General features: G+C 47.2%; 2 protein-coding genes across 8 annotated transcripts; both read left to right on the top strand.

Annotated features, from left to right (window-relative positions):
• Nucleotides 1–1,470: 1,470 nt before the first annotated feature.
• On the top strand, nucleotides 1,471–231,650 carry KAZN (kazrin, periplakin interacting protein). Of its 5 annotated transcripts, XM_049810008.1 has the most exons (11): nucleotides 1,471–1,596; nucleotides 2,048–2,288; nucleotides 60,115–60,272; nucleotides 138,483–138,660; nucleotides 218,535–218,726; nucleotides 226,994–227,130; nucleotides 227,554–227,724; nucleotides 228,111–228,300; nucleotides 228,494–228,624; nucleotides 228,921–228,971; nucleotides 229,577–231,650. In XM_049810008.1, exons 2-11 carry the CDS (start codon nucleotides 2,168–2,170, stop codon nucleotides 229,742–229,744), a joined length of 1,497 nt encoding a protein of 498 aa, XP_049665965.1. In that variant the 5' UTR covers nucleotides 1,471–1,596; nucleotides 2,048–2,167; the 3' UTR covers nucleotides 229,745–231,650. The 5 variants fall into 5 exon arrangements, with proteins under 5 accessions (XP_049665965.1, XP_049665976.1, XP_049666008.1 ...); XM_049810019.1 differs by lacking the exon at nucleotides 1,471–1,596 and having other exon boundaries at nucleotides 1,955–2,288; XM_049810029.1 differs by lacking the exons at nucleotides 1,471–1,596; nucleotides 2,048–2,288; nucleotides 60,115–60,272 and adding an exon at nucleotides 138,052–138,123.
• A 5,644-nt stretch (nucleotides 231,651–237,294) lies between these two features.
• On the top strand, nucleotides 237,295–251,773 carry TMEM51 (transmembrane protein 51). Of its 3 annotated transcripts, XM_049811814.1 has the most exons (4): nucleotides 237,295–237,412; nucleotides 237,583–237,677; nucleotides 248,724–249,181; nucleotides 250,543–251,773. In XM_049811814.1, the coding sequence occupies exons 3-4, from the start codon at nucleotides 248,841–248,843 to the stop codon at nucleotides 250,952–250,954; spliced, it is 753 nt and encodes a 250-aa protein (XP_049667771.1). In that variant the 5' UTR covers nucleotides 237,295–237,412; nucleotides 237,583–237,677; nucleotides 248,724–248,840; the 3' UTR covers nucleotides 250,955–251,773. The 3 variants fall into 3 exon arrangements, with proteins under 3 accessions (XP_049667771.1, XP_049667780.1, XP_049667790.1); XM_049811823.1 differs by lacking the exons at nucleotides 237,295–237,412; nucleotides 237,583–237,677 and adding an exon at nucleotides 239,537–239,594; XM_049811833.1 differs by lacking the exons at nucleotides 237,295–237,412; nucleotides 237,583–237,677 and adding an exon at nucleotides 247,755–247,864.
• Nucleotides 251,774–253,384: the final 1,611 nt, after the last annotated feature.

Genomic DNA, 253,384 nt, shown 5'->3' on the forward strand with positions numbered 1-253,384 from the left:
CGTGCCTCTCCTGTGCTGAGGACCCCAGAGCTGGATGCAGGACTCCAGGGGGGTCTTACTAGAGTGGAGCAGAGGGGGAGCATCCCCTCCCTCGACTTGCTGGCCACGCTGCTCTGGATGCAGCCCAGGATACAGTTGGCTTTTTGGGCTGCGAGCGCACATTGCTGGCTCTTCCAGCTTTTCATCCACTGGTACCTCTGAGTCCTTCTCCGCAAGGCTGCTCTCCATCCCTTCATCCCCCAGCCTGTGCTGATACCGGGGGTTGTCCCAACCCAGGTGCAGGACCTTGCACTTGGTCTTGTTGATCCTTATGAGACTCACAGCGGCCCACTTCTCGAGCTTGTCTGGGTCCCTTGGGATGGGATGTCATCCCGTCCCTCAGGCCTGTCAACTGCACCACTCGGCATTGATGAAGATACTCATTATAGGAAGGAGCAAACTCATGGGAGCCGATAGCTTTCACAGAACCAGTCTAGCAGCTGTTAAAGTGCTAAATCTGCCAGTTTCTTCGGACTTGCAGGAAGAGGGAGTAGATACAACAAAAAGATAAAGCTGGGATTTTCTGAGCAACACTGATTCCCAGCTGAGTGTCCACCCTGAGCAGCGACATTGCCAGAGGAGCTGTGCTGCCTGCAGCACAGACCAGGAGATGTGACTGCAATTCCCAGCTACTAAAATTTCTCCAGTTGTCCCTGGGCAAGTGCCTCTGCCCCTTTCTGCCTCAGTTGCCTGCAGAAAGGGGCTAAGAACACCACCCTGCCTCACCCGGGGTTTGAGCTACCTGCAGGTGACTCGCATGCTCTATTCTGTTGCTATAATCTGGCAGTTTTGTATTTCCACCTCGGTGCGCGTCTTCCTGGCCCTGTGGTAAGCTTTTTTTTCCCCCAAAGAAAGCCCCCCGATGACTCACGGAGGACAAAATCCTGCGGAGCTCCTGGAGTCAGCATCCTTTGCATTGGCAGAGGGAGTTTTTTTAAAATGAAGATGAATCAGCTGTATCAGACTTTCCTGGGAGTTAACTCTTGGCCCCTCTTCCATGCAAACAACCCCGACTGGTATTTACACTTAAAAGGATTCCAGTGACCGCAAGCCCTGTGGGGGGCAAAGTGCTGGGCAGCCCCCCCGGGGGCCGGTTTGTGTCCCGGTGCCCGGGCCCAATTTGGGTCCCAGTCTCCACCGGTTTTCCCTTGAGCATCCCAGCGAGCAGGCGGGAGGGGGTTAAGGCGAGCTGCTCCCTGCTGCCTGGCTGAGTTCGCACTTCCATGTTGCCTCCAGAAGAGCTCCCGGGAACGGCGGCTGCAGCAGGGCAAGGGGAGAGGGAGGGACACTGCAGCAGGGCAGGGGGAAAATGTTACTTAACGGTGGCTCCAGTCTCCTCCCCCTCGCCTGTTTTGCTGGGGGAAGGGGAGAGAGAGGGCTCTAAGGCAGGAATAAACCTCGGGGTGGAGGGAGAGGGCTAATGCCGAGGGCTGGCAGAGCCCCCCCGGGAGCGGAGGCTGCTGCTGCCGCTGCCGCCGTTTGCCGACGGGCGGCGGGGGGTCGCGCAGCCCCCGGCCCTGCTCGTCCGCAGCTGGAAGCCTCCTCTAACCTCCTGAGGTGAGAGCTTGGGCTCCAAACCCCGGCGAGGAGCAGAAATCTTTCTGGTAGCCCAGCATCTCTGGGGAGGAGGGGGGGGGGGGGGGGGGGGTGTCAGCATCCCGGTGGTACCCGGGACCCTGTGAGGGGGAAAACCTCCCCGTTTTTCCCTCCGGAGGGGATGTGCCCCAGCTCCCGGACAGGGTAGCTGCTGGGTTTGGACACCTCGGTTCCAGGAGGCGAAGAAAAGAGACTCCGTTATCTCCGCTTTGACTATGGCAGATACCCCCGAAGGGCTCAGCCCCCACCGCCTAAGGCTAATTTGTGCCTGAGGCGAGCAGGCCTGCCTAGGACCACCCCCCCCCACCCCCCCCCCCCCGCAAAACTCCTGGAAGGGGCAGAGACAGGTCTCAAGGAAAATACTGATGACGCTCGAGTGAAAACGTGCGTGTCGTTACTTTCCCTTGAAAAGGGAGAAAGGAGCATCCTCCAGGCTTGGGAAGAGGCAGTGTTGTCTCAGTGGGGGTCGCATCCTGCCCGCTGAGGACCTGAGGGGGACAGGAGGCTTCTCACAGCTGCTGGGCTCTGCCCCATGACTAACGCAAAGGACCCGAAGAGAGCTATGGACTCCTCTCCCGTGACCTCCAGCTCTGCGGCAGGCCCCGTTACCTTCTCGCAAGTTTTCGGGCAGCAGTGCCAGCTGATGGAAGCAGGTAAGAGAGGAGCGCGCGCGGGGACGACCTTATCGTCCTACATCTCACCTCCTGGTTTGCAGCGTCGCTGATCTCTTCCCTCCCTTGTCCGGTTTCCCAAGTTCTTCCCCAAACCCGGTCTTTTCCAAAGGGAAAGTTGGAGTGACCCCTGTTGCATTTGCACGCCTGCCTCAACTTCTCCCAAACCCACTTAAAAGCTTTGTGTTCAAACAGTTACAGATTTGAGGCAAGGGCTGGGATGTTTGCGCGTTTCGGGTTAACGCAGACTGGAACGAGCTGCTCTTCGCCAGATAGCGGAAGCTACCATTACGTTTAGAAGTGTACGCAACGTGTATAGCAACTTTTCCAATTTTGAAATAATGGCATTCGAACTGGAGGTTGATTTGCTGTTTTGGAGGGTGACTGTTGCAGCACAGAGCATCTCTAGGTGTGCAGATCTCTGCTTTGGTAGTCAATTCTATGAAGGACAAAGTGTTTGGGTTTTTTCCTTTGCTTTTTCTGGCTGTTTGTGTTACTGTAACACCTAGAAGCTCTGTTCCTTTTCCCAGTTGTTTTCATACATTTGTAACGTCCCTACAGATGGGCCTGATTATCTGTTGTCTGTGCCTTTTGGATATGAAGGAGGGAGTGTGCAACATGACCAATTCCACGTTTTCCATTTTTGCCTCTTGCTTTTCTTACTTGCTCAGCACAGGTGCCCTGAAGCACTGCTTCATTAAGTGCCCCGGAGCTTTACGCTAGCATCCTCCTTCATACCCGAGTTCCCAAGGCTAATAGATTGGCATAATGAATTTTACAAGACTTGGTCTCTTTTTCCTGCTTACAGGTAGATCTGAGAATGGATGTATTTGTTTACTTGCGGCTGTGGAGAAAGCCTGGGTTTTTGTAATGGTACCATAACAACATTTGCGCTGAATTTCTAGGGCTTGTTTTCCTTGGACCTACTGGTGCTTTCTTACTTCTGTTTGTGATGGTGCATATATCTTGGCAAATATGTTCTCCAAAATGTCCCATCCCCTCTTTCTCTCTCCTCTTTGCTCTCTCTTCTCCCCAACCAATTCTGTAACTAATGATGTTTGGATTGTAGTGTTTCTATTTACATGGTGAGATCCGAAATATTATGTATTAGGGTTTTGTTGTGACTTCTGTTGTGCCTCTCATAGGGCTTTCATAGGTTGAGCCAGGAGAACGACTCGTTAGCTGACAACTACTCAGTTAATCAAGCCTGTGATCATGCTGCTACCTCCAAGGAAATGTCAGGCACTTTTTCAAGAGGGTTTGGTATTAATCTTTCATCTTATATGGCCTGGGATCAGTCCAAAGTCTGTGGATCCATTATGTCAGATGTTACACAAAGAAGAGATGTGTGAGAGAGCCCCAGTCCTGGGTGAGCGTTTCGTTTTCCAAATTAGTAAGACCAACCAGGTGGGAAAACACAGGTTGTAATTTTAGTTTTGTTTGCTTTTCCCTTCCCTTTCTTACAGGGAAACGCCAGCGAGGAAACCTGCGAATCTAGGGCTTTTGAATCCCCCCTCAGTAACTCAGCCCTAAGATTTTTTTCCTTCTGGTGGATCATTTTGGTAGGACTTTCTAGATGTCTTCTCAGGCATGCGCAGCCTTCAGGTACAAGGTGCGGTGTAAGGATGGCTGCCATGAACGGCACTGACATTCCAAGCAGATGAGTAGATTGCGTGTGTGCGTGATTTACATCTATGTGAGCTTTCTATTCTTATGGCAACAACAATATGTACTCAGCATACCCGAAAGAAGAACTTCAGTTGGTGTGTTTGTGGATGTGGCTGTGTTTATAGGGCCTTGCAAAACTTGGCTGCCCAAGCTGTTGCTGTTCTCCAGGGTTTTAATGTGGGCAGGAAGGATGCTCTAAGGAAATGGGAGTGGACACAGGTTTGGGACACCAAGCTCCGGTTACTTAGTCGCGTCCTATGCCACCGAACAAATGACATTGGGGATAGAGCCATAAAAGGGCCCGACATCATGTAGGGCTGTGCAAGTGCCTTTATAAACCATAAAACCAGATCTTGCCCTCTGTGATTCTTTTGCAACAACAATTTCTGAGGAGCTATGCTGAGTCAAGTTCTGACCTGTGCAGTCCAAATTTCACGAGCAAGACTTCGGTACCACATCACTGTCACTGATGACATTTGGGCTTTTTTAATAACACTGCGATGTGCTTGAATGATAAAGGTCCTGGCCTTAATTAAATGTCAGACTATGTGCCTGGAGAAATGCTGAACTCTAAATAAATCACAGACTTGACAGCACAACTTTCAGGTACCACCTGGAAAGATAGGTTTTCTATAGCTTCTGCCTTTATTACAGGGACTCTTTTGCTCCAAAGAAGAGCTGGGGTCTGCTTGCAGAACATGCCTTAGGTTTTGCGCAGCACTATCTGTCCTCGGAGGAGAGAGCGGAGGGTGCGTGCCAGACCGTTGCAAATGGGTGTCCCCTCTTGCCTAATGCTGCTTCTCGATAACTGGCTCTGAAAAACAAATACTGAATGTCTTGAAAGTTAACTTTTCTCCTGCCAGCTGCACATCTTCCTGTTTGATGGAAGACTTGAAAAGTTTTTTGTGCAGCTGATTCTGCATAATTGGCTGATTATTCATGCATAGTTTTTGTAGATTTGCATAATACCCTAGGATGTACTATGGTAATCAGAATATTAATCTAAAGAGTATGTTGTCATATGGGAGTCCCGCTCCAAAGCTGTTTTGCCCTTTGCACAAGTGCTTGATCTTTATTTAACCTCTGAAGCACTGTTTACTTGTACATTACATAGGATGCTCTTTTGAAAATTAGCTTTCTATTTTTCTATTCTACCCTACTGTACTGTTGCTGCTTACCTTACCAAGTTTACTATGCCTCAGTAAATTTGTTTGTTGGGATGCGTTCCTTGCAATCACCTGGGGTTTTTTATTTGCACTGAGCACAGGGAATAGTGCAGATTGGAAGACTGCAACTGGCTTAACTCCCTGGTTTGGGAGCTCATTGACAAACAAAGCTCCAGTTTCCCAAGGCAGTAAATCCTTGCTGTTGCAGGCATTAAATTTACCTGATGCCTGAAAGATCTGTCAGTGTTGCCGGGGGACACGGTCACCTTTCAAGAGAGTGTAATATCAAAAGAGGGACTGTAATTCCTATCTAGAATTGCTCAGAGAATAAGGTTTTCATTTCATGGGCAAGCCATGCAGGTTGATTGGTTTTTCACCTGGTCCAACTTAACTACAAGGCTGGTGATTTCCAAAAAGAGGAATTGGGAAAGAGGCTGTCTTCATAACCCAGACCTAAATCTTCCCGATCAGTCCTGTCTGCCAGGCAATGGTGGAAGATCTTTCTTGTTTGAAACGTGCACTTGAGTCTGGCACAGATATATGCTATAAATTGTGCTAATACCAAAATGAAAGGCTATAGTTTTTTTTCCATTTGACAGTTTCTGAATTAAAAAAAAAAAAAAAGTTGTCTGAAAGATTTATGATTGGCACTACCAAACTTAAAAATGGGTGAGACTAAGATTTTTTTTGAAGGGTGTTTCCCCTCTGCCCTCCCATGACGTATTGAATATATGGAGTGAGACCTGATCTCAAGGACCGTTGAGGGCTCTCTTGAAGAATTAGGCTTAGCAGAGAAACCACTTACTTTATACGCGGGCAAATTCCGAGCAACTTGTTCAGCATAATGCAGTTTTCTGGACTTACTGCCATGTACTATTCTCTGACTCGCCACTCTGTTAGATTAATTGTCATTTTCCATTAATTCTTTGGCTTACAGATGTTGATGATTTGTTAGGCTCCTTTTTTTTTTTTTTTTTTTTTTTTTAAATATCTTGCCAGTTACTTTTCCATTGGTTATGGAATAGGGAACTTGTGCATTCTGGTCACATCTTGAACCAAGAAAGCTCAAATAATTTGGAAATCATCCAGACTTAAAGATGTTGCACTGAAACTTTTACATATTATCTTTCAATTACGTATATATTATCCAGTATGTGCATTTTGTGTTCCACTCTGATGGCTGCTCCACAAATGGATGTGAGTTTGGTTTGGCTACCAAGTAGAAAATTAAGGACAGGCTGAGTTCTTAGGAGTTCTCCTATGAAAATTAATGTAATGCGACTCAAAGCTTTTGCCTTTTTCCCCTGGATTTGTGGTTTAGTTCTTGATCTGGTTCCTCTCGAGGAATGCGAGGTAAGGGAGATGCGGCATTACCTATGCATGTATTTGTCCTGCAGCATGAAATCCCTGGAATCTCATCTGGTCCGGCATCTTACTGCAAACAAAACATTGAATATGCAACATAGGATTCCTTTGTCTGGTGCCCGAATATGTTTTTTAAACAAACAAAATGGCATTTAAAAAAAAATCTGCTATGTACCTTCTGATCTGGGTGAAGATTTCCTTGGGATCTGGGCTCCTTGAAGCAGAATGCAAATCTGATGTGTGTTGAATCTGAATAAAGATGTGCCTTGAACTGTGAGCCAAGCCTAGAGCTCTGATGAATTCTAGGTTGCATTTGAGTATCTGTTTGTACGGAGATATGCTCTAGTTCTAAGTCTTGGGTTTTTTTTCTTTTCTGTGAAGCACAATCTGAGCAAAACTTTACCTTAAGGCTTCAAAATACAGGGATGTTTCCTTTAGCACCTTCTCTGCAACAGCAAGGTGCTTTCTCTGTGTAGGTAAACGGGAGGGGAAAGAAGCGTACTTGACATTGAGCAGTACTCGGACAAAACTTACGGCTGTGACACGAAGTAGTGGCTCTCTCACGGCAGAACGTGCTGCACAAGACGTCTCCCACCTCAAGCTGCGATGAGCATAGGGAGCAAACAGCCTCCTGGGGGCCCGAACCTTGCTCCTCTCCCAAGCCACTTCCAAGTTTTTCTTTCCTTGCAGATGCAAGGAAATCGCAAGGTTTTCACTTCCCCTTGGGCAAACCAATCCCCCTCCCCCCCCCTTTGCTGCTTTGCACCAGGAAAATGCCAGCAGCAAAAGGAGTTTTCAGCAGTGTCAGTAATGAACGGGGAAACTGCGAGCAGGATTCTGAGTGGAAAGCGAGGGACTTTGGGAGGTACCAAAGGTACCACTATTGATGCTCCAGCCAAGGAGTAATTTGGCCCTTGATGCTGTTTGTGTTTATTTTTTTTGCTGGAGAAGGCAGCAAATTGTCCGTGAACTAATTGGAACATTGAATGTTTCCTCAATTTGTTTCTTCAACAATGTTGCCTCTGTTTTTTGCATTGGACACTATAGGTGCACTGACTTGCTTTTAAGTGATTATAAGGTGTTGAGTTGACAGCAATGTGCTGCCTGATGAGAAAAGAAGCAGAGAGTCAAAAAGGAAGCAGAGAGTCACAGAGCGGACGAATTTTCTAGTGTACAAGTCAGGTCTGAGGGAAACCCAGCACTGACAGCTTGGTAAAGGAGCAGAGTCACAGCAGAGCAGGGAGGGTTTTGGTTTTTTTTGTTTTTTTTTTGTGTGTGGTTTTTTTTTTTTTTTTTTTTTTTTTTTTTAATAAAACCACAGATCAATGCTTGGCTGTACCTTACTGCATTTGCATGTTGGACATTTCTCTGCCCAATAACTCCTTTATAGCTAAGTCCTTTGTTAAGAAAACTTTACTAATGTCATTGCTGATCTAAAGCATGTGTCAGGCAATAGGGGAAGAATTTATGGGAAAATCTCAGCCCCTCATAAGATGTTGAAGGAAATCTCTGACCTTTCAAAATGAGGCTGAGGAGATGAATGTTTACCATCTGTGCTCTCATATTTTTTGTCCTTTAGTCCCTTGTGCATTTTCCCATTATTTAATTAACCACCAACCAAACAGGATCTGGTTTCAAACCTTTTACCTGGATCCGACGCAGAGCACAGGTGATACGGTTTCACCTTCTTCCCAAAAGCTGAGGTTAGCGGTGCCCATCATGCGCTTAGGGAGCCATGTCCCTCTCTTATTTTCTGCCGCATGTGTACAGTGAAAGATGATTTAATGGGTTCACATCAAAGCTGTGATCCTTTCTGGTCCTGGGCTTCCTTGAGTACAATATTCAGTGAGCTCAGGCTCCAGCTACGAGGGTATTTGAGCAAACCTTTTGTGACAGCTCTTCTTTCCTCCTGTGGACAACAAGAGAAAACAGTCAGCATAAAATTTGCTTGGATCGGTTGGTTTGAGGCCACGTGGAATCAGGGCTGGAAACGTGTTCCTTGGTACTTAGCGCATTAGGTTTCCTACGTGCATTAGTCAGTAATAAATTTTTCATGGTAACAAGTTGTTTCATTTGCTCTCCCAAGAGAAGAGATGTGTGTGTGTGTATAGCAAACAGACTTAATTTCCAAAGATGATTGTAACAGCCTTGTTTAATTAGCATGCTGCAGGTTAGGTCTGTGGACGACTTGTGATGCTCAGTGCAGGTACCAGAAGCTGTCAGACTGCTGCCCAGCCCTGCGGACATCTGCAATAGAAAATTGTTTACTCCAGCATTACAAAATTAAGGCCTGACTGTTATTTTGTTGACATTTCATGGCAGAGGTAGGAATGTTGCTTTTTTTTCCTTTTACTAAATCTGTCTGCTGTTGAAGATTTCTGTTCCCTTGGGGTGGAGCTATCATCCGAGTTTACATGCTGGTGTTATGGCAGGCTTCAGCAGCTTGCAAGCAAATAGCATAAATCTCTGCGCTCATCGCTATGGTGCTTGAGAACATGTAGACGAAATCCCTGCCAACTTCCCATGCATGATATTGTCATGCTAAATAACCTTGTCTGCGTCGGTGTAGAAAGAGGTGTCATTTTTATTGAAACGAAAACCTGTTTTTTTCTGAGATGACAAGAAAGGTATCAGAAACAAACTACTCCAAAAGCCCTTTGAGTTTTGTGTTTTAGGGGAAAACACGATAACCTGATTCTCTCTGGGGCTAGCTCCAGCAGTAGGAGAAAAAGTCATTTACCTCTCCCCAGAAAAGCAGTAAATAAAAATCCTTTTTGACAGATGATGTGCTCCTGCCTGAGCTGAATAGATTAAGGGGTCACAGAAATGAAATGGGAAGATGGCTAATATTTTTCTTTTCCACCCAGTGGAATGAGCTGTTACTAGGGATAAAAGAAAAAAGTGACATTTATCTCTCTTCACTTTGTTATGTAATGCTGTGCTCCCCAGGAGGAAAACAGCCATCGGTGCCATGTGGATGGAGTTTACGTGCTGTTTATACCTTTTATTGCTTTACAATATTCTCCTTTTAATCACACAAATACTGTGCCATTGCTACTTGCTTGGGAAGCTGCAGGTGACCCAGGGGTGCTGCACAGGGCTCCAAAGGACAAGGGGACAAAAGGCAATGACTAGCTAATACTCTAGAAATATTAATGTGAAGTGCATGAGAAATCAATGGAGACTGCATTTCGGTGAGCAAAATGGGGTATAACGGATTGGAGGGTTTGTTATCTGTGATTGGTTTTCCTGTTTTTGGTTTTTTTTTGTTTTTTTTTTTTTAATTATTATTTTTTTTTTATTCCAGACTTGAAAAGCTCATGGGAACTGCAGTGCGTGGCTGAGATGATGGGTCAGGGCTCTCTTCCAGCTGAGCTTAGCTGTTTCTAATGGCCAAATCGTAGATAGTGTCCTGAGGGTGATAGGTTGTACCTGCTTGGAAGAGGGGAGAAAAACAGTATTTTCCAAAAATGGGAATGTAGGTCGTCTGGGTATTGAAGAAGTGGGGAATGCTGGACTTAGACTGCAGCTAAATCCCCATTTCCAATAGTGGATCTGGTGTTATACCCCCCAAAGTAGTACTCTGGACTTCTGGGCTCTGATTAACCAGGTAGCAGCAGCTGGGAGCTGAGCAAGATGCACCGTGCTGTGGGGCTGCCTCCCACCCTCACCATGGCCAAGTGACTCCTCTGTCACTTCTGCCCCGTGGCAGAGTCCCTTGTGCTGGGCAAATCCACACAGAACGGGTTAATTTGCTTAAAACCAGACCAGCACAGAGTAGCCATTGGAGGGAGGAGGGGGCAGTGACTGTGGGCATACTCATAAGTATGAAATTACATATATGTACCTACATCTGTATATATAAAATACACAGCAGGAGGGGTTTATTCTTCAAACTGTGAGGAAAAGCTTTTCCAAAGTGTTAAGACTGCTGTATGCCATTAAGTATCTGACAAAAAAAAAAAAAAACCAAACCAGAAAGAAAATATTGAAAATATTTTTCTTTGTATAAATTGAATATAAATTGTTCCCTGTCATCTCAATCAAGAGACTCAGTTATTACAGCATCTGTATACTAACCACTTGCCAGCTGATTTACTACTCATTAAATTATGGGTAGCGTTCATCTGCACTCCTGATGGACAAATTTGGTTTTGTCAACGAATGCTCATGAATAGTGAAGTATACGGATATAATAATTGTTCAAATTGAAAGCAACCATCGTATTTTTATGACATCAAAATAATGAACTGAAAACATGCGTATGATCAGATTTGCAGCTACAAACATGAATTAGTTACCCTGTCTTTCTTTGGAGGTCTCTGAGGCAATTTTAATGGGCATGCATTGTTAAAAGGAAAGTGAGAAGAAAGACATTAAGCAAGATATTTGCTTTTACTATGGCTTTATCCTATTTTATGGTAGGTGGGGATTCTTGAGAATCGTGTAAATGGGTATTTTGCTTAAATTCTGATATGAAATAATGAAAGTATTTTACTAGAACATATCCAGGCCATCAGCATTTTAACTGGGGAATCAATTGAGGTACTGCCTTTGTACTTCATCATCCTGGCTAATGCAATGGCTGTGATGACGAAATTAAAAACATATGAGCCTTTCCAAACCAGAACATTCCTGCAGAGCCAAAATACAATACTGTTGAAATATGTATACATTGTCCCTGCTTTGTATGAAATAAAATATAGGAAGTCGTATGAGCTGGGGAAACTATGTTTGAATTCCACTAGTTTTTGGAACGAAAGTGTAGTGTCATCAAACCTCTATGTAAAGAGGAAACAGGTCAGGATTGAGAAACGGAGGGGTTTTCTGCAGAAGAGAAAGAAAATGTTGCTGTGTCCCAAGGGTGGTGGCAGAGGGGTTGCAAATGAGGAAGATTGCATTTTTGCAATATCATTCTGTAAAACTTGATCCGGAAAGCACTTTTTAATGAATCCCAGTAAAGCAGCTAGAGATGGTGACCTTGGAGCAAACAGCCGAGAGCCTGGTTAGTTACCCAGGCCATTCACCCGGGTACCAGCTCTGCAGTAGTGCTGCTCCGCCAGTTGGGCTTCGCTGCCTCTTGTGTCAAGAGTAAGTGCCAGGTAATTAAATTTATTTTTATTTCTACGATTCCTTTCTTCCTGATCACCCAATGTCTTGAGCGATGCAACCATCCTACGTGATCTGTCCACGTGTGTAACGTTCACCAGCAGCTTTGGGTGCTGCGATCCACGGCTGCATCCAGGTTTCAGGGACCAAGCGCCCTTGTTCCCGCTGTCTGCAGCACAGCGGGTTATATTCTGTGTGCACAGTACCGACTGTCATTTGCCGAGGAGGCTGAAACTGCTGCCCTCGGCTAAATGGTTAAAAAAGTAAATAAGTCAAATTTCAGGAAATTCAGAGTGTGTCTGTAAAGGCTTGGCAAAACAAAAGACATCCGATGCTCTGAGTGTACGCAGAGCTTGCAGCAAAATGAAACTTCATTCTCCCTGCAGCATCTTTCCGTGTGGATAAAAATAGTTTCTGCCCCTCATTTGAGCTGTTCAGGTTATCTTAGAGATGCCTATTCTTAGCTTGATTTTGCAGACGCCGAAACAAAGGTACAGCGTGCTTCAGCGGCTGCAAAATTAAACAGCTCAGCCTCAGATCTGCCAGAAATAGCCCTGCGGATTGCTGACGGATGGCGCGGTGACTCCGTAACACCTCTGGGAAAGGTGCAGCAGCGACGGTGGGCAACGCAAAAGCTCGCAAAGCATCAGGCCATCCCAGAGCCATGGGATGTTCTGTTCTGTGCAGCCAGCAAGGGGAGAGGAAAAGGGGTCGGCTCTGCCCTTCTTCTGAGCGTCAGCCTGGCCTGAGTTGTGCACAGCAGGGAAAGGACGCCTGTGGAATTCCCAGGAATGATTTGCTGTTCGTACACCATTCTCTAGCTGTTCCACACCTCCAGTGGATGCAGTCCACTTTTGCGTGATGCCACTCCAGAACCCAGTTACATGGAATTTTCTGTAATGCTTGATCCCCACACAGCTATATCTGGAGGGGCTGGGAATTCCAGGTAACAGCTCTCCGTTCCAGCTCTGTTCAGCCCAAGCAGAGGAAGGCAGGACAAATCCCGCATACCCACCCAACACTGCCTAAACCTTCCAAAGCAGCGGCTGCCAGGATTGATCTGATACGTGGAGGATCCCTCGGTTTTATTGGTTTGTGTTCAGTATTCAAGGCTGCTTTGATAAATGTCTAACACAAGGACCTTGTGTTTCTGTGGTAAACAGTACTTGTGTGCTTAACTAGGAGTGTCCGTGTAATCTCTATGGGCTTTAAATAAGAGTTTAATGCTTTCTGAATGGACTGTAAGCTTTGTGGGGCAGGTGCAGTGTGGTGCAGAGATACCTCAGTTGCCTTCAGTGAATTGGAAATATTAACATTGACCTGGCTGTGGCATAACAGAGCTCTGGGTGGGTTAATTTACTCTTTTTATCCTTATTTTCCAGCTGCTGCAGGTGGAGCTCTGAGCACCCATGCTAGCTCAGGTATTTACCCTGACCCTGGCAGGCAGGTTTGCACTCCAAGCGAATTGCAGCCTGTCTGCAAAGTTACCTCCTAATTTGGAGGCAGCAAAGTCTTTCCAGGCATTTCCTGGGGATATTCCTCCCAGTAGCTGTTAAAAAGGTTTTCAGCTTCACTGGGTATTGCATTAGCAGGTTGCCAAGAGAGTTGTCTTATTTTCCCTGCTGTGTTAAATATCTCCAGCGCAGTGTGCTTGAAGGGCTCCGTTTAGTCTGGGAAGATTCCAGTTACGTGTCAAACACCAGGTTAAATCAATATGTCATTTTTATGATTGCAAAGGAATTGGACTTCCTCCTCTTTCTTTCACCTGCGGACAGGTGACGATGGCAAAGGACTTTTTAAAAAATAGCTCTACCTTGACTTTAAAAAAAAATCTCACTAAATAATCCAACCCCTCTTTCAGCCGTGGCTCTTCATCTGCGAGTGGCTATGGCTGGTACCCACAACTTGAATAATTCTGTTTTTCTAGAAAAGCTGGTATTTTAAAAATAAATGTCCTTTCTGCTGTGGTGCTGACCCCCGGTGGCCGCTGTGCTGGTGTCCCCTTCTGCAGTGCTGGGGGAAAAGAGCTCCTTGAGCAGCTGCTGTGTGGATCCCGGTTTCCTATCAAGCTCCTGTTTTTAAGTAAAGTTTTTAAGTTATAGGCAAAAAAGTCCGTTTCTTGGAATGTAGTCTGAGAGGCAGCACAAATGTTCTCAAAGAAACATAAAGCTTGCCTTTTTTCTCGATCTCTCTTTTTTAAAAATTTATTTATTTATTTATATTTTCACCTTGGGGAATATTTTTCCAGTGGCCTATTGAAGAACTGAGAGCGGTTTGTTTTTCATGAGCTTATCTTTCAATTTGTGGTGTGTTTGTTAGTATGCTGATAACATAATGACTTGAAAACCGATGAGCCATCATCACAGATTCCTATGGATTTGAGTCAGGCAGCTCCAGCTGAGTTGACTGCTTAAAAAAATGTAGGAAAAAGACTTTTTGGGATTGGATTTATGTTTCTAAATGTTCTCTATAAGTAGATGCAATTTCTTAAAGGAAAGCTGAGATTTTCTTGCTCCCTGCCCCCAAGAAGCAGGGCTTTAGTAAGTAATGTGGTAAGTACAGCAAATACACCAAGAGTTATAAATGTCAGCTACCTGAACTGATAAGCTCGGTTTTGTTTTCTGTGAACAGTGAAATGCTGCTTTTGCAGATACAAAAAAGCTTTTATCTTCAAGGCAAAAACTGTAAATGAACTAGAAGTGTAATTTAACACTCACAATTGTTAAATTGGATTAACTCCTGTAAAGATTCATAAATGTGTAGGAACCCCAGAAAAGGCATTTCAGAGGTGAGATTTTTCCATGAAGTTCTGCATTTTTATTTAAAAACTGGTATTCCTTAGAATCAGAGGTGGCCAAAATGAGTGCCATTTTTTCATTTAATATCTATTAATATGTTAATATCTATTGTTCGCCATGTGGGAAAAAAAAAAAAAAAGGACAACATCATCTCCAGCTTTCATGGAAAAGTACACAGAGGAAAGTTTAAAATACAAATGAGATTCCAGGAATCTAACTGCATCTAATGCTAATTATCTTATTGACCTTGAGCATTTTACTGTATTCCAGATACACCTAGAAGTCTGATACTTCAAATGTTGCCAACAATTAAGCATACATTTATGTTTTCCCACATAAAAACACAAAGGCTGGAACTGCTGCTTTGCCTTGTAAGTAGAACAGAGGGGTTTTAGCTGTTTTTAGTTTTTTTCCCCTTGCCTTTTAGCTTTTATAACCCAGCTAGCCCCAGTTACCTGGGAATGCCCCAGTGCTTCTTGACTGTACTCCAGGAAAGTCCCAGTTTCCCTGTGGAAAGAGAGATTTTGTTACGCCTAGCTTTCATTGAGCTTGATAATGTTTCACTTGAGGTTTGCTGCTTTCATTCCTGTTGATTGAATTAGGGAATCATGGCTTAAGATTGATGCTTCCCACCCTCCACCCCTTCCTTGTGGAGTACATTTTGTAATAAGTTTAAAATTATTAATGAGAGAGTGTGATTGTAATCGTTTCTTTTAAGAAAGGCTGAGTAGAAATTGTTAGGCTTTGATACCTGCGCTTGTGATCTTAAACAGGGATTATTGGTGTGTTGGCTTGTCTGTTATCTTTCCTTTTGTTGGGCACTTGTTACAGCTGCCAGTTCATGGCAAAATCTGGTTTTGTAAGGCTCAGCGCAGGGTCGGTAGGTTAATGACGGAAAGGATTTCCTCAGGGCTCCACTGTTTTCATCGATAGGCGTTGGGCATTTTAAATGGACAAACATCCTAATCTGGCTAATGCTGCTCTCATTAAACTTTGCACCAAAGTTTTTGATTTATACAATGCCTGGGAACAGGCCAGGAGAGGGAGGCAGAGTACGCTACAAAGCAGAGCTCCTTTTTCCACTCTGATTCAAATTTGTCTGAGTTTATGGATGCAAAAATGTTTGTGCTGCATCAGAACCACAGGCCCACAACAGGGAGCAGCTCTGGGGCTTTCCTCTGCTCCCCGCAATCTCCAGACCATTGCTGGTGTCTTGCTGGTGGCAAGACTCTTGCCATACGAGCTGCTTGCTGGTGGTTCTCCAGAATTTACAGTATCGAGTGAAGCTGTTTGGTGCTCCAGGTAACCTCTCATCCATTCCTTCAGCCTGCAGTAATAGCAACTGCACAGCCCTTGCGGTCAAATTCTCCTTTGCTGGTAGCTCTGATTGTCCCAAAGATGGGTGGGGGCTCATGGCGGTGTGCAGAGGAGTCTGGCAGATCCGAGGCTGAAATCTAATTCCAAGAGACGATAGCTGTTTCAGGTTAGCTAATCTGTACAGATTTAGGTTCATTCCAGGGTAATTAGGCTAATGTAATGTAATTTCATGATTACAAGCGGCAGCATTTGGTTTATCAAATAGGCCACATTTGGTATAAATTAAATGTGTCCTGAGAATTTAAGCCCAAGAAATGTGCAGCTGTATGAATTGTGTGGGGTTGATCTCACCTGCAGTAAAAAAAAAATTTTAAAAAAAGGAAATAAAAATTTGAAAATCAGAGCTTTTGTGTCTATGGCTTTTTCTACTGTGAGAATTTACTTAGTTTCATGTGTCAAAGCCTCCCAAACTGAATAGCTAAATCCAAAAAGAAAAATGAGTCTTCTCTTGGCAATAGGTTTGCTGTCTGCCATTTTGCTGTAAAAAAGGAGTTTCAAGGAAATAAAAAATATTTTGGGAAACTGTAACTCTTATGAGAGTCACAGCAAGGGCCTCTCCTACTTCTGGGGATCAGTCCAAATTCATCAATGAGGTTTTATATAATTGTGCCCTGTGTAAAAGTTTTATTTGAGGTCCCAGGCAACCTTGAAAATTCTTCTGGACTGCATCAATTTGATTTATTTCAGCTTCGTATTAGAGTAGACAATCTCAAATTGGCCTGGAGCACATGCACTGAGCTTATTACAGGACTTTGCCTGGTGCATATTTAGGATCGATGCTAGGACAGTCTGACCAAGGAAATGACAAAAGTCTTTGCGTCATGGGTAAGTGCAAGGAAAATGAAATTACTGCTAGGTGTTGCTTGCAGTACCCCCAGAAAGCATGTTGTTGCTCAGGTCAGAAATAACTCACCCTAAAATAATTAGGTGATGGAAGCTGAGGGCAAGCTGCACATAGAATTTCTTGCCAGAGAAGAGGTTTTAGCTAAATAAAGTTCTGGTGAATAATTATTCTCATAATTCAGTGATAATCCTGTTGGGGAATTCCTCTCGGTAACTCTTATATTATTAATTAGCTCAGCTAACGCGAGGGTTTAATAAATACTGCAACACTCTTGATGAAAAGTTATTTCTTTGTTTGCATTTTACACGTGGCATACCTGAGGAATGAAGGTTTTTTCTTGTTTGCGGTAGGTACCAAGGTACCGTTTCACCTCTCAGACACAGCTGCCAGCTCTCAACCTGAGGGTTTTTCACAGTGATCGCTCATCTGGAAACCTTCCCTCATCCCTTGTTTGCCAGCACAAAGCATGGCATCTCTTGCAGTTTCTTATCCAACATTGTACTCTGTCCATCTATACAGGAGACACTCAGGCATTTAGCCAGCTGTGATAGCACCTTGTTTATTTTTTTGTTTGTTTGTTTGTTTGTTTTAAATTATTCGGGAAAATGTGAATTTTATGTCTTGGGAGGCCTCGGTGTCTTCTGGGTCTGGACCACTGAGGAGTGGTATCGAACACCTCGAAAGAAAGGACTCTTCCAACTAGCTGGTGTATTCCTTAAAATCACAGCAACCTGACTCCTAACCCAAGCATCGGGAGACTCCTGCTGCGCCGGCTGCGGTGCGGGTGTTCATGCGGCACACGTTGGAAGTCCGGGATGGCAACATGAGGGATCATGGTGGGATCAGGCTGAGAGGGAAGCAAGCTGATCAGCTGGTGCTTCTTTGACCTGCTGATCTTTTTTTGTCAGCAAATGCACCTGAGGCTGGGCTAACCTTTCTCCATAAGCAGCCCGAGAATTAGTTATGACATTTCTCGTTAGGAAATAAACTCCATGTACCGTTTTCTGCTTGCGTTACCAGTTTTTTTCCCCTTTACAAGTCTAAACTGGTAGCACTCTAATGCATCATCTAGACGATGATTTTTCCTGGCTTGATGGTCTAACTCAGACCTCTCTAGTTTTGTCACAGAGATGTGACTGGTTTTATGGCTCTCTTGCTAAGAACAGCTAATCAGAGCGCCGAGCGACTGAAAGGTCAATGCGATAAGGAGCAACACACAGCCTGCGTTCCCCTTAGGTACCCACGTTCCCGTCTCAAAGCCTGCTGTGGGGAGGGAACACGGCACAGTATGAACCCGACCTAGTGACAGACTAGAGCAAAAATGAGGAACGAGAGGCTTTTATTGGAAGTCACTCTTGTTACAACCTCAAACCCTTAATGTCCTGGACTTCCTTGGGTGCTGAAGGGGGGTTGTTAGGCTGATGAATGACTCCTTTCATTTGTTTTACTGCATGGAAATAAGTGCGTCCACTGTAAGATACTTCCCTTCAGGGCGTATTTTTGCATGTGTTGTGAAATGTTTTTCAAGTATCTGCTGTGGTGCCATTATTTCCTTTAGTAAACAGAAGGAAGCATACGATGAGAAGTCGCTAGGGTTGTTGCGTTATAGTAAAGAGTAACGTGTTTGAAGAAGAGCGCTTGCCATGTTTTCTAGGGCTGATGTCATTAATAAATGGATGAATAATTAAGTAAACTTATACATAATTAACTCTGCAGTCTGTGGGCATATGACCAAATTGGATAGACCTTTCGTCAAGGCGTATATATGATTAGCCATTGGAAGAAATCTCAAATCTTTATGGAAAAGCAAGATTCTTTGAGCAAGTATTAGCTGTTTTCCTTGCTGAATTTCCAGTTAACGTTACTAGATTTTGTATTTATTTTACAAACATCCATTTCTGTTTTACTGCTTATGTCTCACCCCTACAGCTCATCACGTATGGCATGATTTCTGTCTTTCTGTACAATGCTTTAAGCTTCGCTGTGTTAATGTATACAGTATTATTCCACATAGAAAATGATGTAGAGTTGCAGAACTTCTTGATGGAATTAAATATGTAAAGCTCACTGTGATTCAGGGGAAATTAAGGGCTACAAAACTTCAGGTTCTCTTAGATACTTTTTTTTTCAGGCTTTTATAAGCTTATGTTTTCATTCATATATATAAAAAAACCCCTTAAATGGATATTGGGTGAATAGAAGAGTTATTGCAGATGTATTTCACTCTCTGTGAGACTGAGTTATTGGGTAAGGATCTGGTCCTTGAAGATCCTGAAAGTATTTTAGCAGCTCTGGTTCCCCTTTGCTGCTTAGGCTGTAAATGAGCAGCGAGCGGAGCGAGTGTCGGTGGAGCCATCTCCTCTGTTGTTATGGGAACACCGACGGTGGGGTGCCGGGGAAGGCAGCAGATCTTGGTTGTTGAATGACACATAAAATCAGAGCTCTGGAAGGGACAGCTCTTTCCTCTTTAGAGAAATTTATGCTCTTGCTTTTGCAACGATGCTCTGAAAACAAGCCTGGAAATAGAGTGGGTTTTGGAGGTGTAATCCGTGCTCGTTAAAAAAATACGCTTTATGTCCATGCGGTACTGCTATGCAGCCATCTGCATGCTGTTACCTGTGGATGTGCATCTCCATCCTTTCCTGTGCTACTGCAAGAACTCGGTCGTAGCCTCTCGAGATGTGGGAAATGCATGTTCGCAGCTCTCCCGGATGCCTTTTTGCAGTTTATTGTGTGCTGCAGGTCCTGAGGTTCAAAATAGGGTCTGCGGCGCTAAGCTACATCTATTTAGCGCTGCAATAACAGAGGCTGTACAAGTGTTTAATACAAACCAACTTGCAATTTGAGCAGCATGTCCTCTTTGAAGCATGAATAGAAAAGATGAGGTGAAGTCTTGAGGGATTTTTCAGGATGAGACAGTGCAGACAAGCTGGCTCCAGTGCAGCTGCGCTTTGCAGCCATAAATATTCAGAGACCGGTGGGTAAAAATCCTCACCCATGGGTGGAGGGGCACTCTATTCTGGATCTGCATAAACCACAGCACTTCCCTCTTGACCCAACAAATCTGGGCTGGCAGACGCTGCTTGTCCTTTGCCATAGCCGTGCACCCAGTCCACACGCTGCACAGGGAATATATATGGGAAAAATATATGTGGTTGTAAAGCTTCCTGGCAGTGACCATGCAGCTCTGAGTCTTGTAACTTTTGGAGGCTGCTTTGGGGGGAGGATATGCAAGCTGGATAGTTCAGAAGTTTATTTTAAATGCTTTTTGCTACTTTAAGACAAGGCAAAGCTTTCTACATCTTGGAGCCCATTCAAGCATGAAGTTCTGAGCTGCAATGAAGTATTTCATTTCATTACTTTTCATTCCATCTTTCTTCCTAAAAATGTCTAAACCACACATAACATTAGAAATGCTTGAATGCGTAACAGTAAAACTGTAGAAACTTTGGCACTGTATCTGATTGGAAATTCAAATGGAGTTTGCTAGTGTGAATCTAAATCTGTCTTTCAACGTACTACACATGAAAGAAGGTGGGGATGATGTTACTAGAAGTTAGCATTTATGTAATAATTTGCATACATGATTTGCAGCATGGAGGTTTCTAAACAGTATCAAAGCTCATGTTTTAAAGAATAGAACCAGGAAAATTGAAGATGTTTTCTTTTTTTTTCTCTTCTGAAAAAAGAGAGTTGCTTCTAGTTACTGTGGTTTATTTTCAGAAGCACTAAGAATCCTAAACTCTTTCTAATGCTTCTGGAAATTACTTGCTTCTACTCACTTGCCTACTACTTCAGGCACTCCAGTTGTAGCACCTGGACCTCACTGGTCCATTAAGTCCATGGAAAACCTCCCCAGCAGCTCTGCGGCAGCAGCTGGAGAAGGTGTGTATCCTTTTGGGGGCCACAGAGCCACTACGTCCCCTGTGCCCCCTCCCAAGAGAGATTATGCTGAGCAAGGGGTTTTATGCTATTGCATACTTGTATTGGGTTTGCATGGCAAGGTTTTGGGGGGGGGGGGGGGGAGCTACAGGGGTGGCTTCAGTGAGCTACTAGAACCTTCCCCTGTGTCCGACAGAGCCAATGCCAGCCGGCTCCAAGACGGACCTGCCGCTGGCCAAGGCCGAGCCCATCAACAACAGTGGTAGCGTCTCTGGGAGAACTGATTTAAGAAGTGAAAAAGAAGTTGCTGAGGCATGGGAACTGCAGCTGAAGAGAGGAGTAAGAACATGTGAGAGCACCAGCCCTGCAGACCTCCAGGTCAGTGAAGAAGGAGGAGGGGGAGGAGATGCTCCAGGCGCCGGAGCAGAGATTCCCCTGCAGCCCGTGAGGAAGACCATGGTGAGGCAGGCTGTCCTGTCCCCCTGCAGCCCAGGCAGGTCCACGGTGGAGCAGATATCCACCCGCAGCCCGGGGAGGACCCCACGCCGGAGCAGGTGGGTGCCCAAAGGAGGCTGTGACCCCGTGGGAAGCCCACGCTGGAGCAGGCTCCTGGCAGGACCTGTAGACCCGTGGAGAGAGGAGCCCACGCTGGAGCAGTCGGTTCCTGAAGGGACTGCAGCCTGTGGAAGGGACCCACGCTGGAGCAGCTCATGGAGAACTGCAGCCCATGGGAAGGACTCATGCTGGAGAAGTTGGTGAAGGACTGTCTCCCGTGGGAGGGACCCCACGCTGGAGCAGGGGACGAGTGTGAGGAGTCCTTCCCCTGAGGAGGAAGGAGCGGCAGAGACAACGTGTGGTGAACTGACCCCATCCCCATCCCCAATCCCCCTGCACCGCTGCGGGGGGATAGGTAGAGAATCTGGGAGTGAAAGTTCTGAAGAGCACGGGAAGGTTGGAGGGGTGGGGGGAAGGTGTTTGAAGATTTGGCTTTATTTCTCATTACCATACTCTGATTGGATTGGTAATAAATTAAGTTAATTTTCCCCAAGTTGAGTCTGTTTTGCCCGTGACGGTAATCGGTTGAGCGATCTCTCCCTGTCTTTATCTCGACTCATGAGCCTTTTGTTATATTTTCTCTCCCCTGTCCAGCTGAGGAGGGAGTGACAGCAGCTTTGGTGGGCACCTGGTGTCCATCCAGAGTCAAACCACCACAGTACTTCCCCCTCAAGACACGTATTTTGCCTTCCAGGGTTATCTTTACTTAATTCACTAGATCATTTCACATAACTACAAGAAAAATCAATGAATCAACTAGCCCTCTCCTTTTTTTATTAAATATCATTGTTCCACGGTTGCTATTTTTAACTTTTTCACTCTCCTCTTCCTTGCTCTTACCTCACCAGAGATTTGAAGCTGCTGTTCATCTTCAATTTGATAATACCACAGGTCTCTAGCATGTTAGGGAAAGACCCATGAAGGAAAGGGAAAATCCAACCCCATGTTTTCAGTGTTCCTTGTCGCTCCAGGAGTGAAAAAAAAATTGAAATGTTGCAAGCGAGAAATGCAAATTTCAGTGTATTTTGCCAGCTGAAGAACTACAGATGGTTTTGCTATTTTGGAATTTTCTTCCTGTTTTTGTTTTGTTTGTTTTGTTTTGTTTTGCTTTTTACCTGACTCAAATGTGGATTTTTTTTTTCTTTTCTTTCAGTTCTATGTATCACCAACGCTGACAGTAGTAGCCTTGTAACAGACATTGGTTATTAAAGGGAATAAGAAAGATCTGGACTAATTATCTGTGACTTACTTTCCTATCCAAAATAAATGCTCTTTAATCTAACCTTCTAGTCTTCCTGGAGAGACTTGACAGATGTGCTCATGCCTTGGTTTTAGAAAGAAACAAATAAGAAACCAATCAATAAATATCAGTAACGTAACATTTTAAATAATTTGCTTTGTCCTTTGCTGTCAAAGATGCAAATGCCTGTTACTCTGCTCAAAAGCTTATCATAAGAAATCCCCTTCTTGTCAAGGAAACATTACTCCATATGGTAATGTAACCACAAAAGAGAAATTCTCTTCTATTGATTATTCCCCTCCAGATATCCCAGTAAAAGAATCGTTATATAAAAAACAAGAGTTTTATGATTCCTTGTTGCAAATCTGATTGACCATTGTTTCTTTGGAAGATGCAATATTCTTTTTTTTTTTCCCCCCGTCTCTGTAAAAGCACTTTAGCGGCTGTTTAGTAATTGCAGAGGAGCAGGTGTAAGAAGTCTGAATAACATCTGCGTGACTCCAGATGAAAACATTATGACCATTATGGTATAATAGACAATAATATCTTTTGGTTGGTGTGCTAAAACCGTGGACATGGATCTCCCCACGTATGTGCCAGTGCATACATTCCCCTTTTTCATTTTGACAGCTGGCCTGGGAATTGCAGTGTTGTGTGTTGGCTTCTTGAAGCGGAGCTGTAAATCACAAAACAACTATGTAAAAAGGCACCTCCTTATTCAAAAGTGGGTAAGCTTAGATAGAGATCTGATCTGCTTGGTTTACCAACAAAAGCTGCTTTTTCACTGTTGGTGCAACACAGACGTACAGCTGTGGAGAAGCAAGCTGGGACTCTTTTCTTGTTTATCCATCACATAAGTTAAAAAAACCCCAAACCCCCACCCTTGCCTAAGGCGCTTTGAGTATTAAGACCTTTCTTTCCGATTTGGAAGTCAGAATAAGGTATTTCTGGGATAAATTATTTTAGCTTAGCAAGCTTTATCTGAAGGTTGGGGACAACATATGCAAAAATGGCCATCATAATTCTGGTTGTATTTCCAAATTTACCTGTACTTCTACTGTAGTAGAAGCATCTGTACTACAATACAGCAGTACTTCTACTACTGTAGTAGAAGTAGCTGTACTACTAGAGGTACTTCTATCTGTTATCAAATCCTTCTACATCCAAGCTAATAGGTTAGCTGCAAAAGGAAAAATATTTTAGAAGAAGATAAAAGGAATTTTTCTGATATTAATCCTTGAAAAATAACCAAACATATTCCTTTCTGTATTTACCAGGTAATCCTTTAGATCTGACACTTGTGGGTAGGAGACATTTATGTATTTTACACAATGCTTTGAGATCAGTGGAAATGAAAAGCAGTATAATTACCCTCTGGCCTTTTATCTTTCTATGGTATCATCTCTAGAGAATGCAACAATGGGGTAGAGAAGCCTTTGCACAGCGGATAATCATAGCCATTAGAGGAAACAACGTTAACTTAACATCAACTGCGTTTTTCTCAGTAAAATGTTGATATTGGAGTCTGTGTTGATCTGTTTTTGAAATCATGCAGCCAAGAAACAGCCACACTCAAGGTAGGACCCACACGTAAAACTGATTACTGAATACTCTAGTAAATTTTTAAAATATTCAAAGGATTGGTATTATCAAATGGGGAGGACAGGGGACGGCACAGGACACAAAGAATGTGGACGTCTGCTTTAAGTGCAAAATACAAGTCAGCCTTAATTACAAATTTGCGATCAATGCTGCTGTATTTTGAACGTGTTGGTAAATAATTAATGAGCGAGTGCAGCACAAGGGTGAAAATTTCCTTTTAAAACTATCTTGAGTGAATGCTAGTGCTGGCCCTTTTTAGAAGTGGGGAAGAAAAGGACCAGTTTTATAATACCACTGGAATTTAAAAAAGTAAAGTAGTGGGTTTATTCAGTAGTTAAGTGCACACGAAGTGTTTCACCCGCTCCGGTTTGTCATTATCGCTGATCCAGGAGCAGCCGCTGAGCGAGCGGGATCTGTAATTGCGTGGGGAATATTCGCGCGTCAATAAGATCTTGACTGAATGTCACATCCACTTAATGGTGTTTAAAGGGGAAAGGAAATCACTCTGTCTTGCACCCTTGAGAAAGGTCAGAACACCAATTTATCTCTGTTTGTCTGAAACCAATTGAAAGTACAATGCAAGTTTGTCACTTAAGGATTTTTTTATTTTATTTTAAAATGGGTTTGTTAGGGGACAAAATGCTAGTAGCTCTGAATTCTTGTGCCATCACTTTATTTTCCAAAAGCCTGTGCGATTAAAATCCAGGTGTGGCTGTGTTCAGTGAGACTTTTACTGGAGAGTTCAATGGGGATGCTTTTTGCATTATCTCCTGGCTATAATTTTGTGGGTAAGACAGGGAGTTCTGTCTAAAAAACTTGTATGTCTTTGTATTATGTCAGATTTAACCAAACCTACCATACCATCCAAGAACAAGTCGGTGTCTTTAGTACAGTTTATTTGCAGAAGTGCTGAGAAATTTGCAGTGACACTTGAGGTTACTTGCAGTTGTGCCCTGGAAATCAGTTAACATTCCGTATAACGCAAAATCCTTAGAAAACGCTGGTCCTGGTAGTCTCAGACAAGCGAAAATATTTTCTGAAATATTTGGAACACTACGATTATTTTTTGTTTTACCTCTGTCTTGAAGTACCTCCCTGCCCTGTAGGCAAAATAGGGATGATTATATTGTCCCATCTTACAGATTGGTGATAAAGTTTGATGGTTTTGTATTTATTTAATTTTCTTGTATACAACTTCAAGACATATAAAGGGAAAGAACAATGTGGCAGTAACACTATATATCTTATCTGTGATACGTAGGGAACCTTTTTGTTGCATAAATGTTTTGACTACTGCATCCTCCTCCCCAGCGTGAGAATTTTGAAAATCTGCATTTACGTTCCCCTCTTTGGGGCTGGCGTGCCTGGAAGGCAGCAGCTATGTACTGTCATGGTCTGCCCAGAGCTGGCTGGTCCGCGCTCAGGATTGCTCTGGGGGTTCTCGTTTGACAGGGTTTTGAGCCTAAACCCGCCGTGAGCTTTGCTGGGTTTGCAGAGGGATTGTGGCGTGCCCTCCCGAGGTTTGCCTTCGGAGGACCAGTAGGTAACGCAGCAGCTCTGATCCCTCTAAACCCGCAGTGTTTGCACCGCGTCAGTTTGCTTTGCTCTCTCGTTAATTAATGTTATGCTACTGTCGCTCGAGAAAGGAGTGAATGCAACAAGCTGTTACTTAAAGAAAACCCCTCTCTTTGCCTGGTCCCTTAAACGGTGCAAAAAAGCTTTTCCAGGTGGTCGCTAACTCCTGGTATCTTTTTTGCAGGAGTAAAAAAAAATCATTTGGTCTCTCTCATCTTGTGGTCAATCCCTTTTTGTCTACTTATTGTGGATAAATGAAAAGAAATCTTTCTCAAGAAGGCATCCTGCTCCACCGCCCAGTGCCATCCACTGGCCGTAGGGTCGATGGCTAAAACCCAGCAACTGCCTGAGAGGTTTTGGGAGACGGTGGTGTGATCCTGATCCCATGGGCTCTTTGCACACCCCTGGGCAGGACATTTTGCTGTTTCACTAGCAACAACTGCCCTTTTCTTGTCTTGACCTCAAGGCAAAACTATTGCAATTTTCTTTCAGGATTGAGTGCTATGCAGCTGACCCATCGGTATTTGGAAATAGTCAGCAAAGGTGGTGGAAGGAACACTTTAGGGGTTAACAAAAACATCTTACCACCTTAATTTTATAGCAGAACCGGCTCAGATTTCGGAAGGAATAAATTGTCTTAAACCTGGGATGGCTGCAAAGGTGCCGTATTTACCAAGGGAGAAGAGATATCTGTGCAAGAAGAGGCTTGTCCCTGGGTGGAAGTAACACGTCCCTCTCGGGCTTAATTCCTTGCTGTCACTCCAGCTTACTGTTCAATGTGGCTGACAAAATTTTGTCCAGAATGCATAAAATGCAATACTATTAACTTCCAGTTTAATCTGTGGCAGAAAACAGCTACCAGTGTATGCACAAATGCTGGTGCGATGGGTGTATAAGGAGAATGAGAATGTAAACTTTTGCGTGGCTTTGCAATGGGAGCGGAGGAAGTTTTGGGCCTAAATACGTGGGCATTGCTCTCTGTGTTGCTTTGGTGCAACAGAGCACGGGGCTGACATCAACGCCGCACCAAATGCCATCCTTAAAGCTTGGTAATCTGATCGCTTGTCCTAATTATCATCATTCCTAAAATGCATCCTGATAAACTGTTGATAAATCAAGCTGGTATCATCAGGGTGATCTGTGATCGAGCATAAGTGAAGCTGTTAAAAAAGAAAACGGGTCCCCTCATGTTTTTCTAGATTTGCTTTTGAACTGGTATATGGAAGTGCCAAGACAATAAGATTTTACATGTTCTGAGATGAAGTGGCCTGAAGATTTAGGAAGCAGTGGGTGAGTGTCTAAATAATAAATGATACCAGGGAAAACATCATAGGAGAGGTTTTAAAACATCTGTAGAATAAGTTACGCCTGAGATGCATCATCAGGAAATGCAAATATCGGATTTGTGCAATACTCGAAGTGATGAAGTGCTCCTTTGGTGAGAGCAATGCTGCTCCAGTGACACTGATATTGTAGCAATTTACCAAGTGATAAAATGGAAGTAATTTATTATAATTTTACAGTATTTTTTTCATATGGAATGAAAGGCTTGATTGCCTCCAGTTTAGTCCGTTTCACTCTTAATAATATTGATTTTACTGTATATTTTTCTTACATTTTTAGAGCCATTTTCTGAACTTGACACAAGTTTTAAATTTTAATGCAGTTGACAACATAAAAGCCAAGTTTTAAGAAATCTTATTATGGTAATTACATTTCCCTGCTGGAAGCTAATGTGTGTATTACACAGAAAAATACTTTCTGCAGCTGGGGAGCCAGTATAAAGGGACAGTCAAAAAACAAATAAAAGTTGCGAGCACACTTCAAGTCTTTGGTGTAAGGTAATTTCAGTATGTTTGAAGGATTTGAGGCTAGTACATGCCTTCCAGTGCTTTTTTATATTTCCTCGAACTTCTAGTGAAATTTCTCCTAGAGATGCTTAATTCGGGCCTAACTTTTCTCAGAAAAGTAGTTGAGCTATTGTAATTCCTAATCCTGGTATATACTTTATGCATAATGTGAAAAATCAGACTAGGCAGAACAAGTGCAGTGTTTGAAAAAACTCTGTGGACTATGAAATTTGGATGTGGTAGCAAGAATCACCCAAATTAATATTTTTAGAAACCATTCCCTAAGCATATCCCTAAGGGTGGCGGAGTTCAGGAGAAATAAATTCATCAAACAATTTCTACTGCTTTATCTGCTCAGAGCATTTAAAATAAGATGACCTGGGGGAAGTCCTGGAGAGGTCCCAGAATAGATACAGCCGCCTACTGAGGGTGAAAGGTAGATTGGGGTCATCTCTCTAGGAGTGAAAATGGGTTATAAAAAGGCAGAGAGTGAGGGAGATGGGAGGGAGAAGGGGCTTGTTTGGCAGTCCCAGGGGGGACAAATGGGAACGGTTTAAGCAGCACTGCAGACTTGAATGTAGACAGGGGAAAAAAGAAAAATAGGTTAGGGTTAATAATTGTCCATCTCCCTTCTGCCTTGCTCATGAGAGGCAAGGGCAGAATGAGATGATAATGATGCATGAATAATTACAATGACAAAATACCTGCCTGCCAGTGAGAAGTAGTGAATGAATTCCTTATTCATAGTTTTAAAGCCCACATATCTAGTTAAAACGTAGCTGAGTTTGGGGAATAGAAGTCAAGAAGATGAATGGTTGGACCCTACTGAAATAAAAAGGAAGAGGAATAAAATAATGCATGTTGGGTATGAACACAGCACCAAATAAGTATGTTTTGTTTCACAGATTATGTGAAAATAAGCGGTGTTCAGGAGAGCGGGCAGCACACTGCCCGGTCGTCACTCTCCATGGCGAAGGGTGGATGTGGTTAGAGGGTGGTCCTTTAGGGAAGAAGAAGAAACCTCTTTCCCCGTCTTAACTGGAGAAAAACCTGTGTTCAAATCATGGCTGCAGTAAATCTTACATTATTTATACCAAGAGGAGGAATGGCTGAGAATAGCACACCCAAACTGACTGGTAGCCCAGTGGCTGGGGGACCTGTGGGGCGTGAGGGAAAAAGAGAGAAAAATCTACAATTTGTCTGGTTCAGATCAGCAAACTAAGCTAAATTTCCCTATACTTAGGACTTTCTTTAGAAAGGGGAAAGGCAAAAGGCTCCTGTTACTACCTGCGTGAAATTAATGCATCAACAGCAAGCCAGGGAGGCAAGAGAGTTTCAATCGCAGCCAAAACATGGCAAACTAGAAGTCACTTGGGAAAGCAGTTTGGCCACATTCAGGCTCATATCTTACCATTTATATTAATGCAAAGGGAAAATCTAAGGAGGGGACTGAGTTTAGTTGCTCACTGGCATCCCAATTTGCTACTTACTGAGAATAAGAGCTTTGCGTGTTTATGTTCATCTCCCAGTAGACAGAAGTTTGCTGCCAGCAGCTCAGCAGAAAAGCATCAGTCTGGAGGGATGCAGATTTGTGCCCTGCTGAAGGCTTGGAAATAAAATATCCAAAGGTTGCGTTGTAACTTCTCCTCAGGAAAAGGTAAATGAATGAATTGCAACTAAGCATTAAGTTTAGGTAAATAGTCTTTGGATTGAGAGGTCAAATCCTGCCCATTGGCCTCAGTCTACTATTTTTCTATGGCGATAAACAGAGGCCATTCAGGGGAGACCTTTAAAAGACAACTTGACAAATGCAGCCTGGGTGTTTAAAACTCAAAGGTGCTTCTCATCACTCTGGTGTCAAAATTTCTTTTCCTTTCTTGACCATCATTACAAGCAGCCTGTTTGTTTTCTGACCTTCATTCCTCTGTGCTGTTCTGTTTCAGAAGCCCAAATGCATATAATGGGTTCAAAAACTCCCTACACCTAAATCTCAAAGTTACCAGAAGTCGAAGGTCTACCCGATTCTTCTATATTGCTGCATTTTAGGTTTCCTCTTTGTCCCAGTTCTGACTTGAACTGGTTTGAAACTCACATCAGGAAGAACAAGGCAGTGGCTCAGGTACGTCACGGGACTCTTGGATCTATGTTAGCATCCCTCCTTTTTCATGCACCTCTTGTTTCACTTGGGCAAACTTTATAAGCCAACCTGTGGCTCAGTGCCCAACCTATAACATGACATACAAAGAACATAGCATCTGCCAAAGGCTTTAGAAAACAAAATCTACATGCAGCCTTCTTTGAAAAATGATGGTAGTAATACGTGAGCTTCTATGTACCAGGATTCCGCATCTTTTTGCAACAGCATTAGACACGGCTCGCTGAAATCCGTAAACAATTATAGCAAGGACTGATCGGTTTTTGGTTTTTTTTAGTGCCTTTTTTCTCCTTCTCATTAATGAAGTCATTTTAAGGAGGGCCTTTGAACCTCAACACAAGACATCAGCTGGCCTTGGGGCAGCCATGAACGCAATCACCTCTGTCCGCGGGGGTGGGATGCTAAAATCTGCTATGGCTGAGCTGCACAGAGCCCACATGTGGGCTATGGTAGAGATACAAGTACTGATGCAATGCAGTGCTGAGTCGTTTTTGGAATTACCCACATGAGCACCTGCATTTCCAGATTTAGTTCAGATTTCACTGCAATGCTCTCCCAGCTCAGAGGAAGAAAATAAGTCTTCATATCTGTTCTTGATTTCTTCAATTTTATCTCACTATTTTGAATCTTGTTGATGCAGTCATCATCACTCTGGTGGATTAAAAACAAAATCACATCATCCTAAGTACGTTTGCTTGTTTCTAACAAATATGTTGCTATGGGAACTTGATGTTGCTCTAGCTGTTGTGCCAGATGCACCAGCTATCTGTCCCTAGACTGTTGGGGTTTTTTTCCTAATAAATTAACTGCATTTAAATTAAACATATGAAGTTATTTCATGTCAATTAATTTGAATGTTAAGCTGTGTATTTGCAGAGTTTCTCTCTTCCTACTCACCCCACAACATTAATTAACTCCTCCAGATACTGTAGTCCATCACATAAAGCTGCGGTCTTTCCTAGCTCTCTGCAGTTACAGTACTCATTGCCTGCATGGGAAGTAATCAGTGTCCAAAATAATTGCTTTTCACAAGCCTGTAGTCAGCTGTCTTGTCAGATATTTAAGCTGTAATGAAACCGTTTCAGTTTCCGGGAAAAAATATTCAGCTGAAATGTACTGTAATTGCAGGTGGAAAGCGAAGCTGATAACGGAACTGTTTTTGTTTAGCACATCATGTTTTCATTTGTTGGTCATCTTTGGAGGCATTTCCTCCAGTGCTGGCACCATCATGCTCTCCTCTTAGCCTTTCTGCTGTGGGAGGTGGAGGTTTGGGTTCCTCCCAGTATAGCTGGTTTGCATTAAGGGAAGAAAAGGTGGAGAAGAATTCACGTGTAGTGCAGAGGCGACGAAGAGCATTCTTTGGCACAGAGGCAGACAAATGATACAGGATCGCTCTGTCCTTTGCTTGTGTACATTCAGCCAGCCGTAGGGACTTGTGAAAACACTTAAATTTGATCTGGTCACTTAAGAAGTCTATAAATCAGATTATCCAAGAGTTGTTTCTGAATCTAAACTTCGAGAGCTCAGCAGCAAATGAATCCATTGCTTAGATTTGCACCATAGAGTAGTAGTCTTCCTCCTAAAATTCAGTATTCTTGGAGCAGAATATTTGCCGTGGGTATACGTGCCCAGCATTAGCCTAAGCAAAGACAAAGAGGAAAAGATGGTGAATGTATGTAGCAGACTTAAACATTTTATACACAGCTTTCTGATCTGTGGTCATAAGCTGTAGAGAAACTGGCTGATAAATTAGTAGCCCACAGGGAAATCTTATTTACAAGGAAGGCAACAGAAACATTAATGTATCTTTATTAGCCTTATTTAGACCATATGCTTTCTACATGGTGGGAAACTGCACAGTCCCTGCAGTAAAACAGCAGTGGGTACATGCTGAGTTACAAACTCTTCTAATTTGCAGGCTTTCTGAGACCTCTTCAGCTGCTGTAACTTTTTGCTGCAGTGAAAAGTAGGCTGATAATCAACAAGCGAGAGAAAGTGGAATTTTCTTTGTCTCCTCCAGGGTTTCATTGGGTAACGAAATTATGGAGAGTATAGCAGGACCGAATGCTGATTTTATAGAGGACTGGAGGTGCACAAACTGGAGTTTGTAAGCTTTTGTGAGAAAGAACATGGGGAGGTGTTTCTGTTTTCTCTCACTTAGAGATGACTTCTAGCTGCCTTGTCCCCTGAGATCTCCCCCCAGAATAACAAGAGCTATGGTGCAACCTGGGACATGTCATATTTATGGGCTTTTTTGTTGCATGTTCCAAGATCACCCCTGTCAGAGTTAGGAAATGCTGTCCTGCTCCTGCAAAATGACATCGCTGTGCCTCACACGTCACTAGGACATGGGGTAATTGCTTTGGTGGAGGGTATCATCTACAGCCATATATTACCTGTAAACTTGCTTTGTTCTTGTCTGATTGAAACTGGTGCATTTTCTTTCTTATTACATATCTTTGACTTGGATTTTGATAGGCTTTTGGGGTCGACTTGCCATCAGAATCACTATAACCCAATATCAAATAGCAAATTCTACACTTCCAAAACCATTCATTAGGAAGGTTACTAGTGGTTTTGGATTAAGCTAGTTACTTGTTTTTTAATGCATGCACACATTTTTCAGCATATGTTTAGGTAAATCAAGTATAGCCTGATGAAAAGGAGTTAAAAAGTTGATTACATTAATTTAGGATTTTATTTCCTATCTGTTTTTTCCTATTGCAAGTGTGTTTCACTTTGCAAATTGTTTTGCTTGGTTCAGGCTAGTGCAATCCTGGCAATTTTTCACTGAATACAGCGAACCTAAGATATCCTGCTGCTCTTAGTGGCAACAGTTTCGTTGCCAAACTTTCCTTGGCACCTTTGAAGCGTTATTTGTTTATTTACCTTTTTAAAGGAATGAAAGTCCATGCACCATGGTGATTTCTTGCTCTCCTGTTGAGTCTGAATTCTTAACTGAAACATAAGCCTAAGCAAGCAGCCTGTTAATTCCTAGGTAACCTTCTTGCTGGCTGATTGTAGCTGGGGAATGACAACATTCCCATTTTGTTCCTCGCCACCCATGAAATAAATAAATTGGGAGAAACGTGTGGAGTGAATCTTGGGGACGATATTAATGCCAAACACAAAGACGCTCCTGCTTAGATTGTACTTCTTTGATTACTCAACTGAGTTATTAGATACATGAAGAACACCCATTTAAATGTAAATCCATTCTCCTTCTGTAATAGATAAATGTGCTTTGCCTTGAATTTGTAAGCAGAATACATCACTTTGATATACTAACTGGAACTGAATAAAGCTAGGCAGTAGACCAAGGGAAGGATGCGGATGGCTTTAAAGCGAATGGAACAGAGGAGTCCATCAGTTAGTTAATTAACTTCAATTTCTATTTTAATGAACTTTCTCTGGTGCTTGTTTAAGCATCTAGATGCTTGCAAATGTTTTTTTTTTTTCTTCCCAAGAACAGGCTCTTGTTGGCATGTAATAAATTATAAACCGGGGGTACCTATCTTCTATATCCCAGAAATACTATTTTAGTATTTGTTGTGCTGGCAGTCTGGAGCTGTGCCGTGCCAGCCGTGATGCGCAGGTCTGGTCAGCCTTGGGCCCAGCGGCAGCATGAGTTCCAAATCTGAAAGAGGGGAAAAAACCCCAGTGATTCAGTGTCTTGTCATGTGCCTCATGCCTCTTCTAGAAGGCAGGTGATCAGAGCTAGGTGGTCACTAAAGGTGAGCGGTCTGGTGAAGCTCGTCTTCCCAGGCTCCTTCCTGGGAACAGGGGGCACTGGGGCTGAATCGGATTTCTGCTCTGAATTGCTCTTTGGATGACTCTGTTGTTGGCTATCAAGAATAGAGGAGTTGAGAGTACCTAGTCTTACTAGGCGCAAGTTGTCGAAGGTGCCTGAAAGTAACCCTTTCCTGCAGAGGTTATCCTTCCTAAATCCTCAAATGTTCTTCAGGAACTGGCTGTCCTTACTGGTGCCAAGGAAATCCCCATCGCTATTTGTTACAGGGAACTCTGGAAGAAACTTTAATTTCAGAATGACAGCACGGCAATTTTTCAAATCGCACTTTGTTTCCAGAAAAGAGTTGAACAAAGCCCTGGGTAGTGGTACTGCCTGGCGATGGCTGCCAGAGGAAAATAATAAATGACAGTCCTGGCATCAGGTATCTTGCCTCGGGCGGTATTTCGGAAGCGGGCCGTGCTGGCTGAGCTCTTCAGCAGGAGCAAAGCTAAGCAGATTTGCAGTGCCTCGGAAAATCTCACCCAGCAGCAAAGCTGGAATAAGCACATCCAAAATTAAATAAGCGGCGCGGTCGGATTTCTGTCTGAACGCAGTAAAAAGAGGAATTGTCCGGCAGGTGAAGACCTGGGCTAAGATGTGGGTGAGCTGCCTGCGGGGACAGACTTCCAGCTCTCCCACCTGCCCCGAACCGAAGGCAGATGGTTTCCTCGGGCTGACTTTCCGTAACTCGTCCTGCCAAGGAGTCCCTGTGTGCTGTTGAGCAAATCGCTTGTTCTCTCCCACATTCAGATTCCTTTTTGCCATTCCGCTCCCGGTCTCTTGGCTTTTGTTTCCTTGTAACAGAAGCACTCTGGAAGAGGAAACATCTTCTGTATTTCACACAGCAAACCAGGGCCGTGTTCCCACAAACAACTACAAAAGTGTACAATCAGGAACCAGGGAAACAAATGGCAGATTTTCATCTTGGTAGTCTGTAAGAAGTTTTCTGGTTTTTTTTGTTTGTTTGTTTGTTTTTTTAATCCTGGACTACTCGTGTTGTAATTGTAGATGCAACTGTCCTTGTTAACGGAGGAATTTCAGTATTCCTCCTATTAGTGCATGCTATTAATTGGATGCTTAATTCATTCAAACATCACAGTCATCTGTGGAATGAAGCAGATTTAAAATTTAATAGTAATAGCTAAATAAATGCATCTGCCAACCACAGAGCTTCTCAACTATTGCTCACTGTAACTGTAATTAGCCAGTTAAAGCTGTCAGACATCTGTGTGTTAAGAGATTAGGTCTGTCCTGCTGCTTTCATTAGCTCTGTGAGAAGTGGGAGGGTTAATGAAACAGTACTCATCTTGGGAGCATATTTTCAGTAATCTTAGTGACCAGATTTTGTAGTGACGGCTGCATTAAAAATGCACTGGGAAAAAAAAAAGGTATATATATTACAGATGTATTTATTGCCGTTAGTTCAGGTGGTGGGAATGGTTTCTGGTTCTGGGCCATGTGAGGAGTCCTATACGGACGCAAATTAAAAGTTTTCTTGCAATGGACCGCTTTTGCCATAATGCTTTAAAATACTTGTTGCAGTTGTTTGGGTTTTTTTATTTTTGTTTTTTTTCAGACTACCCCCAGCACCTGAGACGGGTTATGAAAACCGCAGGCTGGGAGCTAGAGGAGCAGAGCCCTGCTTGCAAATAAATTGTAAAAGGGGGGGGTGCCTGTCTTATAGATCCAGAAATATCCTTGCAAAACCTGAAAATTGGTTTTGGAAACTGCCCAGTGCTACTTTTATTACTTATAAATGCCAGGAAAGAAATTAAATTGCTTTTCATACTGTATCCCTCCAACCTGGGGAAGTTTCTGTTCAAGTCTCTAGAGGAGAGAGCTTTGCTTAATCCTCTTAAAATTGGTGCGAGTGCTCCAGGTCGTTCTGTCATTAGAGCCCTGTTTGTCCTTGGGTCTTCACTTGCTGCTCTGCAGATGGGGGAGATGGTTGGGTTTTCTGCCAGTATACTGCATTATTCTGAATTGCTGTGGTGTTGGTTATAAACCAACTCCAGTATCACAGGGTGCCCCATGTAAGCACCAGCGCTTGTCCAATGCGCTTCTTGGCCAGAAGGGTATGGGACAGCTCTCTGATGCTTCTTGGGTTACTGGGAAAGCAAAGGCTTACTGTCAAATTTCTACACACTAATTCTAATGCCCGTGCGACAAAAATCACCTTTTTTCAGATGTAATACAACAGAACACTGGCTGCTACGTCTGAGATGTAGCTGTTGGGTTTTGGTTGAGTTTTGGTTTTGGTTTTAAGCTAATTTTTGAGTTGTTGTGCTAGAGACTTGTTCTTGGCTCTGTGAATTGCCTGCTCTCAAACCTGCTTTCATACATTTCTCATTGCATGTTTGACAGAAGGGATAATTAAAAATTACGAGTCTGGAGATATAGTGGGGACAGTGGGATGGAGGAAGCTATTTTCTTAGCCGAGGTTGCTCTATAAACAAAGCCTTCTACGGTTTGGGCAAAACTGTGTCTGGCAGAAAGAAAATAGGATAGTTAACTTGATGAGGATTTATGTCTGTTGAGTTTCTCTGTCTTTATATACTGTCTACCATAGAATCTGAGTTATTAAAGCTAGATGACTGATGTACCTATACAGACCAAGGAGTGACCCTGAACCTTTGATAAGCTTTGAAAACCCTAGGTTCATTTATTTAGATTTTCTTTCTCTGTCTCTAAAACTAGAATAGAAAAAAGGAGTTTAGGGGTCACCTGAGAAGGTCACTGAAGAGCAGGAGCCCTCAGAGTTGATAGAGTTGTTGTGAACATAACGTTTCTACAAGTAAGGCTTAACTGGCGCCTACATTTTCTGGAAACCTGCTAGAACTAGAGATGGAGCTTTGTACGTTCATCTGCCATTTTGGATGCTTACCTGACTGCTCCACACCTTGTGTTTTGGTAATTGCTACTCAATATTTCATCTTAAATTGATGATGCATAAGCTAAATATTTTCTGAAGAGGAACTGTTGCTGTAAGAGATCCTTTGAATATACCAGGTACAGTGATAATGAGCTGTGCATTACCCGCAGCATTGCTGTTTTTCCCCATGCTGAGAGCCTAGGGGAGATAAGACTTTGAATAGTGATGGACTTGCTTCCTGAGGTTTTGTAAGCTCCCAAATTTGCCCAAGGTTTTGGGTTTTAAAGACGTAAGAGAGAATAGACCTTCTACAGCCACCCATTTTAGTCTTCAGCCGGTAAAAGACCTGACTGACTTGGCTTTGTGCAGGGATGCCATGTGCTAGGTTTGCAGCATCCCAGGTCTCAGAGCAGTACCTCTTCTATTTCCTATAGTAATTATTCCTCCTTGATATCTCAGGACACAGTCCCCAAACCTTTTTTTTATGCACTTTTAAACTTGCAGCATTCAAGTGGGCACAAAGTAATGGAAGAAATGAGTTAATTTACCCCTTGTTTCCAATTAGGTTTGCATACGAAGCAGCATGAGCATTGACTCAGCTCCACACTGAAGAGTGATACTCTACTGGGTCAATGATTGCCAGTTAACTAGCCCCAAGATACCCTCTAAGGCTAATAACAGTCTCTAAGTAATAGCATGGATCGGTCTGCCAGCTCAAAAGCTATTTATTGTCAGAAACTGTGGCATTACAGCATGCTTTCAGAGGCATCTCCTCTCCGTACTGTCTTCTAGACACAGTGAAGTGTGAGCTTACTCAAACTGATATTAATATTTAATTTTTAATGGGCTAATTAAACTGACCGGTGCAAAACCTCAGAGGTCAAGTGTAGTTTTGGCTGGTATCAGTTAATTCTATTTTTCAGTAGGACTCTGTCAAAATGCTGAGAAAGTGTTTTCTTGGTCTCAGAATCACGCTATTCACTTTAGTGTTTCATGTATATAAACTTCTGCTCAGTACAAATGCACCGCTATGATAATAAGTACCTCATTGCCTAAAATTTTCCAAGGGATACAAAGCTTATTTAAGTTTTTAAACAGATAGAGTAATATGCAAACATGTAATTAAGATCCTAATCAAATACGTACAATTATTTTATTTTGCAAGCTTGGAGTTTTAATAGAATTAAAAATGCAAGTGAATTCAAGACCAAGGTAACATAATCCCCCTCTGCGGTTCTGCTGATTGGAATTTTAAATTCCACACAAGAATATATGAATATAAGTCTCTTTTGCAAAGCGCTGTGATGCCAAAACGTGCCATCTGTAATGAGATGCTCCTCAGATTTGGCTGTATAATTTGTGCCCTTAATTTATTGGGCAATGAGACTCTTAATATGTATTTCATATGTCTCCAAAGGTTTTAGTTGGCTGCCAGCCTGAAAAATACCAATATTCTAAGGATTAAACAAACAAACAAAAAAAATCAAATAATCTAACAGAGAGACTAAATCAATACAAAAGAAATGTTTGGGTTGCGTAGACTCATTGGACAAGGCAGAGAAGCACAGGTCTGGAGAAATCGATGTGCCAAAGGCACGCTGGAGCAGGATGGGTATTTGGAAACACCTTTTTCATCTCAGCTGCGGTTCCGCAAGGCTCGAAAGAACGAACGGACAGTCTGCAGCAGTGAGGCGGGCAGGCGAGTGTTGGCGATAGGGCGACTGTCTGACCCTCTTTTCTGGTGTTTTGCCAACTTGTTAATGTTTTTCTGCCCTGAGAAGAGACTGTCTCAGTGAAGTATGAGATTTGCTTTCACACCAGGTGAATTAATGCTATATGGCTGCAATTATGCAGATATAGAAAAATTCTGAAGACAGTAAAATGTCTTGAGAAGGAAGGGAGCTGAAAATGTCATGGAAAACATGACCTACGTAATTTAACACAGACATCCACAAGATGGGCCAGAAATGGGGTTTGGGTACAAATCTGTAACTAACAGCCCTATAATTGACTCATGGAATTATCATCTGTACAATTAGCTCCTTTCCGCTGATGTTGGACATGCATTTCTTTGATCTGTACAGTGTTTGTAATTTCAAATCTATAGTTTTTAACTGAAAATCTATGCGGCTGAAGAAGATCAAAGTTTCTTCAAGTAGGACACTGCCAGTGCACACAATATTTCTGTCTGATTTAAAATTTACAGGATCTTATACCCTGAAAGTGGCATGTTGCACGTCAGCTGGGAGCCAAATCAAAAGTTGAAGCTGTTTCAGTTTTCAGTGGGTCTGTATGGATTCTCGTAACTAGCTAATAACCTCTGTGAACGTGAAGATCTTCTGCTGACTGTGAGCTCCCTGGGGTTGGCTGCAAAGGTGTTGGTTTTTTTCTATGGACTCGTAGAGCTGATCCCATTGGGGAAATCCCTGAGATTTGTAAGTCGGGCAAAGAAAAATGCATAATCATTTCCTATGATACATTTTCATGCATTGCACAGAGATACTGTTAGGTATGTAGCTCTGACTGTTTTGGTTTTGCATCTTTAACTCCTGTGCCTTTCAAAGATCCATATTTCCATGAAAATTCATGGTGGGTGAAAAATTTCTGATCTCCCACCCAAACCGAGTAGCTGGAAAGGAGCAGACAATTAAGATGCACGATGCTTTGCTCTAAGTGACAGACCATAAATCACAGCCTGTGGAATATTTCATTTTAATGCACTGCCTAACCCTCATGCTGTGTGTATCGCACTGCAGCCGAGCCCCCGCCACAGCTTAGAAATGAAGTCCCTCTTTGAGGGAAGCGAGGGAGGTCGCGCTGAAGCTATAAAAAGGTGTCAGGCCTTTGGTACGTTGTTTGCAAAAATAAAAGAATCAACTTTCTTGGGCGCCTGTTTGGTCTCACTTTTAGAGGAGGTATTTAGGAATTTAAAGTGGGTTTCTTTCTTGCTGCTCTTTAATAAATGTAATTTACGGCAGGAGACTGAGAAATGCTGTTAGCAGAAACGTTTGTGAGAAAAATTAACAGAAAGCATGACTTGGGGCAAAGCTCAGAGCAACCTCACTAAATTTTGCAAGGAAAACATTAGCTCAACAATGTGCTTGGGCACTAAAAAATCCCTATAGTCAAGCAGCACAGCCAAGAAAAAACACCCTTCTGAGTAGAAATGGATGTTTATAGCCACACACAAGGCCAGATTCACAATTTCTACAAAAAATAACACAAGAATGTTGCAAAGCAGCAGCAGAAAATTTCCCTAAACGTGAATCTTTCTCTGATTGCTCTTTACTTTTACCCTTAACATATGCTACCTGACCCACCATTAGGACAAAATAAATGGGGAGGGGGCTGTCCGGAGTAGGGCATGTTGATTTCTCTGAATTTTGAGACAATTCACAGCTGAGTTTCACTGCTCCTCTTGTGGGGGTGATCCCTAGCTGAACCCATCCTGAATGCAGGGGAGACTCCCCATAGGATCTGCTGGGCAATTTGGGTTTGGGGGGACCTGCCTTTGCTTTTTTCTTTGACTCCATCCATAAATCGTTATGAAGCTGGTTGCTGCTTTGAGAAGATGCTCATCTCTATGTGGATTCCTGTGGTTTCACCATGGCCTCTGAGCTCCAGCGTTTTCTCTGTGCCTGAAGTATTCACCAGAATTTGACGGTTTTGTTTCTTTTATGCCTGAGGGGTTGAGTGCCTACAAGGGGATAAATCAAAGAGAAGGGAAAAAAATACCCAACCCCCAAAGCCCAACAATGTAGAAAGAAAGAAGTGACATTGCCTGTGACTGTCAGTGCATCTTACCTTCCAGTAAAGGAATTCTTCGCAAATGGCAGGGAGATGGAGGAGACTTTTCCCCATCTATCACTCCAAAGGCCAGAGCATCCTCTGCAGAAAGGGAACCCGACAGGCTCTGACCTTCAGAGCAGCTTCAATCTACCACAGGCTCAGACATAAATATCTCCACAAGCACCAAGTGCTGCACAAATAATTTAAAGGAGAAACACATAGATTTGAGCTACTTTCCTTTGTGCTGGGCACAGCTTATGTAGTTAAACTTGGGATGATTCAGTCCTGTTGACTCTGGAATGATGGTGAACATTAGTCAACTCATCCCCAGACACCAAAGACTGTGATTCAAGAGAACAGTGGTGCAGACAGTTTACATGCATTAACTTAATATTTGCTCTGGATATATTAATGTTATATACAGGATGATGTACTTTTGCTAGTGAATCAGGTGTGTCAGCAGGTCTCAAGACCTGTGCTATCAAGCGTCCCAAATTTAGCTTGAGCCAGGGACCATCTGATAAACCCCTCCACAGCACCCTGTTCCCCAGCTGGATTTCTGGTAGAAACCTTGCCTTCAGGTTTGGAAAACAGCAATACAGTCTGGTGTGCTATCACTGAAGGTTTGCTGACCTTTAGTCTAAATGGGTCCTCTCCACTTCTCTTCTTTCAGCATGCAAAATTGTGTCCTGCCTTTCAGTTTCCTCCCAGAACTGGTGCTCAGTTCCACCTGCCCTCATTTATTCATTGTTGTTGAACCTTATTGACCAAGGCATAAAGTTATAAAAAGGCACCTCCCTCCTTAAATAATTCATATGTGTGTGTGTACGCAACACTCATTGTCACATACAGCTTCCTACGTCTGGGACTTGGCAGATGAAGAGGGCCGTCCCTTGGCCTATCCAAATGTTAATTCAGAGCTGAATTTCTCCCCCCCCGCGAAGTCAGCAGCCCTTTATTTAAAATGAAAATGCCTCTAATTCTCTTCCATTTCTTATGCATAAAAATGCGTTAATGATAAGGCAATTTTATGCTACTTGAGCTTGTTTGACCTTGAAAGGTGTAGGAGTTAGTTTGAGTTTTATTTGCCTGAAATTATAATATAATATTCCACACCTTACAACCCTGCTGCGCATTCTGGAAAATCATAACCCACTGACTGAGAAATACTCAATCTCTGGGTTTACACCAGTTTAGCCGGGAGGAGAATTTCACCTATTGTGTTTTCCCATCCCAGTACTGCTTGGGAGTGGTATAATTAGTTAAGCCATATGAGAATTGATGTATCTACAATGAAACCAATTTACTGAAAATACCAGAAATCGGTTATACTGAGTATAAAAGCAATCTGATTTTGGCTAAGCCCATTGTAGTCTTTTTATGAATTCATGACTCCTCCTGCTTTATTTTTTCCCCTCATTTGAGGCAGCTTCAGGAGATGTAGTTGGAAGCAGAAGGAAGCCACGTTCTCAGATTTCCAGCCAAAAGGGTGCCCCTCTCCTTTTTAATCTCATGTTTATTATTTTACTCCATCAAAGAAAAAACGTCAGATACTTCTGTTACAGGAAAAGCAATGTGTAGGAGTAACCAAAGGAAAGCAGGCTGAAGGCTTTCTCAAGAAAGGAGAAATCTCATTGTTCGCTCCTTATCAACAGAAAGCAATGGCCACATTAAATGGAGCTGGGTTAACCGAATAATTAATTCCTCCGTCTGAAACTCTGTGTCATCTCTGCATGTGATTAAGGGAGGGCAGGGATGAAAGGGTTTGTCTCTTGAGCTGCTTCTCTGTTGTTTCTTAAAGTTATTGTGACAACATCCTCCTCTTGTGTACGCTCAGGGCTGTTGTAAAGCTCTTCCAAAGCTTGCCTTCCATCAGTGAGAGTCAGATGTGGGTTTTGGCACATCTGTGCTTCATGCGAAGCCAAAAAAAGCCCCTTGCCCATCAGGCAGGTGTCAGACTCATGGGTCTGAACTAAGTTGTGTGGATGGGATGATGTTTTTCCTCTTTGTTTCCCTTTCAAAGTCAAGAAGAATTACCTTGGCCCGGGAACTGAGCAGGGAGGGAGTGGGTGCTCGTGGACTTTTGTAGTCTTCCTTTGGCAAGCACTGGCCAAAAGCAGGGTTTGCCAGCAGGCAAGGAGATTTCAGTGCAGGAGCAGAGCAGTGGTTTGTCTTGTTCGGTATTATGCATCTATGGATAATGGGATATTATCTATATGGGATGGCCAAACCCATGTGCATTAGAGGAAGAAGCAGTATGGTCTACCTGCATGTTGTATAAAAGCTTTAGTCATTTTTTTTCATGAATGACCTCATTTAAATATTTTCTTCTTTTTCTTATGATAATTTAGACTATGGAAATAACTGATATAAGGAACAACTGCACTTCTGTTTTGTATTCTTACCTTTCGTTTCCAAAGTCTTGGGTACCTTAAAGTTGTACAGGACAGGTCATGCTCCCAGGAGCACACCTGCTAAGCGAGGAGTGTTTGGTTTTATTATAATCAGCATTATTCCTGCAAATGCCCCTGTTCCAACCTGCCCACACCTTTCTCCCCCAAATAAAAACAAACCATGCCATGGTTTATGGTACATTTCCCAGCTTAACTGCTGTGTCCAAATTGCACTGCCCATTACATGCTAAGCACACACAGACTTTGCAAAATGGGGATCACTAATCTTTGCTTTTTTTCTAGTTTTCCTCAAACCATTTTAAGACCTTGTATGAGGTCAGTGAGAGCTGTGAACTCTTCAAATTACGTTCTGAATAACTTCACATTGCCCTTGTATTCATCTGCACTAATCAGTCTCTCCCCTGTTATTGCTGGATGAGTCACTCACTGCTTCCCCACTTCACTTTCAGAGTTTGCATAGCACGGTCGATTATGACCCAGTTTGGGTAATTTGTCCTCATAATGATTCATTTATCACTATCCAGAACCCACTTCAGCAAAACACTTAAATGTGCTTTAAAATGCTGTACTTGTGAAGAATTAAAATAAGCACGTGCTTGAATGGTCTGGAGGTGGGGAAAGTTGTGTGCTAATCGTACTTTTCCCTTGCTAATGTTACTGACAGATGTTCCCACCTTACAGCATTTTGCAAAAAGTAACAATTGGAGATAAATAAATTTGATAAGCAGAATCAAATAACAGCAGTGTGTCATTCCTGATTAGATCTGATATTGTGCTAACATCTATCTTCCAGAAACTCTGTTGCATTGACGCAAGTCTTTCCAGCTGGAATCCAGCTCTAAATTATAAAACTCTCCAAGCCACACAAAAAGATCTATTTCAATTCAAAGATCATTAATTTGCTAGGGAATGACAGAGGGAACCATGGCATTTGGTGGATACCTTTGAAGCACTCTTTTATTTATTTGTTTCTTTCGCAACCAAATGCAGAAGAAATATTAAGTAGAATTGCTTCAATCTGAATGCTGCTCCACATGGGGACAGTGCTGCAGCCAGTACAGTTGTGGTTTTTATATGTATACACACACACACACATATATATAAAAGCCTTCACCACCTGAGTTGTGACAGTGAAAAATTCTACCCAGGTCCAAGCAAAGTTCTTATGTTATTCCTAAAAATCTACTATACATTTCTATTTAAACCACATTGGAAATTGAATCTTGACTAAATAGGTCGGGGAAAGTTTTAATGTGTTAACAATTTGACTATTCATACCAGTAAATATTGCATTTGTGAGAAAATTTTCCTATTAAAACTGCAGCACAGTGTGAGCTGTGGTATGGTGTATAGTTTCAGGACAAGACTTTTACACCTTATTAGCACTGCAGGAAGGGGCAAATCCTTTAAAGAGCATTAAGAAAAAAAAAAAGTCATTAAAAACATATTTGTCAGCTTCCAGAGATGCTAATGAACAGAAACATAATGACATATTAACAGCTTGAGATCCTCTCCTTTTCCAGGGAAAACTTTCAGCCTCACATACTTCTTTCATCTCGGTATGGAAATGCACGCTAATGAAGGCTCTTTTCAGGACAGGAGTTATTTGAGCGTTTAAGATGTGGCAAAAAAAGCCTTATATGTGTAGATGCTCCTTTATTTCCTTTAACATATAAATAAAAGCCATTAGAAAGAGCAACAAGAGGAGGCTGTGGAAAAAGGCAAAAAATCAAGTTCTTACACATAAATGTTATTTTTCAGTGGCGGTGGGAGCACTGTGACATGTCACACGAGGAGGAAAAACTGCGAGAATGTCCCTGATATTTTCCTTGCTGCAAACATTTCTAAGGCTGAGGAGCAATTCTGGGGGGAGGGAGGTTGCTTTTGCTTTTCATTAGCCTAATCTCGTCCGAGTTTAATAGCAAAAACATGATAAACCTCATGTTCCTTTCATTAAAGAAACCTGTATCTATTCTCCTCTAGTTCAGTGCGTGCTATCTGCTGGCATTATTAAAGAGTTTATCATTTTGACTCCTCATGCAAATCACAAAGGGGTTAGAAGGATTTGATCCACAGCTGAAGAACTTATTAGGTAAATCCAGTGGACCCGTGCACTGTAATTGGCACCTAAATATGCTTTAGACAGATGGTGCTGTAGATTGCGCAAGCAAATTACTTCTTGGCCACAGCTACTTCTCTTCTGTGTATTATTTCATAGATTTAAATCTATCCTTTATTCTTGTCTGGATACCAATGGGAGTATTTTAAAGTGTAATTTTAAGCTATTTACTTCTAAAGGTATTAATACAGTAAAATGAGTCAAAATCACAGTAGTCATAAATTTATAAGGTGTTTTTGTTTGTCTCAGTATAAAAGCAGTATCTGTTTGTAACTCAGTCTGAGAACTCTATCTGATACAGGTTTCCCGTTTGTATCAGAGGAAGAGCAAGGGTTGACTGCTGAAAATTTATGCAAATAGACAATCTAAAATGAGCTGACCTTTTCAAGCGAGTGAACATCCCAGTGCACTGATACAGCCTATAAATGTACTTATCTTGCCTTTTTCTCACGTTATCTTCATAATCTCTGATGATAACTCAATGATCATCTGAAAAAGGGCCCTTTTAATGAGAAACATAAAGAATATGTGTAGCCTGAATAGACTATGAAAATGTAGTGTTTAAAACAGTGCCTACGGTTAACCTGGGTGTGTTTGTGCTCTGTGTGCAAGTGCAGTATCGCCAGCTCCACGCATTCAAACATTGTGATGCCTCAAACAGTATTCGTCTCCCACCTCTCTGAGAGTGTCTTAAAATCATCTTTGAAATGTGTTTAAAATACACACTTCGCTTCTCGCTATGGCATCTTCGGTCTGTGCTCGGCTGCAGCTTTCCAAAACTGAAGCGGAGCTGTTCAAATCATTGCATGTTTCCAAGACATGGGCTCTGAGAAAATAAAGAGCTACATAGGGGTGAAATAAAGTCACAGTTGCTGTCAGCTACAATCACAACAGAAATATTGCAAATGGTGGTTAAAAAGGAAGAGGAGGAGCCTCCTGGCCACCTTGTCTGGTCTCGCTGTTGTTCAGTCTGCTGTGCCACCAGTAAATCAGGAGCAACGCCACTGAAATGAGTCGATGGAGTCCCACAAATACAAAGCACTTTGCAAGGGGAAAATCAAACTGCTGTAATATGTGAATCACTTCTTGCCCTCTGATTCTCTCTCTGTGGTTTTTTGTTGTGTTTTATGAGCTGCTTTTCAGTTGCCTTCTTGGCCCAAGCAATCCTCTCACAGAATTGCAAGGACAATTTCTACAGCGGAGGCTTTTGTAGAGACCCACCACAGCAGCTCACCATAACCTAATTGCAAGCCAGCTGCAAGTCCAACATCTCTAAGAGGTCCAAAGAGTCCTCCCCAAAATGCAAGTAATTTCTGGTCTTTGCTTTTCAATGGCTACCTTTTATTTCCCCCTTTGTCAGACTGAACAGAACACATGCTTTAGCTCAGGCTATCAATAAGTGTCTGAAGATTTTCCTAGCTCAGGATTTACTCACGGAGGAATTTGGAGTTAATGGACCTGTATGCGATGGCTGTTGCTAAGAAACCCTGGCTTGCCTCTGTAATGTCCTTTTGCAGTTTGGCAAGTGCCTCCCCGATGGAAACGCTTGTGTTTCAACCTCTCTGGCTTGTCCAGAGGAGGGTGTGCTTTGCTCGCAGCTTGCCCAGCTCAGCCCCACAGTGCCCACAACAAAATGAAATGGGAAGCCAACATCCCCTGTTTTCCAACCACTTTACCTCTTGGTTTCCAAAGTCACGAAACTCCTGCCTGCCCTTTGCACGTGCCTGCAGCCAATGATGTATTTACTGTCTGGGATTTGCTGTGCTGCAGCTTTTCACGGTGGTGAGCATATTGCCGGTCTTGCACATCTTGTAGCTAGGAGATGTCGTAACCCGGCTAGAGACAGAAGGACAATTTAAAAGCATAACCCATCCGTTTTACACTGGTAATACACAGTTTTCTTGTTACCATGGCAAACCTGGAAAGAAGAGCAGGGAGCGCCGTTCAGGTGAGGGAACACTGCCTCGGTGGGGAGGCAGAAAATAGGGTTGGGGTCGTTTTCTTTTTAACGGGGTGCAGAAATCCATGGGAATGAAACAGGAAGCCTGTGCTGCAGGAAGCTCCTTGAGCCGCCACTGTCTGTTCGTCTGAGATTTGTATGGGAGAGCCTGGGAAACCTGGACTGAGTCCTTACAGGCTTCATGAGACTTCATTTGAAGGGATGGGTTTGGTCCCAGTCTCTGCTCTGAGTGTGCTGTTTGATACTGGGCACGCGACGTAGTTCCTCTGACTCTCCCTTTCCCTCTGCAATTTCTGATACGTGGGTGGAAGGGAAATGCTGGAAGCTGGAGGAGAAGAGGGGTTTTCAAAGCACCACGTGTCCTTTTTATGCTGGGGTTCCCCAGCGCTTTTCCCTTCCCCAAGCAGGCGGAGCAGCCCCTCAGGTACCTGGAGCCCAGCGCTTCGCCCAGCCATTGCTGACTCAACCCTGGTCGGGTTGGCCTTCTGTGAGCCTGAAATCACTGCAAGATGTTGAGAAAAAGCAATGCAGAGGGAAGACATATCATTCTGCATTACACTGGCATAGATAAGGATGAAGTCTACTATAGACCTTGAAGTTACTCTGGTGAGAGTAGAGGTGGCCTCTATGCAGCTGGAGCTACTCAGAAGGTTGTTTCTTATTTGCACAAGTCCAAGCATATAATATTTTGTGTTGCTTTTGAACTCTAGCAGGTCTGGTGCTGATCTCACCCTGACTTTGTAAGAAATAGAGTAAATAAACCTCTTGCACTGTGCGGTCTTAGGTCACCTTCTGCATCTTTTAAGAAGCCCCTAAATATGACACCAAAATTAGTTTACTGAGCTGTATTATAATTTCCCTCTCTTTTTGTCTTTTTGGTTGTAATTAACAGGGACACTTTCTGTCAATCAAGTGTCAAAATGAAATGCTTTCCCTTCATCCACCAAAACGCTTGTGCCGAAGAGAATGGTTGTTCCCTTAGGCAGCTGCCAGGGGAGAACAGAGTGATGGGCTGGGTTATTAACAGGGCGAATTAACTTTTAATGTTAATGTTGTTGTTTAAGCATGTTTGGGAGCCTCAGGAAGATGAAAGGCTCTCAGAAGCTCTAAGTCATTCTCTATGCCAGCTGAAAGAGAGTCTCATGCAGGGAAAGGCAGTTGGAGCGAGAGCTGCCCGACATCTGAAAAGTGAGACTGTAGGATGTGTCGATCAGCTCCAGGGGTTTTGCAGAGTCGATGGGCTATCAGGGCAGAGGGGTCATGGCAGCAAGTAAATGTGTCTCATTTTGAGGTGTCTCCCACCCCTCGGGGGCTGGGCACCCAGAATCACTCCCCTCCTTGACCTGCGCCTTCAGAAGTATTTAAGCTCCATCCTCAAAAGCAAGTCAGATGCCAAAATGCCACAGTTGCTCCAAGACTCAGGAGCCAAAGAACCGTGGGCGTGTTTGAAAATGAAATGAGTCTCTGAGTCACTTCAAGGGTTTTGAACATTTTAATCAAAACCTTTTCTATTTACCTAATATTCTGTGTTCCGGAGGAGAGGAAGGCATTTTTATTTCTCTCCTGCTCTGCTGCTTTTCTGGTTTTACCTGCTTCACACGCTGCTGGGGTATTGCAATGATCTCATCTCTCCAAGTGCCTGGCTGCAGTCCGAGCTCCTCGCTTGGACTTGGCACAGGAGCACGACTGATGGAAAATCCCAGTCCTTCCAAGCGTTGCTTGCAAAATTCTGCTTCCTCAGTTTCATCCTGGTGACAGTTACTCCTCTTGTCCTTTATTAAAGTTTAATTTCATTGCCTCGCCAAACAATCTCGCTGCAAAGGCTACAGATGAAAGTGAGGAAAGGAGGTTAATGCAATATATGTTATCCCTGTCTGCAGGGATATTTGTTTTTTTCCTGCTTTCCAATTGCTGAAATAAATGCCACCAGCAAATGTTTACAAATGCAGCGCGAGTAATTTAGATATAAAACGTGAGGTCGGCCATGAAGTCGAGGTTCAAAGCTAAATTACAAAACCTAGGAAAGTCAAAACAAGGAAGGCATCGTCTTCTGGAGTTAGGGCCATTTAGAAACAACTGATTTTCCCACTGGTCATCAACAAGAAAAATGCAGTGAAGCTCTTCCATCAGGCTTTACCACATGAAAAAAGTCATGAGGTGCTCCCCCCCTACTGAAAATCCCATTGATTGCAACAGAGGTAAAAGCACCTTAGCAGGAGCATCTAGAAAACCTAATAAATAAAAAATAATGATTCCAACTGAGACAAACTTTTGGATACTATGTAATTAGTATTGAATGCTCTGCTTGCTCTTTTTTGCTGGAGATATCATAAATTTGACAAATGATCATGCTCAGGTAGAACGAAAACAACATTACTGAAAAGAAATGGAAAGTGCCCATGAAATTCTGTTAAAATGTCATCCTGAACACGTAGGAGGATATGCTTAAACATCATTAAGACTTGTGTGTTTTCTAAATAAAACCTCACAACTGACATGCCTTTCAAATTTATTTTTTTTTTCAGTGAAAGAAGCATTTCTGTAGGAAGGAAAAAACCCAACAAAACCAAGAACAGTTTGACACATTTCCTGCCATCCTTTTTTACCTCTGACTGTGTCAGGAACTATTCCAAAATTTCTTGTTAGGTAAGATGTTAGGTAAGAAAAGGCATAGCAATTTGCCCGTGATCTGGGCAGCTGCTCCAGAGTCAGCCCTCATCTACTCTGAAGCACATGGGAGCTTCAGGTACCTTTATTTTGGCTGTGAAGCACGAGCCTCTTGTGAACCTAAAGCAAGACTTGTTGCAAAGGAGTGTAGAAAGAGCAGTTTCCTTCACTGCAGTTTGTATATGCCATTTATTATTTTTAAAGACAATGAAATTTATTATTTTTAAAGACACTGAAATCCCATTTTCTGGAAAGTTAAGCCTGTCAGTGTTTCTGACTGCTTGGGAAAAAGGCTGGTGCACTGTTATACTGAAGAAATAGAAACATGAAAGATTTTCTAAAACTGCTGCTTGAGGTACTTGCTCTTACTTAGAGGGAAAGCTAAGTTTGAAGCTGTGGATACAGACATAGTTGATCACAGGATAATATTCTTTACAAAGAATGCTCTCTTGCTGCATTTTATAGACATAATTAGCAGAAATAACAAGTTTAAATACTGGTCTGAAAAATCTGCTTTATTTTAGGAGGAGTTTATTCAGTTCTGTGCCCATAAAAATAAATGACACACTGAAGAAGTGTCTTGAATGTGAAGCTTTTGCTCCAAAGATATAATCGTGTCGGGGTTATTAAATGCTGAATATAGTCTCATTTTAACTTCGATTGCATGAATATATTTCTAGATGCCTATTTTTATTCCACATAAATAGGGTTGGTGATATTGAATGTAATGGCTTAACGGGTACAAGTCAGAATCGGGCAGTAATTGATACAGTAATGTCAAAATTGCATAAATTACAAATAAGCCAAAATATCCATGGCATTGTATATCCACAGATGACATTCTCCCATGACCTGAATAGTTTAAATGAATAAAAAACAGGTCTGGATTTCTCAGTCTGCAAAATGAGGTAATACTACTTCTGCACATTGTGGATTATGGCTCTTGGATGAGAAGGAAATGCAGTAGTAAAACAATTAACAGGCAGGAACCGACAGTGTGTGGCTCCGCTGGCAGTATCAGTGCAGAGGTAGCATCTGGTGTGGTCCTCAGTGTCACCTTTATCTGCAGCGGGAACCAAATCCCTCTCCCAGGCTCTCTGAGACAGCTGGTTTTGTGCGAGTGCTTGATAAAACTTGACCCTCTGATCCGCTGTACTCAGCCGAGGGTTTATCAACCTGTACATTTCCAGTGTTTGAATTTTAGCTTTTTATAATGCTCCGCCAATAAAGTTTTTTTTAAGGTAGAATTGCTAAGCCCAGCATTATGTTAGTGTCACATCTTATGGCTTTAAGCAGCAGAGCTGCTCAAGAACGTGGCTCCCAAGGAAAGTTAAACACTTGCTTTAACAGTATCCTCCATCCCTTCTTTCAGCTACAAACAGCAAATACAGACACATCCCAGGAGAGATTTGCAGGTTGCCAGTTTTCATGACTTTTATGCAAGTCTCATAATCATTGACATTTTTCTTACGTGACAAATCCATTTTGTTTTGTTTGTTTGTTTGTTTGTTTGTTTTTAAAGTTTCTAACATTTCTGGTGACGAGAAGTGCAATCTTAAGGGCGAAAGAAAGATATCAAGAGTTGATGTGAATAAACCCAGATTGTTTAATTTTTCCATCTTGTTTTTTAAGCCAGTTTCAGGATTTCTGGTGACCCTCTCTGATTATTGCTTCCACAGAAGACTGGCAAGACAATGTTCATTAGTCTCTCAACACTCACAACAACACATAACTCTGCTTCACCTCTTCCAGATGTTTGGTGGGAAACAGATCAAGCCCAGTTGCCTTCTAACAATTTCAGTTCATTCAGAACCCAGAAAAGCCTGTGATTTGTTAAATTCCCTTCAGGAAGTTTTTTCTTCCACCTTTGACACCGAGGGGACGGAGCATCCTGTTTGCACCAGGAGCTGCTTGTTTAACCGAAACAATTCCTAATTTGTAGCTGAATAGCAGGAAAAAGCCAAACGAGTCCCTCACCAGTAGTGGCATCTTGCATTTGTGGTTTATGATGTTTCTGTGGACTACAGAACTTGGATTTACAGCTGGGAAGCTGATGCGCTAAGGGTTTAGATGACCCATCCAAGATCCTGGAGCCAATTTTGGGCAACGTAGGAACCAGTCCTCCTGTACCCCATCCAAAGCCCAGCAACACCATAGCACTGCCCATATGCAAGCACAGATGGGCATCGCTCCTCTGAAGTCAGCTCATAGCAGCTGGATATCTGGCCCGTGCTGTCTTTGTGTTGGCACACGTAATTTCTGTTGTTCACTTCCTTTTTGTCTAAATAAAGTAGCTATTGTTTATGAAATATAATAGTTGCACAATTAGCTAAAGAGTCGACAAATAAACGATTACCCAAGAGAAACAAGAAAGCAGCAGCTGTAAAGCTGGGTGCCACCATGCCTTGTCTGTCACTGGAAAGGGTTTTTTGGTTCCTGGCAAACTTAAATGGAGTTTCTCCTGCAGAAGTTAGATTTACTGGTTTGGCGTCATGCCTTCCGTATTTCTCAAAGTTTGACATTGTTCCTGGTCTGGCAGTTTGTAGCTCTCTGGGGAATTAAACATCTCAAATATTTCTGCAAACAGCAATAGTCCAGCCATAAAGGTTGGAGTCCAGTTTGCTAGAGGAGTCATGGGCTCTTTTGGCTCAAAGCACTACCGAAAGCAGCAAGACCCCATCGCTGGCTGCTTTGTTCTCTGCTCTCACTCGGTCTCCCCGTCGTAAGCATAAATGTAGCAGAGGAATTTATCTTCATTTGGGGTTTTTCTTTTAGGGTAAGTGGTATTATTATTTATTAGTCTAACTAATACAGCTGGGGGGGAAGTAGGCAAGTGTTTTAGGCAAGTAGGCATGGGATCACTTCTTCAGCTTGCTGATATTCTTGTAGCTCTAGTGAGACTATTACCCCAAAAGAAATGTATTGTTTATTTTCCAAGTGACCCCTGGCAGTATTTTGGCTAGAGTAAACAGTGAGCCTTTTAAATTTAAAAATTTTGGCTAAGCTCTAGTTAACTTCAGCTCGCTGCTGTGAGGCATTAGCTATGATTTAGAGATGAAGAAACTGAGGCAAAGAAGAAAAGTCTTTTCCAAAGGGCTGATAAATAAAAACCTAGAAAGACACAGAAAAATATAACAGCTCTTCTTTCCCTAGTCAGCGCAGGCCTATCTTGGATACATAATCTCTGGATCTTTTGGGCAACAGGTGGTTATGGACATCTGCCCTTGCAACATGGTTTGGAAACTCCCACCCTTTTTCTACTGTCTGCTGAAATACATGCTTGTCCATGGAAGGGGAATGTCATGAGAAACTCCAAAATTTGCTTCCATGTTGCTGGATTTGAAACATATCCATGTTTTTAAGGACAGTTTAAAATTGATATTTTAATTGAAATAGTTAAAAATCCAGCTTTGAAAGAAGCTCCTACAGCATTAAAAAAAACCCTGTCAATGAAAAGCTTTGATTATTAAAGAGGTGCCACGACTCCACAGAGCTCCACTTCTTGATGTCATTTTTCATTTCCAAAAAGGTCAGATTTGTAAGGAGAAACTAATAAGCTGAAAAAATGACCAGCTTCATTTCCGAGCATGTTTTTCTCCGGAACTATACGAGCATTTATTGGTCTGATGGCTTTCTTTTGCATCTGGGAAGCTCTGAAGGCAGCTCTTTGCCAGTTACACACAAAACATTTACAGCCCAAAGAGGCCAGCTCGTTAGTAATTACTGTAATGAGTTTTTCACAGTGTTTCTCTGAAAGGTGATTGAGCCCCTAATGCAGACACCAGATATTTTTTCTTCGGTTAATGGTGTGGTAAATTATTCCTGCGAGGGGGCTCATTGAATGCCTCCTTTGAAACAAGTTAAAGACCACAAAGGAAAGAAAAAGCAGTAGGTCTCTTCTTACCAGTAACAGGAGAAAATATTTATGGAGTGTTTCAGATCTAGATCTTCCCAATATTTCTGCAGGCAGGTACGAGTGTGAGGTTGTGTCCTGTAAACAGCAACTGGCATAAGCAAATGGATGGGGCGGGTGCTCCAAGGTGTATTTTTCCAGCTGCAAAGATGTGACACAGTTTGGGTAAAGGAAAATGGGCTTCGTTTGCTCAGAACTACTGCCCTGTGATCCCGATGGCTGTGGGCTTTGCAGATCAGCTTCTCATCTCATTGGAAGTGAGAGATGTTAAACTGGTGCAATACCGGTACAAGAGAGGGGGGAACCATTTCCATGAAGTTGGTTTTTATAAAGGGAGATTTCTGCTACTGCTAAGTGAATAAATTAATTGATGTGTCCAAATGCAATTAGCAAATGCTACAGTGGGAAAGGCTTCCTAATCAGAATCATTAATCAGGCAAAAATGAACTGTTGCTTGTCTTGCATGTCCTTTTTTGGACCCAGCGAAAGACCCATCAGCCAACCTCAGTAACATACATAAGGACGGGCATTATTTATAATTGATCTCTATATAAAGATCATCTTTTTAGACGCTGTACATATCTACACGCCGTAACCCAGAAATGCCTTGAATTTCCAAGCTTACACCCACAGGGTTGGCTGTATATTGGTCCCAAAGTCAGGATTTGGAGCTTTTGCAAGAACACTCTTAATTTCTCCCAAAACCTGTGCAGAGAGGAGCAGTTGTTGCCGGGGCGATGAGGCAGTATTTGAGAACTGGCTGTGATTTAGATGAAGGAGAAAATACGCTGTTGATCTGCGTGCAGTCAGTGTCTCCATGCCTTTAATGCCCCAAATCTGCGGGTTGCCCAGCCGTTAGAAGGGGTAGCCTTGTGCTTGGTGGTCTCTGGTGTATCTGGTGGTATCACCTGGCTCATTGCCGATAACAGCGATGCGGGAGATACTGAAATCCTCTGCCGAAATGCAGCCGGGTGCTTCGGAGCCCCATGTGTTACAGAAACCTATGACTGACTCTGGTGTGGTAATGCAGATAAAATGGGGAGAGCTTGTAAAGGAAAGGCCTGAAGTGCTTTGAATATATATATATATCTATATCTATCTCTATTTTCCCCCTCTCTGCAAAAACAACACCCGTAGATGTTATTTGAGAAGCTGTTTGGTAATATAAAGTGATAATGAATTGAAGAGTTTGCCCACACACATCACTGCCTTTTGCTGGATAGTCAGAAAGACTCATTAGCAGGTGAGCTTTCCCTGGCAGCCCGTAGCTCTAAAGACTGCTCCGTGCACAGCTGGGATGGATTTTCAAAGGATCTGTGCACGCAGCATGGCTTTTTGGCTTTTCTCTCCATGGGAGCAAATCTCCAGTCGCGGTGGCAAGTGCTGACTGCTTACAGAGAAGTCTGGCTTAAATGTCTTCTCGAATTTTTTGCAGCAGAGTCAGCTGATGAGCCCAGCAATCCTTATACCATGTCCCTTGATGAAATTATGATAGTGTCCGTCTTCTTTCATTTAGTCACTCTTGCTAGTGAGAATTAATTTTAGACTCTGCTGGCTTTTGTAAGTAGATATCAGGATATATTATTTACAGTTTATTTTGTACTCATCTGGGCAGTAGCTGGAGTGTATAAAATGGGGTCTCCTGGAACAACTTTATTGCTTCAGCCTCTTCCTTGAAGTAGTCTTTGGCGCAAGTATATTTTTTCCCCTCATCTCTGACAGAAAGCAATTTCCTTTCTCCCCTGCACGTCCTTCAGGCTCTGGTGATTCACACCCCGAAGAGCCCTGCAAAAAAACCAGTGTTTTTGACCTGTTCTTGCTTCTGGGGGTGGCAAATGGTCCTCACCTGAAAACCCCCCCCACGGCACATCATCTCTGATAGCAGCAGTGAAAAACACTGCTTCTGAAAGATACCATTTTCTCTCTTCTCGTAGGTGATGTCAAAGCACTAATGGAGGATTGTTATGGTTTCTTTCCCTCTTGAAATTGTTCCTCGCAGTAAGGAAATGGTGAAATTGGAATGGGAAAAGCTGGGAAGCCAATGGGGCTTTGATAGCTATAACTTTTACTTAGCTGATTGTCTCGCTCGCAGCGTCACTGATCTGTTATCAACCTGAAGCCAAGAGGACTGATACAGCGAGGGAGAATTGTCATCTTTATTTTTTCTTTGTTTTTTTTCTTCCTTTTTTTTTTTAGGGGATCAAGAAGTATCTTTTAATCTGAGCTGAACATACCTGTGTTTGTATCCGAGGTCCATAATCTTTTTTTTTTTAAAAAAAGTCTCATATGTTTGCAGGGAAATTGCTGGGTTTAGTTGAAGTGTTGCTCAGCAAAAATGTTTAAGGCTTCACGTTGAGAGGGATAGAGGGTTTGCCTCATTATCCTTCTCACTTAGCTTTTTAGCCGGCATAAAGCAGGAAGTTCCTGTTGGTTTAAATGAGAAATATCAAATTTCTTCTGCTTATGAGAAGGGCCCTTTGGAAGTTGTGTTGCAGACTGACACAAGATATCCAGAAAACCAGTGTCAGAAATTGTCTGGGTTTTTAGGCTTCCTTTGTTTTTACTTTGTTTGTAGGCCAGAGGTTCGGAAATGCATGGTTTACTTTCATGAGGAAGACTCAGACGATTTTATTTTCGAATACAGTTTCCATTTTCTGCATGGAAAAAGGTTTGTTTTGCTAAGCAGAGTTTAAACATAGTGCTATGGCAGATGCTTATAAAAATTAGTGCAAGTCAAATACTGATCTGCTTTTTCCACATTCTTACTGGAAAATATGTCTCCTGATTTCTCTGGCATCTTTCTAAACCTAGAGAATTACAAATGAGAGAAGCATTTGCCCCCAGAGCTTAATGTGCCACATATTGCTCAAAGAACACTAAACTTCCCAAAAGGTAAGAGAAGAAATATCAGAGAATATAGAGCTATTGCTTCAGATAAGGAGGTTAGAGTAACTTCGTTTGTTTTGAATTACTTTAAGATCATAAAGCCTGCGAGAATTGCTCCACATACCAGTTTCTGGTCACAGTCGGTGTAAATCTGGAAGGAAGCCATTAGTTCGAGGAAGATAACTCTGATATACATTCATATTACTGAAAGCAGATGTGGGCTTATGGCTCAAGACAAAATTTCGGAGTGTAAAGAAAATGATCTGTCCTCAATTCTTCGTTGGTCAGAAAGGATGGGATGAATCAATCCTCATGCATTAGTGCTGGGAAGATGGCTTTCAGGACTGATGTGTCTGACAAGAGGTGCTAGGGCAGCCGGGGAGCCGTAAGAAAATCAAACCCGCTGCTGCCTGCGTGCAGCCATATAGCTGCTGCTGTTCTGTGTGAAAAACCTACAGCTTCCTGGGGCTTTTGCGTGTTGGTTGGCGTGAGGACGTATGATTATAAAATGATTGCTTCACGGTGTCTTGGAGAAACTTAGCTACACGTGGTTTCCATCGCGCGTATGTGCCATGCTTCTCCCCAGGACACCGTGTCCACAGCAGAACGTCGCTCTGACATACCTCCGGCTCCATGTGCATTGACCCATGAGGAGGAGATGTTTGGTTTACAAGCGTGACGCTGGCTTGGGTTGTGACGTACAGTAGCGTGGGATGTACGTAAGTCCCACCCATCAGTAAAATTATTCTATAGTCAGGATAGATGTAAGCTTTTGCTTGCAGGCCGTCACATTTTTGGTAAAACTGTTTTGGAAAGTGATATGGTGCTTGAGAAATCCTTGTGTGCCTGTGAATGGAGGAATGCTGATTTTCTTCCTTTCAGGAAATAAAACTTCTCTAAGAAGGCAAAAGCTCTGTGTGGCTTTTAGTTCCTCACTTCCATTTTCATTAGAGGGGGAAAAAAAAATAAAAAAAATCACATCAGCACCACACTCTTTGCTGGAATGAATCCTTCTGCCTGACTTGCAGAGATTTATAATAGAAATGCTGACAGACCCTTATTTATAATGGTGTGAACAAAGCCATGGTAATGGGCCTCGGAAAAGAGAAAGCGCTTAAACTTTTAGATGGCCGAGTATGGGAAATGCACTTGCCAGAGGACTGTGGGCAGAAAACTAAAAATGTTGTCCCTGGCACTGGTGCAGGACATGCGCGTTGTCAAAATACACGTGGGAGGAGACCAGAATCAACGAGTATCTCACGGACCTCACAATTTGCACGCCCACATTGCAGTCTTAGGCATTTATTTGCCATATGCAGACACCCCCCAAACGCGCTCCTGCCTCCTTCTCCGCCGACGGTCCACGCATCTGCAGTCGAAGCGGGGTTTGATGGTGGGTCTGCTGCCGGGGTGGCTCAGCCCACCGTGGTTGGGTCTTGCCAGCTAAAAGGCGAGGGAGGATTTGTTGTGCAGGTGACTTTTGTCTACGTGTTATCAGCAAGTTTTGCTCTGGAGCGAAGCACTGAAATGTTTTGGCTGGGGGGAGTGTTTGCTGAGGCTCCTTAGTCTTCTTATTCTGCTGTAAATGAGGTATTGACGTACTGAACTAAACAAAAGGAGACCTTACAGAATTGTCGGTAACAGCTCTTGATCTTGTCCAGTTTAGCCTCAGACTAGCAAAGCAAGAAAGCAATTTGTAAATTGTGGGGAGAAAATGTGGGAGGAAAATGCAGCTTTTAGGCGTGCGGTCCGTAATTGCTGCAGTGCAGAGGGAGGGCGGCATGAGATGCATCCAAGCCCTCAAATCTCTTCTGGCAATGACCAGGACAGAGTGCTATGGAAGAAGGCCCAGATTTCCCATAATCAATATGATAAACTGTGTTGTGCAGAGAGAAACTGCGGTGCTGGAAAAAGATCCCACGTCGCGTATTACTTAATCACGAGAGGTGCCGCTGGTCCGTTGCGTGACCAGCTTGGTGGGCTATCCACCCCAGTGAAATACTTGTCACCGCGCTGATTTGCTCTACCTTGAAGGTGCCAAGGATGTGGGACTCGGTTGCTTTGATACGGAGGAAACAAGCCTCCGTTTCGCTCGGTGGAGCGATTTGCAAAGCCCAAATCCTTATATTTGAGCGGCTCAGGCAAACGAGGCGAGCGGCTGCCCTGCTCTCCGGGCTGCCGGGCTGCAGCCTCCGGGCTTTGCCAGTGTATTGGTTTTGTGTGGCACGGTTTTGGTAGCGGGTGGGGGGGTTACAGGGGTGGCTTGGGAAACGTGGAACTGGTTCAATTAGTTATTCCAAAGCCCTTCTCTTGGATATGATTTATGGTGTGGTCTAAAACGGACCCACCCATCGTTGTGAGCCTCAAATACCTTTTCTGTTAGTGGTGAGGGACATGAATACCCCGAGCCTGGGGAATCCTCCCAATCTCCTCAGACTTCCCCCAAGGCTTTGTAAGGTTCAGATGTTATTTTATTTTTTTTAAAATAAAAAATAAACACTCTCAGTAAGGAGGATTCTGTTCTTTCATGCCTGCATTTTGGAAACATACCTGTTATTTGTTACGGACCTTTTGTCTGGGGAAGATTTGCTTCTTAATGAGTATGTTTTCTGGTTACTCTTTGCTACTTTGAATTTTGTGGTAAGATCTGCTTTGGACAGAACTAGGTCGAGTATATTTCAATTGCCTCGTGTTCTTAAAATCAGTTTGTCAGAGAGTCCTAAATAACACATTGCCTTATTCATAAACAGCCTGAGCAAATCAGGATTTGCAGTATGTACCGCTGAAGCACAGTTCAGCCTGTGACAGTGATGTGTTACTCTGAGCCACAAGCTTATCAAAGGGTTTCACTGCACGAACTACTGGCAGAAAGAAATACACTGAAGAATTATTTGAGCCTCATTTATTTAATGAGTCTACAGTAAAAATGAAAACTCCAAACTTGCGATGGTTTAAAAGCAGATTGCATCACAGACTTTTCGAATCTGTAGAAATGCAAAGCTTTTCATTGGCTGGAAATAAATTTTGCCATTAGTTTGTGTATTACAGCCTGTATAAATTGCAGCATCATAAAGTGTGTGAAATTGCTGGGGGACTGTTGTGAGCCATGGAGGTGGTGATTTCTGATGTGCATGGCTGGGAGCAGAATCCCATATATAATACTTGGGTTTTGACCCTATGAAGGAGAATTTAAAAGATTAACAGTGTTTCAAATACCGATGATCATGAAGAAAGAAAATGAGCAATATTTTAGTTGTTGGTCTTGCTCTCTCCTAGCCTAGCTAATAAAAAGCCAATTTTTCCAGCCTCTGCCTTTCATGTTGTCTGAAGTTCTGGGTCCCAGCATATCACAGGGAGCAAGTCTCTGAGCTGGGAGTCAGGAGACTAATTTTTTTCTTGTTTTTACTCTAGCACTAACCTGTTATTTGACCTTGGGCAATTTGCTTTCTTTGCAGCTATACAGTACTGCTGTTTAGATTTGCCGTATCCTAGGGGATAAGGCTTATGGCTTGTTTCTTAACAGAAAGGATCTTCAGTTTCAACTGGGTTTTGTAAATGCTAATATCAGACAAATTTATGAAAAGTAATATTTGTGACCAACTACTCTTCTGTTTCAGAATGTTTCAGTGCATCTTGTTGTTGCCACCCATATAGTGCCCTAGCTACTGCTGGGATATAACCTTAAACCTTAGATGAGTTACCTATAGATGCATGTATATCTATAGGTTACTTAGAATTATTGATCCTTATAGCAATAGCTCAGTACTTTCTTTACCCTCATGTCCACTGCAGCACGCATTTACTATTAAAAATACAACTTTTGTGCTGCAAAACCTTATCACATAGGGCAAACTGACTGCATGCGGATTGATCAGGGGAGCAGTGAGATTGTGGTGTTTATATTCTGATTGAATCTGGTTGACATCTGGAAGTAACCGAAAATTAACACTATTGTGTTAATTTAGACCGCATCATCCTGTTGTTATTGCTGTGGTTCTCCATACGTATTTGATTTTACAGTTGTCGCTAGTCTAGATTGTGTCTTTTCTGGTCCTCTGAGCCAAGAGGCCAAGGGAGGTAATGGGGACCAATTTCCAGCTACACTTTTCAAAAGAAGGGTGCGCTCCATAGCTCATCTCAAACTGCAAAATGGTGTCAGCTCCCTCCAGCATGGTTTCATCACTGTTTTGCTTTCCCTCTCTATCTCTGCAGCTGTGGAGTCGCTGCATTCCTTGAACGACCAGATCTCCCATTTTATTGTCAACAAGTCAAAAACGCTGGATGAAGATGAAGACGCCTTTTTGCCCAGCGAGAAGGAATCTCTGAAAAGTGCCATGATGTTGATGAGGCACCTCCTAATGGATGCACAGGTAGGAAATCAATAAACTCCCATCCTTTAGGACACAAGGAAGGCACATTGCACAGATCCAGAGGCATTTTTACAGGCGGTTTTAGCAGTGGAAAACATTAGTCCCTGACACTTGTTTAAAACTGACTTTGGCTCCTGAAATCCGCAGCTGCGGGAAGGACATCTCGGTGCACGGAGCATGCAGCTTGTGATGGGCTTGGATCTCACATTTAAGGATGAAAATTGCTCTGAAGTTTCAGGAGAAAATGGAGCAACATACCCAGCATCAATCCTAGCAAAAGAAAATCATCTTGCCACCAAGCATCTGTGCTGAATGCCAGTTTTAGAACTGCCAGACACGTAACTGAGCTGTTGGTTTAGCCAGGCTCTAAAATGCCAGTTAGAAGTCATGAAATGATGTGCAGATGTTTCTTTGTGCCTTTGCTGCCTCGACATAAAATCTTTCACTCTGTAGGTTTACTGTGTTACATTGTACTTTCTTTATTCTATAAAAAAACCCTTTGAAATATTCAGGATATTTATTTTTTTTATATTCCCTTTTGGTCTTTATTTGTAAAGCCTGGATGGAAAATGGCAGCTTGTATGGGAAGGTTGTTTTGAAAACAGGGTGGTCTCCTCTCCCTTCTCCTCCGGTAAGCCCTAAAATCTGGCAAAGCAGGTCTGAGACTGTCCTGAGCACTTCAAAGCTCTCCAGGGATGGGGATCCCACAGCCCCTGCTCCACACTTTGACCGCTCTCACAGGGGACTTTTTGTTTTTCCTAACATCTTATTGGTATCATATCGCAGCTTGTGCCCATCGCCTCTTGTTAGAAGCCTAACAAGAAAATAAAAGAGGAGGAAATTATTCCTGTAAGGATTAGCAAAATAATCTTCTTCAGGGCTTTTCCTGATCGCTCTCCCATGCTAAGCCCAGGTTGCCATTGCAAGTACCAACATGGGTCGGTGCCGATGGTGTTACTGCAATTAGCCAGCGCTCCATTAACCAACTGGCCCCCAGGGCCCGGGTTCCTGTGACTTGCTGCCAGCAGTTTACAAGTGCCTAAATGGAAAATGTAAACAGAGAAAGCTACACATTTTCATGTTTTATTCCCATATTCTCCCGTGTGGAGTCTGGTGGTTATCTTATCTGCTCCTCTCACTTTCAAAGCCTTTGGTCCTAATTACTTTGGCTAGTAGGGATCTTGTTGCATGGGAGAAGTGGCCTGGGAATCCCTGCTATTAGTGACATACATATTTTAATGTTGGATATTTTTGCGCAGGGAGACCTTCCAGGCTTCGGAGGCTGTGGAGGGCACAGTGAGCAAACCATTACAGCTGTGCTCAGGATTTTGTTTCTGAGTACGGTGTTCATGTCGCTTCTGTATGCCTTTAGCCAAGCCACCGCTATTTACCCCAAAGCAAGGGATGGAACGCTGCTGCAATGTCATGGGGAACATGAAGGGTTAGATTGCGCATTTGGATTGGCTTCCATAGCTGTGCTGCAGGTGGGAATACCTCTGGGGAGTCAGGCATGAGAGTAAGCAGATGCTTACAGGCATCTGCATGTTGCAGATTAAAATAAATATGAGGCAAAAAGGTACCTATTGGTAATCCCCTTTTGCAGGAATTCTTTTTTTAGCACCTGAGAATTGCTTTACCACTTATCAGTTGTCCTGAATGCATATTAAGTGGTGCCTGTGATAGAGTGACTGATTAAGGAAATGCTAATAACAATGGGGAAATGTCAAGTGCTCCTGCATCCTCATGATGTGCCTGGATCTCTTCCCAGAAAGGACAGGACAGTTTTTTGCCTGGGATTTTCAGGTTGGAAGGATGACAAGGTGGGCAGTGGTAGTGCTGAGTAAAAGGATGGAACTAAACAGGTGACAACATCAAGTACAAAAAACCCCAATAAAATAAATCCTCTGAGGAATGAAAGAAACATGAGGCTGGCAGCAAGCTACCTACACAGGAATATCACAGCCAGTGTGTGCATATAAAGTACGTACTAACCCTGATGCAGAGTGCCCTATGACTCTAATTACACAGGAGGGAAAAATATCACCAATGCTGTTATTTCCCTTCCCTTACCTGATCTCATTTCTTTCCAGCTAGTGTTTTTTATGGGAAGATGGAGCCCTGCAGCTCTAAACAAGATTGATTGTGCAAGGCTCGGTACAAAGATAAGCTGAAATCCGGAGCTTGGCCCTTTTACTCCCTTTCCTCCTCTCTTGGCGTGGGCCTGATTTTGGCTGGTAGATAATTGGAGGAGAGAACATCCAGCTTGAAATTTTGGGTAGAAATTAGCTGGACCGCTAACCCACCAGAAGTGACTGATCAAAGGGGATGGTTAATGGGCATTTCTCACTGCTCTGACGCTATTAATCTGCTTTGAAAACACAGCCTGTGGGGACGATGCCTCCTGCCTGCTGCCTTTCTGGTGTGGAGAGAAATTGTACAAATTTTAGTAACTCCGCCTGGACACCAGCAGGCCAGGAGATGTGGCCGAAGCAAAGGCTTCAGATCCACCACGGATCTAACTTTGATCTCGAATAATTTTTTTTTTTTTTTTAGCCTAAGATGAATCATGAAACCAATCAAACATAGTTTTCCACTTTGGAAAATGCTGTGAGCATTTTTAGACCAGGCTGCGCTGGGAACCATGCACATCTGCACGTCCCCGTTCTCAGCAACATATCGCTGAAAGGACAAAATAACGAGGATGCTTACCGGCGTGGGGAAGAGGAACCACAACGCAGAGGCCTGGAGGTCACTTGTTGGTAAACACAGAATAGAGAAACAGCTGTTGAATGGGCGGTGGGGTGGGAAATCACCTCATCTCCCATAAGCAAAAGGGCTTTCTCCATGGAGAACGGGGCATTACCTTGCGTATTTTGCCCTCCTCCTGCCTACAGAAATGTCATTGATGTCAACCGAAGTAGCATTGGCAGGATGAGCGTGAGCACGGTGCCGGGAGCTGCAGTGCGGGCTGGCCGAGAGTCGGCTGCTGATCTGTCAGCCCCGTCAGCGGTATTAAACTGCATGCAGGGATAGGTAATAAGCTGTGTGGAGTCTCTCAGCAATAGGCTGTCAGCTCAAATTCTGCCCAGGGAAGACAGTGATTTAATGAAAGTCATTACAATCTGCAGGGATCTCTTGACCCCGGTGGTCTCCATCCATTACACACCCCGGATAGGATTTCCTCATCATGAAAATACCCCGTCGGAGCGATTGCTCGCTGACCCGCATGCTTGCTGCCGGGCTGGCAGGGCTCTGGAGAGGGAGCCTCACCCTCCCTCCAAGAGAGGGTTGGAGCTTTGCATCCAGATTGCTCTTTTCTCAGATTTGTTTCAGGTTTGCAGCAGCTTCCTGACATCAGTCTGGAGGTAGAAAGGCATCACGTTCCCCTAAACAGCACTTAGAAAGTCATCATCTGCATAGCCGACCTGAAAGGGGGGAGAAATCCGGGAGGAAATTGAAATAGTGTTATATGAACTAAAAGGTGTACTTAGATAATGCGGGTGCATAAAAGCAGACGGAAAGAAAAGGTACATTTATTCTATATGACATGTTCCATCCTCCGCATGGTATAGGAATGAATAAACAATTTCATTTCTGCCAGACAGCCCCGTGCAATATGCTATCACAGGGATACGGCAGCCTATGATAGATTGTCATTGTTGTCAATCATTTCTGACAGTCCTATTATGCTTGGAAAGGATGTTTGCTCTGTGCATGTTGTTTTATAATCCTCAGAGGTGGAATTTTATAGCCTAGCAGTGTTTTTTCCTCAGACGTTTCCCTAAGCAGGATTTATTGCTTCTGAGACACACGTGACGTGAATCCATTATACCTTCAAACTTTAAATCTCCCCCCAGCTTTGCCTAAATTACTTTTTGTTTTGTTTTGTTTTACTTGACTTTCTGTTTCTAATAGCTATTGTGAGCGACTTAACTGGCATGGAGCAGAAGGTACATAACATCTAAGGGCTGAGTCATATGCATCAGCTCTAATCTAGCAGTTTGCCAAAGCAATTTGTCTAATGAATTGAAAAGGTGCATCCAGGCACTAGCATCAGCCTTCGACGTAGGGTAATATTCTCTCTTATATGAAAGAACACATGCAATTTTTCTGGATGCCTGACCTTAAAAGCCAAGCTTTCAGGAAGTTCAGTACATTTAGTTACTTCCATAAAGTGTTTAATTGCCTTCAAGTGGATTGTAAGTTCTTTGGGAGAAATACCATCTTTTCATTCAGTTCCATCCCCAACAGTGTTGTGATTATTGTCAGGGCCCTCTTAGGTGCTGTTATAGAAGGAAGGAATAGACATAGAGACAATCTTTTGGTTTGGACTGGACTTTTCAGATGCAGTCATACCACAAATGATGACTTAAGAGCAAGATTAGCTTAGTCACCTTGTGGGGCACCCAGCTTAAATTTAATTGGATTTCAGGTGTTGGCTAGGCATGAGAGCGTGATGATGTAGAGACACTAAATCATTTCTCTGCTGAGGAGTTCGTTTCTTTCTTAGTTAAAGACAGAAAATAAACCTGGTGGCACTTCTGGCCTAAGTTGTTGACAAAATAATGTGGTCATTGCCCAAAAATCAGAGGAGGAAGAACCCTTTCATTTACATTTAGAAGTTTTTTTTTCTTTAAAATCTGATGTTCTAGCACTTTACTCTGAGTAAAATGGCCCCAGCTCTCATTAACTAGTGGGACGAACCTTTACCAAGTGTCTACCAAGACAGGTCTGTTGAGATGACTGGAAGCTGATACCAGTTTGGGTAGAGGATTTTGCCCTGTCTTTCTTTGGAAACTATTTGAGTGTTTGAGTTGGCACATCCATAAGCCCTTTAAGTTTGACACTGAATCCTGTAAATAAATCATCTAAGGTGAGAGTCTTTCAGTTTTTGAAAAAAGGGAAAGCCTACTTGGCATGACTGACTTTTAGCCATTCAACACCCCACCAGCTGTTTAGCTTTGTTTTTTTATATTAACCTCCATTCTTTTTCTCACCCAGAAAGAAAATAATTTCTTGAGCTCTTTCACATTATAATCTTTTCTTCAGTAGCCTCTATGGTCTTTCTGAGGCAGGCTGTTACTGAGACGTCTGTGATAATAGCCGCAGAACTAGTAGCAGAGTAGTGTTATTTCATCAACTGACCTTTAGTGTAATTCTTATTTTCCACGGAGCTCTGTTGTACAAAACTGACCATGTTGTTGCAATATTTTGCTTGCTACTTAAACACTTACCACCATCTGCTCCTCAGACTTTTAGCAGACTGAGCTTCAGGAGCAAAACTCCAGGACCTTTATTTTTACATGAGTGGGTCATGTTAGTATCAACAGGAAGAAAAGGGAAGGGAGGATTTGCTCTTTGTTTCAATAAACTTACATTATTTGAGTTCTGAAAGCATCCTTGCCACACCGATGTGTTTCAGAGGATGCAGAAATAGGTATGATGCTAGTTCTCTGTTACGGAATACTATCAAAATGCAACTGTAAACTGGCGTGCATCTATGTCACTGTTCACATTTTGTAAGCCAGTTTGGCTTGGAAAAAAGCTTCAGTTAAAATCAGGATATATTTAGGGGAAAGCCTGAAAACCAAACCTGCTGCTCCGCATGTTGTATTTTTTTACATCAATCTTTCCAACCCATTTCCATAAGAAGAAATCTTCTTAGCCACTTCCAAGCCAGCAGCACATCTTCTAATGATCCCTCTGGGTCTAGTCTGAAAGGGAGCACAAAAGACTCTCGTTTCTGTTGAAGGAGGAGAAGATAAAACGCAGAACCTAGCAAGCTTCATCAAGGGCTGTGTTGTGTCGAGTAGCATCATTAGCATGTGTTACACGAGCCCGGTTTGCGGTGCCTGTCCCTAGACGTGTACCTGACAACCCGCTGCCTCTCTTCGTGGTCCGGGAGAGGAAAAATTGATTTGCGGGCTGCCTCTATTAGTTCAATTTATTTGGAGAATGATGTGCCGTATAATGAGGGGAGATCAAAGATACCCTTAAAATAGGTGTGCTGTAATGTGCATGTTGCTGTCTTTACCAGCACAGCTCTGTGCATCATTAGTCACCCACAAATGGTGGGGCTTGGTAGGAGCTGTGATCCTCTTGAATGTTATACCTTGGGCTCACTGATTATTCATCACTTGGTTTTAGCCACCTGTAATTTATTGATTCTTTTGGGGGGGGGGGGGGGGGGGTTAGGCTGATGTTCTCTGTCCTTCAGTGTTAGTGTAAGGGAGAGAGTTTCTGAAATGGGTGATGCCATTTAGTTAGTATTGAGTTAAGTTACAGAGGAAATTTCCTTACTGTGTATAAATGGAGGAAAAGATGGGGTTTGCACAAGCTCTGATGCATGACTGAAGAGGCCAAAAGCCCTGTGTAGTTCAAACCAATCTATCTCAGGCATCTGCTGCCAGTAAAGGAAAAGCTAAGCTAATCCAGATTTGAAGATAGTTTTTCTCTGAGTATTTAAAATTAATTTGTTTCCAGATATTTAAATCTGGAAAATTTGCCTTGCAACAAATCCATGCTGACCTGATATTTTAGGCAAGGTGGCCGTGGCCGATTCAGGGTCTGCTTTAGCCTGTTCTTGTTGTAATTCCAACTCTTGACCCGTCCGTCCTTTGCCCCACGCTGGCGTGGCCCCATGGCACCAATGGGGCTCTCAGCATATAGCTGGCACAGGAGGAGCAGGTTTGTCCAACGTTTTCCTCTGTCTGACACCGATACATGTGATCAGCCTGGTGCTTGGCTGCCGAGTAAGAGTAGTTGTCACTGTACATTTTCCAGTGTTACTGCTTGGCAGGGTTGTCATCTGAGGGTCACCGTGGTCATTTAGCTACAGCTGTACCTTGGCCAGCCTCTACTGCTATCCTCCCCTGGGACTGGAAAGAAAAAGACATCTTGAACGTGTTAAATCCTTATCCATACAAAACATGACTGTCTGCCTCATGAAGAGGATCTAAATTCAGCTGGTTCCTCGTGCGCGGATGCTGGCTGTTGCTGAGGCTCCTGCCATCCCTCCGTCGCGGTGCTGCGTCTCAATTCGGTCCTTGCCCGCGCGGTGCAGCGTGTGCTGCGGTTCTCCATACGCTTTGCTCTGTTGCTGCGGATTTGTGCTGGGGGCGGTGGAAAAAAGCAATTTCCGAGGCAGGGAGGAGACCGTCCCTGTACTGCAGGGCTGAGCGTTGGGATGAGGGGGGACGTCAGCCTAAAAGATCCGATTTGGGAAATGAAGCAGGACTTAGGAGGGTTAGAAAGCTCTGTCATAGTGGGGGACAAACCTGAGCTGGGACCGTGCAAAGGGTGGATTCTCTTGCCTACCATTGCTGCAACAAAATATTTATATCCCTAAGTAACAGTACTGAAAAAAAGCATTACATTTGCTACCACCCAAGTCCTGTAAGACCGGAGCTGATGGTAATGCATTGGATACAAGATGGTTCAACACAGCAGTGTCGGGTTGGTTCTGGTTTTGTTCCCCCTCTTTCTTATTTTGCTCTCCTTTGGTACTGGAAAGTGCTCATTATTTTGAGTTAAGTTTGATATCGCGGTTGAAAGCTCAGAAATGCTTTCAATATCTGCAACCCCGCAAGAGTAAAAGACTCAAAAAAAAAAAAAAAAAATTAAAAAAAATAATCACTTGTACAAGCAGGAGAGCACAACCTCATGTTTAAAGGGTGCAGGAGTGAGATTCTCAACAGGTCTGTTGTTCATTTAATTGCTTATAAATTAGCATTGACTTTTATGTTTTCATTACCCTGTGGAGGTCAGCAAGAGGGAATGGTCATGCCAGTGGAGAGGTCGAAGTTGGATGTTGTATAGCAGCAACTCAGCACTGTGAGTGGGAGAAATACATATACATGTGTATATATAAAGGGTATAGCACTTGAGAAAACAAGACAGACACCTTTCTTTAAGTCAGAGGGGAACCGAGACTCATTAAAAGAGAAAAGGCATAAAGAAGCCGAGATCTCTGCAGGCAGATCTCTGCAGCTAAAGTAGTAGATATTGCAAATTGAGCTCATATCCAGATAATTCTAAAATTCCAATTTCTCTGACTCCTTCACTCACAAAATGCTCTCGCACCTCTGAGCAGGTGGTCCAGGACAGAGCATTTCAAACACAGAGTCCTGCTGAACTCTGAAGAAAAGAAGATGACAATTTTGTGTCACTTAAAACATGATGTATATTCATGAGTGGGGGGTGTGTGTGTGTAAAAGCTCTGCAAGCTTTAATTAGAGTTCATGAGAGATAAAAGAAAAGTATCTTTATAAATGTAGAAGAAGCAATTACGGGAGACCAGAGTGTATCTGCTATCACAGCAGTTTATCAGCAATGCAGATTTTCAGTTAATAAGAAAAGAAAACCCCAATTGTGCAGCCAACAAATGAAACAGAAAATCCCAGTTAGCTTCACTCTGTGCTTGGGAAGCATTTTCTGCACGAGTCGAGGACACGAAGACACAGGAAAACGTGTTCTATTCCCTCCAAATGCTCAATATGTTTTCTTCTGCCTGGAGAGTCTCTCGCTCCATTTCTAGTTAACAAACAAGCAAAAAAACCCCACTAAGCCCCCAAAGCAAGCTGCATCAGTACTGTGCCGCCGTAATAAGCCACCGGGAAGCCCGAGAGCTCCATCACGAAGCAATTACTTCTCCTGAGTTAGCTGCAAACTTTCCTTCCAACCTGTAAGCTCAGGGGTCATCAAAGTTGAGCCCAGCTGGGAGGTGAGAGCCAGCCAAGCTTTACATTTGTATTTTTGTCTCGGAAAGACTAATAAATATTTAATGGCTCCACGAGATAGAGCAAGCGTTGGCGTTCTTTCTCCATATTTCAACAGTTGCTTTAAGTCCTTGCTTGATAAAAATTAAGCTATTTCTCTGAATTCATGCCTCAGATGCTGGATAGGGAGCTAATTTTGCAAGCAAAAGCTGTCTTGTTTTTGAAAGCAAATTCAAATGGAAGACCCAGTTTTTGAAAGAGAATGCTGGTCTGCTATTCCCACTGAAAAGAGGCAAAAATATTCAAAACAGCCATGCTAGTTAACCCTGGCAGCAGACCTTGTCCAGATGTTGTAATCCTTTCTACTTTAACTCCTTCTAGGCCGTAGGCTAAGCTGCTTTCTAGTGAAAGCATCCATGTTAAATAGGCTCTGTCTGATTTCATTTGCACAGAGCTTTGGCAAACTAGATTTTCTCTGGACTCAAATTTTCTGAGCAAGGAGATGGATTCACTGGTTGCAAGACCCTGTCATCGCTCTCCCTGTTGGGAAAAGGTGTCTTTTATCTGTTGTGTAAATTTAAGGGTGTAATTTAATTCCCATCTTCCTCATTTATCTGTGAGTTGGGAATAATATTTGCCTACTTCACAGTGATCGTGTGAGGCTCTTCATTAATTAATGTGTAAAAGCTTTGAGATCCTTAGGATGAAAATTGCTTTAAAAGATGCTGTTAATAATAAATATCAAGTAATGCACCTTGGTACCTCTTAGCAATAATTGGTGCTATCATTTCTGCCCAACTCTTCCATGAATTAAAAAGCTTTGAGTGGGACTGGAACCACGAATGGGATTGGGACCAATTAACTTGTAATCATATGTCATTTTTTATATCCTTGACTCTCCTGTCATGGGACTCTCGGGAAAATCTCCATGGATTTTAATGGTGCAATGTCAGAATTCAGCCCCAGACGTGTTTGTGTGATAATTGCCGGATAGCCTGCGTTCTTCTGGTAACTTGGTTGCTTAGTGATTAAGCTAAAAGCAAAACTATGCTGGTTTAATATTAACGTAAATGCAATTAGCCACTCTTTCTGTGAGTTAAATGTTACATGAAAATTTTCATTATAAGGAAACCACGATTTTTTTTCTTTTGATATTTGAATTTAATTAACTATTTTGTTGAAATGCTCATAGTTTTTGACCTGCTCTCTGTGCTTAACCTCCACTCCTGAGTGTGGAGGCTGGCACTTATGGAAAATCCAATAATCTGCTGCTCGGTCACCCAACTCAAACTTTTATTAGATTTCAAGCACGCAGCATGTACTCTCCTAAATGTGGAGGCTCTGAATATTTAGCCCATGTAAATAAAGAGCTCACATAAAGAAATTACCTGATCTTTCAAAGATATCAACATTTTTTCTATGGAAGGGGAAAGCACCAAACCCTGGAATGACCCGTGGGATGGAGCCAGGACAAAGGATCACATGAATGAAAACCCAATTAATGCATAAGAAGGTTGGTGCCCTGTAAGGTGCAAATTTACAGTAAAGTGTTTCACTCTTATCAGTAACCCTGGGAAGCCCTCTTATTCATTGCTGAGGATGAATTGCACCGCACAAAGCACATTGTGAACATTACTGGTGCCACATGGGGGAGATGTTGAAGAAGAGCTGGATCGCTCCACTCCGGCACGCTGACTTCCCAGGGCAGAGCAGCCCGAGGTGTTTAGGAGCCTAAATCCTTTGATTTATTTATCCCCCCCCCCCCCCCCCTCCCCAGTTCATAAGCATTTAAATATCTTATAGAAAAGGGGGGTCTGTGGCAAGCCATCTGAAAAATTATCCCTCTTGGCTTGAGAGTGCACGCAACATCTTCCAGTTGCTGAAGGTGCTTCTGTAAGCAAGACCATGAAGTAATCAAGGAAGGTAAGATAATGAGTGATGCAGTCAGAGTGCCGAATCTCTTCATGCTGACGCAGTGCCTTGTTTTAGCAGCATTGCATCTCTTGCACTCCTTTCTGGCAAGCTGTGGTTCGGAAGGGAGGGTTTGGAGGAGCACAGGGAGGCTGGCTGGCGTGCGGAGCACTTAGCAGGATTCCTTGCTGCTGTTTCCTTATATGCAAAAAGCAACGATAGGTCCATACACGTGGCTTGTGATTTACTCAGGCCCACTGGCCATCTTCCTTGTTTCTGCTTAAACTGATACTTTTCACACCGCCTGTGACTTAGTGGTTAATGCTTATTTATGCATGAGAAATCTCCATAGAAATGGCTATAGGGAAAGAGCATATATGTACTACGTGAAAGCCAAAAAAGTAAGGTTTTCTTTTTGAAATACCTTTCCAATACCCAATTTTTTCTGCAATGGTTTAAAAAGACATTTGGTCTAGGACTCTGATATATTTTATAATACTCTAGCAGCTAGGTTAACAGGTAGAAGCAAGCACATTTGTAAAGGGAGTGAGTTGTGAACACAGGGGTAGGTGACCTGGGGGAAGTCCAGATACCCTAATTTTTCAGCTTAAAAAAAAAGAAAAAGAAAAAGAAAAAGCTGCAAATGCACAGCACATCCCCCAAAAGCAGGGAGTGCTGCCCCCTTTGAAAATGTGCTTCAGCTGATTTCAGGGGAGCTTCGGTTCCTTGTTCAAGCACAACCTTCGCTTTCTGGCCACAGACTGCCAGAGGCTGAAAGAATATAGCAACTTTTTTTCCTCTCTGTCTTTCTACATAGAGGAATTCAAAATCACCACATGATGTGTGCCCCAATTAATATTCCCCAATTGTTTCCATTTCCCTTCCAAATGATGTCAGTCTCCATTATTTTTGGCATAATGGTAGTAAGAGGAATGTCTGTTTTTCTGAAATATTTTATCTCTCATTTTTGCATTCGCAACAGTCCTACTCATCTCAGCATTTTTCTTTTTCTTTTTCTTTTCATCCATCTGGCTTTGTCTCACATTGCAAAAGACCTAAAATAAAATAATGAAAACTGTCTTAATCTATTACTACTCAGTTTGTACATTATTAATAATGAAGGCAGTGTAATTAGGCTGCAGAATGCACAGTGAACACAACATTAAGACGTCCTTAACTAACATCTGTGGCTGATGCTTGTCTTACATTGGCACAAGCCACCAAGATTTTACATGAAAGCAGTATCTGTGTCTAGCACTGCTTTTACAGAATACAGTGGCTTCATTTTTTACTAGTCACCCCTTAAAAGAAAGCATGAAATTCATAGCAATGAATGCTCAGCTCTATTTCAGGCGTATTTAAGGTGCAGATCCTCGTCTCAGCGTCGCTGTCGCTTTGCTGAAAACTTTTTTTCTCTTGCATCCTTGGTCCTTGAGCTGAGGGGATGCGGTGGGCAGAAACTCCTCTCTGAGGTGCTGCTTCTCTTCCGCCGCTTGCAGTCCTCGTTCCCGTGGCAAAGCCCCGCGATCCCCATCCCCTTGCTCAAATACAGCTGCCTGCAAGGAGGCCAGGGAGCAACAAGGTGCTTTTCCACTCTTTCATCAGCGTAAGCCCATGGTTTGATCCTCTGCCCGTGCAGTTCCGAGGAGTGACCTGTGACATGTCACATCTCTTGAACCAGCAGCATCAAAGGCGTCTCCGTTACGACTTGTTCCCAGGACGGTGGCGGGGGATCTTACCCTTAATGCACGTGTAGCGAGTGCTGCAAGGACATCGCTGCCGCAGAGCTGGCCGTGTCCGACATGCCCCATCCCTCCCTCTTTGACAGGTTCAAGCTGCTGGCAGGGGACTCAAAAGGGATCTTCTGAAGAAGAGGGACGTTTCCAAGGGCAGGTGTGTCAGCCTCGTCATCTTTGGCAAGGGCTGCTATTCCAAAGCAAACCACTTCAGGGTCGTTCTGAACTATTTCGGATTAAATTCTTCAAATGGAGGCCCGACTTGGGCCGAACTTTCCAAACTTGGCTTCTTTGAATTTTCACAATGTAATTCTTTCAGCGCGCAAAGTTGCATTAACACAAATGGCAGCCGGTCTGAAACGGGAGCTGAAGTGGTCCTCAGAGATCCTTCCCGTGCGGTTAAAAATATAAAGGAAGCAGCTCCCATGATTACAGACTGCTTAAACCCCCCCTATGAATAATGCACTCGAGTTTCTGTTAAAAAGCTGCGGCAGCTATGCTGTAACTCCCATGAATGCATGGAACTGAAGGCATAATTACAATTCTTCCACGTGGCCGGTAGCCACTTCCACAGCTGTGACACTGGTGGGGCTGAGGGGGACCAGAGGCTCTTCCAGCTCTGGACACTCTGCTGCCTGCACAGGGTTCGTCAGAGCCCTTTCTTGGTTAATCCTCGAAGGGAAAATGCTACTGGTATCTTCTTCCCTTAATTCTTTAACTTGGCAAAGGGCTACTAGATCAAATTAAGTGTTGCTCTGTGTAGGCATTTACTTCCACTGGGATTTTTTTACTGGGTTCCTTTTCTACCACATTGACATCCTGATAAAGCTGGTGCAGCAAAAGAAGCCAAATTCTTCCTTATTTCTTGGTGTAAACTTGGAAATAAAGGGGAAGCTTCAAAGCTGCTCATTGCAATCATTAGCCATTGTCCTCGCAGCCAAAGCGTGGACCTGCTCTGCTATCAGTCCCCCGTGGATGGTTCCTTGACAAACCATCCGAAGACTTCATTATCTTTTATATGGACTTCAGAGGAGGATTAAGCTGTTACTACCCAAACACGGGTGGAAAAACATCACAGGTTACTGTCTAATGCCATAAAAACAAGTGCACTTTGGTAGTAGGTACTGTAGCTGGGGCTTCCTATGTGGGCACATCTGAAATGAAAACTGAATAAAGGCTTTTTTTTTTTTTTTTTTTTTTTGAAGGGTATTTAAAATAGCGTTTACAGTGAAAAGTTACATAGAATAACTATGCACTCCCCGCTCACCTTGTTAACGTAACTCTTCCTGTCATATCCAGAATTATTAGCCGACCTGAATCTTCCTGCCACGCTTACATTGCTCAGATGATCAGTGATGACTCTGCACAAACAAGAAAATCAACCAGTCCTACAGCTGTATGAATGTATCGGCTCCACTGAAAACATGGAAAAATGCAATGTTTGCAAAAGGGGGGAAGGGAATTGATAGTGCAAGGGATTTTATTGTGGCACATTTGAGAGTAGAGCATACGATGGAGAGTGAATAAAGACCTTATAAAAATACTTGGCGGCAACTCCTCTAAATCTTTCAAGGTATGAGTTTCTTATTTTAGTTGATTTACTGGTCTGACAAAGAAGCAATCATCGTTAATCAAAATAACTCACTCCTACTCTGTGTATGAAAGCTGAAGTTAGATGAAGGTCATGGAAAAGAGATGATAAACTGGCCTGGGGTGTTTAGTGGTTGGTTTATTAGGAAGCCCATTCTAGAGGGGAAATAGATTTTTACAAGGGCTGATTATTTTTAAAACGGATTTTTTTAAAATGTAAGGTTTGTATCTACAGCAGATTCACAGATGTGATGTTCTTAAGTATGCGTGAAGGGATGATTTTCTGACTGCTTTTAGTAGCGAGAGGTACTGTATTGAAAAGCATTTGGTATTCTCCTGGAGGCAGGGAGGGAAGTAAAGATTTGGATAAGATATGCAGGAGTTGAGAAGTGATACAGGTCTGTGGGTGCCAAACCACATTTTCTGGGTAAGCTTCAGGAGACTAAGCCACTGACACTGCTGAGAAATTTCTCTCTTGTGCATAATTGAGATTTCTATCTCATGTCTAAGTCCATTTCTCTTTAGGTAAGCGTCTTTCCTTGTGTTTTGGTGGTGCAGTGTCTCATTGCTACGTTCCTCATGCTAGCCCATACAGCGTCCCACCGAGGAGGACGTTGGTAGACACCTTAATTCAGCAGTTTGCTGATGGCTGAGCCCCAAATAAGGCAAAGCTGAACAGGCAGAAGCCCAAGAAACCTTCAAAATGCTTATGCTAATGGCTCTTAAGTTCCATGTTTTGCCTTGAAGCTCACTTCTATAGCTAAAATGTTATCTGCATTCTGTCTAGAAGTAAGAGAGCAGTATCTAAATTCAACCAAAAGCGATTGCCCAAAAGAGCGAGGACTGCCAGTGCCTGTAGACAATATCAATTAGCATTTTGGTGCCAGAATTATCAATAGCTCTTTTGCCACTAGCATTTGTTGTTAAGAAACTGAGTTGAGAACTGTGTATTTCACTTGGATAACATGATGTGTGACCTTAGCAACAATGAAGGGACACTAAGTCCCTTAGAAATTTTATTTAAAACTGAATGTTTTGTGGTTGAGGTTTATTTTCTATTCCCTGTTCTTCCTGTCCCGTGGACACATCTGGTGAGTCTGTCCCTTTTCATTTAAAAGCTTCCATGAGGTATCTGAAATTTCTAAAGAATATGCTTATACATTTTTTGTTTGTGTAATCAGTAACACAAACGCTCCTGGGGGTGGCAAACATTCACAGAAAGCAAACAGAAGATCAACTCCCAAATACTAGGGACCAGTCCAATATTATGAAAGCTGTAAGTTATAATATAAATAGCATACACCTATGTCAGCTCATGAATTAAATTATATTTCCAAGAGATCTCTTGCGGCAGCCTACTAAAATAATATATTACATGCTCAGAGGCAGCGTTCGACTGATACAATGAAAGGGGGATAATTAAAGGCTTCTCAAATCCCAAACGTGCCAGCAGCTGCGGGTCCGTTCGGGAAGCGGCTCTGGGACCCACATGTGTCCCTCCTGCAAGGATGGAAACCCATTACGTGACACTTGTGGAGAATAGACCTGGAGGGGGAAAAGCTTCTCTGCCCAGGATAAATATGTAGAAGTAATCCACTGGGAATCATGCAAAAAAAGTGGTAGCAGGTGGCAGCACTTCTTTTCACCCTACAGAATACATATTTAGAGGCAAAATGGAGAGGAGGAGCCAATTAGTGGGATTACTGAGCTTCAAGAGGCAGGTGCTTGCATTCCAGCTAGGAAACTGCTGCTTCCTATTAGATGAAATGCAGGTGCTTTATATACAACAAGGGCTTTGGCCACAAAGTTTGGTTAATTACAGAAGCAGTGGATAAAAAGAGGTAAGGCTTGATGGTAGCTTGTTTCTCAGTGAATAAAAGACCCATAAGGCAGTGTTAAAACTCAATAAAACCTGAATTTTCAGAGCTTAGCAATTATGCGTGTTCATTGTGGAAGTCATAAAGAGGAGGTGATATGTCCTATGTGGTTTTTTGAATGGTGGGGAATAGGGAGACGGCGATAGCTTGTGTCTGTGTGATATTGCTTTGGGATGCAAGGCATAAAATGGAATAAAGGTTTTGGCTTTGAACGGAATAATAGAACTATGGCCGTACAGGCCTGCTTAAAATATAGGAAAATGAACAGCTGAGAACAAACCTATGGGTTAGCACCAGAGAAGAGGCTAAAATAGAAATCCTTTCGCTCGTCTGGATGTAGCTCTCGCTTGATCTGTGCCGTGTGTGTCTTTTCCTGGCTGCAAAACAGATGGTCTTTATCGGCAGAGTACTGGGAGCGAGAGACCCAGCCAGCACTGGGAGGGCACGGTGCCCATCTCCTGGGGGAAGACCAGATTTTGCAGTATTCACCAGCAACCTGTCCTGGAAAGCGAAGGAGGGACCTTCGTGGAGCTACAAAGCGGTGATTAGTTTGTCTTAGTCACAGTTTAGAGCCTGGAAGCCTTTGCCGCAGGGAAGAGGTGGAAAGGCAAGCAGGGGCTGTGCACGGCGCTGGTAGAGTTGAGGGGAAATTTGGGGAAAATAAGGATCCCGAATGCTTGGCTCAGCTCCAGCTGTGTGTGCTCCACAAAGGATGGCAAACCGAGTCAGGGCTAAACAGGATCCGAGCGTCCGTTTCCCATTACTTCAGGATCAATAAAAAGCGAAAGAGGGAAATCATTTTGCTGAGGTGTATTTTGGGGCATTCAAGCCCCGGTTCTGGTTAGTGAGGCAACAGTGCTAAACATTTGGGAGTGTCTCTGCTGCCTGAAACATTTGCTATCGCCTGCGCGCTGCACTCACCCGTTGGGTTTGCCGCAACCCCTCTTTATGGTGCGTAAAGAAAATCCCTTGGTTCTGCAAAGGCGAGCTTCTTCCAAGACAGCAAAGCTCTTGAGACCTCGTTAATTGCTGCAAGTGTATCGATAGTATTTTTTTCTTGCCAGTTTTAAAACACGGTCACTTGTAACTACGAAAAAGTAGGATTGGTGGTCAAATATGGTTGCAATATAGAAATAGCAGTTTCCTGGCACGTCACAGGATCAAAGCTGAAGTCAATAATTTTGAAATGGTTATAGTATTTATAAGAGGTGTGAGATGGAATCGTTGCCATATGTAGATATCATTATTTTTACAGAAACGTTTCTTTTGTAGTAGTATTTACATACAAACATGCAGATGTTCAAGACCCCGATCCCGCTTGCTATTCCAGACATTTAAGGCTGACAGAGACAATTCGGTGAGGGCAGGTTGTGTTATAAGCTGTACCCAAACTTGCAAGGAAGACAGCAGGACTTCCGAAGTAAAAGCAAGCCTCTGAAGCCTTGGGTGACTCTCTAAAACGTGTGGAATCTTGGGCTCATTATCATCATATAACCACTCAAGTTATTAAAGGTGAACAGAGTGTGGGCACTGAAAACAGCTGCATTTGTCCAGCTCCTCGGCTTTCTGTGATTGCTGAACAGTGTTTCTAACTGGGAGTAAACAGCAAAGTGCCCGAGCAGAAAAATAGATGGGTAAAAAGCTGCATTAGAAAGAAACTTCCTGGATACATCAGGGACAATAACGGAGCTTTTAAACAACGCTTTGCTCCGTAGGTGTCACGAAAAAGAGGGCAGCCAGAAGGCAGCCTGGTTTCTGGCACAGGCTGGTTGGCGAAGCACTTGGTGGTATTAGAGCGTTCAGCTGCCTCGGGCAAAGGAGGTTAGCTGCGAATCCTAGGATAGAAACCTCAGCCTTGTGCTCCTTATAAAAACGAGAGATCTGAGTAATGTGTTTTTAAACAAAATCCCCAAACAAGGGAACAGCTGGAGGTATTTGTGAACGGTCCCAGTCTGAGGAGCTAGCTGGAACTTTTTCTATGGGTTTCTGAGGCTCTCGTAAGAAACTGAACCGAGAGCTGGATCTGGGATAAAATAGCCCAGAGAGCAGAGTGAGCTGTGAAAGAGCTGTAATTATCTTCTGACAAAGCAATTAAAATTTGACAAGCAAAGGCAGTCTCGGGCAGCAGAATGAAGCTTATGGAGGTGGACAGGGCTCCAAATGTGAGTTTCATAGTGAATCCAAAATACGGCGGTGGGGGGGGGAAAAGTACCCAAGGCAGAAACCTGGGTAACACTCAGTGTGAGAGTTATACCCCACGGAGCCACGCTTAACTCCTCAAATACCCAGACAAATAAGGAATTGCCTCCTGCCTATGTCTTTCACTAGGGACTTTGTGATTTTTCCCTTCGAGGTTCTCCAATGCTCCAAACTGATTTAGCTAAAGACTGATCTTTTTAATTCCTCCCCCCAGTACTGTGGTCTTGCTTGCACTTTGGGACAGGAGAAGAACAGAAAAGCCATCATCCTTGAACACCTTCCCCGCCTAGGACTGATAGCTTTTGAGCATTTGAAGGTCTGTGGAGAAAGGCTGTGTGTGTAGGTGCTCAGCCAGGTGTGCTGCTGCGTTATTTTAAAGAAATGGCTTTATATAAATTTCATTACTATGTGAAGGTGGATATTTGGTCTCTTCTACCTGAATTTTGCCATTTGTTACTATTTTAACTAAGCCTTGTTAAAGAAAAATGGCTCTGTTTTGCTCTTGTCTCTCAGACATGACAAGAACAACATACACGTATGTGCCCGGCTACTTTTTCTCTGTGGCTGAGACTCACCAATCAGATAAGCTATGAAAAGAAAATAAAACCAAACCAGACACTTAAGGACTGTCACTAAGTCTGACATGGTATTGTGTGCGAGCTCCACGTTTTCTCACATTTGAGAAAACTGGCGCAATAACTTGCAAATCTGGAAGAAATGTACGTGCAGGTTGACTGCACAAATGAATTTAATCGTTTGCACAAAATCTGTTTTGCTTCTTCACGCTGTAATGACACTGATCTGATTATTTTTCTTTGCTTTAACTGACAAAATGTATCTCGTTGGTGTTTGAATAATTAATGCTATAGAATTCGGCTTTGATCCAGCGCCATGCCAGGAAATGCTGTGCTATCCAATCTGCTGCAAACCAGCATTTTCTAGTGCATTATTTTTATTCTAATGCTGTAATATGGAAAGCCCTGCAGTGCATTGGCTAATGTGGCTTCTTCTGTCTCTTCATCGCAGCGGTTGGCTCTTCCCTAACCTGTGAGAGCTACAAATCCCATTAGTTTAAAAGCAACATCAGCCTGAATATCTTCCCGCTTACAAACTCCAAACTGCGTTTGTCTGTTAGATGTATTTACAGAGTCTGGTTGTAATTGGGGTGTTTTAAAACCTGCTGGAGCAGCAAAGCCCCACGAGGTGGGAAGTCCGAGGGAACTTATACAAGCTTCGCGCTGCGGGTTTCGTGATGCAACTCCCCGGTTAGATTGGAGACTACTCAGATCTCTGCGGGAAAGCTCATCACGGCCGCTGCTGTCCTGGTGCTCAGAGGGCATATCTGCTATGGGGTAGACTGGTTTACCTGGGAAAAACCTTGGAGGTCACTTTATTACTTCTCTGAATGATTCACGGACCTGCTGACCGAAAGGGAAATCCTTCTTTTGTTTTCAAGAAGAGGGAATATTGATAATGACGTTGTGCCTCTCATTGTTGTGTGGTGATACAGCAAACAGGGAATGTAATGGGTAATATCAAATAATATAATTACAACAATGAAACAGTATGATCGATAATATAATCAAACAGTTGATTATACCCTAATAGGGAGCACGTCCCCTCCTTCTCTGTGCAATCTGCAGGAAGGCTACCTGTGGTTCTTGCTAAGCATGCAGCCCCGGAGCCTTTCTGCTAGCGTAGTGGGGCAAGGACTTTTGGACTCAGCACCTGCCTTTTGCTGTAAATGGATCGAGAAGGGCTTTTTAAAAATTTTAAAATTATTTTTTATTTTCCTTTTTTCTCTAGCTTACTCTTGCACACTGCAACCCCCAATGCCCTTCTCTTCGGTATGATGTTTGACCAAATGCGCATTATCTGGTAGGGTGGAGCATCCAAGCAGAAGCTGGGAACGCTTTTGACTCTTCTTCCCTGCTTTGCTACTATCTTGCAGAAAGGTCTTGGACCAACTGCTTAACCCCTTACCGTCTGTTTTTCCATCTGTAAAGCACAGAAAGATTACTGCCCTTGGCCATACAAGTGTTTGCCTTGGGATGAGTAGGGTGGTTATTTATACAGCGCTTTCATGATTTGAAGGGCTGCTCTAATCTATCTTTTATCACTTTAAAACAATAATGGTAGAAGGTAATGGCTTAAATAACTTGACACATCTGGCCAAATATCAGTGAGCATCAAATTGTGCCAGACCTCTCAAAATGCATGGAGAAGAGTACTTCTGTGCTGACTAAAAACCTATCATGTTATTCCATTTTTCAGTTCCAAAAAATGCTCACAGGGTGGAGGGAAGGCGGGTGGGTGAAGTTGTACTAAGCAATTCTTGGTACGTTTGGAAGGTCTCCTTTTCATCTAGCAGGTATATTGCTTTGCCTGATAAGCACTGTAGACGGCCTGATTTGACAGGATAAAATGCAGCAAGTGGCAACATTAATCTCCTTTAGCCAAATGAAAATGATATCTTCCCTGCAGATCTCTGCCTTCACAGATCTGAGAGGCTGCTGCCAGCAGTGGAGATGTTTGCTTCCTGGCGTCCCAGCGGCTTCAGTCTGGAGATACAGGTTGGGTACGCCTTGGTAGACCAAATTCCCATGAACTACTTTAATTGCTTATCACCAAGCACCTGTGCAAATCACTGCCTCCTTTGCAGCTCTGTTCTTTGGGGATGTGGATAAAGAAATAATTGAGTCTCAAGTTCATGGACCTGGTCTCCGTTCCTCTGCCGCAGGCAGGAGGGGTTGTGTGGAGGACAGTGGTGTGACACCAATATGAGAAGAGACAGAAATGAGAGGGGGATGAAGGCTTTTGCAAGGCAAACTGTGGCATACGCTCCTGCAAATCTAAGCCTGGCAATGTGGATGATGGATTTGTTGGTCCTGGGACAGTCAAAAATCAAAAGCATAATTTGATGTGTTCATCATCCCCACCTCAGCTCCGTGTCATTCAGTACACTGTGATCAAAGCGAGGTGTGCTGTACTGAACAGAGTTAGAGTTCAGCTTCTAATTCAAATGTTAAAAAAGCATAGGACTTCTAATTAGGAAAAGAAAGTTTAATTCTGATAATTAGTCAAAAAGACATGCTTGAATTTCAGTTTTACTTCTTCTTTTAGATGGCTCAGAGCAATGAACAGCTCTTTATTGAATAAATGGACATACTTGGCTATACTTACTGCGTTGTGCTAACAAGATGCTTTCCCTCCTGCCGTGTGTTGGAGGTTGTTGGTTCCTTTTCCCCAGCACGTTTATAGAGAGGGTCCTTGTGTGGGTCGGCTTATTGGCAATGCGTCAAAGGTTTGCTCTGCTCTCAAACTCACAGCCAGTAAACCCGTGAAGGCTGCTGGGACTCAGTAAGGAGGCATGACCCAACAAAAATGACCTGGGACCAGGCAGTGGAGCCTGCCGTTACTGCCTTATGCAAACCCCAATAAGCAAGATTTGCCTAAGATTTCTTGTATGAGCAGAACGTATTGGTAGATGTAGCAAACAGGGAAGATAATGGGTATTATATGTAATGGGTATTATTTATATTGTATAATGGGTAAAACTCCTTTTGAGGTTTATTTTCAGAGCCTGTTCATGAGCGCGTTGAGAGAACTAATGGGCAATGAGAAAAGAGATTGTTTGCTGTGTTAAATGACCATCCAAACAGCATCTCTGAAATAAAGAAAGGAGAGGGAAAGGACATGCAGTGGAGTTTTATTACTGGAAATCTGTCAGTTTTGGTAATTCCAGGACAAAAGGAGGAAAACATTAAGCAAGAAACCTAGAGGGACTTTTGGGGAAAAAACCAAAACCCCCTAAAACCCCAGATGAAACCAACTGTGGTTTTTTTAAGGCCATAAAGCAAAACGAAGCTGGTGACGGCCCTCCCAGGCCATGCACCTTCACACGGGCAGAAAAGCAGGGAACATTAGTGCTGAAAGCCAATACGGGTAGTCCAGTAACACTCGGAGAAAGGGACATAAAAGGGAGGTGTGCTTCTGGGTAATTTTCTGAGCTAAAAATATGGACAAAATAGAGGTAAACTTCCCAATGTCATTGTTAATCACCTAAGGAGTTGGACAAGTGTGCAACCTGTAGGTGCATGTCTGAGGCAGGGTAAGCTGTGAATGCTGATGTCTGGCAAGAAATGGGGAATTTCTACTTAAGCTTTTGATGCTGGTTATAATGGGGGATAATTTCTGAGTGGAAAACACATGAAAAGTGTCATTGTTTCTACAATGCCCTGATGAACATTGTTCAACTTGAGCTTCTTCGTCTTTTTCTTTCCAGTACTAAAGGGGTCACTGTCACTACACGGCCGCCACAGATGGCTTTGCCTCCCATCAGAGCTGTCTAGAGGTTTCTGCTCTTGGCTTCCAGTGATTTCAGCATGCATCTCCCATTTCCTTCTCTTCCATCGTTTCGTTACTCAAGTAACTCCTGTCTTTGTCTCCTATGGAGTAGTTAGGTAGTGAAGCTTTTCTAATTTTTTCCCACTTGGCAGAGGGAAAATAAATTTTCTTTAGCACGCCAACAGTTAATTTTTAAAGGCATCGTTCAGCAGAGCAACTTAAAGAAAATCTCAATCAAATGAACTAAATAAGAATGGGAACTTTTCCGTGGGTTTATAGGTGGCAAACTAAAATGTCAGGGGGTCATGTATTCATCTGTCAATGTGTAATGCAATTAGACAAGATAATTGGGCAAAGTAAGTTTTTACTGAGGGCTGGAAAATGTATTAACTTTCCTTCATTAGCTTTGATAGCACTGCATTGTCATCGGGGGTGGGTGTAAGCTGCAAAAATGAGTCTGGATTTAAGATCAAAGCAAGAAATTTTCTAACGGGGAATACACATCCAACCTGTTTTCTGAATGTCCCAGGCTCAGCTTGCAGGAGAAACAGTATTCTATGCTTGCTTTGCTTCATGTGTTGATTGAGGAGGGTTCAATAACTGAAATGGCGGGGGCAGTTGTAAATATGAGCCCAGTAATATCTCTTAATTTAATCAACACTTTACAAAAATCCCATTGGAGTGTGAACAGCAAAAATGGATTAGAATTAGGAAACCTGAGCTCTACTTCTTTTTTTTTTTTTTTTTTTTTTTTTTTTTTTTTTTTTCCTAAGAAAGGTTATGAAAGACATCTAGATGTCTTAAACAGGGTCATAAGCAACAGGAACCCATGGAGACTGGGGCACGAGTTTGGAGTGCTGCCTTCTGCATGTTTAACTGTCCCTCCAATTGTCTGTATACCTTGCACATTGTCCATGACTTTATATATGCTATCATTTTCAATAGCTGGCATATTTAAAGTATTGAGTCTGAAGTAGTCGTAGTCTATACAGGAGAAAAGGGAAAGTAAAGTCTGTAACAGGTAGGTTTAGAATTATTACCCCCGAATTAAAAAGCATGCTTCAATACTCAATTATAAAGTATTAAATGGTGTACTGACAGTTTTGTTAAACTCAAGTAAGGCAGCACACGTGATTTAGGCTATCCAAGCTTTCTATTCACCATGTGTATGAAGTCTTGTGGTAGTAATCAGCTGGCTATATTCAGAGGAAATTGTTTCTTTATGGTTTAAAGTGGAAAGACTCTTCTAGATAACAATATATTGCATCCAACAGGACCCTTCTTTAGCACATTCAGCGTCTGGAGAAGGGAGCAAATAGCAAAAAAATTAAGGGAGAAATTGAAGAGCAATAGCCTTGAACTGATGTAGGGCCCTAATTCAGCAAAGCACTCAAGCGCCTGTTTAACTTCTAATCTCTGTCAGGTTTGATGAAGGGGTTGTGAACCCAAAAGCTTTCCTACTTTTTTCCAGTTACACCAGCGGGTGTAATGAAAGTTATTAATTCAGGAGAAAACTTTGTTTCTTATGTCAGTAGGCCATTACCTAGATCTGCATTGCTGCTGCCTTGCGCCATCCAACCTGCAGGGATCTTGGTTATTGACGCTTATTGATTATTGATGTTTACTGACACCTTCAGCACAGGCTCTTCTCAGACCTGATTTGCGGCATCAGGAGTAAGATTGTCTGGGGTCCTTTTTAATGAAGGAACACAAACATATGGTTTTTATGTTACAGCTGAAGGTAGAAAAGAGTTATTTCCCATAGCCATGAGCTCCTGAGTTAACCAAACAACAGCATGTAGCATCGTAGCAGGTTTGTTACTGCGATTTAAGCACTGCATAGGAACAGCCACCAATGAGGAGAAGGATGATGTCTTGGTACGAGCCTGAATTCCCTCAAGATTTAGCATTTAAGGTAATTACTGCACTATTGCTTCATGTTTCATGTACAGGAAGCTCTTGGATAATTATCAAGTTCAGAGAGAAAAGCACATGAATAGAAAATTTGTGGGTTTTTAAGATGTGCTTAAAGGTGGCTTTTTGTCTGCCGTGCACCAGTCTGTTCAGTTAATGGACACGAAGGCAGTCTGCTGCTTCGTAAATAGAGTTGGAACCATTTACAGAAACTCAACGCAGCCAATAAAACAAGCAGAAGGACGGGATGGCATGCCTTCCCCGCACAGAGCTGGGGCTGCCTGGCCACAGGGGATGCCCACGCAGGCGAGGCACCGGAGGGATGGCCCTGATGGGGAGAATTAACGTGGAAATACAGCCCCTGGTCCTGGGAAAATGCCAGCGCTGTAGCTCAAGTGACAGAGGAGGACCCCAACAGGGGTTCAGCTGGGATTTATTGGCAGCAAGCGAGTTATGCTTGTCCCTGTTGCTCAGCCACGAGCTTTTGCTCTGCTATAGGATTTTTATTCTCCTCTGTATAGGAGGTCAGGCGGGGCTGATGAGATCTTCCCTCGGATGTCAAGTGCGGGAGGGATGACGAACCCGGCAGGTCCTGAGCAACCTTTGGCTGATGCAACGGCTCTGTCCCGCCTGTGCCAAGGCAGCTTGAGTCCCCGCCGTGCCCCCTCGTCCCCTCCATGCCTGCTTACAAGCGAAGGCATGCCCGCTGCCAGGTCCCCTCCCCTTCTTTTGGAGCAGAGCTCGTTGGGCCGCCAGCGCTTCCCTTTCTCCGCAGACTTTGCCAACGTCGCCTTAGCGCAGGCAGCTCCAGTGACTTTCATGCAAAGTATAAATGCAAACATAAACCGTGGGGCTGAAAAACAAGCATGGCCTTTGCCCCTACTGCAAAGGGCACGCGTTCAAGTCCATCCCAAGAAAGCCCACGGCTTGGACAGAGCTTTCATGGCGTGAGGGCATCAGGGGCGTTAACGAAGCATTTGTACTCGATGCATTGGGACCCCCGTCATTATAGATTATGTGTCGGATGATCTTGAGCACCACTGTCAATATGCATTTGCAACAGACGGATGTCGTTAGCTGTTTCTGATTTCTCCCTGAGGATGCAGGAATTTTTGGAAACCACCGCTTTGGTAAAGCTCTCCAGTAGGAATTGAATGATGATGTATGGTACTTGCGGAACCTAGAATTTGAACAAGCTAGGTTAATAAATGCCAGCAAGTTACCATAACTCACAAATTAAAGGCCCTAATTTTCACAGTCAGGCTGCAAGATCTAATTAAGGCTGGTGGTGCAATTCAGTGTTTGGAGAGTAACTGCCTTGTTTAATTTATCAATGGATTTTGCTACCTTCATTTTTAAGAAGTAATTCCCATAATTTTTCATAGATAAGCATGATAAACGGGGTAATGTGAAGGGGACTGCAGGGCGTGAGCAGTGCAGTCCCTCCAGGACTGGCAACCAAGGCGAGAGCTTGTTTGGGGCCATTCAGTACCAGGAGCATTTTTCCCTACCAAATCTCTGTTCAGGGTCAGAAAGTCTCTCTACCCAACCTGTGCAGCCCTACAAGCAGGAGCTGACCCTCATCCTCATCTGCTGCGTATTAGCTAGCACGGATTCATCCCTTGTGCTTGGAGAGCCTAAATAAAAGAGCGTTGGGAACTTAAAGGTCTTTGTTTTCAGCTGGGTGATGGGAGGGTGGCTGAGAGCAGGGTGAGGGGAGCTAACGAAGGAAGATGAAGCAAGACAGAGACCTCTTCCTCGGGACCACGTCCATCTGCAGGAGAAAGCTCTGGTTCCTCGGTAGTTTGCACTTGATTATTACTTCTCGCCGGGTTTATTTTATAACCTTCATGTCTTTTAAACAATGTCAAAGACAGCTAATGCCCAAAATGGATGGTTCGCTTTTTATAAATATGAATATTATTAAGTATAATTGGTACATCGCCGGTATCTCAGAGGCGCGCGCCTCAGGCTAGGCGCCTCTGATGTATCTGCAGGCCATCGCGTTAAGTCTGGCAGAAGGATTAAACAACCTTCAAGTCACTCTTTGTTTCCCAGGAAATGAGCAGCTCATTGCAAAGCCCACACTGTGCGAGGCTTTTGGGTGCTCCTGTTTGGCCGGGTTATCGGGATATTGTTGTTATACCACAGGCTTCTCCTGGCGAGAGCAAAAAGCAAAGAAAGGGGGTTATTTATGAAAATTCATGTCAGATGCTTAGAGCAGCTTCCACCCTGGGAAACTAAGTCTTTGCATCTTGGCACCTTCAGGTACTAGCACCCATCAGATTGCAGCGTGCCGGGAAACTGTTCTTCGCAGGCTTTAAATGATCCAGCTCCTGCCCAGGAGAGCCAAGCTGTGCCCACGTGCGCTCGCTCCGCGCTGGCCGCGGGGTGAACGGGCAGGGCAGCCAGTACCCAAACCCATGCAGCGATAAAAGATGTGGCTGTCAGAGTTTGGGAGAGGATGCCTTTAGTGATACTAGTCTCCCGTAAGAGATACAGGATATAGAGGCCGAGCAAATGGACTCCGACACTCCTGCGTGGCACTCATGAACTACAAAAATTTCCAGAAGAGCTTTTATTTCCACATTATCAGCTCTTCTAATCACCTCTCCTACTAGAAAATCAGCTGGGAGAAAGAAACAATGCCAGTGCTGCAGAAAACTCACCTGAGTTGGCCGGTTAGATTGGAGAGCTGCTTCAATTCGGGAGGTAGATACCATCTCCCTTATGTTCGTCTGTGCAGAGTTATCTCCGCAATAAACCTTCTTTTGAGCCTTCAGGTAATCAGATATCAGCTGTTAAGTAAAAACCAAGTATTTTGAGCGTGGCCCCTATGCGTGTGTTAACTACTTGATTTTAATGGGTAGACGATTAGCTCCTCATAGCAGAGTTAGGGTTAGGCAGCCCCTTTTTCTGGTATTTCATGCTGCGCTCAACCTGCCCTCGCTCACAGTGCTGCACGCACAAATCATCCTGGTATCTGTTGCGCTGGAGCAAACGAGAGCCCTGCGAAGGGACAAAAAAGCCCAGCTTTGCCAGGAAAAAAAAAAAAGCGTCGCCTCGTTATCCATCTAAAGACCCATGTGAGAGATGAGTGTGATGAGAAAATTTAGCTGTGAGGAGCCTGCTCGGGCAGCATCTCCTCATGGGGCTCCTCTGCTCGGCCCGGTGGGACCGGCGTGCGGCTGGCTCGTCGTGGGGTTCCTCTCCTGCCGTCCTTGGCCAATTTTGCTCATAAAGCCAGTTTTGGAGTGGTTTCCTGCTTTGCTGCTTTTCTCCATTTGGCTGGGCATATGCTGTGAGAGCTGGGGGATTTGTTGCACAGGGTTTCTGTGTGATGGGAGACACTCGGGCCCTCGTTTTTACTGAAAGAGCTAAATATCTGGCATCAGATTTTTGAGCACCCACCGCTCCAGATGAAATCAGTGGGGAGCTGCATGCACTTCAAGTTTCAGAGCTGATTTAGCTTTGATTTGCATCTGGTATCTAGGGCAAACTCTGGGAAGTGTCTTATTTCATCCAGGCTCACCGACGTCTGTGATTTTATCAGAAAGTCTCATGGTATTTGGTATGTTTTTTTCTTAACTGTTCCAGCTTTGACTGTCAATTGATCATGTCAGAACTGAATCATTCAGTTAAAAATAAAAGCCCGTGTCCCCTGAAATGTTGAGTGGCAGTCGGGAAAACATAGAAGCTGCAAGAAAAAGAGGACACAAATTGCAAGAAACTAGGACTTTCTGTTGTGGACATCTTGCAAGGATTCCCCTGCCCAAAAAGCAGAGGTTTTGGGGAGGTCTGGGTTTGGTAACGCTGAAGGAGAGCAAGCAACGTGGGGTAGTGGAGGGGTTTCTGGATGTGTCGTTTGGAAAGGCAGGCTGCCCAGCTCTGCCTGGTTTTATCACAGGTAAATGATAAAAACATTGGGGTTTTAAAAGGTAAATGATGTTTTACCAAAGCAGGGAGAAAGCGGGAGAGTGACTCCGGTTGCACAGCCCACAGCAAGTGGGGGAAGAGCTCTGCTGGTTCAGCCCTACCGGGTGATGCTTCTTCCGCGTGCGGTGTGTTCGTGTGCATTGCTCCTTTGGCAAGTCCCTGTAGCAAAAACCTTAAAATGAAGAAGTATAGAACATCTGAACAAGCTTAAGTATTTTTCACTTCAGGCACAGAGCAGCCACCCCAGCCTGGGACTCGCCTCAAAGGCACGCAGGACAGGCTGGGTGTGAGCGACTGAGATGCTATTTGAGCCGTGCGTTTTTTCCCGTCGGAGGGGATAACCGAACGGGGGGGCTCCAAGCCATTTGGCGCAGGGAACGGGAGTCGGGCCTGTGGCCGGGCTCAGCGTGGCACCCGAGGCACGTCCTGATCGGCCGCTGCCTGAGCAGCGCATCGTTTGTTTTGCATATTTGCCAGCCCGACATGCAGAATCGAAATGTGCACTTTGGCTGAGGTATCGCCGTAAGCATTAATCTTGCATGAAGCTCTCCAGGCTGCTGTACCCGCAGCTCCCCCAGCTCTGTTTGTAAGAACCAGGCAGCTGATAAATGTTTGACCAAAGCTGCCTTTCCCATTTTTAGTTGGTTTTTTTTTTCTTTCTCTCTCTGCACACCCAGCCTCATTTCTCACATCCCCAGATGGATGGAAGGGAAAAGGCAGCTCCTTGCCCATGGCTCTCTGATCCCCTGTACCGGGCTGCAGCCCACACCGGGTCCCCGCACATTAATGCCGTGCATTCGGCAGCATGCAAGGAGGAAAATTTCCTTTAAACGCGTGGAGTTGGGGAGGTTTCCCACATGGACGGCTGCCCTTTTGTCCACAGCTATGACTGCTGCTTCGGGCAGATGGTTCTAATTACAGACGTGTAATTGCAGCGCTGTGCTCGGCCATCCCAATGCAGGACCACTGCAGGCAGGGCCGTTCCTCGGAGAAACGCCAGCCTTGGGCTTCCAGCGCCAGAGTGAATAGTTGGGAATATTTCTTCTTCCCTCCCTCTCCACCCCAGCATTCCCCAGGCTCCACAAATCCTAACTTTCACACACCCAGGGAGGCACAGTCATTGTTATCTCGGGCCCGTAAGCCAAGGAAAGAAATATGAGGACAAAAGAGCAGCTTGTTTTGTTAGTTGTGTTTTTTTGTTTTTTTTGTTTCTCCCCCCCAACGTCATAATTCTTATGTTACTAAGTCATTCTCTAATTCCAGCCTGCTTTAGGATATCTTTTGCCAGCCATGGATGCCCTGTGGAATTGCCCTTTCTCCTCCATTGTGTTAGCCTGCTTTCTTGCAGATAATAGTGAATACAACATCTTGCATCACAGCACTTCTTGGAAAAAATACTGTGTGCGGTAGCCATGCTGTCTGACAAGGGGACACCCAGATGGCATGAGGGAAAATGTCCCATCCAAGCCTGTAAGGGCTAGAATAGGTGCAATAAAACCCTTTTTGTTGCTATTGTGGTTGCACAGGTCCCCAGTGTGCAGCTACTCCTTCAGCATAACATTGCAAACAGCACGGTAGCAGAAATGAAGGGGAAATTTTCGCTTCCCATCAAAGCAGATATAGCTAGGCAAGGCAGCTTTAGCTGCCTGAGATTGAACCCTGCAAACTGGGTGAATGAACTGGAGTGCTGCGAGGTTTCCATTAGGACTGGCTGAGCTCTGCCTTTGAATTGCTGCCTGCGTTACGTGCGGCTCCGAAAGTGCATTTGGCTGCAATGGGAGAATTTGTCACTCTGGCACCTCCTAACCCAGCGCACCCAGGCACAGGGGGTGATGTGCTGTGATTAAATCAAAGCGGAGGCCAGCAGCCAGGAGCTGTAGTAGTACTGGAGGTAGGTGTGAGTGTGTGGTGGGGTATTCTCATCCCCTATTTAATTACAGACTTCTCAACCTCAGTGGTTTTTTTAGTGTAGCTTTCAGTGTGGACTGCATTTTATCACCTCTTATTTAATTACTATGTAGATTCTGTTTAATTTACAAACACAAATTTAGTAAGGGAATAAAATACAACAGAAGGGCATGTGCTTAAAAATAATCTAAACTACTTGGGAGGCAAATGAGACTTTTCTGGCCTAACGAGAACGAGATGTACTTAGTGCCCCTCACAGATACCGGTCATGTAATTCACCTGCAGATGTTAAAGGCTTTGAGAAGATAAATTGACATTTTTTAAAAGGGAGGAGATTGGCCACAGGACTCGGTGTAGCTCGTCACCAGCGAAGTCAGGCAGGGTTAGCCCCCGAGATCACAGCTTGTCTAGAAAATTTCTCAAAGCCTGCTCAGATGGTGGTGAGGGAAAGTTTATGTTCAAAGAGATGTCAGTGTTGTAGAAACATTGCAGGATGAGACTTGGATGCCATAGCATCCTGCAGCAACGTGGGCACCTACACCCGGATTCCTTTGTGCTTCTAGATGGTGGATGAGGCATCCCGCTGGGCTCCACGTGATGCTTTGGGGTGGAAAAGTCCTTCTGAGTCCAGATTGCAGATACAAGACTGTAGGGACTGGAAGCTCATTAGGTAAATGCAGAACTATAACTCAGAAAATTAACTGGCTTCATTGCTTGGCCCGTTCTTCAAAGCCAATTTTGAAAACCAAAATTTCTGCTGGAGAAATTATTTGAGAAGAATTATGCTTTGGTCCCCTCCTTCCTTACCTTCATCCCCCTAGTCTAAGAAGCTGTTTTCCAAACCTCACCTGGACACAAATCTAAGCAACTGTGGTAGAGAAGAGAGTTAACGCTGGCGCAGTTTTAATTAGTGAGCTGCCACATGCCCGTTGCCCCTGACTCGCACCGAAGTGCGTTGCGGCGGATGGCAGGACGCTCGCTGACTTCAGGGGCTTTGCGCCAACTCTGCGCTCGGTGTCCGTCCGTGTCCACGCCGTGCACGAACACCCATGTGGATAAGCAGGGCTGGGTATCGCCTGTTGGCTGGCTTTCGCCAGCAGCAGGGGTGTTATTTCTCCTAAGACGCTCTGATATGTTTGGTTTTGTACCGGCCGTCTTCAGCTCTGCCGCTATGGGCATTGCATCCACCTGGTCAGAAGATGATCATGGTGAACTACAAATGCTGCATTTGTTTCAAATTGCATTGATCCCCGGGCAGGCTTTATTCGGTCCTCGATGGCTGCCAGGTGCCAGGGCTCTGTTTTCCTCCTTTTATAATCGTATATTCCAGAATCAGTGATTATAAGTCATTAAAAGCAACAGATTTCTTATTAATGAATGCATTGTGCCAGCTCTTGGGGCTTTGCAGTCATGTTTCCAGCGCTAATTTGGCTACAAACCTCTCCAGAAGAAAGCCATTTCCATGCACTTTTCTGACGTTTGCCACTTGCTCGCTGCTGTAAGGACTCACTTGTGGCACAGTGAGAACTCTGGAAAGTGTTTAATTTAGAAACAGTGCTCTCTAACTTTATATAGCTGTTTATTTCTTGTCCTTTATTTATTTTCTTCGCTAATGGTGCTAGCACAGAAGGAGACTTTTTTTTTTTTCCTAAAGCTTTTCATCTACTTTTAATGCCTCTGGTGTACCTGGGCTCACGCTCTGCCTGCGAGTTTCAGACGTGTTTGTGTGAGGAACGGGTTCCCTCGACAATTTTCTCTAAGGAAAGTGCTGGCCGGGTGGGGAAGTGCAAATAAGTATGGGTCAGAGGCAGGACGACTGGGAGATATGAAGAGGTCGCAGGAATAATTTGCTTAATAAGATGTGTCTACCTGCCTACCAGCAGTTAATGTTATGCTTAGTCCCTGAACCGTGAAAGGTTATAAATTACTTGTTTATCTACTTCATTTCTGGATGTTTTCATTCACGGCATGACATTCAGATCTCTTTTTCTTAATCCTTCTGCTTTTGTGCACTTAAAATCTTGTGGCAATGGTTCTAATGAATAATTTTTTAAAGTAAATTCAGGGTTCCAGGGGCCTATTTTCCCCCAGCAGTATCTATTTTGGAGCTTCTTTTCTTTATTTCGGATAGTATGTTTAGTAAATTATATTTTCATTTCTCTTGTAAAATGCTGTTAAAATTGGGGTGGGGGGGGTGGGGTGGTATTTAAAGGGGCACAGGGAAAAGACTCTTGCCAGGGTGCATCCCAGCCGTGAAGGGCTCAGATAAAAGCCCAGTGCCAGGTAGTCCCAACGTACGAATCCTACCGGCACCGGGCTTTGGAGGACTCTGTGCATTCCCATGACACTTTTTTTTTTCCAACGAGGACTTTTCCATAGTGTCTTAGTATCAAAGTAGGCAAAGAGAAGAAATAAAAAGGAGGAGGCTGGAGGACTATGTAAAATTCAGAGAGAGACAAGAGCAGAGGAGGAGGAAGAATATGTGCCCCAAGGCGAGGGACGAGGTTCCAGGGAGGGGAGAGGACACAGGGATGTTTTAGCACTTCTTTCCTCTTCAAAATCTTATTTCTCAAAACCCACCTGACAAGTTTGGCAGCTTCACTTGGGAGTGAATACTCTGGTTGAAGGAAAAAGAAAAAATAAGGCATAAAACTCTGCAAGACAAGTGCCGAGATTGGCACCGGGGGTTGCAAGTCTGTTGGTCAGTCTGTGTCCAGTGAAATCAAGGTTAGAAAAAACAAGAAAAGGCTATCATGAACTGATTAAATACTGCAAAATCACCTCAAAGCTATTCTAATATTTTAATAGAAATTTTTTCAATTTTTAAAGCCCACCTAAACATCGTTATGAATGTTTAACCCATGCAATTGGAAGCTAATGTAGGCAAAAGGTACAAAACAGGTGGTTTAATAAAATCAGGTAAATTTTTCAGTGCTCAGTTATAACAAACAGGTCATGCAAAAAGAGCCCCTGTATTTCCTAACGCTAAAACTAATGTGAGACATACCAAAATAACCTATTCACCATCAAACTGAAGCCAGAAAAGTAGGTCAAATTTCTAACAGAATTTTCCAATTTTCCCCAGGTCAGGCTACTTTGTCCTTGCCTACACCACTAGAATCAAACCACCTGTATTTTCCTGGTTGCTTAAGAGGTTAAATGAAAATTTACTAAATACATTGTATTGCCAAAACATTTCTAAGCAAAGTTTATTTGTGCCCATTCTGTTGCTAATTCCTCTTGTAAATATTGTGTGAAGTGTTTGTTGTTTTTTAAAGTGTGAGCAGCTGTAGTGGTCTGGGAGCAGCTCTAATGAACAGATGTATATGTCAGAAAAAAAACCTATTATCTTGCTTTTGTTCACCAAAACTTGCTAATTTGGGGTATTTGCATTTCAAGCTGCAATTTTGTTATATCCCAAAGGTGTAACGGTGGCCTTCAGAAGGAGAGACTGTTTTTGCCTTTGCCTTCCCCTCTCCCTTATTTACCTATCTGTAAAATAGAAACACGTGAATTATCTGCTCCAACCGAGTTTCCTAATGTTTCCTTCTGGTCTGCAAGAAGCTCACATAAAATACACTGGAAAAAAGTTGGCTGTAATTCAGTGGAAAATGAGGTGTAGCTAATGCATACAGAGTTTCCAAAACCCTAAACAGTTTACATTAGCATAACTTATACAAGGAAACATAATAAGGAAAGAATTTGGCATCCCTGAACTCCTCTCTTCACGACTTCGTTCTAATTCTCGCCTTACCTAAATAACAGAAACTCTTCTAGTGCTTCAGTAGGGGTAGGCTTAGATCTTATCATTTTGGTGGTCACAGCCATTGCTGTTCTCCAGCTGTTTCCAGGCTCAGGGAGAACAGCAACATGCAGCAGCAGCTACTGAATTCCTTTGTCCTCCTGGAGATGGTTTCCTTTCCTGGTCTGCTCCCCTGATTAAAATAAATCCAACACATTGTTCAGCGTCTCATGCATCACTGTTTTAGTGGGGTTTTGGTTTTTTTTTGGTTTTGTTTTTTTTTTTTTTTTGATGCTTTTTCCTGCAAGAAGAAAAGGAAAAGATTTAAATCAGTTTGGCATTGTTCGGGTGATTTTTCTGTCTAAGCCACCAGCAAAAGCTGGAAATCTACTAAAAAGCAGTGTACAAGTGGTGTTAGTCATCTGAGGTCTTAAACTATGTGCTTACTGGGAAACTTAGTGTTCAAGGTGTTAATGTTATTGGGTGGTGATCAGGGGGCTCAGCCTGGGAATGGCCCGTTGACGCATTCATAACAAGATTATGAAAAAGAAAATCAAAGCATCTTCCTGATAATCCAGAAAAATCTTCTGCAGATCGCTCTGTACCACCATTGTGTGGAAATCCTGCTGAACACCATGGATTTGTAGAAGTCAAAACCAGGGGATTTTTACTCCTTTCCTTAGATTGTTCTTCCTGAAGCTCAGATATACATACATATATATATATACGGTTATAAGTATAGAAGTGTATATGCATATATATATAAAAAATAAATGTGTGTGTCACTTTGCGGATGTATTTCCCTGGCCCCTGCCTGACTTTCCCTTTATTTCATTTCATTCCTTTGTTTCTAGCTCTGTCCTTCTTCAAACTATTAATTTCCTCCATGTCTTTGGCACTGGCATGTTTTCAGCACGTTCCGCCTTGTATGTCATCTCACTGTGCTGCATGTATTAGGGATCCTTTTTAACCTTTGTTGTAATTGAGTGTTCCAGTAACAGGTCGTTTGGGCTGCTTTTCTCTACCTCGAGGTGAAGGTGAGATTATTCTAGGGTCATTTAAGAACAGAGTGATATCCTCCCTGATTTGCAATGGGAACCTGTTATTACGCAGCTTGAAAACGTACTGGCAGTTTATGCACATACCTCATGCTGCAAACTCATATCTTATTTATTGCCCACCATTTAAATTAAGTCACATTTACTGTGGCTCCAAGGCATCTTTTCCCCCTTGAATCTCTGTTTCCAATTATTTTCCCCCAGATGTCATTAGTTTGTATTTGCCAGGTTGCATCTCATTTTGTTTTCTGTCTTTTTGCTTAATAACAAAAAACATAAGGGGTCACTTTGAGGCAGTGGAACTAATGGGCAATCATGAATATTAGGGAAGCTTGAAAAATTATTAAGGTGATGAAATCTTTCTCATGCTACATGCTAATGAAAACTCAGCATGTGGCTGTTTCTGAGATAATCCTATTGCTAGACTGATTGAAATATCATTGTGAGTGCTTTCTTCTAAATATACATATTCTAAATACATATACATTTAGCTTCCCGTGAAATTGGAGTTCCTTATTCTGCTTTTCATGAACTCTCATATGAAATATATTAGATGGATGTTTGTAAAATCTTATAAAGCTGCTGTTGCTTGACATTTTATGCATTTTATAGAGCGATAATCTTGAGTAGCCAGCTGAGCATGCAGACGCTCAGTATGTTGTACCTCCTGCCTACAGCCAGTTAATGCCTCCCTTGCAGGTCAGTGGCTATAATGCAAGATATGGGGACTTAGTAGCCTGCTGGTCTACAAGAAGCTAAGTACAAAGGATTTTTAAACAAATCTTGGAAAATGGTCATATTCAAGGCCATGTTAAAAAGCAAAATATTTTCTTACTTCTCCTCTTGCCAGGACATACTGGTAATGCAAGCACAGCTTTACTGGGATGGTGTAGGGAGGTAACGTTTGCTGCGTGAGCCTGAGCTACCACTTAGCACAGTTTGCAGCAATCGCAGCATGTTGCAGATACCGAACGTACTTGGAGTTGTTTTATCGCAGTTGGGTGGTTACCAGGTTATCGCTTCTGTGGTCCTCAGCGAGCTGTCATGAGGTGGCAAGTGGTCAGGCTCTTCAAACGCAGCGAACCTTGACTCACGGGATTGCCACGGGTTCCTCGTGTGCAGGAGAGTATGTAATAAAAAACAAGAGAAGAGCTTTTCCCCGCATGACCCCTTCACTGTGCTTTGGGTGACTTTTATTCGCTCCGTGGGCTGAGTAAAGTCCCAGTCTGGGCTTGGGGTGAAATAAACATCTGTAGCTGAATAACTGCACTAATGCAGTGAACACATAATAAAAGTGCGGATTGTGTGCTGGGATTTTTTTTTTTTGATTCGGTACAAGCAAAATTCTCTCCCCAGAATGAATGGCAGCTATTCATGTCGATGAGAGGAGGGAGAAAGAGTCAGGACAATTTTACTAACCTTTAGTAAGGCTCTCAATCTATTTATAAATTACCATCAATGTGTGGCTACACATTCAGCTAAAGACAGATGGCAACAGTTTAGTTCAAATGCTCTTTTTTTCTTTAATGCACTAAACCCATTATGGACTTTGTTGTGGTTTTTACTTCAGTTAGATGCCAATGCTTAACATTGCTGCAGCTTGGTCCCTCGTTACCGCCGGGACGACTGCAGGACTCTTCCTTGGGAATGCCTTCCTCACCAGCCCAGCGCACATGGATCTCTCCCCCTCCTTCTCCTCCTCCTCCTCCTCCTCCTGAAAAGCCCCCGTTGTCACGTCTATTTCGAGACCCCCCTTTGCTTCTCGCTAACCCTTCTATCTGCGTTCTTGTCCTTCAGTTTCACCTTTCCTTACCTTTCACCCTCCCTTATCTACTGACTTTAAGTTGCGTTTGAGGGACATCAGCACCCGTAAGGGTGAAGGCCGTGGGATTAGCACCTCTGAGAGCTGCACCAGTGCAGGAGGAGATGGTGGGCAGCCTCCTATGTCACTGTCTTTCCAGCTTCAGGGAGCTGGTCACTGGAAATAGTCTCTCTTAGTCCTAGCAGATAATTCCTGCTTATTCCCCCAAGAAGAGGTCCCTTGATGCTGCTCTGACTCCCTGCCAGGCTAACAGACCTCTTTTACTATTTTGTTTTTATGAAATAAAAACTGTGGCTACTTGGATGTATTTCCCTGTGGTTTTTCCAGCGGCATGGCTGCAAGGCCGTGGTCCTCGCTGCACGCCAGGCAGGCAGCCCGCCGGCGCCTGGCTTGAGCACCCACCGCATTCACCAGCCGAAGGGCTGAAGTTTGCTTCATTAACAAGGGTAACTGGGATTTCTCAGCAGTTTTAACATTCTAAATAATCTATAAAATAATAATAATAATAATAAATCAGTAACATGTCAAAACGTGTCTTTTTGTGTTCAGAATATCCCAACAATATCCCTATTTTCTCCAGGTGAAGCTGTTGGATGGAGGTAGCGTGGCAGTGCAGAATGGTCACGCTCACCACGGCTGGGGTGGGAGGTGATGCTTTAGGAGAGAGCCATTAGTGTGTTTTATTGACATTGAGGAAAATCTGGAATTCTAGACTTTATATAAATAGTTGCTGGGGTTTTTTGGTAATATATTGAGCTGGATTCTCGGAAGTCATCAGGGGAACTCTCTGGCCTGTGCTCCGTCTCAGGCACTTGTAATGATCAAGTTTGGCCCTAAAAGCTGCGAAGCTGCTGATCACGTGTGTTCCTGTATTGCAGTTTATTGGATCCAAAGGTCCCAATTGTCTACTTACTTTATCTTTTTGGTTTTTTTCCTGTATATCCATGTTCTTTATGGTGCCGACGATGAGACTTATACATCTACTGATTAATCCCGTACACACAAACCTTCCTCCGATGCAAAGAAAGGCCACCACTGTCTGTTGTACTTTCAATAGACCCTTCTCGGGTCTTTTTGTACCAGGCTGTAGTCTGGTATGTTATGGGGAAGTTTGTAAGGAGGAAAAATTTCTGCTTAGCTGCTGAGATGATTTTCTCTGGAATTATCTTCCAGGAGGCTTCTCCTGATATTTTACATCACATGAAGCTAACCTCTTTGGCTTTGTGACATATGTGTCTTACAAACGTGCTCTCTTCATAAAAGCTTCGGAAATGCTCTGAAGCCCGAGACTGCAAGAGCTGCAGCAAGGACCAAACTCATGCTATGTTGTCATAACAACAAACAATGATTTGAAATGCAGATTTTTCATCTTTACTCTTTAGTTGTGATTGAAAGCTCTGGAAAATGGGGGATTTGCTGTACAGAGATTGCGCCTATTAGAATAAGAATGTGATAACGGAAGTTGGTAGGATGCCCAAGGGATAAAGAGTATGATTTATGAAGCATTGAAACCAAGAATTATATGTGTTTATAGGGTGGCCTATCCAGCTATTTCAATTCAGCCTGTAAGACTGGTGTCACCGCTGGGGAAGCTCTGGGATCTCTGGAACAAACTGCTTTACTGCAGATAAAGCATGAACTTCCGACCCTCTGATAAACCCATGGAAATTACAGTCTTTGGTGTTTGTTTCAAAACAGGTGTTTCATCCCTTTGAGCAGATTAATTGAGTTTGCTGCGTTATTTGCAAATAGCTTTTACTGCTAAAAACCGCTGTTTTCGTTTCCCAAGGAAGGAGTCCTGTTATTCCCCCGCATCTGCCACTTCATTAGCCACGGTGCTGGCGTCACCCTGCTTTTGCGCCGGTGCCGTGGATCCGGTTCGGCTCCCGGCTCAGCTCTTCGCAGTTGAACCCATGCAAAGCCCCCACGCAGATGTTCTCTCCATCTCCTCCATGAATGCCCACCTGGAGCTGTGCCCCTTCTCTCCTGCCATTGCAAACTTACAGGGTACTCGTGAGCAAACCCTCCCTGGGGGAAAAAAAAGGCGTTTTTACTGTGGTTCGGCACACACATGGCTCAGTCACCGGGTCCTCCGGGAGAAACCCCCATTGCCATGGGGCGTCCCAGGCTGCCATCCCCACCGCTCCTCCTCGCTCAGGTGGTTGGGCCACCACAGCAGAGCAAACATCGCTTCAATGAATGCAATTTCTGGCGCTTTCTCTTTTGATCCTGCAGGTCTCTTAACAAGCATCATGAGTTGGGGAATTGCATTCGAACTCAACGGCCAATTTTCAGGAGCGATGCCTCGCTCTGCTCTTTCCACCTCTCGCCTCGCTTTGCGAGTGCCGAGGTGAGCGAAGTGCCAAGCAAAATGCAAAGGGAGAGAAGGGTCGGTGGAGCAGGGGTATTTGGGGGAACATTTCTGCAATGCCAAAGTGCCGGTTTTGAAAACAACGTCGAACGTGGAAAACCTGCGTTGCAAGACAGCATGAGTTTGCACAAGGATGCTCAAAACTGCATTCCAGCTTGCTCAGCTGGTTCCCTTAACAAACCTGTCACACACCAGAACAGAGAGCTGTCGGGGGTGCCTTTTACAGCACGGAAAATAACCTGTGCCGGCACCGAAACGTTGATGCTGGGCCCTCGGGATCAGACACCCTCCCCCGCAAAGATCTTTACCCCATGAACTGGCAGATAAATCACGGGAGAGCAGTAGAAGGTTTTTCTTCTCTAGTTATCCAAGCATAATACACAGGACCACGTGGTTATTTTGCTTTGCTGAGCAGCCCTTCTTCCAGAAGGGGGTGAATCACTTTTTCCTAAATTATGCCATTTTTTGTATGTTTCTTTCCACCTTGTGATACAGGATGCGGTAGCCCAGCCACAGTGGTGCCTAGGGAGGGAGGGGTGAATTCACAGCCCGGTGCTCGGCCACTGCCTCCGCTTTAATATTTTATTTTCAGATAATAGAAAATCACATTCTGCATGTGAACTCCAGTCTGTTTTCTCTACCCTTTCTAGCTTGATTCATGCTCCCCTTGTTACTCTTCATGTTTCATGATGCCTCAAATGTCAGAAACCTTCTTATTTCCCTTGATAGGTTTTGTGATTTCCTTAGTCATCCATATCTGTCCTAGCTCTTTTCTTGTACTAATATTTCTGAGAAGCCAACTCATTTCCTGAGCTCTAGACAAGGGCTGTTTCTTTTCCTTTTTATTTCTAATCTTAATTTCCTTTTTCTGTCCCTGTCCATCCTCTTTCCATTCCCTCATTTATGCTTTTCCTGTTACACCAGCACTTTTCTCAGTTTGCCTGGGTAAAATCTGGCGATTTTGATTTTTATAAAAGAATAATCATAAATAAAGTGAATATGCTTGGTATGTCAACACAGGCAAGATTTGTTCTGAGCAGTGTAAATATTCTTGAGATCTGAGAGCCCTTGAAATGAATCTTTCACCCTTTGGAAAAAATGTGCTTGATCGCATTTGTTCGTGCTCTGCAGAGTGCTGGGCCAAGCAGGAAGAGCACATCAGTAGCCTGCAGTTATTTTCAGACATATACTGCCAGCATCACCTATAGAAACAGCTGTTAGACAGAAAAAAGATAGGGGAAAAAACGGAAGCAAGTTTCAGCTCCAATTATTTCTGGTGACAGGTGCAATCTCCAAAGCTACAGAGATTTCTGCCTGCTTCAGATAACTCTCTCCACTTTGGATGTCTGTCCCGAACCTCTTTCAGCGTTACTTTGCAGGAGAGCGGTGGGACGGTCTGGTGGCCTGAACCAGCTGGCCGAGGAGCGGGGTCCGGGGCTGCCATGGGTGCTGGGGGACCCGAAGCCGGCCCGCTGCTTCCCCCGCAACCCTCCACGCTTGATTTGCACCCTAAGAAAGTGACTGCTTAACTTCTGCCTCGTCTTATTCGATAACAATTCTGGAATAAGCGACTCTTATTTAATAATAATTTGCTGTTCAGGACAACTCACTGCTATGGCTGCTGCGGCAAGGGCAATAGCTTCATTAAGAGATTTTATATGCTAAATTATACTCTGCATTTTATTCCTTGTGGCGGAATTTATTCCTTCCTCCCTCCCCTGCAGGGTCACAGTTGCAGCCTCTCTTTTGCCCATCTTTCTTAGCAAATACCAAGGCAACACATTCTTAATATTTCAGCAACATCTATTTCCTCTGTCAGCAATCTGATCCCACCACATTTCCAGAGGCCTCTTGAGTCTCTTTCAGTGATCCTTTTTTGTATTCCACACTTGGAAAAAAAAAAGGAAAAAAAAAAAGAGATATTTGTATTTGTCTTAACCTCTAAGGCAATTTCCATTTTCTTTCTCATGCTGCTCACCTCCACCCCACGCACACACACTCCCTTCACCCTGCGCCGTTTGCTTCTGCCTCGGATGGGTCAGGGGCTTCTTCCCCCTCTTGATTATTCCTGCACCTCCCCGTTCATGCACCCTGCACCATTACACATTTATTTATCACTAGAGAACTCCAGGGCATGCAACCATTTTCTTTGCGTTGTTTTTGACCCTTCTATGGCTTAACTGTTTTCCCTCAGTAACTTCAGCTTGAGGCTCTTGCTGTATATTGCTCATCAGGAGCAAATTGGCCACCCTGACTAATGATAGCAGTGTTTGGTTTGCTTTACCTAAGCTAATGATCAGGTCAGAGGTCTGTGAGTATGTGCCATTGCGTGTTAACTAATGTACATCGATGGCAGGTGGATATTTCAGACACGGGCATGGAAAAGGATGTGGATAGATAAGGTTGATCAGCCACAGAAAAAGAAAAACTTGGCCCGTTTAAGATTATGAAAGACCTGAGATGCACTTATTCAGCAGGCTGCATTTACAGGCAGGTCTCCAGCCAGCCACAAATTTGTATTCATAGAGCAAAATGTCTCCTCCTACCAGTGAATAAGACATGCTCAACTTCTGCAGTCCTTCTCCGAAGGCTTAAACAGGGCATGGCATAAGAGGGTGCCCTCTGCAATTTTACTCCATCTGTGTTAGGAAAATGGGCACATTTTTCAATGGAATAAATCAACATAATATCCCCACACAGACAATACAGGTCGAAACGTTTTTATTTCTGTTAGTAGATCAAAGTAAATAGTAGACTTCCCATTAAGGCTTGCTTTAAACTGAATATGTGTGTTAAAACCCTAACTGTTTTGTTTACAAGTAGGTTGCTAACACATCTTAAACCACATTTCTCTTAATCCAGATATGATCAGAGAGACAGGGCTTTTATGACTGGCTAAGTGCTCCTCCAGCATTTCACCTACCAGGATCAGATCAGCCAGCGGCAGAAAAGCTGCCGGGTTGTCATCAGACCTGTTAGCAAAAGTTGGGGGCATCTGCAAAATCACTGCAACGCTGGGACGAGTCATTTTTCTCTTCCTTTTTAATCATTTAATTGTTTCATGCCTGACTATGTGGATGATAACAATAATTACAGCATTTTTAAGGCTGCCTCGGATAGCAAAATCCCTTTAGAAATAAGGGAAGTGGGTTTATTCTCCTTTTAGGCATGGGGAAAATGAGGAGCGGCTTGGCCAGCTTGGGTCATCCTGGCTTGGAGGGGTTGCAGGAGCAGGTCTGGTGACGGGCACGGCAGCTCTTGTAGAACGGCAAATGTTCTCCAAAGCCAGCAAAAATTTCTCAGAAAAAGAGCAGACAAGCCCCTGTGACTCACGGCAGTGACTCAAGGATGACCTAAAGCCCGAAAGGCCTTTGTAAAGGCCAGAGAATTGGGTTTGTGTGTGGGATTTTTCATAAGAGCTCGAGTGCTTTTCTCCTGCTGCAGCTCAACAAGTTCTCATTCATAAGAGAGGTGAAATCTGGTTACCTGCAGCTCCTTGAGCGCCTGTTTTCAAGTAGGTTGGGTGCTGGTGGGTGGAGGGGAGCAGTTGCCTTGAAACACTGTTCTTGTTCTGGTGGGGACCTTGAAATCGTGGGATAAACTCAACCTCTCCTGAAGTTTCCTGAATTTACCAACTTAACAGGCAGGAAAAGTTCATCTACTCTAACAAGCTCTGGATAAAGATTCAAATCGTTATGGTGCTTGGTCAGGGTGAATCTGTGGCTCCTGGGTTTCATCTGTTTCACCTCAAGATACTTCATATTTTGAAAAAGCTAGAAAGGAGAAGGGTTGTAGGACAAGAACAAGGAGCTGTGGGGCAGCTAGGTCATACAAAGGACCTTGCGATGGAGACTGAAGTCTGGAAAACTTCAAAGCAGTTTGTTACTAAGGATAAAACCCATGCATTGTTATTTGACTTGAACATATAGCCTTGCAGCTGCCAGGATGCAATTCCTTTAATTTTCATTCCTGGGGTAACAGGTTGGTGTTGGCTGGGGGCCGTGCATTAGGAGGGGGATAGTCACTTTTCACCTGAATGTACTGTATGGGCGGCAGGAGTTCAAGAAGTAGCGCTCGAAAAGCCAGCTATTTCCCGATGCGTTCCAGGAATGTATCTGGATGTTGGTGCTTCGTCCTCGGAACAGAATTTGCACTTGACTTACTGCCCGGGATGCGTTTGATCACAGCTTGAAGTGCAACGTGGCATGTGGCAGCCGTTCCCAGCAGCAAGGGAGCCCAAAGCTGTTTTTCTTTACCTAGCTCTGCATTAATACTCTCTCTTTCAGCATTTTGCCCTTTTCCGTGTAATCAAGCAACCTCTCTAGAGCTTCCTTAAAGTTTGTGGAAGAGTCCAGGTTGGTAGCTATTAAAACTGGTGTTTTTTTTTTTTTAATCTGAAGCAGCAGAATTGTGCATTTCCTCATGCCAACCGAGTGAGGTGTTTGAACAGGCACCCCGCCACAGAGAGAGAAAGCAGCTGGCCCAGAACCCGTTGAGTCCTTCATATTTTACCTTGAAGTGGAGTGCTGTGGAGAGCCATCCACTGGGATCACAGACTGGCTTTCCATGTCTGAAACAGCCATGGGTAATCCTGGCTGGATCAAAAACCATGGCCAGGGCCGCAGTTCTTCCAGATGCTGGCTGCTGCCACAGCTAGTCTGCTTTTGTGCAGCACCTGCCCTTTTAACTCCTTGCTGTGTGCTACATACTAAATATGTGGCATTGCATTGGCCAAAGAGGACACACAGTGTTTCCTAATCCGTTTCCAGTAGCGTCAGAAATCGCTAAGAGCCCCTTCACAGAGAGTCGTGATGAGAATTTTTAATTCCCCCTCTTTGCAGCACAAGATATTTTCGGCCTGTATGGCTCTATTATGATGCTAAGTAGTCTAAAAATGGTGCTTTTTTTCTGCTTTCGTCATTTTACATCAAATACAGAGTGTCATCTCCTTGCTAGCAGATCATGAATGGGGTATGAAAGTCCTGATGTCATGCGCAACGGCAGAATGCTCTGCGGTTCTCTGGGCTTCGAGGAGTATCTCTGGCAGCGCTGATAGGTCTTCGGTTTATGCAGTTCAAATAATTTGTTCATCTTCTTATTCTTCCGTGAATATTTCCAGCCAGCCAGGGAGAAAAAAAAACCTATTTTTAGGCTCTCTTGCTGTCGCAGGTGTAGCTGAGCTGCTAATAGGAAATTCTTTGCAAGGAGCTCGGTCTGCACGAAGTTGGGTGAGCTGTGGGCAGCGTGCGGCGCTCATGCCGTCGCTTGCACGTTTCTGTCGGGCAGCTCGTGACACCGAGTTTGGAGGAGACAAGTGTCGATTTGTCTGTCAGTAATTTTGGCAGCATCACAGTTACTTTTAATCAACTATTTAAAGGCTTCGTGGCTGGTGGCCAAACTCCTGCTGCAGATTCAATGAAGCAATTTACTCTTCTGCTTTTCATCACGCCTGGATCTATCGCACGACGACGTGATGTCGTCTGAGGCGTGACAGCAGAGCCGTGCCGCGTGGCTGCAGGTCCGGAGGCTGTTAGGCATGTCCCTATACCCACTTACATTTCTGCACTGGCACAGGGTTATGCAAATCTTTCGTGAAGGTCAAGTTGCTGCTGGAGCTGAAGCTCAGTCTGGAGACAGCAAAGGACGGAGTGCATCTTCTTCGCTTTCCATTTGGCTCCTCCTGAAGCTGGTCAGCCCACCACAAAGATAAAAGCCAGGGATAAGATGGTCTTACCCATCCCTATCACATGCACGCTCAGAGCAAGGATGCATTTGGGACTGCACCCCCCAGTGCAAGCACTGAGGAGTCTGCTTGGCCTCATAGAGCAGCCCCCAGCCCAGCGGCCGTTCAGCTGCACCAGCCACCGAGAAGTCATTGCAAAACGAGGTGCAGAAGCTTCCTCTCCCGTCCACGTTGCTGCAGGCGCTCTGCTTTCTCTGCAGGGTACAGAAAACAAGAGGCTGATCTATGTGCCCCTAAATCCCCACTGCCCGCAGAGCTGCTGCTGGCAAAACCACTGGGCCAGTGAATACGTTTTGTTTTAACTTGACGGGCTTTTTTATTATTATTATTGTTATAACAACCCTTAATCATCTGGCAGTCTTTAGCTCTCCTCGAGGGGGAGAACAAAAGATACGCGAAGGGACTCCTAATGGGAAAATGTAAGTCAGTTTGACACTGAATTCCCCCTGCTCCTGGAATTTCCTGTAGCAAAATGTGTTGCCAGAGCTGAAGCAAGAAAACTGCTTCACTGTTGTTGCTGGAGTATTTTTTCACTGCCTTGCCATCGGAGCAATCATGCACCGCTCCATTAAAAAGCCAAGCCTGAACCCCAAACTGGCGTTTCCCTTCAATCCTCAACTTGGAAAATATTGGCATCGGTGACATGCCTGATGTTCTAGCTAATAATGCATCATTTTGAGATTGTAAAACCTAGAACCCACATCTATTACGTGTAGGCTTGTAGTCAGGCTACCTAAGGAATTGCCATCAAGCCCTTAATGGTAATTTTCCTGAGGTCCACTCAGCCAGCAGGTAAGATCTCTTTTCAGCTGGAAACTATAGGAATGTGCTGCAGCTGCTCCCTGGGAGATGGGTAAAAAAAGGCTTTTCTATAAAAGTAGAAGAGTCAGCATGTATTTGGGACTATGCTGTAATCTAGGCAACACCTACTGAAGGTCCAGACCCAACTCTGGTATTTAAACAGCTCGTACTCCATCTTAAGGTATGTTGGAATCGTCTTTACATTTTTGAGGACCAGCCCTAGTTTTTCATTTTGGAGTGGCTATGTTAAGCAAAATGACTGCAGTATTTCTGCAGCTGAAAAGCTTAATTTCTTTCAGTGAAACAAAAAATGAAGCCCTGTTTCTCTGATCCTGGGCTATTTGGCAGTGTGCTGGATATCACTCTATTCACAGGAGACGTTATTACCAGAAATACAAGCAGGTTATTATTACTCATGCCTAGCCTGGGTTGTGATGGGTCTCTCCAGGATCCTCTTCTATTCACTGTTTATTTTCATTAGTGGTTTGGATGATATAACAGATGATAAGAGTTAGAAAACTTGCAGATGATCTGGAAGACAGGATTGCGATTCAGATTGACCTTGGCTCGTTGCACTGCTGCTCTGCACAAGATGAAATTCAGTGTGAAGGGTAGCAAAGCCTTTCTCTTAGTAGGGCAAAATCAACTCTGCAAAATGGGGAATAGCAACCTTGGCAGAGGCGTGTGCTAAAAGTATTTGGGGTCCATCACAGTAAAAACATGGTTCAGCAATGCAATGCAGTTGCTAGGAGAAAAAGCAAATACCGTTTTCAGAGGGCGAGAAGAGCGTTGTATGGAAAGTCATTTCTCCATTTGGTTCATCACGGGATACATCAAGGCCAGGTTTGGGGGGAAATGCCGTGCCTGTCAGGTTAGTGGGACACAGGGATGTGCTACCTACAGATGCTGTAGGGTCTCTGAATGGGTTTGTCGAGGCTGGTCTGGGGGTGCGTCCCCCAGCTCCGGGGCAGGAGGTGGGACTGGGTAGACTCCTAAGACCTCCCTGCTCCGGCTTTCGTGATTACCTGCTTCTGGTGTCACTGTGCTACCGAGGCACCCGGCTCACAGCTCAGCAAGAAACACATTTGCGCTGTTAGTATTTACGGTCTTGTGTCTAGATAAAAGCAGGTATTTATATACTTGCAGTAAACTAAGATCTTTATCTGTGCAACTGCTTCTAGTTGCCAGTAAAGAAAGAAGGTTTGGCATTTTCAAGCCTTTAAATGTTTTCTTTAGAAAATAAACCTGAATCTCTTTGAAACTCTTTTTGTCTGAGGTAAACAAGGTCCTAAATTGCTCCAGAGTGTTTGAGTTTTGCTGCTCTAAGAAAAAGCATCTTTAAGGTAAACCAGTTTGAGCTTTGCTTTGGCAAAGCTAAGCCCTGACTTTTTTCCCCCACTATCAAAATCAGAACAAGCTTGTATTCGTTAGTGATAAAATGAAATCAAAGCTTCCTCCAAATTTCTGCAGAGATGGATAGCCTGGTCAGGTCCCATACATTTTTATTAAACTCAGACTCAAGTAATCTAGGTTTTTCAAAACCAAATCTCTCTTAGTCCTTCGCCTAATGCTTGCACCTCCCTGGACATCTTGGCTGCATCACTCAGATACGTGGCGTGAAGGCTTGTCCTGCTTGTGCTGAGGCTGAGCACACAGGCAGAGCTAAGTAGATCTTGACTGGGGGTTTCAAGTCATGGTTGCGGTCCCCTGGGAGCCTTGGAGCTCCTTTGCGGGGTCTTTAGGACTCGATTAAGAAGGATGCAGTGGAAAATTGTGAAGGTCCATAAACCAAAAAATGGTTGCAAGCTTTTGTTTTATACTCTAAATATATATATTTAGGGTTTTTAATTTATTTATTTAATTTGCTGGTGTATGAAGACAGTATTTTCATGAGGTGGGCAGTGGGCTAATGCTTCTCTCAGAGTAAGACAGCTTTTAATGTGTTTCTTAGCTTTAGCCTGTTAGAGGAGGTCTCATTTAATCATGGCAGGACTCGCCCTATTATTAGCAAAGTCCATCTTTGTTAGGTTTCCACTGGAATAAAATAGTATCTGACCCCATAACAGATTCCCTTTCAATGAACTACTGGCAAAGATCCTTGTGAAGGCTCTCTTTCGAATAAATTCTTGGCAGAGCTCTGGGTAATGAGATTTCCATTGAATAAGCTGTTAGCAGAGCACCTTTTAACTCAATTCAGATAGTCAGAGAGGAGCCCTGGGAGCCGGGAGCCTCCAGTTTGGTCTCTGGAGGTGTCACTGGGCGAGAAGCTGGAGGTCTGTCCTCGCCCCGTCTGCAGGACGGGGATACCCCCGCCTCCGCACCCAATCTCAGCTGGGGCTCGGAAATTCCCCCAAAGTCGTCAAATTGTTTTATCGGGTGCGATGACATGACTGTTGAGGACAAGCATTTCTGTCCCTATGAGCTGAAAGTTCCAGGTTTACTGTTTGATATGGGAAGTGGGGTGACCTGGAGCATAAACTTTTTGGGTAATACCTCCATGTAACTTCTTTAAAACTTCCCTTAACTGTATTTCTGGATATACCCAGTCTTATTCCCTCATTTGTGTCATTTCTGAAAGGCGGTAGCAAGTGTCCAGGCACGGCAAGCAAAATGTACCTCTTTCTCCTCCCAAATGTCATTTGCCTGTTATTCCAGCTTTCCATCAGAGCTTGGGATTATGAGTGGTCGGCTTTCACGCTACAAATCTTTATAATGGGATTAAGCGGATAAGGACACGTAGAAAATGATTAGTGCTCTCCTGGGAGCCATTAATGGTTTTTAAAGGCCCTCACAGAAGTAACATCTACCGAGTTACGTTGCGCAGGAAGAAACTTGCACTTCCTCTAACGCTAATTTTAGAGAGGCTGTGGCTCTTTGGGTAATAAGCACTGATTCCTCAGGGATCTGCTGAGAATTGTCAAGCATATAGATTTAATCACAAGTGGGATTCTGGTTGTAGTGCGGATAATACATAGAAAATCACGCATTTCATTAACTGTTTTTTTGGATGAAGGCAGGCAGGCAAGACAAAAATTCTCTATTCCCCTTCCTTCTCATCCTACACTGCCGGCTGCTCTGCAGGACCAAAAGCAACACCTTCTGGACAATAAATTTTTGTGAGAAAATGCCCTCAAATTCCCTTAGGTGAGGTCTCAAGCACCGCTCCAGCCACGCCGAGCCAACCCGCGAGGGCTGCGTAGGGGCATTTGCACTCCAGAGCATCGTCCGATGCCAAGGTCTGCAGCAGGTTCAGGGCTCCCCAGGGCACACAAATACATGTGGGAGTGCAACAGGGAGAAAGAGCTCCTCCGCGAAGATTTTATTTACCATCTCAAACACCGCAGTGATGAGCTCTTTCTCTGAAGGCACCAGCCGTCCTGGTCTGCTGTAGATAAGAGCTGCAGGATTAGCTCCCCCAAAGGGAAACCCTCCTCTTGCTCCGACGTCTTGGTGTTTCACTCCAGCTGCTCTGTGAGCAGCGAGATCTGCCTGCAATCCTGTTTGTGTCGCAGCCAACTGGCATCCTACTCAGATTTAGTATATTCGTGGAGCATGTCAGAAACCTGTGTGTTGTTGAATTATTACCGTGCTGGCTGGGAATTACTGCTGCAATCAGCCAGAGGGACAGGGACCCCCTCTCGCTCCCCATCCTGACAACTTCAGCAGGCTCAGTGTTGTGTGTGTTTTGAATAGGGTTACTATGTGGAGTGACTGTCACCTTCTGAAGGAAAGCCTGATTATTCCAGTTGCATTTGGATGTCATCATGGATTACACTTTTTAACCAAAGCAAACTGTCTGCTTTACGGTGAAGGATGAATGCGTAGGTAAATAAACACACACGTAACTTGGTGAAGAATGAACCGGTTTAAAAATCTGGAAAGCTCCCTTATTGGCAACGCTAAACTCAAGTGCAAAGCATGAGAAGAGCAAAGATGGCTAATGGTGAACAGACAACAAGAAATACCATTCCTCCAGGCTGGGTTCCTGATGCTGAAAGTAGCAGCTCCTTGGGGAAATTCTGGGCTGCAGGATAACATGGCTAGCAGCCAAAGTAGCCCTTGCTTCTTCAGATGCTTCCTAATTAAGTTCTGGCTATTAATCCGTCTTCCTGGGTTAAAGTTCTTCTATGAAATAACAAATTAATGTGAATCATCTTGAGGTAGAGGCATGAGGTTGGTTTGATTTGCAGTCGGGTATCATCCAGCCCATTTAAAGTGGAAATGGGCTGGTTTGTGTCCGAGGCATAGTGAAGGCTTTGGATCTTTTTTTAATTGCTCCTAAAGCTGTATGGGCTGCCCTATTCTCCAATACACTGATTAAGGGTGATTATAGAATTAGCTGGGAAAAAAAAATACAGCGGGATGTCATTGCCGTGCAGAGATATTCTTGTGTTCCTCCGTTCCAGGCTCTAATCCTCAGAATGACTCATCCCCTTTAATATTTTTCATAAAGCTACTGACATGGCATTGTTATTTACCCACCTAAATCTGTTCATGGCAGCAGCCTTCAGCTGCTCACCTGCCTGCACTCCTTTTGAGCATGGCAGAGAAAGGCATCCTGCTCCATCCATCAGCAGTGCCCAAGCAGGAGAAGCTCTCTTCCTTTGGTGAACTTTGGGCTGAGCTTTTGGGAATCATCATGGCAAAGCTGGTGGATGAAACTCATGCTTGAAATTAAAGACAGGCTGGAGCTGAGGACCTTGAGGACCAGGGGAGATGACAGCAAGCGTGACCTCATGCCTGTCCGTGCAAAACACAAGGTCATCCACTTATTATCAAAGGATCTAAAAAGCTCATGGGGAAAATGGGGGTTGAATTCAGCCCATAACCTGATAGTCTTTGGGCACCCCTGCCCTAAACCCCTCCTTCAAAAGGCCCCAGAAATTGCAAAAATTTTTAGTAAATGGGGATCTGTTTAGCCCTGAGGGTTGGTGGGGTTAGGGTGACCTTGCCGTTCCTGGGGGTGCGCATCCTGAACCCCAACGTGGTTGGGGGTGCTTCTGTCTCTTGTGGGCATGCCAAGTCTTTGCCACTGCGATGCTGCTAATTCCTTTTGTCTGCTGGGCTCTTCACGACTGTTGGGGTTTAACCCCAGCCAGCAACTAAGCACCGCACAGCTGCTCACTCACTCCTCCCCATCCAGTGGGATGGGGGAGAAAATCGGGAAAAAGAAGTAAAACTCATGGGTTGAGATAAAAATGGTTTAATAGAACAGAAAAGAAGAAACTAATAATGATAATGATAACACTAATAAAATAACAACAGTAGTAATAAAAGGATTGGAATGTACAAATGATGCGCAGGGCAATTGCTCACCACCTGCCGACCGACACCCCGCCAGTCCCCGAGCGGCGATTCCCCGTCCCCACTTCCCAGTTCCTAAACTAGATGTGACGTCCCATGGTATGGAATACCCCGTTGGCCAGTTTGGATCAGCTGCCCTGGCTGTGTCCTGTGCCAATTTCTTGTGCCCCCTCCAGCTTTCTTGCTGGCTGGGCACGAGAAGCTGAAAAATCCTTGACTATAGTCTAAACATTACTTAGCAACAACTGAAAACATCAGTGTTATCAACATTCTTCGCATGCTGAACTCAAAACATAGCACTGTACCAGCTACTAGGAAGACAGTTAACTCTATCCCAGCTGAAACCAGGACAACGACCCGTTAGATTATAAAATGTTTGGGGCCGAGTCTGTCGCCTCCTTCGGTATACACCATGTGGCAGGAACTGGATCTTGGAGGTGCTTCCTAGGCACAACCATAATCAACGTGATTAACGTGCGAGGGTGCAACGTGACTTCTATTTAATTGGTGAGTGAGTGAGGTGGTTAGGAAGGAGTGACTCAGATATCACATAGCTTCATGACAAGCCTGAATGCCAGGGGTGCTCTCTGCTCTGTACCACCCACCCCTGCAGTGCTGGTGGCTGCAGCACAGCAGCACGCAGCTCGTGTCGACGTTCCCATCCTCGGTTCCCCTGTATCCTACTGCATGAGAAAACCACCTCACCATGCTTTAGGAGAATCCGTCGGAGCGCAGTTTTCTCTAAACACCTAATTTCCTACCAGGCCAATTGCACCTATTTTCTAATATGCAGCTGTGACACCGTAATGACTTGAAAAGCACCGTTCTGGGTGCCCTCCTATCTACATGAGAGCAGTCGTGGCATCTAACCGCTCCGCAGTGCTTCATCCTTCCCTGACTTAAACTGCTTGCAAAATCCTGCTTTTATCAGGCAAGAGAACCTCACAGCAACTCTGTCTTTAAGTTGGACAGCTGTAGTCCATTAGCAACTGCCCGAAAGCTGAGCTCTGCCTTCCAGAGTAGCTGATCCTTCTGATCGGTCATTTTTATTAGGCTGAGATTTGACTTGGGAGACTCATGAGCACGAAGACGGACTTTTTTTCCTTGGGTTGAAAGTGCGGATGGAATTTAAAGCAGGTGAGGAAGGAAGCTATAAAAGATCTCGCTGTTATTCACCTTTATTGGGCAACACGCGTCATGTAAAAGGGAGAGGAGGAAAATGCATCACTGGTAATTGAGACAAGCTGCATGGAGAGAGAAACCCACAGAGGCCAATAGAGATTCACATGCTCACCTGGATTCAAAAAGCACGTTAAAAAAGCACCAGCAGAGGAGCAAAATTAAAACCAGTAAAATGGAGGGGTGAGATTTACACACCTCTGCTTAGAAAATTAGCATTAAAGTAAGATATTCTGGGCAAGCAAGCATGATGTCTGGTACATTTGACAGTAGCTTTGTGGAGCAGTTCATGGATCTCATGGACACCAGTGACTGTCCTGTCTGTGCTGCAGAAGGTAGCCTCGTAGATTCACCAAGTGGAGTTATTAAGGAAATCACAACAATTAATAACAGAAGAGCTGGCTCTGCAAACCCTACTTTTGCTTTCTCAGCCCTCCAGTTCAGACCCTAGAAGATGAGGGAAGAAGTCTGCTTCTCCATAGCCCCAGAGTTCAGCTCGCATTGGGGTAATCTCCTCTTTCTGGGCTTGGGTGCCCACTGGCAAAGCCCCTCACTTCTCTCTCTTTTTTTTTTTCTTTTTTTTTTTTTTTTTGGTGGATAGGAATGAACACGTGTGGCTGAAGCCAGACAAGAGCAAGGTGTTAACGCAGTGCCTGTGTGCAAAGCGCTTCTGCACGTGCTGGGTGTGCAACCAAGGAGGAAACTGGAAAGCAATTTTGTTTTCCCTTTATCTCCACCTCCTCCTGCTCTCCCCTTCCCTAATTGAAATCTTCTGCTGAAGGAGATGCGGAGGCAGTTTGGGGGAGGTGGGGAGAGATGCTTTTTAATAATATGCCTATTGAAGGCTTCATGTGTTCTGCCTAATGCTTTGTTTGCCCTTGTTCTGTATCAACTCGGCGCACACAAGCTATCAGTTTAATTAATGGGGAACAGGTAGTGCGAACAAGGACCAGCCATACAGAGTGCTGCCAGAGCTTCCCCCCGCTCTCTCTGATCAGATCATTCCCGACTGTCCCTCCAGGCTGGAGCTATATTTTGACCTTTGGAGAAGGTATTGGTAGACAAGATAAAATGTAGGGCTGCTATTTGATGTTGCTTTTAGTTTCCACTGCAAAGCTGTTCTGACCAGAAAGCTGGAACCTGGGCATGGTTGGGTATCTCAGTGGTGCAGCATGTGTAGATGTTTGTAATCATTCCCTTCTGCAGGAGTTTTCTTTTGCAGGATATACCCCAGGACTATATTGCTATAATAAAGGCAATGGTATCTGGGAACCAAGTGAGGTATGGGAGCAGTTCAGAATTTCTCTTTATGGAGCCCTGGTTTTGGAGTGGAGGGGAAAAACAGGAGAAGGGGGAGATTAATCTGTGCAGAGTGCACTGCCCCTAATGCCACCTTGATGAGTAAGTCACAGTTAGGGGTATTGGATACAGTTTTCCTGAGAAAAGGAACTTTCAAAGCCTACTTCGTGGCATTTGGTTTCGATAATAATTCTTTAGCCTACACCCAGAGTGTCCACCACCATACCATCTCATCCGCTTTAGCCCAAGGTATGATGCAACTCATCAAAGCGCGGCCTTTAACTAGCCCGTTGCAGCAAGCAGGTTGTTTCTCAGCATCGCCTTCCAGTAAAGCTGTTTTCTCTTGATGTAGGTTTGTGATTCCTTCTGTCCTCGTAGTAGGCAATAACCTAGGTCAAAACAAGTCGTCGCCTTTTTCCTCAAGGTGAACAACCTGCTTTCTCCCCAGAAAATGACTTGTAAATCTCTTCTAAGTCAAGTTTTCTCCTTTTAATTGTTCCTATAGTTTAAGACTGTTTTGTAATGAAACTTTTTAGGACTTCAGTTCATAATAATCTTTTTTTTAAAAAAACAAACAAACAAAATCCTATGCTGTGTAACTGCTATGACCTAATTGTGTCTTAGCACTTATTGACTCTGTGGACCACAGGAGACTTAATCTAATGGGGCAAAACAAAGGTCAAAAAATGTCCCTAAAGGTGTGTGTGTTAGATCTCACCTCCGGAGTTGTTACCGTTCTCCCAAGTAAGTAATTTGGCCAATTACACATTTTTAGGTCTGCACTGCGCTTGCACAGAAAGCATTTGTGAAGATTGCTGATTATAGTAGGCTCACACAGTTGAAGAAGAGTTTTCATCACGAAAATCCCACTCTTGTTCAGAAACTGTTAAAATGCCACTGAAGACAGCAGACTGTTAGTGCTCTGACTCCAAGTTGTTTGGGTGTAGCAGGAATAGTTCCTGGTTGCCAACAGAAGTTTGCAATTTCTTCTCGGTTTTGAGGCTAACTTCAAGCATCTCTTTGGAGCAGCACGATTTTCCTCTCTGAGTAGTAAGAGATGATTTACTGGACGTCATATCTAAGCCTCGATGAGATCTGAGGTGAACCTTCAATCAATTAAATATTTTTCAAGAGCACAGAGCAACATGCAAAACTGAATAGCCAAAACAACCCTGGATTTGCTGCCTGCAAGCTGTTGAGTCCCAGAATGTCGGTCCCCCAGCAAAATTATTTCCACTACGCAGTAATAAGCTTAGCTGCTGCTTAGATGTCTAAGAATGTTAATGAATGATATTAAAGATGATCCACCCTGGGGTGGATGTCCCTCTTCGAGGCGCCCGGGAGTGACATTTTGTTCCTTATAGCCAGTGTGGCTTCAGCATCTGGCCATTGGTTTTTGGTATCTCCTTTTTCCTGTGGAAGTCCTTGTATTCCAGTCACTTCTTAGTCTTCTTGGCATAAACCGAACAGACTAAATTATTTATGTCTGAGTGACTCTTGAGTAAGATTTGCAGGATCAGGCCTCAGATATCCTCTCTCTTCCTTCCCGATATATTCGTACTGGGACAATATGTGCACGCGATATTCTGGGTGGGTTAACAGGGTGGCAAATTAAAATAAAGGAATCGATGTACTGTATAGATGTCGAAGGATCGCCCTCTTCCTCTGCGTGCTTGTACAGATGGATTAGGTATGTTACAGTAAATCAATGTATTCAATTCCTCTGGAGTTGCTGGAGGTAACCGAGGACTGCAGGGATAGAGCAGAGGTTTTATCGCTCTTTCATCAGTAAACATTGCAAATGATCGATTAGACAGTGAAATGTTTGGGATAGCTTTTGATTATCAGGTCTTCAGCTGCTTAAGCCTCTCTGAACTGCACTGGGGCTGCCAGGGGCACTCCAGCCAGGAGCATCTCTTATCGGTGTCGCAGGACCGAGGGTTTTTATCCCTCTTACGAAATGGCTCATCCCTTGAGCATCGTCTGCGCCGAGGGTGCAGTGTTTCTCTCCTTCCATCGAATCCCAGGCACTCTGCAATTATTGAAATGAAACAACTTTAAAATATCTCGGCAAACAGCACTGATTTGGAATTAATCACAATTTTAATTTGACAGAAAGCGATCCCGCTCCGCTCGCTGTGATTTCCCCTCTCCCCACCCACGCACGGAGCCTGCTGCAGGGTGTCTGAGGGAAATGAGACATACAGCCTGTCCTGCCTGGTAAAAGCCTATTTAAGTGATCAGCCATAGACTTGGTTGGAATATTAGGCAGTAAAACAGTTTTTTGAGAAAACGAGATTGCCCCCGGCACTAGTAAATCCATTCAAAGATTCAAGGAAGCTGGATGGATATGGTGACATTTGGGAGGCAATAGGTATTTTTCTTTCTTAATAATTCGTAGACGGAGAGACTATAAATTAAATAGTTTTCAAACACAGGACCAGATCCTGCTCTTGTCCTCATTTTGTACCTGTTTCAGTCTCACTTATTTCCTAGGTTGTAATACTGGGAGGGAAAGCTTGGATGTAATTTCTGAAATAACATTAAAATCCAAGCATCTTCCTTGGTATTTGGTAGGGTCCATGCACATGGCAAGTGACCGGCTCCGCTCCATCAAAACCCTGATGTTTTAATGGTGGGGGAGGGAAGCAAATCAATGTTTTACCCAGGCCAGGCAGTGATGAGGATGATGCTTTTGGCCTCAGACATCTCTCGGAAAGGATCCCCCGTGCTGGTGGTGCATTTAAAATGCCTGTGATGGATCTCTATCCAGGCTGGCGGGTTTAACAAAACGCTGATTTCTCTGAATGGAGCAAGATGGGAGATCTGTGCAATGTGTGGTTTTAGTAAATTAAGTGTTACAAATGCTGCCACCGCCCATCCCCCCTCGCATATGTTCCCACTTTCCCCAGTATTAAAAAACAAATAGTCTGCAAAGCAAAACTGTCTTGAATCTCATTGCCTCATCTACTGCTTTACAAACAAGGAGAAATCTTATAGGTCGTATATACCAGCTGTATATTGCCGGTCCTGACTGTACAGAATAGGACCGTAATAAAGAGATTATGCATGTTCATGCCTAGTCCTTGCTAGATTAGCTTTTAAATATTTCTCTTTTCCAAGAGGAAGAAACAAATAAATGAAGTGCTCTTCCCTGGGGCTGCAACAACTGTTGGGAGGATTTTGATTACTGTTGGCTGTGTCGCTGGAGTAGACGTCTGTGATTAAATATTTGGTGTGGGGCTTGAAGAGACCAACCCCAGCAGTGGCAGAGGACGCAGTGGTGGTGTCCTCGCCGCCCTTGGGCAGTAGCAGGAGGTGAGTCTGGAATGCAGGATATTTGCATTCCTTTCACCCAATACTTTCTCCAGAATTGGGAATAAAGGAAGATTTTCCAACGGTGCCGAGCCAGCATTCATACAGGGAGGAGAGGAATTGGTGCATGGGTGGCAGGAGCAGAGCGAAGGAGCAGGGACCGACCTCTTTGGGTATTAGGCTGGATGCAGAAGAAGGTGTAAAAAGGCAGCCCAGGGCTGAAGCCTCCCATGGGGGAAAAAGTAGTTGCACTCAGGTGTTGCCCCTGTCTTGCCCTCCCTTACCCTCTTGTAAATCAGGAGGAGCTTTGCTGGCTTCAACAAAGAGCATCCCTAACGCTTCCAGGGAGGATCGACGCTCGAACGAAACTGGCGAAGCACACGGCCTGATTTTTGGGAAGTGCTGAAGGTAACTCTGGCTTCAACCGAAATCCGTGGGAGCTGCAGGTGTTTGCAACACCGGGTCTGACAGAGTAAGAAGTACAGCCTCCCCGTGCTGCCTGGCTTCCAGGAATATTAAGGGGCTGCTGTTAAGCAAACTGTTACAGTGTCGTCTTCAGGGTGCATGCCAAGTTTCAGCCTGGTGCAATCTGAAAAGTGAAGATAGAGAACCTGGGAAATTGAGATGCATAATGGAAGCACTGACAGATGCTTAACTGAAATATTTTCAGGCCCTGATGGCAGGATAATTTTGTGTATCTGACTTTATTTTTAGAGTTTGATTGATAGTCACAAGGAGGGAAGAGGAAAGCTTGAATCTTTGTTCCGAAGGAGTCTGCAAGACCAGGTTTCCTGTTGTGCCATGTTACAGTTACTTTCAACATGATTCTTGTTTCTGATTAAAATAATTCAGTGTGTTTCTGCAGCCGGCGGGAGGTTGAAGCAGTTTGTGCAATGCGAAATGTAATAAATGTTTCTGAAGGCAGGGAAAAATATTTAGCAAATCTAAACTAGAGTCAAGTCCCGTCTCTCTTAATTTGACTAAACAAGGAGGTAGATAAGGCTTTTGCTTTTGCAGAGCAGGAATTTCAATTACTCGCAGGAAGTTTTCAAATTAAGGAGGAGGAGGCTAACAATGAAAATCATTTCCTTAGGTTTCAAGTTCCGCAATGTGATGAGCCAAGATTTAGAAGTGATTAAAATGATAAGCAACTCCGTAGTCCTTGCCAATGCCCATGCACTCCAGTTAGTTATGGCAACCAGTGCTGGGGGAGCAGGACGCCATCCTCTCCCAGCGGCTGACGGCTACTGGTTTGGTGCCTTGCGTAGCATGAATGAATTGTTGGTCCTTGTCAGGATTTCAGTGAGGCCCTATGCAAGCAGAGAGAAATTGTCAAGAAAAAGGCTGCAGGAGTAAAACATCAGCCTGTGAAACGGGTCTTACCTCCTGCAAACCCACCGCTCTGCACGGGCGGATGGATGGAGCGGCCACGGGGCTGCCGAGGCGGCTTTGTGTTGGGAATGGGACTATGGGGAGGCAAATGCAAGAAGCCTAGAGGCAGGACAATACAGAGGTTATTATTTTTTTTTCTATAGCACATTTTCATTCTTTCAGACCTTTCATCGTTCCTGATGCTCTGCTGTGGGCTGTCCCAATTTCCTTACAGTTTTCCTTAAGTACAGTGGTGCAAGTAGGTGGCACAGTTTGAGCCAAGGTCTCCTGTGAGAGAAGCAGGGTACTTACCTCCAGCTGTGTAGCTAAAAGCAGATTTATTTACTTTTTTTGTTTTGTTTTTTTTTTGTACCACTGGACCTAAGGACCCACCTCTGCCTGTGGCATGCCCCAGCCACAGGCGGGAAGCAGCCAACAGCCTAATGCCCTCTTAGCGGTGCGAGGAGATGCCATCTCCAAATGTGCCGGCACCTCCGGAACCTCCTGGCCTTGCCTGGACATCTCAGACACTTTGATCTTTCCAGGGAAAAACCAAAGGCATAAGATGTCAGAGGTGTCTGCAGCGTTGACCTTTTTTCATTAGTACAAGCTCAGCCCAGGGAAAGCTGCTGATACCATAGAGCCTCTGTGGAGGCTTGATCCAAGCCTAGATCCAACCAGGGAGCTCATATTGTGAGTTTTTGGCCTGTGACTACCTTAATAAAGAGGCTAAAATAAGCCTCAGATATTGTTCCAAGAAGCTAAACATGAGCCATCCTATTTAAGAAAAAAAAATATCAGTATTTAAGTTGAAATGGAATTGGGGTTATTATATAAAAGCTACAGTGACGGGATATTTGAGGAATGTGGATTATTAGATCTGAAAGCCCAGGTTAGGCTGCGCTCAGTTCCTCTGGCCGCTCTCAGCAGCTTTTCAGCGGGATGAGATGGTGCGAGGGGCTGAAAGGCGGCGGGAGGCCGGGGCAGCCAACAGCCCCCCTCCACCCTCTTTATTGATGGCTCCATCAAACCCAGCAGGAGGTCATTTTTAGGCATAACACTTGTGCATAAAGCCCAAGGACAGAAAGATCATGGCCAAATTTAATAAAGCTGCTAGCATTTTCAGAGTTGTTTTATTTGTCTTCTATTATGTTTTTTATCACCCTCTTATTAGGCAGCAGCTATTCTGTGGCCGCTTTCAATCTCTTTCTATCAGGCGGCTGCATTGATAATCAATTTTTTGAAGCACAGATCTTTTCCGGGTTTGAATTATTTGGATTTTATTAAATAAATGTGCATTTGTGTAGAATGGAAACTTTGCTCCTTATCAGGATCATCTGTCTTGGTGAAATGACTTGTAACAGCTGTTCCGTGAAGCAAAATCTGATAGAAACACTGGGAGTAGATATAAACACAAACATTAGTCACCATGGAAACAAAAGTTACTGCGAGATGGCTCCAAAAGCTGTGCTTCTATATGTTTCTTATCCTAACTAAATATTCCCATGGGATTTTGCCAGCCCCTTCATTTAAAGCCATCTAGGAAATGTTCTGCTTGCATGCGTACCGATCGCTCGGAAGCGGCACCTCCAGATTTGGGTACCGCGTAACTCCGCTCTTAAAATCAATGGGCTTCTTGATTTACCCCGACTGCCGGAGGCTGGGGAGGGACAAACCACCATTTTAAAATACCAAAGGGCAAAGTTAGGTACTTGCAGAGGAGAGCACTTCTGCTTTAGGCTGCCAGTTTAACCCAGTTCCAGCCTGGGATGCTCTAAATCCCACCGCAGCAGGTACGGCTGGGAGCGCGGTGTGAAGGGTCTGGGCTGCTCTGCCCACGTGCTGGGCTGTAATCTGGATAATCCAAGGGGCTTTGCTCCTCCATCTGCCGGTTCTGCGATTTCTCTGTGCTCTTTAAAAAATACATCGATGAAGCAAGAAGGGCTGCAATTCAAAACCAGTTTCTCTGTTGGCAGAGGAGCTGCGTCTTGAGATAACCCTTGGAGACTGCTGAAATAAATATAATCGCTGGACGAAGACTGGCATCTTGCAGAGACGAGCCAGCAAAGACCTCATCGGTGATATTGGCCGGGATATAGAAATAACCACCGTGGGGCAAACGTGGGTCTGTTTGAAGGGACCGACTTGCTCAGCCGGAGGCGGTATCACGGCTTGGGGTGTTGCGCGGCATCCGTACGCGGCCCTGAAACCTCCCGGCAAAGGACCTGCTGCTCCTGTGCTTTCCTGGGCCTTCGGTCTCCTTTTTGCAGGAGTTTTAAGAAAATCCACAATCACCATAGCAACCGCCAGCTCCGTGGCACGTGCGGCTTCCCGCGGCTCATGCGAGGGCTGGGTGCCTTCGACCAGGGGTGCGGGGCTCGGCACCCTAATAACGACCAAAGCACTGCCTGCTCTCACTCCCCCCACCACCACCCCGAGCCTGGCAAACTGGCCAGACCAGCCGGAGGGGATGCACTCAACCAGTACGTTTTCTGCCTTCGATTGTCGATGCGGGGAAGGTTTGGGTGCTCACAGGGAGCTGAGGTGCAAGTTCTCCTTGTTCATGCCCTTTATGCACCAAATCCCTGTCCTCATGCTGTTGCAATCCTTCCCCGTTTGGCTGTCTTGGGCGAGGCGGGGAAATTGTTATTAATTGTTTTAGCATCCACTCTGGGGGATGCCTGTGCATCCTGATCTCATGCTGCGGACCATTAAAAGGCCACCTTCTGCCTTTCCGCGCTGCTTCCGCAGTCAGACAGTCCCCGCTGCCGTGGCCATGGACTTTCTTTTTTACGCAGCCTTTCCAAAGGCGTTTCATAGCCCGACTCGCCCAGCAGCATCACTGAACAAGGCAGGCGGGTTTGTCCTGGGCTTTTGCACGGTTTCGGTCAACGCAGTGCCTGAGCATTTTGCAAACTTTTGCTGAATTCCTCATGGCGACGCCTGGCCGAGCTGGGAACGTGTCGTAGCAGAGGAACAGGTCGGGTACAGGTGTGAAAGTCTTATCTTTCCAGCGACTGACAGCTGCTGGCAAAGTGCATTTGGTTGGGGGCTTTTCCTTCTCAAAGTCCCACTGCCCTACTTCAGAAAATACTGATGTCTAATTGAGTGAGCCGCTGAGTGCATTAGTTTGTCAATCAAAAAAGGTAAAATCCAATTATTTTTTTTTTAATGGCTTCTTTCCATAGAAATCTTGCTCCTAGTTATCATAAAGATCTATTTTAAAGGAACAGAGAAGAAAAAGAAAAGAGCAGAAACCTAGGTGGCAGGCTCCCTTTGAAGTCTGGCTGCTCCCATCTCTGCAGCAATTCCAGATTGTTTTGAAAATGGTGATGGGCCGACTTTTATCTGCCCGGGAAGCCCTGGGTACCAGAGATCTCATTGACCCAACTGGCACAGGCGGATGCTGAAGCTTAGAGGAACTTGCCACCCAAGTTCAGTGTCACAGATACCGAGGGTTAAGAAAATTAACTGTGGTTAGGGAAAATTTGGGATGACATTGAGAAAAGCATGCATTAAGGATGGGTTCTTTGGGGTTTTTTTTACAGTATGCAAAAATGCAATTTTTTTTTTTGCAGGAAATTTAAGCATTGTTTTTTTCTCCCCCTGTGTCTGTCTGTCTTAATTGTTTTACCTAAAAGCCCCTTTTTAACTTAATCCTGCCTCCCCGCACACTTGATGGAAATCAATTGATCCCCCACACTAGCTACTGGCACTTGAGCTAACAGACAAACCCGAGAAGGAAAATAATCCCGGGCTGTCTGAATAGCCAGTTCCTGCTGAATCCGGTGAGATTTGGGTATCCAATTCACTTAGACTCCTCCTCCTCTTTGCAAATCCCAGCCCAGTTGCTCCCAGTAAGTCTATCCCACGCCAGACTGAGCAGTCTTGGCAGGCACCGGGCCTAGTAGAATAAATTATCCTGGCTTGTCAGCCCATTCCCCTCGACTCTTTGCCGGGATTTCATTATTATTGGGGAGAGGGGGGGTGTCGTGCTTGAGTAACCACGTCGGGTTTGGCCTCGGTGATTATGTCATTATACCCACGGCAAACATTTTGAATAAATATTAAATAATCTTACAAAGTCAGACCTTGTTAGCGCTGGCAGCAGAAGCCAAGCGGCCGCGAATCGAGAGCGCGGGAGGGGGAGGTTTGTGCCATTCAGCCCTTCTAAGGAGCAATTCACGATGTGCGAGCCGAGGGAGACGCCTCTTGCATAACTAAATGGGTTCGTTGTGCCATTAGGATTCACGAGGCTGCGGGGAGTCGCCGGGACCTCGCAGTGGGGACACCCCGTCGATCTCCCCTCCGACCTGCAGCAGCAGCGGGGCGAGACGGGCTGAGAATCTTGCTCAATTTGCAAGAGCCCCTGCTTTGCCTTCTCTTTGCATTTACCGGCCCTTGGGACCTCCAAAGACCCTCCTTTTCAAAACAAACAAATAAACAAAACCTGTGAGGATAATAGTAATAAGTAGAATATTATTATTAATAATAATAATAATAATATCAAGGATAATGATAATTAGAAAAAACTGGGCTCTTCTTCATTTACCTCCCTTTTCTTTCGAGTTTGTATTAAATCCCCAGAGGCCAGCTCAGCAAAGCATCGCGCTACCTATTTCAGTACATCCCTGAGGGCACGTGCCTACAGCGGGCTTCGAGGTACGACCATAGGTAACGCGAAGGGGGTAAGAAACATCTGTTGGTAGATTGGGATAGAAGAAAACCCCATGAGATAAGGGAATTGCTTTCAAGAAGATGGTTTCATGGCCATGCAAGTGCTGGTGACCGGTGTGATATGGTGATCTTGCTGAGGGAGGGAGGCTGCAGGAGCTGTGAGCTACTGAGTGTTTAATTTGGGGTTTTATAAAGCACGATGGATTCAGGCTGGACAGTAGGCAGCTTCCTCAAATCCAACATAATTGGGTCTTTAATCTGCTCAAGAGATTCCTGAGCTGGATACCGACGCTATCTCCTCCTTTTGATGAGGGTGGTACAAAAAGAAAAAGGAGAAAAAAAAGGCACATGATGTGAATTTATTTGCATCTTCCAACAATAATCCAGTCATTCTGCCCGGGAAATGCGTGTCCTGCTTAATGCCCCTTTATGCAGGTTTTTTTTATGATGCCCAAGAGTTCATTTACAGATTTATTTTGCAGAGGCGGGAAATGACAGGCAGAAAATGCCTTTCAAAAAGTTTTATTTATTTATTTATTTCATTATGTTTTATTTTGTCAGCAGTGGATTGGCTGGGGGTTGGCTGAGCCCCCTGGCAGGAGGGAAAACGCCAGCTCCCCGAGCCCCAGCTGTGCCGCTGCAGAGAGCCATTGGAGCAAGTCCCGAGGTCTGCAATGCAATTGCATTTCCTACAGCAATAAATGGCAGTTGTCGGAGCTGAGCATTTCTATCCCGCCTTTATCGCCTGGTTTTGCCTGTTCCAGCTCAGAACGGCACATGCAACAGCCGCTGATGCTGGTCCCGGTTGGGGTCTAAGCCCCGGCTCTGCGACACCCAAAATTTGGGTATTTACTAAACATAACTAAAGCCAGGTAACAGCCAGGACTCCGGCTCCATATGCAAATGTCTCGGAGTCCCAGGCACAAAACTGCACCGTAATGTTTTTCCCCTTTTGTATAAATTACATCTGGAAAACACAGAATTGTTAGGATTTTGAAATAGGTGCCTTATTTCAACTTGGCTTGCTAGAAACGATGCTGTTGCACAGAGTAATTACATCATAAATTTGTTAGAAGAATATAAAGCCATAAAAGCAGTGGTAATGGTTTGCAATTTAATAGCTGAATTGTAAATGAATTTTCCTATAGCAGTTTTAATGTAGCAGGCTGCTACAATTAAGAGAACATTTTTGGGGGTGCCTTTAATTTTTTGTTGTTGTTGTGAAGTTCAGTGTCATTAATTCTCTCGTTTAAAGAAGCTGTATAGTTAACCGCTTCAAGTAGTAAAAGACAACTTTGACTTCCTTTGCAACCAAGGGAATATTGTCCCAGAGAAAACGTTTTTAGCCCATTTGGCACTTACATTTTCTTATGGTAGCTACCGTGGAGTTGCACCATGTCCTGAGCTTATGACCTTCATCTCCCTTCCCTGATATCATCCATCTTGCTCCCTTGACATGTGGCATCTGCCATGGTGGTGGAAAGCGAAGAAGAGTGAGCCATGCTGTCTGGCTCGGGCAGCAGATACACCCTGCTCATAGCATTTAGTTTATCTTATTTATTTGTTTGACAAAAGAAGATATAAATGGAGGTATTGTGGGTATTGCAGTGCTGCAAGGATGCTCCATCCAGCGATGGAGCTCCATTACCCTCCTTGCACGAGACTGTCCCCCTCCGCAGTGCCCATTTCTTGCTCTTCCCCTTTCCGTCCCTCTGGATCCCAAATGTCATTCAAAGGCAGCTCGAGCTTACTGAGACACAATTTCGTTTGAGCAGGTGCCCCCGGCCCCAGGCCGCTGACCCTTCACGCGGCGGTTTCAGCGACAGGGTCCCCAGTGCCGGTTTCTCTTGGTTTGCCTCATCAGGTTCCTCTCCTGCTTCTCACGTTCGCCTAATTACAGCTTTCCACTTCGATACCGGCATCACCTCGGTGGCCTGCGTTTGAAGGAAACGCTGTGAAATACCGTATCTGATTTGCTTGCAAGCAACATTGGGGCAATTTAAATTTTTTATAATTATTGATGGCATGTAATTACGTTGCCAATAACACCTGCTATTTCTATAGAGGAGTAGGGAACTGTTGCACCGTGGTGAGTTGCAAATGCAAATTGACACAGGCAACCCTAATCGGGCTACGGTGGGCGATAATTAAAAGACACTATCATATGTAAGGGCCAAGGAAGCTGATGGAGACCTGACACTGCTCCGAGGGGTGGCCCTGAATCCCCTCCTCCTGGCAGTGAATCCAGTTTTAGGGGAATGGGTAAGGGCAGTGCATGTCCTAATGCAATTTTCTCTTTTGTGCATCCTTATTACTGTAACTAGAGCTTCAATTTCAGGGGTTTTTTTTGTTCATCAGCCCTTAATAGTGGTAATTTGCTAGTGCTCCAGTCGGTGGGTGCAATGTGCAGAGCCCTTCCCCACTTCCAGCAGGGATTTGACCTTGCAGTTATTCCTCCGTAATCATAAAAAATCTGCTCCCTTGTCGCATTCTAGACAGAGGCGGGCAAGAGAGAAAAATAATTTAGTGAAAATTGGTCTGAAAGTGTGCTCTCGACGTGCCTCCTCCCCTTCCTCCGAAGACTGGGAGTGCAGCAGTGCTGTTTGCAGGGACCGGCTCCTGGGTGCTGGACACGACCAAAGCACCGGGCTGTGCCAGTTTTCGGGGCATCCCCTCAGTCTGTTCCCAGCATGACCGAGGGACCTGAGCAGCCGATTCCTGCGTCACCGTGCTCGCTCGCTCGGGTGGAAGGTTGCAGGAGACGACCGCAACTCTGCTGCACCCGAGGGTTGGGAGAACAGGCTGGAAACCATCCTCTGCCTCTTTCCGCCCCCCTGAAAAATACAGTTTATCTGGCATCTTGCAGCAAAACCCTCTCCAAAGTCAGTTCTAGCTCAAGCAGGGGCAGCCTGCGCCTTGCTATGAGGTCTGTGGGGCACAGATGATTTGTAGGGTGCTGTGTGACCGAGCAAAACCGGGGTCCCCGATTGCAGAAAGTGCCGCCCACCTCTCCCCCAAAAAAACCCCAGAGGTATCTTTGGAGCAGAGGGGTGAGCCCTGCACAGCAAGCTCCTGCTGCTGCCTTCGAGGGATGGGAAGGTATCAACTGGTCTGATGAGCAGGGATGCAATTTCTACTCCGGAGCTGCCACTGTCCCGCCAGGAATCTGCTGGGGAAGGCAGCACTGTTGTGCGCAGCAGCGGGTGCCGCTTTCCAGAGCATTTATAGATGCAAAAGGGGAGCAGGGGAGGGGAATGGAAAATGTAAGAATCCATTGTAAACCCTAAAGGCATGGCGAGCGCTGAAATCTGAGCTCCCGAGTGAAAGCTGGTGTCCGTGACAATGGATTTCAGGCAGTAAAAAAGCTTCAACGAGGATGTTTCTGACGAACTTTAAATCCCTGACTCCGCTTCAAATATCCCGTATGAACATGCCCCATGCGAGGTCATGCCATTTAGTGGATACACTCCAACTTTCTCAATTTTTCTTGGAAAATCGCAGAAACGTTTTGATCTTTCAACCCTCCACCCCAGTGCTTGATCTTGACCTTGAAATTTGTCACCTGCCATCTCACCTCTTATGTGACCGAGCCTGGTCGAACTTGTCACACGTCAGCATTTGCGTTTGCTGGGGATGGAGGTAATTTCTGTAAGCCTGGGAGAGCGTTTGTACGGCACCCAGCCCTGGAGAGTCATGGCCTTTTTACCTAACAAGTGCTTCCACAATATAAATATTTAAGTATAATAAACAATTATGATCAAGTTTCTTGGGTGACTGCACACAGCAAGTGAATTTAAAATTCATTTCCCATGGGTATTGAGGCTTCAAATTCACTTTCTGTGAATGTTCATGCTAATAAAACTCCATTGCACAGGAAGAGAACACAAGAGAGATGCAAATATGACAAGGGCAAATTTGCTTAGGTTTTCAAATGAATATTCACCAACTTTTTATTATTTTTAAGTATTCATCCCTATTTGCTATAAAAGGACTATTTTATCTTTACTCTCCAAGCTCAGTGAAGCATGTATTTCTGAGGTATAATATACATTTCCTTGTACTAATGGAAAGTTTTGTTACTAGCAAGTAATGAGTACATTTAAAATGGACTTTATCTTCAGGAAAAGTAAACCCACATGAGTTATCACCATCTTGATTAACATCTGTATTTCAACACATCTTGCAGTTTAAGGCTGGGATTCTTCCAATAAGCCTAAGGGATGTAAGAGCCACCGCTCCTGCTGAAATAAAGGGTGGGTCAGAAGCAAATTCTGTTATTCTCCTTTCTAACCCCCCTTACAGCTCGGTCTGGCTCAGTGTCCTTACAAAACTAAACCCATCCGAGCAGGGTTTCTGTGCTATTTCGCTGGCTTGTTGCCAACCTCCCTGGGTTTTTTGCCCCTCTAAAGCCGCAGATTTCAGATCCAGATTCTTACACCATGATTTTCCTCTGATTGTCTTTGCTCATCTTTCATCTAGCACTGCCCTCAATTACGAGGATGCCGGAGCTGCTTTCTCTTCACGCAAGCTAAGCTCACGTTTGGAAGGACTTGGGGGGTCACCGTGTCTCCTTTTTGCCTGAGGCAGAGGTAGCACTGTTTTGACATCTTCATTTGATTTCCATCCTGGAATTGAAAGAAATGCAAATTAGCAATAATGAATATTTTCATTAAAAGTGTCTAGACATTATATCTGAGAACAGGATAATGATGCTGCTGCTTTCTATAAAATAGTCTGAAGTAGACCCAGGCCACTTTATTTTTTTCATCAGAAAAGATAACGTTTATTTAAAAAAAAATGTAATTTAATGTAAGTGAAATTAGGGTAATTGCTAATTATGTAACTGCAAATGAGGCAGATCTTTATCTTGAGGCGAGCTGGTCTGGTGCAGATGATGAACCGTTAGTTCTAATGGGGTGTCATCAGAAGGCAAGAAAATCAGCCAAACAGTCCTAAGTCTTTTCTTGCGCTTGTCTGGACCTTTTGGATAGCAAGGGGCATGAGGGATGAAGCATCACCCCCTCTCACTGTAGGTCTGCCCTAACATTTAGCCTAGGAACATAAATGTGGAAGTTACAAAAGGTACCATGGGGTTTTTTTTGTTCTTTGTCCTGTGCCATGACAGAGCAAGCTCCCCACCTACCAGCCCTGCATTCCCCGCACCTCGGCTCACATCTTCTCCATCAGGTTTGAGGTCCCAAATATTTTCAAGCTTAGTATCCATCCTTGGGCCTCTGGCACTATGACAAACTGCACTCAATGCCTGAAAAAAGTTTTGAGACTTTTTATTTTTTCTGTATGCACTGGAAGTTAATAATACAAAAACTGCCCTAGAGCCAAGTACTGCGTTATGAAGTCACTAACTTTATAGGATAAACATATTACCCTCACATGAGCTGCGGTACATGGGTATTGGAAAAATTAAATGCACTTGAATAGCTTTGTAGATATATATCTCTGTATCTATAAAACCTACTGACAGTGAGCAAACACAAGAGCTTGGCAGTTGTCCTGCTCTGTTTAATTGCCATCGATGAATTTTATACGTATCACCTTCTTAAAATCCTTCTGCCAACAGTCCTGCCAGCTTAGTGATTTGAGTCTTGTCCTGAAGACCTTTGGGGTGACAAACGTGCTGGTACCCACAGAACCTCCTGCATGCACTGGAGCTTAACAACACATTTAGATTTTTCTAAGGAATCTATCCAGCTGTGCTTTTTAAAAATTATTATTAATTTAGCATTTTGCATCCTCATTTTTTTTGCCTGTCCTATATATCTGCTCGGGCTTTCTCTGAGACTACCCGCAGTGTTCCCTCTCTGACGAGAACATCAGCTTTCCCTTGGATGGATCCCTCTTGTTCCACCAAGCCTTCATCCGAAGGCACCTCCCTCTTCTCTGGTGCACCAGGCTTGGGGAAAACTTCCCCACTTTCACGAAAAGCTATTAATATCAATAATGATATTAATAAGCCTCACCTGAGTTAGCCAAAGGGCTAGATAATGCTTCAATCCTTCTCTGCCATAGAGGACTGAGCTTCTCTTGGCGTGCCAGCTGATGACCAGTGCTATCCATCTGGGACCCCAGATTGCTCCCAGTGGCAGCTGGGAATCAGACAGAGGGACCTGGGTCCAGCTGGTCAGCCTTATCTCCAGTTATCCCCCAAAGTGTAGGGACCCGTACGAAAACCTTGACAGCCTGGGGCATCCCCTCTGGACGCGGGCCGTCCTGCCTCCCCCCTGGACACAGGCCAAGGAAAAAGAAGAAAATGCAGGAATAACAGGAATCATTGCAGATGATTTTACCTGTTGTATATCATAAGCAAAGAAAGAGTTGACAGCACCTCCATTTGATCTCTGCCATGAACTGACTTAGAGCCAGAATTTTTCAAAGGCTGCTAATCACCTTGGTATTGATTTTATACCAAGATACTTTATCACACTTGTGTGTTTGCTGTGGGTTTGGGAGGGGGAAAAGGGGTTTTACAATTTTTTTTTTTAAAGTAATCTACGTCAGAAGCTAAATGGACTTTATTAGAAGCAGCATACCTGCCACCCTTCCATGCCTGGGTGTTACATTAGGGTAAATCAACCTCCAACAGATTTCATTAAAAACTCCAGTTTACACAAAACATGTGTGCTTGTGCAATACCTAAAAAGCAGGGGGGGGGGGGGGGGGGGGGCTATTTTCCTACCATTTTCTGGTTTTGTACACTGCACTAAAGTAGAATATATGCTGAGCCATTTTGAGTCAAGATAGCCGAGCAGCCATGACCCCATGCTTACAGCTTTGCATTTTCTGGTTTTTAATCCTGATTTCTCCCCCTCTGCCTCATTAGTGTCGGAGCACCACAAAACTTGCCCATCACATGAGAACTAGCGCTCCTCCCAAGTGCGGCACTGTATGAGAGCACCAATAACACACTACAATTCTTTAGGCAAAAGATGAAGGAATTGTTCCTTATTTAACTGGAAAGGCTTGCTGTGTTCTATGGGTTGCAGTAGGTGCCCTTTTCCACCGGGTCACAGCAGCCCTTCACACTCAGTTTCAGCCCATCCGTGCCTCAGTTTCCCCATCCTGTGAAATGAGGTCTGTAGTATTTTCCTACCTAACGAGAGAAATAAAAGTACTTGTGAATTATCTCATGTAAAGGGGTTTCTCTCAGTCCTGGAGAAGTGTTATTTTTCACAGAGTAGACGACTCCAGCCAATCTGCATTACGAACAGTTAAGGAGATGGACACCAATATGCTCCAAGTCCCGAATGCATAGAATCAATAAATACATACTGAAGCCTTAAAACATGACTATAAATTATATAATGTGTATATGTATGAATATTGCTCCAGTTTTTCAGCTGCCTTCTCAATGCTGAAACTTTATCTATGTGTATTTTTAGAGCTCTCATAATTTAGTGGGGAATGTAATTGTATGTTTGTAATCTTATGCAATACAGGATTAGTCCACCCTGCTGGTAGCATCTTGAAAAAAAAAAAGAAAAAAGGAGGAAAAAAAAAGAAGCTAGTTTTACTGTTCCGCACTCCCTAGCCACACTCTTTTGTTGCAAAAGCGGCTGGTTTGCCAGCGGGGTGATCCCCAAACCAGGCGTGCCCCTGGCATCGGTGCCACCAACAAAACAAGGGAGGACGACGACACTTACACCAGAGTGCGCTTTCTCTCACTTGAAATGAAAAGGAAGGATGCTTTGCCTTGGGTAGCCTTGTAAGAATAAATTAAGTTTTCCTCTTGTCTAGATTGCGCTGTGCGATCCCCGAAACACCTGCGGGAATTTTGTGGATGCCAGCATGCACCCTGGGTGGCAGGTGGCAACGGGGAAGGTGCGCTGCGCATGCTAAATCCCCTCTCCTTTACTCTATGGAGGTCTCCAGTTCTGCATTAATCTTAGGATTATTTTAGAGGCCTGAACCACACTCAAGATCTTATCTTTTCCTTACTTCACAAATATTATAGTAAAAAAATTACATTTCTCTCTAGGGTCTTCCTCTTCCAGGATGCTCTACCTGACTCCCTGCAGACCCCGTTTCTAGTTTTGTTTGCTGGGGAGGGAGGGAGGTATGGGCTGTTCTTCCACTGGTTTTGCCGATGGTATTTATTGCCACAGTTGAAATGGATGGGTACAATTGTTTATTCCTGCCTCTTGCCCAATTTAGGACAGTGGTCTTGCCTGTAATCTGCCAGGCTAAGGCATCTAGAGGGTCATGAAAATTCAAAGGCGTCTGAATTTCACGGTGCCTCTTGCTAATGTCAGATCTTCATAGGAATTGACTTCACAGGACAAAGAAACTGTCAGCTGAATGCTGATGCTGTATTAATGATAGGGTGCATTGACCCACCCCGGTGTGTCATCATTGTTGCGAAGGAAACACAGAGGCAACCCATAATCACCTTTCCTGCATCTGTCCCACTAACACCTAATTTAAGTACATATTTGTCTGCTGATTGATCACAGGATTTTTTTGACGGCACCTATTATCCTGCTATCTAAGCGCTTCAGAATCTCCCTATTGATTTAAGTTTTTATATGATCCTTATAATAGTGTCTGAACAGCTGGTAAATTGGGCCTGCAAAGCAAATGTCTCTGCAAACTTCCCATTCTTCCAAGAGGATGGATGATTTCTTGTAGTAAGTCAGTGGGACCTGCTCTCCCAAATCACCCCTGTAGTTTTGCAAAACCCAGCCAAGTTTTCCCCCTTGATTTGTGACAGGGAAGGGATGGGGAAATGGCATTTCACACAGACTTTGCCTGAAGTTCTTCCTCTTTCCTCCCTATTTCTCTCTTCCTTTATGGGAAGCTATTTGTGAAATCCAAGCAGTGTCACAGAACTGGCACGTAGACTTCACCGCTGCTGCCAAGCGCGTCGGTACCGCGTGTCCACGCTTGGGTCCACGCTCGCTCTCCTTGCTCCTGCGAGTGTATTCCCACTGGGTGCTGCTAAGCTATTTGGTAATTCCCAGCCACACTCATGGGTCTCCATGACTTGCCGGCGTTCCACCCGCTCACCCATCCATCGCTGCTTTGCAGAGCCACCCCCAAGCACCCACACAGCCCCTGCCAGGCAGCTCAGCCCTGAAACCACCCAGGGGGGACCAGCACCAGAGGTCAGGGAATCCTTCTGCATCCTTCTGCATCCTTCTGCTGGGAAGCGGCTGGTGGAGGGCAACAGCTGTGGACCAGTTCAGATCAAGTGGGACCTTGCACTTTGTCGATGCTAAAACCAGCTCCTTAGGGATATTTCAGGCCTAACCACAGTGAAAACAGTTTTTGCAGCAAAGTACAACCAGCCGGCTCAGCTGACGTGGAAGCAGCTTTGGGGCTCACCCCTTCTCTTAGCCAGACCTACAGCACCTATGTAGGAACAACCTGGCAAACCTGCTCCTGGGTGGGAAGAGCTGGGCTAGAGCCCACCACAAATCAGAGGTATCCATGCAAGAAAGCTAAATTATCACAGCACCATCATCCTTACTGCTTCTATATGCCGTGAAAGGGAGCACTTCACGCATAGTTTTCAGCAGGAGGTATGTTAAAACAGGAGGGTGGATCAGAGTTAGATTTTTGTCCAGGTCAATATGACCCACGAGATGAAGATGAGGTCGTCTTGGAAATAGCTGCAGGGTGTCAACCATGACTGACTGTGTGAGTTTTAATGGCTTCATTCACTTTTCAGTTGCATGGACCAACCGGAACCAGGTGGGAGACGTCTGACAGTTTATATGTCTCAGATGACAGACGTCGTTCATCAATGGGAAGAACCCCCCCCCAAATTCGCACTGAGTCCAATTTTATGTTAAGCAGAGACCCTGAAACTCCTGGGTAATTGCACTTACAGTTCTATAAACCTAAACAGCAATCAACTGCCCTCAATAGTCAAGAAAGCAGAAACCATTAAAAGTTTTGGGTACATTGCAGCAAGAGCTCATCACTGACACCGATACCTGCTTGTGAAAAGCTGGCTGCTGACGTCGTCCCCATAAACATTTAAATATAGGCGGAATGTACACAGATTCATTGGATTGCTGTAATTCATTAAACAAATGTTGGGTTTAATAGAGCTGCGTATAAAGGCTGGTGCCATAGATGCGCTCAGCTGTGAAATATGCTGTGGAAGTCATTTGTTTGCAAGGGGTCGAGAAATCTGCTTCCTATTAACGTAAAATGGGTTTACTGGAGAAAAATCTCTGGGATCACATTTTTCTCTCAATCATCCCTTCTCAGTGGGATTCCTTGAGGTTCGCGCTGGGTAACCGAGATGTGTCTAAGCTGGGGGGGGGTTGGATCTGGGGTTTGTTTTGATCCATTAAGCTTGTATCTTGCCACGGTGATGTAATTCCCCCAGTCCGAGACACTTTATAAACATTAATGGGTTTGTTTTCACGGTCCCAAGGGACGCGCAGTGCAGGAAGGTCACCGGGACCCTTTCATCCGCACAGAAATGGAGGTGGGGAAATGTGTCACTGCAGCATCATGGCAAAAAACCAGAATATTCACCCAGATTTTTTAACCTGTCCATCCTTAGGTCTGTTTAATCCTGTTTTAATAACTTAACTAAAGCACTAGCATTACAGCTACAGCGCAGCAGTAACACATCAGCAAGGTTTGCGTTAAGATGCTGCTATATACTCCAACCGAGGAAGGAAAGAGTTGGTGCTGAGTATTTTAAGAGCGAGAAGGGGGGTCAAATGCAGTTGTAAATACACAAATAGAAATGTGACCTTTGTAGAGGGGAAAAAAAAAAATTTTAGACATTAGCAACTATTGTAACTTGGATGGAAATGACTTAGTGGAGATGTGCTACAAGAGACTATTGAACTCGGGGCATGCTGTGCTTTTTCTGGTGATTGCTGCTAAAGTTTGCTCGTCTCTCGGACTGGATTTTCTTGGTGAGCTTTTCTTTGCTGGTGAACGGCCACACAGATGCCTCTGGTGACATTTGGAAAGGGCCAAATTGCCGCTGTTTGCACTGCGGTGTGCCAGGGCGTAACAAAATAGAGGCGCAGATCAAAAATCCCGTCTTTGGCAATCTTTTTTTCCCAATCACAGGAAGTCAGTTTTAGAGGATGTGCTGAAAGAAGCTGGTGATACTCACAGCCCTTTCAGCAGGGAATTGTTACTGTAAGCAGAGATACATGGAGCAGATGAGAAAATAATGTAAATATACTGACAGAAGGTAATTTTTCTTGTGGAAGTGAGACACAAGCAGATAAAAAGCGATCCGCAGAATTTACATAAGTCTTCACCATCTCAGAGGTCATCATTCTGCAGGGTGACACACTGAAATTCATTTTTATTAAATTCTGGTTGATTATTTAATTGGAAAAGAAAGGATTTAATTGAATCAAGTCAAAGGGCTGTATTAGATTACGTTCAACCTTAACACAAAAGGCTTTTCCCATTTAGTTAAACTGGTTCCTTTGCATCTTGTACATATTAAACTACAAAAAGTGGTAATCTGAATAGCAAATTGAAGTGTTTGGAAGGCCTGAATGCTACCCACGTGCTACTCAGCCCTTTTTCATCCCCTAAACCTTCTCATATTCCCTTTACTGTGCTCCTTAGGTTGAAACAAGAACAAAGACGATGGGTAATAGTCTCAAATCTTCCTCCGTCCACGTTTATGCCATCTACATATTCTTGAGAAATAGCCTGCCTGGATGTGATGCTACTACCAGAACATGTTGCCCAAAACTGAGGGGTTTTTTCAGGTTTTCAAGGCTACCCTTGCACCGCCCGAAAAGATGCTGAGTGTAGCTAAGGCTGAATCGCGACTCAAGACTTGTTGGCGTAGACTCAGGTTTCCCGTGTGTCCTTAGGAATATTCCTGACCTCTCTGTGCCTCATCTGCGCTGCCAGGGACTCTCATCCCTTAGGGACAGGCACTTGCTGCAGAGCCGTCAAGCTCCTGGTAAAAGCTGGCATGAAAAGAAAAAAACGCAAAGCAATTTTGGGAAATAATATGTTTCTAATTTTGGCTGTTTAATTAGCTTTTAATTTAATTTTTTGTTAATTCAAAGCTAACACGAGAAAGGGAACGAGGCCTAATTCCTTTCCTAGTGCTTCATTTCATCCCAATTTTGAGGATTTCTGCAAAGGCTTGGTCTTCCGAAAGGGAATCAGCACAGTCCAAAACAATCCTCAGGTATCGCAGTTTGAAAATATCGCACACCCTGGCGAGATTTTTAGTCCTTCCTTCCTGAAGGCAGTTTTGCTGCCGGAGCAACAATCGGGACCTTTCCGCGGTTACCCGTATCTCAGAACCGGGGTGACGGCGAAGGCAAATTTGGGGTTGGGAACGTGTAGGGGTGCGCACACGCGACAGGGCGTGGGATGGAGAATCAGCATCGCTGCAAACCTGGGGCAGCAACGCCGCGGGGTACATCCCACCGCTTTAATTGCAGGTGGTCAGCAAACCCTGGCCGCTCTCACGCTGGAAGTCCCTTTGCTGCCCCGTGCTTGTGCTGGCACCGCTCGTTTTCTGCCAGGCTCGAGCTCTGCTAGCCGATATCTCAGGATTGCTGTGACATTGCACGCTCTTTCCAGGCGGATACTCGGAGAAATCAAATCCTGCTTTGAGAGATAGAAATCAATTTTAAATGGACCCTGCTGTTCCCTAGTAAGGACAGGAGGAGGTATGGGGAAGGGGAGAAAATCTTTCAAGATATCTTCAGGGGAATCTCAAAAGGACTTAGAGTAATAAGGAAGATTTTTTTAAAGTGAGGTTATTAATTTACGGATGAGTCCACAGGCAACTTTAAGAAACGTATTTTTTAAATAGCACACACGCTAATGTAGAAATTCTCTTGCATCGGTAAATTAAAAAGATTCCAGCGCTGCCAGTATAGCAACTCAACTAGTCTATTATTAAGGTTAGATTGAGTAAGAAGCATAATTTGGACTTTGCTTCAGCAGCTGAATGTGTTCTTCGAAGGCTCAAATCAGTTTTAACCTGATTTTTTATGATAAAAATAATGTGCTGCTACTTTAAAGCTGAGTTCCTTTCTGCTGAAGTTTACATTTTATTCAAGCGCAATGACTAAGTTTTGCATATATGGTGCTGCGATTGCACATGCAGGTTATCTGGTTACATACATAATTCTCTCATTTGCAAGCACAGTTTGCAGCAAATACTCATGCAAATTAGGCATGAAACCGGGTATTTATCTTGATTAGAATTCAGTTTCTACATATACTTAAAGAACTTTATCTCATTCAGGGATGGCTGCATAGATGGTGAAGAAAGAATTTCAAAAATTGCATTTATTCTCCTTGCGGGTTGTTTGTCCACCCTTTGGGAATTCATCAAGGAAAGCAGACCTTGCCAACGGTATTCCAAGTGCCCCGGCCGAGAGCTAGTTGGTTGGGTTGCAGACACTGCTGGAAACTCTCAGTCAAAAATAACTTTCCCTTGAAAAAGCCACTGCACCATTTATCTGAATACTAGATTTTCTTTGTTTTACAAAATCCTGTTAGAGATTACAAGGTCTAGATGCCACTTGACAAGGACTCGGTCCTTTCCACTCTTGGAGAGCTGGCTGTACACCTGATCCAGACCAGGTCTGAGGTTTTGGGGGTCCCAGGCCGATTTTAGTGTTGTTTTTCAGCAGACTGACATGACAGATTGACCCGATTTCTGTTCCTGAAAGCTGCCTGGGGACACCGCATGCCAAACCCCTCTGCTTCTGCAGAGCTGCATCCCAGCGTGCCCTGGGGACCGTCACTGTGTGGGGACAGTGACGTGCTTCTGCTTCATCTCATGTCAAGCCTTTCCTAGAGTCATCTTTGCAGCTCTCAGAGAAGGGAAGCCCTTTTCTATCGTTTTCACTGCATTTTGCCTAAGGTCTCTGCAACGCCAGCGGTGACACAGGAGAAGCATCCTGAAGTTCAAGGAAATGCCCCCAATTCTCAGGTTGTTCAGCCAAAAGCCTGAGTTCAGGCAAATATCGGAGAGTTTAGCAAATCGTACAGACGCCGGCAGGACCGTTTCCCCCTCTTTCCTTAGGGATTGTGATTTTCTCTGGCTTTTCCCTCAGCGAGAGCCCTTCCTTGCCGGCCCTGTCTCCCCACCCCGCTTCCCGCACCCACTCCACGTTTCCGCAGGGCCCCGCAGGCTCCCACCCCGCTGCCGTGGGGGGCTCCTAAACCCATCCGTCAACTTTTCGAGGCGCACGTGGCTCAGACGAAAACAGGCAACGCGGCTGCCCGCAGCTTTCGGAAGCAGGGATGGTTCGGGGAGATTGCAGGCCATGGTTTCCAGAGCAGCATCAGCATCATTTCACAGGGGTGAGGATGAGCGCGGCTGCCTCGGCGAGGATCGCAGCTCCGAGGATCGCAGCTCCGCAGGCTCGCTGCAGCCCAGGCCCTGGCAAACGTGCCTGCGGATCCCTCCGAGGCATCGATAAGGCACAGGGAAACATCAGCGCTCCCTCTAGCAGTCGCCAGCGACGATACCAAATAATTCTCGATTTTTCACCCCGGGTTCGTGCCACATGAACCGTCAGCGTAAGGACTCTCGCATTAACTGCTGCTACAGCAGTGCCAGCGTACTGCTTGCTCTTCTCCCCCCCCCAAAATCCTTCCAGGGGGAATTTTTTGGAGCCCGTTTTACCTCCACCTGCTGCACGCAGCTTTTGGCTACGGCCACCCACCCGGGGTGAACCTGAGCCCAATTAGCAGAAAAAGCACTTCATTAAGTGGGATGTTCAGCCCACTGCAGCACTCACCGCACCCGCGCAGCACCCCTAAACTTCCCGGGTGGTGGGGGGGTGTGGGTGGGTGTGTGTCTCGCTATAAACACAGCGCTACCGCGGCCGCCGCAGGGCTGCCCCCCCCCCCCCCCCCCCACGCTCCCCCGCTCCCACTCCCCCCCCCCCCCGTCACTTGCCCGCCCCACGCAGGCGGGACCCGCCCCCACAGCAGACGCTCAGCGCCGCGTTAACGCCGCGCAGCGCCGCGGATGCCCTCGGCCGAGCCGCGATCGCCTCCGTCGCGGCCCTGCCCGGGCTGCCGGGGGGGGCAACAGGTAGGGGGCAAACACCCCTCCCACGACCCCCAAACCTGTTCCCCCTCGCACAGCCCCGCTCCCCTTTGCGCACCCCCCTACGGCGCTGGCAGAGCCCCCCTCGCCCAGCCCCTCTCCCCTCACACAGCGCGCTCCCCTCACACAGCCCCTCTCCCCTCACCCAGCCCACTCCCACTCGCGCGGCTCCCCCTCAGGCAGCCCCTTCCCCCGCCCCCCCCTCCTCCTCCTCCTCCTCCTCCTCCTCCTCCACCGGCACAGCCCCCTCCCCGCCCCCTTTCCCCCCCCCCCCCCCCCGCGGCGGCGCATGCCGCTCCCGCTCTCTCACCTCTCTCCTCCTCTTCCTCCCTCCTCCCCCCCAGGCCAAAATCCTGCACATGATGGACGACAACAAGCAGCTGGCGCTGCGCATCGACGGGGCGCTGCAGGCGGCGGGCCAGGAGGTGACGGCGCTGCGCGCCGAGCTGGCCGCCACCGGCCGCCGACTGGCCGAGCTGGGCAGCGACCCGGCCATGGAGCACGGCCCCCACAGCGCGCAAGGTGGGTGCCGCCGCCCGCGACCCCCCCCCGGGTGGGGGTGATTTGGGGGGGGTTGGGTGTGTGTGTGTGAGGGGGGTGTCTCTCCGCGGGTGCCGCTTGGGAACCGCCTTCATTCGTTATTATTTTTTATTGTTTGTTTAGTTGCATTCTCCGGCGCGGGGAAGGGGGGGGGGGGGGGCTGGAGCGAAGCCGCCCGGGGGTCGGTGCGTCCCGTCGGGACCCGGCTCCACCCGCCGGTGGCGGGTTTCCCCCTTCCATTTCCAGCTGCCTCCTAATTCCCTGCTACTTCTTCCACCTCTTTCGCCTCAGCACCGCCAGCCCAAGGAGGGACACCCCCCCCCCCCTCACCTTTCGTCCCCCCCACTGCCCCAGCACGTTGCCGAACTCGGCTCCCCCCTGCACCCCGGCTCCCCCCTGCACCCCGGCTCCCGTCACCGATTTCGTAATTCGTGAGGAAAGCAGCCATGTTACAACCGAGAGCCGGGCGCTCCGGCCCCGCCGCTCCCCCCCCCCCGCCCCGGGTTGCCGGGCTGGCCCGGGAGCCCCGGAGCTCGTCCCGTCCCGGGGCGGAGGGCAGACCCCGGCGGTGCGGGGGAGGCGAGTCGCCCGCCTCGGCTGCGGGAGAGAGAGCTCTCGGTACCGTGCGTGGCTGCGGGGAGCCCAGCCCCCCGAAACGACCGGTCCCCGAGGCAATGCCGCCTTAGTTCCTGAGTCTGGCTTTGCAGAGACAAACCCTCCCCCCCCCCCCCGTGCCATGCCTATGTCCCCTCTTCCTCCGCCCCTGAACCCCCCAAAAGTTGTCAGCAGGCCTTGGAGCTGGAGCAGGGGAGGCCGAGGGTGGAAAAACGGGGCGCGGGGGGAGCGGGGAGTGATTTGCGCTCTTGGCTTTGCGTGAAGGTTTGCAAATGGGGTCCGAATTGTTGCTGCAGCGCTCTTGACAGAGTCCGGCTCTCGCCTGGCTGAAATCTGCTGTTTTCTGCCAATCAAAGTAGGGCTGCCATCACTTAGAAACATTTAAATACAGATATATATATATTTTTACCAAATACTTAGGCTTGCGTGACAGCTCACCCCAGAGCAGCCTTGGTGTCAGAGCAAAAATAGTGGAAGCGCTCCCCTTTCCCAATAACTGAATTTACACCCATGTGATAAAAATGCCAGTAGCTGTTATTTACTTGTTCCGTATTTTCTGTGAGTATCTCTTGGTAGGGTAGTTAGGCATTATTTAATAGTTGCGTTTTGGTTAAGCTGTAGCTTTTTAAATGTAGTGTAGGTCTTGGTGGGCATCGCTGCTCCTGGCAGGCTGCTATTGCACCACCGGTGTTTTGTTGTCCGTGGCGTTAATGCAGATTGATTTAGAGGGATTTAATTTGTGGATTTCTTCCATCCACCCTGTTGTGTTTTGGTGTTTCGGTAGCAGGGGTGTGGTGTGCGAATTCTACCTGTTAAACAAAGTTAATCCATCATCAGGTGAATTTGCTGTGTGGCAGGAGCCGGACCCAGCAGAGCTTCCTGGTAGCTGCGGGTATGCGGGGAGTAAAGTTCCGTGTGCGGTCAGGTATTTTCAGAACTGATACATGCGTAAGTGCCTGTTGGTATAACCTGAACCAGACCCTGCCATATACTGCATCCAGGCTACGGAGGTGCTTTCTTTTATAAAAAAATCTGCTGAAAGAGCAGAAGGAGGATGCCTTCGTCCTCCCCCGCTGGAGCGAGGGGATCAGGAATGCGGCTGGTGACACGCTGTAGAGGGCATCAGCGTGAGTGTGGAAATGCAGCCTTCCAGCTAAAGAAGCAGGTAAAATCCTTCAGCTGCTCATGCACGCACCTATTTCTGTGAGCGTGCTCTGTTTTGTTTCGGTTCCTCTCAAGGAAACTCTTGGAGAGAGATGTGTGTGTTTTTGCAGACGGGCAGTGCCTTTGTTCACACAGCGTGCCTGGCAAGGGAGGCATGTGTGTGTGTGGTTCTTCGAGGGCCAGGGCTTCTTTTTTGTTTTTCCTCAGAGGTTTTCTAATCTGAGTGATGGAAGAACTCCTCTTTGGGTTCCTTTACTGTTGGCATGTTGGAAAAGAGTCTGGTATTCTGTAATGGTGCTGAAGAAATGTGCTCTGTTCCCCAAAGTGCGCCTATTTCTGCTTAATAACTGTAATTACTTGTGTTTTGGAGTTGCGGGGTCCCTGTGACCAGTGGTGAGGAGCGGTCCCATCTTCAGCTGGTTTTGAGAGCGCTTCGGTGGCTGCTGAAGTTGCTGGAGGGGTCACTCCATCTTCCCACTCCTTAAGCTGGCAGATTTGGCTCAGCGTGCTGGTTTCTAAGAGCTAGGAAAGAGGACGCTTCCCTAACGAGGCGTGACTCCGTGGCCTTGTAGCTGTAGATGCATTTTTTTCCTTCCCTACAAGTTTAAGAGGCTATTATTTAAAATGTGATATATCCAGCCGCGTACCACTGGTGTTGTAACAGAAGCCAATCGGTTAAGTGTAAAATTGCATCTGAAGTGCATTGTGTTCATGGTGCTTATTGAGGAGAAGGGGGAGAGTGCTTGGTCTCTGCAAAACCCGCTGATTGGATTCACTCTCTGTTTTGGGTTTCCTCCCTAAGTTTGGTACTATTGTTTATATACTGCCATAAATGCTCTCCTACATCACTGTGTATAGGCAGGAGGCCCAAGGTATCTGTAAGGAGCCTTATGCTTTTTCTCAAGGATTTTGAGACGACGTTCAGAAGGACGGGGTGAAAACAAGTATCTCTGAATAGCTCTGCTGTCGTGTGTCTCGGAAGTAGGAGGGTTGCCAAGCTGTTTGATTTAGGCAAATACGTTAAAGGCAGCAGGAGGCTGGTGAATGGGGTGGGCAGCCCCTTACCTGCAAGCGCAAATGTGGGATATGCTGGTGGTGCTCGGGTGGCTGATGGGTTTGTGGCAGGGATCTGCTTTGGTCCTGGTGGAGAAGCACGTGGCAGAAGCTGCAGGTCCCTTTGCTCGTCATGGGAAGGAGCTCGGTGATCTCATCGCTGCAGGCAGGTGCTCCAGGTCAGTCCCAAGTCACGCGAAAGGAGGTAAATGTGTGCCTCCGTGCTAGGCTCAGTCAGTAATTAATACCGAGTTTGTGAAATGTGTTATTTGTATAATTATGGTGCAGCTTGAGACAGCTCGAGGTAATAACTCTGCCCCTTTTGTGCACACTGAGACTTCTTTCCGCTATAATGCGCTATTTTTGCGGTGGTGAGGTATCCTTCAAGGGCCTGTTTTACGTAATTTAAAACAAAACTGGAAGAATTCAGCAGAGAGGGAGAGCGGCACTGGAGGGTGGGTGTGCGTAGGTAGGTAGGAATGAAACTTCTGTGTTGTTACAGTCCTTAGCGCGAGTGTTAATCACTCGAACCTCTCAGTCCTGGCAGTCTTTTTTAAACGGTGAGTTTGCTGGAAGAAGTATTTTGGCTGCAGCCTCTGTGTAAACCTGGATGCAGATGAGGGTGGAAATCAATACTGCATGTCCCCGGCGCTTAGCACAGCAATTACAGGCAGCTCTCGGTAACATCACTGGAGCCGTGTGTCAGCACCCTCGTGTTTGAATTCTGGTTTGAATTAATATTGGTTGAATTAATTGCAAGCAAAAGGCGTGCCTGTGCCCTGTGGTCCGGGGCAGGATGCTGGTGCTGACGGAGGGGGTGCAGGCAGGCGGGCAGAGCATCACTGCAAGTGCTGTTGCAGCGTAGGGGTCAGCTGTGGCCCCCGCTCATTTCTGGGTGCACCTCTGGGCTTTTGGCTTAGGGTCTTTGCTGAATCTACGTCTGTATTTTCGGTAATCTGAGTAAAAGCAGTATCTGTGGGGAAATCCAAAGACTGGGTGCAAGGGCTTGCCGTGCTGAATCAGGCGGTTGGCCTGTTTAGCCTCATGTTTTTGCTTTAGTCTCCTCCCAGCATTAAATGGAAAACACCTTAATTAATTAACACTGGTAAAGTGCTTGAAGATGTGTCGTGCAATCAATAGCTAAGTGTTATTAATAATGCCTCCCTCAGCATTTGGCTTATTTCGCTTCCCATTTTAGAGCATTGGTGGCATGGGGTGGTCACTGTATCCAGTGTTGCGTGGAGCTGGGGTGCGATGATGGGGATGGTGGTGGTTGCAGGGATGCTGCCAAAATTCAGCTGGGACGGGAGCAGGAGCTGTACCCTGCTCCTGGAATAAAGGATTTCTCCTCCTTGCTTGTGCAGTGATCTTGAGCATATGCAGCATAAGAAAGATTTCAGTCGTGTCTTGGTAGTTGGTGATGCCAAAGGGCCAGGAGGACCTTTATGCTCATGACAGCCTAAAATAGAGTTTTCTCTTTTTCTCTTTGATCTCTGTACACTTTCATAGCTACAATGCAAAGACTTTGACTTTTGCCCAGGAGGCAATCAGTTACCTCTGTGCTGTTGCTATTTTGCAAGTAATCATCTCGAGCTGTTGAAAATGTACCATTTTCATCTTTTTAGATATCTTCTCTGCTATTTGTTCTTCCAGAGCTTGAGAGCTGATAGTGTAAAGGAACCTGAGGAATTTGGATACCTCAGTCTAGTTGTGTATCGGGAGCATTTTTGCACCACACTTACCGCAAGATCAAGGTCTTGCTCTACTATTACTCTTTCTAATAGTTTCCCACTTTATTTACCTCTATCCTGCATAGTTTATAGGGTAAGGGAGCAACTAGTTTCATGCTCTGGAACAACTGCACGCGCTGGGAAATAAATCTGTGCATAGCAATATTCATATGGTTGGTTTAGACGCAAGGAACTGGCTGCAGATAGCACTTCAGGTCCCTGTTACATCTTAGTCTTTGAAGATAGTAATTTGAAATGTCCTTTCCAGAGTTTTCCTGTTCAAAAGCCTCATCTGCCATGGTTAGCATAATATTTAGATTATCCTTCTTTTAGGGTCTGTCCAAGGGACTTTCAGTGAAGTTCCTGAGGATGAGTAAGCTCAAGTAAACTCTGAAGTTGAAGGAGGACTTAATCCAGAGTTTCTGACTCGCTGATTTGTAGCATAACCATGAAGATGTTTGGTGTTAGACTTGCAGATGGGGAGAGGGAGGTATAAACAGGTCCTGGTCTTAAACTTGGGGAAGATTAAGAGCAATTTTGCCTGTTGGATCCAGGCACTCTCAGATAATCACTAGTGAGGCTGGGCATCCTCCAAAAGGACAGCCTTTCCTCCCATTACTTACTTCTCCGTTACTACAGATACATTAGTAAACTTGGTGTTCTCTGGGACTGGGGCCAGGTGATGCAGAAAAATCTGCATCCTTAGTGTGAAACTCTCTGAGCTGCCAGAAGAGGCTTTGCAGCCGGGGATGCTCATTGCCCAGCCTTTGGGGGCAAGCATCTTCCCTCGAGTGGTCCCTACTCCCCTCCTTGCACCAAACAGGGCCGAAGTACTTTGCTATAAATTAGGCACTAAACTTCAGCGTTAGCACGATATGTAGCAAAGCGTCAGTCTCTAGCTTATTAAAATTCAATTCTCATAATTTCTTGTTGACAGTGAAGCGTGAGATAAGAGCTCGTGGTACTGATGAAGCAGCTTGCAGAACCGGTGTGCTGGTTGCGTGGCGTGCGGGGCCAGGCTGCGGTTACCTCTGCGTGCGAAACCCTGGGGAATCGGACAACCAGAGGCCTTGTGTTTCAGGATGAGTCCTCGCCCATGGTATGCTGAAGGCTCAGGGAGTTGCTCCTCACTGCTTTGCCATCTATTCCTGCTTTCCCTTGCTGTATAATTTTGCCCGAGTATGGCTGATGCTTTCAGGTATTGAGATGGATTTTGTGGAAGCAACAGGTTGGGAGACCTCAACCTAGAGAAATGCATGTTTTGATATTTGGAGATGTGTACTGTGTTAGCAGGAGGTGGAATGGGTTTAGCTTCTTTTAAGGAAAAAGAAGCAGCAGGCCTGAGCTGTCTCACCAGAATACAGACATTGAATAACTGCTTTTGAAAGCATTGGCTGAAGTCCTTTTTGTAGTCAGTTTGTTTGCAGGAGTTGCAAAAGGGAGGAAAAGCCCTTCCCAAGGTTTTGCTTATGCACTCCTGGCCAAGGGGGTTAATTAGGGGGTGCAAGGGTGAGGGTTTGGGGGTGCCTCCCCCGGGTGAGAGACTGAGGTTGAGCAACGGTGACAGGCTGTGAACCGGGGGGACCTAAGATAACAGAGGCTTTATAGAGGGACAATGTGTCGCTGGGCAAGAACAACTTTGCAGAGGTATTGATTATGATTCAGCGTGACACTGGCTGGAGGCAGCGGCTCGCAGGAACATCCCGATACCCCAGTGCCCCTCAGCCTGGCTTTGGCTGCATGGCTTCAGTAATCTGATAAATTGCTTATTTCTCTAATCTTGTTAGTCCTTTCCTTCCCTGGATCCCTGTAAGGAGCCGCCGGGATGGGGACAGAGCTGGCCATGTGCAATGCAGGCTGGCAGCTCCCAGCTAGACTTGGTGTGGGTGGCTTTTGGGGCACATTTCTGGTTTTTGGCCTTGCCTCATGAAGCGATGTGTCTGTGTCCAAAAATTGCTGAATTGCAAAGACCTCTGCTTTTGAGTGCAGAAGACAAGCTGCAGCAGAGAGCTGTTTTTGCATGGAGTACCTGATGAGAAATGGGCTTTCGTCATTAGGATTTCTGACACCTGCATGGTGCAAGCACTGTGGCAGGCAGGGCCGTGTTTGCCGTGAGTTTTGCTTTTCAGATGTGTGGTCAGCTGCAGATTTTAAGTACATGTGACACCATGGCTAGAGTTTGCTTTTGGATCTCTGGGATGATGGCAAAGGAGCAAAGGTGCCCACAGAAAGATGAAGGGGAGTGTGGTGCTGTCATGAAGTCATTGTGGATCTCCTGCGGGCACCCAGGAGACCCAGCATTTGGGAGAGGATCAACCTGATCGTTGAAGAAGGAAAAGGGACTGAGCTGTGATCTGCTGCAGCGTGGTCCAGGGCTGGGCTGCATCCTGGTATTGGAGAATCACCCGTGTCTCTTGCTGCTTCTGCAAACTTTTTTTCTGGAAGGACCATCTCTTCTGAAGGCATCTGTAAATCCATTTCTCACCCTTCTTGGTCCTTACAGAGTCATTCTGCCTCACATCTTTTCATGCCACTTCTCCCTCTAAATTAAAATTTCACAGGTTTTACAGGCTGCATCTGGGAGCTGAACTGTCAGGTTTATCTGACGGGGAGCTGGTGTGTCACTGCCTTTGCTGCTGCCATCCCAGGGGACGTGCTCCTCTCCCATGCAATCTCTGCTTTATTGTCCTGCTTTGCTGGGTGGCATCTGGGGGAGAATCCCAGACCTCTCCATCGCCACCTCTCTCATGAGAGCGTGCGTCCTCCCTCGCTGAGGAGTTAAATCGCCTTTCTGCAGAAAACGGCATGCATTAGGGGGGGGGAAACTAGTATTTGGTGTGAATACATACAATATGTGGGATGTCAAGAGTGCGAGCGAGCACAATGCCGTGCTGATGCCTATCTTCAGGTTTTTCTCTGACTCCTTTTTGCAACAGCAGTCAAACCCAGAGAGCTGACATTGCTGTGGAGAGGTAGTTTTTTGCAGAGAAGGGGAAGCGGAGCTTGTGCCTCTGCTCCAGCAGATTGAGGACCTAGACAATGTTTGGGGTTTGTAACCAAGAGCCTCTCTAAGTCTTGAGCATCTGGTTCATTTGCCTTTTTGTTCTTATAAAACCGGGGGATTTGCAGAAGTGGACCTGTCTTTGATAGTGACAACCTGCACCAGCCAGTATGTTAACTTGCCAGCCAAATCCCTTGGCCACCTTACAAGTGGAGGGTTTTCCAATAGTGAGTGCACACAAGCATGCATGGCATTTAAGCACAGAGATGATGATAGATGAAGGCTGGCAGCATACTCGCACACTTCTGCTCCAGCCTGTTGTTTTGAAGCAAACTGTCCATCATCCTCCTCTGGGAATTAACTGGGAAAAATAGCGTGGGGTCACTGTCGTCCTTTGCCAATGGGCTGAATGGGAAGCCCAGCACTGGGTCTGCGTGGTGGTCGTGCAGCAGGCTAATTGCCCTAAGTAACAGCTTCCCTTGCTCCCTTCGAACAGCAGAATATCCTAAAAGGCTTAGTTTGGTGTTGTGTTCTTGTGTAGGTATGCACAAGAGTGTTACATGCCCTTCAGGGATGACTTAAAAGGTCTTTGTAAGATTCTGTTTTTGGTACTTGTGCTGGTTTGAGCAGTCTCTGCCCTCCCATCATAAAGAGTATTTTTTTTTTTTTCCCCAGGATATTTCTGATTGCTGTAAGATACCGTTGTGGGTCAAAATTTGCTGTAGGCTCACAAGCATGGGAAGTGTTTGCCTGTTTTCCAGGGAGATGTGCTGTCTTAGGGGTGGAAAGCAAAGTGAATTGATTTGAGGAATAGATTTGAGGAACTTACCTTTGATGTCTAGATTTAGACGGTCTAGATGCTCTCTTAAGTTGCAGGCAGGGAAAAAGAGCATCTTGGAAGAAACCTAAAGGACTGCTGTAAAGGTTTTAGTGGACTCTACTGAGATTTTCAGTCGGAAAATGTCCAAATGCAGCTGCATTTTGAATTTTGAATAGCAGCTGCCCTCTGTGAAAGCCAGGAGGGCACAGCATTTTTTTTGGCACGGCTGTCACAGCCTGCTGCCTGGGGTCTGGGCACAAGGGTGCTGCTGGAGAAGACATTGGGGGCTTGGTTTTCAGCTCAGAGCAGTGTACATCTGCAGTGCTTCTCTGGAGTGAATCCTCACTGAGGGTGCAAGGAAGAGCAGAGCCCAGCTCGGAGTTACTTGTTGGGCATCAGGTGCTTCCTCGGAGCAGAACAACATTGTTTTGTGATTTCGTGTGACAGCAGCACGTTCAGAAAATAGATTCCTCATCCTGTGATGGCAAAATATTCTCTCCCTCTGTGTGTTTGGCATTGTTTTTTCTAGCCTTAAACGCACCCAATTATTTGCTTTTATGTTTGTCAGTTATTGCATTATTTGCTCAGGCAAAACATGTCATTTTATCCACCTGCAGATTCTTAATGTTAATTCCTTGAACTTTTACATCCCCCGTAATGTATCTGGAGTTGTTAAATGGCTTTGCCCAAATTTGTCATTATTTCTTTGCTGCCAAAGCGATGGTTCAGGCAGGAGAGGGGGGACCACTCCAGGTGGAGATGCGGCATGCTCCCCACCACATTTGCATCACATAATTGAATCTGCAAAGATTGTTGTTGTCATCCTTGGGAACAGAGCTCGTTTTAAAGCCACGCAGGGTTTTGTTCAAATGAGCTTTGGTTTCCTGCATGATCTCCCTTTGTGGTTGAGAGAGGTCCAAAACTGACAGTTTGGGGTGAGAGGGCTGATTAATGGAGTTCCCTAAATTTCCATGAAAAGCAGGGAGAGTTGGTGGGGCTGAAGCTGTGCAGCTCCTGGGGGAAAAGCCATCAAAGGAAAAGGATCCTAGCGGCAGGGGTCCGAGGAACCATCGAAAGGCCACCTATTTAGCAAAATAGCTGCATTTAGTGCCACAAAGGTATATTTTGGAGTAGCGTGTTGTAATATCTGCAAAAATGCTGCAGGATTTATTAATTACATGGTACCCGGACAGTTGCGTTGGCTTCGGGATAGATTACTGCGAGGCCCTGGAGTCCTGCTGCTTTTGTACACGGATGCTTTTGGTCAGTTGTTGGAGCTCCTGGGAGCGGAGGGGAGCCGAGCGGCTCTCCGCTGGCCGGTCCCCAGCATCTCCTCCTGGGGATGTCCCCTGCTTGGTGCCCAGCGCTGCCTGCCCCAGTTTAGGAGCTGCTGAATGAGCGGTCTTCAAAGGGAGAGAGAGGGGTTAACGGGGCATGCTGGAGCAGGGGTTGTGAGCTGCCACCTTGCCTTCCTTTTGCCTGTGTTATCATGCCCATGTCATTGTGTGGCTTTGGTCCGGCTCTGGGACTTGAGCTTCCAGAAGTTGCTTGCGAGCTGCTCAAGGTTTGCTGCAGTGGTGTAAAGGTCTGCAGCAGCCGTTGTCCCAGGGGCAAGGCGTGCGGCCCCCGGGCAGGTCGCCGGCAGCTGCTGAGGTTGCTCCCAGTGCAGCAGTGAGTACAATTTATTGTGGCTTTCAGGTGGAGCAAAAGCTTTGAAAAGCACTTTGCATTTTTGCCACCTTTGCAGAGAACCTTTTTATGTGCCGTTTCTCCTTGAACATGCATCATTTCCAGGGTATTTTGGTAAATGATCGAGTTTAACTCATCTACACCCTGCTTATCACTGTGGTTTCTGAGTGCATTCGTTAGGGACCAGTTTGATTTTGGGCATAATTCCTCTGATGGGCGCATTTGCTCTGCAGCGGCAGAAGGTCTTTGATTCAGCATTACACGTATGGCAAGATTAATGGAAAGCACTTTACTAAATAGGTTTGAATACCTTATAGGTTCCTTAAGGATTCTTTTCTTTTTCATTTAAATGGAGCCATATTATCTTGGGCTGAGGTTTGTTTGATGCCGTTGTGGTTTGCGGACTGTAGTGCTCCCCTGCACTGCCGGGGTTGGACTGCTGCATGCCAGAGTGTCTGTAGCTCCTGGAAATAGCCCGATGCTAAAGCTGGATACATGGTTGTGATTATTTTATATTTGTTTTACTTTGTGGGGGAGAAGCATGCATAAAAAAGCCATGAGAGCTCTGCCTGTTAATTAGTCCAACAATAACGTGGTAATGACCACCCTGCAGGATTAAAAACCCATATGCAGATAGCGCATTAACTCCGCTTGTTGGCAGCATTAAATGATCCAGATAATATCAAATGAGCAGAGCTGGCTGGTGTGCCAGTGACAGCCTGTCGATACCATGATGTCAGCATGCATACCTTTGACCTCATCGTGAAGTTTAGTCAAACCTGGCTTTGCACCGTCACGTTTTCCAGTGGTTGTGAATATTGCACATGGAGAAATCAAGTAAATCCTCAGTGGCAAGAGACCCTGTGTGGATGGCCTTGGGAGCAGTATTTGGGTATAGATTTGAAGCGCTGCAGCCTAGTTCAGGGCCTTCATTAATGTGCTGATATACCTGGTTCTTGGACACATGGATTTGGTGGGGCTGCCAAGGATCATTTACCTTAATTTTGGAGGGTCATTTCCACCCCTTGGTGTGACCCTTATGCCAGGAGGTGGTTAGCAGCTCTCTGAGAACTTGAGTGACCTGATCTAGTTCTTTGCCACCACGTAAGCTGAGCCCCTGGGGCTGAAAGGTCCGACGAGGAATTTTGGCACCCCTGTGGTTGCAGGGACCTGCCCCTTGGTCAGGACGTGCGTAAGGGGCTTTGGCTGTTGGGTTGGTAGATACCTGCTGCAGGAACTCGTGCCCAGCGTCATCTCAGTCTGGTTGCTTGAAGTCACCCAGATGCCTTCAAAAATGCTGGTGTTGGATCCTCCAGCATGTTCGGAGCTGGGAGCAGCTGAGCTTTTGCATTCTCTTGGAGAAGGAAAATTATCCGAGCCTTGATGACTTGCAGTGATTTATGCTGGTTTCTTTTAGTTGCAGCTGTACATAAAGACTCCAGATTGGGGGATATTTTGCTTAACTGCAGTTTTTGCGAGGTAGCTCTCATTTGCCAATTCATTTTTAGTCATTACTGCCGATGCAAGTACAAGCTTATTTTGCAGCAATGTTTCGCATCTTTCCTGGACTTGAATCAGCAAATGAGCGTTGATATCTTGGTGACAATCTGGTGAGGAGAGGGGAAGCGGAAAAATTGGAGTGATGCTCTGAAGATAATTTTGTTCATGCCTTTTTTTAATCTCAGTGGTCAAAGACCCTTATCAAACCAAGTATCTTGAGTAAGAAGGGTGAGCTGTGTATTGCTGGCTACAGGTGGATGGCATGAATGGACGTAGTGCTGGAGATAACTGGTAGGAAATTATCAAACATACTCTGGTTCCTCTGGGGTGTGTTTTCAGTGTATCTTGAATTTCTTTAAGTGTGTGTACACAGTTCAGAGGGTAATACCATTAATTAGACCAACAAGAAAGACTAATAGAAGAGTATAACCCTCTATAGTATACTAGGTTTATTCCTGATTAGCAGAGCTGCTCTGATCTCATCGTAAATCTGTGTATATGTCATTAGGAGAGCAGTATTAAATTGGTAATTAACATCGCCAAAAAGTTTTCATCGTTTGTTCTGTTGAAAATGAGTAAAAAAAGGTAAGGAGAATAAACCAGCACAGAACTTTGAATATAGGATAAAGCACAAAGATTTTCCTTTATTCCAGTCTATTAGGGAGCAAGGGTGGGGAGAGGAGGCGTAGGGTACCACAGATGCTATGGCTGAGGCTTGAACTAAATCAAGGAGGATGTCAGCTGCCCACCTGTAACTCATCCCCCCCCATGCTGTGGCTTTTGCAGGCACCCTGCAGCACTGGGCCAGGGCCCTTTTCAACATGTATGCTGCGACGAAAAGTCCATTTCTGCCTCTGCACGCCTGCATGGCTCCCATTAATGTCGGGGAGTTACGGCAGCCTGTCCAGAGCAGAAAAGATCCCATAGATCCCAATACAAGTGCTATGCAAACCACCCTATTTTATCAGTGCGCTCACGCTCAAGCTGGGTGAATATTGTCCTGGGCAATATACAGCCAATTCTTTCTGAATTTTAGCCAAAACTTTGCTGGGTAAAGCAGCAGACGATGTGCGTGCTGGGGTGCTCTGCAGGCATCTCCATTTCGTAACAACAGAGAAGGGACGTGCAGGAGAGTCGTGTTATTCGCAGGCGAGTTGTTCTGGGCAGTATTAAAAGTATTATCACGATGAGGTGCTGGTCAGGCGCTGAACTCCGTAAACACAAGTACGGTGTCTGTCTGGGCGACTAGTGCCGTTGCCAGCAAAGAATCCTAATGGGGAGCCATTGCCGGTGCGTTATCCTGCCGGGCTGGGATCTGCACACGGCAGTTTCCTTCCTGCCTGTTTATTCAGGCAAGCACAAACTTGCTTTGTTAGTTATTTCACCTATTATAAATGATGGCTAGCAGGGAAGATTAGCTACTTTCTGATGAACTCATGAATGTCTGGGGTTGTTTTATATATTTTTATTTTTTTAAGTTTATTTTTATGGTGGAGAATAGCATCACAACCAGGAGATTTTTGTGGGGATGGTACCTGTGGTGGAATTTTGTCTTTGGCACTCTTCAGCGTTTCCTTTAAACTTATTTGCATGAGATTGAACTGCTAAGCAAATGTTCCCCGTGTTTTAACCTGTTGCACAGCTACACCATGCCTTTCTTTGTTAGCCTGCTATGGAAATGAAGGCAGATAACTGGAGCTCCTGTCGTGCGGATGTGCTCGCAAACAGACGAAAAGCAGCGAGGTCCTTATCAGCACCCCGTCGATAAATGAGGGCACAAAAGCACTGGCGTGGACCCACATCTCCTACTTATTTGGAGATTAAAAGCTCTTGAGGCTTTGGTTTGTTGTGAAAGTTAATTGCGAAGCACTTGAACCTTGGCAGGGCTCCCATGCCGAGACTCGTCATGCCTGAGCTGAGCCCTCCAACAGGTACGGCTCTTGTCCGGGCTGGTCGCTGGGGCTCTCTGTGCAGTTGCACAGGAGGGACCGGGACCTCCAGATATTTTGGATGTCCCAGGAGGAGGTGAATGGTCCTTGGGAGATGCCGGTCTCTCCCCATTGACCATAGCGTGAGCCAAGGCAGGAGGCGGGATGATCCCACCCATGGCGTTGATCTCTCCCGCTGGCTGCATCGCTGCTGAGGCACCGCTTCAGCTTAATTAAGGGTTGTGTTTGGTAAAGGCTGTCGTGCTTGCGTCAAATTACGTCTGGAGGTGCCTGCAAGCAGAGTTGGTTCCTTGAGGGTGTTCCCAGCGCTGCTTGTTGCCCAACACGACTCCATGACCCACTCGGGCTGGCATCTCTTCTGTCAAGTCTTGGTGTCCCGGAGCATCCATTGAGATCTTCTGGGGTCGTGACCCACATCCAGGACCACTGTGTTTTTGGATTGATCCTCCAGGTCCTTCATGTGAAGGTGGTAAGGAGGTGTGAGTGCTGTCAGGTGAATGAACCCAAAAGGCCCTGCCTCTTCTCTTCATGCTTCGCCTTGCCCCTTTCATTAGCATTTAAATAGGCTCACCATAGGAGCTTTCCGCATTGCTGGTGCTCTGAGAGATGGGAAGTTCTTCTCAGTCAGGCTGCTCGGCACAAACCTGAAAGAAAAGCAGAAATAAAAGCCAAGCCACATGATTGCACAGGGACAAGGTTTGTTTTGATTTTTTTTTTAAGATGCTTTCTGATGGCTCCTTCCTGGCCAATGCCTGTACAAAACCTTATTCACCAAGTAGCTGAGGGATCTGGTGAACTACAGGATGGTTGGTCAGGTTGTAGGTATTGCCGTGCTGGACGTCTGCGGTGGAGACTGAGTGTCTAAGGCTTGCTGTTGTGGGGCTGGTTTGGACAGGTTGGTCCAAAGTTGATGCTAGCTATAGATGTTGCTTTGCTTCGGTTTTCAGTTTTCATCACAAACTCCTGTGGTTTTATTAATGCCAGGGGTTGTGCACACAGGGAGGTGCGATGGGAAAGCCCCACTGTGCACGAGGGATCAGCTTGATTGTCGTAAGAAAGGGCAAAAAACCCCTAACAGTCTGAAATATGACAAATAGAGCGTTCCCCATTTTGTGTCTCCATCCACCATTTAAAATAAATAGAAATACTGCCCCATCAGTATTGTTTTCTACCTGCGCTTTTATGAAACAAAAGTAAATGTTACTGATCTGGCAGCACAAATGAAAGGAGAATGAGAAGCGAAGTATGAAATGAATTGCCAGCCAGTTTTTATGTTTTTCTGTATTGGTCTTGTGGCATTTCTGTCGAGCAGGCCAGAGCACAACGTTCCCTTACATAATGCTCACATTACTGGAGTATGATTATATCCGACTGTCACAGATGAGGATGCTGTATTTATGTCTCAATGAATTTCATTCCTCGGTTTACATGTCCCGGTCCTCTGGGGAATATCACAAATCCAGTGTTACAGAGTACAATGGCACGTTTGATTTATCAACTCTATTAATGATCTGGTTGAAGGGAGAAACAACACATTAATTAAATTCACAACCGATGATTAACTTGGTGTTGCGAGCACCAGGCAGGACAGATTTAGCATGGAGAGAAGTGTAGGCAAGGGATGGCAAACCGGAGTGCAAATGCTACTGTTGCTTGCAGTAGCAGACAAAAATGTGAAGAATAGGGATTTGGTGAGAAGACGATGCTTAGAATAAGTGAGGGTTGTTGGGCTGTCTGCAGTCTCCACTGATTTGTGGCCAAAATCAGTGTTGCTTGTAGGTGTTGCAGGCTTACACTGGTATATACTGGTGCAATGGGAAAGGGGGAGTGCTGCGTATTCATGCTCAGGAGGACAAATTAAAAAAAAAAACACAAACCCCTACGGGTTGTCAGGCATGAGTATTTTGGCGCTGCTCAGTTGATGGTATTAACATAAATTCAAGCTGACCTAAGTGCACTGGGATAAAAACAAACATTTACCCTCAGAAAATCCTCCGACTGAATGTGATTTTCACCGTTGGCTTTGGGCTGTTTCGTGTTTTGCATTTCTTTTCTGTGGGTTTTAGTAATGAAAACAAACAACTTGGCTTCACCTTGGGTTGTACTTAACTTCATTTCCAGTCGTTTTCTCTTGTTCCCATGCATTAACACACTTAGTAGCTGAGCTGCAAGTAGGCAAGTGGACGTACTTTTTTAGTTTGGATTTAAGGTGTTTGTTTTCTAGCACAATGCAAAATCTCTGAAGTCAAGGCTGACTAGTTTCTCTTGAAGGATCTACACATACAAGTATTCCTACATGGTATACTAAGGGCCCAGCCAGTTCCATAGGCTTTGGTGTATATAGCCACATGCTCCAAGCTAAATGCGTGTGTAGTGGGCTATTGGCCCCTGCCAGTGCATAACCTCCTCCCCTCTGCTTTTTGGTTTGTATACCTCACCTTCCTAATTGTCTCCAGCTGAAACTCTCCCTTAAGAGTGAGCTCAGATGGAAAATATTTTTGGGCAAAATGTTAATGGTTTTTTGGGGGGAAAGCCTCTTTTTTTTCTTTTTTTTTTTTTTTTAAAGGGTGGAGTAAGCTAGAGGTGGTGTATTCATGAAAGAAACTGAAGATGCTTTATTTTAATAAAGGTACCTGTGGATTGTCTGAAAGGAGAAAAATGCAGCAAACCCACCTGTCAGTTACAGTGTACTGAGCACTACAAGGGGAAGTTTAACCAAAAGCCTCTTACTTTTCGTCTAACTTGGTGTGGGTTATTGGAGGGAGGAATTTGAGGACCCACTTGCAAGGAATGACATGAATTATTTGGGGCTGGGCTAAATAAAATTAACTTTGGACACTTAAGTGAATTAATTTGTCCTTGTCATAACCCCCAGGCCACACGAACAGTGCTCAGGTTATTAAAATACTGTTTTAAAAAGAAGAATAATTTTTCTAGCTCACTATCTTTCTTCTTGGTCGGAAGAAGGATGTTATTTTAAAGATCAATTACCATTGTTCAGGTCCTATTATGCCATCTCAAAGATTTCTTTTATTTATTTTTAAAATGTTTTGCAATCGATAGTTTTCTTTTTTCTCTATAGTTTTTTTTTTTTTCCTTTTTGTGCTGCATCTTCTTTTTGTGCTATACCCTGGGGTACAATTAGGAGTGTGTGCTGCCATTCTGCATCTGAGTAGTGCCAGGACTGCAGCAAGCATTAAAGCCTTCAGAAGGTAAATATTGCAAAGGATGTAACAGAAGGACTCCTGGAAAAAAACCAAGCCCACAGCGTCTAGGGGATTTATCCACCCCTTGATGTCTGAAGGCTGCAGAGGGGGTGATTGAGGGCCTGTAGGATCTCGTGGACCATGGATGGGACAGAACAGGTCCGATCTGGGATTAGAGAAGAAGGTGTAAGGTTGGGCGCTCGCAGGGACGTGGGCAGAGCAGCCTGTCGGGTTTGCAGCGGCACTGGGCATTGCTGCGGTGGCACAGAGAGGTCCCTTACTCCGCATTCTTGAAATGCTCGTCAGATGCTGTAGCTCATCCAGCAGGACTAGGGTCACCCCTTCCTGGGAGGGGGAACTAAAAAAAAAATTTCCACTTTGTTTGCTCTGCTTCTGCTGAGTGTCCTTTGAGCATTGGTTGTAGACTGTACTGTTCCTCGTTCTGCACCAGGACGGGAAGAAAGGACATGGTTAAAAACCCTGGTTACAGGATCCTTGCAAAGATACACAGGTTGTGCCGGTAATGATGGTTGAGCAGATAAGCAAAGGGCTAAGCTTTGCTGTAAAATGCAGGTACCCGGGTGTGTTTCACCCAAGAGTACAGGCTGGAGTAGTCGTGCAATGGGGAAACGTCGCATTGTCCACGGGGGTACGTGTGGGAGAGCGTGGGGATGGAAAGCTGGCCTGAGAGCAGTGAGAGGCAGGTTTGAAGCTGTGCATCCCCCACTCTTCCTCTCCTCCTCATGCCGTTATATAGGGCAGGGGCTGAGTCTGGTTAATGTGCAGCACAGAGGGACCGGGTGATATTAAAAGAAAACTGTGAGAACGCTTCCTGCGTTGAGTGCTTGAAGGCATCCCTCGTTCCCCTGGCTGTTATCTGCAGCAGCATCCCTGTCCCCCACCCTGTCTCCTCTAACGAAGCAGTGACATGCACAGAAGCGTGCTTGCTCCCAGTAACGCTGGGAGAAAGTCACTGGTTCACGCAGCGCCTTGGCAGGTTTGGCAGGAGTTGTCCTCCCACAGAAAGCCCCCGCGGGACAGGGCTGGGTTTGCACCTTGCGTGGTACGAGGAGCTTCTGGCTGGACCAACATTTTTTGTATTCCAGAAATTTTTGCGTGCCAAAGGGGTGTGTGGGCAGTGGAGACGGGCTGGGGGGGTTGGGGAGAGAGCAATGCTGTGAGCAGCAGAAGCAAAGTCTTAAAAGGAGTTTTCAGCAATTTTAAGGTGAATTGTGTTCATTGCAATAGGCTTCAAATGTTCCTGCCATTTGATGTGTTGGGAAAGATCAATCGCTATTTTGGAAGATTAATTTATACAATTCAGATCACACTTGTAGGGTTTTTTTGTTTCCTAGCGTTTCTTGTTTTACTAATGGCAATTGTTTCACGTCCTCTAATCTATTATACTTTTTAATAAGGCATATAATTCATTATTTAAGTGGTAGTGTTCTGATAATTAGATGAGTTATTTTTGTCAGTGCTGATTAGTTGGTAAGTACAGATTAGTATTTGAAGACGCAATGTGGTCCCTTGATATTTTTGTTTCAAAGAGGTGACGTGGCACTTGTTTCACGGCGTTCCCAACAACTTCATCCCTTACAGCGGGAGGAAGGTGCCTACAAATTGCGAAGAGGGTTTGAAAGGCTCTGGATCTCGTTTCCCCTGTAAAACTCATTATGTTAGAAAAAAGCTATCGAGTGTAAGCTGGGGCTGGTATATTGAAATTGCAGCTCTCTGGGCAGGCAGTGTCTCTGTCTGCACATGTAGCACCGGGTGCCATGGGGGCCCTTACCCCAAATGGGGTTTTGGGGTGTGCAAGCAATATCTTGCATGTTGCAGGGCCTGAACCTGCTGTTTGCTGCGTATGTCCTAGAAAAGCTTTGCCCCTTCACAAATAGAAAGCCTTGGCTTTTATTTTCTTCTTCTTTTTTTTCCCCTGGAGTTAATTGCAGCAGGGGACAATGTGGGCTTTGTGTGCCCGTCCCTGCGCTGGGGGAAGGTTTCTCCTCTCCTCCCCTGCAGTGCTGACAGCGGAGTTGTTCTCGGTTCATGATACAGAAGCCGTTTGCAGGATTAAGGCTTTTTTAGTTCATTTGCAGACTGCTTAATGAAGGGTGTGGTGGCGAAGGAGAGGGAGTGGGCACCTGCAGACTGTTATGACTCAGGTGCAGATATCCATGGGGTGAGACATCCCGGCATTCCCTGTCCCCTGCAAGCTAGACCAAGTGAAACAGTTGATACGCTGCAGCATAATTAAGCATGTGTTTTTGGAGTTGCAGCCTTCTGCCTTCTCCAAGATAATACAAACCATGCTGCTAGAAGAGATGATGTAGTTGGAGCTGAGCCACCGCATTATTCAGGACCAGATCTCTGGGAGGAGGGAGTAAAACAAATTTATTTTGTCACTTGGTCACCCCTACCAAGGAAACCACAGTGCTCTTCAGTGGCTCGCTTTTATTGTAGACTGTTTCAACCCTCCCCTGGTTTAGCAGATGGCTCCAAACACAAATAAGCCTCAGGGATGCCTGTCGCTGCCTGTGACCCCAGGGAAAGTAGAAACCACATCGGAAATGAGCAGGGATGAGAAGATTCCTAACATTTTTCTTGAGCAAATAAATATGGCATAGGGAAAGCCGTGGTAAGCTCTATGCGTTTATTGGTGCTGTGAGCGCGCCTTGGGCAAACCCCTCACACCGCGCTGCGATGCAAGTGGGGTTCCTGCTCCTTGGTGGTTCAAGGGCACCTGTGTTCATCAGTGGTCTCTGGTGTATCTGCAGAGGTGTTGTAGGGTTTGCATGTGTTTGCAGAGCCCCTCTGCCTGAGGACAGGAGTTGAAGTCATTGGGGTGCTCTCCCTCAAGTTACTGAGGGGGGTGAATTTGGTACTTGCTGTGTCTTTCCCATGGAGATCCTGCTGAGAGTGATGGTGGGATGGTTGCACGGGCTTTGGAGTTGAGTTTGCAGACCAGTGTAAAAGCAGTGCAAGAAAAGGATTTACCAAAGTAGAAACAAAGGAGTGATACCGAGGGTTTCCATGCTTCCCCTGGTTTTGAGTCTGTGGGGCTGTGGAAATAAATGAGGGGCTCAGCAACTGGGAACGGGGGACAGGAGGGTCTGCCAGGAGGGCAGAAGTGGAGCAGAGAAGACCAATGATGTCTCCATCGCCCCACTGCAGTCCTGTAACGCAGCCTGGGATTTCCAGCCCCTCTTCGCTTGGCCTGCGGCGTTGGAATCGGCGTGTTGTAGGAGAAATGGCTTGTGCTTTATGCGCAATCTTGCCGCTGCTGAAGAGGGGGGTCAGAGTGTAAGTCGGTTAAGTGGCCGGATTGCCCTGGTATGTTTGCCGTGGGATAATGGAAAATTCCTGCGAGGAGTCTTGCTTGATCTGGGGCCAGGGGAAACAGGATGAAGTCTATTCCACTGGCAAACTGATAGAAGAGTACACTGTGCATCTTCCGGCGCCTGCTGCCAATGTTTTTATAGGCTTCAGATTTTATTTTGAAGAAGAAAAGTAACAGCGCGCGAGGCCAACCTGCAGTCGTGCCAGACTTCTTGCCTTGTGTCCTCTTGCGCTGCCTGTGTGCCATTCCTTTGTATAATTTTGGAGGACTGCATGCACAAAGCCTGCGATAGCTTCATTTTCTGCTTCCCAGGATGAGGGGAGGAATTCAGGGCTACATGGGTCCCCTGCCCTTAGACCCTGTGGTCTCTGCCCTGACACGGCATACCAAGCACGTCAAGTCTGTTGACACGGACGAGAGCCTTTCAGGGGCTGCGATAGTCTTTACATCCTCTTGGTTTCCCTAAGTGGGTTTGGGTCCACGCTAATGCATGCAAATTTAAAAACAACCATCGGAATCTGTGGAGTTAAAGGGAATCTTAGAAAACTAGTGTCTAGTCGAAGTCTTTAAAAGGAGGTTTTAATATCTCTTAGGACTTTGTGGCATCTTCGTGTTACAAAACTATTTGTGCCATAAGGCTTTAGACTGAAGGATTCAACTTGCAGTTCTTAGACTGTTATCATTAATAAAATGACTTTGCACTTTGATAGGCCCTTTCATTCAAGGATCTAAAAGTACTTTAAAAATGCTAATGAATTAAGCTCCTTGATAGCTCTTGAGTGCAGCTCTTTGTACAGGAATTTGGTCCAAAGCCTAGTGAAGTCAGTGGAAAGATGTCCATGTCATTAGCTCAGGCAAATCCGTTAATCTGTCTGTCCCTGCTTGTCCCATCTGCAGCCAGAGCTAATGACATGGACATTTTCCTGTGCCAGGAGCCCTCATCCTTTCCCCATTGGGATTTTTTTTTCTTGATTTTTCTGCCTGGCTCCACTGCTGAGGAGCACATGGTACCTTCAAGGCCAGGGAGGGAGACAGAAAGATTTAGGGTTACCTATCTTGTCTGCTATTGAGCTCTGACTTAAGGTCAGAGATTTAAGAGGAGTCGGGGTTGGAAATAACATAGAACAATCCTGTAAGGGAAAGCCCTGTTAGCCCAGCAACGATGCAATGTAGAGCAATAGCTTCATGCTGTTCATGTGCCATTGTGGTCCAGCTCAAGGAGCGGTGGTTTCCTCCAGGAAATCTTGCAGCAGTGGGAAGAGCTTACCTGTCTCTTGTGGTTTCCAGTCCAAGACCATCCCATAAACTTTATTCCTTCACCCATTTCTAGTTTGTTGGAGGTTTGCCGTCACACTTTCGAGAAGACTGCTCCTGTTGCTGTGGGATGTAGCTATGGACATGAGCAGCAGGGCTGGGCTGTAAAGCATGCATTGCTGCTGGTGGAAACTCTCTTTTGATCCAGTTCATGGCTGTCAACTGAACTACCAGGGGAATTCTTCTTGCTGTATTAAAAAAGATAACAGCAGTTATGCCCCTGGCAAAGCTGTAGACACAAGGCACTGTGAACGTCTTGATGCCCCTTTCCTCTTCCAGCCATACAATGGGTAGTGTAATGTCCTTACATCTGATCAGCCATGACAATCTGTATTTTATGGATTCTCGCTCTTTGTCACCCTGTTACAATCTCCCCTCTCCCCTACCTTTCATTAATTGTCTCTCAAAACATCTCGTCACTGCTCTGATGATTTTTTCCAGTGGATAAGCCTGTTAGAGATAATCTGGTTTGCTGAATTTCCTTTCTGCTGGGCAATCTCCGTAATAGCCGCCTCAGAGGATTTCATTGTGTTTAGTATCAGGATGTGGCTTCGTATAAATATTCTGTTTCTCCATGGTTCTTCTGCTGATTAAGGTCTGTTCTTTCTCCTAAATAAATTGTCTCATAAAATACTTCTGAGAGGGGAGAGCTTCACGGAGACTTAGCGTATGTTCAGTGCTTCTGAGCACATGGTCAGAATTCACTGTTGATTTTGGACATGTCAACTTTGACGGTTCAGGGGCCAAAACAAAGGGGAGAAGAGAGATGAGGAAGAGGAAAGAGTTACAGTCCTTAAATGTGACATCCCTTGTACTACAGGGTAGAGTCCTATGTGATTCTGGGGGTATCCCCTTTGGGATGCCGCATGGAGAAAACGCGGCAGCCAAAAGGCACATGCTTTCTCCTTTTATCCATTTCCCCGCTATGCAGCGATCAATAGCATCATTTAATCTCTGTCAGAATTTTATCAGACTTCATGTAACCTGATAAGGACATTTGCCACTACCGCTCCTTTTGAAAAAGCTCATTTTCAGCACTTTTAAAAACAAACCTCTCCCTTTTTATATGTGCTTCAAGGATGCTTTTTCTTTTCCCTTTCCCTGTCCAAATCGGTGCTGGAGGGAGGGTCAGGAGATTACAGTTCTGTTCCTGGCGTTGCCAGTGAGCTGCTGAATGATCTTCAGCAATTCATTTGATCTTTCTGCGCTTCGTTCTCACAAATAAGGATGCTGGTAATAACTTTCTATTGTTAAAGCTCTGGTAATAACTTTCCATTGTTAAAGCTCTTGTATAGAAAGTGCTATATGGGAGTTAGAATAATTACTGTAATCGTTTGCAAGCGAAGGTGCTGGAAATAAAAGTTTCTGCAACGTAGGACCTTAGTTCTTGTTGAAGGGAATTATTAGAATAATTTTGGCAGGAATGACCAATAAAATGTGAATAAGGCAACCGCTTCTATTGAATTTATAGTTCATGGGGAGCTAGATGATTGAAAGATATGAGACGTGTGTGGAAGGTGTATGTTTCCATTTGAGCTGCCCTGGGAAAAAAAAGAAAGCATCTGCTTACTCCAGCTGATTTTGGTCTTGTCTAGCATCTATACACCATGTGGGATCCTTGTACACATCGGCAATGAGCCATTTTGGCCATTATTAAAAAAACCCAAACAAAACCCACAAAACCACAAACAAAAAACCAACCCCCAAACTCTGAGAAACAAACCCCAAACCAGTGACATTTCCCCCATCACTGCTCCTTCCCCTGTGGCTGCACAAGCTGATCTCATGCAAGAAGGCAACTTTAAGCACTAAAGGCAATATACTGCTGACCATGATTGTCCATACAGTACCTTGGTACAGTAATTATAGATGCATTAGGATAATGGAGACATAGGTAAGTTTGTGCTATACATTTCTCAACTCCTGGCTCCCACCTGTCCCTTATTACTTCTAATTTACAGCTTGCTAAAAATAGGTCTTGGACAAGACTTGGAGCTGTTGAGATGGAGACAGAGCAAGACCGTAAATCACTTGACAGCTCATTTCCTTATAGCAAATATCTTACTCTTATGACTGTATGTTTAGATGAAGGAGGGAATAAAATGTAGCAAGAACTCGGTTTGGTTGCTGCATGTTTTGGTCATATTTCTTTTTCCTTTAATAAATAATAGCGTAAGTAGACAGGAACGGGACGAATCCTGTAGGAAAAGCCGGAACTGGGCATCAGTTTCTGTCGTTTAAACATCTGCGATTTGGGGTTTTTGGGTGCTGGTGAGGAAAGGAGAGCTGCAGTTAGGGCAGGAGCTGGGACCTGAGTTGCAGCATCGTGCATGGCAGCAAGAGCAGCGATGCATGCACCGGGTGCCGTGGCACTGACCCACCTGGGCTGGGTTATTTCACCTGACTCACTGTGAGATAATGGGCAATATGCCTCATCTTCATGTCTCCTAAGCTCTTTTAGGCTTCGTTGTCCCTGACTCTCTGCTCTGCAACCCTTTGAGCCCCGTTCCTGTAGCCAGCGGGAACTTCGGCAGCAATTCCAGCTGGGACGGGATCGAGACCTTGATGGTCGTTTCCTTTCCTTATGCGCACAAGGATCTCCAGAGCTCTTTGCAAACACTGCTCAACCTAAGGTGCTCTCGTTAGGTGGGTCAGAGGCATTATTCAGTCACTGGGTTAGTTTTATTCCCTTGGGATATTTGCTGTATGCTCTGCTGGGGAGGAGAAGGTAGCAGCCACAGCTGGGGCTGGTTTTTTGAAAGACATGGGCAGCTTTTTCAGAAGACCTCCATGTCCACCTCTGTCCTCTGCAAAAGCCACATTTCAGGGGGATCTGGTGGAGGTTACCCATCTTCTGATGCACGTTTATTTTCCTTTGGTGCTACGCCCCACGTAGCCTAAGCCGCTGTTCCTGTTCTTCATCGTCGCCACGAAGGGACCAGCCAGATGAAAGCAGGTTGTGCTAAAGCTCTGAGGTGCAAAGAAGAGTCAGAGGATCAAGCCTGTAATAACAGACTTCATCTTCTGGTGTGGCAATGTGTTTTAGATGAGCAGAATTCGAGCCTTGTCTTGCTGGATGCAGCTTCTGATAATCAGATCCATTATCCGAATGTCATGCTGTTTTTTCACAGCAAATATTTTGATGGTGTTATGCGTGGCTGGGTATTTGCATCGTTTAGTGGCAGCTCAGGAGAGACGAGTCTTGCTTCCAGATCTGACAATAACCTGTGATAAGATCGTGGACAAGGCTCTTCTTTCACCTGAGCTGCTGTTTCCTGACCTCAACATCTTTGCAAGAAAAATGCTATATGACAGCCAGGGGTTATAGCATTGCCTTAGACTTGTGCTAGCTATCTACATTGCACAACAACAAGAAAAAGGAGTTATCGGTGTCCCAGGAGGCAGAGAACAAATTTAGGTCCCGATCTTGCATGTGCTTATACAGCTAATTAGCTTTACTCAATGGAGCCCATTCAGCCCGTAGCACTTGTCCTTCATCTGTTCAGGACCACGCGTGTGAATGCTTATTGAAAGGCGAAGTCAATTGGCGCATTGTTGCACGTACATTATTTCTTATGTTCTTGTTTGACGCGAGGAACAGTCTCTCGATTATAGAAACTTTTTTTTTTTTAAATGTAGTGCAGCTATTGCTGTGAAATTACAGGCCCAGGTAAATTTATGCTTTTCAATTCTCAGGTCTGAAATTGCTGAGCTTGGCTGTTTTGGGGCAGGAAACGTTTAGCAATATTTGTCATCGTGTGGGTTGATGTGGCTCCAGACGTGGGTGTCATGCCAGTTCCGGGACTTTGAGTAATAGACACATAATGACTGATTACCTGATTGTTGTCGGGTGGTTGTGTATCAGGACCTTTCTGTCTTAGCAATTAATCTGCTTGTTGATGAAAGCTTGACCAGATCCTGCCGGGATCTCTCTTGTCATTTCAGTCATTTGGCAGCAAAAATTGCAATGTGACATTTATCACATTTTGAACTAGAACTTTACTGATGCTGTTTAAGGGTATAGGAGTACATAAAAACGAGCAAATCCGGTATGCAGCAGGAGAACATGAACGCTAAGTGTGCTGTCCAGATGGGCTCTGTGCATCCCTGCATTGCTGGGTCCTTCTGGGCACTGAGCCCAGGTCAGTACACAAGCTGCTTTTAGTTTGCTTCTACATTAAAACTACCTTGTCATAGCTAAGACTGAGCTTAAAAACTAGACTTTACACAGTGGTTCTGTGTTAATGATATTAACATAATGGTACTAACAATAGCTTGTTAAGGGCAAATCTGCAGAGATGTCTCTTTCCATTTGACCTTGAGTGCTGACATTGGACTGGCTCGGTATCGCATTTTTTTCCCTATGTTTCAACTTGAAAGGTTCTTTAATAGTCAGCTCGATGCTTCTGTTTTGCTTTTTCAATTCCTTATTATTTCCCATGGCTGTAATGCACAGTGATACCCCATGCCAGGTCATTTCCAGGACTTGGACCCGAATTAAATTCGGTAGCTGGAAGGCGCCGAGCATCAGAAATGTTTGTACATGATTCAGTTCCTGGAGGACAAAGGCTTATCCTTGGCCACGGAGCATCATACACGCGACTCTCCTTGTGCTTCCAGGCACTGTAAGAAGAGAAATGTGGAGGCAGGCTGTTCCCAGGATAGTCCTGCCTAAAATTTCCCGCCTGCATGGCTAATTTTGAGTTTTGTCTCCTTTCCCAGCCAGATTCTCACTCTGAATCTTTATCAGATGCTAATTAGCATTCGTTCCCACCCAGCACTGGGATGTTTATTAAGGTTTTTGAGAAAGCTTTGCACTTCTGGCGCCGTTGCAACCCTGCTGATGAAATCTCCCGTAACCCCTTCATGCCTCACCTCTCCCCCTTGTGCCACTCTGCAAGTGCCCAGTGACCCCAAATTATTAAATTTCAGCTCAGGCATCTTGTGATGAGTAAGGTTTTGGGATAGTTAGGGTGACGGCAGGATCTGCTGCGCTGGTATGGCTTCTGCCACTGCTTGCTAGGGATGCTCTGGTCGTGTGGTCCTGCAGAGCTCAGGGAGTTGCTGGTGTTGGTCGGAGACCGAATTCAACCTGTAGTTTGAAACTCTAATACAAGCTGCTGCCTGCCGGGTCTGTGCTGTGTATTACCCAAGTCAGCAGATGCCATCACGCACTTGCTCGCTGTTGCTCCCTGCTTATTTTTATTTGCATGCCTGGGATTCTTGCTTTCAGCTCAGCAGCAATAAATGAGCCATTTGCATAATGAATGGTTTTAAAAACTGCATCCCTGCAGTGCCTTGAGCCTTGCCCTTCAGAACGGCCCGTTTTCTGGGAGAAGGTGGCATAATTCAAAAAGCTTAAATTCCTCTGGGAAATGGAAGTTTGGGTGGGAAATACTCGGGTTATTTTTCAGCTAATTTCTCCCGTGGTTACATGGTGCCCTTGCACAGCTCTGTGAGCACAGCAGCATCGTAGAGGCTTTGGAAGCAAGCGGAGAAAATGGAGCGTATTGCTCTGTGTTGTAGTTGGGTGGGAGGGGATGCAATGGGCAAGAAATGGGGGGGGGGGGGGGAGGAGGGGGGAATGTGCTGGAAAAAGCCACTCTGTTCCAGTTCCTGACCGTCACTTGCTGTAGAAGTAACTTCATTTCTCCATGATTTGTTTTCTCATGCGAAGTTGCTGGGGGTGGGGGTTGTGTTTGCTCCTGGGTGGGGAAGGCAGCCTGGTTTCTGGGTGCTGCTGTCTTTCATTCTGTAATAAAAAAGCATGCAAGTAGGTTTAATTTCCTACCTGTACTTCCTTGAGATCCTCTGAAAATAAAAAAGAAAAAAGACATTCGGCCCACTTTGTGCTCTCCTTTCTGATTTTCCTTGTGCCTGTTGCCATCCTGACAGCAGTTTTGGCTCCTTTGAGATAAATGTTCATTTAGTGCACCGTTGTCACCCTCCTGCAGCGATGCTCCCCCAAGGACAAACCTATGAATAGGATGTGTGGCTCTTTGGGTAGAAAGGTTTAGCAGAGGAGTGTTTCTGCCGGCGTGCCCAGAGGCACGTTAATGTGAAAGGGGCAGTGCGGAAGGGGATTTCGGTGAAAGAGGTGAGGAGAGCGCACCTGCAGTATAGCAGGGAGAGAGCAGCGTGGAGAGCTGTGTGTTGGTCCCAGCTCGGTGGTGTGTGTGCCATACAGGGGTTTCCCTGGCAACTTTTTCATCTGTCTTTCTGGGCCTTTGGGAGCAAAAATGATGGGTTGATATTCTGTGCTTGGGAGGTGTCAGTCCCCTCTGATCCAAAAAGAGGAGCACAGTTTGTCCTAATAATCCAGGCAAAGTGTGAACTCTCCTGTGTCCCCATGGATCCTTTTGGGGTGACCCGTCTGTGGCCATGGGGCCACCAAGTGCCCAAGACCTCCACATCCTCCACCTGAAACTGGGGCATCCCCCAAACATGGTGAGGTACTTCCCCCCCCCCCGTTGGGATCCTGGAGCAGAAATTGGGGTGCAGGACCCCCACATCAAGCCCCGCCACCCCCAAAGGTGCAGGAGCCCTCGGTCCTTGTGCGCGGGGAGTTTTCTGCCGTGTTCGCGCTGCCAAGGAGCCCTGCAGCTCAGCGGGTGATGGGTTTCCTAATCGTTCCTAATACAAAAAAGGAGGATGAATAATGAGCAGCGATAACTCCTGCAAATGTTAGCATCCCACTCGCTCTGATAAGACGTCGCTCCCTTTCAAGTCCCTTAAAATGCTATCTGTGTTTCCAGGACTCTTATTGCAAAAATACTGCGAGGCACCAGTTTCTGTTTGTTTTCCTTTAAACTACTTTCAAATTTCTGTTCGCCAAGTTTGTGGAACGTGTAGCAAGCTTCATTTGAGGAAGAGGAGATGAGTGCAGTCGAGTCCTTAATGGAAAATGAACATGAATCAAAATCTAGTCCAAACCCTGTAATCTCTGCCCCACACAAGAAAGCTCCACTTCAAGGAATAAAAGTAGGAAAAAAATAGGTTGGATTTAATTGCTTTGGATGCCCTGTTACAGCAGAAGTGCAAAAAGACGATAAAAGATGCAATTTAAAGCTCAGCAGCGGCGGGTTGGAAACGCCGGTGCTGGTGCGCCAGGAGAGGGATACTTTATCCCCAGCACATCTCTGCTGAGTTAAGATAAATGTTGAGCTATTAAGTTCCTGAGAGCACTAAGAGGCTGGGAGAAGGTCACTTACTGTTTCCCCTATTTTGGATTTGCCTCTGTGCTGCATCACTTGCTCTCCGGTGCTGTAAGGAGGATCCCCTTTCTCCTCTGGCATTCCCCCAAATGAGCCTCCCAAAAAGTGCCAGGGAGCTCAGGACAGCCGTCCTCAAGGCACAGGGGGGGTTGCTTCCCCCCATCCCTGTGGGACAAAATGCTCAGCGACTGAAATACCCCTGGGGATGGCGAGTGCCTTCCTGGGGCGGTGGGGACCCCATCTCACCACCTGTGGGGGTGAATAAAGCTCCTGAAGCTGGGCTGGAGCTTGTCGTGATGTGCGGGCAGGGGTTGGGTAGCACTGGGAGTCTGGCGTTGTTAGTATGTCTGCCTGCTGTAAAGTACTTTTGAAGGGCTTTAAAACTCACTGTTGCCTTCTGCTGAGCAACTCCTGGTAGAATCGTGATGCTCAGTATTGTCCGGCCAGGTGCAGATGGAGCGTGGGGTGCCAACAGCGTCTGCAAAACCTGGGGGTACCCCAGTTTTCTTGCTGTCCTGCCTCTGTCCTGGGGTGGAAAAAAACGGAGCAGGGGGAAGACGCTATGGGGAACGCGACCCGGCCAGCGGCTCTGCTCCGTCTCCCTGCATAACTCCTGATTTTTCTCAGGCACGACTCTGCCAGATAAAAAGACTGAACTGCGGGAGGACAGAGGAGGGGAAGAAGATGAATCTCCCGCATTCATTATTCTGTATGCAAAGAACATCAAAAGCACTAATGGAAAAGCCTTTTTATATTTTTCATCAAAGCAGTTGTTCAGATTTGGCAGGCTGATTTCTTATCAGTAAAATATTTATGAATGAAGCAGCTGTGGGGTACTGCTTTAGGAGGACAGCAAGTAAATGTTCCCTCCCTCCTCGGTAAATATGTTTTTCCACTTGGTCCTTTCCCCCCCCGTCCGCCCCCCAGCTCTATTTGTGTTACTTCTATTAGAGGAACTTGTAGGTGAGTTGGGACTGAGTTTGCAAACCACAGGTAGTAAGATGTCTTTATTGTTTTGCTTTACTTGGCAAAAAAGAGGGGGACAGTGATAAACCAGACCTTGGGGAGGCAGATGGGCTGGATGGGGACGGCAACGGGGGTTGCACCCTGATTTCTCTCTGCTGGTGCTTCCATGTTTAACCTGAAAATCTCTTCACTTATTTCTATAGCTAATAACTCATCAAGGGGGGGGGGGGTGGTTTCCACTAAGAAATGCGATTGCGCTGACCTAAATGAGGTTTATCTTTTTTCTTCTGTAGTAATTAGACCCACCCACATGTAGGGAGCATGAAATGATTTATGAAGGTGTTTTGATCGCAGTTTATTAATTCCTAATCCTGATTTATTATTATTCTTTCTAACTTTGCATCATCACTTGGTGAGTAAGGTAGTTCAGAAAGCACGGATGAAGAGCTAATATTGAATTTCTATGAAATATCGGGTGCTTAGAAGTAACGGCCCACAGAGGGGAACCTGCAGCACTCGGGTTCGTCCGAGGGGATAGGAATAGCAGCAGTCAGTATCAGTGTAAATCAGTGTGTCCATTCTCGTGGACAGCGATGCTCTCAATTTATTTTAATAATAAGAAACTGCTTTTCCTTCTGGCTTTGTCCAGAAGATGGTAAATCCAGTGCTGTTATAAATCTGTGTTTTGTACAGCGATCCTGTTCCCTCCCTGGAGATGGCGGGCAGATACTGCTGTCACTAGAGATGCCTGGGGTGGCAGATGCCAAGTTTGGGATGTGGGGCACTGAGCTGGGGCGGTGGGGGGACGGGGAGGAGCTGCTGTGGCGTTGTAGAGAATATGGGAGTTCTTGGGCATCTCCGATGGCTCGGCGTGTGTCTGTGCAACGCATAAGGAGGAATACAGCTATTTAAAATTTAAAGTTGCATTGCCATTGGGGTATTGCGTTCTTTAAATATAGAGCCTTTGAAATGCGATAACTTCGGTCGTTGAAGGATAGTAACAGTAATTGTATAAATATTTATGTCATGTAAATGAGCAGAAATTAGTGGTGCAGAACTAGGATAGTTCTTCGCAATTTCAAAAAGTTGTCTTGAAATCTCAAGTTTTGACCACATGTGTAGGTGGATCAGCCCATAAAAATAGGAACAGTTGTCTGGGCTTGTTTCTATTTTTAAAAAGTGCATTAACGCACTAAAAGAGTGTAAAGTTCCAAACCTGCAGTTTCTGAAACAGAATTGCAGACTACTTGGTGCTGAGGTTTGCACGTCTCCTGGCTGGCGCTCACTGGTATTCGAAGTGGGTGCGCATATGGTTATGTGTGTAAGTCCTGGCGAGTCTCCCGAGGTGCCATGAAGCCCTCATTTCTGCATGGCAAACAGAGAGGAAACATAATGACATTTTGCGTTTGTTTGCTCTTTTAATGTTTCTTTTATTTTTTGTGTATTTTAATATTACAAAGCCTCATAGCAGACTTTCTTATTAGATCCTTATGTTGATTTAGCATCTGGTCAAACACTGTGTAATCACTTGCCTCTGACCACATACGTCCCAGTAAGAGGAGTTCCCCGTTAAGGAGCTCTCGCTGTCTTTAATGACCGTCGTACTTATTTGGTTCTCTTGGTCATGGCAAAAAAACGCCCTTGGTGATGCTTTTCCAGGGATGGGGTGCCACAGGGAGAGCACAGGTGGCCGTCCCATTGCCTGGCATGCAGCAAAGCCCGTCATTGCAGCCACCCGCTCGGTGGCATGTCACCTCTCCTGGTGTTGGCAATGCTGAGTGGGATCCATAACGCGTGTCCCTGCTGTGGCCATGGAGAGGAGAGAGCCTCTCCGGCTGAGCTGCCGATGGCTTGGTGCTTAATGGAGAAGATGTAAAACTTCACACGCTCAGTGCGGCGTTAACTCTCTGGTCCTGACACGGCTTCAGCAGCGAGCTGGAAGGAAATGAGCTATTAATCCTCCTGACATCCCCTTTGAATACCAACATATTTCAGTCCTGTTAAGCCGTTGTGCCGTTGTTTATGGGTTTCGTGCAGAAAGGAGGAGCTGTGCTGAGTGTGCAAAATACCGCTTTACTTCTGTAATGCCCCCACGAGAGCAGGCAGCTCGTCCTCGCCGCCAGCAACCCTCCTCCGGCCCCAAATCCTGCCCCGCGCCCCACTGAATGCTTGCCTCGTGCAACGCTGTGCATGGTCAAGCATCGTTGGCTACTTGGAAATAATCACAACTTTGTGCAGATCCGCTTGCTTGAGGGAAATACCTGTTTGTCTGTGGGTAACTCAGTTCCCCCTTCCTTGCTGTGCTAAGAAGTGGGTAATGCAGCCAGCGGGTTCCCTTCTGCCTCCTTTCTCCCAGATATTGTCTTGCTGCTCATCCTTTGCAGAGAGACTGATTGAATTTGAATTTTGCGGGGTAGTGGGTTGGAGTGTTCATTAACCTGCACGCCGCTTTCCTCCCTTCGCTTGCATCGCTTGCATCTTGTTAAAAACACAAGACATAAGGGTGTTGGCAAACATGGAGAGAAATAATTAAAGCAGCCAAATGTAGTGCCTGAATTGATGTATTCTTCTGTGCTAAATCCTTTGCTTTCATTGTAACATAGCTCGTTAACCAAGGCTAATCAGAAGGCCTGTCCACCAGACAGTGGAAGGCAGCGTGAGCACAGCCTCCTAACGCCGTGGGCTGAAACGTAGCATGACAGCCCATCGTTCTCCGTGCAAATTTTGGGATGCGCCGGTCATGAGCCGATCAGCCGGGACCCACACAGATGGTGCAGTGTGCCGGAGGTAACCCTGGTCAGTCCCTGCTCTTGCCACAGCGATGGAGACGTGACTGACGGAGCTGCTCCGTGAAACCACCCGTCTCTCAAGGGCAGCTTCGACATGGGACTGTAACAGTGGCACCACAGGGCTCGGGGTGCTCTGTGGAGGGAGGGAAGCAGGACAGGTCCTTGCCAGCAGCACTGGCCTCAGTAGCAGCTTCCCCAGCCTGTGCTTTATTAGTTGGGTTTTATTTCTTCCAGTTGGCGTTCCTAAACCCCAGGGTTTTCTCACATCCATCTTGCTTGCACATGTTTTCCTTAGTCCGTGGGGAGGAAAAATACCTTTCTGCTTGTCTCTGCCATGTCCCAGCCCCAGCTTGGACATCTGTGCCTGGGGAAACGAGGGCACGCTGGCGCTGGGACCGAGGGGGGTGGAGGGTGTTGCACTGTCAGTCGTGTCACCAGCCACAAAAATTGCATTTAGCTGGAAAAACAGATTTTTCAACCAGGAGCCAACGGTCCCTACTCACCAGGTCTGAGGGCACCAAGAGGCAGCAATATTCAAGTTGTACTTTCATCTAAGTGTCTTCCAGCAAGTTTGCTTGATGCGCATGGCCAACTGAGAGATTGCACTCGTAAAAGGGAGGGGAGGCAAATCCCACCCGTGGCACGGTCCTGCCTGGTGAGTTTGTGGGTGCCTCCCCAGATGACCATGCAGCTGCAGCTCAAGCTGCTGACCCTGCTCGGTGCAGGAGAGGCTGGCAGTGAATTGTGGGGCAGGGAGCGTTCCTCCTTCCTCCTCCACAGGCTGTAATTCCCTGGCATTATAGCATGTCATTTTTCTAGCATACCTGAGGAGCTGGTAAATAATGTCTAAGCCTGGAGAACCAGCAATGATGGAACCTCCAAAGGGAGGAGCAATGGAGAGATTAGGGCAAGAAATGAAAGTTGTCATTTATTTCTCTCTTCCATTCCTCCCAGCCTGAAAAAGTGGCCACATTCCTGGGGATCCCTTTATTTCACAGCTTGGAGCTTGGTTTGTTTTTTTTTGTTTTTTTGGTGGGTTTTTTTTGTTGTTGGTTTTTTTTTTTTTTTTTTTTTAAAAGCCAGTGGATGCTGCCAGTTCCCATCACCTAATCAAAGCTCCTCTGTCAAAGGGCCGGCATCAAATGAGCCGGTGGTCTTGTTATTACATCCCATTATACCCTCCGGCAGTGGCTGTACTTTATAACCGCCCAGGAAGGCTGACAGGTAACCAATGAGATGCATATTCCAGCGACAACCTCCTGCCCCCCCGGGGGAGCCGGGACCCTCTTCGGTGCCGGAGCCGGGTCTCATTGTGGCTGGGTGCTTCCCAGGGAACAGCTGGGGCCATTGTCTGCCCGGCTGCCCCTCAGCCGCTGAGCGCGAGGCCATGGCGCAGCGAGGTTTGCTCTTTTGTTCCCTTCTAATTTCATTGTCCGTTCGGTATGGATTGCCATTAAACGCCTGCGTGTTTGTTGGCTGGATGGGAAAGGGAAGAAGAGTCGCCCAGAGACACGGGGACAGCTGAAATGGAGATGGGGAGGGGGGGAGCTGGGAGAATGGGGAGGGATGGGGGGGAGATCTGGCTAATAATTTTATCGTTGCAGCTAGGTATTGCACCTCAGTGTGGCCTGATGGTGTATTAATTCATACCTTGTTTCACTGATGGGATCCAGCCCGCAGCCTTGGGACCACCACCCTTAAATCGGTATAACACGGTGCACCTGCTGCCATGTCTTGGGCACCAAAGGAAAAGGAATTGTGTTGATTTTGGATCAGTGTCTTCCCATCATCTGTCCCTGGTGCTCGTTCGTTGTGTTAATTGTTCATCATGATGAAGTATGGAGAGACTGAAATATTTGGACATTTTGTTTTTTCGGGGCTTGTGCCTGGGGCAGGGTGGGAGGGTTGGGCTGGATGTGGAGGGTTGAGGGATAAATTGGGGTTGGGAGGGATTTTGCAGTTGGCTGTGGTGGAGCATGGTGCTTCCGATAACTTGGGGGCTTAGAGTTACTTGCTGGTTTGTTACTGAGTTAGTTGTGGGCTGTTTCTCTACTTAACTACTTCTAATGCAAAAATCAAAGCGATGCCAAACGTGGCTGGTTCTGCTCCGAAGCCAGGTGCTGATAAACCCGAGGATGGCAATGCATCAGTGAGCTGCAAGCAGTGTGTCCACTAAGGCACGTGGGCCTGGGTGGGTAATATTGGCTGCAACATCTCATTTCTGCAAGGAATTGAGATGTCATTATAGCAGCCCGAATAATTGGCTGTTAGTGAGCTCTAGGCAGCCTTGGGTGAGACCTGTGTGTCAGTCTGCAGAATGCGTTCAGGTGGTTTTAAGCATCCTTTGGTCTGAGCCTCTTGCTGCGGAGGGCCGGGGGTGCAAGTTCAGGGCTGCAGCACGACGGTGCAAACCGAGTGTGTGGACAAGTGCAGTCTTTTCTGCCATTAAAGTGAGCTTTGCTCTCTTCTGTCATCTTCTGGCTCTGGTGGATGTGGCAGCCAGGGGGACGCCAGGAGCACATTTTTATTTGACAGAGGTTGCCTTCAAATCCTCCAGCCCCTGAACATGACAGCTGCTAAATCACCTGTTCTTACGCAGAGAACAAAGCTGTCCTCCGTGAACAAAGGAAAGATAATGGTCTGAAACTGGGGGGAAGGAAGAGCATCGCAGTGGAAAGGAGATGGTATCCCCCAGGTGAAGTCAAGAGCCGCCAGCAAAGCTGCTGGGACTCAAGGGGTAGAAAAGCCTCCGAGCATGGTAAATAAAACCTCACTTGATGGTTGCAATAGTGGCTGGATCCATCCGGCAATGCTCCAAACAGTGCCTGGCCACGTGCTGCAGCAGCTAAAGACCAAGGAAGAGCCGCATCCAGGCTTGGCTGCAATTTGGGTTGAATATCGCTTAATTCCTTTGAGGCTGTCCTGGGTGGCCGTTAGGGAAAGAAACAGGGCGTAGACCTGGATTTCCCCTCGGTGTGTCTGTGTTTGCTGATCTGGAATCATGTTGCCCGATGCCAGGCCGTCTGGCGGGGCTTTGCTTGCATCCCTGTTGCAGCTTTTAGTTCTGCAGCTCAGCCTGCAGTGAAACGATGCAATCAAAACCCCAGCGCCAACTTCCCCCAACAGTGTGTTTTGCGCCGCCTGAGGTTTTTCCTGCAAGCTGTTTGACCTCCTCCAAGCTAAATCAGCAAAGCAAGAGATGCTTCTAATAGCCTTTTGATGCTAAAAAGTTAATCCCTCGGTCCCAGCCTGGTGTAGCTGTTGGACATGAACATCATGCGAACAGCGGGAGCTGCTCGAAACCCAGTCTGGACGTGGCGCGCAGCGGTGGGCAAAGCCTTTCTCTTGCGTTTCTGAAAAGCGCTTTGCTCCCCCGCGGTGCTATCTAAATAATATTAATAATTAAGGGCTCAAGCTGGGTGTGGATGTGCTTCCCCGGGGTTGCCGTCGTGCACTTAAGCAACTGCGCCCAAGCCAGCAGATGCCACCTCCTCTGCCCGATGGCCTTGGCCGTCCCCGGCAGCACCACGTGGGTTGAGAGGAGCAGCAGTGATCGCAGCAGGAGCCCTTCTCAATATTTAAAGACTATTGATGGGCGAGTCGGGCTGGGATGTTAGAAAAAAGAAATTGTCTAGACATAGCAGAGAGCGGAGAGGCTGCTTTCCCTTGGTGGATGAGGTCCGGCAGGAGAAAACAAGCCGCTTTATTAATTTTTCCTTTCTTTTTCAATTAAAAAGTTGGGGGTTTGCCCTATTCTTCAGTCCAGCAGATGATGCAGGGGGAAGCATGTTGTGTTGCAGGAAAAACTGGCTGGTGCCTCTAGATGCCTCTAAATCTGTCTTCGCCTGTCCTGGCAGCAGTGGGACATCTTCCCCAGCATCTCAGAAGCGAAGGGAGAGCTTCAAGTTTTGCTGTGTTGTCAGTAATAATTAACCAAGAAGTAGGAGGAAGTCTTGTGAAATAGTGCTGGAAACGGCTCTTCAAGGAAGAAAAACGCATTGATGGGAAGACAGAGTCATTAGTCTGGAATTAAAGTAAATGGCTTTTCCTGTAAATCTAAATTTTAGGGGCAAAGACAGACTTTAATTTCTTCTGCGACTATTGCAGCGGACAGTGTTCTGAAATAAAGGTCTTGCAATGGCAATGTCGTTCATGATCACTGTGATTTAGATTATATATATTAGACAAGAGGGGGGGTGGCTGCTGAAAGCCTAGTGTGGAAGTCACTGTGGAGCATCATCTAAAGAGGAGGCTTTTTAAGGTTGCTGTAAAACATAAGGATAAAAGAAATCAAGCTCATTTTTGTCCAAGGACCTTTAAGGCTTGATTCTACTTAATATTTTGTCTGTCCTCTCTGGGCTGTGCTGTTACGGTTTAATCTGTTACAGTACAGTTTTGTGAATTTAGAGAGACATTTGAGGTCTGGGCGCTCTCGCTCTCTGCCCTCCCCCTTTCCTTGCTGTTTTTTTTGGTGGAGGAAGCAAGAGTTAGGGTTTTAGCGTATGTTTTATAAATGACGAGAGGTGTTCTGTTTAGGTGACTCCTGCCTGCCCTGAGTGAATCTTTGCTGGGGTTACCTGTTCAGGTATCCTGCTTTTTTCATTTCTGCGTTCTCTCTGTTCAGATGGTCCATGTCTCTCCGTGCTCTCAGGTCAGGGAGCTGAATTAATTTTACATATCTGTCTCTCCTGTCAATATTTGTGCCAGGAAAGCACTTGTGCAATTTCTTAGAGAAGTCACCGTCTCCCTTCGCTGACCTTTTATTTCTTCTGTGGATGAAGCGTTTCTTCTTTAATATCCTTTGCAATCTTTGTTTCAGCTGCCGCTTATTCTCTTATCACTTTTTATAGACTCGCCTGTAATCTCCCCAGTTTGCATCTACGTGTTGCCTCAAGTGCTTCCCTGCTCTTTAACCCTTGAGAGGCTGCTTGTGGTTCCTCTCATGGATGGCAATGGCCCATGCTGCGTACTTCAGCTGAAGGGCACCATTAGCAGTTGAGCATATTAATTTATTTTAAAACAGTCTTACTGCATAATTGCACTTGCCTTGAAGCAAAACGCGTACTGTCCAAGAGCGTCTCACAGCCTGAAGAGGCGAGATGGCACCCTGTGCCCTCTTCTCATACTTCTTTCCATTGATCTTGCATTTACCCTTGTCCAAGTCCTTTGGAGCTGCTGAAGTGACGTGAAATCAGCCATTGCCTTTGGACCCCTTTCCAAGTCAGGATGACAGAGTGACTGTAGTGGGACCATGTTGTGTGTGCATGTGTGGTTTCTGCTAGCCATCCCCACGGCACTGCAAACCTGCTGGCACCACTGCCCTAAAAGCTGGTAGGCCATGTAGAGCTGTGTCTTTGACTTTCAGACCATGAATTTCCTAGTAAATGCTTTCTGTTTTCTTTCTTGGTCTTTCCTCTCTATTATTTTATTCCATTTATTCTGGTACTTCAGTACAAAGTTGGTAGGTTTCTTACAAACACCGAAGAAAGAAGGCAAAATGGATCGTACTCAACATTATTGGTAGAGAAATGTTTGGGGCCACCTTTTTTCAGGAAGAAAGAGAAATTATTGGCTTTTTATTAAAATTTCAAAGCAATAAGGTTTTGTTGCCCCAGTGGCCATCCACAGGGACCCAGACTCTTGAATCTGTGTTGGCCCTTTTTGCCCTCTGCATGCCGTGCATTCCTCGTGTCCGGATGAGCTGGGGTCTGGGAAGTCTCATTAGTTCCTCATGATCCCCCTGGCTTTTTGCCATTTTCCCAATGCTTCTGTCCTTAGAGGAATTTCCCTTTTCTCTCAGATTCCTGTGTTCAGCTTTTGGTTTAGGAGAACATGCCCTAGCACAGGGCAATGGGAATAATTTTGGTGACTTTAATGGAATTAGAGGAGCTGACCAGGACTTTCCGGGGTTGCTGATGGTAACAGACCGCTGTCGTCTTGTTCAGCAACCTGATTAAACCCACCCCCAGTAATTGTCGCATGTGTTACCCTGCTTTTGGAGACACCTTGGCATGGTTCTCCAATGGCAAATTTACAGCCCTGCAAGAGCACAGAAAGGGAGACTGTGCCTAAAAATGCCCACTCTGGGTTTTTGCAAATAGTACTTTAGGTTGTTAAGATGACATAGTGGAGACCACTAAGCAGATAAACACCAAAAGCAATGACGATTTGTCCTTGAAAAGCTCCGTGGGCGGTTCGTGAGGAAAGGAGAGATGCATTGACTTGGACAGCTACTTATAGAAAACAGATGTGCAAGTTAGGAAACACAAGTGATAAATCTGAACCCATATGGCAGCCTTCTCACAAGCATTTAGAGTCACAGCCGGCCATGAATGGCTCTCAGTTTCTTTTCTGAAAGAAGAACCCGCCATCTCTTGGAAAACACGAAGACAGTTTTGTTTGTGTGTGTGTCCCCCCCCGCAAGCCTCCACTCTTGTTGGATGGAGCAACCTACATCCTACAGATGTTCCTCGTGCGCTGGGTAGGGAAGGAAGAGCAGGGATGTATATCATTGGGACAGGTTTATGTTTTTTTCCTTTGCAAATGCCAGGACTGAAGGCATGAACAAGTAGTGCAGGATCTGTGCTGGTTTATGTAGCTGCAGGGGGCTGGCACTGATGTGGGTGGCTTTCAGCAGCACCCACAGTTGGGTTGGATTTTAAGCAGTCACAAAGTCTAGTTTCTTGGGAAACAAAAAAACCCACCACCCAAAAAAAAAAAAAAAAAAGGGGGGGGACTTCCTGATTTTGCTGTCTCGGGACCTTCCACGGCTTCTCTGCAAGGCTGAGGGATTTCTGCTCACTCCCTGCCAAAACAGGCAGGACCCCTTAAGTGATGGACATCTTGGAGGTACCTTCAGGAGAACCCATGTTCTGCTGGTTTGGATCTCAGCTCTTTTTCCCTTTCTTCTCCCCTTTCTCAAGCTTATAATGAGAGGCAATTTCCAAGCTAACTATGGACACGTTATTTTTCTCGTACCTATCTGAAAACTGCTTTTCAAGCAAGTTGGGGCTTAGTGAGCTGTGTAACCTCCTCTGCATCGGAAAGCTTTTTCTGCAGTCCTCTGCCTCCTCAGCTCGTGGCATCTCCTCCTCATTGGCTCTTCTAAAGTCTTTGTATGGGAATCTAATGGGTTTTATCGGTTATTGTCTATGAAATTAGAGTCCTTTCCCCACAATACCATAAGGAGACTAAAAAGAAAGCCCAGATTTATGGGAAACAGAATGAATACATTTATAACCTGAAGAAAGACTGTAGAAATGTATCATAAGGAAGCATTTTAAACTTCAGATCCCAGTTTAACCCAATTACTACTGTTCAGGAGTGGTTTTTTTCTGTTCTGGGGTGTGGTTTGTAGAGATGACTGTGGTGCAGGTCCCCTGGTTTTTATCGTTACCTTGGTCTTGCTGCTCATGCCCTGGCCAGCCGACATTCCCGTTACAACAGGGCTGGGCTGTTGTATAATTTCCATCTCCTTTTTGATGTATTGCTGCACCCTAAATTAATTTCTAACCAATGCCATTTGCAGCCCTATGGAATGAATGGGTCTCTGAAGGGGACTACATTGTTAACACTGACAAACTTCGCGATAGAGCCGTGCACAAATGGACATAATGAAGGGAAAGAAGTGCTGTGAAATAATTAAGGAGTCTGGTGCTCTTTTCAGCCTGGCTGAAATCCCATGTCCTCTTGCAGTGCTTGCTGAGAGTCCTGGTTTGGAAGGAAAACCACAAAGCACTTACTGAGGCCACAGGTAGGAGGAGTGCTGGGGAACAAGGTCCCAGGCAGAGTTCCAGCTTGCCAAGATTCGTGGTTATCCTGCAGCAGCACCACCCAGAGTCAAAATTCTTGTGGGGTTATCCAGGGACTCATTCTGCTCGTGGAGCAGTGGGTCCCTGCTGTCCTTCGCTGCTGGTGAGCGGCTCCCTCCCCCCGAGGCTTATGGTTTGTTTTGTGGCTTTTGCTGATGCGAAGGTTTTGGCATGGAGTGAGCAGAATCATGAAGGTTGGCCTCCCACCCTATGTATGTGGTGGTTTTATATATATATATAAAAATATATGCATGCGCATTGGTCTGTTGCAAGTCTAATATGCTGCCACTGCTCTGCTGGCCAGAATTGCCTTGTCTACTCCTGTTCCTCTCCCGTCTCTCTGTGTTAAGCTGGCATCTTGCACCTTATCCTGAAGACTGTGAGTCATTTGGAGAGAAGCCATCCGTTTGTCTTGCTAGTGCCCCGCTCAGGCGTGTAATGCTGATACCTTGCACATGGTCCTGTGATGCTTTGGAAAATCCTCCCCGCCGCGGTCCTCTGGGCTGCTCTTGGGACTAGATGAGAAATGCACGTGTGTGGCACTTGTGAATGAAGGCATATGAAACTCGGAAGCGATGACAGCTATGCCAAATTACCTGTTAAAAATGACCTCAGTAATTATAACAGGAGAGTCAAATGAGGATAACAGGCTGTCTAATAGCATAGGCGAGGCTGTAATTTACTGAATGGATGACCTTTAGAAACTTGCAGGGCTAAGGACTTGTCTACAAAAGAGACCAGGACAACTGTTTAATAAACTTGGTAAAACCTTGTTAATTAACACATTTTTAAAGACTATTTAGTGCTCACTTCAGATGAACAGTGGTAGCTTCTTCAAGAACTGGTTAACTCTGGCCTTTTCAGATACATTTCTGGTGTTGCTGTGGTTTCTCAGGGTTTGAAGTTGGATTTTGTAACGTGAGGGAAGACTCTTGTACTTTGTTTGAGTTAAGCAGGCTTAAAACTGACTCTGAAACATCCCAAGAACCCAGAAGATCCAGGAGCTCAAATTCCCCTGGCATCTTCAGAAATCCCAGCTGCCGCGCCTCCCGCCGAGTATAAGTTTAGATGTTTTGCAGATGGCATTAAATCAAAATACTTGCGGTCAGTCCTTTCGGGTCTCGTTTGTCAGTGGCAGCAGTTCATTTAAGGGCAGGGCTGACTTGCGTCCTCTGCATCCCACTTAGCAGCGGAGCTCAGAGGGCTTCTGTACTTCAGAATGTGAGGAGGAGAGCTGGCCATGTACAGAGATCGGTGTCAGCTCTCTCCAGCCTTTAGAAGAGCTGATGGCTGATGTCCTGGTTGGTGCCATGTAAAGATTTGCTCAGGGTTGGAACTAAGTCCTTGGCAGAGGTCTACAGGGTTTGGTGGACTCATCCTGGAAGCGATAGCTCTGGTGCCTCCTGCCCCTACCTGCATAGAGCCCACTTTCTTGTAAGCTTTCTTTTGCAGTGGAAACGGTAGAAAAACGTGGAAATCGTGCCGTTGGGGAGTCAGTGTTTGCTGTGGCAGTTGGCATTGCCGAGCACTGTTTGTATAGATTGGAGCGGAGGCAATTAAGAGACTCCCACTGCTTTCACTGGAGGTTTTCCTGCATAAGGAGGCTTGAAGCAGAGGGGAGGACCATTACAGCGTATAAACACCGTGCAGGCGAACGGCTGGGGTCTAGAGGCATCTCGCAGCCTCGTTGAAGCCTGAAATATTCCTTGCTGACTGGCAAGGGGGCCAACAAGAAGTACGTGTCTCAGCGATGTGTCTCGCTGGCATTGTGGCATATCTCTGGGGAAGGTGCCATCCCCTCTTGCAAGGGGTGATGAGATGTGGAAGTGGGGCCGGACCCCTCCTCGCTGGGCTTCATCTTAGGGGTTTTCCTCCAGTGCAAATTTCTCAAAAGTTCCTTGTTCCTGGACTTGTTCTTCTTAAATCTGCCCATACCCCATGCAAGTCCTTTTTTTGTGGTGGAAAATTATTTCTGTCTGTGAGGAAGCTGAAGCTGTAGCTGTGAAAGGATCATTTCCACAGACGAGAGGAGTTACATAGCATATAAATTGTCTGCATGGAGAATTTTATGGCATTGCTTCCTTCTTCTCCATCCCATGGTCTGGGTTAGGTGTTGGCGTTGGCCACGGGCTCAGTCCTTGGCCGCTGGGACTTTGTTTCGTTCCCAGCTAGGAAATAGTTTCCTGTGTTTGCTGGCAAGAGTTTGTGAGTGTGAAATGTAAGAATTTGGGATGGGTTGTAGGAAGTTAATTTGATCACTTGGCAAGAGAGTGGGGTAATCCAGTTCTCATGTGTTTTTTTAAATCTGTGTTATTTTGTCGTGAAAGAAGAGAGTGGCAGCACAGGAGTTTGGTTCTCAGTGCATTAACACATCCCTTATTGTCCTGATGTCTTTAACATCTCTCTTTAAACATGATATTCTGCAGCAGCCCTTAGAGACCCCAAATCCTGTTCAGACAAAGTAAGCCTTGATGAAGCTGGACGTTTCTAATTCAATAACGTGGCTGGGAGAGGGCTGGCATGAAAATGCTGGAGAAAAGAGCAAAATGCAACCTCTTCTCAGTTGTGTGATGATATCCCCTTCTCATGCAGGATTACTTGCTGGAATTTCACAATTTGTGTTTTGTTTAGTAGTAATGTGGATAGTCGTTTGTCTCATTGCTCCTGTGATGCTGACAAACTCTTAGGAAAGGCAGCAAAGGAGTACATGTTCCCCAGCGATGCCGTGTTAGGGGAGGTAGGCTGTAGCCTTGGGGGCTCGTGCAGGATTCGGGTCCCATGAAATCAGTGAGAGCTGCTGGCAGTGGGGTGGGAAGAGCTGGAGGAGTGTGTTAACAAGACAGCAATCACCCCTCCTGACTTTGGAAGAAGAAACGCAGCCCTGGTGCTGTGCTGGGTTGGGCAGCGTGTGGTGGGATGTGACTCTCCACGCCTCCAGAGAAAAGAAGTTTGAAATTGAAGAGGAATTGCAAAAATGCATCTAGTTACTTGAAGCAAACCAAACGACCCAAACTGGATCTCATTTTCATATTAAAATGATGCCTTTGCTCTTAGTTCTAATTCTGCTGGCATGAAAACTCAGTTGGTACTATAATTGAGAAAAGGTGGAGGAAAACACGTTTTCTTTTGTTATACCTTCTTGTGCATTCGACAGCTTTCGGTACGTACTCTTATTTTTCTGCTCAGGATTTAGTTTTCTTATAGTAAGGGTACCAAGAGATGGTGAGGAGTAACACCTGGGAGTGCTTAAAACTCATTGTAGAAACTGAGAATGGCTCTGTAGTGTATCATAGAGCATAGGAGCATCCCATTTATTCTCTGAAGCTTTCCCCTTTCTGCTTTGATCTGTGCCAGAAGAAACTGCCCAAGTCCGTAGAGCCGGCAGAGCAGCACCGAAGCAAAAGAAAGCAAAATACAGTCTGCGCTCAGTGCTGGTTGATCCAAAGGACTAAAAGCAGGGCAGGTCTCTGGGCTGTGCAGAAGGAGCAGGAGATGACCGCAGGGAAGGGCTCGGTGGCCTCGGTGACAGCCAGCCCCAGCCAGAAAATATAAAGTACCAGCACGCTAAGCCTCTTGTTTGCTTTAAGCTGTTTATTTTGCTGCTGAAGGATTTTATAATCTATTTGGCTGAGTGGAAGCAGCCAGAGAACATCATTGTCTGAAATTCTCTCCTACCTGTGTTACATATGTATTTATATATTTTCAATATATATATATAAAATTAACTAAGCATACATTTTAGTAAATGCATGTGTATTTACTGATGTTCAGCAAGGGGTATTTGTCTTCGATAGCACGCTGGGACGCAAAGCACAGGTCCAAGGCCAGGTCACTAAAGCAGGAATACAAAAAGCGTTCTGGAAGGCTGGCTCACATCCATTATAATATCACTAAATGCCATAATCCTGTGAGCCTTTGCTTTGTAATACGATAATGAGTTATTAAAGACTAAGGCAGGGTACTTTGGGGAGGGAGAGTGAGGTTTTGAGTCTTTTTGTTGTTGTTGGTTGGTTGGTTGTTTTTTTTCCCTCCTGCCATGGCTGAGCCATTTCTCTTGCTTATTCTCCATTCATAAGATGCTGTTTCAGAAGTTAACATTTTTAAAGGCTATAAAAATGCCAGTTTCAGTATGTTGCGTGCCTTTTCCAGACAAGATGAGCTGTTTTACTCTGTTCCCTGAGATATCAGCTTGACCCATAGCCCTTGGGTCCTCTCCAGGGAAAAACCCCAAGGGTATTAGCTAAGTAAACAGCCAGGCACTACTGGAGTTTGGGGCCGTGCTGAAAGCACAGTCCAGGCAATGGGAAAGGTGTTCCTGTGGCTACGCGTGTGCTCTGCTCTGTGTTAGCACCTGGCAGAATGATGTGGTTTGGATAAAAATTTTGGAAGTATCTCGCAGCCACTCCTGTGTCTCGAGCCAAGGGCTGTGCATGTTTCTTGGAAATCCTAGTGAGGAAATTGTGTCATACAAAGTGCCAGGACTGCTGAGGGGGAGGGAGCCGGTTCTTTCTTGCTTGGAAAATAGAGCAAGAATGAAAAAAAAAAAAAAAATGTAGAGGAATGTACCAGCCATTATTTGCAAACTCATTAACTTTAGTTTTGGGAGCACTTGGCAGCTGTGGGTTATATTCAAACTAAAGGCAGGTACTCACATAACCCCTCTACCCCACAGCGGAGGGAAGCCTGGATGCTTTTTTTACTGCAAAATACCCTTTTAAAACCTTCTTTTTCTCTGATCAAAAATAAACACCTTTCAAAGTCAAGTCAGTTGCTGGCTTTTGCTTTGTTTGGGTTTTTAAAGCCCTTCAGATGGGAATGGGGCTGCATTCTTTGGCCCACCACACTGATTCCTCCAGCCCTAAGCTGCAGCACAGAGCACCCCGCTGTCCAGATACTGTTGTCCAGCAGCACTAGGATGCTTATTATTAACTATCGGTGGCAACTTGGAAGCTGATACCGATCTTTATTATTTTACAAGCACAATAATTACTAGGTAGAGATGTTTTCCTATGGCTTAAGTGCTCTGCTGGTCCTTTGGATGTAGAGGATATACACGTTTGTCCTCAGTTGCTTGAATATTGTCTGCAGAAACTGGGATTTCTCCCAGCACACTAAATATCAAAGCATCACCTCTGAAGAGCTGTTTAAACCATTTTTTCTTCTCCCCTAATTGTAAATGCGAAAGCTGAAGAAGGGACAGAAGAAGAGATTTGGATTGATTTGCTCCAGGACTTGTTAATTGATGTTGTACTGAAGGACCCCTCCACTTCACTATCTGGAAGAAGACAGCCCGTCATCACTCAACAATGGCTTGGGGCAGAGGTCCGTGATGGGGACTGCGCTGTTGGGTGTTGCAGAAGGAACCTGTACCCTTCTGCCTTGTTGAGAAGTGCTGTCAGACATGGGAAAACACAAGGGGTTTGTCTTGGCTGTGCTGGGTTTAAGCTGTTGTGTGCAAGCCCATCATGCCGTTGGTACGTTTTTCCCATGCAATTTGTGTGCCCCTCTTGGAGGGGGGAGATTTCTGATGGAAGATGATGGACAAATGACAAAGTCATCAATCCAAGCCTGGCTGCAAAGCGATAGGTAGGAGCTGGCAAAAAGCAAGGAGTTGTTTTCCATACTAAAAATAATAATAATAATATCCACGTAAATCTGAATCTGTATTAGAAATAGTAATTTCCAGGTAGATCTGCACAGACTTATCTCTGGCACAGGAAAGTAACGGTGCATGGATGTAGGAACGCCAGCACTTGGTGCGTACGGATGGGAGCGTGGGAGGGAGAAAGAAATAAATCCAGTGCTTTGTGGCAGGACTGTGGAAAGGGCACCCCTGGATGTAATTTTTGAAATACATGTGCTTTGACAAGCCACCCGTGATAAAGGGAGCAAAAAAGGAAGGGTTTTATCCAGACGTGCAGCAGCCATCTCCCCTGGCAGCACATCTGGGGCAGGGGTTAATGCAGAGCATGGAGGTCATCTCTGGTCCCCCCCATGTTGGGTGGCCACGAAGTCCCCTTTGCGGTTGTGTGGGCTCTGCCATCGTTCTCCTCCCGAGGCCGTCACCCTGGCACGTGTGTCCTGGACAGCAACCGAAAAGCTGCCTTGGGCACAGTGGAGCTGGAGGAAAGGTGGGAGAGTCCGTGCTGAAGCAGTGGTTGACTGGGATGGGAGGTTTGCAGAAGGTGACGTGGGGATGAAGATAAGATGCTCCGGTTGGGACGGGGCAGCGCTTCCCCACTGTTCCAATTTTTCTTTCTTTTTTTGGTTCTCTTTGCTGGAATATATGTATTTTCTATTTTTTTACCCTCCTTGTCTTTCTCGGGGCACAGCAGGTGATATATAAAGGGCTTCCTGCTGGGTTTGGCTGATATAAATCTTGACAGCACAGAGATATCTCCACCATAGGATGTACTTCGGCTGCTGCCAAGGCACGGAGTCACGGTAGAAACCAAAGGGTGGGTGAAAAAGGTGAGAAGCCCCATGGTTTGGGGTAGCTGAACTCCTCCTTCCAGCTTTTCCAGGCTCTTGCTTTCCATGGCAGCACGCGCTATAGGTCAGTAGATGCAAAGCCACTTGCTGGGTGTAACCTTTGGGTGATGCCTGCATCAGTCCTGTCACCAGCGTCTTGCCCAACATCACGCTGTCCCGTTGCAGGGGACCATCACCATCCAGGTGGCACTTTAAGTGACAATTCCAGCTGAATAGCGACATAAATACACCGTGGGTGCATTTTTCTCTCTGGATGTCAAAAATGTGGTCTTTGACTTTATAGCTCACAAATGAGCAGATCATGGTTCCTCCGTGGTAATGTATCTCTATCAATTTATTTCTCATTAAATATTTTATGCGCTGCAATAAAAGTCAATAGTGAGAAAACAGTGGAGCTTTATAACCTGTTAAATCAGGCCTCTGCTTATACATACGGCCGCCTTAGGCTGTCGTTGGGGTTTAGAGTGAAACCGAATCAATCCAGCGTTCCCCCCACCATGTGACTGCGTGATGCTTAATACAAAAGAAGGGGGAAAATCGTTGCATTTCAGTGACTCTTACTAAAGAGTTTGGCGAGTGGGAGAGGGATCGATCTCTGGGTGATCTGTGTTACAGACAGCTTTTTTTTTTTCTTTCTCCTTTCTCTCTGTGCACATGAAAAAGCAAAAGAGGTTTGGGTTTGAGGGAGCCTGTAGTGAAAATCTTTTTAATTAACAGTGGATTAGCACTGGAGCTGTGCTTTAGCTGGCACAGCAGAAGATTGCACCTTGTTTTGCTGGGCAGGCAGGCAGCTGTTAATTATTCTTTGTGAGGGCAGGAGGGTGCTGTGGGGTTTGTCCTCCACCCCGTCTCTTTCCGCACCGGACTCACCCCTTACGGCATTTGCTCCGCTTGTGATAATGGGAATTTTTTCCCCCTATTTTTATTCTGATCAAATCTCATTCATTGCCAACCCCAAGTTCACTCGTGCCCTCTGCTTTTGGGAAGGGCTGTGCTGAATCTCGCTGTTGGGGCAGGAGTGGGGCACGCACCCCGAGCGATGCTGCAGGAGGGAAGGGGGTGCCTTGTCCTGGTGCCAAACCTCCCCACCGTGTCCCCTCCCCACCGTGTCCCCTCCCTGCCATCGATTCGGCTCTGTCGCATCTGGAGGCTCTTGCCGCGGTCCCGCTTTGCTCTAAGTGCAAAGGAAGGGAGAAAAATCAATTCCCATCAATTGAACAGTGCCCTTTAATTTATTGCCAGTGGAGGAAGAAATTCTTTATCTCCTTCTCCTGGAAGGGATTGCTTTGCTGTTTGTTATTAGGGAGCGATGCTGTAACAACCCCCTTCCTCCGAACCCTGGTATTTTGATAACCTTTACCAGCCCGAGGATGTTCGCCCTCCTGTTTTTACTGTGAGAACTCTCTTTTGGCTAAGTAATTACAGGTATTTAATTATTTCTTTAATTTTGAGCTGCAAGGCTGCGCAGCCGCTATCCCTGCAGAAGCAAAGCCTGCAAAGGGACTTTATTTTGATTTCAAACACAAAGGGACACTAAGATGACAAGAACTCATTGGATGAAGCTGGCTTACAGCCATCCCCAAAGGTCCTCTGTTGACGTACACACGTACGGTATTTGATGGTGTTTTTGTAATTAGTACCTTGCATAAGGTCTTCTCGTAGCAGCAAAGCCATCTAGCACCCGTGTGCAGGTGAGTTGCTCTTGCACAGGGTAGTACTGTGACAGCAGTCTGGTTGGGACAGATGGACAGCAGTCTGGGGACATGTGGACTGCAAGTGGGCATTTTCCTCCCATCGTTCAAGGGATGCTCTAACCAGGGAAGAGCGTGCAGGTTTGGAAGCAAAAAGGCCTCATTTACAAGTGGTGTCTAGGGAACGCGATTGAGGTAAGTGGGAGGAATGTGCCCAAAGTTTTTGAGAGGGCTTCAAAAATCTCTCTCCATATTTTTTCTGTGCATTGTACGTGGTACTGTGTAATTTCTGGCATTTATCAAAGACAAGTTACAGATACTTGCATTTAATTTGTTGCCCATGCAGTTCCCCCCATGCCACGTAGTCATGAAATTATTCCACCCCTTTTATCCCTGAAACAGGAGGATGGTGCATGTGGGCAGGGTTGCAGTGGCTCTGCCTCTTCAGAAAGGAGAGCAAGAGCTTTGGGTGGCATGGTCAGATCTGCAGGTAAACCTTGAGGGCACATCCCCAAAATGCACCTAGGAGCAAAAGCTTGACAGTTTTTTAGATTTTTTTTTTTTTTTTCCTCAAAAAAGTTTCCTGTAGCAGGATCTGGCACTGGAAGTCAGCATGCACAGTTGCCTTGCACGTGCGTTCTCAGCACAAGTTTGGGGTGGGGGAGAATAAACCCCTCTTCAAATACTACTTGGTATTCAATAATACTTGATAGAAATGTGTGTCCCTCACCTGCACATGTTCCTAGTACCAGGGTGCACCACCTCAGCTGGGGGCTCAGCAAAGCCCCTGTATTTAAGGGGCTATTGAGACCTTCCCCAAACCCGTATTTCTTAGGTTGAATCGTAGAATGGTTTGGGTTGGCAGGGACCATTAAAGCTCATCTAGTCCAACCCCCCTGCAATGAGCAGGGGCATCTTCAGCTACATGAGGTTGCTCGGAGCCCCATCTGTTGAAGAAGAGTTGGAGACTCTGGTATCTTCTCTGAAGATGCTCCCTGCAGACACGGCTCCCTTGGCATCACCAGTTTCCCCGCCGCCTTGCATCTCCCTGGCTCCCCCCTTCTCCTTTGGGGCCGTTTAGTGTAAAATCGCAGAGCGGTACGGTCTGGGTCAGCCCTGCTGAAGCCATCGTGAACTACGCAGTCAAGAGAGGTGTCGAGCCTGTAAACCATAGGGACAGAAGAAATGACGTTGGAAAGAGGAAAATGAGCTGGTTTTGGTATATTTGTGTGAGCGGAATAAAGCTCGGATGGTCCTTGCAGGCGTCTGGGCATCGAAATGGTCTCCCTGGCATGCAGTGAAATGGGGCAGTTGTTAATCTGGTCTGCTGTGGTGGTTAGCAAAGGTCCATCTTTTCTCCATGGTTCACGGTACGTGGTGGCTTTGGCACCGCGTTCTGTTCTTGCATCTGACTGGGGTTATTTTTGGCCTGTAAACAGAAAATAGCACCGCTGCACAGAGCAGAGGGGGTTGTCTTGGTCCTCCTTGCCTTCCGACACTGGTCACCTCTCCCATTGGTGTGAATTGTCGCACTGCTGCAGAGGATAGATGGAAATGCATTGATTTACACCTGTTGAAGGTTTCCCCCTTCCTTCATCTTCCAGCAGAGGTCCAGAGCAGCAGTGGGAGATGGGCACACCAGAAATTGGACCTCATGGTGCTCCTCTTATGGGGAATGATTTGAATCATAATGACTGCAGGGCGATGTTTTAATTATCTGTAATTGCTAAAGCGGGTTAGTGGCCAAATGAGCAACTGCAGATGCACAACTGGCCTAATTTGTTGGCAGCAAGTGTGAGCTGATACCTCAACAATGTGATTAGTGCTAATTTTGCATTTTTTTTAAAAAAAACAAAAACCAAAAGCCCAAAACCTTCCTTTTGGGGTCTGAGGTCACATCTGGTCTCGGTCCTCCTGGTCAGAGGCTGACAGCGGTAGCAGGAGGTGGGCGACCATTGCTTCATCTGCAAAAGCTCTTCTTGACGGAAACGCAAGGCGAATTCTTTGTGCCGAAGTTGCTCTGATCAATACCTTTCCTGCAGGGTGACTGATTTGCAGATGGTTTTGTACGTGGGCGATACCAGGACTGTGCAGCAGCAATATGTGTGATTTAGGGAAGATGGAGAAAATTCAGATCCTCTCAATACCACTTAGTGTCAAAATTAGCTTGTCTCCCCTTTTAGTTACTCTGATAGCGTTTATTTGTGCGACTTTCTAGGACATCAAGGTTTTGCATCATCCGCAATCCATCAGTTTAATTCCCTCTTTAAAGCAGTGATCATGAGTCTTAAAATAGAAAAAAGAAAGCAGCCTGATAGGCAGCAGGGAGCTTGTTTCCAGCCTCAGGCAATGCAGCTGCAGGCATGAAGTTCTCCTGGAGGAGAACCACCTGGGGGGTGGTCGTGCCCCACCAACAATCCTAGGTCTTTTGCAAAGTCTAGTGCAAATCCCAATTTTGGAGGGCAGCAGTTTTGCACAGGTGAACTTCAGGGCTTTGTGAATAAAGAGGCTTGCTTTATAAACCAACTGTGGGCTGGATTTGCATAGCTGGTGGTGATATCTGCCCTGGTTGGGCTTGGATGAAGCTCCTGATTTCTATCACCTGCCTTGAATGCCTGCCTTTGGGTCTTTTCCTCTTTGTTCGTTAGCAGGAAAGTTAGAGAGAAAGTGGGAACATCTGAAAGGAAGGGTGAGTCTTGGAAGACCTGGATGGCAGAGGATGCTGCCCACAGCTATTGAGGCGAGCAGAGCTGGTTGAGTGCTCCTTACCTGCCTGGGCTGGCTATGGTGCAGAAATGCTCTGTTACTGATGGCCAGCGGTCAACTCAAGGTAGGTTTGTGACAAAATCCCGTCCTTTTATGAGCGAGGCATGTGAGATTTTTAATAGAGTTGCCAGTGAAGGTAAATGAAATGCAGGGGTGATGACCCTGTAGAGCATGACCATCAATCTGGGCTATGGGGATGAGGCATGTGGTGTTGAGTAAACCTCAGAAATCTGAGACTGGTGTTAGTTTGGGCTGGATTCTGGTTTTAGGGTGAAGGTAGCTCAATCTAAACTATTGCAGTTGATTTAATTTAGATTTCTTTTGTGTGATTTTTAGTCTATATTGTGGTCTCTGTCATTTTCACTGGTGGTTTTGGTCCCTGTTCATGAAACATGCCAAATCCCACAGTGGTAACCATATAGAAAAGTCAAAAAAAAGTAAAATTTAAGGGTGAATAAAGCCAAGAGGGTTCATTGGACTTGTGCAGAGCTTGGCTGAGGACCAGCACATATCAAATGTGCTGCAGAGCAAGTTTCTTTCTGCAGGATTTTACAATGTAAGGCAATTACAGAGCTAAACAGCGTTCTTTAAGAAGATTATAATTCTGCCTTGAGTACGGACAGCCTTTCTGCAAGGGCATCCCAGTCCAGGTTGTGGCAGTTCTCTGGTATATTGGGGTTGAACCAGGTTGTTAGTGTTGTTGCAGCATTAATTACTCTGAAAGCAAAAGGTTAATTTGAATTTTTGTGGGTTGCAGAAGGTACCGGGAAGTGCGAAGCCTCTAATTTGTGTAGCTGCAACAGAAAAATGTCTTTTTGCAGGGATGGTTGGTGAAAATGGTTGGGTGTGCTGGATCCAAGGAGGTGCAGGGTCTGAGCTCCGCTGCTTTCTGGAAGCCAAAATAAAAGCAAACCTCTGTATGTATTGTATTGATTTTGCTAGTATAGTCTGGATTTAAAAAAAAAAGGGGGGGGCAGGAAGGATGGAGATCTGTCAAAATGAATTGTTAAAGAAGTCATACTTCACATTTCCTTCCAGTCTGAGAAAGCAAAGCATGTCCCTCACTATGATATAGTGGCTTTTTTATCTCCTTTTTTTTGTTCCAAGGAAGCGTTTCCAACCAGTGGGCATGCAGTTATCGCTCTGCAATAACTCAGTGAACATCAGATTTCTGCCACAAATCTTCTGAGAACAGCTGGAATCAATAGATGGTGTTTGTTTATTTTGATACAGTAAAGCAAGGGAGAAAGAAACAATCAGGCAGGTGAGGGAAAACAAGAGCTTCAGCAGATTTTGTTTATATAGAGTTGTTGGGCTTGTTTTTTAAAAAATAAAATGAAAGTGCCAATGAGATTAGATTCAGATTTCCAGCTCGGATTCAAAATGCACACGATGCTCCCGAGCACAAAGACTGCCTTTCACATGTGGCTCAAAGGAAAGATTTGTGCTTTTCTTGCTGGTGCTCCCCGAGGAATATTTGAATTATTACGCTGTGGCTGCTATTCCCACCTGCCAGCTCCATTACGGCTGCGAGTTGGGATCCTGCAAAGGTGGCCCCAGCGCTGAGCATGCTGGAGAAAACACGGTGTGGGGGGCTGGAAATCTTGTTTCCCAAGGACGGTGACTACCTGTGGAAAATGCTGCTTAAAATTTGCCCCTGCTTGCTTGGTGTGGGAGGAGCTGCCGTGGCTTCAAGGTTTTATTGCATGCCTTTTGTGTTCTGAATGGTCCTGTGGCTTGCCCTGCCCTAGAGCCCCCCAAAACCAGAAACTGCCTAATATTGTCCCTTGCAGAAGCCTGAATGATGGTGAGAGCCAGCCTGGGGGGAGAAGGCAGAGACCTCAGACAGACATGGAGCATCAATCTGGTTTATGGTGTAATTAGAGCTGGCCAAATTAAACACAGGAAATAAAATTATCCCGTGAATTTAGCTCTTTTGTGTGTGTGTGTGTGTGTGTATGAATTAATTGCAACCCCATTCAGGTTTCTGCGCTGGCTGCTCATCATATAGCGCAGGTCGATAATTCCTCGCCCAGCGGATAATTCACAAACCGTCCGTGTCAGCGTTTATTTGCCGTGGGGGCTCTGTCTGTCCTGGGCTTATCGTGTTTCTGTCCCCCGATCGAAGGGATGGAGAAGCAAACAGCAGGTGCCGTCATCTGCCCGTGGATGCGAATAAGGCTATCGATCAAAATATTAGAGCTGAGTGGTAATGATGGAGGGCCGGTGCACCCTCCCCTGAACATCAAGCGTCCGGGGGGGCTGGTCTGCCATGCCTGTACGTACAACGGAAGGGGAATGTGCCCCCCCCCCCCGGGTGCTCCGTTAATGCCACGCATCCCTCCTCCATTCCGTGGAGGAAAAGGGAGAATCTCTCCAAAACCCCTACAGTTATTAAAATTGGAGTTTGCTGCCTGTTCCTAGGTCGTAGCTAACTTGAAACATCTCGTGACGCTTTTGGAAGAGCTGCCCTTTAAAAACTGATCGTTTTCTTCCCATTGCTGCAGCCCCTTGTTTTTAATACCGACTTGCTGAGGAGCGCTAAGCAGAGGAGCGCATACATTTAATTTTTGCTTGGATATAGCAGGCATGCAGAAATTATCACCAATTAAAGTGTATTTGACATGATATGAGCCAAACATGCTTGGGCATGTTCTTTCCCGGTGCTATTGGAGAGGTTTGCAGGAGAATTAAATTGGCTCAAGGGTGGGGGAAAGAGATCTGGGAGGGTCCGCACCCACCAAAGCACACCTTGCAGCTGCCTCCCCTGTCCTTGCAACCTCAGAAAGGTAAAAATCAGCCCAGATTTGGAGCGGTGATGTATATGCCGGGACGGATGTGCAGTAGCCAGGGTCGGATTTTGCAGCACCTGCAGCTGGAGCGCCGGCTGCTTCCAAAAACCACAGCTGCATCTGTGCACCCGGAGTGCCGCTGGCGTGCTGAGTGGTCAGCTCTACTGCATCTCTCTCTCGGGTTGCCCCTTGCTTTAAAGGTTTATCCCACGCTGGGACCAGGGTGGGGGCCTGTGCGAAGCAGGAGGAAATAATATTTTTTGTTGTATGCCCGTTTCAAAGAGACTTTGTAGATAGAGATCTTCCCTTCATCATGATGCTCTCAGAGATAGAGCAAGAAGGTGCGGGGGGGGGGGGGGGGGGGAGGGGGAAGAGAAACCCAAACAGCCTTCACCACACTGTGTTCTCGGGTCAGCCGGGGAGGGGTGGGAGGTGGCACAAGTGGGTGCCTGCCTGGCCTGCCCCAAACTGGGGGTCCCCTGCCCCCATATTGCAGAGCTGGTGAGCTGGCAGCTGTGGCTCGTGGTGGTCAGCAGCTCCCCAGCTGTGGGATTAGGACATGTGGATGGAGGGAGGTATTTAAGTGTCTAATGACACTAATAAACACGGGCTGGGATTTAGGAAGGTAGCAGTATTCAAAGGGACTTTCAGTGGGATTTAGGCACCTAACCGGCTTAGGTGCTTCTGAAAATCCTGCTAAGCTCTTAAATAGCTGCTGAAAACGTACCCTGAAGTGAGGGATCCCAGCCTTCCAGGCATCCCCAGGCGCATGGCTTGCGGGGGTGCAAATGGGGGAAATCCTCCTTGCTCCCCAAATTAGCCCCAGGCTGCCAGTAAGGAATAAAACTGAGCTGTCTGCTCCGTGCCTATGAGCCTTTTCCTGAATCACCCTGTCCTTAGCTCAAACAGCATCCGGGGAAGCAGACATATTCTTAATTTAAAATGATTCTTTATCTAAAAATCGATATTTTTTTTTTTCCATCCTACCACCCTTGGCACAGTTTTTTTCCATTTTTTTTCTCAGTCCCCTACAGCATTTCCCTTTCTTGTGCTTTTTGGCTGAAGTGGAGCTGTTGCAAAAAAAACCCCAAACAAGGAGGAACTCTTGGGACAAGTTTCAAAAGCAGGATCGCCCGAATGTGGGGGGAGCGAGCGGAAGACGTGAGCGAAGCGCTCCGGGTCGTCAGACCGGTGCCAGAGATAATTGTAATTAGGGTAATATCTTCAACTGAACTTGGAAGCTAAGTAAAGAGGGTAAAGGTTGAGCTGGAAATGAAAGGTGGGACCGGATGGCTGTGGGAATTGCCGGTGGGACTTGGGAGCCTCCCAGGTGTGGGTCGGCGGTTCCTACCTGGCCCCCCAGCCCTGGGTATGGGGCTGCTTGGGAGTTTCTCCCAAAAAGGGGGTCGGAGAGCTCATGTTGGGTGTCAGCATTGCCTTGGGGGTGGTTTTTCTCTTGCTGGGACTCCACTGGAGCTGCTGTTCCCCATAGCAGTAGTCCTTCATGCAGGTTTGGAGGAGCTTTTGCATGGGAGCGTATACTGTTTCAGCTGCAGGAGCGGAATACATCCAGGAAGCAGGAAAAATCCCTACAATTAAACATCTACGGGGCGGGGGGGGGGGGGAAAGGGGAGGCTTTGTAAGTGTGCTGCGACGGGGTGATTGTGCTTTGCAAGTCGGCTGCTCCTTTCCTAGCAGATCTCTTCCCGTGTGTATTCAGAGCAGCCTCTGCTTTCAGGTTAGGGATGGGTCTCGATTTGTTTGGCTCCCGTAGACCCAGCAAAGAGGAGAATATAAGCCGGTTCTTAGGCGGGTGCCACAATCCTTCGGCGATTCCCAGGAGGGCTGCAGCGGGGAGCTGCTCTGCCCGAGGGCTGGGAGCACCGCTCCCACTGCGCTGGGGAGGCTGGAAAGGCTTGGCTGGCCTGCAGGAGCTTGCTGGGTCAGAGGAAAAAGAAAATAAGGCAAACAAGCCCTTTCCCCTCTCTCTTGTTTCATGAAGGAAGCGTATTTGATATGCAGATTGCCGAGGGGAGTTTAAAAAAACCACTTGTGGAACCACAAATGCCTGGTTTTGGCATTTTAAGGGGGTTTTGTTTAAATTATATCCTAGGCAAATGAACTGGGCCATGAGCTGAAAACGGCTTGGTTTAAACCCAGTGGTATTGCTTCCAGGAAGCAGGATTGAGCTTAGGCCAAATCTGTAGAAAAGCAAAAATGGGAGAAGCTGCTGGTGGGGGCCCGGCATTTGCTGAAGCAGCCTTGCAGGTGGCAGCCCTGAGTTTGGGGCTGGAGGGCTTTTTATCTTTTCTGTCCCTGATCCAACATGTGCTTTTTATCCATGCCCTGGTTGCAGCTCAATTTCCCCCTTTTTATTCCCACCGTGTTTTATCCCAGATTGGAAGAGGGGCTGGGATGCTGTCGGCAGACGGGGTGGCTGGGACCCCCCCGTCCTCGTGTTAAGCTGTTCAGATGCCCTTTGCGGATGGGATTTATTCAGGTGAGGTTTACTGAGGTGGCCTTCTGCAGGAACAAGCCTCTTACCTGCAGCAAAACTTTGTGCATGGTTGCTTATGGGATTTATCTCGCGGCGGATAAAATATTCTTTTCAAATGCGCTTGGCAAACAAATGAGCGAGGCAGAAATACAGATTGTGTTTGCTAATGGTAATGCGGTTGCCAAAGAATGTATAAACCGCTATTTGCTGGGAGGGAAATTCCTCTCTTTCATGTGAGATGTTGGAGCTGAAAAGCCCAGGATCGCAGCTTTTCCGAAATGCCATTTCTTGGTCTGCGTTTTGGTGCGTGTCTTCGGGGGGGGGGGGCAGTTAACACTGCTGTGCTGAAGGAGGACCCGAGTCAGCCAAGCCCTTGCTGACGCTGATTTATGGTGAGATCCTCTGGACTTCAGCAGGTCTTTAGGCAGCAAAGATAAATGCCAGGGGTCTGTTGCATGGATAGAGATGAGGTCTGTGCTTGCGTCTTTAGTGCCCCAGCCGCTCTGGGGAGAACTGCTGCTTAGCTGCATCTTGAAAGATGATTTTGGAGCTTAATCTGGTTAGACGATATGTTCCCCGGCTCCCCGCATCCTCCTTGGGCTTGTTCTTTCTGGGGTGTCGAATGTCTTGTTGTACTGAGGATCACAAAGTTCCCCGTCCTTGCGTAGTTTTTGCCAAGGAGGAGCGATGCTGCCTGGCCGGGGGTGGGTTTTGGCCCTCGGTATTTTCTTTGGCCAGGTGCAGTCAAGGCAATATATGGGTTTATAGATGTAGTAAGGCGTAGTGGTCATTTTGGGGTTAGTGATCTCTGAGCGAAGAGGGAACTCGCCCAGCCCCAGGGAGCTGAGCATCCCGGCTGCCCTGCAGCTCCCTGAATCCACTGGGGACCAGTCCGTGGGTTTCCAGTTGGAAACAGGGTTTGGCTTTGAAGTTACTGTTTGCAGCTTTGGGGATAGATAAGAGGGAGAACTGAAGGATGGGGGAATGATTGGGAATATTCATGTGTGGAATTACCTCTTGCAAATATTGTATTTTTGGAGTATGCTTGCTTCCCCCACCTTGTTTTGAGTCATAATCAAAACATGCTTTTGATTTCAAATTAAACAATTTAAATTAAAACGGCCTCCATGTATAGAAGAGTATATAGGCTGCATTATATTATTCTTGGGAACTCCTCCAGAAGATGGAGAGGGCCCGTGAAGTGCAGCCTCTGTGGTACATTGCTGGCATCGCAGGATCCACGGGAGCTGCTGGAAACGTGCGCGTGTGAGCTGGGGGTAGTGATGTGCATCCTGAAGCAGGCTGTAAAATCCTACCCAACTGAGTCAATACTACACGTGGTTTATTCCAGCTTATAAAATTCCCCTCAGTGTGGCAGAGGTGTATATCTCCATCGTACCGGCTGTCTGTATTTTTCCCAGAACAGAGTGAAGTTCTGCTCAAGGAGCTGTTAAAGGAGCAAGAAGTAATTGTTCTGTAGAAGGTGATGGGGGGGGGGGGGGGAGAACAATCAATTTGTAGCCCTTGGTGGGGCTGAGCATCCCCTTCATCAGCCTGGCACCCTCCCTTGTCCCTCCCTTGTTGTATATTGCTGAATATAAAAGGGCTGTAATTATTAACATGGTGTGTATAGGAGAATTTGAGTTGTCCTAATGACGCTTCAACAACTGGTGTGGAAGATAATAGGCTTTGTGGCAATTACATAGCCAGGGAAATGCTGTACGTGAATGGTTGGGATTCAGGCTGGAAGCCGGGGTGATTTTCTGCATTTTTGTTAACGCACAGCCGCTTTGTAAAATATTTTGGCAAGACTTGCAGAGCTGTCCATCTCGGCCGGTCTGCTTCCCCTCATGGGGTTTGCTGCTGGCTTCCTCCGTCAGCCCTCATCCCACGTCGTGCGCTCACTGGAAGCGATACCTGTGCCAAAGTGGATGTGCTGGGCGCTGAGGGTTCAGTGTTTGAGTTATCTTTATGCCCCACTATTGCTTCTTCAGAGCAGGTACTGTTGTTTGTTTCCCAAAAAAACCCCTTGGATGTCTAAAAACTAGGCTTTTAATTCACATTTGCATGCTGATGTCCACTGCCATTCACTGAGGCTGTTGGGAATATTCAGGGCCACGGCATCGTTGTGTACTTACCTTTTTTTTACCAAAAAAATAGGACTGTGTGTGTGTTAGGATAATATTCTTGCAAAGCATGGTTGCAGTCACTGCTGAAAAGCTGTTTTCTCTCTGAAAGCATGTCGTGTGTGCGTGCCCATGAGTGCCTGGGAATGTGGTCCTTTGCTGTTTGCAACAGGTTTGCAGTTCCTCTATGTTTTCCCTGCATCCTTCCTGAAAAACCCAGTGTACTTAAAAAGTCAGGTAGCAGGTAAAAGAAACTCAGTATGTGCGGTTTTTTATTCTTGTGATTTTTTTTTTTTTAAGCTGGTTTCATGTTTTTGCAGGGCAGGGTCTGGGATAGGGTTGTTAGCTGCTGACCGTACATTTAATGGTTGTACAGCAGGGTGCGCTTCTGCGGGTGATGGCCCCAAAATGCGAGCCTGCGGCAGGCGAGCAGGGTGGTAGGATGAATAGGAGGTGACGAGCCCAGAGCTGGTGACCCGGTAGGGTTGCAGCCTGGGCTGTGATGCTTTCTTTCTGGAGGAGGGGGTGTAGCAGGATCTCCTCCAAGCGCTTTATTTGTGGGTGCCCTTTTACTTCCCATGGGTATAAACCAGTGAGCACCTTGCCGACAGCAGCTGAGCAGAGGTGAAGCCGGCCTAAATGCAAGGAAAAACCCTCCGCTTGGCTAGAGGAGTCTCGGCTGGGGGTGCCGACAGGAACATTGCACCGGTGAACGTGGGGCTGCACGACACCAGCGCGGTCAGTGCACGGCATCACCTCGGGTACCTGTGCAATTGTACAGCATGCTTTATATCCCCCCTGTACTGCCTATGGATTTCTCTGGCCTTTATTTGCTCTGGATTGTACCTTGTGCTGCTGGCACGGGCAAAACTCACGATTTTCCCTGTGTGGCTCTTGAGTTGTTTTTCCTCCGTTCCTCTGCAGCAGTGGCAGAGCAGAGACCATGAGAAGTGGCTGGAGCCGATGCTGGTTGGCTGGTCCTTAAGTCATGGCAGTCCTTAAAATATGGGTATCCCCCCAAGGGCTCCCCTTTTTCCTCCCTGAAACACAATTCCTCCAGGCATTTGGAGAGAGATTCCTGCATGTAAATCTGCTCGTGTTACTGTTACAGGGTATTGAAGGCTTACAAATCCCCTCAAAGGTATAACTGGGACCTGGTGGCATTGATTGAGCCCAAGTAACAACAGCTGGTAAAGAGGGCGGAAAGGAACCTGCTCCCAAACAGATGCAATTTCCAGGGAAAAGCTGGCTTTGGGGCAAACCCCGTTCTCCTGCACCCGGTCTTTGTCTCTTTTAAAGTTGAGGGGTGATTTGCGTGATACTGGTCCTTTCACAACCAGGCTTAAGGAGATAAGTTGCTCCAGGTAGCTTTATTTGTTGACCCTAGATCTAAAAAGAAAAAAAAAAATCTTTTTAACACTCTCCAACTTTTATCAATTGCAAATCGGTTTCCAGCAGCAGAATAGTCGTGGTTGCAATTTCCCAGCGCGACTAAACTGAAATAACTGCGTTAAGCATCGCAGATAACATCCAGTCCTACCCTATTTATAGCTGCGAAGGCAGGGGAGAGTTTCTTTTGGACTGGTTATCTCTGGAGATCCTGCTTGTGATGCTGTAAAGCTGAACTGGGCTCTCTGGGGATTTCTGGGAGGGCAGCTTGTGTTTCCAGCCCTCCTTGGGACCACAGCCTCCACCCCTGGGATGCTACCAGCAGGGACGGGCCGCTTTCTGGCCAGCTGGCTCAGTTTTTTGCAATAAGAAAGGGATTTTATGACATTTTAACTTTGCACGTGTGTTGGTCTGGTACGGCTTATAGGTGCTTTTTGCCGTATAAGAAACCAGAGTCACAGGACACCCGATTTCCAGGTGTCTGTTCCCAAAACCGCCAGTGTGCAGGTCCCGCTGTGCATTTCTGTTGCTGTATTTTGATTTTCTTCAGAATGCTTAGGGCTGCCAATGCCTGGAAGAAACTGTCTTCTCCTGGAGCCCTCCCTGGCTGGAGTTGGATCAAATAATGTCTCTCTGCCACGCTTTGGAGATAAGGCAGGAGGCTGAGCAAACCTGCTGCTATCTCTGTTTTAATTTTTATTTGCAAATAGCGTTGAGCCAATGCCTCTCCGCTCGGATCAGCTTTTCTTATCAGAGGGATTATAACTGGCTCACTAAACAATATAATCCCTGTATAACCCCCAGCAATCTTCCAGGAGGATTTTGCAAGTGGGTGAAGAACAGAGTAAAATCTCTGACTATAGGATTAATTGGTATAAAGTCAAGCTTGCATTTGACCACGTGTTTGAAAAAAAAACCCAACAAAACACAACTACTGTCTGTGTATAAAGACAAGTGACTGTATTTCAGCTTGTTTCCTCTTAAATGATCCCTCAGCAGCTCCTATACACGTGGAGCCTGATTTGTGGGCGCAGCAAATTGGAGGTATATGAAAGCATGCAAATTTGGGACTTCAGGTGTCCAAAGCGTTTGCTCTTGGGGCAGTGCTGCAGGTGTGTGTTTTTTAGAGGGAGATATTTTTGTATGTATAGGCCGTGTCTTGCTGCGGATTCTCTGGGGCTGTTCTTCATCTGCATCACTGCTCCCCAGCCCCTGGGATGAGCATGGTTCGTGCTTTGCTCCAGGATGTGCCATGCTGCTGGTCTGCAGCTCTCCTGGGCAGATGTATTCGTGCCTGAGCAGGTTCAGCAGCCCAGGGGATGATTTTGTTTCCAAATCTCTTTTTTGTTTGTTTTTAACTTTGGAAACTCAGCGCAGAGTTTGCCAGCGGTTTCCTTGTTGCTTGCTGAGCTGCTGGTATTGAATGCAAGTGGGCAGGCTGGGTTACTAAAGAGGTTTTGGTTTCCTTGTTGACTGTTCGTTCTTTTTTTTTCCCCTCCAATAAAAGGAAATCGATAGCAGCGAGCAACACCTAATAGCTGTGTGTTGCATGATTTGATTCTTGTCCCAGGAACTGGCTGGGATTATCGGTTGTCTTTGCACTTTGAATTTTAATAGCATTAACTATAGCGTAGTCATGTTATTTTAAAATCCCGTCTAAAGTTGCCTTTGTAGCGCAGAAGCAGACACTGCTTGGGTTGTGCTTTTCTCCTCCCTCGCCTGCAGAAATCACAACCGGAATTAAGAGACAGATTTTGAAGGTTAAAACTTCCCAGATTGTTTCCCTCTCAGTTGTCATTTTGGGATGGTTTTGTTTTCTTTCCGATTGCATCAAATATTTGTAATCCTGCGGGGACTGTAGTGCGAGGGTGAATCTTGCTCAAAAAAATAAAGGGATTTTTTTTATCCTTTCCGCAGCATAGCTGGGGGAAAATTGGTGAAAAGAGCAGTTACCAAACGCAGCTCAACTTGGCGAAGGTTGGGGCCGTGCTCTGCGGTGCCTCTCCTCACGCCTCTTCAATTGGGTATTTGAAGCATTGCCTGAGACTTTTATATTTAGAAATACTGAGCTGTCAGATGGAGACCCTTTCAGCCAGCCTGATTTTTAGATTTTTACTTTTTTTTCTTCTGCTCTCGCAGGCGGTCCCTGGGGAGAGAGGACTTGGCTAGTGTCCTGTCCCAGCACACATAAGAGCTGAAATTTTTAAAACCTCCCTGTCATGCTAAAGGAAAAAATAGCTTTGAACAATTTGGAGTCTTTCTGAGTGCACTCTGTGTGGGGTGTTGCGTGTCTGGTGTGTGAATGACAAGTTATTTCTTTAATTTCTCCAGTTTTAAACCTAATCCCGGGGTCATTACTGGGTGGCAAGCATGTCTCTGGCTCCAGGGGGCTGCTCCGAGTCATCCTTAGAAACTCTTTATTTACCATGCCGAGGGTTTAGGGTATGGTGACCAAATCCCTGGGTCTAACCAGGTTGAATCCCCGCTCACGGAGGCAGTTGTGCTGGTCACTCCAGACTTTGGTGCCTGTCACTGCACGCAGCCTGGCTTTCCCCAAAATGCCTCTTTATTTCATGCCCCCTTGCAAACGCCCCATGCCCAAGACATCTTGCAGACAGAGCTGGGCATCCTTTTCCCACGTACACAAAGTTAGATGTATGGCATTTGCTCCTTCGTGGCTTATTTTTCCCCTCCAAATCCCCAAGTTGCTTTGGTTATGTTTTTGTTATTATTGGCCTGATCTTTTCAGTTCAAAAATATTTTTTCTGGGGCAGTGCCCAGTGCTGGGCACAGCTTGGGAGAGGTCCTGTGAGGGCAGGGTAGAAAAGGTGCATGACATCGAAGTCTTTATGCGAGTAAATAGCAGGAAAGAACATCTTTTTTTGTCTTGCTCAAGTAACGCCTTGAAAACCCGTGCTTGAATTATTATTCTTGATCGCATTTAGTTTTGAGTTAATATGATTGCTTCTTGGGTACCTGTCTCCTCGGATCGTTTATTACTATTTTCATTTTCTAACTCTAGCTGTTTTAAAACCGTGGTTCAGGTTATAAAGTATATTTGGAAGAGATAAGGGTTCCTTTTATTTGCTTTGCTTTCTGAGGAGTACACGGGGAAAAATGCAGCAGTTTTCTATACGGGGGGAGGGTCATGAACTTTTATTTATAAGCTGAAAGCTGAGATTTTCCTGAGTTCATTTGAGTTAAGAAACTGAAGGGGGGGGGGGGGAGGAGGAAGAATCCAAACCAATAAATACTATTGAGACTTGCGACAAAGTAGTGAAAATTGGCAGCTCCAGTCGCTGCACATCTTGCTCCAGGAATCTCTCTCTCCTCTTTTCCTCTTTGCTCCCTGCATAAACTCCTGTTGCACCTTTCTTCCCTGGTGCCCCTCGTCCTTCCCTGGTGCACGCTGTGCCCCAGCGCTGATGCCAGGAATATCAAGGATGTCACATCGGAGCCAGCATCCCTCCCCATGGCAGTGTTGCCGTCCCCGGCCACCATCCCATGCAAGGGCAGCAGGACCCATTAAAACAGGGTATCGAGGGTTTTGCACGTTCACCCTATAACCTTAACTAAGCACTGGGATGCCTCCTGGGGAGCTATGAAAGGCATTTAATGCAATTTAAAAATCAAACTGATCCTTCAGCTGCCTGTTTCCAGCCATGGTGCAGAGTTTGGGTCTGTCAGGAGCCTGGTGTAAATGCTGTGTTTTCTTGGAGCTGGATGTTCTCAGCCGCTCTGTGCTCACCTGGCGCTTTGTTGCTAGAGGAATTGTAATGCTTGACCTCCCCAGGCTTTCTGCATGTCCAGATAAAACATTTCAGAGCGTGGCTTCCTCCAGAAAGCATCACTAGTTTGCTTCGTCTAGTTGGAAATAAAAAATACAAGGGTTTTTTTCTCTGCTTAGCTGGGTTGCTGCACTTCCTCATGTGCCCAGGATGCAGTTTTCCACCCTCCGCAGTGGTACCGATGCCGAGCTCATTCCGTGGGGGTCCAGCCCCAGACTCCAGCCCATGTGTCCTCAGCCTGATGCTGCCAGAGCCTGGCCTTTTGCTACTGGCTTTGGCATGCATCTTCTGTGGCTTCTGCTGCTCCCTTTGGGGTTTTTAAAATTTTTTTTTTAAATTTTACTTTTTTAAAATTTTGATTTTATTTTCCCAGCCCTAGGTTTGCCTGGTGCGACGCACTGATAACTCTGTGAGGGCGGCTGCCTGCTGGCTCCGAGCGCTGCGGTGCGAGCTAAGATTAATAAAAGGCTGTCACTTTTATTAACTTTGCAACCTAGTGCATTATTTAATTCCAGGCAGGCACCAAGTGCAGCCCTCCAAGCTTTAAATGGCTTTTTCTGCCTTTGTGCATGCGTATGAAATAGATGCACAGCGGGCACCGTTGCACCACCCATCGCAACACTCCCATCGAGTAATACTGCAGGTATTTCAGAAAAAAAGCACATTTTTGGTAGCGGTTGGTGTTTGCCTCCCCATTTTCAGCCTGCCAGTACTGATTTGGGGTCAGTTTGATCTTTTTATGGGGCAGGGGTATATTCGTTTCATTGCAGGCAGGTATGCCATGATGTTTATTGTGGTGGTAAAATTTTGGTGAAAAAATGGTTGAAAACCTTCAGGCCCTTGATTTTTGTTCTATACCTCCTGGCAATGAAAGACAAACTTTGCTGCAAAAGAAGTTTTAATAAACACAGTTTGGAAGTTCAATAAGTGACGCATAAATAAAATTTATCTCCCTTGCTGCTTAGGCACTTGGAAAGACCTTCAGGTTTGAGGGTTTTTTTATTTAAAAAAAAAAAGGGCAGGGGGGAAAGCTTTAGGGAACAGGGCTGTGAGTCACTCACAGAGAGGGGCTGCAGAGCAGGAGCGGAGATGCGGTGGGACTGCTGGGGAGCATCCCAGTTAAGCGTGACGTGGGCTCAGCCTGCGAATTCGCCAAGATGAGCCTTTTAAACTGACGCTAGCCCCTTTAAACATCAGAATTGGGGGCAGTTTTCCTGCTGTCGGCCCCTAACTTGCCATTAAATTGATGGGCTGTTTTAGCAGGGAGAAAGCTGCTCGGTACTGCCCTGCACCGTGCCATCCGTCTCCTTGCTGCAGTGCAGTTATTTTTATCTATTATATATTGCTCTCGGTAGAATTATTCTGCCCCCAGCCTGTAGATAAGGGCTGTTACTAAATGAATTTGAGCTCTTCCTTGAAGGTTAAATTGCTGCCTTGCAAGTTGGTGAGTAAGGCGAGGAGATGCTTTCTTTCCTTCCCCTCCACAAAACACGTGGGCTTCAGCCCTGACCTGGCAATTTTGTCAAGTGTTACTTGAAAAAGGTGAGTATTGTACTGAAATGCTGCATTTAGTCCTCTGTATTGGCAGCTCTTCCTGAGCCCTTACTAAGGTGCCCACCTGGGTGTCAGCTCCCGGGTGGGATCGGAGGCGGCGGTGAGGGGGTTTTAAGTCACAAATTTGGGAAAGCTGCTTGTAGGCATCCCCAAGAGCAGTCCCGTAGGATGCAGTTCACAGCCAGGGGACGTGGGATTTTTGGGTCCTCCTCAAAAATGAAGTGGCAGCTCGTAACTCCGCCGCGGAGCAGCAATTTGGCAAAAAGTGCCTGGTTCTTGGTAGCACCATCATGGTGATGCTGGTCCTGCAGACTGGATTAAAGCTGGCCCTGGTGTTGGCATCTTCTGTGGGTGTGAAATTCATAACTAATGGCAGTGATACAGGTGCCGATCTTGTCCTAGACTCCCCTTCCCAAAGCTTGGCGTGGAAGGATGAAGATGGAGAAGTCCGTAGGAAAACATACAGAGAACTTGACTGCCGGCTGCTCTGCCCAGAGGTTAATTTTTCAGTTGGCAAGCGAAATGAGAGTGTATTTAGTACTGGTTTTGCTGACAAAGAGTGGGTTGGCGACTGGAAGGCTGCCGTGGGGTACGTCGGACAGGTAATATTAGGACTTGCATCCCTGGAGGCTTTCCCTCAAGTCCTATAGTTATTTCTCCGTTATTATTTATAACTCAGCTAGAAGGGGTTGCTCACTTAAATGAACCTAGCAGGATGGCCCCATCCAGCTCACAGTGTCTGCACAAACCTCCCTGGCTCCAGCCCCATCGCTCCAACGCGCCGGGTGGCCGTGGGGGATGCGGGGATCCGGCCCCGGCCGAGCTTCCCTCCGCGGCACGGTGCGATGCTTTCTCTGTGGGTCCTTTTGGCGGTGGGCCGTGTTGGTTAACAAACACGGCTGCCGCAGGTTTTTAGAAGCTGTTAGCATAACCATTAACTCTTCCTTTTAATTATTCAGGTTGCCTCTTTTAAATTTCTTTTTTAAGTGGAGCTAATAGGCTTTGCAGAGGAGGCTTCCAACCACAGCGGTTCCTCCCCGGAGGAGCTCTGTTTGTGCATCGCCAGCTAATCTCTTTTCTTCATTATCCCTTATCTTCCTCTAGCTGATTAATTGCTTTCAATTGATTTATAAATATTCTGTTGATACACGCAGCGGACAGGAGGGGAACGGAATGTGTCCGGGCACATGGGGTCATTGATCCACACAGCCCCCCCCAGGCTTTCCTAACCTGCATTGCAAAGCCCAGCAATTTCAGCCAGGCTTTATTCCCCCTTTTTTTTCCTTTCCCCCTCCCTCCCCCCCCCCAATTCCTGCAAGCAACCCAAAATTGCGCTGTAGCATCCCTTTGAGCCTGTGCCCATGAATGAGCCCTGTTGCTTTTTTTTGTGGTCCCAGTTGTATATCTGTTGGGACGCTGGGCACAATCAAGGGCATGCTAAGGTGGGTTTTGTGCTTTGCCAGCTTCACTAGTGGGAAAGGAGGTGCTGGCACGATGCAGGTTTCAGACTCCGTTGGTGCGTCACATCCATTCCCAAATCTGTATCTGACCACTGCGCCTGGCCCCAAAAAACGTGAGCGGCTGAAACATTCTTACCTTGCAGTTTTGGGGCTGCGGGAGGTGCAGGTGGGGAGGCGAGCGGGGTGTTGGGTGGTCTGTGCCCAACCTCCCCTCCATGCAAAGCCTGCTCCTGTGCCTCGTGCTCAGGGAGCGACAGGTTTGGGGAGTGAAGAAATGGGGTTTGGGTAAGGTCTGTCCATATTGATAAATGCGGCAGGTTGCATGGGCAGCAGCTTAGCTGGCAGCAGGTGTCGTAAAAAGATGTTTTCTACACCGAACTCCCTAATATGCATATATATGTATTGCTGGAGTGGTTAATGAAGAGGGATCATTAGAATTGCTTATTGGAAACTCTCTGGAAGCTAAAGGGCAGCTTCAAAAAAATAATAAAAACGCAGTAACATCTGGTTAGTAAAACATAGTGTCCAAATTCGGAGTTGAGTTGCCTACCTTCAACCCCATTAAAATCATGCATGCCATTGAGGATGCAAAGCGATTTTTAGAAAGGGGAGCACGTTTTTACGTATGGATAAATTATTAACCTTTTCTGGTAGGCTGGCTTGCCTTTTTTTTTCCCCCACTGTTATTTCTGTGCATGCAGCCCACTCCCTGCCAGTGTCTCCATGGTCCCTGCTCCGGTGGACTGAGCTGGGTGGCTCTGGGGACACGATGGCCCTCGGTGGCCTCGCAGTGATGTTCTGGCTGTGCAGCGGGTGAGATGAGGTTTCAGAAACTTTGACAAGAAAATGTTTCCCAAAGTTTGAGACCTGCCATGCAGCTCTGCGTTTTGTTGCCGTTTGATTTATTATTATTTTGGTTTATTACTATTGTCCTCTTTCACTGTAAAGTGGCTGGTGGCACAGGCACAACCTCAATGTATAGCAACCTAATTACATGTTGCTAATGGCAGACTGCCGATCGAGCGGGCCGTTTTAGCAGCCCAGGCTGCCGCTTCATCCTCTGTTTCACAGGAGTTGTGTAATTTCTTTGTCATCACATATGGTAATATATTCGCTGCAGCGTGACATAGGATGAGGTTCAATGAATAATGTAAAACCCAGAATAACACTGAATCTATATTAGATGTGCTTTTCCCCCCCAGTGTTATTTTAAAAAGGAAAATATTGATTCTTGTGGGCTTCAGCAGTTCAAAGCTCTCGGAGAGCCCACGTTTTGCTGATCAATACCTAAGCTGAGTGGCTGGCCATGCCCGGTCCCCTCCACAGCCGCAAATGTCCGGCTGTCGTTGCCGTCCCTCACCTCCCCGTGCATCGTTAGCGCTGACGAATCTGGGGAGGGCAGGAAGGAGTCGGTGACGTTTGCTGCTGGATCCAGATGTGGCAGGAGCTGGTGCCACCCCAGGCAGGGAGCTCCAAAGGGCACAGATGAGGTTTTGGGTGCGTGGCCCATAAGTGATGTGAACTTAAACTGGCAACGAGCTCAGAAATGACGATTTGGGGCTTTCGTTCCCTTCTGACTGCTCTCTGAAGCAGAGGTGCTCGTTGCCTGGGATGAAGCAGGGCAGGCCTTCTGGGGGTTTAGGTAGCAGGTGAAACAACCCTCCCCAGAATACGTTATTTTTTTTTCCCCCATTTACTCTCTTTGAATGCTAATTAGGATGGATAATTTCTATTTTTTTCTTTTTTTTTTAACCAAATTCCTCCTAGTCTGATCTGTATCATTTATTTTTGTGGTCTATTATCTTAGTCTCCTTGCAGCCTTTTAGCATTTGAATGAAAATATCATAAGGAGCCCAGAAGTTGTTAGGCATCAAATGTCTGTGATGATAACCATCATTCTCATGATAAAATAAAAAACACAATAGAAATAACTGTGATGAGTTCAGGAAGCTGTACTAAATGAGGTTGCAGCTGGGAGCACAGGAACAGCACCATGATGTTTGCCCTTAACTCGTTACTTTTTTGCCTCCTTGTGTTGCAAACAGCTTTTGCAATGCTATTTTAAAGAAGGGCGAAGTCACTTTCTATGGCCCGGGTAGGGACATAAAAAACCCAAACTTTGGATTTTTCTCACCATTGAGGCTTGCTTTAATCACGGCAAAAACTCTGGGTGATGCACGTGCAATTGTTGGGAGCTTAAAATACTCCGGCAGTGCTGGAGGAGGAGGAGGTGCCAAGCAGTGCCAAGTTCCTGAATGAAAATTACTCTTACCGCCTCTGTTTCTGGAGCCAGATCTATGTTAATTAATCCTTCGCCTCACACGTTACATTTTGCAACCTCGCCGCCTTCGATTTTTAACTCTGTAAAAGCAGACGGAGGCTTCCTGAAGTGCCTCTGAAATTCCCAGCCGAGCGCTCTCTTCGGTGACAACGCCAATTTGTCACGAGTGAAATGTTTGACAAAAATGTGTCATTTTAGAGAAAAGTTTTCCTTGAAAGAAAAACTGGGGGGAAAAAAAGAAATTGGCTCTGTTTCGAAACATCTCCTTGCTTCATTATCTTTTTTTCTGCGAGAGATGGGGAAGGGAGTTTCCATGGTGCAGGGAAATGTTTTAGCAAATTTTCCTGGAAGTAGGTGGCGTTTTGGCACAGGAGCCATCGTACAAGGTCTCCTCACTTTTCTATTCCAGTCAATGGGTGTGTAGTTTTTATGGAGAGCTCTCTTCTCAGTGTCAAATGTAGCTCTGCAAGGACCAGCTCCTGTCCAGAAGTGCATAAATGTGTCGCTGACCTTTTGCTGAGATACTTCTCACAGGGCTTAGGTTATTCAGCAATCGCTGCAGGTGTCTGTGCCTTCAGCGCAATACCATACATCGACATCCATATGGTCAAACTGTATTTAATCAACCACCAACTGCCATGAAGTGTTTCGGTGAGAGCTGTATGTTTTTGAGTGGCGATGCTGAAGTCGAAGTTCTTCTTAACCCCAACTTGACTCTCCACTGCAAGTCTCTGGTGGACCCTGCCCTTGTAGGTGATGGTTGGGATTTTCAGCCCGACCATGAAAGAGTTAGGAGGGTTTGGTGGTGACCACCCATAGCTGGCTTGCTCCAGAGCTGTAACCCTGGTGGGACCTCCGAGCCTGGGAAGCTGGAGATGCAGGTTTGTCCTCCTCCGGAGGACTTGATGGACAAAAATACCTTCCCCCCCATCCCGGGTCTCGGCTTCCTCCTGGCTGGCGTCCCCTCCCCACCCTGCTCCCACCCTTACTCAGCCCCAAATGGCAGCATCCCATGCCCACACCCACGGACAGCGATAAATCTTTGCAGTAGCCATTTATTTTTGCAGTTGCAGGATGGCAATATTTTGGGTTTGGGTTTTTATTTTATTTATTTCCTCTTTGCGCTTCTAGCTGCAGGGCTCACAGAGATGCAAGAGGCCTCACTGAAGGACATTTCGGGGGGATGCCGTCCCTTCGGGTGCACCACACCCTCCGCTGCGTCATCCTCCTGAATCAAGCATTGAGCTTAAACTCATCTCCAAGAAGAACTGAGCTCAAACAGCTAGATTTTGCTGGGTTTTGTGATGATGACTTTTCCCTAGAGGTTACAAATCAGCTTGGGGTTGTATGGAAATCCAAATTTCAGGTGCTGGCTCCAATACTGACCTCTTCCCTCTGCAGCTCCCAATTAGGTGCACTGTGACCCTGGGAAAAGCCAGCTCTCCTTAGGGCCAATGCCGTCTCCGGAGGGGATGCTACACGAGCAAAGCTCCCTGTCATGTCAGCTCCCTCCTGGCAGCAGCCACCACCGGCACACAGTAGCGGGGTGCTCTAAAGCAGGGAAAGCAAACCCAGACCACAGCCCTAATTTAACCGCAGCCGAAAGCGCCCGGCTGCATCGCGCAAACCCAGCCGAGAGACACACCGCCTTTTAATTAACCAGCACCCGTTTTTTCCATGCACCTTCCAAAGGGGTTTTTCATTCAAGTAGGAAGGGGCAGGGGAATTCCCTGCAGGCGGCATCACTGGGTTAAAAGCAGCGGTGCTGCGCTGTTGCCGCAACTCCCGCCGCATGCGTGCGATGGGGATGAGGACGGGTGCTGCGGGTGTGAGTAATGCTGCTTGGTCTACCATTAGTCAGCAGGAGCAAAGATACGAACCCAGCCTGGCCTTCCCGCTCCCTTGCCGGATTCCTCTGCCAGGGAGGAGCGCGGCGGGGTCGGACGAGGCTCCGTGGAGCTGCTCTTTGGGGAGCTTGGGGCTTGTGCAACGCCTGTGACGCAGAGAACCTCCTCCCTTTGCTTTGCTTCGGGGACGTCGCTGGTCTGCACCTTCCTGTGCCGTGGCAGATCACGCCAAGAGGTGCACGGTTACTTCTGCGCCGTGCTCGTTTGTAAAGCAGAACTCGATGGGCAGGTGCTCCCAAACCCAGCGGTGTTTTCCTTGCTTGCGTTGGGATTGCTCCGGCCACCGTGGCGTCCCCGCCGCATCGGGAGCTGAGTCGGCACGGGCGGGCGCGCTCCGACTTGATCCCCAGGGAGGGGAGTTGTGCAAACGGGGAGCGATGGGAGGTGACGCGGCGGCCAAGAGCGGAGCTTTTGTGGGCTTCGAGGTGCCGAGGTTGGCGATGGCAGGAGTTGGGGCAACGGGGGTGACATCGCACACCCTGGCGGCGATGCTGCGGGCAGTGCCGCGGCATGCACCGGGGCTGCCGGCGGCGTGAGCCATGTCGGTGCCGGCCCGTTGCGTGCACCGGAGTTTGTTGCAATGAGAACCAGGGCTTGTTGCAAAACAAAACCAACTCCCTCCCCCTTCCCAAGCTGCTGGCGAGGAAGCGGGAGGGGAGGGAGGGGAGCAATGCCCGGCAGCGGGGCCTGGGGCCGGGGAGGGTCCCACCCACCTTACCCACAAGGTGGGTAAGGACCTGGTTTATTGACCCAGGCTTGCTTGGTGTAAGAGACAGCCATGGCTGTATCTCTTCCTAGCCAGGGACAGCTCGCTCCTCCCACGGTTACACTCTTGTCACCCACTTCCCAAAAAAACCCATGCACCAGGGTGTGCCTCAGTTTCCCCATGCCTAAGATGCTGCTGCTGTAGGGCGGGGGAGCTGGGTTGGCAGTGGCTGGCAGAGGCTTTGCATGCTGGGCGCTGTTGGAAAGCAGAATATGGTGATTTTCTGTGGTGGACTGTGTTTTCTGAAGTTTGTGCAAGTGTTGCCCTCCAGGGCAGAGCGAGAGGTGCGTGCAGGCAGCGTGCTGGGAGCTGCCTGCAAAGCATCCCTGGGGCTGGTGGCCACCCAGCCCTGAGCAACGCATGGCCAGGCAGTGTTCATCTAGTGAGGAGAGCAGCAAAGAGACAGGTGCAAATTTGTAAACCCAAACTGCTTCTACCCGGTTCCTCATCTCTTTGGCGGGGTGAAGAAATTTTAAAAGCGGGGCTGCTGTGGAGGGCTTGGAAACACGCAACCCAGGCAGCTGGATGAAGGCAGGTAACGGTGCAGCGTGTACCATAGGGAGCAAAAAAGCAACACGAGTCTGCCAGGGATTCAGAGTTTGGTTTTTCTGGTGTACATTTATGCAGCTTTTATTATAGAAAAGCAAGCGGACCCTACTTTCTCGCTGCGTTTTGCCGTGTCCCTGCTCACCGCATCCCACCAGCTCCCCCTCTGTGCCCTTCCTCGCTGTGGGTCCAGCCCTGGTGGTTTGCAGGGCCAGCGGGGGGGTCTGCCACGGTGCTCCCACAGCCACGTCTGTCGTGCAGTTGCAACCTGCCTGGACAAAATAAATAACAACTGCATTGCAAGAAAAAATACTGCATCTATCCCCCTCGCAAGGAACAGCTAGCACGAGCTGCGTGCCGGAGCCGGGGCTGCTTCATGGTGCGCTACCTTCCTCCTGCCTCAGTTTCCCCACCGTGCTGCCGGCAACGGCTGAACGTTGCGACCAGAGCGGCGGCCGAGCCGGCATCGCGGGCGTTCTCTGCTGCCGCCTGCTCGGTGGGTGGCGGCAGGAGCGATGGCCGGCGAGCCGGGAATCATTTCCGCCGCCGGCCGGGCTCCCGGTTCCTGCACGGCCCTTTGCTCCCGGGGCGGCGAGGAGAACGCTCGCCCGTTCCAGGCCCCTGTCCCACGCACCTTGGCTCGGCGGCGGGCAAAGCCACTCCTCTGCCGGCGTCACATCGGGCCAGGGGAAACTCGGCGACCGGCGAGAGGTCAAATTCCCGGCGCAGGTAGCACCCGCCGTGCTTCCGTGCCGTGCCGGGGAGGAGCCTGCCCACCCGGGGACCCCCCAACCCCGGGGACCCCCCAACGCTGCCGTTCCCCCGCCATGAAGTCGGAGCAGGAGGAGAGCAAGCCGGGGACGTGCCGCTGCGAGCACGGCTTTCCTCCGCGCCCGGCCTATTGTTCGGGTCCTTGGGGACGGCGAGGGGCGACGGGGGACGAGGCTCATGGCAGGGTGCTGTGTCCCTGCGTAGCCCACGCAGGTAAGGGGGTCCCTGGGGTTGGGGGGGATGTCCCGCCGCCTCGCAGGGTGGCACTGGCGGGGAATGCAGCCCGGCGTGCATTTCTTTCCCTCGCTCGCTTTGTGCTGTTGTAGCTCGCTTCCTCCTGGGAGAAACAAAACAACGCCGGGCAGCTGGCCGAGCGCGCCTCGAAGCTCGCCGGGGCCGCGCAGGAGGGTGGCTGCGGGTTGCTGCGCTGCGTGTCGTCGTCCCCCCGCCACCCCGTGCCGAGGGCGAAGCTCAGGGCAGGGGCAAGGGGCTTCGGCTCCCCCGCGGCGGTGGGGAGGGCGGGCGGGCGGCTCCCCGTGCCCCGTAGTCCATTTTGTCTGGCGGAGAAGTTGGAGCACGCCGGGAGCTCACGGAGGGCTCGGCGGCCGGCTTTGGGGGCAGGCACGGAGGTCGCAGCCCACCGGCCAGCTGCTTTTAAACCCTGTGTGCTTTTGAAAGCCTTTGCAACCTCCAGTCTGCCTCCTTGAATCCCTCTGCGCGCCCCCCCCGACCAGCATGCACAGGAGGTTTATATCAGGTTTTATTTCTTTACATCCGTTGTGAGACACCCACCGGCATGTGACCGGGGCAGCCGAGCGAGCAGGCTTCAGCTTGCTGGGAACAGTCCTTTGGGTTTTTTTGGGGTGTTGGGGGGTGCCAGGACACTGGGGGCACTTTGAAGGCAAGCGGTCTCTACCCGATGGCTGCGAGCGAGATGGGTGCAAGTGTGGGTTGATGGTGTGCGGTCGGGGCGTATGGCTGGGGGTCCTGTCCCGGGGCTGCGACCGTATGGAAGTGCCAAGGCTGAGCTGGGGTCTGACTCGGGAAATGCTCAAAAATGGTGTTTGTAAGGATTTACGCACGTTGGGTGAAAGCTTTAACCCAAACTTGCTCAGGAGTGTCTGTACCTGAGCATGACAGCTCGATCGCTCACTTGCTTGCAGCATCACAGGGGTAGCAAGGGATGAAATCTAAAGCTTCCTTCTTTAAAAGATGGATGTCTGGAGCCAAAATTGACTTTACTAGCCTGAGAGGCTCTGCAGTGCGTGGCTGAGCACCCCAGTGCCCACCCAGGAGGGAGCGGCGGTGGCCGACAGCTCCTCCGAGGTCGCGGAGCACTGCGGTGCTGCAGGAGACGCTGTGCCCGGGGATGTAGCCGGGATGCACAGCAGCGGGACTCGGCTGAAGGGGCGCGATGGGCAAATTACGGGCCCTTGTGCTTCTCCCCTTGAGGAGATGATGGGGTTTGGTTTGGAGCAGCTGCAAGTCCATCGGGGTGTCCAGGTGGCAATGGAAGGGGTTGGATGTGTTGGCTTTGCACCAGCAGGTCCCGGGCAGTGGCGGTAACTGGGTCTTTTTGCAAATCCAAATGTGTTTTGAGCTAACCAAAATGCTTTCTTGAGCATGACCCGTGCTCCGCAGAGAACCCGGCTGTTTGCACGCCGGGGTGTGGCGGTGGTTGGTGTCCCTGCTCTGCCCCAGGCTGTCACCCAGCTGTCACCAAGCCTTGTGCCCGGCGATTTGTGCTTTTCCTCCAAATTACTCCTTGCAAAGATGTGCTGAGAGGGGAAAACAGTACGTCGTGCGGGCTGTTTGGGGGGGGGGGGGGGGAGTGTTTGGTTGAACCTTGCTGCAAGAGACTCAGGTCCCGAGCTGGGGAGCTACTGAACAATCAAAGGTGATGAGATGCTTTTTAAAATACTAGCTTGACTCATCCCTAGGGCTTGAATCATTATTTTCTTCTAATAATGGTCTTTATCTTCTGACCCTTCTGTTTCCCATCCCAGGACAGAGGTATCTGTACATATGTGTATTTATATGTGCGTGTGGATATATCTTTCTGTCTATCTATCCTGGGCCAAAGCTCTGCAGGAGGGAGGAGGGACGAAGGGTCACGCCATGCTTTCGATGGTTGAGGATCTCTTAGGTGATGCCGTTAGCACAGAGATTGCATTTTCCCATTTTGCCCCTTTTTCCCCCCATTTGCATCTCTGTGCAGGGCCTGTGACATCGCCCTTCGGGGTGATCCACTGCTGATTTTAAGCTCTTGGTCCACCAGCGAGGCTCTTCTCTCTGCACACTGTTAGCCACTGTTGCTGATACACCGCTGCTCCGACCCAGGGCACGCACGCTTGTGTCTTCTGGCCGTTTTCCTGCTGATGTCCTGGATTAAAAAAACCCTTGCCTTGTGCCCAGCAAAGCGAAAACCATCTTGCCGGTAAACTTGCAAAAGCGGCACAAAATGCAGCTTTCGCCTAAGATACTAATTTCACCAACATAAAGCTTGTCGTTTATACTGCATTCATTTTTAATATGTACCCTCCGAAGACAGAAGCGCGTGTACAGCAATTGTGTCAGCTGAGTTACATGGGAAAAAAAGGGCTTTTAAATGGATGTTTTTAAATGGATGCCTGCTCCAAGACCAGTAAAAGGCTTTGCTGCTGATGGCTGGTGGATCTGCTGCTGAGAGGAGTCCAAGATGGGATTTGCAGGAGTGGGAGTGGAAACTTCAGCCCCAGTGCTGTCTGGAGGTGTTCACCGCAATTAAAAAAAAATAAAAAAATCTTATTTACTTTGTCTGTTAACACTAATCAGTACTTAAAGCATAAAGGATGCAGAATCTGACAGTGCTATGGAAGTTTGATGCTATCAACTGAAATATAATTAAGAGCCAATTATTTTGGTGTTGAATGGTAGTTTTCGTCAATTAGTCTGGGAAGTGTTTAAATTGCATTAATTTCATCACTGCCCACTTGTGGCAGATTCAGAAGGGGCTGGAATGAGCCAGCGTGCGATGGGGCTCGTCCACGCAGGGCGATGCCTCCTTCCCCCTGGGGGGTCAGGAGTTATAGTGCACAGACAACACCCCCCCCCCAAAAAAAAAGGTTAAAAAGAGGAGGTAAAAATAAAAAGGGGCAAAAATGCTGGGGAAAATGTGCTGGGGAAGCTTTTCGCATCAGAGCTATTGCATTTCAGAGGCAATTCTGAATAGCAAATGTAACTTTGCACCTCAATATAGCAATGCTTGCAAGGTTGAACTGCAAAAAAAAATTTAAAAAAAAATTATTTTGTTCTCTAGATCGTGTTTTCAATGCACGTGGACTCCCTCATGTGGGGGCCTGAGCCCGGGTCCCCGTTCTAGAGGGCTGATGCCCACTTCAAGCCATGTACAGCTCCTTCATGGCTTCAAATAGAGGCACAGACCCAGCCAGCTCGCAGGGAAGCGTATGGGAATCCCTGCCGAGCCATCTGTATGTGGAAGAAATAGAGGCTGAAATGAGGTGTCTGAATAATTGGCCCTGTTTTCCTGGTTATTGGAACTTTTCTGTAACAATTGTGAAGAGCTGCCTGTAAATCGCACTTTTTGGGTTGTTTATTTAGGTGCTTAAACTTGGTATAGCAGCAGGGATTTTACCCCTCCCTGTTTTAAAATGAAGTGAAAATTTCCCTTTCAAGCCGAGTCATTCTCTTAATGCAATTTATGCAGATAAAATGGGCTTTCTCCTTAGGACCTTCTTGAGCCAGAGATGCCGGTTAAGACGGGATGGAAACTTGGAGGAGAGTGATGGCGAGCAGATGCTGGGTGTTGGGGCTGGGGGAACTGCTTTTGTGGGGGGATGATTGTGTTGGTGTGGTTTTGGTGGATGAGCGCTGATGGACTGGGGAAATATCAGAGCAGGGTGAAAATCCTCTATGCAAATGAGGGTAATTACAGGTGTAAGGCAGCATATGGGATCACTGCTTCGGTCCAGCGTCAGTCCTCCTGGCAGCAGGTACTATGACAAAGCTTGATATAATGTAATATATAATTGCATTAAGTGGTTTCTAGAGAGAACTGAGGAGAGCAGGAGATGCTGTAGCCCCCATCACTTTCCTGAAATGCCAGCTTCTTTCCCAGAAAACCCTTTAAAAACTTGCTGGGAAGAGTGCGGAGGGTTTGACTTGCCTTGAAGCCCATTCCTGGTTTCTACAGAGAAAGCATCGGCAGCAGCCCCAGGAGGGAGTCAGGAAGCGAGCAAGGTCTACAACGCTTTGTGATGTGTTACAAGAGCTGACGGCGTGTCTTTCGCTGTTTGAGCCTAGCAAGAGGTGTAGGGTTGTTCCCCTCAAACCTTGGCTGCATGGGTTGTGCTTTGCAATTTATATCTATATATCTATACAAAAAATGGATTGTGCTTTGCAGTACAGATCTATTGCAAAAGAGATATATATTGCAAAAATAAATACATACTGCAAAGCACAATCCATTTTTTTGTGTGTATATATATTAAATTTTATATATATGTATATGTAAAAGCAAGTATCTTGAGTATCTGGCTGATCCCAAGTTCAATAATTCAGGTTTCTCTGTAGGCTTTGGCTTGCAGCCGAAGCTATGCGTCCAGCAGCCGGTGGTGTGGGGAGCGTGGTGCTGCACGCTCCTTTCCAGATTGCACCTATAGCTTCTTATAGGTCTTGAATTTTAATCTTTCAGTAGTTTCTGCCTGTATTGGGAGCCGAGTACTAAGTTGGGGATTAAATTGCCTTGCTGCATGCTTTGGAGGAGGAATGCTTTTGAGTTTTTTGGCCATTTTCTAACCGGGACCAGAGGGGCATAGCGCAGTTTTGGGGAAGCTGTCTTGTGCAGCTCTTTATAGAAAGGAGCTTTGTAAAAATCAGCTGCAAATCTGCTTTCAGGCCCTGCCAAAAGACTTCTCCGGGATTCTATGCTGTAGTGATCCCCGCTGGGCTGCCCTTCCTTGGGCTTGATTCCCCTCTCCCCTCCCCGGAGGGGTCCCCGCCAGGTGGGGATTTTTTGGGTTCCCACCAAAATGCTGCAATTTGCAGAAATCTGTCGGGATCGGTCGCCCTTGCACAGACTGCCCTGTCTCAATCTCTTCCACCAGTTAATCATTTGCCAGGGAATAGCCTGCTGTATCTCCTGGGTGAAGCAGTTTGTAATGAAAGGTGAAAGTGAATTATTGGGGGGGGAGGGGGGGGAGTGAGCACTTAGTGGCAGCCACTGGTGTTTAGGGGGGTTGCACGGGGCTTTCTGTGGCCAGGGAAGGTGCTAGGTGGGTTTTCCACAGTAAATGTTACACCAGGTACTAGTGCCTCGTGTTCTCCCCACCTCGGGCTCCCAAAGGCTGGAGGGGAAACACTGCATTTCTGCAGTCCCTGGGGAAGATGATTTTGGCCTTGGCCGCCTCTCTGTTCCTGCTTTTCATACGGATTTCAGGAAAGCACTTTGGACTGCGCCGAAATCCCCAGCCCGGAGCTCGACTGTTCCTCGTTAGTGACTTTATTGCTAAATAATTTACAGAATGGGGCCTTGCCAGTTTTCATACGGGAAGCATTTCAAGTATGCAAACCAGATTTTATGCCTTCCTGGTGCAGCTGCTGGCCGGGCTGGGGGGAGCCACCTCTCCCCTCGCCCCGTCCTGCTGCCGGCGTCACCTCCTCGCTTCGCAAACGGTGGCGGAAAGGAAACAGCCCGGTGTGTGTTCTGGGGGGACCTTAGCAAAAATAAGGAGAAAACCCACTATGTTTCCTTGTCAGCCGCTGTTCCCCAGGCTGTCTGGTACTCGGTGGCACTGGGGAAGGGATACCACCACAGTAACTTGGAGAGGGGGCATTTATATTTTATTTCTGTTTTATTTTTCTGGTAACTGTAACATGTGCTGAGGTATTTGTGGGGGGCGGGGGTTTGTTGTTGTTTTTTTTTTTTTTTTTCTCCCCATGGCCAGGGGCATGGTGCAAACCTGGGAAATTAGTAAGCACCTTTGGATGAGTAATGGGTTTTCTCCCGCATGTTCTCAAAGGGGGTGGGAAGCCAAGTCGAACTGTTCACACGCTCGCGTGAGTCATTTTGGATCACGATGTCTGGCTCCTGTGCAGGGTTGCAGCGGCGCATGCACGGCCGAGAAGTGTTTTGCAAGAAGAGGATAGCGAGGGGAGATGAGGGCGATGGGTGCAATGTGGAAATAGCAGAAAAGCACTTTATTACACTAAGCAGTGGGTGCAGCCATAGGAAATGAGATTGCCAGAGCTTCCCCCGGTGCAGAGGGGACCCGGTCTGGGGTGTGCTGGGGTGATCCTGTGACCTAGCTGCTTTGAGGGGTATAGCAGTCGCTGGGCATAAATCTGAAAAATTCAAGGTTCAGCTCTGCAGGTGAAAGCGTCACCTTCCTCTTTCCAGTCTCAGAGGGATTTTGTTGAATTTTGTTGAGTATGCCCATAAGAACGGCTGGAGGCAGAGCTGAAGCATCTCATATGGGGCACGGTGGAGCTCGGCAGCCTCTGTTGGACACTGGCCATATGAGCACCCCGTTGGCGAGTGGTTTGGGTGGGGAGGTGGTTCTTGGTTTATTATTATCATTATATATTATTACTTATTTTTAATTTCTTAATGGAAAAAACAGAAACTAACACCCACTGGAGGGCCCTCCCCAGCATGTTCCTGCCTTCTCCTCCTCCTCCTCCTCTTCCTCTTCCTCCTCCATTCCCGGGGTGCTGCAAGCACCGCTGCGGGTTTTAGGCTGTGCAAAGCGGGTTTGCATGCAGGGTGGGGTGGGCACCCCAGCAGGATTTGCGTTGGGGTTTGAGTTTGCAGCGGGGCCGTGCCGGGAGCTGTCGGTCACTTCCTCGCATTGTGTCTCCTCTTCCTCCAGCGCTGCTGCGGGAGGAGGTGGCCCAGCTGCAGGAGGAGGTTCACCTGCTCCGGCAAATGAAGGAAATGCTGACAAAAGACTTGGAGGAGACGCATGGCAGCAAGTCGCCGGAGGTGCTCTCGGCCACCGAGCTGAAGGTGCAGCTGGCGCAGAAGGAGCAGGAGCTGGCGCGTGCCAAGGAGGCTCTGCAGGGTAAGGGCTGCGCGTCCCTCTTCTCGGGCATCTCTCCCCGGGACCCTAAAGTTGCAAGAAGTTCATTAACAAGGAAGGGAAAAGCCATCCTTTCCATTTGGACTCTGAAGCGTGCGTTCACCGTGTGCATGGGGCGGGGGGGGGGGTTTGAATCACAGGGCAGTGCTCCCTGGGACCCAACGTCCTGCTGTCCTGCCCTGGCGAGGGGTGATGCGGAGCCAGGATGGACCAGGGTGCAGTGACGGGCTGGGAAATGGGATGTGGGGGGGTGTTTGCAGCGTCGCAATGTAATTTCCTCCACAGCTAGCTGTAGAGTAGAGCCAAGAGAGCAGCTGAAATGCAGCTGGAGACGTTTGCGAGGTGGGGGCGGGTTGGATTTGAGCCCCTCAGACTTCTTTAGGAGGGAAGCAGCGAGTTTCCTGGTGGGTGCAATTTTCCTTATCCCACGTGGAGTTCTCAAGTGCTGTGGAAAGCAGAGGCTGGGTCTCCAGGTGACGTGCAGGGTCTCCTCCTTTCTTCATGCATTGATTTGGGTGTTTTCCCGCAGCGGTCAGGGCCATGCTCTCCCTTCCTCGGAGAAGGAAAACACAACATTGCAGCTTTTTCTCCCCAAAACCAAGCTGACAATAAGTCTGGGCGGGACGGTTTGTTAGCCGGAGTCGGGGGGATGATCCTGAGCAGGGGAAAGCTCTCATGCGTCAAACCCTGGCAGCTCTGCGGCTCTAAATATCATCTCAAATCCCCAACATGCCGAGTATAACTTCCACTTGTCAGCTTGTGTTTGCGGATTATGAAGAGAGGCTGTCAAAAGTTTTCAAGCTCAGAGGTTGAGCGGCACGTGAGGAGCTGTGGGGCGGGAGAGACCCAGCCCGCTGCATTTGCCCTGGTCTGGGATGCTGAGATGCAACGGGGCAGGCAGGGAATTGGGCTGAGTCTGGATTTGGCAGCGAGGAAGTTGGGGAAAATTTTATTTTATTACTCTCTGGTTTGCAAAAGCATCCCTATAAATTAGTAACAGCCAAAATATCTTCAAAATCTTGCCCCCCCCCACCCCGCCCTGCTCCCCTGCCACTAGTGCAGCCTCTGGCAGTAGGAAATGCTCTGGGTTTATAAAACCGTAATTGGAGAAGAAAAACCTTAAGTAGAGAGAGAATATTTGCTCTGTGCGGACAGGGAGGAGGAAGTGCTGATAAATGCAAAATACAGAAAAGCAGAACTATTTTAAGACTATTTGCAAAAAAAAAAAAAAAGAATAAGTCATCTAAGAGGCTGCAGTGAGGTCATATGCACTTCTGTGGAGGATAGTACAGAGGAAAAGTGAGTTTGGCTTGAGAATCGTGAGTATTTAAGGAATATAATGTTGGGTTTTTATTGGGCTTTTATTGGCCGCCATATATGCTGCTGGGATTGGTTTTCCAGGACTTCTCTGCAGGTGTGATGGCTAGGAAGAGGGAATCTCAGCTTGCACTTGGAAAGGCCCATAACAAGAAGCCTTTTTAAATCAATGCTCCTTCCCTCCCTCTGCAATATTGGAAAGCTTTTGCGTAATTTGGAAAAGCTCGCTGTGCTGGATCTAGCCCCGCGAGCTGGGCTGGAGGTGCTGGGCAGCAGAGCAGGCTTAGCACGGTGGTGGGAACAGAGATGGGTAATGTGGAAACAAGATCAGCAGCTGGGGGGGGGAATCCTTTTTCTTTTCCGTGAAAAATTGTCCATAGAGAAACTGTAGCCAAAAGGGGTGGAAAAATGGCAGTAACTGTGCCTAGTGAATGGTTCTGCCAAGGAGAAATGTATCTGCTGATAGAGGTATTTGGGGAAGGAATGGCTCTAGCGTAAGGAGCTGCAGGATAAGGCAGTGCAAGGAGCTTAGGGAAACCTGGCTGGGCTGTCCCATAGTTCAGGGGTTTGTGTCGGTCGTGTCCTGCAGCCAAAGAGCATCTCCCAAGAGCACCTCTCTCCTCGCAGCATGCATCACCGCAAAACACCACGGTCTTTGCTGAAGGATGCCCCGTGCCCGGCAGCATCGGCTGCAGCATCCCTGTGCCTGCAGCGATGCGCAACCCACGTTGGGTCGTGTGTAATGTCATTAGCAGATAAATTATATGGAAATCTGTCGTCGTTGTTGGCTCTGAGCCTGAAAGTACGATGCAGCTGGTTCAGATAGATGCTGGCTCGCCGGGACCTTAACGCAGAGGGAAGCAGAGAGGGTTTGCTGGTGGGGTTTGCTTTCAGGGGCTCCAGCAGTTTTAGGAGCCTTTGTTTTGCACGGCTGCGCAGGGTTTGGTTTGTGATGGTCTGGATGGAGGAGGGTGGGTTCATCGTTGCTCCTTGGCAATGCATTTCCAGCCCTTTCCGACAGCATTTAGCACAGGGTAGCGCGGGCAATAAGCCTGTGCAGCGTCTTCCCCGTGCAGTGCTAACAAGCCCTTGCTGCGGAGGGAGGGAGCGGGGATCTGGAGCAGCACAGGATGCTCTGCGGGAGTAACCCGAGAGGTTTCTGTATCCCTGGCAGCGTGTGCTTGATGCATCTTTATTGCTCCTTTTTCTGGGCTAGTTCCATTTCTTGCACTTTTTTTTAAATCAATTAACGTCCAAATAAAAATCCTGCAGCGCTACATCCTAGCATCCTCTCATCCTTTGCTGGGTCTGAGACTCGGTGCCGTGCTTACAGTTTTAACAGAGTTATTTTTTGCCCTGGCCCTGGCTGGGAAGGGATGGATGTGGTCTGGATTCTTGAAGTGGAAATCTCCAACGGGAAGAGTTGCAGACAGCTTTATTACTGCTAGGTCCTGCTGCGGGAAGGGACCATGCCCGAGTGCCTGGAGGACTCGAGGAGCATCTTGGCCGGGTGACATCTCTGAGCGTGTGGGCTAATGGCAGAAACCCCGTTTCTGGGAAGGATTATCCAATATGCTGGAGCTCGCCTGCGGGATTATCACGCGGAGAGCAAACCTGGTTTCTGTTTCCTTTTCGAGTGCCAAGGTGGAGACCTCGGGCTCGCTTTCCCTGCTGCTCGGGAAGGCGTGAACTGACTTCACGTCTGCTCTGCAAATGGGTTGTAGTCCGGTCTCCTCCCTCCCAAACCCATGACTCGGAGCTGTGACCCTCTTCGGAGACAGCATTTGGGCTTGAACAAGCCTCCTGCAGAAAACCTCAGCACCTCCAGCTGGCTGCAGCAAGGGGTGGATAGCAAAGGAATGGGCGGATGGGCGTCCCAGCGGGTGGGTGTCCCAGCCACGGACCCAGCTGAGGAAGCCTCTCTCTGCCAAAAGGACATGGGGCTCTGTACAGAAAAGCTGTTCTTCTCCTTTTGAAGACCCACCTTAAGTTTGCAGCAGAAGTCATTGACCACCCTGTCGACCCTTGGCAGTTTGGTTTGAAAAGCCCTTGGCCTCACAGCAGGGTGTTTCCAGGTAAATTCCCCCAAGGCAAATGTCTCACCTAATCTTTTCCTCAAATTTGATGTTGCACTTGAATTTCCTGCCTGTGCCGAACCTCCGCACGCCCAGGAGCGAGCGCTGGCTCTGCCCAACACGGCGTAACATTGACGTCTTCAACGGCAAGATATTCTCTGTAGACGGTGATGGCTGCGCCCGGGGAGTGCGCGCGCTGATTTAATTACAAAGCGAGGAGCGGCGCTGCAATTCCTGCGCGGGGCTGGCCGATTTTATGGGTTAGTCATGGTGACAATATTGAATTTCATAGTTGGGATGGAGAAACAGGAGGAATTAAGTAAATGTTAATGGGACAGGATGGATTTACGCATTCCTCTTGCACAGGGCATCACCGAGGCTTGAGCGGTGGCCCCTGAGGATGCTGTTCCCAGTGTTAGAAAATAAGTGTATGATTCACTAAGTGATAAGTCAGCTCCAGTTCCATTCCTGGCATGAAAATCCACATTGCACAGGGTGAGAGAAGTACTCTGAAGCCAATGGGAGTCACAGGGAGCTGCCCTTCAGGAGGGTCAGAGGCAGGCTGCATGGGCTGCCAGTGCCCTGACTTGTGTTTGGGCTCTGCTGCTTCATCCCGGGAGTGGGAAGCCAGGCAGAGACGCTGTTCTTACGGTCCAAACTTTCATTTTTCATCTAATACCACATTACCAAGGTAACTAATAACTAACAGTAATAAGTAATAAACTAATTACGTCCCCTAAGCAAACCTGAGCTAGATGGTGTGACCACCACCCCTCAGTTTGCTATTATTAATTTTGAAGGGGGGGGGGGTGGTGTGTTTATAGCAGCCCCTATCTTAGAGAGGGAGATGCCTGGTTTTAGCATGCAGCTAATTCCGATGCAGAAGTTGTTAGGTGTTAAAGCTGGACAGGGGCCGTGGGGTGGTGGCACCTTTGGTGGTGGCATCGCGGCAGCTATAGCCATGCTGCTGCCCCGGGCAAGGTTGTGGTGTATCAGAGCGGTTAGATTTCGGCTTATAGGTAAAGTTGGAAACAGAAGGCACTGGGAGGGTGCAGGGGGGTATTTTTAATTGTTTTGGCTGCGGGAGGACCCCAACATGGAGCAGGTCCTGTTACTGCTTTGCATCCATCATCCTCCCGAAGGAGCGATGCTCGGGGGACGGATCGTGTGGCAGGAGGCGGAAGCTCAGGTAACGGGAGCGCGGTTGACCTCGCGCAGGATTAATGGTGCGGGGGGAGATGCAGGGGGCGGTGCTGGCAAGAGCTGGGGGGGTTCACAACACCATTCCTGACCCGTCTCTCCCATCGCTTGCTGCTGGGGCTGGTGCCAAGCTGCCGAGTCCAGGGGGGGCTGGCATGTCCCCCCCTCTACTTCTGCCATGTGCTTTGGGTGGGAGGGGGAAATAAATAATGTAAATAAGCTGCATGAGAGAAACACTTCCCGCTCACGGGATGGGTTTAGGATTTCTTGCTTCTCTTGTTGTCTTGGGTTTATGAACAGGTCAGAGGTTTTGCCAGAGCCCGCTGTGCAGAAGGGCTGTGGGAGAGTTTCTTTAGATATTCCTGGTGGGGGGGGGTGGGATACAGAAAGCTGGCCCTGGGTTATCAGATTAAAGAAAAGCTATTTCACTTCCTTGGATGGCCCCAATGGCCAGTGAAAACCCGCTTTATTCCTTCTTGGCTGCCCCTGCCGTCGTGCCATGGATTGCAATGGCTCGTTTTCCCCGGCCAAGTAATTAGCAGGGCTTGTTTGCTAAGAACGTATTAAGCTGCTGTACCAAGCGGCGCTCAGTCCAGGAGCTGCTGGCAGTCCTAACTGCTCACTTCTGCCTAACTTTTTTATTTTTCTCCTGCCTTTTTGAATTAATTTCCTATTAATTGGGTTTGGAGTGAAGTTCTCAAATGACTGATAAATCTTCTTTAAGCTTAGGAGCTAATCGGTTTTGGAGGAAGGAGAGCGGTGGTAATAGAGGGGGAAAAAAAGTGCAGTAATTTTAGCAAATCTCTTGGATACGAACTGAAACAAATGGTAAATTGTCCTGTTGGGTTAATAGGAAAAAATGTGCTCTTGCAATACCCCGAGTCCATCACCATCTTGCATTACTGGTTGGTGTGAATATTAGTAAATATTCAACCTTGGGAGATGGTACGTACTCTTCTCCTGTACTTCTAAGCATTTATTTTTTTTTCCCGGCCAGCAACAAAGTGTTTTCTGTAAGTCTTGAAGGACCCTGAACGCTGCCACTAATTAAAGCAGGTTGTATGCTATAGAGGACTCAATATTTAATTAAATTTTTTAGGAGTTTTTTGTTGCCTCTAGCATCAGAGAGTGCAAATGTGACTTAAACTTTTATAAGAGCCTCTTGGTATCCTCGAGGCAATTTAAAAATATATATATATATATATATATGGGGGGTGGGTGTCACAAAGTGTTCAAGGGCTTGAAAATAGAGGGGTTTTCAGCAGTGTGCTATCCTACGGGGATGGGGCTGAGACCGACCCTGGCCGGGAAGGGTTACGAGGAGCAGAAATTCCCCCTCTGGAGTCCAAAGCACTTAACATGTCCTTGAGTTGCGGCCAGTGCGGTTGGTAACTCTGGGTACCTGCTTCTGTGGGGTCTGGATCTCACCCCAGTATGGCTCAGTCAACTTATCATTAATTTTTCTTTTCCAGCAAGTTTTTAGTTCATGTGAAATAACTGGGCAGGGGCAAGGATGTTGTTAAATATACACAGGCGGCAGGAAAGTGCTTTTTTAAAAACTTAGATGTGGTCTGGTTGTGATTATTTTTAGAGGGTTTCTGTAGTAATTTCCCAAGCTGGAAAAAAAGTAAGGAAAGTCCCAGTGTTGGAAGGGGCTGAGTTGTCCCAGCAGGAGTCACGGTCATTGAAGTGGGCAAGGAAGAATCCCAAGCGCTCCCTGTCATGGGACAGTGCGAATCGTTGCAGCATTTCTTAGCTGGTTTGTTGTTTTTCTGGGTTTTGATTGACCTCCAATGCTTAATGGCAGAGTAGTTGGTCCAAAGAGTTTAATCTCTTGGTTTTTAACAGATAAAAATCTCTGTTGTCCCAAACATCTCCCTCTTCTTCCACTATTTGGTCTGATTTCCCCTGCCACACACACCCCCACCTTTTTCTCTGCTAACCTGCAAGCTCTCTCCCCTCTTCACTGGCTCCTACCCCAAGCACTTGTTTTATTATGCATCTTCCCAGCACACACTTAACAGTAATACCTGTACTCAGAAATAAGTTCCTACGTGAGTAAATCTCAAGCTGGCAGTTGTAACGAGCTTGGATGGGATGCGGGAGGTAGTTGAAACGTGTTATATAGAGCTGGCTGAGCAGGGTGCTGCTGCTCTTATTTAGGGGCTATTGCAGTGCATTACGGGGGCATGTTATATATGGTGCTGGGAGATACCCCATTATTAGATTATTCTGCCTGATGCCCGTAGTGCACATCTAATAACAGTGCTGTCCTTGCTCACATGCAGGTGGAAATGCTTTTATTATTTAAGAGAAAGCAGCTGGGGGGGAGGGGGGGGGGGGGGGAGGGTCTCCAGCTGTAGGAAGGTGGGAGCGGAGCTCCCCAGCAGGAGCTTTCCTATGCTGGGAGAAGGCAGAGACATGAAGCCAAGGGTACCAAAGGTGCTAATTGCACTATTATTTCCTTTTAAGAGTGCCACAGTAATGATTTTTTTGTATTCCTCAGTCCAGTCTTTATCCCACACGCACCTCATCAGGAGGATCTCAGAGGCACGTCGTGGTGCAGTTTAAGCCCCCAGAAGAAGTGACAGGTTGGACGTGTGCGTGGAGATGGGTCCCACTCATGATGATGCTATCATCTTCTAGCGGCTTTTGTAATACAGACAGCTCTTGGTGGCTTTGGGGTTGTTTTTTCTGGTGGGTTTTTGGGAGTTTAGGATTTTTTTTAATTTAGAGGGATGGCTTGCAAGGCTCCTCTCCTTGCAACACAGTGAGTGCAGGGAGCGTTGGAGGGACAGAGAGTGTTTTGTACCATCCCACTCCCTCAAGAGCAGCACTTCTTCAGGGTGGAAAAGCATGCAAAGTCTTTCCTATAATGAAAAGCAATATTTGTATTCCGATTCCTAAATTGGGTATTATTTCGGTGGGTGGGGTGTATCTGGAGCAGGGAGCCACAGGGTGTTTCTGCAGCGCTGCCAAGGACCGGGTTCAAGGCTGAGCAAAGCACTTAGTGTGCAGAAATTACTCAAGTCCCTTGTCCTATGTGGTATTTCTGTAATTCTCCCTGGTTTTACCAGACTCCCACCAAAAGCTGTCCCTGTGTCGGTGGTCAGCGACCATCTCTCTCGCTGGCGTGTGTGTCTTGGTTTCATCTCGGGACCGACGAAATGCCCCCATTGCATCCCGTGGTGTCCCCGCTCCCCCAGCCTCCCGCTCTGTCCCCTCGCAGCATCGTTGAGCTGGAAGGGGACATGCGGGGAGCCGTGCCCTGGGCTCGTGGGAGCACTGCAGGAATCCGCCTCGCTGCTAAAAATAAACTGGTTGTGGTTTATTTATCCTGGAAAGGGAGCAGCAGGTTTTCCTGTGCTGGGCCCTGAGGCTGCGGCAGCGGTTTTGCTCCTGAATCTCCTTTTCCAGGGGCCAAGCTGCCTCTTGGAGGGTGGGTGATGATTAGGAGCCACAGTGGCAATGTGATGGGTGCTTTGGGGGGCTGCTTGGTGCATGCAGGAGGTGCAGCAATAGGGGTCAATTAGGTGTCTGCTCCCAGCCCAGCCCCTGGGGTCATAATTTTGGTACTTTTTCCTCGAAAAATAAAAGAGATGGAGGCAAGGGGGGGCTGCCATGCCCCCCACGTTCGAGCCATTGTCTCTCCTGCAGCCATGAAAGCCGACCGCAAACGCTTGAAGGCAGAGAAGACGGACCTGGTGAGCCAGATGCAGCAGCTGTACGCCACGCTGGAGAGCCGCGAGGAGCAGCTCCGCGACTTCATCAGGAACTACGAGCAGCACAGGAAAGTGAGTTGTGGGAGCCTAGCACCATGGTCTCGTGGCACAGGGGGGCTGGTGGCAGCGTGATCGTGAAACCCGGTTTGCCATGAGGCAAAAACCCACCAAAGCTCCAGCCGGCCTCTTGTGAGCAGGCAGACTCGCAGCAGGCTAAGGATAAATAGAACCGGAGAAAATTGGGCCACTGAGCCAGACCTGGGAAATTCGATGTAATTTTAGCCAGGTGCACGGCAGGCATCCCTTTTCAGGGGACTGGCCACATCCCGCAGCTCCCTGCTCCTGCCATCCCTGCTGGCGCAAGGCTCTTCTGCGGTACCTTTGGGTGTCACCAGTTGGGTGGCCCCGAGGGGGTTGTGGCAGAGGGTGGGAGAGGGGTGTGTAGTAGCGCATGGGTTTCCCCTTCCTGATGGGCACCTCGCCTTCCCCCTCCAGGAGAGCGAGGATGCAGTGAAAGCCCTGGCAAAAGAGAAGGACCTTCTGGAGCGGGAGAAGTGGGAGCTGCGGCGGCAAGCCAAGGAGGCGACGGACCACGCCAGCGCCCTCCGCTCCCAGCTCGACCTGAAAGACAACCGCATGAAGGAGCTGGAGGCCGAGCTGGCCATGGTGAGCTCAATAATGCAGCGGGCACAACTCGAGGGTCAGCCCTGCACCGCTGCTGCAGGCGCTTAGCTCGGCAGCTCGAGTGCTTGAAACACCCCAGTGAGTTTTGCTGAAATGAAATATTTATTGCAATATCGCATTTAAGCATTTGCTGCTGTGGCGGCATGCGTGTGTTTGCTGCTGTTGTCGCATTATTGCGCTACTGGCAGAAAAAAAAATCCATAGCTAAAAAGGAGCTGGATTATCCTTGGTGCAGGGAGCATTTACTTGCAAAGACGAGGGTGGGTTTGCTGCAGTGTGTTGCTGCTGGTTCTGCTGCTCCGGGAGATGTTCATATGGTTCCCACCACCACCACCAACCACCACCACCACCTCGGTGTCCTTCCCCAGGCCAAGCAGTCCCTCGCCACCCTGACCAAGGACGTCCCCAAGCGTCACTCCTTGGCCATGCCGGGCGAGACGGTGCTGAACGGCAACCAGGAGTGGGTGATGCAGGCCGACCTCCCGCTGACGGCCGCCATCCGGCAGAGCCAGCAGACCCTCTACCACTCGCACCCCCAGCACTCGGCGGACCGGCAAGGTGAGCCCCCCTGCGCGGGTCAGGGTGCGGGGCCAAACCCATTTTGGGGAGCTGCCTTATTCCCCCATAGAGGTGAAAAAAACAGGCCAAACACCCCCAGAAGAGTTTTTTTGGAAGTATATCGGAGGCTTTGCATGGGGTCAGGTTTGCCGGCGTGATGTTAAGTCCCTGATTGCCCCCCTTTGCCTTCCAGCGGTCAGAGTGAGTCCCTGTCATTCCCGGCAGCCGTCCATCATCTCTGACGCTTCCGCGGCCGAGGGCGACCGGTCGTCCACGCCGAGCGACATCAACTCGCCCCGGCATCGAACGCACTCGCTCTGCAACGTAAGGCACTACGTGATGGGGGGGTGCTACGTGGAGGCTTGCTTCCCTGCTGTGTGGGTCTTGCTGGGGAGACGAGCTCTGGGGATGCTGCAGGTCCTCTGCTTCCCAAAATGATGTTGATTTTGGGGTGGGGTACGGGTCGGAGGTTTGCTGACCCTAGAGAGTTGCTTTCCTGGGGGTTTATCCCAGCCCCACAGCAATTCGGCTGCCGGAACAAGCTGGTTTTTGTTGTGGAGGTGGGGGGTCCCTGGCTGTGTTGGGGTTGATTCAATGGGATCTGTCTCCTTCTGCCGCAGGGGGACAGTCCTGGACCGGTACAGAAGAACTTGCACAACCCAATTGTACAGGTAGGACACAAAGCCCTCTTTAAATCCCGCTCGTGAGACCCAGTCCCATGCTAGCCAGTCAGAGGGACCTATTTGGGTTTTTAAGAAAAAGAATGGAAGCTGTCCTGAATTGTAAGTCTGGCACGTGTCAGATTTCTGTGATTTGCCCCAAAATCCAGGTACTGCCATAGGCCGTTGCTGTGCTCAGGGCCCATCGCGGTCTCGATTTCTGTAAGGCACAGCCTAGATCAGGTTATTCTTCTGTATTTGACCCTGAAACATTGGGGTAGTTTTGCAAGCCATGGACAGACCCTTGCCTCTGACCATAGGTTCCTGGAGCTGAACTCCTGAACCAGTTGAATTAAGAAGCCAAGATCGCAGAAATGTGGGGAGGGGGCCCAGTTTCACTGCCAATTCCACCACACATATTTCAGGAATTTTTTTATATTTTTTTTTTTTTTCTTTGGTCCAGGACCTTAACACTGCTTTTGACCTGGACCCAAATATTTTCAGGGACCTGGAGTGGTCCATCATCCCTGATGCAAGGCATTGGGGGGGAGGGGAGGGAGGTGTGCAAATTAAACGCTCGGTGGCCAAACCCATGTCCTTTCTCCCCACCTCTGCAGTCTCTAGAGGACCTGGAAGACCAAAAACGGAAAAAGAAGAAAGAGAAGATGGGCTTCGGCTCCATCTCCAGGGTGTTCGCCCGGGGGAAGCAGCGCAAGTCCCTCGACCCTGGCCTCTTCGATGGTACGGCCCCTGACTACTACATCGAGGAGGATGCGGACTGGTGACCCCCCCGCGCCGGGTGAGCACCGGGAACCTCTCCCCGGCCTCGCCGTCACCGATGTACATACCCCCAGCCCAACCCCGCCTGTGGACGTGTTACCTGTTGTCTTGGGAGCGATGCAGCTGTGTCGTAACTTCAGTTTTTTCCCTTTCTTTGTGTTGGTTGTTTTTTTTTTTTCCATACTGGTGACTCCTTTGTTGTCGCTTCAGTTTGTCAGTTTGGGTTGGTTTTTTTTTGTTGGTTGGGGTTGTTTTTTGGTTGTTTTTTCCTCCTTCTTTTGACAAAACTTGAAACTTGAAGGACTGCTGTGTCTCTGTAAATACCAGAAATATTGTGCACTTTGTGCTTGTGACGTCTCTTGTCTGAAACCCGCTGTTTTCTGGAGCCCAGCCCGCGGGATGTCCTCGCTCGGGGACGAAGGACCTGCCCAGCTGAGGGACCTTAGAGAGAAAACACACACACACACACAGAGGAAAAAAAAAAAAAATCTCATTTGCTGTGACGTCTTCCTGGCCGAACCCCGCGGAGGCGACACGGGCTGGTTGTAATGCCTGCCAGTCTGGAAATAAGTGTTTTAACGTTCCTTTTTAGTTGTTTTAATTTATTTGCACAAACCCAGAGGAGCTATTCTAACTAAATTATTGCAGAAGTTTGGGGATTTTTATATTTTTCCACATCGGTTGGGATGGGGTGGGGAGGAAGAAGGGTGTGTTTGTACTGTACTGTCCTGGGAAGCTGCTGCCGGTGGCGGGGGGGCCGGAGCTGTGGACCCCCACCCTGGGCTCCCTCGGCCCCACGGCTGCAGATGCCCCAGGAGCACTTAACGCCTTGGAAAACGCAAACCTAAAAATACATGCCGGGAAATCGGATGGGGTGGAGTGGCGGGGGGGAAGCTGGTGGGAGCTTCGCCCGCCGTTTTTCCCTACATTTGGGGAGCTCGCCCTTTGCTTTGAGTAAAGTTTGGGGAGATCCGGCATGAGCTGGGAGGAGGGGAAAGGCGATATCCCGAGATATCCCCGTATCCCGAGACGTCGCCCGGCCGGGACCGGCCACCCCGCTCCCATTCAGGGTGTTCTCGCTGTCGGGAGCCGGGGAAATCGGTACGAGTTCCCACTGGGGGAGGTTTTTCCGGCGTCGGGGTGATTTTTAAGCGCAGGTGCAGCTTGTGCTTCCAAATCCCCTGGAAATGCCCCAAAACCACCCCCCTGGTGCGGCAACCACTCCCCTTCTCCACTAACACGCACCGCGCTCTGCTTATGCCAAGATAAGTACCTTATGCTTTAATGCTTACGATATAATTTTAAGCTCTTAAAAAAAATGTATTAAGATTTATTTAATGATGCTATCATAGTGTATTATTTTTCTTAATTCCAATACGCACGCCCTGATTGAAAAAGGGGTATTTTGTCTTAAATCACCGAACTAAACCGCCGATGCCCTCGCGCTGTGTAATTCCTGCTAATGGGATGATGCGGAGAGGCCATGGGGGGGGGTGGCAAGCGGAGGGTCTGGCCCCCCGGGCTCTGCCGAGGGGAGGGCCTGGGGTGGCAGGGCAGGGTTTGCCCCGTGGCATCTTTTTTCTGCAGAGAAGCATTTTTATACGTTTTGTTGGTTTGGGGGGTGGGTGGTGTTTGTTTTTTTTTTGTCCTTCTTGCATTTTTATAATTTAAACTATAAACCACCAGAACAGATGAGCAATCTCCTTGTTATCGAGTAGTTTCCTTTGCATTTCAGCTTTTTTGTAAATTAGGAAATAATTCTAAAAATTACTAAGAGGATGATTTATTTAAAAGAGAACTTCGATAAATAGCATATGAATTATGGGTAACATTAGATTTAACTTTTCCCCATGTGAGTGGGGGAGAATCCTTGAAGGCATGGATGCAAATATAAAATTATAAAAGATCTAAATAAAGCTTATTTTAAAGTACGGATGAACTCCACGTCATTTAATTGCTTGTCAGATGGAGATCCTGGGCTGGCACCGGTGGCGGCACGCGGGCATCTCCGTGGTGGCACCGGGCCCAAGCCATGAGGGTGTTGGGCAGGGTGGATGTCCCCCCTGCCCTGGCTGCCGTGTGAATCGGGGCATCCCTGGGGCGATGGGGGATGCCGGTGGGATGTAGGAGGCGGCTGCATCCCTGGACCAGCTCTTTCCCAGGACCAGCTGCCGGCCGAGCACTTGCACCTGGATGCGGTGATGCTGGCGAGAGGCTGGGGCTGTCGGTGCATCAGTATAAAACGGGGATTTAAGGATTTAAGGTAAGTAAAGATTTGGGAATGTGGTGGAACAGCCAGGAGATGTCCCCGTCGGATATGGAAGGTGTAATGCTAAGGGCCAAGAAAAGCAGGTAGGACAGAGAAATGAGGTTTTGTGCTCGTAACGCTCGTTGGTGGATAAATTATTGCTACTAATTTACGCATGGATAAATTATTAATTTGCAGATGGCGTTGGTCACTTTGTAGGGTCGTGCCAGCGCTTCCAGCGGGGCCTGTGGGTGTTTTGGGGTTGATGGCTGTGTTTGCAGGCTGCAGTGAAATGGAGGACCGCTGTGTCGGAGGCGAGGGCTGCGGGCGCAGCGGAGCTGGGTGGCTGGTGCTGCGGTTGATGGTGGTGGTGTGCCCAGGGAGGCCGTACGAGGGGTCAGGGTGTCCTGCAGGGAAGGTGTCCCGCAGACCCACGCTCCACAGTCAGAGCCGCTCGAGGTACTCTAGCTACGATCGAGCGGGGCGGGGGGGAAGACCATTTTGGATAAGACCTGTGATGATTTTGTGTTTTTTAAAACTGTAATGAGGGTATAGATGAAGAGATGTGCCTTTTTTTTTTTTTCTTTTAACAGAAACATCCTTCTGGGTTTGAGAGCAGCTGCAGAGCAGGTAAGAGCCACCACAGTCTGAAATGGGGAGAATAAGAAAAAGAAAAAAAAAAGAAAAAAATAACCAGAAGCCAGCTGGCTATCCAGCTCTGTCACCTGAAGCTGTAATATGGTATTAATGGGAATTAAACATTGCATTAAAGTGTGACTGTTGAGGGAGGCAGAGGTGAGCCGGGCGCAGACCATGGCAGGGTTTGCCGCACTTGGAGCAGTTCCCTGCAAATATTTGGTTTTGTCCTTCGCTTGCAGTGTGCAAGGGACGGGGTGCGGGTGCTCACCCACCCCAGCCATCGTTTTAAAAGCTCCGGGTGCCCATCGGCAACTGGGAACGTGGCAGAGCTGTGGGTGCAACACAGGTCCCGGTGTCGTTTCTGCTGTTGTCCGGTTGTAGCAGACGCCTGTCCCTGCGCCGTGGGGACCGTCACGCGTGTCGTGGGCCATCACCTGGCCCTGGAGAGGGGCAAAACGGGTGTCATTGTCTGCGCCAGAGCCGGTTGTGGCCGAGGCGAGCAGAGGGAGCTTGTTCCCTGCAATCCGTGGGTGATGTCCTGGGCCGAGGGATGTCTGCTTGGTGGCTTCATCCCCGCCTCAACCTGCATTTCTTCGGCCATGGAGGGCAGGCACGCCAGGGCTGCAGCAGCCTGTCCCTGCTGCATGGCTGCTGCATGGCTGCTGCATCCCCCTTGCACATCGGCTTCGTCCCCGCTGCGGCACGCTGCGATGCTGCCATCGTGTGAGCGGTCCCCGAGCCGCATCCATCCAGGCCTCCGGCCGGGAGCGCTGCAGCCGCCACGGGGAATGCAGGGGATGCGGCAGCCGCCTCGGTGACCCTCATGCCCGCCGTGAATCCCCGCGGCCACGTCTCGTCCCTGCCCGAGGTTTGCGCGGCCAGTTGACTTTTGATGCCCAAAATCAACGAACCACCCCCCCGCAGCGCTCCTGGCTGAAAATAAGACTTATTCGTGTCTGAGAGACGCAGAAAGCAGCCCAACAAATGCAACGGGAGGTAGTTTTTAGGCCTGGCCTGAGGCGTGTTTTATTTTGGGTCCGACTCGCGGCGTCGGTGCACTTTGCGCTGACAATGTTGTTGTGCAGATGGAGTTGCAAGCGTGTTTCTGCGGTGAGGACTTTAGACCAAGAAAGGAAAATATCGCAGCCCTGTGGCAGGGCACGAGGTGTTGTGCCGGGACGGCCGGGGTACCCTGCAGAGGCGGGGGGGCACGCAGGGACTGCTGCACGCCTTTACCGGCACGTAAGCAAACAGTTCTCGTCCCGGCTTTGGTTTTGGGTGACGTTACAACCAAGCCGTGTTTACCCATCGCGCTGCAGCCATGCGCTAGTAACCTGTAGATGGGGAGCAGGTCTCAGAGGTTGCAGCAGGGAAGCAGGGCTGAGTCCTGGGGAGGTTTCTGGCTCCGGCGCTGACTCACCCCATCGCTTTAGGCACGCGATCTCAGCTCCCTGGACTGTATTTTTTGCGTTAAAGAGCTAAACCTGTATACACTAAATAGCTGTATAAATCATCGGGATGGGTGGTGGTTTTTGAGACGTGGTTGGTCGCAGACTGTGGGTGATGGGGGCCATGAATGGTGGCATCTCCCCCAATGCCGGTGTCAAGGGCTGCCATGGAGGCTGCTGGTTTATTGCTCGGGATCGCTGAAAATTTGGAAACATCCCTGTCGTTTATGCACCCATTTTCAGCATTTCCCTTGAAGGTGTCTTACTTTTGCTGCTATGTGTGTTCAAAGCCAATATTGGAAACGCCTTTCTGAGTCCTCGCCTGCGAAGCCCAGGGGATGTGGCAGTGCCCAAAAGCATCCCTCGCTGCTGGCATCCCATGGGGCCTTTGGGACATTCCGCTCTGCCGAGCGAGCGTCGTCCCTGCAACTGTCCCCCACTTCAGCCCTGGTCCTCGGCTTCCTGCTGCCCCAACCTGATGCAGCCACAAGCACTGGCAGTGGCACAGACTGAGTTGCTCCGCTCCATCCGACCGGGATACTGAAGCTGCTATCGGGCCCTGTATCCAGGTAATAAGATTTCCTTGGAGTTTTATCACCGCTGGTGAGTGATTTCCCAGCACTTTCCCATTCTCGGCACAAGCCATCGCTCACCATCTGTTCTGCAAAGCTACATTCAACCTCTGCTCAGCTCTTTTAAATATCTAGCCGCACGACACCACCATAGCTCTCCTCTTCCAGCCCTGTTATCCTCAATCCCTGGATCTCATATTCCCAAGCCCTCCCTTGTCCTGATCAAGCTACTCGCTTCCCGATGGTGCAACCCAGGACACGGAAGCCCCAACGAAAATGAAGAATTTCTTCAACCCTCTCTATCACGTCACGCCGGCAGCGACGGGGGGGTTCTCCTGCCCAGCCAAGCTGCGCTTCGGCAAGGCACGAAGCATCACTGGTGAGATGCAGCAGCCCCCAAACTGGCGCCAGGAGGAAGCTGCAGGTTACTTATTATTAATAACAGCAGCTTTACTTATGCAGCTTCCCAGGTTGCAGACGTGCGTGTGCTTGAAATGGCAGACGGCGACGTGGCGCGGCGGTTAGACTGGTTGTACCGGAACCGCCGTCCTCTACACCACGTCCCGGCAGCCCCCGGGGACACCCGCTGCCCGCACCGCCTCGGCAGCGCAGTCCCGGTGTGAAGGGCAGCGCGGGCTCCTCGCCTCGCTGGGGAGATGCCGGCAGGTCGCATCCTGCCACCGAGGATTGTGCCAAGCAGGAGCGTGCAGAAAAGCCTCCCGGGCTGCTGCTTTCCTCGGTTTTTCCGCTTGTGTGGCAGGTTCCCAGCTTGCAACCTTGGCAGGGGCTCTCTAAATTGGGGTATAGATACCAAAGCACGAGGGAGAGAGATACCAGTTATAGACCAGTGCGTGTGGGCTGGGAACTGGGATCTGAGGGAGTCCATCCCGGAACAGGATGGGATGGACTTTCATCCCAGGGACAAAGCCAGGTCTCTGCCGTGCTCCGTGTCCCCGCAGGAAATGTTGGGAAAACTAGCCCAGGCTGGAGCGAGGGACCAGGAATTCGGAAGCAGACTCCGGCTGGGAGCGGGCGGCTGCGGCATGGCCGCCGAAGCCGGCTTGTAGGCGCAGATGGCTGCAGCATGGCTGCTCCGCTGCAGCATGGCTGCTCCCCCAGGCAGATGGTGTGCCTGGCAAATATTGCGCTCGTGTTTCCCCACGCGCCGGCAGCCGCGGCGAGCGAGGAGCCGGGCGCTTCAGTTGGTGGTGCTGAGGAAGGGGCTGGATGCGGCTCCCGAGGGCAGGGCACGTCGGGGGCTTTTGCCGCTGCTCTGGGCAATGGGGCAGCGGTTAATTAGCGCAGCTAGGGAAGGATCATTTAATTGATGCTCAGGCTGCCCCAGGATCCCCTATTTTGTTTTCCTGGGCTGGTTGCTGGTGTAGCTTTGCGGGCCGTGGGCAGAAATTCACCGTCACTGCTGCCAGCTGCTGGTGATCTGCCTCTTCTGGAGGGGTGCAAGTGCCCGGGACAAGACTGTCCCCCAGCCCGGGGAGGGGGAAATCAAACCTCCCCCCTCCTGAAAGGCTGTGCTGTCAAGGGAAGGGACAGCTCGGGGGCTGTAAGAGCAGGGGGACGGAGGGAGTAGAAACCTGAGCATCCTCCCCAGCCCCAGATGTGTTATACTTCTGGTGCTAATTAGCTGTAAAGAATAATTCTCTGTTTTCATAGATATGCAGTCTGGTGGTTCAGATGATTTGACTCAAATGGTTGGACTTTTCCTCTTTCAGGATAAGCCATCCGGCTGCAGGTATCTGGGGATGGCATGTCACCTGGAGCAGTGGTTTTGGCTTGCTGTTGGAAAGGTTTGGAGGAATCCTGGCATGCGGCTGGGTGATTTTAATGTACGTGTTGAGCACCTTCCTTTGAGCAGAAAAAAGCAGGGGAAAACTGCCGGTGAGCAATTTCTACCACTAACGTAGGGTAACATGAGTCCCTGGCATCTCTGCAAGTACCAGAGCATCAAATGCCTCTCTGAAAGGCCCTTTTGTTGCCTGCTGATGCCTCCCGTTGGGGTTCCTGTTTCTCCTTGGTGTTCTGTACAAGTAAAGGCTTTATCCCACGTAGTTGGCTGGATAAACGCCCCAGAGAAGTACCAGCCCGCCCCAAATTGGGCAGCAAGTGTGTGCAAGGGGAGGATTTGAGCTGCCCGTAGATAAATACCCATGCCAGGACAGCTGCTCTAGCTAGGAAGGCAAATGACGCTAGGGTATGGATGTAAATGCATTAGACCGCAGCAAAGGGCACGGCAGAGAAGACAGGCCCATTCACAGCCATCCAGGCTCTGCCCTTCGAGGGATGTGAGCGAGGCCCCTTAATTTAAGGATGGGCAAACCAGTCTGAGTCAGCATCGCGAGGGGAGAGGAGAAAGAAATCTGCTCCAAAGGCAAGAACTGAGCGAAGGAAGAGCTGAAATGGCTCGAGCGTGCCAACACGGACATGTGCAGCCGCCTCCGGCTCGCCTGGCCCTGCCGCTACAGAAAAGGCAGTTTCTGGCCGATACTCAGCTCTGCAGAGCGGGACAGTGGGAACACGAGGAGCCGCTTTATGAATGTCCCCTCTGTGCTCGTGGTCTCTAGGGCCCCTCTGCGGGGGGGGGGGGTGGGGTGACCTGGCTCCAGCTCAGGCGGGGTTGTCCCCGCGCAGGATCAGTGACAGTCACTGCGTAAAGTGCATTTTCCCCCCCGCTTTCTCGCAGCTAACCTGCAGAGAAAACAATTCCCTGCTATAGCTACCAACTGCCAGAGCTGCTGGAGACGACGACAGGTTTGTGTTTGATACAGGAAGGTGCTGCGGGGAGGGGAAGGAGCGGGGGCAATTTCCCTCAGCAGGGTGGCAAAGCCTGAAAATGCATTAAATAATCCGTACAAGGGGAAAAAAAAAAAAACAAACCCATACTCAGATATATTTAATAATTTTTTTTTTTCTTTTTATAGTATGGCTCTTGAAATTGGCCTTTGATTAGAGAAGGAAGGTATCGTGAGTGGGAAAGGGCAGCACTGCTGTGCACTGGGAGGAGGAGCCGGCGCAGGTGAGTCAGTGGAAAATACCACGGGCACCGTGCGGGATTGTGCTGGTATGGAGAGATGCAGGGAAATGGGGGGTTCCACCTGGCATCCTGAGCACCGGCGGCCCCGAGGCAGGGCTGCAGCATGCTGATTCACAAGAGGGGACGTGACAAGCTATGTTGGGTTCGTGATGGCTTTTCCCTTCGCAAGGACTTGCAGGGCTTAAGGGACAGAAAAACTACAGTGGCTGGTCCAGCAAGTGTAGCAATGCTGCTTTTTCACTTATGGCTGGGCAAAACCCACCCTGAGTGTCACCTCCAACAGAATTTCAGTCCTTGGGGGTGTTTAGTATTAAGGCTGGGTGGGAGAAAGGCCTGGACAAACACGTCCCGGTTGCCACTGGGATGGCAGCCGGGGAGAGGTGTCGTGGGACGCGGCATTAACTGTGATGGGGTTTGCCAAAACCGATGCCCAGCATCTAGCTGCCCCCACTGTGCCACTGCTTGGGGAGCATGCTCCAACCTTTGTAGTTATTGTATGTATATTGCATGGAAAGATTGTTTAGTCGCGTCTTCATAGACACGCACAGCAATGTGCAGAGGTTCCCCGCTTCCACACCCCGGAGCAGCCCATGACCCCGTGCGTAACTGCGGCTGTTAATTGTTCGTTAGTAACCTCCTACCAAATTGGGGGTAGGAGCCTGGTGGGTCGGTTCAGCCTGGAAACCACGGGACCGTCTGGCTATGAGGCCAAGGCACGTGGCCAGCAGCCTGGCTGAGGGCCATACCCGGGAACGGCTCTTCCCAGTGAGCGGATGGTTAACTGGGAGCGTTTACAGAGGGCAGCAGGGTGGTAAAAGCGCTTTCCAGGGCTTGTTGTGAACACAAGCCTGGCTTTGTGGGGATGTTGGCTTTGCCCTGTTGAACGGAGCGATGAGCCCGAGCGGTTGTGGTTCCTCAAAATGGGGCTTTCTGCAAACAGTGCTCGGAACTGCTCATTTGAGGAAAGGCTCTGCTCATCGGTATGAGCCGGTTTTCCCTCGCAAGCTGGTTTTTAAACTAGAGGTGGGGGCTGTGATGCTTGGGGCACCGTGCTGACCCTGCTTGGAGTGGGTGTGACACAACCCGCGGCCCCAGCCTGGTCCCTATTCCGCCTGGGACCAGGCATGGGAAAACATACGATTTTTATCCATTGCACGATGAACGGTAGGAACTGCAGGAAAGAGGTGCTGCAGGACCAGCCTCTGGGGTGCAGGGACCCCTGGGAATCTGGCAGGCCGGAGTCCATCCCCTTCACGCTTGGATGCACAACTAGGGTGGGAAAAGGAACAGATTTTACTTGGTTGCCACCATAGCACATCCCTTTCCTGACTGAGCTCGTTCTTGCTGGAAGTGCAGACCTTCTGGAGAAGGGGAACCAAACTCAGCCTGTGCAATTTCCCCCTACCCCCCCCCCCCGCCCCGCCCAGGCTTTCTGAGAACTTTTAGAAAATACCAAAAGAAACCACAGCTCCGGAATAGGGCTGGATGAGAGCGTGTCAGTGATGGTCAGGATCAGCCCAGCCAGGCTTAACACGATGTCAAGAGCTTCCAGGAGAGCAAATCCCCCTCTGCCTCCCCTCGGGTCGCTGTGTGCTCTGTTAATTGCCCGCAGCCGGGGCAGGGAAGCCTTTGCGGAGGGGAAGGAGAGCCCTGCCTGCACCCCGGAGCCTTGCCTCCCTGCCCGGCCCGGGGTTCTCGGCCGTTTTGAGGCGTCTCCTTGCTCCTGCCCCTCTCCATCCTCCCGGTTTCCAGCGGCGGACCCCGCTGCGGCTGGGTGGGCCGGAGCCGGAGCCGGGCCGGGCCGCCCCGCCGCCGAGGGCCGGGCCCTGCTGCAAAGCGCCGCCCCGGGAGGGCAGGGCCGGGCCGGGCCGACAGGGCCCCGCCGCGGCCGGGAAGGAGGTACGTGGGGCCGGGGTGGGCCCGGGGGCGAAGGGACCCCCTGTCCCGGGAAGGGACGGCGACCGGGCCCGGCTCGGTGCCCGGGACCAGGCTGGGGTTGGGACCCCGGTGGGGGTTTTGCCCTGTGGTGTTCGCACCCCCACCCCCCCAGCGCCGGGGCAGCTTGTGAGGGCTGGGATCCGCCTGGTGTGAGGGGGCCCACGGGGGTCTCTGAGCGTGGCCTGTGGGAGACAGGGACACCCCCCCCCCGCCCCCCCGGGCGAGCTCATAAAGGTGGAAGCACCCGTGGGGAGGGAAACATCCCCAAAAGCGGGGTGTGGGCCAGCGGGCACTAGTGGGTCGGGGCATCAGGGTTTTGGGGAGCGTCGGGGGTCAGCCGTTGGGGGCACAAGGGTTTGGGGGCACCTCGGGGCGGCCTTCGTGAGAGGAGCTGTCATTTGGGGAAGGATGGGCTGCAGCAACATCGGCGTGGGGAGGAGACGAGCCCCACGCCAAACCCACCAGCGCCTTCGCGGCCGGTCCCCACGGACGGCAGCGTGGTGGGGGGGTCGCGTATGGCGAGGCCGTTGCTCGAAGAGGGTCAGTCCCCGGGAAGGCGCGAGGGACAGGGTGTGCGCGAGTCTGTTGGGAAAGCAAACAAAGAGAAAGAGAAGGAAAACCTGCGCCAGGCAGGTCCGTGCCGGGTGGTTTGTGAACCGAACACCGGTCGGTGGGGTTTCGGTTCTTCTTATCGTGCCGTTACCGCAAAAAGAAAGAGCAGCTTGGGGCTTTGAAGGGCTCCGGCAAATCTGCAAACGTCTCCCAGGTGTTAGTTTAAGAAAGTAAGCCCACCGTGAAAGCAAGTCAAGCAGCAGCAGTGGGGGTTTGGCAGCCGGCGCGGCCGTGGCCCCCGGCGTGTGCGGTTAGTCACTCTAGGTGTGTGCCGGGTCGGCACGCACCCTCCTGCGCCGTGGTTTTGGGATACGGCCCATGACAGGCGCAATTATTTTAGGAAGCTCCTATCTCCGCTTGCTGCGATGATTAATTCCTGCGTTATCTTAAGGGGCAAGGGAAGGACAGCATTATCCTTGGGTTGGAAGGCAAGGTCAGGTAGGAAAGCCTGTCAGGTGGGTGTTTGTCGGTGGCTGCCAGTTTCGGTAGCCCGGTGCCGGCGGCCAGGAGGGAACGAAGCCTGCCGGCCCCGCTCCACCAGTGCTAAGCTTGGCCTCTGTCACAGCCCCGTGTCGGGACTCGTAACTGCTGGGGAGGGTGGGTTTATTGACTTTATTGCTGACAGCTTTGCCTGGCTGTTTTTTTCCCCTCTAAGCCAGCTCTGCCCATTTGTGTGTGTGTCGGGTGCAATCCCAGCGTGCATCTTCCCCTTATTGACTTAAAAACGGGCTGTCTCGGGAATGGCGGTGCACCCAGCGCCGGTGCAACAGAAGTAGATTGAGGTGCCTGGCTGCTGCGGAGATTGCGTGTGAGGGACCCCCGTGTCGAGGGTCGCCCGTGCCCTGTGGAAGCTCCCTGGGTCTGGGGGAGCAACGCCAGCCGTCAGCAGCACGTCCCAAAGCACTTGTCTGCAAAGACATGTTGGAGGTGATGGGGTGGGGATGAGCGTCTCTGAGCCCAGCGTAGCTGGGTTTCTTGGGAAGCACGGCCGTGTGAGCAGAAATCAGCAGTTCTGTGAGCAACGTCCTGAATGAGATGGGCTGCGCTCAGCTTCGCGTGGTGGAGCCTGGGTGAGATGAAGCTGCACCAGGACGCGTGCTCCTGGCTTTCAGCTAATGGGCTTTAGCTGCTGGTGGGATTTCAGGCTCCTTAAAAGCTCCTACGGTGCAGACCTTGGCTGTTGCTTGGTGGGATGCAGCAGCATTGCATCTCTCTATGATGTAGCTGAGCGTCCTGCAGCCATCCAAGGCCCTGGACATCTTGGCATGACAGCCAGAAGGGAAAACCAACCTCCCAGGTGGCGATGAGGAATGCGTGGGTGTGGGGCTGGTGAACCCAGCCCTCCACTGAAATGACACGAAATTATGTGAGATGCCTTTGATTTTATCTGTGGGTAATTACACGGGTGGGAAAATTCTCGGGAAGTGCCTGGGGAAGGAGGAATGTTTGGCCGTCGGTACCCTGAAGATAGCCGAGTGTTGGTGACGCTCAGCGCTGCGGCGGTGCCGTAACGTGCTGCCCACAGACGTGCTCCCGTGGAGATCCCGGGAGGCCAGGGCCAGGCGGAGCTGTCTGCCCGCACTCCTGGCCAGAGCCCAGGAGGAGGGATCCCTCCGGCAGCCCAGGTACGTGTCTGTCTCCCGAAAGCTGCTCAATGCGTTTCTTGTTCCCAGTGTAGTTATTAGGCAGAAACTGCTGTTGAGGCTCTGCCGAAGCAGCTGACTGTTCTGCGTGAGCTGTGCAAGTAGCATGCAGCGACATAATCCCCCGGCAAACTTCCATCCCTATCAAACTACCTGTGCCTGCCTCGCTGAACACTGTTGCTTTGTGCCTGGCTGGCTCCGTCCCTCCCCCTGCATTGCCCGTCTCTCCCTTTCTGCCCTGTTGGCTGCTCTCTGCCGTCTGCAGCGGATTTTGTTTGTGGGTCTTGCTTGTGGGAGAAAGCTGTTTTAAAAGTGCAGGGAGAGGCGATGCTGCACTGGGGGGCAGCGAGATGAAGGATGTTGCTGAAAATCCAGGCTGAGGATGAGGAAGGTGGCACTAGCGAGGCCGATGGCAGTGCGGCATGCTGGATTAGTGGCTTGTAGCGAGGGGAGCACTGGGGAGGAAAGATAAGACTCCAGGGGCTCCTGTGGTGTGACAGGAGCTGCTTGGAGTGCTCTGGGAGGGCTGGGAAGTGCTCCGAGGCAGTGGGAATGCCAGATTTGGCTTTGGAAGGCATCAGAAGGGCAGAAGGATAATGTCTACAAGTGCTGAAAGGCACTGGAGGAGAGTGCATTTTCCGGCACCGGGACGGCACGAGGTCACAGACTAAAAAACCATGCGCAGGCTGCTGGGAGGAATGGCTTTATCTCTGGCAGGAAACAGCAGATTTGGAAAACTGAGGAAAAACAAACCCAAACCAAACAAAACCCAAACGTGCAAAGTGGAGTCAGAAAGAAAGCAGGAAGGAGACAAAGTCAAAGTGCTGGGATTTTCCCAGGCTGGCATGCTTTCCCAGGCCTGGGCGCACAGGGTGGGCTGGCAATTCGACTCCCTTGTCTAGCTCGAAGAGAGGTAAATGCCCCAAAGCCCCGTCTCTGGCTCAGCAGAGCCTGGCCGGGAGGTATTTGCCTGGCACCAGCTACAGGTGTGAGCCAGGCTCAGGAAAAGCCATGGGACGCTGCTCACGCAGCGGGCTGGGACACAGCGCGGGCTCGCCGACCTCCGGCGTTGCCATGAGTTTGTGCCGGCACGGTCTCGGTAGCTGTGGCAACGTTATCCCCGGCAATAAATGGCGATGCCCTTAAATATAAATTTAAAAGGACTCTTTGTCCGAGTCCATTACTGGTTTGCAGCAAGCGCTGCTCTGATGGCCGTAATGAAATAACGAGGAGAGGAAGACTCTGGAAGGCAGTATCCCATATGTCGATGGCAAAGTTCAAGCTAATGGCCGGCTGCCGCATAGTGACGATTAAGGCTCGGGGGATACGGTTGCTGTGGCTTGCGTGATCTGTGCCAGCTCTTTAAACCAGTGGCGACTTGATTGCCCACCTGTGTCCGGAGTTAGAAAGGATGCAGTGGTGGTGGCAGATGCTATCAGCTGGAGAAGGGCCAGGTGCCACGTTGTACCAATGGGGCGTTTTGCGAGCCCTGTCCCTGTCATCCTGCAGCCGTCGGCGGCGTTGCGGTGGCCGCGGCGGGCAGGCGGCCGGGCGGATTTGCAGCATCCTAAGCCCAGGAGTGGGCTGGGCGGCCTTTGCTTTCCCGTGACGCCCTTGTTTTGCAGGAAACTGCAGCACCGGGGCTGGGGGCCCTGGGCTTTCCTCTGGGGTGGGCTGGTGCCAGACCCAGACAAGGGGGGAGCACCTCGTGTAGAGTTTTAAGAAAACACTGCTGCTCGCCTGGTTCTGTCTGTAAGAGTGCGAGTGAGGAGGAGGTGTTAAAAAATAAAAATAAAAAAGATGGTGAAATAGCTCTTAAAATGTCTGTAGGGAATGCTAAGAGTGATGAATGTGGGTGCATTCCTGTGCGCTCTTGGCAGGAAGCATAAGCAGCAAAATGTGGAAAAGTCCTGGTAGTCTGCACGGGGCTGTCCCTCCCGGTCTCTGTATTCCCTGGTGAGATGCTCTAAAATGGGCTGGGTATTTGTCCAAGTGACCAGGAATTGGCCAGACGGGCAGCAATGCTGCTTTTCCCAGCTCAGCTGGATATCTCTGGGCATTTCTCTCCCCATTTTCCCTGCTGAGGCAGGGGAATTCCTTGCATCCCCTGGGCTGCATCTGGCCAGAAATGTCCCTGCTGCTGCGGCCAGGTATAATGTGGGCAGCGAAAAAGAGAAAATATTGCCTGAGTCCTGACCTGTTGGTTGTCTGACTCCACGTGGAGTTCTGTGTTGCTGGTGGGTTGAGCCCTTGCGTAACGAGGGCTCCGCGCAAGGTTACTGCAGCTGCGGGAATGAGCTCGTGGGGATGTGCTGCAGTCGCTAATTAGCAGGGAGGGTGGTTAATGAGAAGGCTGGCTGGGTGTAAGCATGAAGATGAAGGTAGCTGTCCCCTGGAGCTGGGGCCGGGCAGGGAGGTGAAGCACAGCCTGGTTCAGTGTTACCCCCGCCTCCGATCATCTCACCCGACCCGGGGCCAGGGCCAAACCCTCTGGGACTTCCAGCCCCACCTCCAGAAGGCACAAAGCTCTCTAGAAATGCCCACGCATGAGCAACTGATCTCCGGTGTGTTGAGGATTGCTGCTGAAAGGAGCCGGGGGAACTTGTGGCCGTGACTTGGGAAGAGGTGGGCACTGAACTGCCGCCAGCGCTGGGAGCAGCTTGGGAAGGGGGAGAGCTGTGGCTCTGGTCATCCGATGTAAGCTAATGTGCAGTGGGCTCTAGGCTCTTTGGATGTTGGGAGAATAGATTTTTTTTTTTTCCCCCAAAAAAAAAAAATTTTTCGAGAAAATTAGTCTCATATTTTTGGACTGGCGCTGGAGTTGCACACTGGCTTTCAGAGGCAGACTCCAAGGGGACGTGTTGCGAGCCGTGCATCATGCTCCAACTCCTCCTTGGGAGCGAGGAAGCCTTGGAGCTCAGTGTGAGCGAGCTCATCCCTTGCCTCTGACTGTGTCAGGGTTTGACCCGTTCCCCGAACTGCAGACTCATCTCTCGTGAACCCGTGACAAAGGTATCGCTGCTGGAGCATGAGCGGGAAGGTGATGTCATGAAACGGGAAAAATCCAAAGGTCGCGGAGGGCAGAGGAGCGTGGGTGCTGCCGTGGGCAGCGATGGGTGTCGTGCTTCCTCGTGAGTCACCCTGACGGGGTTGGCGTTTCACCAAGAGTACCGAGATGTGGAGCACGATCCGGGGCCAACTCTGTTGGGGGGTCTGCGTCCCTGCGGTGGGACCGTTGTTGTGGAGGACTGGTGTCTGCCACAGAGGAGAAGGTGCTGTCTGCTGCCGGCCTGCCTGCATGCCCGTGCCAAAAGCTTTTGGGGCACGGCCAGGTGTGTTGGCGTGCAGTGCTCGAGAAAAGGCCTTATCCCGAGCCCTCCCATGCTGAATTAACAGTCGGAAGCATCCTAAGAGAAGTTGTAAAGCGTCCCTTGACTCCGGCAGCCTGCAGGGAGCTGGTGAGAGGTGCGAGAAGCCCGGCCGAGCGCGGAGGAGGTGCGGGTGCCCCCCGGCTTTGCAGCCGAGACGGTGGAGTTTAATGATTCGGAGATCCTGGTGTAAATCATTGCCAGCGCAGGGCCGCAGGCGTGCGTGGGACGGGGACGAAGGTGGGTCTGGCTGCAGGGAAGACCCCATGCCGCAGGTGGAGGGAAGGGGACGCGGGCAGGCGGGGGCCAGAGCGGGGCTGGAGTGCTTGGCTAGCACTCGCCCCCCTGATGGAGGGGTTTGGTTGCCAACGGGAGCCGCGGCTCCATGGTGCTGGCGAGCTGAGGGGGGGAAGAAGAGAACGGGCTCGCCTGACATGGTGTAAGGACGGTGAGTAAGGGTCAGGTGCTCGGGGCTTTGCACCGTAGGAGAGCGCAGCAGAGCAGTTATGGTAAACAGGGAAATCATGGCAGAAAAATTCCTCGAGGATTATTAAACTGGTACAGCCATGGAGCAGGGAATTCCCCCGTTGCTGGACCTGGGAGTACGGCGCTGTACGTGTGCTGCTCTAACCAGTTCCCTTGGGACAGCCTCAGCAGATGCCACCTTGGAGATACCAGCCACAGCGAGATTTTGGGAGCGAGTCGGTGGTTGGTTTGAGGCTTCCTTGAACCCTCAAGTTGCGGCACCCTTTTGCCATGCTGAGCGGTGGCCATCTCACCGGGGCCGTCCCTGTTGTTCTAGACAGCGCCAGGAATGCTGGACGTGAGACAGAGATAGCAGCAGCTCTCTTCTCTGGCCGCTGACGTCAGGACACCGGGGTTATTGCTAAAGCAGCGATAGGAGTGCGCTCTAGGAAGCCAAAAGAAGAGCTAATTCAATGGAGAGACAGACTTGTATGTCAAGTCTCCTGCTTTAATCTGATTGCCAGGGCTGCAGGGTAGCACAGCAAGGGATCTGCGTAAAACTTTCAGGCTTAGAGATGATGTAGCAGCTGAAATCCTGCCTGCTTCTAGGGGTGAGGTGCCCAAGGGAAGCCAGGAAGATCGGGAACAGGCACAGAGGTTTAGACACCACAGGTAAATGTTACCAGCCCTGCATGTTTTCTGTGGCCACCGTGTGTGCAGTGCAATTTTTCTGCCCCAAAGCCATCGCAGCAGTTTGCAAGGGAAATCTCGGCTGGCTGATGTCTGATTGTGAAGTGCCTTCCCAAATAGCATAGGGATGGGAGCTCATCTGGATAAATAGGTAAGGACAAAACCCCACAGCTGCCCACACAGCAAAGTTTGGAAGACCGCAAATGAGAAGCAGGGGTGCTGATAAATCAGAGCCTCAGTGGTCCTCACCGCAGGATTGGGCATCACCAGCACGGCTGGCAGCGGGGCCTGATGCAGCAGAGGGTGGACGAAGGATGAAGATGTACGGTGCAGTTTGCCTTGTGTGTGGTTTTATGGGCTCACGCAGCGTGGCGAGCGTGTGGCAGGTTTGCATTGCAGGTGCTCTCCGGAGCAGAGGGGGCTGTTTGGGAAGCGTGGGATGTAGACGGTGCTCTACATAGGCATCGCTTGCCCCAGCGCGCTCAGGGGCAGGCAGGGAGCAAAGACTTTGTGTAGGAGGGCAGAGGCCGCTGCTGGGACCCGCAGTCTCAGGTTCAGAAGCGCTCGGGTAGGACGTGCTGCCGAGCTGTGATGGCTCTCGGGATGTCGGTGAGGACCTTTTGGGTGTAGCATTTGCCGCAACCTCGGCAGCTGCTTGCTAGGACCGAATTAAAGCCGGGGGCAGGTTAGCGGGGCAGGGGATGCCTTCCCCGATGGGCAGATGGTGCTGGCTCTGCCAGCGGGGCTGGGCATGACAGGCTTGCCCCTGCCTGCCTGCCTGCCAGCGGCTTCCGTAGGGCAGGGCTTGGCAGCTTGTGTTTGCCCAATAACCCTGGACAGACCGCGGGAGCGAAGACTTTGCCCTGCCTGGATCCGTGCGAATGCTGACAACCCCGATGCGGGGCCGGAGCTGGGACATCCCTCAGCGAGCCTCCGAAGCGGTGCTGGGGCACAGGCAGTGAGCGGGCTGCGAGGGAGAAGTTGCTCTGCAGGCTTCTCCTCTCCTCTCCGGGCTTGCGTGTGTGTCTTTTCCTGTAAGCGGCTGGAGCTGGTCTGTTTTCTGGGAATGCTGGTTTATTCTGGCCCTTGACCCTGTGAACTAGGCTTGCGCTCGAGCTAAACAAGAAAACGTGAAGCTTGGGACCATCGAACAGGACGGCTGCGCTGAAGGGTGAGGGTGTGTATGGAGACAGTACGCAGCAGCAGCGTACCCAAGGGCGATTTCTAGCACAAACAAGCGTCGAGAAGCCGGGGAGGAAAGGATAAAACTCTGGCACGTTTGCGCAGCTGCATGCTGGTTTTGGCACATGCGTAAAACTGGGAGGCTGCAAAGGAGGCTGCTGCAAGGCTCATTCGGGTGGAGATGGGGGAGCTTTGTTGCAGGGGTTGGAGTTACTCACCCACGGTTTGCAGGAAGGAGTTGCACTTGCAGTTGCCATCTTCGCAAGCCGAGGTCAGGGAGGCGAGCGGCCAGGGGATGCAGTTCCACATGTTTATTTTTGGAAAGCGAGCGCATCTGGTCCTGGCGACTCGGAAAACGCAGACGTTCAAGGCGACAGCAGAGGAGGAGTTCCTATCTGTGGCCTGGCTGGTCGGGAACGGCTGTACTCGGACGGACCCGAGCCCGCTGCAGTCAGCAGGACACAGCCAGCCTGTGTTACTCCGGGGTGGGCGAACGCTGGCCAGAAGCGAGACAGGGGCTGTACCGAAGGCTCGCTTTTGCAGCAGCCCTTGCCCCAGCAGCAGTTGGGGGAAGGCGCAGGGTTGGCTTGGCTGGGAGAGCGGCAGTTTTGCTTTCTCTTCTCCGGGCAGGGAGGCATTGCGGTGCAGGCAGCCCTGCTCCGTCTTGGACAGAGGGAAAAAGAGAAGTTGCACAGCTAGAGGTTTGTTTCTGAGCGGTTTCTGGTTAGTTTGCATTGTCAGCAGCTGTTTGCCTAAGGCAGCACAGCTCCATAAAGCAGGGAGTATTTGTATAAGCAGTGAACTTCTTTTGGATGGCATTTTTGCTGGTGCTGTGAAGAGGTCAGTTATCCTGTTCCTAGGGATGGTTAATGTAAGTCCTTAGCAAATGTTAGTAATTCAGTTCATTCCTAAGGTTGGTGGATATTACGGCTGAGGAAGTAGCAAAGGGTCACGATGAGAACGGCCAGCAACGATCCTGCTGCCAACTGCCGTGTTGTGTCCTGACGCGCGGGAGAATTAGATTTCCAGCATGAGTTGGATAAAACGATGATATCGCGGCCAGCGAAATGGTATCTGCGTAGCCTTTGCCTCCCGCCGTGCCCTAACCATCATTTTCCATCTCTTCCCAGAGCTCACTGCCTGCCGTGGGAGGGGACCGCACGCATGGTAGCAGGCCTATACCCATCCCGACCTGAGCCATGCTGTAAGGTGAGGGCAGACCGGCCGGCCAGCCAGCAGCGGGAGCGATGGCCCAGTCTCGGGCCAATGGCTCGCACTACGCCCTGACGGCGATAGGGCTGGGGATGCTCGTCCTTGGCATCATCATGGCTGTCTGGAACCTCGTCCCCGGCTTCGGCCCCACCGACAAACCCTCCACCCACGCCGGGAACAGCAGCAAGCCCGATCGCGGCACCGGGGGCATTTTGAAGAGCAAGACCTTCTCGGTGGCGTACGTGTTGGTAGGGGCAGGCGTGCTGCTGCTCCTGCTCTCCATCTGCTTGAATATCCGGGACAAGAAGAGGCAAAATGAAGATATCGTTCGCGTGCAGCACCAAGCATCTGCCGAGCCCTCGCACCAGGAGGACAGGTGAGCCTTTTGGGGGAGAAAGGGAGCGGGAAGGAGCGTAGGAATGAAACCGAGGGCTGTTACCCTTCCTCAGTGAGGTCAGGAGCAAGAAGAGTCAGGCTGATAGCAGCATGTGCTATAAGATAAAGGCAAGTGCATCTTGGTGTTTAGGGTTTGAATACGTTCCCAGATCAGGAAGGAATGACTCCAGCTGTTTTTATGGTGCTGTAGGTGAAAGGGAGCACTGTTTGTGTATAAACCAGGGTCGAGATGGAGCCGTGGCCCAGCCAGCGCTGCCGAGACGTGTCACTCCTGGCTTCATCAGCCTGCGGTCAGCATGCTGCGAGGGAGCGCCAGGGGCGGTGGTTAATGGTTAACGCAGAATAGTGGGCTCACTGCTGTGAGCCAGGCAAGGAAGGGGCTGCAGAGGGAGAGGAGCAGGAGATGTAGGACATGTTGTCTGGATGGGTGCAGCCAGAGGCAGCAAGCAGCCTTTCAGCTGCGGCTGCAGCAGCAAATGGAGTTTAGACCCGGTGAAAGTTTGCAGGGCTCTCCTGTTCACTCGGGGAACTCGCAAGGAGTGGAGCAAAGGCTGCTGCCACAGCAGGCACGGTCTGAACAAACACAGGGCGCGGGAGAAGTCCCCGGTCGTCTCGGCAGCCTGGGGAATCGGCACGGTGCCCGGTGCGGGCTGTGCCTTTGCAGAGAGAGGCAGTGGGGCATTGGGACACCCTGGAGTGTGAGGTGGCAGGAGGAGACGATGGCTCTGCTGGCTGCTGCCTAGAGAATGCTGCGGGGGAGAGCTGCCATCGGTGACTGCAGAGAATTACTCTGTGTGCAGATCCACCCAGAAAACTGTTTTTCCTTATTAGATTGTAAAGGTAACTTCGTAATGCAGAAGCAGTGCCAAGTACGTGTGCGCAGGTACCTGTGGCATAGATGGTAACGTATTGCAGAGCCGAATCTTTGCAGAAACGCTCAAGGTAGATACCCAACCCAAAAGACCTCCAAGTGGCAAAGACAGAGGGGTGATGCCCCTTCCAAATGTGTTCTGACTTATCGTCGAGAGGCGGGGAGAGAAGCCAGCGTTCTGCTGGGGGAAGAAATCTCTGCTGCACAATAGAAAAAGAGGTTTTGTGGGCAGAGAAAGCGATGACCAAAGACAGACCTATGTCACAAGGAAGTAAAACCAAGTTTGAATATAGGTGGGGTTGTGATCTGTTCTGTCAAACAAAAAGGAACTGGTACATAATGTAGAAGGGCAAATAATTTGTTAAGGTTTCGAGGTAGGGGGTGGTTTTATTCTCTTCTCCATCCCCTACCCACAGTGAAGCTGAAATGATGTGCTACTGACAGCCTGATTATTATTTTTTTCCCTCCAGTCAAGAAGAGGACGAAGATGTGTCTTCCCAGTACTACGTCCCCAGCTACGAGGAGGTGATGAACACGGGCTACTCTGAGCCCAGAGACTTAGACAGGAGCAACAGGATCAGCGTCTCCCTGCCCTCCTACGAGTCGCTGACGGGGCTCGACGAAAGCACCCAGCCGCCGGGAGCCGCCAGCGCAGAGCCAGGCACGGAGCGGCAGCCCAGCCGGCACAGCTCGCGCCTGAGCAAGCGGCTGAAGCCACTGAAGGTCCGGAGGATCAAGTCAGAGAAGCTGCACTTGAAGGACATCAGGCTAAACCTTGCGCAGGGGAACAGCACAGCTCCTATCACGATAGAGCCGCTGACCCCTCCGCCCAAGTATGAGGAGATCCAGGAGAAAGTGCCAGAGAGCCAGCAAATGACTTAAAAAAAAAAAAAAAAAAAAAAAAAAAAGGAATCTGTGATGCTGCTGAGGGTTTGTTTTTTGGGGTATTTTTGTTTTGTTTTGTTTCTTTTAAAATAACCACACTAAGTGGGGCTCAGTCTGTGGGTGCAGAAGCGGTCAGGGCTCCCCGGAAGCTGCCATGCAGAGGACACAATGGGTGCGTAGCGCTGCGGCATGGGGACGGGACAAGCTTTTCCCAGGATGGGGCTTTACAAAAGACTAGGGGGAAAGAAACCTGAATGCCAATAGCTCTGCTGCTCTGAAGTAAATGAAGGCTGAAAGTACCAAAAGCGTAATTTGTGGTGTTTTGCATAAGGACCACCAATGCATCTTCTTACCTCCTCTCCCCTTTGCTGCCAGCAAGACTCTTCCAAGCCACCAAACTGATATTGAACAAGGATTTTCCAAGTGGAAAAGGGAAATGTTCCTTGTTTTTTCAGTGCCTTTTCTTTGAGTAAGGGAAACCGCGTTGCCAGAGTAGCACTGCGGCTTTCCCCCGGCTCCCGGCTGGGACTGGGATGGTGGCCCAGGGCCAGCCCCGACTCCTGCCAAGGTCTGTGCTTGCTGGTGGGAAGCGGGCCGAAATGGGCCCCGTGGTCCTCGGGGGGAGGATGGATTTCTTGCCTCGGTTGCCTTCCCCTGTTGTGTTTTGTGCTCCGATGAGAAGGGACGGTCCGTTCAAGGCAAGCGGATAAATCCAGGGGGTTGGGAGCCGAGTGCGCTGCTGCCAGGAGGTGTGCAGGGTGAAACGTCGGTTGAGCATGCTGTGCGAGCAGTTCTAAATAAATATTTTGTACATTGTGTTTGTGTGTGTGCACTCGTATGTAGTTGGCCCTTCCCAAGGTTTGCAAGGCGAAGTGCCCTGAAATCAGTCGGCTATTTTAGGGCGGATGCTGCTCCACGGGCATCCCGGCCACACGCCACCTCCTGCGCTTCCAGCAAAGCCATCGACGATAAAGCTGTCAGCATATTCAGCCACGGGCTCCCTCAGATGGTCGGATTTTGGAAGGTGTGGGTAGAGAGGAGAATCTCCCATGTATTTGTAGCAGATGTCACCGTGGCCAGTCTGCTCTCTGCGTCTGGGCTGCCAGTACGGATGTGGCTTTGTTGGTATGATGCTGATACTGATGTAGTTATGGACTGTTCAGCAGAGGTTGACTTGGCACTGTGGTTGATATAAGGTGTGAGAGGAGCGCAAGTGACCGAAATGAAGGCAAAGAAGAGATGCTGGTCCAAATCCATACAACAGTTTCTCTTGTTAGTTATTATTTCATATTGCAGCTCTTAATTTCTGTTGTAGCACAGGAATTGTACTTTGCCATGCCCTAAGGCATGATCTCAGATGGGCAAAACAACATTGTGAAATAAGGGACTCCCTTATAGAAGGAAGAAAATAGTAGAAGAATATACCCCAGATTGAGGGATTTGGGGTGGGGGTTCCCATGTGGTTGTCATTGTTGTTGAGGGATTGGAAAGGTGGTGCAGCTCCTCAGAAGTTGTCTCCCAGACGCGTGTCCCACTAAGAGCCTGCCTGCAGCGGGAGGCAAGGCATGAAGTCCTCTCTCCCTGGTGAAGAAACGCAACCCTAACCGTTGTCTTAGAAAATCTGGGTTAATAAAGTGAAGCTTCTTGTCTGAGCAGTTGGGAGTTGAAGTTTCATTGAGCTGCTTTGCCAGAAAGTCGCATTGAGTGGCAAAAGCAGCATCTTCCCCAATATCTCACGTAGGAAAAGAGCTGCAAAAATGACTTTAAGTGCAGTGGCTGCAGTGAAACGGGGCCGTGACTAATGTGGCAATTATGCCAAAAATGCCTGAATGGCTAACGAGCATCTCCAGCTACTTGTGTACTCATCCTTTGAGAGTGTTTGGAAAGCAGAGGGATACGTGGGATTCTGAGATGTGCGAGTACTCCCAAAGCTGTGACCATTGCTCTCCTAGGGTGGCTTGTCCCCATGGCACTGTAACATATGGCAAGGGAATAGTTATTTGTGAAGGCGAGCGTGATGGAGAAGAAAGGGGAGAGAGCGCAGCAGTCCATTGTACGCGTGTCCTGCAGCAGACGTACCTAACCCTGACCTCAGGCTGTTGTGCCTGGGTAAGACACGCTGGTAGGTGAGAAATGAGGATGTGTTTCCCCACGCAGTGTTTAAGATTGCACGTGTAGCCCAGCGTCTCCGGAAGGTAACTCGCGTTCAGCAGCAACTCGTGAGATGTGCGGAGCAGGTATTAACGTGACCGAGGAAGCCTGGTGGTTGTTGGTTTTAAAAAATGTTGCCACAGTGCTGGATTGGGGCTGGAAAACCTCGGCCACCATGTTCCAGTGTAAAGCCCTTGCAAGGAAAGGAAGGGACAGAAACACTGGCAGCAGGGGCCAGTGCTGGGGCCCGTGCTGAAGGACTGCGTTCTGGTTTGC

This window comes from Accipiter gentilis, chromosome 1, assembly GCF_929443795.1.
Source record: "Accipiter gentilis chromosome 1, bAccGen1.1, whole genome shotgun sequence".
NCBI lineage: Eukaryota > Metazoa > Chordata > Aves > Accipitriformes > Accipitridae > Astur > Astur gentilis.

Bases quoted from the DNA above. Each gene is read 5' to 3' on its own strand.
- TMEM51 (XM_049811814.1), top strand. From the start codon at position 248,841: ATGGCCCAGTCTCGGGCCAATGGCTCGCACTACGCCCTGACGGCGATA. The intron at 249,182-250,542 runs GTGAGCCTTTTG...TTTTCCCTCCAG, and splicing joins CCCTCGCACCAGGAGGACAG to TCAAGAAGAGGACGAAGATG.
- KAZN (XM_049810008.1), top strand. From the start codon at position 2,168: ATGACTAACGCAAAGGACCCGAAGAGAGCTATGGACTCCTCTCCCGTG. The intron at 228,625-228,920 runs GTAAGGCACTAC...CTTCTGCCGCAG, and splicing joins GAACGCACTCGCTCTGCAAC to GGGGACAGTCCTGGACCGGT. The intron at 228,972-229,576 runs GTAGGACACAAA...CCACCTCTGCAG, and splicing joins TGCACAACCCAATTGTACAG to TCTCTAGAGGACCTGGAAGA.